The 240,134-nt window shown below is 50.2% G+C and overlaps 4 protein-coding genes across 8 annotated transcripts in view; all 4 read left to right on the top strand.

Moving 5' to 3' along the window:
* Positions 1-8,384: 8,384 nt before the first annotated feature.
* CATSPERB (cation channel sperm associated auxiliary subunit beta) lies at positions 8,385-64,426 on the top strand. Its single transcript, XM_040975581.1, has 26 exons — positions 8,385-8,463; positions 8,934-9,022; positions 11,867-12,007; positions 15,706-15,766; positions 19,372-19,467; positions 21,629-21,778; positions 25,247-25,342; positions 25,485-25,603; positions 26,750-26,782; positions 31,441-31,507; positions 31,789-31,835; positions 32,562-32,717; positions 33,889-34,047; positions 38,886-39,030; positions 44,172-44,326; positions 45,673-45,827; positions 49,983-50,170; positions 51,714-52,046; positions 52,256-52,395; positions 54,369-54,566; positions 56,313-56,423; positions 57,580-57,690; positions 58,954-59,089; positions 61,087-61,187; positions 61,840-61,914; positions 64,105-64,426. Exons 1-26 carry the CDS (start codon positions 8,385-8,387, stop codon positions 64,306-64,308), a joined length of 3,345 nt encoding a protein of 1,114 aa, XP_040831515.1. The 3' UTR covers positions 64,309-64,426.
* Positions 64,427-80,671: 16,245 nt separating this feature from the next.
* On the top strand, positions 80,672-123,991 carry PPP4R3A (protein phosphatase 4 regulatory subunit 3A). 3 transcript variants are annotated; one of them, XM_040975151.1, is made up of 15 exons: positions 80,672-81,539; positions 92,452-92,507; positions 95,661-95,759; positions 101,195-101,812; positions 105,612-105,689; positions 105,771-105,887; positions 106,283-106,438; positions 108,793-108,924; positions 109,026-109,128; positions 110,532-110,690; positions 118,763-118,932; positions 119,515-119,657; positions 121,119-121,309; positions 121,927-122,153; positions 123,250-123,991. In XM_040975151.1, the coding sequence occupies exons 1-15, from the start codon at positions 81,398-81,400 to the stop codon at positions 123,358-123,360; spliced, it is 2,502 nt and encodes an 833-aa protein (XP_040831085.1). In that variant the 5' UTR covers positions 80,672-81,397; the 3' UTR covers positions 123,361-123,991. The 3 variants fall into 3 exon arrangements, with proteins under 3 accessions (XP_040831085.1, XP_040831086.1, XP_040831087.1); XM_040975152.1 differs by having other exon boundaries at positions 106,283-106,399; XM_040975153.1 differs by lacking the exons at positions 95,661-95,759; positions 101,195-101,812.
* A 9,284-nt stretch (positions 123,992-133,275) lies between these two features.
* CCDC88C (coiled-coil domain containing 88C) lies at positions 133,276-218,798 on the top strand. 3 transcript variants are annotated; one of them, XM_040975155.1, is made up of 31 exons: positions 133,276-133,418; positions 134,030-134,130; positions 138,405-138,513; positions 169,523-169,592; positions 181,163-181,221; positions 182,821-182,904; positions 185,015-185,155; positions 185,602-185,786; positions 186,340-186,421; positions 186,693-186,851; positions 189,295-189,441; positions 189,821-189,965; positions 191,760-191,923; positions 194,818-194,955; positions 195,957-196,994; positions 197,458-197,579; positions 198,079-198,084; positions 198,145-198,265; positions 199,004-199,168; positions 199,599-199,760; positions 200,945-201,222; positions 204,559-204,702; positions 206,095-206,281; positions 207,187-207,332; positions 208,966-209,055; positions 209,680-209,897; positions 213,563-213,736; positions 214,510-214,575; positions 215,080-215,148; positions 216,230-216,489; positions 217,254-218,798. In XM_040975155.1, exons 1-31 carry the CDS (start codon positions 133,359-133,361, stop codon positions 218,190-218,192), a joined length of 5,829 nt encoding a protein of 1,942 aa, XP_040831089.1. In that variant the 5' UTR covers positions 133,276-133,358; the 3' UTR covers positions 218,193-218,798. The 3 variants fall into 3 exon arrangements, with proteins under 3 accessions (XP_040831089.1, XP_040831088.1, XP_040831090.1); XM_040975154.1 differs by lacking the exon at positions 198,079-198,084 and having other exon boundaries at positions 198,124-198,265; XM_040975156.1 differs by lacking the exons at positions 198,079-198,084; positions 213,563-213,736; positions 214,510-214,575; ... (1 more) ...; positions 216,230-216,489; positions 217,254-218,798 and adding an exon at positions 211,641-212,555 and having other exon boundaries at positions 198,124-198,265.
* A 20,038-nt stretch (positions 218,799-238,836) lies between these two features.
* The window catches only part of GPR68 (G protein-coupled receptor 68), a 6,935-nt gene continuing 5,637 nt past the window's right edge, over positions 238,837-240,134 (top strand). Inside the window, exon 1 of the mRNA XM_040975582.1 lies at positions 238,837-239,046. The gene's annotated coding sequence lies outside the window, so the exon portion shown is untranslated. The remainder of the gene's footprint in view (positions 239,047-240,134) is intronic.

Raw genomic sequence — 240,134 nt, forward strand, 5'->3', positions numbered from 1 at the left:
CCCGTGTGGGATACCTGGAAGAAGTTCCTGGATCCTGGCTTCAGAACGGCATAGCATCGGCCATTGCGCTCACTTGGAGAATGAATCATCAGGCAGAAGATCTTCCTCTCTATCTCTCCTCCTCTCTGTATATATCTGATTTTCCAATAAATAAATAAATAAATCTTTTTTTAAAAGAGATATTTTTAAAGGACCATTAAGCTGATATTTGTAGACCCCCAAAATCAACCACAAGATCACCTGGTGGAAAAACTCATTGAAGCCACAGGGAAAAAAAGTGCAGAAATAGAAATTTCATGTATTCAAGCAACAGTTGGTGAAAAGGAAGAAAATTATGAAACCATGGAAAGAACAAAAAGAAGAGTTAAGTAAAAAGGCATTGTCATATTTGGGACAGTTCCCTTTAAGCTAATCTAGCTGATCCCAACAGGATATTTTTGGTTTTGTTTTTGTTTGGAACAAGAAAAGCTGATTCTTTAAAAAATAAAAGTGCTGTTCAACAACAAAAATAACAAGATACTGGCACCTGAGTGGGTCACCCATTTGCAGGAATGAACTAGAAAATACAGAAAGAGATCCAAATATAAGCCAATTAAATGAAGACTTTTAAGGCAGTGTCAAAAAACAGGATTATTTAGTTAATGTTGTTGGGACAACTGAATAGCCATGTGAAAAAAAAGTTGGATGTCTACTTCACAGATGATACTAAAACAATTTCCAGATGAGTCAAAGATGTCACATTTAAAAACTGAAGCCATAAATTACCAGCAGATAAAAGAGGAAATTCATTTATTTAACTACCAGAAAAAAAATCACATCACTATAAAAAAAAAAAGTCAAAAGAGAAAGGACAGATGGAGGAAAATTTTTGTAATTTGTTGTGCAGAGGTTTAATTTTCTTGACATATAAAAACATTTACAAATCAATAAGGAAGAGGTCAACAATCCCCAGGAAAGTGGCCAAACATATGAGCAAACCATTCAAAGGACAGGAAGTATATGGTAAATAAAAATTGAATGATTATAGGTTTTCAGGGTGAAACAGTGTGCATTTGCTGTTTAAAGTGTAGGAGAACTGGCATCTTGCTCACTGAATGTGAAGCACAGATTTCTACAACTGCAGTCAAGATATTTGAGGGGCTGGCACAGTGGTATAGCAAATAAGGCCACTGTGTGCGGCATTGGTGTCCCATATGGTCATTGGTTCAAGCCTCAGCTGCTCCACATCCAATCCAGTTCCCTGTTATTGCACTGGGAGGGTAGTGGATAGTGGGCCCCTGCACCCATGTGAGAGACCTTGGCATAGCTCCTGGTCCCTGGCTTTTTTAAGTCACTGTGACCACTTGGGGTGTTAACCCAGATGATGGAAGATTCTTCCCTCCTCTTCTCCCTCACCTTCACTCCTAAACTTATCCTCTCTTTATCCCTCCCTCTCCCTTTTCCTTCTCTCTTAAGACACTACCTTTCAAGTAAATTTTTAAAAATAGAAAAGAGGTTTCATGTTATGAAAAATGTAAATGTGTACTCCTTTTAACCCAACAATTTTGGTATCCCCTTTTTGCAACTCCTGTTGTGTGAGTAGTGTCTCTAATATAGGACTGTTCGTAGGTAGGCAACGATTAGAAAAACAGGAGCCTGCCTTGAGAATCATCTTCTAAACCTGCTGGGGGCTGATGAGTTACAAGGCAGCAGGAGTTATGGGGGTAATATACAAATAAGTGAGCAGGACATTCATAAAGGAGTGACATGTTTCTTATACTTGAGGAACCACTTCCTTTCTGTCCTTTTATGGACTCTGGCATTGGTTGTCACAGTTACAACTACTATGCTGTTGACAGCAGTGTCATTTAGCATGGGAGTCAGTGTATCATGAAGTCTGTGGTCTTCTCTTGCAGCCCTATTGGGTCACGCTAGCTCTAGCTGGTTGACCTGAGGAGGAATATTTGAAGGTAAGAGCATCTCATTCTCAAAGAGAAATAGTATTAGAAAGGCAGCAGTAACTCAGCAAGACTGAGCAAACATTGTTCTGACAATTTCACTCCTGGAAATTTGCATATAGACAATGTTTACTCATTTGTGACATGACATATGGGCAAAAATATTTTTTGTAATATCGAAGTATTGTAAAAGACTTTTAAATAAGCAGCTGATTATATAAATTCTGAATACATCCAGCAAATGGTACAGTAGGTATTTATTTTAAAAGAGTGGGGTAATCACCAAGATGTATTGTTAGGTTCAAAAGTATAGAAATAGCAGGGTGCACAGAAAACCACCTGGAGAGTGAGGCAGCAGATGCAAACTCACTCTCTCTCACACACACACACACACACACACACATATTGTGTGTGTATCTTTGTGTAATTCTGCCTTTCAAATAAATGAATAGAATTTTAACAAATAAATAAGGGAAAGTACATACTTGCCTGTATACACACATCTGCACATTAATACTCTGTGTGAGGTAAACAGCATCATTCCTATTTTTCAGTTGAGGGAATTAGGGGTCAGAGAGATAAAGTAATTTCTCAAATGTTAATATTAATTAGTCTTTAACAGATACAGTGTGGTTTGTAGATACAATTATTCTAAGAATGTGTTTATTTTCTCTTTTTTTTCCCCCTCTAACTGCCTCTCCCTCCTCCTCTCTTTCATTTTTAAAATTTGAGAAAAAAATTTAAATTTATATTACAGTAAAAGGGTTTAATACTAGGGTGAACTAACTTTTTTAAGTTACATAGTTGACGAAGACCACAGGAGTTAAGAATCTGGAGAACATGACTGGGGAGCCTTCTGCTCTTTACCAATCTATGCTGTGTGTCATGGGCAGGAAAATGTTTATTTTAAGAACCTGCTCAAATGTTTGCTTTCTTTTATTTGAAGATATGCAAGCACATGGAAAGAAACAGATCAGTACAAAAACTAATGTGCAAAGTGTAGTTACGGGCTTCATTTGTTCCTCAGCAGCCTCGTTCACCATTTCCTGTGCTTTTCCAATGCTTATCCCCAAAACTCAACTACAATTCCTCTGTTTCTTGATTCATCATCACGTGAATTTTTTTCATTAAGTTGAACTTAAATGTTGAGAAATCAATAATCGTTACATTATTGCAGCTGTACCAGAGTTCAAACAAACCAAAGAAGCAGTATACATTCATATAGATGCATGTATATCTTAGGACATATATATATATATATAAGGAGGATATATATATATAGGATATATATATATAGTATATATATATATATAGTGTCCCGTCCAGCAGGACAGTCAACGGGGGTCGCAACCACCTAGGAGAAATTGGGGGACAAGAGACACGAAGAATGGACAGCAAGACAAGATGTCTGATCAAGCTGTCAGTTTATTGATTTTAATTGAGGGTTTTTATACTCTTCAGTAACTAAGACTCAGGGAGGAAAGGAGAAACTAGGACGCAAGCCATGGTCTCCAGACCGATTGTTCTTGAGCAGCTACCATATCCACAATAGTAACCAGCATATCAACAATAACATAGGTAATCAGTAACAAGATGTCAGCAGGTACAGCATAAATCACATTCTAAAACAGTTGCTACAAACAATTGAAACTAAGCATGTGATTAGCTTCATAACTTCTTTCCCAAGCATCTAGCCAGCCGGGGATTTTCCACTGGCCCATAGTTCTATATTCAAAATGGCTTCAGTGTGGCTATAGTACACGGCTCCTGACAATATAGGAGGATCTCTTAGGAGGAAACACACTGTTTGCCCCTGAGTTGGATCAAGTGCTTAGCACAGGTCAGTGTGGCAAGTTGGGGAGCCCTAGTTAATATCCCCACAAGAGCCTTAGTTAATAGTCCCCAAACTAAAAATACTTACAGTCCAAGAATGGTAAAAATGAATGCTGAGTAACCAAAATGCAGCATATTTTGCATGAATAAAAAGTATTTTATTTTTCTTTCATACTTATTATCTTATTTAATTGTGGACTGTAGATGGGAAATAATTTCCTTTATCCTTTTTCCTTCTGCAGTCCATTTTTTTTCATCATTCTGTACTGCTGCTTGGGCTCACAACCATCTCATTCTTCATCCTTCGGTGGGTGTTTCTCTCTTTGAAGAATCTTTATCTCATTTTTCTGAGGTGTTGTAAAGCCTGACCAGGTGTGAGCGTTCTTCTCACCATTGGTGTTGGCGTTCTGTGCGTCTGTTCAGTCTGAGTGCTTGTGTCTGTATGTTGCTCTGGAAAATGCTGCAGTTTCATTGCCTGTTGTCTGTACTTTCTCCCTTCACATTTTTCTTTATTTTCCTGATGTTCTTTATTCCTCTCCTCTATGGCCTTTATATTTGTGCTTAAGACTTTTCTTCTAGACATGCTGAAATGCAGATTGTTCTTTTATTTAATTTCCTGAGCTTACTTGATTTTTCCAAATCAAGGGGTGGGCATTTGGACTAATGGTTATGATGCTCATTTCATATCTTCCTAGTTTTTCTGTTTCTATTCTGAATGTTGGATATATTACTCAGGGTAATTTTTTTTTAAGATTTATTTGTTTTTTTATACAAATTGTGAGTTTTATTTGGACACTTTTTATGGTATTTTCTGCTCCTTTAAAGATTTATTTGTTTTTATTAGAAAGTCAGATATACAGAGAGGAGGAGAGACAGAGAGGAAGATCTTCCGTCCAATGATTCACTCCCTGAGTGGCTGCAATGGCCAGAGCTGAGCCGATTCGAAACCCAGAGCCAGGAGCTTCTTCCGAGTCTCCCAAGTGGGTGTAGGCATTAATTAGCCTCTGTGACCATTTATGTTTAGTCAGAGCACTAAAGGGGTGAGAAAAAGTTGTGTCACTTACTAGGTACTCAGTCCAAGGCCACCTGTGTGAGAGGTGAATCTTCTCCTGAAGGATAGTCATGGACCAGGCATATGGAGGATAAGTTGTTGCATCACTTGCTGCTGCTGGCTCCCTTGCACACACAGCACTTTCCTTCTCCTATGGATTTACTTCCGTCATGTCGGTAAGGTCTGTTCTTTTAAATCCCACTTTTCTTCAAGACTCGGTTATGGAGCTCCTTATAACAGATCATCTTGTTTTACATCTCATTGTATTTATTCAATATGACCTTTTAGCACGTATATTATTTCTTGGCTATTCAATACATACACACTGAATTATTTTGTACTAATGTACTATGACTTTGTACTTACAACAGGAAGGTTTCTAGTCCTCCCTAAATTGATGTTATGTTAAAGAAAAAAGTTTTGAAGCAACTCACATAGAGGAACTGACCACTGGTGTTCTGAAGGAGGAGGCAGTTAGTCAGAAATTCCAACGGCCCATCCTTTAGATCTTTCTAAACAGGCTTCTGTGCTGAAGGTATAAGAATGAGATGGTTTGGCTGCTATCAAAGTTGAGTTGGACTCCTAAGCCAGTCAGCTGGGAAAAGCAGCTTTTGGTTTGGATTCTTCTTTCTCAGGATATATGGAAACAATACTTGGGGAAAATAAGTGAAAGAAAAGCAGAAGTAGTTGGGCTTCCCAGTAGAAGGTAATTACAGTAAGAAACTTTAAGGATGTTGGTGTAATGTGGATTTGCAATATAGTCACTATTCTGTGGTAATACAGTGACTACAAATGAACTAGACAAAGAGACAAAACAGACTTCTTCTTTGGGTGAAATTCTCAATGCTTATTTGGTGCAGAGAAGAGAAAATGTCCAAATACATGACTTGTAACTGACAATTATACAAACATAAACCTGTGACAATTAAGTTTAAATGATGGCTAGAGGTGATGTAATTGCTGTGAAAGAGTGTAATGAGGAGAGAAGTTGCTGCAGTGTATAAAGTTGTGCATTCAGAGGTAACATTTAAGTGCTTATTCTGTGTAGAGTTAAACATTTAGGATGTAGTCTTCACTTAATTTCTCACTAATATTGTGAAGTGACTATGATCCCCATATTATTAAATAAAAGATGAACTCAATTGAAGTCACTTGCCAAAGAACAGATATTTCAATGGGCAGAGCTAGTCTTCAGCTGAAGTCTGTGCCTTTGTGTCATCATGAGATGACCATTCCAGGAATGTGGTAACTGAGAAAAGTTGTACTAATGAGAGAAAAATGAGGATATTATATGTGTGGGGAGAAATGATGGTATACAATGTAGAAGCGTGGGTGCCATTAATAATTATACTTTTTAATTATGTTACTATGTTTTCCACCTTTTCCTATACTTGCCAAATCATGATTCATTTACATCAGAGAAAGTTAAGCTTGTAATGGTGAAATGAATGACCATACTATTATAATAACTTGGGGACAAATAGTAGGAGGAGATTTATAAAGACAGAGGAGAAGGAGGGGAGGAATGAACTCCTATGCTTTATAAGTCTGTAACATGGAAAAATTAATTATTTTAATTTAAAAAGAAGTAGTTTGGGTGAAAGATCCCTAGTATCTTTTAATTTTTTTATTTTGTGGTGTCTTTGCATGCTAATGAAGATCAATTGAGTCAGGCAGGGGTCATTGGGTCTGAGCCCAAATCTGTCACTTGCTGGAAATGAACTTTGAATGTTTTACTTATTGCCTCATATATCAACCCAAAGATATGTTCCATCTCTAAGCTGTAAGTATATCTCCTGGGTGATCATAGCTAAGATGCCCTTTGGCATGCCCACCTCCCATATTGGAGGGTCTGGGTTTGCTTCCAGTTCCAGCTTCCTGCTAGTGTATTCTAGGGGACAGCTCAGGTACTTGAATACCTACTATCCATGTGGCAGACCAGAATTATTGAGTTTCTGGTTCCCACCTATGACCAACCAGCTCTAGCCCTGGCTATTGCAGGCTTTTAAGGAGCCAGCTCATAGATGGAAGATTTTCTCTCTCTCTCTCTCTCTCTCTCTCTCTCTCCCACTATTTTTGTTTTTTTTTTTTCTCAGCATTTTTTTTTATTAATTACATTGCATTATGTGACACTGTTTCATAGGCTCTGGGATTCCCCCAACCCCTCCCCATACCTTCCCCCCATGGTAGATTCCTCCACCTTGGTCTCTCACTCTTTTAAGTAAATAAAATATATGAATGTTTTTTTTTTAAATTATCTCCAAAAAACACGGTGAATTTAAAAATCCAACAAATGCTCGCACTTTCTATTGTCAGTTACATGTATTTAATCAAGAAAGCCAATTTTGAGGAATGCAAACCTAATTTACTCACCAGTAGTTACACCTGATAAGTTAGTCTTTGCCAGCTGTAAGTGTGATAAAAAAAAAAACACCTCGTAGATTAGAGGCAAAAGACTTTATTACTCAGAACAAAAGCAGCAGCCAGAGTGCCAGGGAGCAGTGTGCTGCAGTGTTACCTGCCCCACAAGTTCCACAAGGATGAAACACATTATGGATGAGCAGTTTTCAAACAGTTCATGGAAAATGTGTTATGAAAAAGCTATTCACGAATTTCAAAATTTGCACCAAAATGAATATGTCTTTAAATGTCTAGGGCTGCCATAATATCAACATCAACATGTTCAGTTCTGGAAGCTAAACTTCCAAGAGCAAGGTGTTTGTAGGGTTGATGGAGACAGAGCAGGGCTACACCTCTCCCTCAGCCAGCTCTGTACCTTGTCTCTCCCCCTGCCTTCCCTCTGCACCTGTCTCATTTGAAGGACTGGGTCAGGCTGCATTAGAGCTACACTAATAACCCTCCCTTTCACTTCATCACCTTTTTACAGACGCCAGCAGCAAATGCAATGAGATTAGGGGGAACTGGGGACTAGCATTTCAGCATGTGGATTCTAGGGATACACCATTCATCCCAGTTGATGTTTGCACAAATAGTGGAGTAAGCTGCAGGAATGAAACAGTGCTATCAGGAGATTTACCAGGAAATAAGCTACTGTTGTCCAAGGGGTGCTTACCTCATCCTTCAAATCTCATGGCTGCAGATACAACTCTGGGGAAAATGGCCCAAAGAACAATTGGAGCTTGGCATTCCTGGTAGGCCAAGCAGAAACATTTAGGAAATTGCAGGACCACCTGGATGCCCACCCCTTACAATCAATGCCAACCTTAAGGTATGGCTGTGCCACCCATGAAGCCTTTTATCACATCAGCTCCTGCTTTACATAGCTATAAAGCACATCACGTCTCCCACAGTTATCTACATTGAAAAAGAAAATCTACCTAAACCATATCTCTTTTTCTACTTTATGATGATTTTATATATTATACATATATATATGTATAATATACTAATATAGCCGAGTGTTATATTGTGTTTTTGACACATAGTGGGAAATGTTTTTAACTTGAAGAGATTCTTTACTACTTTGTAGTTGCTCATAGGCAAAGGAGCTCAAAAATAAGTGGCCAGTAAATGATGGAAATAATTTTCATTCACTCCAACAGATGGACTCACCGTGTTTGTATGTCACTGTTTTACTTTTGAACACATTTGAATTTTTATCAGGAATAGATTATAACAAAGGTAAGTTTCAGACTCCTCATTTCTGTTCCTTCCTCATTTACACTTAAAATACATATTTTAATATTTACCTTACTTACCAATTGTGTCTAGGTTCTAGTTTCTAATAACATTATGGAACCACTATCATTAAGTTATGCCCTCAGAGGCCTTTCTCTTGTCACAATATTTTATCACTTCTAAGTCTTATAAAATTTAAAGAGCATTTTATGTTTGCAAAACTTGAAATATTTCAGCAGACTTTTTGATTTTCCTCCATGAATAGTTGCAAGAGGCTTCAGACTCCTGGCTTCAGATCAGCTCTGGAGTGAATCAATGGACAAAAGATCTTCTCTGTCTCTCCTCCTCCCTGTATACCTGACTTTCCAATAAAAATAAAATAAATCTTTTAAAGAAGTTTTACCAGTTTAAAAATATGGTACTTATGAGGAAAATTGTCAGTAACCTAAAATGCATATTTTTATATTATTTAGGTGATATGGTGAAACACTTTGCTTGCTCTAGTGAAGGGTTCCCCAAAGAAAATGAAATGATCAAGTTGTATCTGACCTCAAAAAACTTGGTAAGGTCCACGAACAGCAAGTATTCCCATCCTTCACCTTCCTGTTAAGTCTGTGTATAAAAGCAATACTACTGTGCCGCTCGGATTTGTCTCCTGTATTCAGCCTGGGGCGGAGCAAGCCGGGGGAAGCGGTGAGAAGGGGGCAGAGAAGCTTACTTGTTTATTTATATACATTTATTTGAAGGGAAAATAAGATAGACAAATCCCCAAGTTCACTCCCAAAAGCCCTGTGGAAGCCAGGACTGGGCCAGGCTGAAGCCAGAGGGAATCAGGAACTCAGGTCAGCTTCCCTACAGCTGTAGCAGAGATCCTACAGCCGACCCCTACAGCTGTAGCAGAGATCCTACAGCCGACCCCTACAGCTGTAGCAGAGATCCTACAGCCGACCCTACAGCTGTAGCAGAGATCCTACAGCCGACCCTACAGCTATAGCAGACATCTAGGTACGTGAGCCACCCCCTGCCACCTCCCAGGGCACACATTAGCAGGTAGCTGGAGTCGGGAGTGGAGTTGGGAATTGAACCTCGACACCCCAATGTGGGGTGTGCGCATTCCAAGTGACACCTTAACTGCTATACCAAAACACCCCCACCCTAAAGGTGATATGCTATATTAATACCATCTTTTCTATCCCTTACATTTAGTCCTTACTTGAATTGGGTAGAATGGTTCTTTTTTTTTTGTAATGATGCCTCTTCCCTCTACTTTAAAAAAAAATTGGCTATAATAATTTTTTTTTTATGAAACTGCTGTGTCCTTTTGAAGTCTGACAGATGTAGCCTGTTTAAAAAGAAAGTTACCTCACATAACCTTGGGAAAGACTCAGTACCACATTGAGCCCAGCACGACAGCCTAGTGACAAAATCCTTGCCTTGTCTAAGCCAAGATCACAAATGGCCGCTAGTTCAAGTCCCAGTTGCTCCACTTCCCATTCAGCTCCCTGCTTTTGGCCTGGTTATGCAGTAGAGAGCGGCTCCAAGCCTTGGAACCCTGCACCCATGTGAGCAGAAGCTCCTGGATCCTTGACATTGGCTTGAGATTGGCTCAGCTCCAGTCATTGTGGCCACTTGGGGAGTAAACCAGCAGACAGATCTTTGTCTCTTCTTCTGTATGTAAATCTGTCATTCCAATAAAAATAAATAAATCTTAAAAAAAAAAAAGATAGCTATAACCCGCTCTTTAAGGTGGCTGTAGTAATGGTATTGTCCAGGATAATGATGAGTAGTTTGTAGCCTCAGGTGTAATCAGGCATCGTTCTAAGTGCTTTCTGATAATTATGACATTTAGCCTTCACACTTCTTCTTCCCTAAGATAAGGACCGTTAACCTCTGTGCTGAAGACTCCTGCGCCAAGCTGCTCTTCCTCCTCTGCTTTAGTGTTATTGACCTGGTATTTGTTTTGCTTGTACCGTGTTTCCCTCATCCAGCTCCCAATACCTACATTCAACCTGTCTCCCTGCCAAGTCCTGCCAGAAAGCAGATTCACAAGGGGCAGAGGTTTTATTTTGTTCACATTTGTGACAAAATATGGCACCTACAGCATTGCCTGGTCCAGAGTGAGGCCTCGGAGTATATTTCAGAATGAACGAGATTATCCGTTATTTAGATAGGGAAATGGAAATGCTGCCCAAAGTAATTTTAGTTGCTGGGAGAACTAATCCAGACAGAGCTCTTGGCATCTGCCTCTTGTTGCTTTTGTCAGTAAAATCTAACAGGTGGGATCGCTGCATTTTTACAGATCTTTTCAGAAGTGGGAAATGGCAAGTGGAAAGGCAAGAAAATCAGGGCCACAGTATGATAAGCCACTGCCTGTGTAAGCTCTGGCACAAGTCCCAGCAGATCTGTGTCCAACATAGAGCTCCTTGCTGATGCACCTGGGAAAACAGCAGGGAATTGCCGGCCCAAGTGCTCCCCTGCTGCTCCTGTGGGAAGCCCAAGTGAAGCTCCTGCTATCATAGCAACCTGGGGTGTGAACCAGGACATGGAAGATCTCTGTGTCTCCCTCTGTCTCTGTAACTCTTTGAAATAGATTTCTTAAATGCAAGATCATAATTTAAATTATTTTTATATTTCTAGGTGGGGAATGCATTTCCTGTATTTCACATACAGTTTTACGTGTATCGTGTTACTTACCATCCTACCCTCCCACCCTTGCTCTCATTCTCCTCCTTCTCCCTTTATTTTTCCTTTAATTTTTCCAGTGATGCACTTCCAAGTTACTCTATAATCAGAAACTTAATCTACTAAATAAAGAATTCAACCGGTAGTAAGTAGGAAATCATTGTGCCTCAACAATATAGACATGAATCCAGCGCTGGGGCTCAGCTGGCTAATCCTCCACCTCTGAGTTTCAACGTCCCCTATTGGCACCGGTTCATGTCCCAGCTGTTCCGCTTCTGAACCAGCTCCCTGCTTGTGGCCTGGGAAAGCGATGGAAAATGGCTCAAAGCCTTGGGACCCTGCACCTGCATGGGAGACCCGGAAGAGCTTCTGGCCCCTAGCTTTGCATCAGCTCAGCTAGCAGGCATTTGGTGAAGCAGTGGGAGAAAGCTATTTCTCTCCATCTCTCCTTGTCTCTATATATCTACCTTTCCAATAAAATAAGTATAGATAAGGGCTATAAACATAGTCAAATCTCAAAATGTCAAAATGACCGTTGTCCTTGATAAAATAAGCCAGTCAGTAGAAGAAATGTATCAGTTGCTTTCCCTGATTTATGGTCATTAATATACAGGCAACCTAAGCAGTGGCTGCACCCCAAAGCCACATTTTTCAGTTGATATAACATGCTGTTCTCCATTGAATTGTCATTACTTACCAGATTCTCCCCTCCCCTTTCTTACAGAAAATCCAGTGTTTTTTCCTAGCTGAAAATGACATTGCTTCAAAGTATGCAATAAGTGTGTTCACATCAGGAGGACTTGCTCCCAGTTTGGCAATCATAAATAGTACCTACAATGGCATCTTCCACTTTAATTTAACATTGGTAATTGCATCTTATTTCAGTCTGTGCTATATTAATGAAAACATTCTTTTATTTACAGGATTTTTCTAAAACTGGATAGTTTCAATAATATTGTATCATGTTACAGATTTCACTTTCAGTAGTCATATTTTTTAAAAGAAATTACAAGAAGAAAAAGGTGCATGTTGGACAGTTTTCCTCAATATTCACTATTCCTACTGTGCTTCATTCTTTTCTGTGGGTGTAAATTGCCCTCTGATATCAGTTTCTTTTCAACTTGAAGAATTCTGTGTATGACCAGCTGGCAGTAATTCTCTCTGATTTTCTCCTCTTTTCCCTCTATTCCCCCAAAATCATTATTTCACCCACCTTTTTTTTTAGTAAGGATCTTAAAATATATTTATACACCATTCAATCCACCTATTGAAAGTGTATTACTCTTTGGTTGTGAGTGCATTCACTTAGCTTTGCCACATTAATACTGAGGTCCCACCATCATCACCAACCCAAAAGGACAGGGCCCATCTCCCTTCACTCCCAGCCACAGGCGAGCACTCGCTCACCTAGTTCCCATCTCTGTAAACATTTCCTGTATGTGAAATATAGCAAGTCATGTTTGTAGCCAGCTTCTTTCCATTAGTGCTGTGTGTCAAAAATCCTTTCATGTTGTGTCATGTTTTTAGTAATTCATTCCTATTTATGAATAATATTCTGTCGTGTAAACGTGCTTATTCATAAATCAGCTAATGAACATTTGAATCGTTTCTACCTTTTGGCTATTATGAATAATGCTCATGTGAACATTTTCTTGCAAGTTTGCATAATTAGGAATTAGGTTTTAATTTCTCTTGGGTACATAACTAGGGATGGGATTGTTGGATCCAATGGGCATTCCATGTTTAACTTTTTTGCAGAACTGCCAGGCTGTTTTCCACACTGGTTGCATTAATTTAATTGCCACCAACAGTATATCTAGGTTCCAATTTCTGCACACCTTCCTCAGCCTTTGCTGTTACCTATCTAATTGTTACAGTCGTCCTGATAGGTATGAAGTGCTACATCATTATGTTTTTGATTTGCATTTGCCAAGTGACTAATGATGTTGAGCACCTTTTCATGTGTTTATGCACCACTTGAACATCTTATTTGGGGAAATAGCTATTTTTATTCTTTTCCTATTTTTAAGATCCAAACTCATGATGATGTACTCCTTTATTCTTTTAGGTGGTTTATAGTTTTAGCTTTTACATATGTCTTGGATCTATTTTGAGTTCATTTTTGTACATGGTGTGAGGTTGGGGTCTGTATTCGCTCTTTTGTATGTGGAGCTAGTTTTCCTAGTACAACTTGTGGAAGAGGCTATTGTTCATTCCTGTCGTATTGTCTCAGCATCTTTGTTTAAAATCAATTGACCATAAACATGAGGACTTCCATCTTGATTCTCAATTCTATTACATTGAGTTGTATGTTTATCGTATTCTACATATTGCTTTGGTATTACTTTGTGTTAACTTTTGAAGTCAGGAAGCAGGAGTCCTCTAGCTTTGTTTTTCAACATTATTTCTATTAGTTTGAATCCCTGGTTTCCCTTTGAATTTTAGGATAAACTTGCCAGTTTCTACAAAGTAGCTGGTGAGGATTTTGATAGGAGTTGTATTGGTTCTGCAGATAAATTTGGGTAATAAGTCTTTAAATCCATGAATGTGGGATATTGTGCCATTTATCTTGTTCTGAATTTCTTCTCAAGGATGCTTTACAGTTTTTAGAATATAGGTTCTATATATCTGCTGCTCATTTTATTACTAACATTTTATTCTTTCATTGCTCTTCTAAATAATTTGTTTCATAGTTTCCAGATTGTTTGCTGCAAGTGTTTAGAAACACAGTTTTTTATTTATCTTGATATCCAGCAGCACTGCTTGAGTTCTAAACAAGTTTCCAGTGGTCACCTGAATTTTTGGAGGGTATTTTTGTGAGATATAGAATTTCTGGTTGGTTTCTTTTCTTTGAACATTTTGAACATATTGTTCTAATGTTATCAGACACCATTATTTCTGAATGAGAAGTCATCTGTTAATTTTTTCATTATGCCTTTATGTGATGTGTCACTTTTTACCTGGACGTTTTTGTTTTTGTTTTTTTGGATTTACCCAAGTGGGATTCTCTGGAATTTTGGGATTGTGATATTACCAAGTTTTGAAAGTATCCTGCTGCTATGTTCCCCAAAATTATTTTCTGTCCTACAATTTTTGGTCTCTGTTCCTGCTGGGACTATAATTATGCACATTTGAAATGTATTAGATTGTTCTACAGATCTTTAAAACTGTTATTTTTCTTTAATCATTTACCTATTTTTTAACTAACCATTCCAATTGCAGTATCTCTGAATTTGCTTATTCTCTCTCTATTGCCATCTCCTATCTGCTAATAGACCTGGTTAGTAAATACTTTACTTCATTGTTATACTTTTCAGTTTTATTACCTCCAGTGAGTTCTATTTTTAGTTGTACTTTATGTTTTTGAATTCTCTATTCATTTCTTCATGAAGACAAAATTTTCCTTAGACCTATGAACTTACTTTTAATAACTACTTTAAAATCTTGGTCTGCCATCTGGACTCACTCTGGGTCAGTTTATTGTCTACTTTTTTTTCTCCTAATAGTTATGCTTTCCTGTTGCCTTCATGTCCTATCATTTTGGTTGAAAACTAGACACTGAAAAGAAAAAGCTGTAACAACTCTAGACTCTGTCATGTTCTTCTGAGAAATTACTTTTATTATTCTGCAAAGCAAATAGATAACTTGCCTTAGCAGAAACCGTAAACTACCCAACTCATGGTTTAGGCAGCTGACATTTGCGCTAAGTTCCTTTGGCTTTTATGCTAATTTTTTACTCTTATTTTCCATGTTACAGTTTGGTAGTCATAGAGCCTCCCTCTTTCCCCTCACTCCTCTTTCTCTCCTCCCTGTTGTCCCCTGTGTTTTACAATAATATAGTCCTTCAGCTATAGTCTTGACTCCAGCTTAATGCTAACTTTTAAAACATTGTCTTCTGAGGGTGTCCATTGCCCCTGTGCTGCCCAGGAATTTGGGCAGTTTGTGTTTAAATCTCAGAACTCACCATCTTGTACTTCCTGTGATCCAAGATTTCCCTGTGCAGTTTCCAGATTCTCTGCCAATCTACAGCTCTGTCTCTGGATAGGTGAAGTTGGTTGCTGCAACTTTCGGATGCCTGTGTTAACAGCGTAGTGTTCCATTGTGTGGTTATATTGTTATACATGATGCATGCATATTTTCATTATTTCCAGTCCTATGCTATTAGAAATAATGATGCAAAAATATTCTTGAATGCGTTTCAATTCACATCTAAGAGTATGTGGGTATAACACAGTAAAATTTCCCAACAATGGAAATTGCTGGGTAAAGTGTGTGTGCATTGAATGCTTTTTTTAATTTTATTATTTAATTTTATTTTTTGATGGCTTGTTTATTTGAAAGGCGGAATTACAGAGAGGGAGAGAGAGGTGCATTAGCAGGAAGCTGGATTGGAAGTGGGGCAGCCAGGACTTGAGCCATAATGGAATGTCAATGCATTCCAATGCATAGCAACTATACTTGCTATACCACAATGCTGGCCCCAATTTCCTATTTTAAACGATAGGGCATACTGTAAAAGTAAGTGCCTTTATTAACATTTTTCTTATGTCTTCTTTGCTCAAGTTCAGTGATCAAGTTTTCTGGGTGATTGATATCCCTAGAGAAAACATCACAAGAAAAACAGGTAAGAGTGAGTTGGAGCAATTGCTTTATTTGTGAGCCTAGGTTGACAAACTAAACAAGTAGAAAACATTTGTTTTACCAAAATTCTTTATTATCTTGTGCAAATGTCCCAGGTAGTATTTGGAATATACTTGCTAAAAGTTTATTTGTGGCTCATTTAAAATTTAAGTTTAATTTAGCTTCTTCCACTTTATCTAGCGATTCTACTACATTTTGATTTTTTTCTAACATACATAATATTTATATTATCCTTTATTTAAAGCAAATTCTACTTTTTTTTTCTTTTAGGAATTAGAACTTGTTAGTCCTGAGAAACTTGGGTATCAGTTAATTTTGTTAAAACTTAATTTAATCTTAAATGCTGTCGGCTGTATTAAATTTTGTATTGTTCCCTTGTGGAATGTACAGTTATTGTCACTGTTGTATTATATGTTACTATCCATATCCAGATGGATATTCTGATTTGGGGATTTGTGAGTATGGAGTCAGTGGACAGAGCTGGTAGCATATTCAGGCATGGAATTTATCCTTGCTATTTAGTATGGTGAACACAATAAATAAAAGCACATCTCAACCTCACATGGGGAAGAAAAAGAAATTTATTTTTGTCATGGAACCCAAAAGACATTAATAACATCAAAAAGAAGGGTTAGAAATGACATACCATCAAGAACTTCAGGAACATTTTTATCCTATTTCTGTTTCTCTGTGTGTGTGTGTGTGTTTTAAGATTTTTTTTTTCTTTTGGAAAGGCAAATTTATAGAGAAGGAAAGACAGAGAGAAAGATTTTCTGTGCACGGTTTCACTCCCCAAGTGGCCACAATGGATGGAGCTGAGCCAATCTGAAGCCAGAAGCCAGGAGCTTATTCTGGGTCTCCCACGTGGGTGCAGGATCCCAAGGCTTTGGACCATCCTCTTCTGATTTTGGGCAAGGAACTGCATGGGAAATATATCAGGCAGGACACAACAGGTGGTCATATGGGATCCTGGCACTTGAAGATAGAGGATTAACCAATTGAGTCATTGTGCTGGCTCTATCTGCTTTTTTAAAGTGAGTTAATATGCAGCCCTGGAGCTGTACAAAGATTTAGTGATAACCTGAAGTGATGAAGCAGTTAGATATTTTTAAAGATTTGTTTTATTTGTATTTGAAAGGCAGAATTGCACAGAGAGAAGGAAAGACAAAAAGATCTCCCATCCACTGCTCTGGCAAAGTCCAGATCTGAGCTGAAACGAAGCCAGGAACCAGTAGCAAGGAACTTCCTCTTGGTCTCCCACATAGATGGAGGTCCCAAGGACTTGAGCCATTTGCTGGTAATTTGCCAGGCTGTAAGCACGTTGCTGGGTGGGAAACAGAGCAGCCAGAACTCAAACCAGTGTCCATGTGGAACGCAGATACTGCAGGCATTGGTCCAGCAGTTTGAACTTTGAGTTGAGTATTTACTGTTGAATGTAAAGGAGTGTCTTCTTGATACACACTGAGCAATTTGCTTTGTTTCTATTCTAAAATAAGAATGATTTGCATTTAATGGATTATTCCCTTTGATGTTTCTAGCTGTATGAGTTTTCACACATATATACAATTGTAGAATCACCATAATCAAGATACAGAACAGTTATGTCACCCAGTTAAAGTACTCCACTTATTGTCATTCTCCATAATTTTTAGGCCTTGAAATTTATTTAAATGTAATATAAAAAGAAAAAAGTGGTAAGTTGTTTTATTAGTATTTCCTGGCCTAAACCTGTGTCTTAGAAAAGGAATCCTAAAACCTGGAAGTAATTCTCCAGGTTAATCTTCTCCCTCTGGCGTAAGCATCCCATTGGGCACCAGCTCTAGTCCCAGCTGCTCCACTGGCCACCCAGCTCTCTGCTTATGACCTGGGAAGGCATTCAAGGATGGCTCTAGTCCTTGGAGCCCTGCACCAGTGTGGGAGATCCAAAAGAAACTCCTGGCTCCTAGCTTTGGATGGGTCCAGCTCTGACGGTTGCAACCATCTTGGGGAGTGGGCTAGCAGTTGGAAGATCTTTCTTTCTCTCATTCCCTCCTTCCCTATAAATCTGCCTTACAAATAAAAATAAATAAATCTTTTTTTGTTTTAAATGTAGCCTTTGAATCTGACTTCTTTTATTTACCATAAGAGTGCTCCCCTCATGCTTTTACTTTTAATTCTACATGCAATATACATATATATTCACATATATATATATATATATATATTCATTTATTTATTTATTTGAAAGGCAGAGTTGCAGAAAGAAGAAGAGAGAGACAGGGAGAGAGACCATCCATCTGCAGGCTCACTCCCCAGATGGCCCATAATGACCAGGGTTGAGCCAAGCTGAAGTCAGGAGCCAGGAGCTTCTTCCAGGTCTTGCGTGGAAGGAGCTCAAGAACTTGGACCATCTTCCGCTGCTTTCCCAGGTGCATTAGCAGTGGAGCTTGCACAACACAGACAGGCATCTGAATGGTATGCTGGCACCACAAGTGGAGGCTTAAGCCACTGCACCACAGTGCAAGCCCCTACTTAGATCAGACTCAGAGAGGAGAGACAGAGACATCTTCTAACTACTGGGTTACTCCCCAGATGCCCACAACAACTGGAGCTGAGCTGATCTGAGCTTCCTCTAGATCTTCCACATGAGTGAAGGGGTCCAACAATCTGAGCCATCCTCCACTGCTTTCCCAGTCCATAGGCGGGAGCTAGATTAGAAGCAGAGTAGCCATGGCAGGAACCAGCGCCCATATGGCTGCCAGCACCACGGGCAGAAACTTAGCCTACTATGCCATAGTATGACCTCCCATATTTATTATTTTCACAATTGCATTTTATCTCCACTATTTGCTCATTATTTGTATCTTTAAAAATGTCTCAAGTGTCCATCAGATGGTTTATAGCACATAATGTACTTTCAGCCATTGACTACTGTTAAATATTATCAACATTTCACAACATGTGTGTCCATTGGCTTTTCACTAAGCTACAACAGCTCTAAGAGAAAAATTACAATCTAGAATGTTAGTACTTTGGGGCCATAGTACTTATGGTGAAGTCATTGCCTGTGACACTGCCATTTCCTATGGGCACTGCTTTGGGTCCCAGCTGCCCCATTTCTGATCCAACTCCCAGTTAATATGCCTTGGGAAACAACAGAGGATGGCCCAGATGCTTGGGCTCCTGGATGAAGCTCTGGCTCCTGGCTTCAGACTGGCTCAGCCCCAGCTGTGGCAGCCATGTGGGGAAGTGAACCAAGACCTCTCTTGTTCTCACTTCTGTTCTCACTCTCACTTCCTCCCTCCACTCCCTCTTTCCTTCTCTTCCTCCTTTTTATCTCTTCTTTTCTGTCTAGCCCTCTCTCTTTGAAATTCTTTCAATAAACAGATCTTTTCAAAATGTTAGTGCCTCAATTTATTTTCATGATATGATCACTTTGTTATTTTATCATCAGAATATTTTTAGGAAAAACATACTAACTTTTGACATATAGATTCAATCAATGTGATTAGAAAGGGAAAGATTATCAATACAGGCAATGTTCCTTAAATTTCGCCAACCTGAGATATGAGAACACTAGCTGATTATTTGTGTTTTGTTTTCAAACAGATGCTGCAGCTGTCGAAGAATGGCTGGTAAGAATCACATTACATCATGGATTAAATATTTATGCCACGGAAGGAACTCTATTGGATTATGTTCGAGGTAAATGCCTTGGAGAAATGTGGGTTATAGATGCGCCCAAGAGACAGATACTCACCTATCTAAAGCACTGTTATTTCAAGTAAGATAAAAACATTAGGGACAAACTAAATGTCCATAAATAGACAAAAATATGTAAATGGGAGAATATTCTGTTGAAATGAAGGAGAAATATATATATATCCCAGCTCTGCCCTGGCCCAAACCTGGCCATTGGACATACCTAGGGAGTGAACCAGCAGATGGGCAATCTCTATCTCTGCCTGTCTCTGTTTCTTTTTCACACTGCCTTTCTGCCTTCCAAATAACCAGAAGACTAAGAAAACACACACACACACAAAAGATATGTATATGTGGTCTTCTTACACATATTGTAGGATTACTAAGATATGGACTAAATATATGCACAGCAATTTTAGACATTGGGGAGAATTTGGGAATGGGACTATGGAGGGGAGCAGAAGTTATCTTTAATTACATGCTTGTCATTTTGGTTTTTTTTAACCAAAATTAAATTATCTGAAACAAAATAAACAAAATGGCAAAATGTGTTTTTTGTTATTGTTTCCAAAATTTGAAGAGCAATGAGCCAATTATTCACTAGTTATTGGCATACTGACTTTGTGGCATTCTTATATTTTTAGACCCTGTATTTATTTTTTTAAATACTAAAATACCAAATAAAATTATTTGGTTTATTATCATTCTGAAATCTGAATCATTTACATATTTAAATGTACCTAGATAGGGATGGGAAAGTTTTTTCCTTCCAAGGGCTATTTGTATACTTACAATACCACTCACAGATCACACAAAGCTATCAAATTAAAAAGTAGCCTGCTATAGACTTATTGAATTTCAAGTCCCACTTATGGGTGTCGTGGCAGGGGCCAGACCAAATGATTCCGTGGGCCCGCTCAGGCCACAGCCTGGATGTTCTCCACGCCCTGTGCAAAGGGACGTAGCAACCGAGAGCTTTGTGGTAGCTTTGTGGAAGGAAGGAAGGAGGAAGGAGGGAGGGAGGGAGGGAAGGAGGAAGGAAGGAAGGAGGAAGGGAGGGAGGAAGGAAGGGAGGGAGGGAGGGAGGAAGGAAGGAAGGAAGGGAGGAAGGAAGGAAGGAGGGAAGGAAGGAAGGAAGGGAGGGAGGGAGGGAGGAAGGAAGGGAGGGAGGGAGGGAGGGAGGAAGGAAGGAAGGAAGGAAGGGAGGGAGGGAGGAAGGAAGGAAGGAAGGAAGGGAGGGAGGGAGGGAGGGAGGGAGGAAGGAAGGAAGGAAGGAAGGGAGGGAGGGAGGAAGGAAGGAAGGAAGGAAGGAAGGGAGGGAGGGAGGGAGGGAGGGAGGGAGGAAGGAAGGAAGGAAGGAAGGAAGGAAGGAAGGAAGGAAGGAAGGAAGGAAGGAAGGGAGGGAGGGAGGAAGGGAGGGAGGGAGGGAGGGAGGAAGGAAGGAAGGGAGGAAGGAAGGAAGGAGGGAAGGAAGGAAGGGAGGGAGGAAGGGAGGAAGGAAGGAAGGAAGGAAGGGAGGGAGGGAGGGAGGGAGGGAGGGAGGAAGGAAGGAAGGAAGGAAGGAAGAGATGGAGGGATGGAGGGAAGAAGGGAGGGAAGGAAAGATGGAGTGCTAAGTAAAGAGATCTCATTTCTGATTGATCCTTCCAGTTAGTTGCATCCTCAATTTTTGTCTGTTGTCCAGAAATGCCTCTCTTGGCCATCAATTAAAATTCTCCATGACCACTGCTACTCTGGATTTATTCTAGTTGTTGTCTATCTACTGCTACACTCATGTGGCCAAGCAGAGCACAACATCAGTATGTGATCTTTCAACATAGCAGCTGATATCTGGATGATCCAGGAATTCCATTGCTAGGTGTGGCTCCTGTGGCAAATGGCATTTTGCAAGCATGCCCAGGGCTTCATCTCCCACCCCACATGTTCCTCTGCAACAGGGACCATATTTTTCTTATTTTCTCTGAAAAAATAAGAACTGCCCTAACTTCAACTAACGAAGGTGAAATAATACACTCACTTTGGAACTATAGAACAATTCCTTTACATAGTTACTTTAAAGACTTTAAAGGAAAGCAACCCTTCCATTCTTTTTTACTTTTTTCCCTTTAACCCTTTCATTTTTAAGAATACTGCCACATATTAGCACCTATTTTGTTTTTCACAGAACCTATTCTTCAATGGAACATTGGGAATTCAGTGTCACGGAATCACATCAGTAGCATATCTCCACATGTGATCGACCTCAAAGTGGCAAAATGCCCCTGTGCCAATGATGTGGCATTACTTGGCTTCATTTTGAATACAACACTTAATGGTAAGTTTGTTGTTTTATTGAATGCTTAAAAGTGATGCTTTGTAGTTTACAACAGTGATGGCTAACTGGAATCAAATAGTGGAGAAAGGAATATTCCCTACAGAGTGGGCATTAGATCAAGTGGTTAAGATGCCAGATGGAACACCTATATCCCATAGCAGCGTGCCTGTTGCTCAAGTCCCAGGCCCACTCCTGATTCCAGCTTCCTACAGGGCTTACTGTGGAAGGCAGCAGGTAACTGTCCAACACTGGACCCCAGTCACTGTGGGTTGTCTGGATTGAATCCCCCAGCACCTGGACTGGCTTTGGCCCAGGCCTGGCTGTGTCAGGCATCAGGGGAGTCAATCAGTGGAAAGCAGCGAGCCAGCAAAAAAGAGCTCTCTTGTTTTTCTGTTTCCATCTCAGAAAATAAAAATGAGTATATGTTTTTTAAAATTATCAAAAAAAAATATCCAAGAACCTACTCTGTCATCTTTTCTCCTTGCAAGTGTGATATATGAAGGATTTTTTGCTGCAATTTTTATCATAATAGTGACTTTAGTATCTCTTCTGATTTTATCTTCTGCCCTGCATTAATATATTACTTCTTCCCAGAGACTATTCATTGTTTCTAATCCTTTGCTTTTCCTGACAGATAGTAATCAGTATTTTTATTCCTAAAAGCACACCGTTTTGTATCATGTGTGCATTTTCCCTTTACTATTGAATAGCTCTGTATAGGGAAGACAAGTGTCATTTTCTATATTGTGATTCACAACACTTCTGACACCAACCCTGTGGACTTCCACGCAAAGCAATTCTCCTGACTCTGTGAAGATGCCACATGATCGTCCTCTGGTTCTGCACAGTTCCAGCCTACCACAAACTCCTGCAAGTTAGGGGCTCAGTCCTACAAGACTGTCACTCATTTGAGCGGCTAGGCAGCAGGCTCAGGTGGTGTCTTGTTCTCCTGGCCAGCCAGCAACAATCAGGAGAATCCCACAACCTCCTTGAGTTCAGGAGTTTGCTAGAACAGTGAAAACACTTACTTACATTTACCGGCTTATTAGAAAGGTCATTAACAAGAACACAAATGAACAGCAAGATGCAGGTGAGGTCTGAAAAGAGTCCCAAGTAGAGGCACTTCAGTCCCCATGGAAGTGCGGTTCACCACTCCCGGCAAGCCAATGTGCACGGATGTGCTTATCACCTGGAAGCACTCCAAGACTAGAACGTTGGAGATTTTATGGCCATTTCATCACATCAGTGTGTTAATTATTAACTCAACTGCTCCTCCTCTCTGCTTCCTGGAGCAATGGGTGTGGAGATAAAAGTTCCAACCTTGTAATGGTCGCTGGGTCTTTCTGATGAGCAGTCCCGGTCCCAAATGTGGCAGCTGGGACTTGAACCAGCACCTATATGACATGCCAGCCTCACAGGTGGTAGTTTAATGTATTATGCACCAATGTTGGATCAGAAATAATTTTTTAATTTATGCATAATATGTTATATATGTAATATTGCAAAAGAGAAAAATTACCAGAGTATGGGAGGTTAGAAAATTTAATAACGACTATATTAAAAGCACCCTACCAAAGATTATAATTTTAAAAGCCCTACTCATAAATGGATAAATCTTCAGACAGGATTTATTTTATTTTTGGTTTGTTTTATTTTTTAAATATTTATTTCTTTTTATGGGAATATCAGGTTTATTGAGAAAATGAGAGACCCAGAGAAGGATCTTCCATCTGCTGGTTCATGCCCCAAGTAGCTGCAATGGCTGGAGCTAAGCTGATCTCCCACACAGGCGCGGGTTTCCAAGGCTTTGAGCTGTCCTTTGCTGCTTTCCCAGGCCACAAGCAGAGAGCTGGAAGTGGAGCATCCAGGACACAAACTATCACCCATAGAGGATCCCACATGGGCACCAGTTCTAATCCAGATGGCCCTGCTTCTGATCCAGCTCCCTGCCTGTAGCCTGGGAAAGCAGGAGAAGATGGCCCAAAGCCTTGGGACCCCGCATCCATGTGGGAGACTCGGAAGAGGCTCCTGGCCACTTGGGGAGTGAATCAATGGACAGAAGATCTCCTTCCCTGCCTCTCCTCCTCTGCCTCTCCTCCTCTCTGTATATCTGACTTTCCAATAAAAATAAATAAATCTTTTAAAATAAATAAATAAATAAATCTTTAAAAAACATAAAGAAATTTAGCAAAGAATTGAATTGAAAGTGGACAGCTGACGTGAACCAGCACCATATGATATACTGGCATTACAGGTGGCAGCTTTACTTGCTATGCCACAATGCTGGCCCCCTCTGGTATAAGCATTGTTTTTCTACAAGACTAGATCCCAACATCTCAAGTGTCCTCCCTGTTCTTATTCTTGCCCCAATATAACCCAACCTCCTTAGGTCACCGGAGTGATCTTCTCAAGTTTAAGCCTGGATATATCATGTCACTGCTTTGAATTCTCCCTTAGCCATTAGGATAAGAACCAGGCTCTTCACAGTGGTTGACATAATTGTGATATAATTGTGGTCAGTTGTCATAAAAAGTGACCTGCAACTTAACATCAGCCTAGAAATATTATTGGCATCAAGTGTTTATGTCATTGCTTATTTCTCATTAACTATTTCTAAGCTTTGCAAGAGTTTTCATATCATTCTGGATACACCATTCCCAATTAGAGATCCATTGTTATCTATGAAGCTAGATTAATACTTACAAGAGCAAAGTTTCTCCATCACTTTCCTAGAAAAAGTCTTGACTAGCATCTTAGCCACAAGATAAAATACCTGCCCTACAATTTTGATTAACATGTCCAGGAGACCACAGAAAATAAGCAAAATTTAAGTCATTCAATTTGGGAGTTAATGTCATTTTAATAAAGGAAAGGGGTTTGAACATAAAGGAACAAGTTGTTAGTTACTAGATCTATGGGAGAACTAATGGATAAGGTTGTTTTCATAAGGGCTGCTCATGCAAACTGTCTCAATGTCTTCTCCCCATCTCTGCTGACACAGCCACCCTTCCTTCTGAAGGGAACTCGGTGCCCTGCTGTTAGGCTGCTCAAATGGAACAGCGCCGACATCTGTGGATTGTCTTTGTGCTCAGACCCTCATCCTGAGCCAAAGCAGCACTTTGGGGGACTGCATTTTCTGATCCCTTCACTGTAAAGCAAAATACTAAATAATCAAGTACACCAGGAAAGCTGTTTTAATAGGATCAGTCAATATATCCAGAGGGTTTATTATCCCAGGGGTAACTACTCTAGGAGTTCATCAATGGTTAGTGAGGATCACATGGTTTCACCTGAAATTATTTCCCTTTTCCAGTGCTTGAGAGGTGAAACCCAAATCAAAAGGAAGCGAGTTTGGGAAGAGCAAGAGAATGGGTTAGAGATTGGAGCAAATCCGGACTTGCAGCTGAAGTCCTAGAAAAGCAAGTGACTGTCAAGTTGCCTGGACATTTTCCTTTTCTTCTATGGCAGGTGTTTACATAGGCCTAAGCTTTTCTGGATTTTGGCATTATGATGATACCAAATGGTACGACATGACGGACACCATCTATGCTAAACTCCGAGAAGGTATTTCCTTTAACCATGTTCTCAGCCTCAGCATTTCACTGACCTCAACACGGGACTGATGTTTAGCCAATGACGTGGCTTTGCTAAGGAGCTCACTGATGTTTTCCTACTCTTTAACCCACAGTATGATTTCTTCCCTTAGACCATACAGGCCTTTCGTTGGTAGATATGGTTTTAACCAACCATGTTTTAGTTCTCCTTACCTCCTTGGGCCTTTTTGTAAGTGAAGATCTTCGTTATCCCACAGGCCAAAAATTACAGGTATGGGAACTGTTTTGTGACTAATAGTTAACTGTTAAATATTTTCTGTGATTTAAAAAAATAGTATTTGAGTTATAAGTGATATAGCTTAGAAGTGAAAACCTTTCTGAAAAGGGGGAAGCACAATGTAGCATCTCTATTCTCTACCTTACAGTACTGAGTATATAATTTTAAAATGATGTTAGTTAATAATTTTTTAAAGAAAATAATGCTAGGTTTATAGCTGTACAAATTTATTGCAAGTTTTGAATATGTGTTGTAAAAAATACTTTAAATCTGCCTATCCATTTATTTATATTTATATACAGTCTCTGGAATACTTTAAGGTAATCTTTAAAGCTAAATGTAATAAAAATATAAAAAGTAAGAGTTGGGATTGAGAGAAAGGGAACATCCCTGTGAGTAACAATAGTCAAATTTCCTATCATGAAATTCTTTATGTAAACATCATCAATAATAAAATAAAATTTAAAAAGAAATACCTACACGTGTAAATAAATGCTTCTCAAAAATCATGGCAACTAGAACAGACCAGGAGTAAAGATTCAGGTGCAGAAGGAGGGCAGCTGTCCTGGCTGAGCCGAGGGTGCTTCCTACGCCTGGTGATGCTTAGCCTTCTGCAGCTAGAACACCATTCGCAGCCTCCACTCTCTCTTCGTCATCCCTAACAAGGCGCCGTTTGTGACTCAGATGGCTAACAGATCTGGAAGAAGCCAGGAAGGCCAGAGCAGTTTGCACTCAAAGCACAGAGAGGAATTCCTGGGCGGTATCTAGAGAATGCTGCTCTGTAGATGGTCCTGGGCTGGGCAGAACAGACAGCTTCCTCCCTAAAGCCCAATCCCACCTCGGGACAGACTCGGTGTTTCCCTGCCTGCTTGGAGTTCTCACCTCATTACCATGAGAAAGTGTAGTTTTCATTTCAGCTCCCCTCTGGAACTCTAATAAGCTATAAATCAATCAATAAAAGGTAAAGCTGGTCCTCTGCTGAAGGTCATGTCCACAACATGTGAGGCTGGCTGTCAAGCATGACCGCCCCCACTGCCAGGGTAGAGACAACATAACACCCTCTGATGTGATTGCATTGCAGTATTTTCTTATGCCTTCTGATGGGCGGGCAACAATTAAAGTGTCTTCTTTTTCTTCTAGCTCTCAAGGGAAGACTTCTGTGGTTTTGAAAGGGTAAGAAGCTTCACATCTCTACGAGTTGGTTAAGACACATGTTTACATGGTGACTGAAGAGATGCAGGAGTTAGTTATTCATAGTATAGATTTTTCCTGTTACTGGAACATCACTCACAGTTTGAACTAAATATATATGTGTGTGTGTGTGTGTGTGTGTGTGTGTGTGTGTGTGTGTGTATAGCATAGATATATGTTCTAACAATCAGTAAGCCATGCTCTTTGGTTTCAAAGGACAAAGTGCCCCTCCCTGTCTTAGGGGCCTCCACTCACACTTTCTCATATGCTCTGTCTGGGCTCCAAGTGGCGACTCAGCACAGGACACCCAGCTGAAGATAACGGGGGCTCCACATCCCTGGTGTCAGTCTGTGCCTGCCCAGAGACAAGGCACCCTTTTGTAATTTGCATAAAAGTACCAGATAATCTGAGCCCACCTTGGCTTCCGGCCTCTTGGGGAATTTTTTCCACCAGCTACCTCCACTCCCTGGTATAGAGACAGGTTTTGTGATGCAACACTTTTGAGTGCCACCCCCCATTCCATCCCCACGTGGACCTGTGCACATACACCCATGTTCATCCTGTCCACTCATTTCTCAGGAAGCAATTAGAGCTGAGGATGCTTTACTCATAAGAGCACCAAGAGTGGAGTAGAGGCCTGGGAAAGCCAGCCAGGCACAACTGCCTTACATTCAGGACAGCAGAGGACACAGTAGACCCTCTGGACTATGAGTTACACACCCGTGAATTCAACCACTTCACTTCTGAAAACACATTGGACTGAATGTGAAAGGATTCAACAAGATATTCCATGCAAATAGAACCCAAAACAAAGCAGGAATAGCCAGTCATACTTACATAGGATAAAATAGAATCTAAGTCAAAAGCAGTAAATAGAGACCAGGTTGGTCATTATGCAATGATAGAGTTTGATCCAGCAAGAAATAATACTTACATATTGCACCCAATATTAGAGGATTCAAATACATAAACCAATTATTAATCTAAAGAGGAAGATAAACTCCAACACAACAGTAGTGGGGGATATAAGACCCCCACTTTCAGAAATGCACAGATAATCTAGACAGAAAATCAATAAAGAAACAGCAGAGTTAAACTGCATCCTACGTCAACGGGGACTTAACAGACATCTGTAGAACTTTAAATCCAACAGCTGCAAAATACACATTCTGCTCCACAGCACATGGAACGTTTGCTGAGACAGATCTTAAGGTGCATCACAAAGAAAACTCTCAACAAACTTAAGAGACTAGAAATCGTATCAGATATCTTCTGATTAAATACAGTAAAAAAAGAAATCAATCATAGAAGTGTAAACTCAAGGAAACATGGAAACTAATCAACTTATCCCTGAACTATCAATGGGTCAAGGAGGATGTTTGTGCATTTCTTAAAACTTATGAAAATGGAGGCACAACACACAGAGACTTGTGGGATATGGCAAAAACAGTACTGGAAGAAGTTTATGGCAACCAATACCTGAATTAAAAAAAAAAATCTCAAAGACACTTATCAGTGCATCTCAAAGAACCAGAAAAACAAGAATAAATCCAATCCAAAACTAATAGAAGGAAAGAACTAATAAAGAACAATAAAGAATGAATAAAGCACAAGTAAATGACCTGGAGCCTACAAAAACAATGAAGCAAAGAGTTGGTTCTTTGAAAGATAAATTGATAAGCTCTTAAACTAAATAAGGAAAAACAGAAAATCTCAAATACTTAGAATGAGAGGTGAATATGGGGACATTACTATTGATCCCGCAGGAACACAATGCATTAGAGATTACTATGAACAACCAAAGTGAAACAAATACCTAGAAGAAATGGAAAAACTTTTGCACGCGAATACTGCTCCCAGATTGTATCATGAGGAAATAGAATACCTAAACTCACCAATAGCAAAAAATGAGATTGAATCAATAATGAAAAATCTCCTAGCAAAGCAAAACCCAGGATTAACTGGCTTCACTGCTAAATTACACCAAACAAGTAAAGAACACCGATATTTAAATTACTTCATAAAATAGAAGAGGACAAAATTCTCTCATGTCCCATCTATGAAGCCAATGTTTCCTGGATACCAAAACCAGGCAAAAATACAATCAAAAGAAGATTTGAGACCAATATCCTTGATGAATTTAGATACAAAAAACTTGGGGCCCGGCGCAATGGCCTCACCTTCTACGTGCCAGGATCCCATACAGGCGCCAGTTCTAATCCTGGCAGCTCCACTTCCTGTCTAGCTCCCTGCTTATGGTCTGGGAAAGCAGTTGAGGATGGCCCAAAGCCTTGGGACTCTGCACTCAGGTGGCGAACCTAGAAGAGGCTCCTAACTCCTGACTTCAGATTGGCGCAGCTCTGACCTTTGCAACTGCTTGGGGAGTGAATCAACAGACAGAAGATCTTTCTTTTTGTCTCTCCTCCTCTTTGTATATCTGACTTTGCAATTAAAAATAAATAAATCTTTTTTAAAAGTCTTCAACAAACTACTAGGAAATTTAATCCAGCATCACAGTAAAAAGGTTATTCTCCATAATCAAGCATACAACCATGGTTCAACAACCCAAGTCAACAAATATGATAACAGAAAAATAAAAAATTATGATAATCTCAATAGATACAGAAAAACAGTGTGATTAAAACCTTCCTTCAAGATTAAAAAAGAAAGAAAACAACCCTGACCAAATTAGTTATAAAAGGAATTTCCTGAGGTTAAAATAGGCAATCCTGACTTAGTAGGTTAAGCTGCCATCCACAACACCAGCATCCCATATGGAGTCTGATTCACGCGCTGGCTGTCCTGTTTCTGAGCCAGTCACCTGATAATGGTCCAAGTGCTTGGGTCCCTGCCATGTGGGAGACAGGTGGAGTTCCAGGCTCCTGGGCTTGGCCCGGCCCAGTCTCGGCCTTAGTGACTATTTGGATAATGAGCCAGCAGATAAAGGTATCTTTCTTCCTCTTTCTGTCACTTTACCTTTTAAACAAATAGTGATTTTTCTTTTTAGGAAAATATTATAGAATCTCTCTTATAGGTGAAGCGGTTACACTACATGGCAAATGAGACAGCTCAGTCATAAGTACATGGTACAAGATAGAAACTTTATTAAAAATATGTCCCCTCTAGTAATCATTTTACTATCTATAGGTATCCTGTAGCACAATAAAATTTACTTTCCAAGGAATTAAATGATTGAATTCCTCCCCTACCCCACTCCCAGAAGAATTGTTCAGAGGCAAATGACAAAGCCAATCTAAAATTGATTTTAGCAAAGGAGGAGAAGTTGTTGGCAGATGTAAACGGGGGATTTACGGTGACTCTGGCTCTCTGGCAAAGCCGGATTCCCTGTCTAACTTACGTGTAGGACTCTGTCTCTTCTGCTGATTGGTTCTGCTTTCTTCTGCCTTAACTGCATTTTCGGTCCCTTTTTCTCTAGGTGTTAGAGAAAACTGGTAAGCACAGGTTTATCAGTCCCCGAAGGAATTTTCTTTCCTATATAGTTCCACTTATCAGGACTGTCTCATTAACTCAGGTTAGGTCGTGCGTGTCCACTCCTAACCAATCCTGAGACTGAGTAAGCCCTAGGCCATGGGCTCATCCCTGGAATGAAGTCAACCTGCCAGAATTAAATATCTCTAAGGACAGTGACTGGGTTGCTACCAATTTGACTCCAGGTAGGGGGAAGAGAGAGAGTAAACATAATCGAATCCAAAGTGAAGAAATGGAAATATTTCAAGGCCCACAAAGATTCTATGTTAACTCTTCAAATATTATGGCATTATGGACTCCTGCAAGTATATTCTGATTTATAAAAGTCAAAAGATGCATTTGGTATAACACCTTAGCAGGGAGATACCACCTTTCAAATAAATTGTCCATTCCATTAAAAAAAAAAAAAAACTTTTCCTTGGCATTATATGTTTAGCAGTTTTTACATGCTATGATTCACAAAGCATAAGCTTTACTCACTGAAAGTGTATAAGCCAGTGGTCCTCGGTGTATACACTGAGTTCTATAACCATCATCATACATCAATTTAGGACATTAAATAGGCTTTTACGCACTGATTATGCAGATTTTGTCGGGTCAATAGAAGCCTAAGGAGATCTGCTGATGTCTCCAGTGTGTGTTGAAACTCAGAGTCTTCTTATCACAAAACCATCTGGAACTCTTGCATGGAGTTCATGCCCACCATGCACCATCTCCTTTATTTGATGCAGCCGATTTTCCAAACATCTTCACTGCTGCTTCTGGCTGCTACCAGCCTTCCATGGGGGTTCCTTAAGCTCATCTCAAGCTGATAAGGAAGCCTGGACAAACACAGACCCATTGGTTCCACATGAAAGGCCCACGGCCTCGTCAGAACGTGTGGGTGAGGGCAACTCCCGTGATGCACACACATCGACATGCAGGTTCTTTTCTCTGTGTCTCTTTCTGTGTGTTGTTCAACATGTGAATTTTCATTTCTTCCCTTTGTCCTACTGCCTTTTATTTATACTCATTCATGCTCCCCGCAGCCCCCCACTTGTTCGCCTCTCACATCCCCGAATTGCTGGGCATAGTTTTTACTCGGTTAGCGTTTTCTGTTTTATAGCTTAAGTCTGTGGCCTAAGTGGTGCTTCGTGTGTTCTTTTACCTAGGTTGACTATCTCAAAGGCAAACTGTGGTACAATGAAAGATGTTTTGCTAACAGAGAACGCTTCGAAGGTAAATTTTACTTAGGTATATGAGCAGGCTTTTATCAACATGGATAACATGAGAATAACCTAAAAATAGAATAAAATGTAAGGATGGTATTTCATAGGAGTTAATAAGCTTAAAACTGAGAGGGGAAAAAAAATCTAAGACAAGTAGTCATATCTGCAAGGATTGTATCTGAATAAACACCGATGACCCACTATTTGTCTTGCTTATCATGAAGACTATGTTGTTGACACCCTGCTGGCATGAGAAGTACAGGCGTGACTCAGTTCCTCTGTGTTTTGTAGTGGACTATGTTACCGTCACCTTTGACAGAAACCGGACACTGAGTGAGGTATGATAGTAAGTCTTTTAAAAGGTAAGTGTTACCATATGTGACTTCCCGCACTGTTACTAGTTGAAAAACAAATGGCAGTTTTGAAGACTTAACCATCACTTTTGCTCCCAGGATTGTCTCTTCTTGGGCCAAAGGGTAGTGCCCTGATTGTTCAATCTGGATCCGCCTGGGCCCAGTTATGGCTAAGTGGCTAAATCCTCACCTTGCAAGTGTCCAGATCCCATACGGGCACTGGTTCATGTCCCAACTGTTCCACTTGCCATCCCAGAGCCCTGCTTGTGGCCTGGGAAAGCAGTTGGGGATGCTCTAAAGGTCTTTGCACCCTACACCCACATAGGAGACCTGGAAGAAGCTCCTAGATCCTGGCTTCAGATCAGCTCAGCTCTGGCCACTGAGGCCATTTGGGGAGTGAACCAGCAGATAGAAGGTCTTTCTGTCTCTCCTTCTTTCTGTAAATCTGATCTGCCTTTCCAATAAAAATAAAACTTAAAAAAAAAAAAAATCTGGACCCATCCAATGATTGTAGAAAAATGATTTGCATCTCAAGGAGATGTATTGAGGTACCCTCTAAACTCCTGTACCCGGTTGGAGAGCTGTTGAAGCTGTGATTTTTTATCAGGAAGGACAACAGCAATAGCTCGTGAGTTTATTGCCCTGAGACAAAATTAGGACTTAACATTTTAAAACCTGCATTAACTTTGACCTTCTCTTTTGTTTTTGCAGTCCAGTGCTTGTTTTTATAGTAAAGAACCATTTCTTGAATGGCAGCCTTGCTTATTACCTCATGTTTTTAAAAGAGTGAGAAACCCCGCATTACATGTCGTAACATTTCTTGTTGACCAAGAGCAGAACACCGGAGTCTATCTCTACAAAAACTGGGTAGGTCTTACATCCCGCAGGTAATGAAACATGGCAACACTAACATTTATCTTAGCAAATGTGTTATCTTTGTTATCTTGTGTTATCTTTGGCAAAATAAGCTGGTGGAACTGACTATAAAAATAATTTTTAAAAATACGTACAACTAACCCATACTCTCAAGATTGTAGTGGAGAGGGTCTGGTGTTGTGGTTTGTCCGATAAAGCTGCTACCTACAGTGCTAAGATCCCGTAGGGGCACCAGTCCGAGTCCTGGCTGCTCTACTTCTGATCCAGCTCCCTGCCAATGAGCCTGAAAAAGTAGCATAAGAATGCCCAATTCGGGCCCGGCGCGGTGGCGCAAGTGGTTAAGTCCTCGCCTTGCACGCCCGGGATCCCATATGGGCGCCGGTTCTAATCCCGGCAGCCCCGCTTCCCTTCCAGCTCCCTGCCTGTGGCCTGGGAAAGCAGTTGAGGACGGCCCAAAGCTTTGGGACCCTGCACCCGTGAGGGAGACCCGGAAGAGGCTCCTGGCTTCGGATCGGCATAGTATCGGCCCGTTGCGGCTCACTTGGGGAGTGAATCATCGGATGGAAGATCTTCCTCTCTGTCTCTCCTCTCTGTATATCCGCCTTTCCAATAAAAAATAATAAAAATAAATCTTAAAAAAAAAAAAAAAAAAGAATGCCCAATTACATGGGATACATGGATGAAGCTCTTGAATCTTGGTGTCAGCCTGGTCCATCCCTGGCAGATGTAGCCATTGGGGGAATAAACCAGTGGGTAGAAGCTCTTTCAGTCTTTCTCCTCCCTCTCTATAGCTTTTTTTCAAAAAATAAATCTTTTTTAAAAACAAAATTGAAAACTTTGAACAGGAGAGTTATAAGCATGCACATTCTATTCTGTCAACTTGAGTAGTAACTCGATAGTAAATCTGTGCCATGTGTTATAGAGCTGTGAACAGACTAATCTCCTAAGCTTCACTTTCAATACTTAGAAAGCGTGTTGGGAGAACAGTGGGATAAAGAGAGCTCTACGGTTGCTACTCCTTCCAGTTACTTCTATGCTGTGTTCATGCAGGTGTCTCCGTGATCCTCAAAAGCCACATTGCAGGAAAGTCTAAAAATTGTAACATGGCCCACGAATAATGGGACACTCGCCCCTGACACACGCTCATTCTCTTCCAATCCAGGCATCAAAATACGCTGCTGTCTCTGTGAACATCCTGAGCAGTAGCCAACCAAGCTCTCGGCCCAGATTTCCCGTCTTCGTGTTTCCTTCCTCATTCACCTCTCCAGTTGGAATGGTATTTCATCCCCGCAGTCACTTTCTCTACGTGTATGGTAATCAGGTAGGGATGCACGGGATGCACCTGGGCAGTGGGGAAAGTCAGCCACGAATTCCATGTTGAATGGCTGTGCACAGAACACAGACACTGCAGTGAGGGGGAGAGGTGGGCACAGGAGGAAGGCAGTGACTAGGCGTTGATTCTTCAATGTGTGCTAAAATGTCCATTCTGATACCTTGAACTTCGCCAGCTATCATGTATCTTTTACAACTCTAAATAACCTAGATTTTTTGGCCACTAATCTACTAAGCGCATGTTTGTATCTGGTATTTCCAGCATCTAATGTCTGATTTTCTTTATTTGTCTTTGCCTAAGCTAGATTTTCTAACTGTGTTGTTCTCTAAGCTACTTCTCATAATATTCTTCATCCTCTCTGTCCCATTGAGTCCACTCTCTGTTCAATAGCCTGAGAGCTTAGCAATAATGATGCCATCTGTGGGGACATCAGGCAGTTTAAAAGCAAGGAACACAAAACATTAAATAGTAAACAAATTAAGAACCAAGAAAAGTTTGCAGGGACTTCCTGCTGAAAGTAATGAATTCTTGAAGAATCATAAAGTGATGCTCTGTGTCCAAGCTCTTCTTGAAACCCCTTGCCTCGTTCTAATCTCACATGAACTGGTTAAATCCCGTACTTCTTCTTCCCCTGGTCCCTGATATTTTTATTGTTATGCTGATGCCAGGAACCCAGTTGCCATCTTGTGGCATCCAGGTTGACTTATGTATGCAACAATTGTCATGTCAATGTTACACACTGCTGTATGTATGTTGTATGGTCATGTGGTGCGTGTAACATTGAAAAGTCTTCATCACCTAGTAACTGGAGCCATAACTGGCCACTGCCAGAAGCTCAGCATGGACAAGTCTGAGAGAGAAAATGCTCCGATATAAGCAAGCCATCAGTAACCCCTACGCTTTTGAGTTTCAACTGCTGGAGCTCTGCCACATTCTCCCAGTGACTACCAGAGGAAGCTCTGTGCCACTGTCTGGGAGAGGGAAAGGAGAAGGAGTTTAGAAATATGCTGAGTAATTTATTATTACCAAGGTCTGCCCTCTGCGGAACTTTTTACTGAGCTGAGCTCTTATCAGTGCCTCAGTGAGCCAAGGAACGGAAGCAGCCACACAACCCCAGGACACTGGGAAGCACATGGAATGGTCACAGTCCAGAAACAGGGGCCTGCTGAGAGATTGTGATCCTGGGCAGGTATCTGGGCCAACGAAGAAGACAGCAGTTAGAAAACCCAGCTCCCACATCAAAGTGCCAGAGTCCCAGCTACACTCCTGGTCCCAGCTTCCTGCAGATGTGTGCCCTGGGGTGGTTCATGTTGCTCAGTCCCTGCTGTCCACGTGGGAAATCCAGGTTGAGATCCTAGCTTCCAGCTTTGACACAGAACAGGCCCAGCCAATATGGTCTTGAAGGGTGAACCAGCAGTGGGAGATTTTTCTGTGTTCTCTCTCTCTCTCAGAAATAAATGTTGAAAAGAGAGGACTGCAGACCACTTTCCCCCTACACATTCTCATCTCATTACTAATGGCCTAATCACAGCAGGTGCTTTTACTCAGTCATGAAGTCTGGCTATCAAGAAGCATGTCCAAGACATACTCAAAAAAGCAAACACATTGCAGAGAGACAGAGCCTGCATCAAAGAGACTCACATATGGCAGGGATGTTGGACTTGATAAACCGAGAATTTGAAACGATTGTGATTAAGATGCTGAGGGTTCAGCTGGACTGGATCAAGCAGACAGAACAAATGGACAGTGTAAGCAGAGGAATGAATGTTTTATGAAAGAACTAAAAAAAAAAAAACATTTAGAGAACAAAAACATTATAACAGAAATGAGAAATGCCTTTGATGAGCTTATTAATCAACTGGATGGGTCCAGACCAAGAAGCCCTGAACTTGAGGACATCTCAATTGAAGCTGCCGAAAGTGGAAAAACAGAGGAGCAAAAAAAGATCCAAAACAAAACAACAGAGCTCTTCAAAGTGGTAGAATCACAGCTACTACAGGCAGAGATTATCTCTTCAACAAATGGTGTTGGAATGATGGACATCCACTTACAAAAAAAAAAAAAACTAGACACAATCTGCACTCCTCAAAACTAGGGGCGGGTAGGCGTCGGACCCAGTGGCTAAGTTACTGCTTCAGGCTGCCTGAATTCCACATCAGAATGCCTGGGTTCGATTCCCAGCTCTGGCTCCTGACTCCAGCCGTCCTCTGATGCAGGTCCTGAGAGGCAGTAATGATCAATTAGCCAGTTTGGCTCCTGCCACCCACATGGCAGACCTGGATTGAGTTCCTAGAGCTGCCAGCACTACCCAAGCCTGTTGCAGGGATTTGAAAGGGGGGCATTCAGATAAGATAGCTCTCTTCTCCCCCAATCGCCCTCTATTAAATGAATAAATGTATTACAGACCTAAATATATAAAATGCAAAATTATAGATTCTTTAAAAGATAATGTAGAAGAAAAGGTATATGACTTTGGGTTTCGAGGTAACAGTTTAGATGTAATAATGAAGGCGCTACCTATGTGAGAAACAACTGGAGCCAGCGCTGTGGCACAGAGTAAAGCTCCACCTGCTAAGCAGGCATTCCATATAGGCACCAGTTCAGGTTCCAACTGTTCCACTTCCAAATCAGCTCCCTTAATGTGCCTGGAAGAGTGGCAGAAGATGGTCCGAGTGTTGGGACCCCTGCACCCATATGGGGGGAGAACCTTGCTCCTGGCTTCAAACCAGCCAAGGTCCAGTGTTGCAGCTATTTGGAGAGTGAACAAGCAGGTAAAAGATCTTGTTTGCTCTCTTTCTTTGTAGCTCTTTCAAATAAACAAATAACTCTTTTTAAAAGAATGATTGATGGTGTGAACCTCCTTAAAAATTGCTCCGTGAAAAAAAATTGTCGAAAAAATGCAAAGACAAACCACAGGATATGAGATTATTGGTAAAAGGCATATTAGTTGAAGGACTCTTATTCAAAATACACAAAAAAAAAGAAAAGAAAAAGAAATAAAACAAATAATGAAGTATTCTGCATCCTCCACTGGCTCCCCTACCAAAGAGAAAAAATGTTTACTCATTGAAGATATCTTAGGAAGTGAAAAAATATATACACTACAAGCTGGGAGATGATATTTGCACCCTGAGAAGTAACTCAAGGTGAGAATCAGGAATTCCTACAAAGCAACGTGAAAAAGAGACACCGGCAGAGATTTCCCAGGGAAGATGGCACAAATGGAATCAACATGAAGAGGGGATATCACTCAGAAGCAGCCGGGGACGTACTGACCAAGGATCGGGAAGGCTGTCCGTCTCAGGGACTGGCGTGGCTGAATGCTGACAGCACAGAATGCTGGAGACAGCGAGGCTCGGCTGCAACATTTACTCTCTGTTGAGAACAGCATAAATCACTGCAACTATTTTGGAGAGTAATTTAGCATTATTATTACCCTATAAATTTGAGCATTTACATATTTCATAACCCATTAATTTCACTTTTCAGTGAGGGAAGCATGTGAGGATGCTTTTTTTAAATGTTCATATTGGCACTGTCAGCAATAGTGTTAAGTAACTGAAAATAATCAGGTATCTATAAATAGGAGGATGGATACAGTACAGTTTAAATTACGGTTTATCCACATTATGCAATCTGTTATGCAACACTGGAAACAATGAACTCAGGAATTTGCAATAGATAAGAAAGCTAGAAAATAAATGTTGATGGAGGAAATAAGTTCTAGAAGACAATGTGTGGGACTATTACGCTTTTAATAAAGAAAAAAAATGAAGATACTTCCACAAGGTCATGGAAAGCATAAAAGGGTAAGTTTGTGGAAGCATCCGTATCAAGGCATCCCAAATGGCTGTCAGTTCATGACCCGGTTGCTCTGCTCACAATCCAGCTGCCTGCTAATGAGCCTGGGAAAGCAGCAGAAGAGGGCCCGGTGCATAGGCCTTTGCCATCCTTATGGGATCCAGAAGAAGCTGCTGGCTCCAGCCTGGCTCTGGTCCAGCCCCAGCCTTTGCAGCCATCTGTGGAGTGTCAACAGATATGCTTGTAGGGTGGGCACTTGGTCTAGCAGTTAAAACATTGCTTCAGATGCCCACACTCCATTTCTGAGATCCTAGAGTCAAATCCCATCTCTGCTCACAGTTGTAACTTCCTTCTAAATGCACACCCTGGAAGGAAGCAGGGATGGTGGCTCAAGCAGCTGAACACCTGGACTGAGCCCCTGACTGCCAGCTTTGGTCTATCCCAGTGCCAAACACTGTTGGCCTTTGGGAACTGGACCAGCAGGTGGGAGGGCTCTCTGTCCCTGAGTTACAAAGGAACAGTAAGTAAGGATAACAGCCTTGCAGACTGCAGTGGGTGTAATGATCTGAGACTTCGTAAGATCCCAGAACACATTTCTTGCAAATAACAAGAGGCTCTTTCATAGAAAGTATGTTTGGGTCCTTATCTACCAGTTAACAAGAAGGTGAAATTTCATTTTAGTATGAAGTGAATCCAGATACTTCCAGGATTCCTTCTGCCTGTGACACAGGCAACTCTGTTTGCTAGATAAAGGGCCTGTGTCTTGCCTATACTCAGTATGCACACTGTGTAGACCTGGCACTCTGCTACAAACACAGCCATCTCATGGACCCTAGGATGCAAAGAGAGCAAGAAACAGGTAAGGAGCTTGCACATGTGGGATGGGATAGGTGCAGGAGATGACAGAGGGCAGGGGAAGGATGGTGCCCATGACTTTGCACACAGGAAGGTTAAGCTGATGGGCAGCTGCCGACTGACTGCTCTGCGGCAGCTCTTCAGGGCGTCTCATCTCTGTGTTCCCCCAGGTTTGGCTTTCAGTGGATGGTGGCAACACCTTCGACTTAATAGATGACTTTCACGGTGACATCATAAAGACAACGTACCATAGCTTTTACACCTCAGACATTGTTTTTGTTTCCACGAGTGGAAAGGCATACTTGACAAAAGCAGGTAAGGAGTTTGCTGGTATTGGGGTAGGCTGTATGTGTAGGCTGGGAATTAGAAGACAAAAAGAATAATTTGCTTTATTAACTTACTAGTCCTGAAGTATCCAGCCTTTCAGGTTTGAGAAGGGTGTTATAGGACCTACAGAAGGGGGACAGTGCTGTGTCTCAACAGGCTAATTCTCCACCCACAAGTACCAGCATGCTATATAGGCACTGGTTCATGTCCTAACTGCTCTGCTTCCCACCCTGCTCCCTGCTTGTGGCCTGAGAAAGCAGTGGAGGATGGCCCAAAGCCTTGGGACCCTGCACCCTCGTGGAAGACCCAGAGGAACTTCCTGACTCCTGGCTTCAGTTTGGCTCAGCTCTGGTCATTGCAGCCATTTGGGAAATGAACCAGCAGATGGAAGATCTCTGTCTGTCTTGCCTTCTCTTCTGTAAAGGGCCTTTCTAATAAAATGAATCTTTAAAAAAAATACTAAAGAAGTTGGATCCTATGAAGGCCCCAGAGAAAGGAAATCCTGCGTTGCCACACTGGATTTTCCTTTATAACTTCAATAATGCTTGCTTATTCAGGAAATAATAGCTGCCACTTACAAGCCACAGCTGTGCTCAGCATGCTGCAAATATCTCATTTAATGTTCACAGTAGTCTTGTCAACTTTGGCGACTCTTACGTTCTGTTGCTAATGAAATTGACATAGCTGCGATGGCGTAACCAGTAGCGGGGGTAACGTGCACATGGATGATACAGTGCTCTCCGTCTCCTTGATGAGATGATCATGTTATGTCGGGGGTTGGGTCTGCACAGCTCCTGTCAGTCTGAGTGCAAGTGAAAGTTCCTACTGATGTTTTGACCACAAGGCCAAAACAGTATGCCCTAACTGCCCCTGCCTGTGGGTATGTTGTTGGGTGTGTGACTGCATGTCAGCAGTAAAACACATGCAATTTTTCACCCACCCCTGGGTTCTTTCCTTTCTTAGATTCTATAAAACAACTGATGATTCTACCATTGCAATCTGAAATTGTTGTAATTCCTCTAGGGACACTGGCTTTATTGGTAATACCTGCTGCTCTGTGTTCTGTCTCACTGTACCCACAGCAGCTTGTTTCAAGCACAAATTATAATGCAGTATTTTTCAGGCATTTTGAGCATTAGTAAAATTCAGCTCATGTCCAGAAATTCAGGAAATGCAAAGCTATGAAGGTACAGACAGCTGAGACAAAGTAGAGTCACGTGCAGGCAAGTGACTGACCACCATGCTGTGAGTGCCACCCAGTGGACCATTCTTGTAAGATACCTAAAGATGTTGAAACGTGAAAAGTGGATCTTGTCTTCCAATGAATACAGCACATAGAACCATAGTGGCCATATAGGAAAATTTTGCTATTGAAGATCTCACTGGACAATAAGGCAAAGGCCTGAACTCATTATGTTTCCGCGGTGGTAACAGAATATTATTGATCTCTGAAGTAAAATGTGGTGACAGTCTCTCAGTACCTACTGGTAAAATATTCAGGAAGGAATCTTTTCAAAGATTCAGGATGGAATAAGATCTTGAATCCAAAACATTCTAGACTTTCCATCCTCAATTATAGTGGATAAATCACTCTTTTTTTGTTATTTTTATTTGGAATTCACATTTACAAAGAGAAGGAGAGACACAAAGAAAGATCTTCCATCTGCTGATTCATTCCCCCAACTGGCTTTACTGGCTGGAGCTGAGCTGAGGTGAAGCCAGTAGCTTCTTCCAGGTCTCCCACACGGGTGCAGGGTCCCAAGGCTTTGGACCGTCCTCTACTGCTTTCCCAAGCAGAGAGCTGGAAGGGAAGTGGAACATCCAGGATATAAACTGGCACCCATATGGGATCCCAGTGCATGTAAGGCAAAGATTTTAGCCAGTAGGCTACCACGCTGGGCCCTAAATTACTCTTTTCTCACATGATTGTATTTAGGATTTCTCTAAAGTCCTTCATTGTGATCATCTAGAATTTTTAAATCGGTTTTATAATATAAATAATTTTTAAAATCAAAAATATACCAAATAATGTATGCAAAATAAGACATGAAAAACTGGGAAAGAAAAATAAAGCAGAAATTGTAAGCAACTTGAACTAAAATAACCAAAAGAAGACACAGTCTGCCCTTAGCATAAATATTACATAGTCACCTGTTCCAGAGCGTCTGGGGACCTCTCGCTACCACACACCATCCTAGTCCCTAGTCATCCTTCTCCGTGGCACTTACACACTTGTCAGGAGAGACTGATGATTAACAAATTCAGAATAGACAAATGTCAGACGCGTCCAGGGAGGCGGAAGGCGGAAGGCGAGGGAGACGAGCAGGAAGTGCCGGGGAAGGTGTGCTGCTCTGCAGAACGGGCAAGGTTGCAGCCAGGACTGAGTTCTGTGAGCAGCTGTGTGAGCAGATATGAGAAAGAAGAGCAGTGAGCCCTTTGTGGATCCAAAAGTCCTCTACCTTCCCCCACTAAAGGCAGTCTCTAGATTTTCCAGTCTTCAAATGCTTCTAGAAAGAAAAACTTAAGCCAAGATTACAGAAAAATGCTACCCATAAAGACTTGAAAAATCACGCACTTCCAATTGGAAAAGCACAGGCCAGACTTTTGATATTCAGACAAAGCTACATCATTTTAGGTCAAACGTTTTTAATAAGCAGAGTAGCTGTTGTGTTGTAAAATCTCAAAGCTCAAAATATTCATGAATCAATAAAGCACACAAATATTGAACTGCAGTAGGCACCAGGAGAAATAAGATGCTGCCGAGGGAGAAAGTTTGAATTAACGATGTTAAGTCTGCCATACGTTAAGGTCGAGGTCAGAGTTCAAGGGAACATTCCGTATGGAGGATTCGGGTTAGCGCTGAGTGTGCAGAGACACGGTATAAGGCAGCAACAGGATACAGGGGTCGTCTCCGTTGACGCATTGGCAATGACAGAAAGATAAACCACAGCCAGTTTTCCATTTGCGTCAAGATAAAGAATTTCAGATCATAGTGAGGTTCCTTTAGTTAATCATATTTGTATCAAGGAAGCACAAAGTGAGAAACAAACTAGAAAATATGAGTTTTTTTGTTTTTTGTTTTTTTTACTGAGTGATATGTTTAAAGCCTATTTTAAAATTTTAAGAAAGCTAGTGAGGATCTGGATTAGCAAAGTGGCCAAAGACATGGCGGGAATAATGTTTAATTAGAAATGAATTAATGGGGGTAAGCGACAAATGTGAAGGAGAAAGATGCAGATAGCACAAAGCTTACCATAAGGCACCTGGATGTGTGATGGTACAACGAGTCAGGTTATCTACAGAACAACTTCCAGCAGACTTGGGTTTCTAGTCATGCCACAACCTGACTGCTGAGAACAACTGAAGTAGTTTAATTGTTTTTTAATTGCAAGCCTGCAAAGACTTGTGTGAGAGAGAGACAGAGAAAGAGAGAGAATCTGCCTTCCAAATGAAGAAAAATAAGTAAATAGTTAAAGAAATAGCATGTAGCAAACCAAGAATAGAAGATACGCTCTTTAAGAGTTTCAGAGGAGAGGGCCCAGCATGGTAGCCTAGCAGCTAAAGTCCTCACCTAGTATGCGCTGGGATCCCATGTGGGCACTGGTTTGTATACCAGCAGCCCCACGTCCCATCCAGCTCCCTGCATGTGGCCTGGGAAAGCAGTCAAGGACGGCCCAAAGCCTTGGGACCCTGCACCTTGTGGGGGACTTGGAGGAAGCTCCTGGCTCTTGGTTCCTGGCTTCAGATTGACGCAGCTCTGGCCGCTGCAGCCACTTGGGGAGTGAATCATCAGACAGAAGATCTTCCTCTTTGTCTCTTTTCCTCTCTATCTTACTTTCCAATAAAAATAAATAGATCTTTAAAAAAAAAATAGAGTTTCAGGGGAGAAGACCAGTTGAGGGGAAGAATTATAGAAAAGAGCAGATTTTAGAGTAACACGTTAAAAGCTTTTGCTGCAGAAGCAAGACAAGGAAAGCAGGCCACCTCCACTTGTATTTTTGTACTGGAGGCCTAAATTCACCTAGAAAGGCATGAACTGTCCACTTTTTAAAAAGGGGGGGGGGGGGTAGGAGAGAAAGAAGCAAAGCTGTCCCCAAGATCAATGTTAAGATGGTGGGCACAGATGACCTGGGGCTGGTGTGGCCGCCTGAGGGAGAGAAGCAGCCCAGAAAGTTACAGAAGAGTTCAGAGAGGTTGGAATCCAGATCACAGGGCCCTGGGGTGGGAGGGAAGGGGGACGACTCACCATTGTTCAGCTGCTTTTCTTTCTCTCTCTTCCTTCCTTCCTTCCTTCCTTCCTTCCTTCCTTCCTTCCTTCCTTCCTTCCTTCCTTCCTTCCTTTCTCTTTCTTTCTTTCTTTCTTTCTTTCTTCCTCTCTCTTTCTTTCTTTCAAGATGTATTTATTTTATTTGAAAGCCAGCTCAGATTTATAGAGAGAAACAGGGGCAGAAGGAAAAACATCTTCTATCTACTGGTTCACTCCCCAGATAGCTTCTATGGCCAGAGCTGAGCCAATCCAAAACAGGGTCTCCCACATGGGTGCAGAATTTCAAGGTTTAGAGCCATCTTTGACTTCTTTTCCAGGCCATAAGCAGGGAGTGGAGGGGAAGTGAAGCAGCTGGGACATGAGCCAGCACCCATATAGGATCCAGGCACTTGCAAGGTGAGGGTGAGGGTTTTAGTCATTGAGCCATGGTACTGGGCCCCAACTGGTCTTGGCCTGAAGTTTGAACAGGCTGAGCAGGATATAGGCACAATCTTGGAGCCCAGCAGACCCATCAGAAGGCACAAGACGGGGAATCAAGTGCTAAGATTCCGCATCAATGATGTTCTGGCTCAGGATTTTTGAACCTGAGGATGCTGCAGCAACTGTATATGTGCCCTCAGAATAGACAGATTTTAAAGTTCAAGGTTTGATTCTTTCCTGGACTAGGTCCTTCACCTGTTTCAGTAAACAGGTTCTGTTGGGATACAGAGCCTGGAAGAGACTTTTCAGGGACTCAGCAAAACTGACATAGATTTTGCTAATTTGAGAGTCTCAAAGCTTTAAATGAAGTTTTTGCAATGCATGAAATTAAAATTTTTCTAGTTGTATCTATATTAGTAAACCTCTGTTTATTTCCTAATAGGATTAAGAAAATATAGTGAAATCGGACGTGTTGCTGATAAAATTTTCACATTATACTATGACCACTTGGGATTCATACATAAACTGAGTCCAGATCACTTTGCTGCTGGTGGGTCAGTCCACACCTCAAAAAATTCTGAAAATATTTTTGGACAGGTAAGTGGTATAATCATTAAAGCAGATTGCCTTGCATTTGATTCTTGCCTTTTTTTAAAAAAATTAACTACTTTAGTTCAAAGTCAGAGACACAGAGAGGATCTGCCATCTTCTAGTTTATTCTCCAAATGGCTTGGACCAGACCAGGCTGAAGCTAGAAGCCTGGAGCTCTGGTAGGGTCTCCCATGGGGCTGGCACAGGCCCAGAGCTCTGGTAGGGTCTCCCATGGGGCTGGCAGAGACTCAAGCACAATTTGTAGAAAGTGTGTTTGTTCTCTAACATCATAAATTATAAACATTACCATTTTTAAGCTCACACTCGACGCATTCCCTCCCTCTACACAAACAGGCCATCCCTGTGTTCTCTGACTCCTCTGCGCCAGGCTCCGTGTGTGCTCAATCTTGGTAATGACGAGCCCGCCTCATTTCACCTCTCAAGAAAGGGACGTGTAGAGAGGCCAGATCGTTACCCTAAATTACATAACCAGTTACCTCTCAGAGTCAAGCATCTGTCCCAGACAACTGGCTTTGAGGCCTGTCCTTTTAACCATTTATTGGACTTGCATATACATTGCATAGGACACTCTTGCCTTTCCAAGTCTAGAATGTCATAAGAGAATTATAATTTCCAGCATTTTCAGTAATGTTCAAGGGCCTTCGAGCATTAGTTCAGTCCTCTACTCAACTAGCAAAAATAGAAAACATGATAACCTTAGAGGCATTATTTTGGGACATGGCCCCAACCAGTATGTCCTATTAATTATGTTCCCTAGCAAATCAGGTCAACCCCAAAATCTCCTTCAGGGTGGATCCCCACCCCTAGTAGCTGTCAAAGCTAGGAAGAATCAGAATTGGAGAAGGGTTATGTTGGGAGGATCTACAGGTCAGAAATGTAGGCCCAAGATGAGTGCCCTGACTACAAAGGCAAGCCTGTGAATCAGAGGCATGGGGAAGGGACGCAGCCACGGAGTCAGGAAGCGGAGGCTCCCTGCGGAGTCTCTGGCAGGAAATGGGAGAGACAGCTTTCAAAGGAGAGCCATTCCATAGGCCGCTTTCCTAACTGCCGCGCCCAATAGTAACGCACCCCAGCCTTATCCCATCTGCTGCTGCAGCCATCTGCAAAGGGTGTGCCGCTGGACCATCATTGCTTTCCTGCTCAGCAGAAAAGTGCCTCTGCCCTTGCACACACACGTGGATATTCAGGAGAACGTGTTGAGCATTATCCCCCACGCAGAAGGGAAGCCCAGCTGCTTCCACGTGGGCTGGAAATCAATCTGCCGTTTGCATTTTATCGTGACTGAAGTATGAAGCAGTCTAAAGGAAAGGCTTGCTTTTTCCTGACCCCAGCCTCCAGATATGGGCTTCGAGACTGCACTTGCTCCTCAGTATATTTCCTTAAACGAGATGCTCTTTTTTGCATACGTCCCTCCAAACGAGCCGGAAGAAACGAAACACACCAAGAAATTCAAGAACATCCACCTTGGAAAGCTGATCCACTTCAGGTAGTAATTTGCTTCACACTTTCTCTAATCGAGTTCTGCTTCTTAGATTCTAAATGTTGAGCGCACTTTTTTTAAGTCTTCTTTTTCTTTTTTAGGCAAATAGAGTCTTTTTTTTTTATGCCACAAGGCTAAAATCAAATATGAGTGTACATTTATAGAATCCATTATAGTTTCCCTGATACCCTAATTATAAAAATAGAATGCCATTTGGGTTTTGTTTTAATACTTTTTATTTTGTTTTTATTTACTAATCTTTTTTTTTTTTAATCTGGCTGATTCTTAATCACATGATCTGTTGTCTTGCAGCGAGGCTGGCCGGGTGTTAGATGTTTGCTCCACGTGGTTTGGTCCACAGTTCAGAGTAGCTGGTTATCTTATGGTTTTAAGGAAATTGATAACTTTATGTTTCTTTTCTTGTTGGGTTGCATCTTTTCTCCTTCTAAAATAAACTGTCATATTTTATATGCTGAGCTTATATTTGTCTAACTTGCAAAGTTGATTTTTTCTTTTTTAATAATTCAAGTACTTTCCACTGCATGTTCTTTTAAGTTTTTATAGTAGAGATAGATATTGGGAGATAATCATATCACCTGCAAATACTTTCTTTTGTTTCTTTCTTAAGAATAGTATAATTTCTTAAAATTAAAATAGTATAATTTTTTAAATAGTATAATCTCTTAAAACAGTATAATTTTTTTCTTTTTTTTTTAAGATTTATTTATTTTTATTGGAAAGTCAGATATACAGCCGGTGCTGTGCCAATCTGAAGCCAGGAACCAGGAATCAAGTCTCCCATGCAAGTGCAGAGTCCCAAAGCTTTGGGCCGTCCTCGACTGCTTTCCCAGGCCACAAGCAGGGAGCTGGATGGGAAGTGGGGCTGCCAGGATTAGAACTGGCACCCATTTGGGATCCCGGCACGTTCAAGGCGAGGACTTTAGCCGCTAGGCCACTATGCCGGGCCCAAAAGGCAAATTTTTTTAAAGATTTTATTTTCTTATTGTAAAGTCAGATATACAGAAGGACACAGAGAAAGATCTATCCACTGGTTCACTCTTCAAGTGACTTTAACAGTTGGCACTGAGCTGATCTGAAACCAGAAGCCAGGAATTTCTTCTAGGCCTCCCACGCAGATGCAGGGTCCCAAGGCTTTGGGCCATCCTCCGCTGCTTTCCCAGGCCATAAGCAAGGAGCTGTATGGGAAGTGGAGCAGCCAGGATACAAACTGGCACCCATACGGGATCCTGGCATGAGCAAGGTGAGGATTTAGCCAATAAGCCATCGCTCTGGGCCCAGGAAAGCTTTAAACATTTCATCTCCAAGGGTGCTTTTCTGTTTTGAACCTTCATTATTTAGAGCAAGTTGTTTTTCTTATTGCTTTAAAAGGTTTGGAATTTTTTATTTTTAATTAAAATTTTCTGCTCCACCTACTCAGATTTTTCATATACAGCGTTTCCCTGCTAACCTTTTAATTGACTGTGTGAATCGTGTTGTAAACTTAATGTTGAACCAAAAACCATCAAGCCGTGAAATCAAGCTACCATGACCTTTCTGTCATCTTTACTCATGTCTGAATCCCGTCTAGGAACGGTGGTGTCTGTGTCCTTGAGTGAAATAGCCTCTTATTTCCCCATCTTGAATTCCCTTTTTCCTTTCTCACATTGTATGGTTTTGTTGAGAAGATGATTCTGGCTTCATAAACAAATGCTTTTTTTTTTTAAGTTTGCTTACATTGGAATTTTCTGTTCCTTGAAAGTTTGTGTTTTGCAATTGCTTGACATTTTATTTATGGCTTCAGGCTAAGCCATCCCTTACTTTCAATTTTTGTAAACATTTTGTAGAGACGGCGATATATCACCCCTACACTCAGAGGTTTTATGTCTGGGCCTGGGAATTAAACTGACATAAGACAAATTAACAGGGGAAAGCATAAGCTGTAAGTTTTATAAATCACAGGTTTTATGTGACAGGAGAGCCCTCATAAAGAAACAAAGACCCAGAGAAGCACGCTTACACATGGAGGCAGACAAAACACGGTCGACCAGGCTGGGGCTGGGGCCATGAGAAGTGGGGCTCACCATGAGAAGTGGGGCTCACCATGAGAAGTGACTAAGAACGGACAGATCTCTTCAACAATCCGAACCCACTTGACTTCACTCCCCGTCCTGGTGAGACAGATGTCTTTGTCCAGGTGCTTGGTGGATGTCTTCCACATGGGAGTTTGTCTCTGCTCCAAGGAAGGTCTGAGTATTGTTTCTGTATCTACAATTGTGTGTTTTATTAAGTGTCTTCCACTACAAGCAAGTGATGTGCTGTGGTTGATGTTTCGAGGTGCTATGTTCTGAAACGCTGTATATGAAAAATCTGAGTAGGTAGAGCAGAAAATTTTAATTAAAAATAAAAATTCCAAACCTTTTAAAGCAACAAGAAAAACAACTTGCTCTAAATAATGAAGGTTCAAAACAGAAAAGCACCCTTGGAGATGAAATGTTTAAAGCTTTCCTGGGCCCAACAGCTCTTTGCTGTTGTGTCTAACTAACAGGAAGATGGCCCAAGTACATGGTCCCATACAACCCACATGGAAGAGCCAGAAGAAGTTCAAGTCTCCTGGCTGCAGCCTCGTATTGCCTCAACCATCACCACCACTGAGGGGTGGTGGAAGACAGAAAGAAATGGCACTCTGTCTTTCATATAGAACAAATAAATCTTTTAAAAATCAAATTTATTTTTTAAATATTTTTATTTATAAATGACATAGTAATTTTATATGAATGCAGGGCACAGCATGACATTTCAATATATGCTATGATATGATCAAAGGAATAGATGCTAGCTATGTAAACACATATACATATTGCCCTTATTCTTAGCCAAAAAATCCAAGGAGTGCTGTTTTTCTTGATCATATGCTGACACTTGTTCATGACAGAAGTGTCCTCAAAAGCACACATAAATGATACAATTGAAACCATGACTGTCAACACTTGGATGAATTGCCTATTAGGGCTTTCTGCTTTGTGTGACTGTTTTCATTTTGCCGTCTTCCTTGTGTACGTAAAACTCTATATATGCATTATTTAATACTTACATTTCCTCTAAGTAAATCATGCCGTCTGTGTTACAGGATTTGTCTGTGGGTGGCATTTCTTATTTCTAACATTTACCGTAAAGCAGTGGAGAATGTCTTTGTGTAGAAAGCTTCCATTCCCCTGGCCAACCCTGCCAGTAACTCTTCCATGATCCATGTTCCAATTTATCCCCTCAGGATAGAGCTGTAGTCACAGGCCGAAATATCAGCACTTTTCATGTGTAACACCATACAGTTTTCTAGGAAACTTGAATTAGTTTATCATCCTCTTAGTAGTGGGTAGCTATCCATTTCTTCTCAGTTGACATCACTCCTGGACGCTGCCATTTACACACCTGTGGCACAGCTGGTTCAACCACCACTTGTGGCACCGTCATCCCCTATGGAACCTCAGCTGCTCTGCTTCCTCTCCAGCTCCCCACCAATGTGCCTGGGAAGGCCGTGGCCAGTGAGCCCAGTCCTTGAGAAGCTGCCACCCACGTGGAGACCAAGATGAAGCTACCGGATCCTGGCTTCAGCTTGGCCCAGCTCTTGCTGTTACAGATTTGGGGGGGGGAATATCTATATATATATTTTTTTTCATGATTTGATAAGGCACACCTTTAGCCTAGAGGTTAGGATGCCCAAGTCTCACATCCCAGTAACTGGCTTCCATTTCCAGCTCCACTTGCTGAATGTGCCTTCCTGCTAAATGTAGGAGGCAGCCATGATAACTCAAATAACTAAGTTCCTGCTGCCCATGTGGGAGGCCAAGGTTGAGTTCTCACCTCCCGGCTTTGACTCCAGTTTGGCCCCAACCAACTGGGGGAATGAATCAGCAGATGAGATGTGCTGTTCCCCAGGTTTGTTTCTCAAATAAAAATTTTAATAAAAATACAAGTTTTAGAGGTAGAAAACTATCCCATTGTTGTAGTGGCCACTTCACTGGCCACTAGTGAGGTTCAATGAATGCTATTAAATATTCATTTGTAGTCATTTGTTATGTATTTGTAAATTACGTTTATCAATTTGCACACATGAGAGACTGCTTTATCTCAGTTGCTTAACGGGTTTTTTGGTTGTTTTTTTAGTAAAACTGGAACAGCTTATATAAGAAAGGTATTGCACCATGACACGCCCAAAGGATTTTTGTCCTCAATTATCACAGAATTGAGAGAGCCCTTTGGAATAGAAGAGGTGAATGAGAGCTCGTGTTTGTCCAGTTCCCTAAGTGTCAGTGAATATGGAGACTTCTATAAACTTACTCTTGACTCACAAAGTAAGTGTAACAATATACTACATCTCTGATGGCTAGAAGAAATGAAAATGTATTTTGAGACGAGCGTTCATACCCATTCATAGAGCGATAGTTTCAAGTTTTAACCCAGTTAGGAACCTATCAGGTCAGTGCAATGGGTTTGTTACCTTCCATTTGCCAGGATCCCAAGTGGGTGCCAGTTTGTGCCCCAGTTGCTCCACTTCAGTGTGTGTGGGTATGTGTATATATATGTAAATATACATATATATATATATGCATATGTATTTCATCTCTCAAATTTTTAAAAGACATGGAAGTTTAAATTTTAGGGTAAAAGTCTGGACTGGTGTTATGGAAGTGAGAATTATCAGGCCTAGCACAGAAGCTTAATGGCTAAAGTCTTTGTCTTACATGTGCCAGGATCCCATATGGGCTCCAGTTCATATGCTGTCTACTTCCCATCCAGCTCTCTGCTTATGGCCTGGGAAAACAGTGGAGGATGGCCCAAAGCCTTAGGACCCTGCACCACATAGGAGACCTGGAAGAAACTCCTGGGTTCAGATCGGCTCAGCTCCGGCTATTGCAGCCACTGGGGGAGTGAACTACCAGATGGAAGATGTTGCTCTCTGTCTCTCCTCCTCTCTATAAAATCTACCTTTCCAATAAAAATAAATAAATCTTAAAGAAAAAAAAAAGAAAGAAAGAAATTATCTGTTCAGAGAAAAGCTGTGAAAGAGCCTGCCTTGGAAGCCAAACAAAAATGATGTTTCAAGGAGGGGGCAGAACCCCTGAGCCCCAGAACTATCAAAACCACTCAAGTGACATCCTCAGGACATTATTCCCCTCATCAGGGTCTCTAAGGTGTCTTCAAATGACTGTCCCAATCCCTGAGTGCTGATGTAGTTTGACAGTGGTCCAAGGAGCAACCCCCACCCACTTTTCCTCTTCAGACATAGGATTAAAAAAAAAAGCTGAAAAATTTGTCCCATCCCAGCTACCATCCTGGACCTGACAATTCTCACTTCCATATCACAGTCCAGGCCCACACGGGCATGCATTCCTCTCAACTATGTAAACAATATTTCCAAAGAACAAAATTTTAAAGAAAGAAAGCTGATTAGTGGATCTGTGTGAAAGTCACGGATTATCTCGCCAGAAGACAATGACCAAAGGTAACCCTTTCCAGGAATTTCGCTATAAAGAGGAATGTTGGAAAGGACTTTAAATTAGGAGAGTGGATTGGTGTAGTCATGGGAAGTATGAGGCTCTCTTTAACTCTTTTTTTTTTTTTCATGATTGATCGGTTAGTTGACTGATTTGAAAGGTAGAGTTTTTGGGAATAAAACAGTGGATAAAAGATATCTATCCCCCCTGCTCCACCTTTCATAGAAATACAAATAAGTAAACAAATTCTTTAAAAATCACTAGAATGACAAATGGGCAAATGTTTTCTCTGGCTAACATTTGCAGTTTTAAACTGGAATAGTCCGTTTGTGGACTCTGTCCCAGCGTGTTTGGTGAACATCAGTTCTGTTATTATCAGATCTTTTCTCTTTCACTCTAGTTGCCAATGCCTCATTTCAAGACACAGATATCGAGAAGACCGTGGTGATTCCTGGTCACAGTAGCTTCCTCATCACAGCTATTTTAGATGCTAAGAATGCTGTAGCTGTTGCCACCATGCCCAAACAAGCCCTCAACCTCACGCTGTTGCTGAAGGACTCCTGGGTCTTATACAACTTTGGGCAAAGGAATGGGCGAGCGTGGAATATATCTTCAAAGCCATGCAACCATTGGTTTCAACAACCCGATGACTCACTATCCCTCAACACCGTGAAATACATTGATTTGGGAAACTCTCAGAATTTAAAGGTTAAGATCAAACCTACTTCCAAAGGTAAGTGTTCTGAGAGATTTCAAAAAGATATTGCTTTCTTTGCTTGAGCGGGAAAGGCAAGGAGACGTCATGAAGTTGGTGGAGAGAAGGGAATGAAGCATTTATGTTTATTACATGATGAAAATCGTAACCTCAAGGTGACTGGGACTGTAGAACATCGACAGCATTATGAATATGTATGTATGTGATATGAACTGTTGGCCTTGTAGATTTCCAGACACTTGAAGCACCCCTGCTGGATGTATTCATCGGAGACCCAACTTTGCTAGATGTCAAAATCAATGGTTTGTTTGATGAGACTGACAGTTATGTTGCGGAGATTTCGGTAGCCAGCAAAACTTTACGACAAGTAAGATTTTCTTTTTTTTTCTTTCAACCATCTTGCACCAACATAACTGAGAAAAGGAAAAGTTATATGTATCTTTCTGAATTTTAGTAAATTTCACTTCTTTGAAAGGTAGAGAGATAAGCAGAGAGGCAGAGAGCGATCTCTTGTTTGGTTGTCCACTCTCCACATGCCTGTGACAGCCAGGAGGAGCTCGGGGTAAAGGCAATTTATTTACTTGTTGTTATTCTGACAGCAACAACAACAACAACAACAAAAACCAGTATATGGTTGAGGATTTATTTGGATTGAGATACAAACATACTTCGCGGACTTTGTTCCCTTGCCATCAGTTGGTACAGAAATCAGGCCACTTGTTCTACAGAGTGTCCAACATTTTGGATTTTACTGTGTCCTTTCTATATCTTAAAGTAACTTGTGTTTTAATCTCAGACTCAAAGATTAAAATATAGAAACAGTAATAACTATACTGATGCAGTACATTTTGGTAGTCTTTTGATTCCTGTTTTCATATTTTTTTCTAAGTTTTATTTATTTTTATTGGAAAGTCAGATATACAGAGAGGAGGAGAGACAGAGAGGAGGATCTTCCATCCGATGGTTCACTCCCCAAGTGAGCGCGACAGCTGGAGCTGAGCCAATCCGAAGCCAGGAGCCAGGAGCTTCTTCCGGGTCCCCCATGTGGATGCAGGGACCCAAGGCCTGGGCCAAACTCTGCTGCCTTCCCAGGCCACAAGCAGGAAGCTGGATTTGAACTGGAGCAGCCAGAACTAGAACCGGCATCCACGTGGGATGCCAGTGCTTGCAGGTGGAGGATTAACCTGAGGAGGCCACTTGCACCAGCCCCATTGTTTCTACATTTTTTAAAGTTCCAAAAACATTTAAGTATTTCATACAAAAATTATCAAGTTTATCAAATGCAAGTGTTGAAGGATTTCATATATTCATCGTGCATAAAATATTACCAAAAACTTATCTTTATGAAATACAGTAATTGCTAGATGAATATTTTTTTTTTTTTGCAAAATGTGAGCCAGTAGAAAATATTTTCTTTATATTGTGAAAACAGTTACCCAGGTGCTCATCAGACAATAAAAGAAGCCCATGACACTGAGTAGGACGTAATAATGGTGTTTAATTTAATAAATGCTCCTGGATCCAGGCTCATTTGTCAAATATTTGGAATAGATTTCTTCCCAGAGAAGAATGCATTTCCTCTTTTGATTTATTCTCAGATTCTGTGATTAGAGTTTATTTGTATTGATATTTTTTTTTCAGTCCTTTCCTTTCCTATATCCTTGAGTTGACTTCTCAATCAGTTTTGGAGGGCTGGTCCAACAAAACCCCACAAACTGGGTGATTCCAGCCACAGAAACCCACTCCTGCTCAGTTCTAGAGGCTGTAAAGCCACAGGCTGCTTTCCTCGGAGGCTCGGTCGTGGCTGTCTGCTCACCATGCTGGGTCTATCATAATCTACTCTTTAAAAAAGTAGGGGGAGGTGGATTATTTGTTTGAAAGGCAGAATTATAAAAAAGGAGGAAGAGATTTCTCTTCTCCCCCCTCCAGTCTACCCCCATCATAGTTGCAAAGGCCTGGAGTAAGACAGGAGCCAGGAACCTGGAACCCCTTCTGAGACTCCAAATACTTGGACCATCTTCCAAAGCTTTCCCAGGCACAGTAACAGAGCTGGATTGAGAGTGGAACAGCCAGAACTTGCTCCATGGTCTGTACGGGATGCAGGTGAGGCAGGCAGTAGTTTAACTTGGTATACCACATCACCAGCCCCCTTCATCTCTTCTTACAAGAACACAGTTATATGAGATCAAGGACCAAGCGAATGACCTCATTTTACCTTCATTGCCTCTGTAAATATACTTGTATCCTGAGGTCTTAGGGGTGAGAACTCTGACATACAGGGTAAGAGCAACTAAGTACATAAGAGTTGCTTTAAAGAGCCCTCACTTTGGATGTTTCCAGGGCTCCACGTCCCTGGCGCTGGTGTCCTGGGAGTCATCCACTGAGTGTTTTGTGACGACCATCGTGCCCACGCTGAAGAGCAGCTGCAGCTATCTGCGCACCATGCACCACATCCCCAGCAGAGCCATCCCAATGCAAGACTGGATCCGAGGAGTTCACAAAGACAGCCAGGGTTTCAACATGATCAAAACCCTGCCGGTAAGCAACCTGTTGGCCTGCGGGTCCCAGTGACACAGGACCTCCGTGGGACACGGCAGCCACTCAGCTTCAGCAGTTCTCTCCTGGGGATCTCAAAGCACCTCATAACTGCTTCTCAATCCTCGTGTCATTCTGAGGATGCAATGATCGTTTCTGAAATGTAAAAGCTTTTGGAAGGAGTGTTTTTTGCTGGTCACTGGGTTCCATCATTCTCAATGAGACCACGTGACAGTAATATGCTCATGGACTTGAGTGATCTGCACGGCTGCCTAAGTCAGACTATTCCATCCCATTTCAATGCGATCATTTATAGTTTTTCCTTGTCAGAATCCGTAACTCTTTTTAAAATATGGTTGTCATTACTCTTTGTAAGTTAACTTCATTTTCTCTTTTTTTAAAGATTTATTTCTTTGAAAGGTGTTGATACAGAGAGGAATGGAAGGAGGACAGAGAGTGTGTGAGAGAGCCTATATCTACTGGTTTATTTCCCAAATATGGATCACCCATTTGTTAAGCAGAGGCCCAAGCACTTGGGGCAACCTTCACTGCTTTCCCAGGAGCATCAGCAAGAACCCAGAACAAAAGTGGAGCAGCCTGGACTCAACTGCTGTTCATAGGAATGCCAGCATCGCAAGCAATAGCCCAACACACCACACTGTGATGCCAGGCCCTTGTAAAAAAAAAAGGGGGGGGCGGCGCAATAGTGTAATGGTTAAGGTCCTTGCCTTGAACACGCCTGCTTCCCATATAGGCGCCAGTTCTAATCCCGGCAGCTCCACTTCCCATCCAGCTCCTTGCTTGTGGCCTGGGAAGGCAGTCGAGGATGGCCCAATGGTTTGGGACTCTGCACCCATGTGGGATACCCGGAAGAAGTTCCTGGATCCTGGCTTCGGATTGGTGCAGCACCGACCATTGCGCTCACTTGGGGAGTGAATCATCAGATGGAAGATCTTCTTTTCTGTCTCTCTTCCTCTCTGTACATCTGCCTTTCCAATAAAAAAATAAATAAATAAATAAATAAATCTTTTTTTTAAAAAATAAGCAAATTTGAAGAATTACTTAACATGTCACTAAAGCTGTTTAAAATATATTTTTATGTATATAAATAGATATGTTTATTTATTTGAAAGATACAGTAACAGAGTTGGAAAGGCAGACAGAAACAAGACAAGGGGGAGAGAGAGAGAGAGATCTTCTATCTGCTGGTTCACTCCCTAAGTGGCTGCAATAGCCAGGTCTGGGCCAGGCCAAAGCTACAAGCCAGGAACTCCACCTTGGTCTCCCACATTGGCAGCAGGTGTTCAAGCACTCAGACCATCGACTGCCTTCTTCCTGGGTACATTAGCAGGGGGCTGGGTCAGCAGCAGAGCAGCCAGGACTCAAGCTTGCACTCAGATAAGTGATGGCGGCATCCCAGGCAGTCACTTAACCTACTGTGCCACAGTGCTGGTCCCACTAAGGCTCCTTCATTACACAGTTTTTTGTTGACTTTATGGCAGCTATTTTAGGTTCCAAAAGTATTTTTCACTTATTAACAAGCTCCACGTTTTATTTTACCTTTGGTTTAGTTTGTTGAAATTCCAGAAAACAAAGGGTATTTGTTGAGGGAAAATAAATTTAACAGCTGGAGCTAAAAATAAAATATGTATATTGAAAAAATCAAGATACTGAAAGTCTTAGAAAGTAATAATGAACTGTAGCTTTTCTTGGTTTAACCTGTAACTTTTTTCTTTTAACCACTTGCAGATAAACTACAGACCTCCATCTAATATGGGAATTGCTATTCCACTTACAGATAATTTCTATCACGCTGATCCTAGCCAGCCCATACCAAGAAATCTATTTCGCAAGTCAAAGGTAAGTTGTTTTTCTACCAATAAGCGAGTGCAAAATTGGTCTGTATCCAAAAGTCATTCTGGAGCGTGACGATGGATCTAGCTGGCCAGAGTAAACAAGAGGATACAGTATTATTTTATTTCAAAGATGTATGTTTGAATGTATGTATTTATTTATTTGAAAAGCACAATGATGGAGGAAAAGAGGATAGGATGAGAGAAAAGGAGATTGGAGAGACAGGATAGATTTTCTGTCTGTTGGCTCACTCCATAAATGCTGATTGCAGCTGGGCTGGGCCAGGTTGAAAGCAGAAGCCTGCAGATCCATCTGGCATCTGAGACCCAAGCTCCATGCACCATCCTCCACTGCCTTCTCAGGAATCTTATCAGGAAGGTACTGGAGTCGGGACTCAACTACACGTTCCAGCATGGGCCATGGGCTTCCCAAGATCCACTGCTCCATCTCCAGGCACTGGGATTACTGCCACTGCTACCCCCATCCCTCCTGCTGTCTCAGCCCCCAGGAAGCCTAAATCAACTCTCCCCTGATCTCTCTTGGCTCTCACGCATATTGTCAAGGGTTAACTCAGGGAGAAAGCAGCTTTTCTCTAATGAAAGGAGCCCTAACTCTGTCTCAGGTTTCCAGCCCTGTGAAAGGAGTGGCATCCAAAGAAAAGACTGCCTGCCCCATGTGGGTCCATGTAAGTCCCTGCCTAGGTCCAGCCCCCAAAGTGCTTGTCTCACTGGGGTGGCTGGCCACAGTAGAGAGAGGGCTTAGTTATTCATGATGTGGATGCTTCTTGCAAGCCCACAAATGCTGTGGACTCTACAAGAAAATCCCCTTCCTACCATGTGCATGTACAAATGGGCATTTGCTTCATACAAACACATGTGCACACAGATGCAGTCGAGCTTCCTGCTGCTGCACAGGAATGCAGCCTGTGGTCAACTGGCAGCCAGCTGAGTGATCCCTGGTCCAGACAGCTGTGCAAGGAGCCCCGTACAACTCAGAGCTGCCGTCCTCGCACTCTTGCTTTGTTTTCAGTGGATTGCTTTCCCTTTTAACTTCTCAGACATTGCATTTATCCAAACAGCAAATATATCTTGAACATGTACTCAGTTTGCAGAAATCCAGCGACACAAAGAAGCCAGTCAAGCCCAGTTGCTTCTCTTTGCAGGAGGCTGGTAAATACAAGCAGTGCGCAAACGTGTCCACCCGGGAGGAGTGCAACTGCACGAATGCCCAGAAGTTCTCGCATTCTGTCGCTTTCTCCGACTGCAGAGAAAAAGTAAGACCATGCTTCCTTCCTCAGAGCACCTGCTTTTCCACAAGACTGAAATGTGCCTCTAGTTCAGCATGAAGACTAAGACGTGGCATTGAGATCTGAGAATAACATAGATCTAAATGGGATACAGAGCTAAAGAGATCTGGGCTTGTACATCCCTAGGCAAGCTAGTTGAGCTCATCTGTAACGTGACATAACACTTGCAGTGCCCCGTGTCATAGCGTCTTTGTAAGGACACAAGCATCCACACAGCCTTACCTGTGTGAAGGAAATGTGTCCTCTGTGAAACGCTGCACCGGATTGCGGTGAATGAGGACCTGCAGTCAGGGAACTCAGTTGGCTAATGGTGGTCAACAAAACGTGGTTCCTTGTGTTGGCTAAGAGAACAAGCTCTGTGTCTGAGAGCATTTGGGTCTATTAGTATTGAGACATCTGACCATATATATCAAGTTAATGGTGTTGGCATTAGCAGAGTGAAATTTGTACTTGGTATAATTTTCAAGCAGATCTATTTCAAAGGTTTTATCAAGAATATATACAGATACCATATATATAATGTGGAATATATAATCATATAACTATATATAGTTATATATGCTATATAGATAGTCTTTATAGACAACACCATATAGACATCAGGTATATGCTGCCTTGTATTACATAATTTTACCTATTGATCAAAATTTAAAATCAGTTCCTACGACGTTGGGCATAGAGTTGGCATTCAGTAAGTTATGAAGGTTTTTTGGTACACTGTCTGCCTAAGTTAAAAGAGCATTTCTTGAGTAGTTACTGCATACCAAAAATACTGCTCTCAACTTCCTGACTGATCTTGTGTTGTGCAAGCCACAGAGGAGAAAGGCAAGCCGACCATGATCACAGTGTTGGCACCTGCCAGAGCAGCCAGCTTTGAATTCTGACTACAGAGCTTGAGTTTCCAGACAGTGCTTGAAAGACAGACCGGCAGAGACACGTGTGAGGGGGCAGACAAGACTGCACGGGACAAGGCTTAGCCAGAGTGTGAATGACGTGGTAGTGAATTCCAGTAGAATTTACTGCAGCCCAGTAGAAAACAATGACTTTCGTTAGCGCATGTGTGCGCTGCCTTTGATGAGGTCACATCAGGTTTGCTGCCAGTTACACTTTTCATGCCTGAAAAGTCAGAAGCCAAACTACCGGGACTGTGTCTGTTCATTCTCAACCACGGAAATGGAATTGTCATGAGATTTTCCAAACCCATATTCATCCTTGGAATTTGCATTTTAGGTTCCTCGTTTTAAGTTTCCAGTTGTGCAATATCCAATTACCTTGAAAATTTCCAATGAGTCTGTACTTATCCCAGTGAAATCTCCATATCTGGTCACTGTGACTGAAGTGAACTTGAGGAAGAACTGGCAGCTAAGTAGGGTTTGTTTTCACCTAGAAGTGTTTTGTCTTATAAATAATGTTCTTATTATTGCTTTGCAAAACCCATTTACACAAAGAGGTATCCAGGGGTCCTTCAGACAAGGATTGGAATCAGTTAGCACATTGCTGTTCACTTGTTTTGCCTCCTGTATCAGTTCTTATTGCTTCTGGTGGCCTAAATTTTATGTTATAAAATCATTGTTTTAAAATTTCAAACTGCAGGTGCTGGCATTGTGGCACAACAGCTTAGACCACCATTTACAACACCAATGTCCCATTGAGTCCCAGCTGTTCTACTTCCTATCCAACTCTAGGCTAATATACCTGGGAAGGCAGTAGAAAGACAGCCCAAGTCTTGGGTCCCTGCCATCCATGTGCCAGACCAGATGGAGTTCTTTTCTCCTGGAAGCTATCTGGGAAATGAGCCAACAGATGCAAGATCTCCATCTCTCTCTGTGTCTTCTTCTTTCTCTCTAACCCTGCCTTCCAAATAATCAAGATAAACTTTTAAAAACACAAACTGCAAAAATAATTGAAAGCCATTTTATAAATTAACAGCAGCAATAGTTACCGCACGCTGGTCTAGCATCTTATTTTACTGTGTATTTTGTGTTTATAGAAGAAGTTGCCAAAGGCATGGCCAAGTAATTACAGAATCTATTTTCTGATTATGAGTAAAGCTTTTTAAAGAATATATGGTAAAATAATTGAAGAGATAAACATTTTTAAATAACAAAAAGAAAATTTATTTCAATTCAATTTTACCTCAAATATACAACTTTTTCTGGCACATTTTGTTTGTTTGTATATGAATATTTATAAGTGATTGACAATAGATGGACAGACAAATAGGTAATTAAAAATAAATAAATAAAAATGACCATTTAGCTTGGTGGTTGAGGTGTCCTTGAGGACACCTGCAGCCATAGCAGAGTACCTAAGTGTATCCTAATGCCAGAGTCCTGCTCATGCCTACTGGAAGCCAGCAGCTGACAGCTCAAGGAACTGACCTCCTGCCACCCACAGGCAGAGCCTGGATGAAATTCAGGTTTCTGGCTTTGACGTAGCCCAGCCTTTGTCATTATGGGTATCTGGAGAGTGAACCAACATCTGTGTCTGTCCGTTTCTCTGTCTCTCAAATAAATAAAGAAATACTTTTTCAAAAAAACTAGCTAGAAATTTGAATTATTACATGAATTTGTTACTAAATAACTGGTCATTTGTTACTCAATGAGTTTTATGCCACCTAACATGTATGCATTTTTTAAATGAAAAATTCAGTAAATTAAATCTATGCAAAGTTGTGCTTTAAACAACAGCTCCATTTTCTGGGGGATACTGAAGACTGCCCACCACACCCCCAAGAGCTGGAACACTGGTGGTTAAATATTGAAGCATTTTATAAACTGGTTTTTCAGTCACTGAAGGTGTGACTTTAGCCACGTGAGTGTGTGCGCGACACAGCACGAACATGGGCAGACACTGCAAAGCTCATGCTTTTAGATACCATGTGCTATGACACCACTGCAATTCCTGACCCCTGCCTGACCCCTCAGGTTTTAGAAAGAAAGCATCACTGGCTAACTACTTCTTCTGCAACAGCTCTAAATGATTCCTTTGTGAAGCATGACTGCCACCTCATTGAAAGTCATTTTCGCACTACTAAAAAGGTCATGGGGATGGTCTTACTGCCTGAAACAGAAAGAATGTGCAGGTCAGGACTGGCTGGGAGAGAGAGCAGGATGAAAAAGGTCCATTTGCAGCAAGGTGGCCCAAAGTCTTGCCCTTGAGAACCCCCAGATGTGTCGTGAAATAGGAGCCCTAAGCATCGGCCCTACGTGCACCTTCTACCAAGGCAGGCAGAACCAATGATGTGGGCTCCACTAGTCATGTTACAGAACCGAATCTTGTCTGGTACCTTAAAGTAGGTAGTAACTTGTATGCAAAATGAAAAATTAATGTAAGTGACTTAAAATGTTTCTTGTATTTTAGAACACTCTGTGCCAGGAAATATTAAGAAGCTGAAAAATTACTTGGAACCCCTTGTTCAAGCTCCAGTGTATAATCCTTCAGGTCTCAACATAAGCATAAAAGTAAGTTGACAATTTTCTTGTTTTTATTGTCAGCATTTAGTTAAATTTTTTAATGTATAAACATAAACAGGTTTTTTTAATATTTATCCATGAATGGTGGGAGCAGAATATTTAAAGAAAATGGATAATGAGGGGTTTTTTTCTTTATTTTCCTTTGTGTTATTCTTCCTCAAGGTATGTGAAAGTTGAAGTTAGCATTAAGTTGCTATTTTTTAAGCTGATGTGCAAGACAGACTATTCAGCAATGTAGAGCAGAGAGGGAAGGAACAGGAACAGGTTCAACAGTCATGACACAAGTACACATCTTCTAGTTCCAGCTTCCCACAGGAACATAGGAAGTTCACATATTTAAAAAAAAATTAAAATTAGGGGTGTGTAAAAAGCATATGATTCAACCAAAATACCCATGAAGGCCAAGTTGGGTGTTATGTTTTTGGTTTTTGTTTTTCCATCCTAAAAAAAAAAAAAATAAAGAGAAGGCCAGTTATTGAACTGCTGTTTGAACCCTTTTTATTTCCTGACCATGATGTGTACATCCAACAGGGACCTGGGAGTCTTCACTAGGTGACATCTATGGAACAATAGTGCAGGCTTTTGCTGAAAAGAATATGTGTGTTGGTTTGGCTAATGGGCAAATGTGTTTCTTCCACAGGGCTCTGAGCTCTTTCACTTTCGAGTGTCTGTTGTTCCAGGGGTCACCTTCTGTGACTTGGTTGAAGAATTTCAGGTATAGTGCACATCTGAGGTCTCGTAAGGGGTGGTGGCTGGGGGCAATATCATGACTGGTATCCACTCAAAAAATAAGAAAGAGAAAACTGGGCAGAATGTGGGTAATGGACAAGGCTCAAAGATGGACCCTGGGAAAGATGCTGACATTGCCAATGATCGTTAAGTTATAGCACATAAAAGGTGCCAGCATGAGTGGATGCCAGGAGAGTGTCAGCCCATGGCTGTCTGGTTTTGTTTGCTGTCTGAACTTCCATGTTTGGCTTCATTTTCTGACTGTCAGTGCCCTTCCTCGCACCCTCATCTTCCCATGGGACAGAGATCTGTAACGTGTCAGTTTCCAGAATCATCCTTCCTTTGGTTATTTGAACTGTAATGGAGTCATCTTAAATACTCCCAAAGACTTTTAAAATGTTCCCAGAGTTGGAAAACACAACCAGTTTCCCCCAAAATTCTTCTGTGAAAGTAACTGCTCATTTTTGCTTACCCATATGATGCTATCTGCTGCCTCTGGGGAATGCAGTCCAACTTGATGAATGACTCATTCATTGTCAGATACTGACGCCCCACTGACATTCTCCGCCCACCCTTTCTATCCCGGCCCTTCTCGGGCGGCCTGACAATGGCTGTGCCTTCCAATGATGGATGCCTGTGGCAGCAATGCAAGCGCCCAGAGAAGATCCATCAAGGGAGCCCATGTCAGATGAAGAGTTTGAGGGAGAGCACCTTTGGTTTTTTCTCTTTTCTCCTTTGTTCCAGCGGCAACCCCAGTTGTAGGGAACAGCATTGTAATACAAGAGGGTAAAATTCTCATGGAATCGCAGCTTTCTTCCCAGAAGAACAGGAACTGACAAGGGCCTGTGGGAACGATGCATGCTGGGGAAATCCCTAAGAGGGGAGGGCTGAAAGGGAGGCTTTCCAATCCTCAATAAGAACTCAAATCGTATCAACGTGCTGAAAGGAAGAGCACACTTAAAGAAGCACAGCAAAGGCTTTGAAAGAACACCACAAAACAAGAACCACCCACGTTGTAGGGTAACTCACGTGGCACGCATGTCAAAAAGGAACCAATAGCACAGCAACAACTGTGAGACAGTGAGGCATGACTTCTGACCTGAATGCAATCAGTATGACTGACTGCTGGGACAAACAAGTATCACACACACAGCAGGTTCAACCACTGCTTGGGCGTCTATATCCTATATCAAAGTACCTCACTGAAGACCCTGCTGGCCCCTGTTTCCAATCCAACTTCCTGCTGATGTGTCTAGGAGAAAGCATATGCTAGCCCAATCATTGAATCTGTGGCCACTCACACGGGAGAGACTGGATGGCTTCCTGACCCGACTTGAGCCGGCCTAACCCTGGTTTTGTGGGTATTTGGGGAGTGCACTCTGTATGTCACTCTGCCTTACAAGTAAACCTTTTATAAAAATAAACAAATAATAAAGATGTTTATGATGATCCAGAGTTTCAGAATGTCATAGAATCCAAGATTATCCACTAAACCAAGAACTAAAACGATATATTCAAACCTGAAAAGAAAATAAGATCATCAAATGACAACAAAAGTAATGATCAGACAAACTCATAAAAACAGCTGTTGTCTTCACCAAGAGGGCACCTGCAGCAAGGAAGGAAGCTCCTGTCCCTCCTGGCGCGTAGGCCCTGAAGGCCAAGAAGGCCGTGCTGGAAGGTGTCCACAGCCACAGGAAGACCCAGACGTCACCCACAACTATCAATCCAGGCAGAGGAAACCTTTGAATAAATAAAAGTCTCTTCTGTTGGTACTGATCTACCAATGGGACTTTCTAGAGCCCTCTGCCTGGCATGTCCTTTTGCCTACTTCTTCAAGATCTGGTTCAGGAAACCCCTTTCCCAGTAGCCCCAGGAAAGCAGGCACTCCCTCCTCTCTGTTCCTTGACCCATTCCCCTGCAACTGAATCCACAGCGTTCTTCCTCCCACTGCCGTGAGAGAAAGGAGAAAGTTGTGGGATACAAAAGGGAATTTCTAGTCCCTATGCATGATCCGCAAGCTTGTCATCCAGCAGAAAACTGCATAGGCCCTGTGGGATGCCAAATGCATAACTGGGGGCAGGCTTTTGTAGGTGGTTAACTGTGGTTATCATATGTAACATACAGGGCTTCGCCCGCGCAGGCCCAGAACGCTCACTCTCCTGCTCTGTTGCAGATTTATGTGGATGACGCCCCCCTGCCGTTTCCAGGACACACACTCATTGCTGTCGCTGTGGCTGTGGTGCTGGGGGGCCTGATTTTTACAGCATTTATGTTTCAACTGCGAGACATCCACCCTTGGACATCATTCTGGAAATGGGTTCTGTGGAAGAGAAAGAAGGTCTCCAGCGTCAGTGTCACTCGGAAACCTCAGAAGTGAAGGGCTGCACAGTGCACAAGAGAAAACCCCAAGTTCCTTTTTCTTCCGGGTCCTATTAAGCAATTCTGAGACTAATATATTCAAGTGTTAAACATGAAGCCTAGATAAAATACTAGAGTGGCCGTTGTAACCACCTGTCTGTGTGTCAGTGTGTTTGCTAGTCCCATTTTCACAGTCCGAGATTTATTTTTATTAGAAAGTCAGATGTACAGAGAGGAGGAAAGACAGAGAGGAAGATCTTCCCTCCATTGATTCACTCCCCAAGCAGAGGCAACGGCCAGAGCTGAGCCAATCCAAAGCCAGAAGCCCAGAGCCCGGAGCCCCTTCTGGATCTCCCACACAGGTGCAGGGTCCCAAGGCTTTGGGCCGTCCTCAAGTGCTTTCCCAGGCCACAGGCAGAAAGCTGAATGGGAAATGGGGCTTACCCGTATGAGATCCCAGGCATGCAAACGAGAACTTTACCCACATAGGCTACCACATCGGGCTCCATATTCCTATTTTGAACACAGGAAACCACTCCTGGCTATACTTATCTGACTATAGATTTTTTTTCCTTGAGGAGTTTTAAAAATAAAACAAAGAAATGAAATAGTTGATATATACTTGAAAAAATGGAGGCTTAAAAATCTACCTATTTGGGCTCAGTGCAGTAGCCTCACCTTGCATGCACTGGGATCCCAAATGGGCACCTGTTCTACTCCTGGCTGCTCTATTTCCCATCCAGTTCCCTGCCTATGGCCTGGAAAAACAGTCAAGGACAGGTCCCTTGGGTCCCTACACCTGTATGGAGGACCCACAAGAAGGTCTTGGCTCATGGCTTTGCATCAAATCAGCTCCAACCATAGTGGCTGCTTGGGGAGTGAACCAGCGGATGAGGGATCTTTCTCTGTCTCTCCTCCTCTCTGTATATCTGCCTTTCCAACAAAAATAAATTTTAAAAACAGTTATTTGCCATTGCCATTATTTTATTCTCAAAAAAAATTATAATGTGAAGAAAAATACATTAGAATTACTAAATTTCCTGAGATGGCTTATAAATAAATCAAGAACTTTTATTTGAATAGTTCTCTGGAAAGGAGAATGGGAGTATTTTCTCACAAGAGTGATGAAATCTATCACGTCCCATCACGTGTTGCTTCACAGTGAGGTGATGTGTTGAGAAATGCATCTCGGTGTGACGTAGTCATGTGCAAACATCAGGGAGTGCACTTTCAGCAAGCTGCTAGCCCACTGCTCCCACCTACCGACGAGCCAACCCTGTAACATAGGAGAGGTGCAGGAAACGTGATATAAATGACAAAAATGGTATGCCTGTGTCAGGCATTCAAATGAGGGCAGCAGGCAGGACTGGAACCGCTCTGAGTGAGTGAGCCAAGAGTGAGTGTGAAGGCAGGCATGTGGCAATACACGCTACAGGCTTGGTAAACATGGGACACATTGCTCAGAGCCAATGTATTAACAGTGCTCTCTTTCCTTCAGTAACAAATTAACTTCAACTTCCTATAACTTTGTTACTTTATAAACTTTTTTAACTTTTTAAAAATGTTTCTATTTATTTGAAAGGCAGAGTTACAGAGAGGAAGAGCGACAGAGAGAATCATCCATCCACTGGCTCACCCCTCCCCTGCAAATACCTGCACCAGCCAAAGCTAAGCTGGTCAGAAGCTAGGAGGCAGGAGCTTCTTCCAGGTCTCTCCACTTGGATGAGAAGTGGAACAGCCAGGACTCAAACAGGAGCCCATGTGCAATGCTGGCATCACAGGAGGAGGCTTAGTTAACACAACATTGATCTCAACTTTAAATTTTCAAATCTTCAACTCTTGTTTTGATAGCTTGAAACAGAAATACCTTGTAAGGATTGGCAGCTTCCTTATCATTTTTCAGACTGAAGCATCATTGTGTGGCACATGACTATGCCCAGAAACCAAGCAAACTGAGACCTATGCAAATAAGAGCATATCATGAAATTTTAACCAATGGAAAGATAACATGAAAATGTAATGTCATACATATATCAGTTATTTAGCACAAAAGTTCAGCATCATGCTAATCAAGACCTAAAAAAAATCTAAATTTCACATCTTTATTTTTTAAGATGCATTTCTTTATTTGAAGTCAGATTTCATAGTAAGAGAGAGACAGAAAAAGTGAAAAAGAGAGAGATCTCCCTTGTGGATCACTCTCTGAATGGCTGCAGCAGCCGAGGCTGGACCAGGTCAAAGTCAGGAGCAAGAGCCTGGAGCTCCACCAGATCTCCCACACAGGTGAAGGGGACTAAGGACTTGGGCCATCCTCTGATGCTTTCCGGGGAGCACTAGCAGGGCATGAGATCAGAAGCAGAGCAACCAGGACTCCCACTGACCCCCATATGGGATGGCGGCAGATTAACGAGCTCTGCCACAATGCTGGTCACAATTCTGGCATCTGTTCATCAGAAATCAGAACACACTACAGCTATTGCTAGCCAGCAAACATGGCATGAGAAGAGATGGCAAAGAGATGCTCTGTGCTTCCTGTAAGTGTGCCAGAGCTCATGTTGAAAAAGGAATTCTTTCAAGTAGAGGATAATGGATTATTTATTGAATAGTGGTGCTACACAACTGGCTAGTCCTTTAAAGTAAGGCTGAATTCTCTTCCAAAACAGTATACAACAATAAATGTTATATGGATTAAAAGATAAGCATCTTGCAAGAAAATATCAGCTACCACATGTGCTATCTAGGAACAAGACAGCTGCTAAAGTGAAAACTCGAAAGCTATGAACATGTTTTAAAGAAATGAGCATTATAAAGACAGAATTTTTAAGTCATTTTGTGAAAAGCTCATGATCAAAGTTTATATAAAGTAACAAAGCAGGAAAATATCCTTAAACCAGAGAACAGCTGACTGATTTAGATCTTTACATCTCAGCAAAGATCAGACAGCCCAAGGGAGGGTTAGGTTGTTTTCAAGAAAGTAAATCCAGAGATGAAGGTGGGTTCTTGCTGGTGAGAGAAGACACTAGGCCTCATGGGTAAGACCAGCTCTTAGTTAGGGTAAAGCCCCCGCCTGCAACGCCAATGTTCCACATGGACAGCACAGATACTCATGTCCCATATCTGAACACCAGGCTTATATTCCCAACTCTGACTCCTGACTGAAGCTAACCAATAAGGCAGATCCTGGCAGGCAGCACATGATGGCTCAAGTAACTGGGTTTCTGCCACCTGCCTGAGAGACCTTGCTTGGACTCCGAGCTCCCCACTCCATCCGGGCCCAGTCCCAGCCTGCTGCTCAATTAAGGAGTGAACCAATGGATAGGAACTCTTTGTTTCCTATCTAATCTGCCTCTCCACAAACTAAATTGTTTAATTGGAAAGTCGGATTTACACAGAAGTACAGACAGAGAAAGATCTTCCATCTGCTGGTTCACTCCCCATTTGGCTACAATGGCCAGAACTATGCCAATCCAAAGCCAGGAGCCAGGGGTTTCTTCTGGGTCTCTTACATAGGTGCAGGGTCCCAAGGCTTTGAGCTGTCCTTGATAGGCTACAAGCAGGGAGTGGGAAAGAAAATGGAGTAGATGGGAAATGAACTGGCGCATATGGGTTCCTGGTGCATGCAGGCTAGGACTTTAGCCACTAGGCTATGGTGCCAGGCCCATGAAATGATCCTCTTACTAGCCATAGGACTGTATAACAACTATAACTTTACATGCTGTCCATGAACATGTCAGCTCTTGGAGCCTTTCTGAAAAATCAGCCATAGTTTCTTTGCTGGGAACCTTGCCTGTGAGAACAGAAGCACTGTGAATCTGAGGAAGCTTGCTGTGCCGTTGCTTGGCTTAGCCAAAGCGAAAACAAACACAAAGTCAACATTTGTAGGAGGAAGCTGGTTGAATTAGTTGTGACTCCCCAGACTGTGAGCAAACACAGCGCCATTACAGAGAATGACCTGGAAGACACACTCCCGGGCTCCCCAGAATGTCCATACGATCTTGTTGAACAAGAAAAGCAAGATGGAGAGAAGTGCTGAATATGGCTCCGACACAGGTGTGCTTCCCTGCATCAGGAAAGGATGCTCCTGCGCCCTGCTGTGCTTGCTGTGGGCGCTTCGCTGTTTGCAACGCCCCCGAGCCCAGCGCTCAAGTGCCAGCTAGAGCTCCCTGCGGGAGTGTGGCCAACAAAGGCGCACGTGGAGTCAAGAGGCTGCTGGCCAGGAGCGCATTGCCCATGAACCAACCGTGAGCACCGGCGCTTTCAAACAGAGCTCACGTAAAACCAAGCTCCATGCTGATCCATGTGCAAACATGTTATGAGCGGAAGTCCCAAGGCTCCGAACCCTGTATTTACTTCTCCATTAATCCTTTCATTGTCTGCCACGACCTTTAACAAGGTCGCTAAGAGACAAGTTCATAGAACTACATGTAGCACACAATCTGTTTTAAAGACTTATTTATTTTGGGACCAGTCACAGTAGCCCAGTGGTTAAAGTCCTCACCTTGCATGTGCTGGAATAAATAAATAAATACATATACACATACATAAATTTGATACAATAATATTAGTTTTATTGGAAAGGCAGATTTTTTTTACAGAGAGAAATCTTCCATCCGCTGGTTTAATACCCACGTGGTCTCAATAGCCAGAGTTGAGCCGATCTGAAGCCAGGAGCCAGGAGCTTCTTCCAGAAATGATCTTAGGAGGTGACAGTTCATGGTGACTCTTGGTGCCACAGCCTGCTGGCATGTTGCAGCATTTATTCCAGGGTAAGCTGGGACTCCCGATGTGCTTAGCAATACTGACGGCCACACAGGAGAGCTAACAGCTACTGGGAGAGTCTACCCTCCAGGGAAGGGGCCCCGCTCTGCTCACACCTCAGGAAGGAAAACAACTCACTGATGACGTCAGACAGAAAGAAACAGGCTGGGTAAACATTCCAGATTCCTTCTTCATTTCAGAAAATATTTTTCTAATATTCTAAGAAATGGAAGGATGAATAAATAGATGGATTAGAGAAGAATGAAGGAACTTCAAAAGTAACATAGGCCATACAGCTGGAAAAAAATTTGCTTTTATTATTTTTATTTTTATTTAAGAGTTATTTGTTTCTATTGGAAAGGCAGATATACAGAGAGGAGGAGAGACAGAGAGAAAGATCTTTCATCTGTTGATTCACTCCCCAAGTGTCCCCAACGGCTGGAGCTGAGCTAATACAAAGCCAGGAGCCAGGAGCTTACTCTGGGTCTCCCATGCGTGTGCAAGGCCCCAAAGCTTTGGGCCGTCCTTGACTGCATTCCCAGGCCAAGGACAGGGAGCTGGATGGGAAACAGGGCCACTGGGATTAGAACCACCACCCATATGGAATCCTGACGCATTCAAGGTGAGGACTTTAACTGCTACACTATTGTGCCGGGCGCTGCTTTTTTTTAAGTGTGGAATATTGGGAACATAATCTTGTAGATAAAAGAAAAATAAAACCATCCTGTGGCTTTCATTTTTTAAAAAATATTTTTTTTTATTTGAAAGGCAGTCTGCTGATTCACTTCCCAGAAGGCTGCAACAGCCAGGGCTGGGCCAAGCACATGCTGGGACCCAGAGCTTCATCCGGGTCTCCCAGATGGGTTGCAAAGACCCAAACACTTAGCAAGGAGCTGGGTCAGAACTGGAGCAGCCAGGACACCAACTGGTGCTCATTTGGGATGCTGGCGTCACAGGCAGCAGCCTCACCCGCCCTGTCCTTTGGGACTCTTCTAACCTGCCTGTTAATAGCAGCACAACACTTGTTGGTTCTTCCAAGAATGATCAGACGTGCAAAAGCCAGGCTGCAAGGGCCAGCAGAGACTGCCGGTCTGATTGAGAAGCAGGAAGAGTGAAACCTGGCAGCAGGGGAGATGTGGTAGCCAGCAGGAGGCAGTCGGCCCTGCCAGCTGTCTCCAGGGTCAGTGCCTGCTGTGGCTCATCAGCCCCCTGCTGTCCTGCAGGAAAAGTCAGGAATCCAAATGCCCCTATGCAGGCGAGCTCCATTGGTCAGCGACTGTAGGACCCGTGGTTTGCAATCTTGAATCAGAGGTACTTCCTACCTCCTCGTAGGAAAGGTGATGTAAAAATGAGAAGCGTGTCCATGAGCAGAATTTGAGCTGACAACAGGTCTCCTTCACTTGGGAACTTAAGAACAGCCTCAACCTCGCACATCTTTGAGATGCACAGCTGTCTGCCGAGCATTCTGGAGTGTAGTTTCCCAAACGAGCTGGAGCACTTCTCATGCTTGTTTTATGACTTACTGTTTTAAAACTCAACGACGACGCTGCTTGGAATTTTTCAAGAACCTGGCTCGCTGATGCAAAGCTGCTGGAAGGTCCCAGTGTGGAGGGATGCTCATTCCAGGGAGAAGCAGCCCCACCTTCTGGCCCGGAGAGGAAATGCAGCAGAAAACCTCTCCTGAGAGCCAGTTGATGTCAACACACTCATTGTGGATTTAACTGACCGTTCTCTGGTGAAGGATGATGCTGAACACCACCACCTGCTGACCGATGGTACTGAACCCCGTATGTATTCACCTTCTATATGCTCCCTTTGGTGAAGCTCCTGCCTGTGTCTTTGGCCATTTGCCGAATTTGATTGTGTTTTCATACTGTAGAATTTTGAACATTTCTTAATACCCATCCCAGAAAAATCCTTGGTCATCTGTGTGGCTTGCAAATATTGTCCTCCCAGCCTATAAGCATGAGTGCTCCTTCACAGAGGGAACTTTTAATCCTTAAAAGGTCCAGTTCATTGCTTTTTCCTTTGCTGGATTATACTTTTAGCATCAAGTCCGAAAGTGCTAGACACAGATGTGCTATCCGTGAACCTCTTCTTGTGTGTCTCGTGAGCCTGAATATTTGTTACTTGGCTAGATGGCTCCCTTACGCCATCATTTCCTCCTAGAAGGTCAAGGGAGCTTTATAACACCCTGTCAGTCGGCTGGCACTTCCAGTGGCCAGCAGGAGGTCCATCACCTCACCGTCTTAGCCCCAAGGAACTATGAGCTAGGAACTCTGAAACCGTCCATTTGCATTATACCAAATGCCCACCAATACTGGGAAAAACTGTAAAACCTGAGGGTTAGAAACCAGATGGTTGGAAGTGAAGATCCGGGCTCCTCCATCACACCCTGGTTATCTTCCCAGGGAGGTGGAACACAAGAAAGAGAAGGAGCCGCCACCCTCTGGGCATCTCAGGGTAGAAGCTGTCACCTGGGCCCACCAGCCTGGAACTCACAGTGAGCTCCAGGATAAAAATGTCTACTCCACAAGCAGGTTCAGCTTTCCCATCTCCAGGGAGCCTGAGCTCTTTCCCCGAGTTTCACTTTTTATGTGGGTAACATCCAGGAACCTAAGAACAATGCTTTTGTTTTTAATGTATTTATTTGAAAGACAAAGTGACACCGAAAGATGGAGAGACAGAGGGAGAAAGAGATGTGCCATCTACTGGTTTGCTCCACAAAAAACGGTGACAAACAGCCGGAGCTGGGCCTCGCTGAAGCCAGGAGAGCTTGGAGTGCCATGCATGCCTCCCATGTGCATGGCAAGGACCTGAGCATTTGGATCACCTCCTGCTGCTTTCCTGGGAACACTAGCAGGGAACTGAATTGGAAGCAGAGCAGCCAGAACTCAACCCCATGCTTTGAAATGGGATACTGGCCACACAAGTGCTGGCTTAACCCGCTTGTGCCACAACACCAGACTGAAGAATAAGTCTTAAAATTACCTTTGATGAAAACTCATGGAGTAAGAAGAGGTTGCATTTACAACTAGTCATGCACGGTGAATTTTTGGAGAGGTTGAGATTAGTGGCATTAATTGGCAATGTAAATCTAAGAGGGAGGAGTTGGGTGGAAGTTTCCAAGAGAGTGAGAAGTGCATGGAAGATTTGGCAAAGTCAGAGTTGTAAGCCAAGGCCCTCTCCACAGGAAGCTGTTAGGGCAGAGATAGGATCTGGCTCCGACCAAGGTCTTAACAGTTCATGGTTAATGTTAACAGTTGATGGATCAAGGCAGAGGCCTGCTTCAATTGTGGTGTCAGAAGTGGGGCCTTGTAGGAAATGACCGCTGCAGGTGAGGTTGCTGGATAAGCTGCCTGACTGAGCTGGCTGGGGTTGGAGGGAAGAGCCCCACCATAGAAGCTGGAGGAAGTGCATGCCTGCCTCTGGGGTGTGAAGTGACCCTCCCTCCCTGCCCTCTGACCACACCACATGCCTGGGCCTGCGGCCAGTGCTTGACCTCAAGCCGGAAGACAAAACAGACCTTTGCTCCCACGAAGCTCCTCCCAACCGCTTGAGGCTGAGACCTCGCCTGTCTTCATACCTCACCGCAGGGGTGCAGCCTGCGGAAGTGGGCCGTGCACAAACACGGACACCGATTTCAGGCAGAGAGGCTGCAGTCTTGGGTCGCTTTTGTTCCCAGCAACAGGTCTGTGAGGCAGGTTCTCTTGGCTACCTTTCTTACCATCGCATGAGTGTCCTGCAGAGCTAGGGCTGTCAGGCATCCCCCAAAAGGATGCTGCTTCTAAGCAGCTAAACCCGGAGGGAAGATGTGATGCTAAGAAAGCAGGTGTAGGTTGCCATTACCTGCAGACAATTCCAAGACCCAGCCCTTCCTTCTCCATCTCAACTCTTTGGGTCCCGGGAAGAGTTCCCCTTTCCTCGGCAGACAGTTGTCAGACCTTTCCCTGCAGAATCTGATTGCAAAGAAAATATTTGTTTTTAAAGATGTTAAGTCACCAGATTTCTCAGTAAAATGATCCATCCTAGTCATTGTATAATGCCTCCAGAGAGAACAAATTCCACCCATTGAAGCAGCTTCCAAACAGTTTTTTAGTGTCCCCATTCTTTTCTCACTAATTGATTTATTTATTTAAAAAGGCAGAGTAACAGAGTGAGTGTGAAAGGGGTGAGGAGAAGAGACAGAATGAGACACATAGAGTGAGAAAAAGAGAATCTTCCATCCATTGATTTACTCCTCAAAAGACCACAACAAGCAGGGCTGAGCCAGGCCAAAGCCAGGGATCAGAAACTCCATCCCACCTTCCCTCGTAACTGGCAGGCTCCCGAGGACCTGAGCCACCAGGTCCACAAATGCTCTCTCAGGGGCATTTGCAGGAAGCTGGACTGGAAGCAGAGGAATTACAATTCAAATAAGTACTCTGATGGGGAATGGTGACTTAATGCACTATGCCACAATGCCAGCCCTTAATGCCCCATTCTTAACCAAACCGTAAGCACATGTAGGATGACATTGTGACCCTAGAAAGTCAGCGAGCACAGGATTACAATTGATTGGACAATATTTGCATGAGAACAACTGAATGGCTGCCTTTTGTATACCTGATTGGATATCATTTGTATAAGAACAGTTGAATGGACAGTATGTGTGTGAGAACACTTGGTGGGATATACAAGACAAAAGGAGTTCCAAACGAAAGCATAGAAACTTACTGGGTTTTGTTGATGAGCTCAATACTTCCTCCCTTATCCCATATGACCCTCAGTGTATAAAGTCTGATGCCGCTAATAAACTTCGGCTTTGACCATCAGTCAGGGTCCACACGTTATTATTGGCTCCGTGCACCAAGTCCATCGCTGCAGGACAGCAACAAGTACACCCAAGATCATTGGATATCTGCAAAAATCCTGTGACAGACACTAAAAGACAAGCAGGAAAAATCAGCCTGGAAGAAACAGAAAAGAAAATGTCTAAAAACCAATTAATATCCTCAGAGGCGTGAGTGTAAGATATGGCACCATGAAATGAGAAGGGAATGCTTCGAAAAAGAAACATTTAGAGAACCAGAGGGGTCTAGGAAATGAAGGCAATGGTGATAAAGGCAAAAACATTCTCTCGCTGGGTAGACGAGAACAGTTGGGACCATCTCCTGAATGCAGAAAACACGCAGCAGCTGATGACCTTGCCAGAAGATCATGTCAGGCGTCAGCACTTGATTCATGCTTAGTCCTCTCTGATGGCCCGAAGTGGGAATCCTTCCTGTCCCAGGACTCGCCAACAACTGAGCTCCTGATCCACAGAGGGACCCTTCCAAAAGCTCTGCAACACTGACCAGGGCGGGACCAGGCTATGGTAACAAACCAGTAACAAAACGACAAGTGCTGGGTAACATCAACACCAACAGCTCAGGACTCCAGGGACTGTAGGCCAAAGATGTCTGGTGAGCATTCACCTGGCAAGAACGGAAAGAGGCCGCTAATTTTCACCTGCTGGCCTTTGGACATTAATCCCATCATGGGTGGTCCTCCTCAGCATTTGAAATCTGAGGAGACACAAACCTTCAGTTCACAAGCCAGGTCTATCTCTGCACAGCTAAGGGTATGCTTGCAATTTAACTTTTCAAATCTAAACGTCAAGTTGTTTAGAAATACATGCAGGGTGGGCCCGGCACGGTGGCGCAAGTGGTTAAGGTCCTCTCCTTGCACGCCCGGAATCCCATATGGGCGCCGGTTCTAATCCCGGCAGCTCCACTTCCCTTCCAGCTCCCTGCCTGTGGCCCGGGAGAGCAGTCGAGGACAGCTCAAAGCTTTGGGACCCTGCACCCGTGAGGGAGACCCGGAAGAGGCTCCTGGCATCGGATTGGCATAGCATTGGCCGTTGCACTCACTTGGGGAGTGAATCATTGGACGGAAGATCTTCCTCTCTGTCTCTCTTCTCTGTATATCTGCCTTTCCAATAAAAAATAACAATAATAATAAGAAGAAATACATGCAGGGTCCTGCGATAGCCTAGCAGCTCAAATCTTCACCTTGTATGCGCCGGGATCCCACATGGGCCCTAGATCTTTCTTTTTTTGATCTCCCACATGGATATAGGATTCCAAGGCCTTGGGCCATCCTCTACTGCTTTCCCAGGCCACAAGCAGAGAGCTGGTTGGAAAGTGGAGCAACTGGGACTTGAACTAGTGGCCATATGGGATTCTGGTGGATGCAAGGCAAGGATTTAGCCACTAACCTATCGCAATGGGCCCATGGGCCCTAGTTCTCATCCTGGTGGCTCTACTACTCATCCAGCTCCCTGTCTGTCGTCTCATGCCATCAGTTAAAGGCTGAAGGAACAACTGTGGGAAAGCAGCTGAAGACAGCCTAAAACCTTTGGACCCTGCACCCATGTAGGAGTCCTGGAAGAAGCTCCTGGCTCCTGGCTTTGGATCAACTCATCTCCAGCTATTGTGGCCACTTGGAAAGTGAACCAGTGGATGAAAGATCTTCCTCTCTGTCTCTTCTCCTCTCTGTATATATGACTTTTCAATTAAAATAAATAAATCTAAAAAAAGCATATACTAGAGGTAAAATTGAAAAAAGGAAAGAAATGCAAGTATCTGAGTTATCATAATTGAAGAGAGAAGGGAGGTGGAGACACAGGGTGTGTCTCAGACTCATATGATCTCACAGAGACCAATCACATTAGCTTATTTTATTGCTCACTGAAGTGCCCGTTCGTGCCACTGTACATGTACGATGCTCACTGGCAACCAGAAGGACTTTAGCCTCATCTGACAGTCCTACCTTTCATACCTTGGAGGTCAAAAGGTAACGATGGATAAGTGGACCAGACCTTGGCAATTGCAGTCAGAGCCTGGACTTTGCTCTTTGCCCTGCTGCTGAGCTTTGATACTGCAAATAATCCCCAGAAGAAACAATGACTGCAGATGCCTCCTCACCCATTCAACGGAAGCTGATTGCACGTTATGTTGTAAATTAAACATGTTCTTACAAAATGATCCTTTCCCATCCTCTCTGTCCTGAGACATGGACATTGAGGTCAGACCCCACTCCACTTCAGGGTAAATCGCTCCTCCTGACCGTACGTCTGAAGCAGCTGTTTGGAGTGAGCATTGTGCTACAGTGAGGTAAGCTGCCGCATGTGACACCTGCATTAAATCCCTGCGCCTCCTCTTCTGTTGGTTGCCTGTCAGCGGGCACTCCAGGATGCAGCACAGTACACCTCAACTACTTGGGTCTCTGCCACCCACAGGGGAAACTCGGGGTTTGGACCCTAAGCTTTGACCTAGCTCAGCCCTGGCTGCTACAAGCATTTGGAAGCTTTCTCTCTCTCTCTCTCTCTAGGCTGCTATAAGCATTTGGAAGTGCTCTCTCTCTCTCTCTCCATTTCAAATAAATAAAAACAGTAAATTAAATAGCTCTTGAATCCATCCCCTCTTTCCCGAGAACCTGGTACTGGCTATTTCACAAACTCCAAGAGCAACAACCCAGGTCAAGTCCACCTTCAGTGTAATCACTAGAATTCAGTGTCAGAGATATTACTTTCTTCCGCTGGGATGTGTTGTACAAAGTTTGCCATTTTAATAATTTTGTATACATAGTACATTTGTCATTCCCTGACTGTGTTCCCTGGGAGCATGCTCTGCCTCTGACTGCCCTGGCCACCAGCGTTGGCCCAACAGGTTGGCTCCTGCTGGCTCCTCGTGTCCTTGATGTCTCTCCTGCGTGGATCTCTGCTCTGCTCCTAAGCCCCACTTGTCCTTGCTGGAATAGGAACAGAAGTCAATCTCTGCCTGCCATGGCCAACCCCCATCACAGTGGCCCCATCCTTGTGATAGGAACAGTCTGACTATAAGTACTTTACATTTACATTGCTCCAGCAAAACATGACCATAAATAAAAATGGAGCTTTGGGAAATATGGGTTGGAATATTATTAATAATCTTAATTGTATCCTCAATATTGTTATAGTTTTATCAGAAATTGATGATCCAGAAATAGCTGCAATAATAGATTTCTTTTGTAAGTTATGCTGTGACTTAATAATGGATATAGTGTGTATGTTAGAGTCTTTTAACAAAGGTGACTCCATCCTCCTAAACTACTGGTGAAATGGGGCCTCCTCTCTTATCGCTCCTGTCAAGAGACTCCTAGGCGCACAAGCCCTCCCCTTATCACCTTTGTCAAGAAGCCACAATGTACGTAAGCATGTCATGGTAGGAATGATAAAAGAAGAAATAATTGTATATTAATGAATAAGTATGTTTTGAGAATGAATATGCATGTTTTTTAGAATTAAGAAAAGCAAGTGTTATTGATAGATAATATGTAATAACCAATCAAAATATTGTAAACAACTGCCTGTTTTGCCCCTGAATTTGTATATAAACCCATGCATTTGTCCCAGTCACTGAAGCCAGCAGGCTCCCACTAGACCGGAGCCAAAAGCCCCTGGGCTTCCACTCGAACTTGCAGGCTCCCACGAGGCCGGAGCCAGAGAAGCCAGTAGGCTCCCACGAGACCGGAGCCAAGGTTTGGGCTTCCACTCGAACTTGCAGGCTCCCACGAGGCCGGAGCCAAAGGCCCAGCAGACTTCCATGAGGCTGAAGTCAAGAGGCACTCTCGGTGGCTTCCCCCATCCTGTTTGGTGTGTGCTTGCCTGAATAAATGCTTGAATGCTTGATTGCAAAGCATCCACTCTCGACTCTTGGCATTTGTTCTGGTGACCGGGCTCGGTGTTCGCGACACCTTGTCACCACAGCTCCTTTTGACTCAGAAGTGAAGCAGTGCCCATCAGGGTGCCAGCATCATAGCCAGCTGTTTACGCTGCTATGCCACAGCATCACCTCTCTCCCCAGCCCCCAGCAATTTTCTTGATCAGAGTCTCATTTGTGCATGAATGTGACTGACAACATGTTAAAACATTTTATTTACTACTATAAATTTTAACTTTAATTAGAAAGACAAAGTAATAGATCTTTCATCTGCTGATTCATTCCCCCAAAATGGCTGCAACAGGGTTGAGCTAAGCCAAAGCCAACAGGCAGGAACTCCACTTGCCTGTACCATGACCTGTCGCCTCCTAGGCACGTAAGCAGGAAACTAGATTGGAAACCAGGAGGCACTGATTCCAGACACTGTTACGAGACATAGGTGTGGCAGCCTAACCCACTGTATCACATGCCTGCCCCATTACCCTACTTTTTTTTCATGGTTTATTTATTTTTATTGGAAAGTTAGATATACAGAGAGAAGGAGAAGCAGAGAGAAAGATCTTCTGTCCATTGATTCACTCCTCAAGTAGCCACAACAGCTGGAGCTGAGCCGATACAAAGCCAGGAGCCAGGAGCTTCTTCCAGGTCTCCCACATGGGTGCCTTTACAATAAAAATATATACATCTTAAAAGGGAAAAAAAAGCCTTCAGAAAAACAAAGCAATGCAAGAGGAACAAGGTTTTTGTTTTTGGTTTTGTTTTTTTGGAAAAATCAGAGAAACAGAGAAGATCTTGCATCCAATGATTCATTCCCCAAGTAGCTGCAATGGTTGAAGCTGAGCTGAGCTGAAGCCTGAAGCCAGGAGCCAGGAGCTTTTTTGAGGTCTCCCTCGCAGTTGCAGGGTCTCAAGGCCCTGGTCCGTCCTGGACTGCTTTCCCAGGTCACAAGCAGGGAGCTGGATGGGAAGCAGGACCACCAGGACACGAATTACTGCTCATATGGGATCTTGGCGCATGCAAGGTTAGGACTTTAGCCACTAGGCTGCCACGAGGAACACATTTTGTTTGTATTTCTCACGGTGGACTCCTGCCCAAGAGTGTCCTGCCTGGCACTGAGCAACCCACAGACGTCAGACCTGCCTTAGCCCACTGGTCCGGGACCAGGGCAGGCCATGTGAACAGCTTTCTTTCCCCAGGCTATCGAAGTATCTTTTTGTTGCTTTCAGTTTCTAATGAGAATTTAACATTGTATTAAACGGCTCATTTAAATTCACTCTGTTACATTCATAAAGTAATTCCTCCTGGCTTTATTTACCTTGTAAGTATAACTTCTCCACAAACCATTTCATGTTCCATTTGAAGTAAAGTCCAAAAATGGATTAACACAGGAAAAATGTAACAACATTTTACCTGCCCCCAAAATAGACAAAACTGCTTTCCTGCCTTGATGCTTGAAATCATAGGTTTTACTGCTAGGGCAGAGCACCAGCTTTTCTCCGTGGTTTTCCGGGTCACCAGGGAAACCTTGAGTTTTACACTGGTTTTCCCCAGCACTTACTGATGTTTGAAGCTGTGAAGGAGGAATCCACCCAACACTCTATTTAAAAGTGACAGGTTTGGCATCATGGAAACTGCTGGCCCAGTTGGTGTCCTCCAAGCTGGGGACCTAGAAAGGGACACAACAGGTTGGCTGCAAGGTGCCTGGCCATGCAGCCAAATCAAGCTCCTGAACCTGCCGTGACAAGGCATGGGGGGGGGGCTGGGAAGCAGCTTCTCACTCCACTTCCTCTTAATGAGATGTTCTGTTTAAACACTTACATGTAAAAGCCGGGTGTGCCAATCTCCTTTTTTCACTCCTATGTTCATGAGACCTGCACACACATCACTGTGCTGGGGGTGAACAAGTGAGCATCTAAGCAGAGGCCGAAAGATGGCATCACATTTGAAGACATGAGAAGTGGGGAATGTCTCTCATTAGCAATTTTATGTTGATTATTAAATAGTCTGAAAATATCGAAATGGGGGCCCAGCATGGTGGCCTAGTGGCTAAAGTCCTGGCCTTGCATGTGCCAGGATCCCATACGGGCATCAGTTCAGTTCCACTTCCCTTCCAGTTCCCTGCCTGTGACCTGGGAAAGCAGTGGAGGGTGGCCCAAAGCCTTGGGGACCTTGCACCCATGTGGGAGACCTGGAAGAGTCTCCTGGTTTCAGATCACTTCAGCTCCCTCCGGTCGTTGTGGCTGCTTGGGGAGTGAATCATCAGAAGAGGATCATTCCTGTCTCGCCTCTCTGTAAATCCGACTTTCCAATAAAAATAAATACAACTTTGGGGGGAAAAGGAAAAGAAAGTATCACAATGGAACATTTCTTAAATTACATGTCCATTGGTACTCTCAAATTTTAAATTGCGTTGGTTCAATGGTTCTTGGTGGACAGGACGGACTGGAGCCCTGGCACAGGGTCCAAGCCCCATGCCCCCCAAAAGGTGGTCGTTCTGCGCACAGTCAGAACGGTGTTCCGCCGTGCGGAACCGGCAATCACAGGCAAAGGTCCGTGAAGCGAGGGCTGCGACTCGTGCCCGGGGACCGAAAGCGCCCCGAAAGGCCCCGCGACCCCGTTCCCAGGAAGCCGGCCCCCAAAGGACCCCGGCCCGCGGGCCTCCGGGAGCCGGGCCCGCCAGCTCCACGCCCCTTCCAGGCCCGCGTCCCGGCTGATGACGAACACAGGGCGCGACGGACGCGCACGCCGCCCCGCGCTCGTACGACGGTGCGCGCAGGCCAGCGCGAGGCAGCCCGGGACCGTCACCGGCGCGACCAGAGTCCCACCTCCTCCGCTGCCGGCGCTCCCGCCCGCCGGCCGCCCGCCACCCGCCGAGGCCTCCGCCGCGGCGAGGCGCCCGCCCGGCCCGCTCCTGTCTCTTTAAGTGGTGGGGCCAACGGGCCGCCCCTGCGGCTGCTGCCCGGGTGGCCCCGCGCGCCGCTTTTGAGGGGCGAACCAAGATGGCGGCGGCTTTGGCTCGGTGAGGAAGACGGAAGAGGCGGCGGCGGCGCAGGGAGCGCGGCTTCCAGCAGCCCGAGGCGCTCGGACGCCCGGGGAGGGCCGGGGGCCGGCCTCCGCAGCTCTCCACAGAGCGGCGGCAGCGCGCCGCGGCACGAGCGGGCGCCCGTCGGCCCCGGACGTTGGAAACCGCGGGAGCAGAGCGGAGCCGCCGGCGCCGCGGTGGCAAGGCCAGGTACAAGGAAGGAAAACATGGCGGCGGCGGCGGCCTGAGGAGGCGGCGGCGGCGCGGGAAGCGGCTCGGCGGAGATGATGGCGGAGGCGGGAGCCGGGCGGTGTTAAAGCCGAGCCCGGAGGTCCTGCGGCGGCCGGGCGGGAGGCTCGGAAGCGCTGCGCGCCCCGCCACTCGGGGCGGCCGGGGCGCTCGCCGGGGCCTGGACAATAGCAGCCCGGGAGTGCGAGGAGAGGCGGCGGCCCGGAGCTCGGGACATGCGGCGGTGAGGCCGGAGAGCCCTCGGCTTGCGGCGCCCTCCCGCCTCTCTCCGGGGATCCTCCCGCCCCATCTTCCCAAGCCCCTTTCCTGGGCGACTGCAGCGGGGCCCCCGGCCTCTTCCCTCCCCGGGCGGCACCATGACGGACACCCGGAGGCGGGTGAAGGTCTACACGCTCAACGAGGACCGGCAGTGGGACGACCGGGGCACCGGGCATGTGTCGTCCGGCTACGTGGAGCGGCTGAAGGGCATGTCCCTGCTAGTCAGGGCCGAGAGCGACGGTGAGTGCGGCGCCGCCCTGGACGCTCCCCCCCCCCGGATCCTTAGGGGGGAGGCTTGGCTCGGGTGGGGGGGATGCTCTGCTCGTGGAAACGCAGACTCGGGGACCTGGGGGAAGGCTGGGCCGCGGGGATCCCCGACTCCTCCAGGAGCTCCCCAGGGAGCGCTCCGTCCGTGCCTAGGGGCTTGTGGAGTACCGGGTAGAGCCCCCCACAAGGTTGGAGCCGTGCCGCCCAAGGGTGGGGAGCCCCGGGACCCGGAACCGGGAGCATCGGTGTGACCTTGAGAGAAACGCAGCGAGTCCCATCTTGTGCCTTAGTTCACCCATCCGCGAAGGAGGCGTGAAACTTTGCTGCGAGCTTAGAAAGTTGTTAGCAGTCTTGCCCTCGTTGGGAGAGCGTTATGCCTGGGTTTGTGGTGGGGCCGGTGTGTTTTTGTTGTGTCTCATTGTTGTTACATTTTTTCAGATCCTGCTGCGGGTTGGCAGCCCCCGTGCTCCTCGCCAGGGAAAGTACTCTTATGCGGGGGCGGGGGGGGGCTGTGCTTGGCGCCCTGCAGTGTGGACCCTCTGGGTGGGGATAGTCTCAGGGTAGATGGCCTGCAGAGGCCGGATCGTTTCCTCGTGAGCATGGCTTTTCATGCACGTGCACGGCTAGCGTCACCTAACAGGTGGGGAGAAGTTGGCACTGTAGTTCTGAAACTTTCAGTGAGTGCCTGTCCTGCCCGCATTTGGAAACCACCAAGGTCCAAAGACCAACGACTTGGGCTCAGCAGGTTTCACGTTTTAAAGACTTAAACAGCAGGGATTGCCTCTTCACTTCGTGATATGTTGGACATTTCACTTCAAAAAATGTTGAGGTTGGGTAGAGCTATTTTCAAAAAGATTTGTTTCTGAATAGGAAATGGCCATCTCACTGGTTTGATTGGCCTAGCTTCGCCATGTGCCGGCTGGTTGCGGTGCAGTCCGGTATCTGAGTGAGTGCAAACTCGCTTGGAGGGATTCTCCTTTGAATTCTACTTAGAACTCCAATTCTGTGGAAAAGAAACAAGATGAGGCCTTCTGTAATTAAAGACTCTAGGAACATACATGTCCATTTTTGTTGAAAATGATCATTTGGAATGTGTTTGCCAAAGATTATCAGACTATTTACGATAAAACTGAAGGAAAAAAATCTTTCCTTTTTGGGGGCACTGACAAGGTTTTTGATGTCTTGGTTGAATCTGAGACAGAGTCGCTGTTTGCCTTAAAATACAGACGGAGTGTCTAGGCGAGCACGCTTCTGTCCTGGGACTGTTATCCAACTTCTGCCTTTCCAGCTGGCGCATTTAGAAAACTTAATAGTGACCTGGAAAATAGGGATTTTTAGGTTCGTTTAACTTTTGAGCTGAAAGCAGATTTGAGATGAAGTTTTGAAAACTGATTTTAGAATAGTATGTGGAACGTTATTTCACATCATGTGCTTTCATTCAATTTGCTACGTAAAGTTCTGATTTAAAGTATTTTTAAGCTCTAAGACTTAATGTCTTAGGGAATCATAATTGCCTAACATGCTGATAAGAAAAAAAAAACCTCCCCTCTCTCCAATTTACTTTTTATTTTTTTAAAGATTTATTTTTATTATTTTTTTTTATTGGAAAGGCGGATATACAGAGAGGAGAGACAGAGAGGAAGATCTTCCGTCCGATGATTCACTCCCCAAGTGAGCGCAACGGGCCGATGCTATGCCAATCCGATGCCAGGAGCCTCTTCCGGGTCTCCCACACGGGTGCAGGGTCCCAAAGCTTTGAGCTGTCCTCGACTGCTCTCCCAGGCCACAGGCAGGAAGCTGGATGGGAAGCGGGGCTGCCGGGATTAGAACCAGCGGCCATATGGGATCCCGGGCGTGCAAGGCTAGGACCTTAACCACTGCGCCACAGCACTGGGCCCTCTCCATTTACATTTAACTGCTTTGGAAAGTAGGGGCCAAAGAATGGACTTAGAAAGATGTTGACATTTGTGAGGCATTGTTGCAGATATTAATTTGATGGTTAGCACTTTTTTTCCCAACTGGAAAACTCCAAATAGAAATGGAATTCGTGGAAAGCCTTCTGTGTGCTGTGGGAGATTCCCGCAGTTGCATCCTGGAGGTCGTATTAGTAGCTGTGTCACAGAAAGGAAACCGAGGACCCCAGGGGACCCCAGGGCCCGGGAAAAGCCCAGGCTGCTGGTCCAGCTGGGGGAAAGCCTCGCCCGTCCTGGGAAACGTGCTGCAAGCATTTTTAAGTGATTTTTAAGATCCTGTGTTTCTTACTGCTAACACTTGCTGCTTTATTCTTAGCCTCAAGGTTTAGTAGGAAGAAAATGAAAAGAACTTTAGCCTAAAGATATTTTAAATTACAGTTTATCTCTATGTTTATAGGATAATTGAGGATTTTACTGTGATGAGCAAGCTGGGAAAGCATTTCTGATTTTCCATAGAGTGACTCATTTATCCAGGAGAAACTTAAATTGTTACTTTTTTCTTTTTGTTTTTTGGTCATTTAAAATCAGAGATTATGTAAATGCTAAGTTACTGATTTTACCTACTTTTTTTCAGTTTTTCAGATTTCTAGGATAACAAGATTCTTAATGCTTTAAAAATATTTGTAGCCTGTAAAATTAATTAACTTGCGATATGTTGATTGGCTGTGTTAGAAATAGGTTATTTCACAGTTAAACTAATTCAGTGCTAGATAGTTGCACATTTGTGAAATAGGTGGGGGTGACAGTTTCTGATGTTCTCAGGAAAAGTAACTAAGTTACCCAAAGCTGTCTTCATTGGAGGCGGTGTGTGTGTGACCTGGTACTCTTATTTCTTTTTAAAGGAGACTTATGATTTAAAAGACAAAGTAGCAGACAGGACAAGACAGGTCTTCCCTCCTGGGTTCACCCCCGAAAGCCTTACCAGCCTTCCTGGCCAGACGGGAGACAGGCGAGACAGGCGCTCTCCTGGGCTTTCCTGGGCTCTGGCCTGTGCAGCAGGCCTTCCCGGGTGCAAAAGGGGCTTGAATCTGGACTTGAACCTGCCCTCCGGTGTAGCATGCAGTACCAGCCCCTGGGGTCTCAGCTTTCCAGCCTGATTTCTGCTACTGTGTTGCTCAGTAATTGTAAGTTATCTGTAGTTTGAACCTGCGAATAGGGACTAGGTAGTTTCAATGTTTTCATTATTGGATCTGTGGGAGTACTCGGTGTTTGTCAGAGTTGGTGCAAGGATTGTGTTGCACCTGGATAAATTTTTTTACACTGATTTCCAGAGACATTTCAAAATACTTGCTTATTTGAGGAAAGGGGGCTGTATTATCTCAGTTGTAGGTTGCAGGCTCAGTTCTTGGTTGAGGAGCTTACATAGTGAAATTCAAGAAGGTTTCTAAATGAAAGGGCCTGTGGCCTCCTGTTGCAGTGCAGATGGGGCCAGGAAGCCAAGTGTGCCTTGCCGTGGGGACAGGGGCACCCCTCCCCAGCTACTCGGCCGAGTTCCTGCCTTGCCTCCTTACCTGTAGTTCCCTGCTGTCAAAATATTTAAGGGCACATTTCTCTGGTTTTATGAAAGCTATAGATCTGCAAAGTTCCGTCCTGTTGACTTTGCTAGAATGTTAGTGTTGACCCTTGCTGCCCTCTCATTTTGTGTCCAAATCCTTCTATTTCATTTTTTAAAAAGATGTATTTATTTGAAAGTCAGAGAGATTTGCCATCCACTGGTTCACTTCCCCTGAACGTCTGCAACATCCGGGAGCTGGACTAGGCCACAGTCGGCTGCAGCTGCATCACTGCCTGCCAAGTGAGCAGCTGGGGTGTGAGCTGGTGCTCCAGGAGGAACAAGAGACGGCTGAATTCTGTGCCCTGGCTCATTTCTCCATCACCTCCACCTGCTCATTTTAGCATTGATACAGAAAAGTTCATTTGGAATTTCTCAGCACAGTGAGGAGTAGTTTGGACCTAACAGGGTATCCATGCATTAGGAATAGTGTTGACTGGCGCTTGTAAGGGAAGGGTTAGCTAATTGGGCCATTGCGCCAGCCCCTTCCCCCTTCTGTCTCTAACTCTGATTTTCAATTAAATAAATGTGCTTAAAAATAGAATAGTGTTCTTTTACTTGGTTTTTATCTTTAGTTTTTATGTTCTTTATATTTTATTAACTGATCTATTTGTGACTTAATTTACTTGAAGCATGAAGAGGATGAGAAACGTGGAAATATAGTTAATGTTAAAACTGGAATGCTGCACTTGTGTGGATAGAATGGTTTCTTGGTTATAGGTGGGTCTCCCTCTTACTATAATTGGAAAAGAAAGACTGTTGTGCTTGAAAAACTCTGGCGGGAGGACTGCTGCGGTGAGCGCGTGAGCGTCGGCGTTTCTGTTCCGTTGCTTGCTCTTAGTAAGTGCTATTAGAACCTCTGTACAGTAAGCATTGCACGTGTTTACTTAGCTACCAAGAAAAGCCTAGTGTCAATAGTGGAGGAAGTGTTTTACTCTAAATAGGTTATTTTTAAAACATTTTCTTGTGTGCACCAGCTTTATAGGAAATGAGTAGATCTGTGTTGACAAAACCCTGATGGCCGCTGTGGAGCCTGGTAACACGTAGGTGGAGCACTGTCGGCTGCCTGGGGGTCGTGAGGCTTGGAGTGTTATGGAGGCTTGACCCACTGGCTGCTGCCTGTTGCCAGGTCACCGGAGTTTGCTTCCTGGGCCTTCATTTCCTTTTTTAAATTGAAAAATCAGGTTTTCAGAGAGACGCAGAGACAAAGATCTTCATCCACTGGTTTTCTCCCCAAGCAGCTGCAAAGGCCAGAGCTGAACCAATCAAAAGCCAGGAGCTTCCTCTGAGTCTCCCACATAGGTGCAGGCTCCCAAGGCTTTGGGCTGTCCTCTACTGCCCTCCCAGGCCACAAACAGGAAGCTGGGTGGGAAGTGGGGCAGCAGAACCCAGACTGGTGCCCACATGGGATTCTGACACTTGCAAGGTGGGGATTTAGCCACTGAGCTATCACTCTGGGGCCACAGAAGTTTTAAATCACTTTTTCCCTTTCTATTTTTACTTAAGGGCTTATTTTATTGGTAAGGCAGATTTACAGAGAAAGAGACAGATCTATCCCCTGGTTCACTCTGCAGTAGCTACAGTGGCTGGAGCAGAGCCAATCTCGGGCTAGGACCTTTTTTGTGATTTTTTTGTTGTTGAAGATTCACTTCTATTGGAAAGGAAGATCAGATTTATGGAGAGAAAGAAAAAACTTTCAAAAAAAAAAAGAAGGGGGCCTGGATATCTAAAAGAAGTTCCTGGAACCTGGCTTCGGATCCGCATAGCATCGGCCATTGCGCTCACTTGGGGAGTGAATCATCGGACCAAAGATCTTCCTCTCTGTCTCTCTTCCTCTCTATATAAATGCCTTTCCAATAAAAATAAAATCTTATAAAAATTAAAAAAGAAAAAGCTTTCTACCGCTGGTTCGCTTCCCAAGTGGCCGCATTAGCTGGCTTGAGCCTCTTCCAGGTTTCCCATGTGGTGAGGGTTCAAAGGCGTTGAGCTCATCCTGCTTTCCCTGGCCACAGGTAGAGAGCTGGACAGAAAGCAGAGCAGCTGGGACACAAACTGGTGCCCATTCAGGCTGCTGGCGCTTGGAGGTGGAGGATTTGCCTGATGTGCCATCACTCAGCCCTATGAGCACTTTCCTTTTTTTTTTTATGTATGCCTTTTTAAAGAAATTTTTATTGCAATGTCAGATGTACAGGGAGGAGGAGAGAGAAAGAGGAAGATCATCCATCTGATGATTCACTCCCCAAGTGGCCATAATGGCTGGACTGAGCCGATCCGAAGCCAGGAGCCAGGAGCTTTCCTCCAGGTCTCCCACTCAGGTGCAGGGTCCCAAGGCTTTGGGCAGTCCTCGACTGCTTTCCCAGGCCACAAGTAGGGAGCTGGATGGGAAGTGAAGCTGCTGGGACTAGAACCAGCGCCCATATGGGAACCCAGCACGTCCAAGGCAAGGCTTTAATCGCTAGGCCACCGAACCAGGCCCAAATGTATACTTTTTTAAATAAGATTTATTTATTTTCATTGGAAAGGCAGATATACAGCTCTGCTTCCCATCCAGCTCCCTGCTTGTGGCCTGGGAAAGCGGCAAATGATAGCCCAAGGCCTTGGTACTCTACACCGGTAATGGGAGACCTGGAAGAGGCTCCAAGCTTCTGGTTTTGGATCAGCTCAGCTCCGGCCGTTGGGCCGCTTGGGTAGTCGATCATAGATCATCTTCTCTGTATATCTGACTAATAAAAATAAATCTTTTTAAAAAGATAAATAGCCTTCTTCTTGCTAATCTTGGTGGTAGTAAATGAGAATTAAGTGTCCTGAAGTGTGGGGTTTTGTTTGTTTTTGAGGAAGTACATGCATAAATACTAGCTGGTAAATTCCTTGGAGCTTCTGTGGCCAGGCGCGTGTGCAGGCCTCAGGGAGCCTGTGCTGCAGGCCTGAAGTGCAGCCGCCCATCGTGTATGCCTCACTGGTTGGTGGCCTTTCCGTGAGACTGACCTCTGGTCTGTGACGGCTGTGAGGCAGGGAGTGGCAGTGTAGGAGAAACAGGATTCTGTTTCACCAGCAAGGTGTAACACCTCTCCCTAGAGTAGAACTCTTGTTACTCCTCTATACCGGGAGTTAGGGTACAATTACTATTTCTTGTATACCTTAGATATAGCACCTGATAAAACCACATTTGTTTGAGAAAGGTTGTGCTAATTTGCATTGATACTCAATGATTTTTTTAGTTGATTCAAGAAATGTCATAAATGGTCCAATGAAAGTAAGTAGATAGCATAGGGGGAAATGTGATAAAAGCTAGTAGGTTTGTTTTTGATTTTTTTTAAAACCTACTTGATCTCCAGACTGAAAGACCTGTTTGCTGTGTTGAGCGTCTGCAGCCTTCTATCTTGTAAAGTATGGTGTGGGACAAAGAGCTGGACTTCGCCAAGGGCGTGTCTGATGCCTGAAAGCTGAGTTGCCCAGGACAGAGACACAGATTTGCTAGTACTGAATGCCTGCGCTGTGCTCCTGCTTTAGCTACGAGGTGCTTTAAAGTTTAGGTTGTAATTTTTCTTTCCTAATTGTTCTAATCTTGGAACATTGGAAATAATGTGTCAAATTATTCCTTTTTAAAAGATAACTTGAAACTCACTTGTCACTGTCTCTGTTTGCCCATGGTCAGTGTGAAGTAGTGTCTGACTGCCACTTCCCTAAGGACTGATAGGGGAGCATCTTCTCACAGGCTTCATTCCCCTAGATGGCTGCAGGGCTCAGGCTGGGCCAGGCAGAACCCAGAAGCTTCACTTGTGCAAGGCTGCACTCGACCTTGCACTGCTCTTCCCACGTCATCGCAGGGAGTTGGATTAGCGAGGACACAGTACCCATGTGGGGTTCCGATGCCATGCCCGGGGGGCTTTACCCACACACAGCTATACCATAAACTGTGGCTGTATGAGTCCTTTAACTTTGTCATACCTGTTTTTTTGTGTTTTTGTTTGTTTGTTTTCTCTTTGTCAAATATTTCCGCTAGGGCCCAGCACTGTAGTCTAACAGCTAAAGTCCTCGCCTTGCACGCACTGGGATCCCTTTTGGGCATTGGTTCTAATCCTTGGCAGCCTCGTTTCCTATCTAGCTACCTGCCTGTGGCCTGGGAAAGCAGTGGAGAATGGCCCAAGCCTTGGTACCCTACACTCGTGTAGGAGACCTGGAAGAGGCTCTGGGCTCCTGACTTTGGATTGGCTCAACTCTGGCCCTTGCGGCCACTTGATCAGTGGGTGGAAGATCTTCTCTGCGTATCTCACTTTCCAATAAAAATAAATAAAAATCTAAACCTCCTTCCTGATTAAAAAAAAAACATTACCAGTCTTAGGGCCCGGCATAATGGCCTAGCGGCTAAAAGAAAAATCTACCAATCTCTAAATAGTTTTAAGTTTTTGAAAATCTATATTTTCCCTTTTTTAAAAAAAAGATTTATTTTTATTGCAAAATCATAAACACAAATTGGAAGAGAAACAGAGAGGAAGCTCTTCTGTCTGATGATTCATTCTCCAAGTGACCACAACGGCTGGAGCTGAGCCAATCCGGAGCCAGGAGCTTCTTCCAGGTCTCCCATGCAGGTGCAGGGTCCCAAGGCTTTGGCCTGTCCTCTACTGTTTTCCCAGGCCACAAGCAGGGAGCTGGATGGGAAGCAGGGCTGCTAGGATTACAACCGGCACCGACATGGGATCCTGGCACATTCAAGGCCAAGACTTTAGCCGCTACACTACCGTGCCGGGCCCTAAGTTTTATTTGTGAGAAAGAAGGGGAGGCGCACAGATCTTCCATTTTTTGGGTCATCTCTCCCGCTCCCTCCACCTCCCTAAGTGCTGCAATGGCCAGAGCTGGGCTGGGCCGGAACCAGGAGCTTCTCCTAGTTCCCAAGCACTTGGACCGTTCTCCACTGATTTCCCAGGCCATTAGCAGGATTTGAAGTGTAGGAGCTAGGACTCATAAGGGATGCTGGCAGTGCAGGCAGAGGTTTAATTTGCCATGTTTTGTAAGGGTTCTTTTACCTTATGGTGTTTGCAGCACAGACTTTTTAAGCTTACCACTCACCAAATCATGTCCATTTTCTTTCAGGAAGGTAGTGTGCAGCTTGACTGGTAACAGTGTTACTTAGTTTCTGTGCCACTGGACTTGTGTGTTCCGAAATAGAATTTTGTAAGATAGCTCAGTTACTTCATTTCCTCTGTTTCCTGATGATGAGTTTTTTGTTTTTTCCTTTTTTTAAGATTTATTTTTATTGGGAAGTCATATGCAGAGAGGAAGATTTGCCATCTGCTGGTGCACTCCCCAAGTAGCCGCAATGGTCTGAGCTGAACTGATTTGAAGCCGGGAACCAGGAGCTTCTTCTGGGTCTCCCACTTGGGTGCAGGGTCCCAAGGCCCTGTTCCGTCCTTGACTGCTTTCCCAGGCCACAAGCAGCAAGCTGGAAGGGAAGAAGAGCAGCCAAGAGAGAAACTGGTGCCCAAATGTGAATTCTGCTTATGCAAGTAGAAGACCTTAGCCACTAGGCTACTGCACCAGGCCCACTTTAGTACATTTAACTACTGTAAACATTTTAATTATGGTAATTCAGCTACTACCTTTTCTCTTGAATATGGGTCTTAATATCACCAAATAAAATTCAATATTTGCATACAGAGAATTGAGGGTCACTGGAAAATTCAACAAAGCTCACAAAAATTGAAAAAATGTTGGAACAATTCTCTAAAATGTTGAAATGTTTGCGCCTTAAGTAGCCTCATTTTCCAAATAGATTGAAAAGAGAGAAAAGTTTCAGCAGAATTTAGGGGGATGTTTGTGGCAATCCAGTGGGGAACGTGCAGTTGCAGAAGGATCAGAGAGCTTGGCCCCTAGCCCCGGGTTCCTGGGAGGGAAGAGCTGTTTGCCACTAACTCGTCATCACAGCTAGTGACCTGCTCACGGGAGCACGTTCCCTTCACAGTGAGTGTTCAGCAGGTCGCTGATACTAAGCACATCATAGAAACAGTGAATTTTAATGTGGAAGCAAACTAAATTTGGAAATACTAAGAGTACTCTTTAACTGTCTAGCTACTATTTGGAATGGGTAAAGCGATTGCTACATCTAACATGAGAAGACATAAGAACTTTGAGGGACAGTGTGTTGAAAGGTGCTGTTAAGCATTTTGGGACAGAGCTTGCTTTTGGCTAATGGACTGGGGATACACTGGTTCAGGATACAAGTGCTACAGCTGCAGCCTTAAAAATTTGTTCTGTCTTGGGATTGGTGCAATGGCTCAACTACCTACTCCTTTATGTCCAAGCACCGGCATTCCATATGGTTGCTGGTTACCCCATTTTCCATCCAGCTCCCTGCTTGTGGCCTGGAAAAGCAGTAGGTGACGGCCCAAAGCCTTGGGATCCTGCACTTGCATGGGAGACTCCTGGCTCCTGATTGGCTCAGCTCTGGCTGCTGTGGCCATTTAGGGAGTGAACCAATAGATGGAAGAGCTTTCTGTCCTTCTCTAAATCTGCCTTTCTAATAAAAATAAAAAGGTATCTTTTTTTTTTTTTTAAAGATTTCTTTTTATTATTTTTTTATTGGAAAGGCGGATATACAGAGAGGAGAGAGAGAGAGGAAGATCCTCCGTTCGATGATTCACTCCCCAAGTGAGCGCAACGGGCCGATACTATGCCGATCAGAAGCCAGGAGCCTCTTCCGGGCCTCCCACGCGGGTGCAGGGTCCCAAAGCCCTGGGCCGTGCTCGACTGCTTTCCCAGGCCACAGGCAGGGAGCTGGAAGGGAAGTGGGGCTGCCGGGTTTAGAACCGGCGCCCTTATGGGATCCCGGGCGTGCAAGGCGAGGACCTTTAACCACTTGCGCTACCGCGCCGGGCCCCCCACTGTATCTTTAATCATGTTGAGTCTCGCCATCCTGGGGTGAGGGGCAGAGGTCCCGGAATGAGTGTGTACGAGTGTGTACTGTGGAGGGGTTCATGAGGAAAGAGCGGCAGCTCCTGCTGCAACAAGATGTAAAAGGCTCCTGAAGATGAGGTGTGGTGTGTGGGTTCCAACTTAGGGTCAGTGATAACCAGGTATTGTGCGTGAATTCTCATTTTGTAACATGTTTCTCACATAGTACGTTAAACATCTGGCTTCCTGTAACCTGTGCACTGTTGGATTTCTATTACAAATGCGTCCTCACTCTTCAGATCATCATGTCTGATTTATTAAAAATAAGCAATTATAAAATAATCATTTCTTGGCTAACAGATTACTCTATTTAAAATTAATAGCTGAAAAAATTGAACTGAAATCTATGTGCAGGTGCTTTTGTAATTTTGCTGTTTTATAGTCAAATAATGTTTGTTTCTTATTTTCCTAGGTTCTCTACTTTTAGAGTCCAAAATAAATCCTAACACTGCATACCAGAAACAACAGGTACATTTTTTTTAAAGATACTATGTTTTGTCTTGTAACTTATCCTCAGTAATTAATAATTTTTTGAAAACTTGCATGGTTGTTTTTTAAAGAAAGGCTTATCTTAGGCTGCAGTTGTGCTCCAGATGTTTGTTTCAGCAACTGAGCCTTAATTCTTAAAAGTTAAAACTAAAGTTTCCCCTTTTTTTTATTCAAAAGACAAAGCATGAGCCTTCTAGCAGCTAAGCATAGGTGGTGGGCGGTGGTTCCTTTGCTGCTGGGAATGCCACTACAAAAAGCGGGGAGCGAACTAAACAGCAAACTCTGTAGGCCTCACTAGGGCCTTGGAATTAATCATGTCCCAACTTTGGGAAGTAACTAGGTGTGAGAGTGCTTCTCCAAAGAAATATCTAAAACGTTTTCACTTAGTACCTACTAGAACTACCAACCAGTGGTTGCTAAGTACATATACACCTTGTACACTGAGTACTCTACAAAGTCAGTGTTACCCTGAGGTACAGGTGCAAAATGGTAACTTCACCAGCTCTGCATTACCATTGACCATGAGGCTTGGATTGAGTTTCCAGCCCCAAGCTTTGGCCCTGATTCAGCATTTGGGAAATCGGTCATTGGATAGGAGCATGTTCTGTTTCTCTTCCTTTCCAAAAAATAATAATAATAATAATAATATATATATATATACACACACACAGAGGTAGAATAAAAGTATTTTGCTCGTTATATAATACCTCAAGACTGACTTGATATATGGATAAGTAGATTAAAAAATCTGATGGTGTAAATTTATTTAGTGATGACATTGGTTGAAAATAAAATGTCTTGTCGCTAGTTGAACAGACTGTTGTTTGCTGCTTTTGCTGTGTCATTATTGTTTGTTCACTGATTTGAGAGGCAGAGGGAGAGACAGAAACTTCCACGCACAGGCTTGCTTCCCGGATGGCTGTACGAGCCTCGACTGGGTCATTCCAGTGCTGGGAGCCTGGTACTCCACCATGGGTCTTTTTTTGCTTGCAGGAACTCAAGTACACAAGCCATCACCTTTTACTTTCTAAGGAATATTAGCTGGAGTAGAGAAGTGAGGATTTAAATTAGCACTTAAATATGAGCCCAGCATAGCTAAAGACTTGAGTCTTGATTGATGTTCCATACTTGAATAATTTGAATCCATGTTTTAAGATTGTAGGTAAGAGTAAAAGCATATCTTAAGAAATGGGGAAGATTAAGCCTGCTTTGAGAATAAATGAATGAACAATTTTTGTCTTAGCCTATAAACTGTTCAGTAATAAACAAGATACTTTGGAGAAAATTGGCCCTTCAAGAAAAGCCAGCAATTTCTAAAATTTTTCATATTCGCTAAATGTGTTGAATGAGTAATTAAGAGCACGTGTCTCAGGCAGAGCAGCAGCCCCGAGTGATTTTTGAGCCCCTGCTCACTGTAGGGCAGTCAGCCGTTCCTAGTTGCATGGATTCTGGCTTACTGCTAATGTGATGTTGGCTTGTTGGGCTTGATGGTAGCCCTTACTGGGGCTGTATGTTTTATCACAATGTTAAAATTTTTCTAATTTGGGCAGTTGTCCCCCTCACCCCCACTTGCATCACCAAGAAATGGTTCTCACATTATCACCAGTTTTCATAACTGTCCTTAGCATTCCCATTCAGCCAGATGGGGAAGTGTAGCTAAGTGGACCAAACAGGTGGTAGTGTTAAATTTACACATTGCCTCATGAACCTTTAGTATTTTCATTTTATACTATTTTTGAGGAAAAGTAATAGTGTTAATTTTGTCTGACATGGAGAGTTTATATTTTAGTGCTCAATAAAAGTATCTGCTGAACAATTAGCCTGGTGTGGCATACTGGCTGCTAAAATTACAAAATAATTGGAAATGCTCCTCTAATCAGTATGCTTAGACAACTTACAAGGTGAATTAAAGAATGAAACCCAGCTACGCAGGCACTGTTGGCTTGTCTGTCTGGGATCTGTCATCTCGGGGTTCCCTGAAGGTAGGAAATGAGCTGTTGTACCAGGTGTTTCAGAACTCCTGAATAAGAAGTATCTCTGATCAGTAACGTGCTGCAGCCTAACAAAGTGAATAGTTATTGATAGCTAACATTGATTAAGCTCAGTGGGAACTAACGCGCTCATGACAGATGACTGAATGGAGTTGATAGATGGTGTAGCAAACAGATTTGTATTGATTTTTCATATTTGAGAGGCAGAGAGCACGCTTTCTTTTTTTTTCTTTTAAGATTTATTTATTTTGTATTACCAAGTCAGATATACAGAGAGGAGGAGAGACAGAGAGGAAGATCTTCTGTCCGGTGATTCACTCCCCAAGTGAGTGCAATGGCCGATGCTATGCGGATCCGAAGCCAGGATCCAGGAACTTCTTCCACGGGTGCGGGGTCCCAAAGCTTTGGGCCACAAGCTGGGAGCTGAATGGGAAATGGAGCTGCAGGGGTTAGAACCGGTGCCCATATGGGATCCCGGCGCATTCAAGGCGAGGACTTTAGCCGCTAGGCCACGCTGCCGGGCCCAGAGAGCACGCTTTCACCTGCTGGATCACTCAATACTCACAAAAGCCAGGGCTCAGCTGGACTTAGGCAACATGCAGGTTGATCACATGTCATGTTGGTGGAGACGTGTGGCCTCCCTGGCATGCAGTGCGGAATGTGGATGCCCCACGTGGCAGCTCAGCTGCCAGGCTCTATGCTTATCCCTGCTACTTCACTATACCAATTTTGGGAGAAAGTGGTATTTATTTGGATAAATACATTAGACATTTGGCCAATAAGTTATACTCTGCAGTAGAGAACACTTGTTGACAGAGAATAGAAAAAGAGCACTTTGCTTACTGATCTTCTAACATGCTCCAGCTATAAATGTAGAGCATTTTGATGGAAGTGTGAAGTGTAACTTACTGTGTAAGGATAGGGCTAATAGGTTTTTTCATTTGTATCTTTCAGTTCACAAATATGAACTCAGTTTTGTAGTGCAGTTTTCTTGGTTCAGCTCTCCTTAAGAGGAACATTGTTTTTATTTCTAAGTTGGGGAGTGAAGTGGGATAATATCCTTATTGCAAAAGTGAGTGATGTTTTCAATTCTTCCTGCTTTGACGTAGTTTGTGATCTGTATGTTATCTTTCTTACAAAGGACACTCTGATTGTGTGGTCTGAAGCAGAGAATTATGACTTGGCCCTAAGCTTTCAAGAAAAAGCTGGATGCGATGAAATTTGGGAGAAAATATGTCAGGTAATTTTATTTTATTTTTTATTGGAAAGGCAGGTCAGTTTTACAGAGAGAACAGAAAGAGCTTCCAACTGCTGGTTCACTCCCCAAATATCTGCAATGGCTAGAGCTGAGCCAGTCTCAAGCCAGGAGCTGCTCCCAGGTCTCCCACACGGGTGCAGGGTCCCAAGGCTTTGGGCCGTCCTCCGCAGCATTCCCAGGCTGTAAGCAGACAGCAGGATGGGAAGTGGAGCAACTGGGACACGACCAGTGCTCATATGGGATTGTGGTGCTTGCAAGGTGAGGATTTAGCCACAGAGTCATCGTGCTGGGCCCTCCTGCCTTCTTGAGAACTCTAGCCTCTCAGACTTACTGTTGTAACTCATGCATGAACTTGGTACCTAAATCTGCTTGTTCTCCTCGCTCTCTTTTTTCATTAGGGCCGTTCAGCCGCTGACATCAGGAACTTAGCAGTCGGGTCTGTTCTGCCTTTGTCGCTGTGCATACAGTCCCTCAGTCATAGAGCTTGAAACGGCTTCTGTTCCTTCTCACTTGGGTCACAGTTTAAGCTAGCACCTTTTCTTACCTTTTCTGTTGGTCTTCCCAAATCCTCATTGCAGCCACAGTGATCATGTCTTAAATACAAGCTTTATTGCATCACTCTTTATTCAGACATTTTTGTGATTCTTGAAATCAAACCTGCCTTTGCACTACTCTGCAGTGATATGACTGTTGACTATATTCAACCTCACCTTGCCCCTAAACTTGAATGTTCTTAATAGACATTGGAATTTCTCTAGTAACTGGTACCTTCGGGTTGTGAAATAATTTCCTGTCGTTTGTAATGTGTTTTTAAATTTATTCTATTGGCTAAGATGTGTTGAGCCTTTTCCTAGGGAAGCCTTCTCCGCACTTCGCTGGTGGATGGTCTTTAGAGAATATGTTGTCATAATGTGGTTTTTGTTTTAAGATTTATTTTATTTTTATTGGAAAGCCGGATATACATAGAGGAGGAAAAACAGAGAGGAAGATCTTCCATCCGATGATTCACTCCCCAAGTGACCACAATGGCCGGTGCTGTGCTGATCAGAAGCCAGGAGCCAGGAACCTCCTCCAGGTCTCCCACACGGGTGCAGGTCCCAAGGCTTTGGGTCGTCCTCAACTGCTTTCCCAGGTCACAAGCAGGGAGCTGGATGGGAAGTGGGGCAGATGGGACTGGCTCCCAGAGCATTCAAGGAGAGGACTTAAGCTGCTAGGCCACGCCACCGTGCCTCAAAATAGGATTCTTAAAACAGCAGCCCAAGCATGAGCTGGGAACAAATAGAAAGACAGAGTCTGAGAACTCCTTCCTACAGACTTCCTCAGGCCTACAGATGTACTCCTGAGTCACGCTTGTTGGTGAGAAATTTTCCTATCTATTGGTTCGCTTTCTTAGCTATCCAGAACAGCCAAATTGGAGCTGGTCTGAAGCCTAGAGCTTCATCTGGGTCCTCTACGTGGGTCCTCCAAGTCCTTAGGCCACCCCCTCTGCTGCCTGCTGGCAACAGGCTTTATTCCACACCATCAGCTCCCAGTAATCATGCTTTTTTTAAAGTATTTATATAGTTAAGAAGGGTACATGCCCATTTGGGCTTCTGATTACGGTGGGGAGGGTCAGGTATGGAGGAAGGGGGACAATTGTTTGAGGTTTGGTTTCTTTTTCTCCTCCTGTGTCCACATTGGAGGAAGGGGATGGTGCCACTCCTTGCTGTCAGACTCCATCAGCACCACAGGATGGTCACTTGACACCTTGGAGACCCCAGTGTGGGCAGAGTGTACAGCTGTTCCTGAGTATGCTTAGGCACTTCTGAGAAGTCGTTGATTTCATTGCTCCAGGGTTAAGAAAATCTTGCCAAGGACTGTTGTTTGATAAAGTCCATCTTTGTTTATCTACATACCCAGGTACATACCACAGAGCTTGGACAAAAGAATTAATTATCCAGCCTGTTCTGCTTTCCATCATGTGACAAAACAGTTGAAGTCCGCTGCTGGTGTAGATAAGCTGGCTGTCATATTCCCTGTGTACATCTGGGCATTCTATGCACTGCACAGGCATTAGAAACTGAAGAGGCTCATTTCTGATATATGCACTGCAGAGTTGAACCATACATCCTATGATTTTTCCTGTGACTGGGGTCCATGTCCAACAGAATAGTTAGGGAGGCCTAAGAAACCTCACCTGGGGTGACCTCAGACCTGACTCTTGTGTGCCAGCTAGTGCAGGGTCAGTGGGAAGCAGCCCATTCACTTTGTGTGTGCCAGCAGGTGGTGCTACAGCTGCTTCTATTCAACCTGCCCTGACCCCAGTCCCAGCTCTCACTGATGGGCACTACAGCCTAGCCCAGCCTGCCCCACCCCCTGCCTTAATGTGAACTGGCACATGTTGCAGTCCAACCAAGCCTGGCCTGCACCCTGTTCTGCCTCTCGCTTGTGCCAGTGTATTGTGAACTGACCTGCCTGGCCCACCCCCAGGCCTGGCTTCACACATGTGCCTACAGATGCTGCAGCCCAGCCTGATCTAGTCCATTCCCAGCCCTGTCTTCTTGTAGTTACCAGCGGGAGCTGTGGCCTAACAGGGGAGTTCCTCAAGTTCTCCCAGCAAGCTGGCTCCCAGCAAGGGATCTTGCATATGCAGGCAGGTGCTGCTCTCCAGACAGACAAGGCTGACCCCTAATTCTAGCACTCACTGGTGGGTACTGTAGCCTAGCCCAACTGACCTGCACGCATTCTAGCTCTCATGTGACTAGGCAAGCGCCTTAGCCATCTAAGCCCAAACAGGTCCACCCCCCAGTCTGGTTGCAGTCCACGGGGCAGTCTAGAGTTTCCCTACCAGCCCTGTTCCTAGGCAGAGGGCTTGCACATACGGGTGGGTGCTTCAACCCGGCCTGAAATGGCACACCCACAGTCTCAGCTCTTGTTGACAGTATCCCACCCCTGCAGGAAGATCCCACAAGTCATTTGTCCCCCGTCCAATATTCCCCCAGCCACTCCCACTCCAGTATGTCCCTAGATCTCCTTCCCCAGGCAATCTGCAGCCCCTCCACCTTCCCCACTTACCTTACTGGTAGAGTTAACACAAATGTCTCATTCACCAGACCCAGATTGCCCATCAGCTACTGTCTGCTTTTCTCCCAGCAGTGGGCACTTGTCTAGGTACATGGCAATCCAGGCAGTTGCCAACAGCTGGGTTCAGTTACTGTGTTTTAACAAACCCTTTGAGTCATTTTTTTTTTTTCTCTAAATGTCTAGATAGTGAATATTTTGGGATTTATAAACTTTAGAGTGTAATGAACTTCAAAAATGGTGATAGGTCTAATTTAGCTAAGGCTTATTTGCTGCTTTTTAGAAAATATTTGTTTATTAATTTGCAAGGCAGATTTACAGAGAGAAAAATTTTACATCCGCTGGTTCACTCCCTAAGTGGTCACAACGGCTAGAGCAGAGCTGATCTCAAGCCAGGAGCCAGGAGCTTCTTCCAGGTCTCCCATGCGGGTGCAGGGTCCCACAGCCTTGGGCCATCCTCAGATGCTTTCCCAGGCCACAGGCAGGAGCTGGATGGGAAGTAGAAGAGCCGGGACATGAACCAGTGCCCAAGTGGGATTCCGGCTCATGCAAGGCAGGGACTTTAGCCACTAGGCTGCCATACTGGGCCCTTTCCCTTGCTTTCTGTCCAAACGGTTTTCTCATAGCATGTTTCTCTGTGTTTTGTCCTGTAGCTTTTGTGCATTTCAGAATAGAGATGAATTAATTCAGCCTGTGGTACAAGCAGCCTTTGGTTATTCACACAAGATTTGTTTCCCTTCATCTTTCTCAGCTGAGCAGGTCTACCCTGATACAGACTCGCTAGGCCGGTAGTAAATTCACACCTGGACTTAATCTGGAACAGCCATGCCTGGATTTCCTTTACTGCTACTTGGTCTTTTTCCAGGTTTTTCTTGTCTTCAATCTGTAACGTTTTTAGTTACCCTCGCTTGGGTCAGAAGGGTTCGCATGATTCTCTGCGTAGCTTCCCTGAGTCACTGGCGGTTTTGTTTCCTGGTGTTGCTCTCCAGTTTGTGTGAGTAGTTTATAGTTTATGTTCAAGAAGTCATTTTCCAACTGCTCTTTTAGGAATTCTGTCTGTACTCCCCAAACATTCTGAATCTGGTTTCCATTGTATTTTAATCTGAAATATTGTGTGTTTCTCTTGAATGCCGTTCACCATTGTTAATCCAGAGCTAGCTGAGTCTCCACACTTTGTAGTGCCCTGCATGTCATTAATTACGGCTTAGCTCAGAAGATGGCATTCTCACTACCATCAGGCTGTTACCATTTTCAGTTGGTTCATTAATCAAAATTTAGCATTTCCCTGTGGATAATGACTTAGGCTGGATATTAAGAAATTAAAGCTGTAATGGGAACTGGTGTAATTAACATTCAGCGTCAACTTGGGGCCGTGCTCGGTACAGGCTGTGCATTGGCCTAGCCGCCTCTCCATACTGCCCACTGGATTGAAACCAAGACCGTATCCTTTTGTACCAGGACCATCTTCCCTCCCATTAAAACATTAACAATAACTTAATCACAGTAAGCATTTTTCAGTTTCCTGGTGATTTCAGATAGGTCTAACTTTCTTATCCTTTTACCATTCTTCTTGGTCTGCCAGGCTACCTTTCTGATCCAGGTAAAAATTTCAGAGCCAGAGCAATAACATTTCCTTTCAAAATCTGGTCTTGACCTTTTGTAAAAACACCTTGTAACTTAAAATACTTGTTTTTACTATAAAAACATCTAAGTTATCATTAGAGCCCCTCATGTGATTTAGATTTAGGATTTAGGCCTTATAGGGAATTATGAAGGCTGCTGGTTTCATTATGAAGAGGAAAATGTAGTTTGGCTACTAACTTTCAGGCAGACTTTGGGGAAAGCTCTAATACAAATCGGTTGTATTTCTTTTAAATGTGGCTTTCTTTTGAAAAGGTGCATTTATATCTTGCCCAATTTTTCTTAATCATATTTTGGGCCCTTTAGTAAGTAATTGTCCCCTGGTACATGCTCTTTGAACCTTGATTAGAAGGATGTTTTGACATGAAATATTTTCCTTACAATTTTATGTTTTCTGTGATCACATCATTATAATATGCTGAATTTATTTAAATTTTACTTAAATATTGAGGAGCTTGAGCCGAAGAAATGTTTCTGAGAACAATGTGCACGTGAGAGCTGAGAGGTGTTCTAGTCTCAGGCTGCGGTGTGTGGAATGTCTGTAGGGCTCTCTGTTATTTGGAGAAATGTAAGTTAAGTTAAAAAATAGATCAGATTTAGAGGGACATTTCTAAATTTGGTGATCATCATTACAGTTTTCTCACATGGCTTGTATTCGTCTAAGAATTACATTTAGGTTGGCTTGTTTGTCAGCTGTCACAACTTCATGTTCACAGGTCCAGGGAAAGGACCCTTCTGTGGACATCACACAAGACCTTGTGGACGAATCTGAAGAGGAGCGATTTGATGACATGTCATCCCCAGGTTTAGAATTGCCATCTTGTGAATTAAGTCGCCTTGAGGAAATTGCGGAACTAGTGGCATCATCTTTGCCGTCCCCCCTTCGTCGTGAGAAACTTGCACTGGCACTGGAAAATGAGGGTTACATTAAGAAGCTCTTGGAGCTTTTTCATGTATGTGAGGATTTGGAGAATCTTGAAGGACTGCACCACTTGTATGAAATTATCAAAGGCATCTTCCTCTTGAATCGGACTGCTCTTTTTGAAGTTATGTTTTCTGAAGAGTGTATAATGGACGTCATTGGGTGTTTAGAATATGATCCTGCTTTATCACAGCCACGAAAACACAGGGAATTTCTGACCAAAACAGCCAAGTTTAAAGAAGTAATTCCCATCTCAGATCCTGAGCTGAAACAAAAAATTCATCAGACGTACAGAGTTCAGTATATACAAGATATGGTTCTGCCCACCCCTTCCGTCTTTGAGGAGAACATGTTGTCAACACTTCACTCTTTTATCTTTTTCAATAAGGTAGAAATTGTTGGTATGTTACAGGTGAGTTCAAACATTCCTGCTTAAGATGCTTATACTTGATTGATACCATTTAAATTGCTAGTTATCTTCAGCAGAGAATAACTTCTTCTTCCTTCAAATACTTATTTTTGAATTTTTGTTTCTGCCAAAACTTCAAGCTAGACGTTTCATTGGCTTTACAGGAGACCATTGTAGTAGTGATACTGTGAAGTCAAACGTGGATGTGATCGGTGACGTTAATGAGACAATTGAATATCACTTTTGTTTGTTTCAAATAGTCTTTCATTTTTATTCGAAAGGCAGATTTACATAGAGAAGGAGAGACTGAGAAGTATCTTCCGTCTGCTGGTTCTCTTCCCATGTGGTCATGGCTGAACTGACCTGAAGCCAGGAGCTGGGAGCTTCGTTCACGTGTTCCACTTGGGTGCAGGGTCCCAGGGCTTTGGACCATTCTCTACTGCTTTCCCAGGCCACAAACAGGGTGCTGGACGACAAGTAGAGCAACCAGGACATTAAACAGGATCCTGATGCATGCAGGGCAAGGATTTAGCCACTGAATCATCGCACTAGGCCCTGAATGTCACATTTTTTTTAAGTGTATGTATTACTTTTTCATAGAATAGAATTGAAAGAGAAAGGAGAAAACAGGATACCATTAAAATGTTATTATATATGGAAAATAACCTTTTCTTGGGCCCAGCGCAGTAGCCTAGCGACTGAAGTCCTTGCCTTGCATTCGCTGGGATCCCATGTGGGTGGCCTGGGAAAGCAGTCAGGGATAGTCTAAAGCCTTGGGACCCTGGACCTGCGTGGGAGACCCAGAAGAGGCTCCTCTCTGTATATCTGACTGTCCGAATAAAAAATATCTTAAAAAAAAAATTCCAAGTGACCCCTTTGTTATACCGGCTTGCTTAGATTTGATGTTTCAGGGTGTTTGAATTAAATCTATCCTGGAACAGATGTGTGGCCTAATAGTTAAGACTCCCAAATCAAGTTCCTGGTACCATGTTTTTTACCGTGATGCCAGCTTCTTGCTAGGGCAGACTCTGGGAGGCAGCAGGAACGGCTCAAGGGATTCTGTCCTTGCCACTCGGCGTCAGAGACTCGGGCTCTTCCTGGCCCTGCTGTTGCTGGGAGTGAGGTAACAGGTGCGAGTCCTCCTTGCGCCTGTGACTCAGGCATTCTCCGTGGCTCTCAGAGCACAAGGAAAATGCATCTGAAGCTGTGATAGCCTGTGCTGTATGCAAAACATGGAGCTGAATGAAGATAACACTCTTGGAACCTCTCCCTCTGGGAGAACCTCACCTTCTGTCAAGCCACAGTGCTGGCAGCAGTGAGTTGATCTGCTGTGTTTCTTTAGTGGCCGTGGTAGTGTAAGAATAATAGATAACTGATGTTACTTAGAAAATGAAAGCCTGTGTTTGAGATCTACAGGTGATACAATTATTTAAGACTTGGATATGTGGGCCCAGCGTGATGCCTCAATGGCTCAATACCGAGTTTGCAAGCACCAGAATCCAATATGGGTGCCACTTCCTATCCTGGCTGCTCCAGTTCCCTTCCTGATCCCTGCTTGTGGCCTGGGAAAGCAGTGAAAGATGGCCCAGAGCCTTGGGACCCTGTACCCACATGGGAGACCTGGAGGAAGCTCTAGGCTCCTGGCTTCAAATCAGTTCAGCTCTGGCTGTTACAGCTGGAATGCAAAATTTTTCTATCTCCTTTTTTATGCTCTCCGAAAATCTGCCTTTCTAATAAAAATAAATAAATCTTAATAAATAAAAAATAAAAGTTGAATATATTAAATACAGAAGAGGTGCCAGTAGATGTAAGAGCTGATTGATGACCCATTTCACAGATGAATTTACTTATCCTTATTTTTATGATCTTTTAATGAAAGTGTGAATTTAAATTTAAAAAATCAACTTACTGCTTTCTTGGAAATTGGAATAATTCAAATTCATACTCAACTAGTTTGCATTTTCTATTCATTTAAGACAGATAAGCAATAGAGATAGTCCAGGCAGGAAAGTATATCAGTAATCCTGTGTAGATTGATAGTACAGGAAGATAGTACAGGAATGGGTGAGGCTGTGGAACTTAGTTCTGTTTGTACTTTGATAAGGATCTAGGTTTTGCTGTCATTTAGCCTCCTGCTCTCATCTAGGCTTTTTTGGTTGGTTACATGTGTTTTGTTTCTGGTTTTTTGTTTAAAGATTTATTTGAAACGCAAAACGAGAGAATCACAGGTGTATTCTTCATCTGCTGGTTTGCTCCCCAATTGACTGTGATAACCAGGCCTGGACCATGCCCAAGCTGGACAGCAGAAGCTCCATCTGTTCTCCCGGGGTGGCAGAGACCCAAGTGTTGGAGCCAACATTCACTGGTTTCCCCAGGCCCATTAGCAACAAGCTGGACCAGAAGCAAGGAACAGCCATGGTTTTAACCAGAACTCTGCTAGAAAATGCTCATGTCTCATAGGTGGCTTAATTTGCTATACCACAATACCAATCCCCACCCCAGTCAGGAAATGGTGGAAGTTCACAGTTCACTTTAAATTCTTAGACTGTCAGATGCACCCCTCCTCCAGCCGCCTGAGCTGATCCAGTCCCAAACCAGGAGCCAGGAGCTTCTTCAGGTCTCCCATGTGGGTGCGAGGACCCAAAACCTTGAGCCATTCCCCTGCTTCCCTTTCCCTTTCTCTTTCCTCTTCCTTTCCTTTTTAGAGGTTTGTTTATTTTTATTGTAAACAGACATACAGAGAGTAAGATCTTCCATCCACTGATTTGCTCCCCAAGCAGCCGCAGTAGCTGTAGCTGAGCCAATCTGAAGCCAGAAACCAGGAGCTTCTTGGGGTCTCCCATGCGTGTGCAGAGTCCAAAGGGTTTGGGCCGCCCTCTACTGCACTCTTAGTCCACAAGCAGGGAGCTGGATGGGGAGTGGGGCTGCCAGGACACGAACTAGCACCCAAATGGGATCCCAGCATGTACAAGACAAGGACTTCAGCCACTAGGCTATCACCTGGGCCCCATCTTCTGCTTTTCTAAGCCATAAGTTGAGAGCTGAATCAAAAGTGGACCAACCAATCCCAATACCGTAACCTAGTGGCTGAAGTCCTCCACTTCTCTGCCAGCTCCTTGCTTATGGCCTGGAAAAGCAGTAGACGACAGCCCAAAACTGTGGGGGAATGAACAGACAGATGGAAGATCTTTCTGTTTCTCCTTCTCTCTGTAAATCGACTTTCCAATAAAAATAAATATATGTTTTTTAAAAAGTGTAACAGCTGGGACTTGAACCTTTTTTTAGATTGACATAAAGATTTTACCCTTTTGTGGGTGATGTTTCTTGAATGACTGTGAATTTATTTTCAAATACAATGTTTGGATAACAATAGTCTACATGTATAGGTGGCCCAGTTATATAGCCCAGGTGTGTGATGGGACTGTAATATAACAGGTTTATATAAATGCACTCTATAAAATGTGTGCAGAACAACGAAATTGAGTTTCAACATGTTTCTCAGAATGTTTCCCTGTTGAAGTTTGGTCTTCATTTCCTTCTTCACTTGGGACGTTGTTGAAAACCCGGTAAAAATGAGTAGCTGGCAAACTGCATGTGCCTTTTTTATATTCATAGTCAACTTTTATTCTAATTTTTAATTGCTTTTTAACACCATATTTTTTCCGATAGGTGTCCCCAGTTTTTCCTTCTTTCCTTTAAAACACATCATTAAGACCCTTGCCGTCTTGTTCAGGGTAGGATCCTTTAGGCATCCTAAAAGTGACATTTTAATGTATGTAGCATTTGTTGTCTTATTTTACAGGAAGATGAAAAATTTCTGACGGATTTGTTTGCACAATTAACAGATGAAGCAACAGATGAGGAGAAGAGACAAGAGCTGGTAAGATGTTAGGTACTGTGAAGGCTGCGAAGGGAAAATCCCTGCTCGTTTGTACTCACTTAGCTTTTTCTCTGGTTTCAGGTAAACTTCTTAAAAGAATTTTGTGCATTTTCTCAAACGCTACAACCTCAAAACAGAGATGCTTTTTTCAAGACTTTGTCAAACATGGGCATATTACCTGCTTTAGAAGTCATCCTCGTAAGTTTATTATTCCTCATTTTTTAACTTAAGCCACAAAAATAAGAGTATTTTTAAAATATAGCTTGCAAGTATTTGGTTATTACCAGTAGATAAGACTATTGCATAAAATTAGTGAAGATATTTCATTCCAATAATACTCTTTATTTGGCATTAGAATAATGCTCAGTGAGTGACTTATTTTTAGTCTCTTAACATTACCGTCTACTAGATGAAATGTAAAATAAAAGTGCAATAGTAAATTATTTTATACCATAGTGCTGTTTTAAAATTTAATTCGTTGGGCTGTATTTACTACAGATCTGTAGTTTTATAGTTATACGTAAAATATTGGACTATATAAGTATATATGGGTGTGTGTGTGTATATATATAAAGTTGTTTATGTATCTGCAGGGCATGGATGATTCACAGGTGCGAAGTGCTGCCACTGATATATTCTCATACTTGGTTGAATATAATCCTTCCATGGTACGAGAGTTTGTCATGCAGGAGGCACAACAGAATGATGATGTAAGTAAGAAGTTAACAGAGCAAAAAATAACCAGCAAGGTAAATATTATTCGCACTAATAGTAAGTATTTATACATAGCAAGTTTTAATTCTATTGTATTTAAGATTTGACCTGTCACTGTTTGGGAAAAATATATCCATAATAGCGAATGACTTTATCATCTCCTAAATTGGCTCCTGCCTAGTTTGTAGGTTTTTCTGTCTTAATTATTTTTTGGTGCGCTCAATCTAGTCAAACCACTGTTCCCGTATGTTCAGTTACATGTAACTTCTTGAGAATCATTGGTGAAGGGTAGATTCTCAGAATCATCAAAAATGAAAGTGTTTAGGGTGCTGTTTCTTTTAATTGCTTAACCTTGGAGAATAAGGACTTCTGAGAATGTAGATTGATCCACTTTTAGCTGTCTATAGACACAGCATTTCCAGACCCTGAGGGAGCTGTGTGGAAGCCCTGGGGCGCATGCTCTGCTCCAGCTGCTGCTTCTGCTGCATTTTAAAAAAGATCCTGATTAATGTGAAGTCAAAACATAATAAAATGTTTTTTGTTATAAAATTATAATAAAATCAGATTTTTTTAATGAGTTATTTTATTGCAAAAGGCAGGTTTACCGATTTTTCCATGCTCGGGTTCACTCTCCAAATGGCTGCCATGTCCAGAGCTGAGCACCTTTGAGCTAAGAGCTTTTTCTGGGTCTCCCACATGGGTGCAGGATCCAAAGACTTGGGGATATCCTCCACTGCCTTCCCAGGCCATTAGCAAAAAGCTGGATCCAAAGTGAAAAAGTCAGTGAACCCAATGCCAGTGTGAAAGAAATAGGCACGCATATAGGATGCTGGTGCTTGCATGAGGATTGAGCCATCACACTGACCCAGTGTCTATCAGTTTCTCTATTTAAGCTTTTATTTTTTATATATAGTGCCAAGATAGGTACAGAGGTGTTAGATTTCACTCCCCACCCCCAACCCCCCCTATTTTTTAAGTAAGCCTGCTAGAAGAATTGGGTTATCTATTATTGAAATAAGCGCTGTCCTTGGTGGCCTCTTTAACACACTAGTTAACTCTGCAAAGATGCATTTCATGGCACTTCATTCATAGCAGCCTCTTCTCACTCTTGGTGATCATTTCATTTTTTGAAATGAGTTGAGGTTTTCTTTCTTTTTTTTTTTTTAAGATTTATTTTTATTACAAAGTCGGATATTCAAAGAGGAGGAGGGATAGGAAGATCTTCCCTCCGAAGATTCACTCCCCAAGTGACCGCAACGGCTGGTGCTGTGCCGATATGAAGCCAGGAACCAGGAACCTCTTCCAGGTCTCCCACACGGGTGCAGGGTCCCAAGGATCTGGGCCGTCCTCGAGTGCTTTCCCAGGCCACAAGCAGGGAGCTGGATGAGAAGCAGAGCTGCTGAGATTAGAACCGGCGCCCATATGGGATCCTGGCGCGTTCAAGGTGAGGATTTAGCTACTAGGCCACCATGCCAGGCCCGAGTTGAGGTTTTCTTAAGAACCCTTCTCTGAGGCCCAGCACAGTAGCCTACCAGCTGAAGTCCTCGCTTTGCCACTCGCCAGGATCCCATATGGGCGCAGGTTCTAATCTCAGCAGCTCTGCTTCCCATCCAGCTCCCTGTTTGTGGCCTGGGAAAGCAGTAGAGGGTGGCCCAAAGCCTTGGGACCCTGCACCTGTATGGGAGACCTGGAAAGAGGCTCCTGGCTTCGGATTGGCTCAGTTCCAGCTATTGCAGCCACTTGTGGAGTATATCAGTGGACGGAACATCTTCCTCTCTGTCCTTCTCTCTGCATATCTGATTTTCCAATAAAGATAAAAATAAATCTTAAAATAATTTAAAAAAACGCCTCCCTCTCAGATTTCTTTTGCTGCTCTACCAGGAACAGCAGCAGGCTCGGAGTCCGTGTTGACGGGCTGTTCACTGTTAGTCTCCTCCTGAGTTTCACTTGGAGGTGCCGATGAATTTTTTCCCTGTATCTGTATATAGCTATTATTCTATGAATGGAAAGCAGTTTTTTGTGATATATTGAAGTAATAATGGTGTGAGTATAGAACACTGTATTACTCCTGGCTCAGTATTCTTACTGTTAAAGCCACAAACCCATTAGCTTTCTGTTAGAAGATCAGATTGTAGAATTCGAAATTTGTGAAAGATCTGTCAGCGGGCTAGGCTTCCCTTATGAGGATGAAACTTTTCAGTACTATTAAATGTCTCAGTGCCATGATTTAGGAAGAGAAACGCTGCCATACAACTCTTGTATATTTTATAGTTCCGTTGTTTTTAAGGTAAATAAGAGCTAGAGCTAAGGATAATGCTACAGTATGTGTCTTACATGTTTTACCATTCTTGTAGTAAGTGATCCTTATTCTGTGTATTTTTCTCATCAGGATATTCTCCTCATCAACCTCATTATAGAACATATGATTTGTGATACAGATCCTGAGCTTGGAGGAGCGGTCCAGCTCATGGGCCTGCTTCGGACCTTAGTTGACCCAGAGAACATGCTAGCCACTGCCAATGTAAGCCATGGGGTTTTCCCTCTTCTTCATTGCGAGTGTCTTGTGTGTTTCTGTAGGAACCAGTACAGTTAAGGTTCATGGAAGTGTTTTTGATTCCTTAGAAAACAGAAAAGACTGAGTTTCTGGGTTTCTTCTACAAGCACTGTATGCACGTTCTCACTGCGCCTTTACTAGCAAACACGACAGAAGACAAACCCAGTAAAGGTAAGATAATACAGGTTGGTCATTTAGTTCTGCACTTAAATTCTGATACTCGAAGTTGGTATTAAGTTGAAATCTAGAGGAAGTCAGTGGAGGGTAGAGAAAGGCTGGAGGCAGGGGTTGGTAGCACACATTCTACAAAAGCAGTTCTGAACCATTAGTTTCACATAAAGGTTTGGTGTGGAAGAGGTGTTCAAGACATTGTTTAAAAACTTCATAGGCAGAGGTAATAGAAGTAAAAAAGAGGAAGTAAGAGAATTATCTGTTGCCTGCTTCAGGATCTGTTTTTGTTTGTTTTTTTCTTAAGATTTATTTATTTTTGTTGGAAAGTAATTTATGGAGAGGAGGAGAGACAGAGAGGAGGATCTTCCATCCGATGATTCACTCCCCAAGCAACCACAATGGCCGATGCTGCACCAATCTAAAGCCAGGAGCCTGGATCCTCTTCCAGGTCTCTCATACAGTTGCAGGTCCCAGGGCTTTGGGCTGTCCTTGACTGCTTTGCCAGGTCACAAGCAGGGAGCTGGATGGGAAGCAGGGCCATTGGGATTAGAACCATTGCCCATATGGCATTCCAGTGTGTGCAAGGCAAGGACTTTAGGCACTAAGCCACTGTGCTGGGCCCTGCTTAAGAACCTTAAAAACCGTTTTTGGTAGCTAATGCTTACGTTTATTCTACATCTGTACAGGTTAGATATAGGACACAACTTGTATCCTGGATGTGTAGACAGAACTCGGCTTTTGTTTAGTATTAACCTATTTTTATTTTCATTGAATATATCATAATTTGTTACCCGTGCAAGCAAATCCTCATGTGTCTATAGGTAGTTTTTAGGATGCTTATTGGGAAATTCCTACTTGAAGCTGTAGGAATACATTATTTTGTCATTTCTCAATAAGGATATGTTTAGTTTACAGAATGGTGTGCAGAAAATATGTGTTAAATCTACTTTTCTGAGTTACTGTAGAATGAAGTCTCTTAAATGTGACTTTATTTTGCTGTTGACTGTCTTCGGATTAGAGAAGCCTTGAGACTTACCCACACCCTCAGGCTGAGTTGACCTGGCATTTGTTGAGTGCTCAAGGTAGGCCAGGGTCTGTACCCTATCTCTGATAGTGGATGAAAGGAGTGAATGAAAGGCTGACAGTCGCTGCCTGCTGAGGAGCAAAGATATTAAAGGAATCATAATGTGACATTTATTCATTATAGGATTGTTTAAGTAAGAAAATATGAAGCACCATCCCTGGCGTGTGGTAGGCATCAGTAAATGGAATTCCCTCTTACCGAAAGATAAAATGTTTGGGTTAGTAAGAGTAGGAAGCTTATTTGGTTAGAATCTGAGTTTCTACATTCAAGAAGGAAAAAAAATGTTAGGCATTAAATATAACTGTTTTGTTTATTTTAGATGATTTTCAAACTGCCCAGCTATTGGCACTTGTGTTGGAATTGTTAACGTTTTGTGTGGAGCACCATACCTACCACATAAAGAACTATATTATTAATAAGGATATTCTCCGGAGAGTGCTGGTTCTTATGGCTTCGAAGCATGCTTTCTTAGCATTATGTAAGTGTTGATTCTCTTAGAATTGTTTATTTACATATTCTCATGCTGGTCTCTGAGACAAGAAGGATCACAGGCCAGAAGCGCTAGCTGCTAACACCAGCTCTGCACTGCATCCGTCTGCTGCTGCTGCAGTGAACGGGTGCTTTCCCGATTCCTCTCAGTCGTACACACCCAGAGGACTAGAGTGTATCTGTGTATTTGAGTACTCCATTATTAAAACAGCACCTTTGATTATTTTATCCATGCTTTTAGAGCAGAAATGGCAAGTCCAGAGTAAACAGATCCAGCCTGCAGCTTACTTTTTACAGTCTGCAAGCTACAAAATGTTTGTTTTTCAAGAGTATTTTTATGTTTATTTGAAGACTTTTTGTTTATTGGAAAAATAGTTAGAGAAGACGGCTAGACATAATGAGAGAACAGCTGGAGCTGTGCCAGGCCAAGGATCAGCCCAGAGATTGCGGGTTTCCCTCCAAGTGCCAGTGTCCAAGCACTTGAGCCAACTTCTGCCACTTTCCCAGGTTCATCAGTAGGAAACTGAATTAGAAGTACAGCAGCTGGATCTCAATCAGAACCCATGTGAGATGCCCATATCACAGACAGCAGCTTACGCCACTGCCCTGCAATAGCAGTTCCAAAGCAGAACTTGTTTTACTTGAAAGTCATGGGGGAGGGGCAGAGACAGAGATCTTCCATTCATTGGTACACTCTCTGGCTGGCAACTCAATCTGGATTTTCCATGTGGGTGAGAAAGACCTAAAGAAAGGACTTATCTGTTTTTCCAGGCTATTTTAACTATTTTTATTTGAAATTCTGAGATCTTCACTCCCCAAAAGGCCACAACAGCCACAGCTGAGCCGATCCAAAGCTGAGAGCCAGGAGATTTCTCTGGGTCTCCCTCATTGGTATAGGGTCCATGGGATTTGGATCATCCTCTGCTGCTTTCCCAGTCCAATAACAGGGGGCTGGATGGGAAGTGGAATAGCCGGGACATGAACTGATATCCATATGGAATACTGGTTTCAGGTAGAGGATTAGCTTGCTGTGCCGTTGTGCCAATCCCAACACATAGTCTTCTAACGGTTCTTATTTATGTGTATATATATTGGGGATTCTAGCTGCTGGCCCACTTCCCAGATGCCTGTGGGTTTGGTGGGGTTCTCCCCACACAAACAGGTGCCAAGAACTCAGTCCAGGTCCTCCCACGTGAGTGGCGAGAACCTGACTGTTTGAGCCATCCTCTCCTGTCAGGCTTCTCATTAAACTTTTTTGTTAAGTTGGCTGACCAGGTTTAGGGGGACTCTGGAGGTTCAATAAAGGATGTCTGTTTGGTCACTAATTTTTGCCAGTTGAATTTGAAAGGTAAGTATGAATGTTTTGTTCTTTTTAGGCATCACAGTCACTACTTGGAGACCTGGACATGTATATACATTTCTGTGTATTTTCATTTTTGATGTATTATTTGATTTAAAAGTTTTAAGAACAGTATATATAATGTAACTGTTTAACTGTCAACGTTTTATCTTTATGATAGTATTGGAAATAAGGTCTTAAATCATTAAACTTTCTACTTTTCAGAGCTAGTCTATACGCTACATTATATTCTGAAAATCATCTGATCTGAATATTATCCTCCTCCTAACTCAGATAATTCATTGTAATTTCTGCTGTGTATCTAGGGTCTGTGATTTTGCCTGAATAAGTCTTTCAGCAAAAACAGCATTTATGACTTTAATTCAAACTTTGTTAAGCACAGCCCCCCCAAAAGTCGTTTCCATTCTGCCTTACTATTGTTTATATCCATGAGCCTAGCACACATGAATAAGGGCTTTTCAAATCGTACTAGTGTGTCTTTGTGCCTGTCGTTGAAGAACACCAAGGTCAAGTTTAGGGAGAGTTCCTAAGTCTCTGAGTGGTTCTTTGATGCTAGTCTACAGGTTGTTTGTTCAGGTATGGAAAGGGCCTTTGTCAACAAATGGGACAGAATGAGAAACTGAGTCAGTAGATAAGGGGAAGCAGGTTTTTAATTTTCACGTGTTTTAAATGCCTACTGTTGTATTACATTGATGTGCAATGTATATGTTTACATGGTTGTCCTGTCCCTAGTTAAGTGCTGTTCTCAGCCTTGAGAACAATTCACTGGGAGGCTCACATGAAGATCAAAACACGGATTGATCACTGTTTGACTGACATGTCGGTGGAAGCCTGATGGAAATAATTCCAGTTAATTCACTGAGCAGCTTGGGTGAGGCTTGGTGATGACATGGGGTAAACGGACAGTTGATGTGAACTTAGCTGTTGGTTTACTATATGTAGGACACCTGAGTTCAGTAGAGACTGCGTGTGGAGAAAGGAAGGCCTTTCCTTTAGTTCTTCATCTCGTAACTTTGATGAGCATAGGAAATTTTTTTGTACTCTAATAATTATGTAGAGAGCTATTAATCATAATTGTCTAATTTTTTTAAAGATTTATTTATTTTTATTCAAACGTCAGATTTACAGAGGAGAGACAGAAAGATCTCCCATCGCTGGTTCACTCCCCAAGTGGGCAGGAGCCAGGAGCTTTGTCTGGGTCTCCCATGCAGCTGCAGGGTCCCAAGGATTTGGGCTGTCCTCAGTTGCTTTCCCAAGCCACAAGCAGGGTGCAGGATGGGAAGTGGAGCAGCTGGGATAGGAACCGGCACCCATAAGGGATCCCAGCAGGCAATGACTTTAGCCACTAGGCTATCGTGCCAGACCTTACAGTCATAATAGTTACTCCAAATGCATGAGGGTTTGGTTCTAGTACCTCTGTGGATACCAAAATCTGGGCATACTTAACAAGTCCTTTCTGTACATTGGTGGGCTGTTTGCATATGTCTTACACACATCCTCCCTCACGCAGGCATACCTCAAAAATACTGTGGTGGTTTGCTCTATCCAGTCCACTGAATACAGCAGGTCATCAGTTCACTGGTTTCTCAGGGTATATATGATATTATTCAAGTATGCAATAACATGTATAAAGCATGTATATGCCTTACTTTTAAAAATGCTAATAATAATATCAGCCTTTAAGAGTTTAAGTCATTTTGTTGGTGGAGGGTTTTGTCGATGTTGTTGGTTCCTGACCTACAAGGATGCTAGTTGAGTTGGTCCGTCTGCAAGAGTCCTTAAATAACAACAGTGATGCTTACCACATAAATTGGTTCTTGCATCTTAGAAAACCTCTTTCTTTGCTCATCAATGAACACAGCTTCTTGCCTGTTACATTTGCCACAGAGGATGGTGGTTCTGCCCCATCATCGTGCTTCTGCAGTTCTAGTTCTTGTGCTGTTTCTAACCACTAAAAGCTGGCGCTGTTCACAATCATTAGTAATCAACTTTCTTCAGACTGCTCTTGCTGTTTTTGACTGCTTGTGGATCACAGATTTGTTTTTGTTGAAAGGCAGGTTAATAGAAAGATCTTCCATTTGCTGGCTTACTCCGCAAATGGCTGCAATGGCAGTGGTGAGCCAATCCAAGAACCGAGAGCCCCCTTTGGATTTTCTGTGCTGGTGCAGGGTGCCAGGTACTTAGGCCATCCTGTGTTGGCATTTCCAAGCCATAAGCAGGAAGCTGGATAGGAAGTGGAGCAACCAGGACAAAAACTGTCACCTGTGAGATACCCTAGGTGAAAGATTAACCTGTTGAGCCACCACAGAAATGTCAATATCCTCTGGTTGCATTCTCCAGGTTCCTGTAGCAGCCAGGCCAGAATTCAGGAGCCAGGAGTCTCCCATGCAGGAAGGAGTCCACCACAGGCACATCTTCTACACCACCACAGATCAAAGTGAAAGCACAGGGACAAATCCTCTAGCAGGTTTTTAGATTTTTGCGTCCAGATCAGAGAATCATGGGCAGCTATAGCCTTATAAAATGTTTTAGAAGAACGGACAACATAGTCAACAGCTGAAACTGATGATGGGTGTTGTGTTACCACCTGTTAATTAAAGATTTTTTTATTTTTTATTACAAAGTCAGATATACAGAGAGGAGGAGAGACAGAGAGGAAGATCTTCCATCCAATGATTCACTCCTCAAGTGTCCACAATGGCTGGAACTGCGCCGATCTGAAGCCAGGAACCAGAAACCTTCCTGGTCTCCCATGCGGGTGCAGGGTCCCAAGGATCTGGGCCGTCTTCAACTGCTTTCCCAGACCACAAGCAGGGAGCAGAATGGGAAGCGGAGCTGCTGGAATTAGAACCGGTTCCCATATAGGATCCTGGCACGTTCAAGGCGAGGGCTTTTAGCTGCTAGGCTACTGTGCCAGGCCCAATCTTGTACATTTTCATCCAAGATCTTGCATGGTTAGAAACCTTGCCATTGAGCGGCATACTGTTTTCAAAGGTTTTTTATTGCTGAGCTGTATGTCTCAGCAGTGGACTTCAGGCATGCAGCATAGTATGTTGTAAAAACATGTGCTGTCCCGAGGCTTTATTGTGGCTGGATTTGCAGAGAACAGGCAGAGTAGCTCCATCTTCACAGCCTGTGTCAGCAGCTGCACTCGCTCCTGATGTCAGAATCACCCTGTCCCTCTAAACCAAGCACAGGCAGGACAGTGAGGTAGGTAGTTCTGCCAGGTGCCCTGCTCCTTCGTGAGGCTGAGCACTGTTGGGTGCTGCCACCTGCATCACTTCACTACACCTTACAGGTGACTTGGTGCAGCTCCTGCCTTAGCACGTGATGCTTTATTTGTACACTTTGATGCTGTGGATAGATTATTTCCTTAAGCCTCGTGAACCAACTTCTGCCAACTTCTGACATTCATTTATTTTTATTGACAAGGCAGATCATATATATGGAGAAAAGATATGGAAGGATTTTTTCGGTTACTGGTTCATTTCTTGAAATGGTTACAATAGCTCGAGCCGAAGTGATCAGAAGCTGGGAGGTTTTTTGGGATCTCGAATGTGGGTGTAGCAAGGCTATGGGCCGTCCTCAGCTTCCTTCCCATGTCATAAGCAGGGAGCTGCATGGGAAGCAGAGCAGCTGGGACATGAGCCAGCACCCATGTGGGAACCAACGCTTTCAAGGTGAAGATTTGGCCATTGAGGCATTACATCAGACCCTGGCTTTTTTTCTGCTTTTTTTAACCCCCTCACCATTTGTAGAACTGGAAGGACTTAAGACCTCATAAATGTAACATCAAAGGTTACTAGTCAGAGATCACCATAGCAGAATAATACTTTAAGAGGCTGAAAAAATAGGACCAGTAGTCTTGTTAAGGTCATGGTTGCCAGAGTGTCTGCAAAGGGCAGTGACGAGTGTGAGGCCTTGAATTTACATCTCTCTTGAGTAACATACTGTCATGTAGGAGGGAATAAGGACTGAAAGTCTGTTCAAATATTTTAAAAGTTTTAAGTTCTTTATATTAGAAAGCTCCCATCTACTGGCTTATTCCTTGGATGCCTGTAATTGATCGTGGGTGATGCGCAGCCAGAGCTCAATCCTGCTCTCCGACATGGGCAGCCATCACCTGCTCCCTCCTGTAGTGTACATTAATAGGAAGCTGGGAACAGGATCCCAGGCCAGAGGTTTAACCTGGGCAGATGCCTTTGTGCCTGCAACAACAGCCCTTGTTGAGGCTGCAGATGGAGAGTCGGAGAATCTCAAGGACTCTGGGAAGCCAGTTGCATCCTCTTGGTGGTTGTTTACAGATTGAGTCAGGTCGTCATTAAACCTAAGCCATCCTCAAGTGACTTCTGCATTATTAGGCTTTGCTTTGAGACTGGCTTTGTGATAGTATGCGGTAGAAGTTTTTTAGATTTCTGAGAACTGAGTATGAACTGTGGGAACAAGCCATCTGGTTTTGTTTGAGAGCACATACAGTGCAACATTAGGGATAATGTTTAAAGGAGGTTGTTTGAGGTCTTAGGAGCATTTTAAAATTTTTGTCTGGTATGCTTTGTCAGATTTAAAGACAGCCCAAGCCAATACTTAGGTGAAACCAGCACTCTGTTAGCTCAGTCTTTGCAGGTTAGATGCTGGGTCCATTGTTCCATTTCTTAGCCTTTTTCAAAGATTTCTGGATCTTATTGTTGTCCCCAAAGGTCACCTCTGTGTTGTCTGGGCTTTTGTTAAAAATAAAGAAAACCTTGTTGTAGATTTTTTTTTTTATTTAGCTGTCATTAATTACCTATATACAGAAAGTCTGTTGAACAGGGTAAGGATGAATTTAAGAAAAAAAAGATGATACACTTTACATTGAAAATCGTGAGGTTGTGTTGTCAGTTGAACCTACGAACTCACTTTGTTGCCCTTTGAATAGCTCGGTCTCAGAATTTGCTGTTCAGTGTTTGAAAGCAAACTTTTACTCAACAGTGAAGAATCATTGTGGGGTCTTGTTGATGCAGGTTTCTTGCCAAAGCTGGGTTTTTAGGTTAGGGCACATGTAAATGAGGGCCCAAATAGAAAGACCATTAGAGCAGCTGTGTTCCTACCTGAGCTGTTTCTTGGTGAAGGAGTGTGAAAAGGTTGTGCCAGCCTCCCCCCCCCTGAGCCTAAGGAAATCCAGGAAGGGAATTGCGTTTCACTTGTAGGAGTTACATGGCCACCACGGTGGTCCGAGTGTGTGTGACAGTAGGACACAAGTCTCCACAAAGCCTGCACAGGGAAGTACCCCTGCTTGAGTACCTGTAGCTCTTGCTGTTATTATTCAGCTGAAAAGTTTGGCCTGTCAGCATGAGCTCCAAAGTACTGACTTTATTCTAATAAGGGGAATTACCTCACATAAAGAAGTTCCTTTGTCAGTAAACAATTAAAAAAAAAACTTGAAATCACTGGGCAAACACCCTTGTTGGCTTTTGACTTATCAATAGATAAATGCCTCTTACTGTTTAAAATGTCTTTATTTTACCATGCTATGTTTTTGAAAGTATACATTAGATTAAAAATAAAATGCAGTTTTAATCTTTAAACTTATTTTGAAACTCCCTGCCCTGTGAGTGTTTCTTTAGCAAGACACACTCTTAGCGAAGCTGGGCTGTTAAGGCAGTTTATAGTCACTTGTACCTAACTGGGCATTCACTTGTGGACCTCTTTTCTGCCAACTAAAGAAAAATTGAGCTGCTTTACTCCTCTGCCTTCCCACCCAGAAACCGTGTCAGCATGGTTGCCTGGCTACCTGCTCATGAAGGACTTGGTTAATAACAAATTGGCAATTTAACGGGCCACTTCCATGATCTCCAAAGAAACCAAAATACAAACACAATATTTAATCTTGCCAACCGAAGACGATGTGACTGCATGAAGTGAGTATGCTTTTTTGAACTGTTTACAGTAACTGGGGCATTAACTTACTGATATTCCCTGTAGGTAAAGAGGGCTTTGTTGAAATCTAGTTGTCTAAGTATATTTGGATCTTGACAAATGGTGACTTAGTGCAACTCCCCATATCTCAAGATGTAAATATACTTTTTAATCTGTAAGTTAAAGCCTAATTAATTACACAAAAAAACTAGAAAAAAATTAAAAAGCATACTCGCTGCAAAACTCAGTAGAGGACCAGATTTATAACAACATCCTCTAAATTTATTTCTGAACTATGGGAAGGCAAATTTTGGGTCATGCAGATTTTTGTGGGTTTGTGGCGTTTCTAAAAACACACCCACAGATAAACCAGTATAAACCCGTGAACTCTGATGCACAATAGTAAGAGTGTCCAAAAGTATCAAAGTGAATTATCCAGTGGATTGCCCTAATAAAACAGTGGTTTTCCTGTTGTCTTTAAGGTGTATATAAACAGAAGATTAATTCATTTGTCTTGTCTCATTGCAGATGCATACTATGTGTTGGTCATTAGTAACTGGTTTATTTCCAGAATTTTTCTGGCTTTCTAAGACTTGTGTTCTATGATAACATACAGTGCTTTTAGGATACCTTTTTTTCTGATAACACTTTTATAATCCTTATCTTTAGGTTGACATTCTGGAAGTGCTAATACACCATTGTGCATGAAGAACTGCTGATATTAAACAGACTTTTTCAGTTTTGTTTTGAAAATCTAAACGATGAAAATAGTATGTCATTTAAACCACGGTGCCTCTGTGTTTCAGGTGCCCTTCGTTTTAAGAGAAAGATTATTGGATTAAAAGATGAGTTTTATAACCGCTACATAATGAAAAGTTTTCTGTTTGAACCAGTAGTCAAAGCGTTTCTCAACAATGGATCTCGCTACAATCTGATGAACTCTGCCATTATAGAGATGTTTGAATTTATTAGAGTGGTAGGTTCTGTATTTTTTAATTGGAATTTTAGTTTTTAATCAGTTGAAAATAGGATTGTGTGTTATTGATGTTTTTAATTATTTGAAGTAAAATTCACAGAGAAAAAAGTTAAACTACACCTGATAAATGGGATTTGAATGGCTCTTCTTTTTTTGAGCAATTTCCTGATAAGCTCTTTTTGATTCTTAAATGTTTTAAGCCAATAGTTCTCAAATATTTGGGCGTAGAATTATATATGATGTACTTTTCCTGAAATTTATTTACAACACTGTGTTTTTAGCTACATTTAAGTGTACAGTTGAATTCCACTCACATCAGTGTTTTTGTGCAAACATCTAGAACTTTTCTAAGGCCTAACTTTGAATAAGGTCTTGCCCCCTGCGAATGGAGTCCAAGTCACGTGGGGCCCAGAACGTCAGCTTGGAGAAGATGGATAGTAGTAGACTGCTGGTGTCACCCTTTTCTGTCATTTATATCATAATTTTGTGGAAATAACCTGAGGTTTTTGTCATAATTCACTATAAGTCTCATCTTGCTAAAAATGGCATTTTTCTATCTCATTTTCTGTTTCAATTCTGTAGGAAGATATAAAATCCTTAACCGCTCATGTAATTGAGAATTACTGGAAAGCACTGGAAGATGTAGATTATGTACAGACATTTAAAGGATTAAAACTGAGATTTGAACAACAGCGAGAAAGGCAAGATAACCCCAAGCTTGACAGGTAATTGACCATATATTTGAACTTGTTTCTCAGCAACCAGTTTTGTGAGACCTCGTGTGAGGCCAATCCATGACACTTTTCTTCTTTTTCTTTCCTTTCTTTCTCTTTCTTTCCTTCCTTTTTTTCTTTTTTTCTCTCTTTTCTTTCAGTTTGTTTATTTTTATTGGAAAGAAGATCCAAGTGGCTACAGCATCCTGAGCTGAGCCTGTCTGAATTCAGGAGCTTCTTCCTGGCACATGGGTACAGGGAACTGGGGCACTAGCCCTGGCCTTTATTGGATACTGGCACTTGGAAGTGAAGGATTAGCTAGTTGAGTCATCATGCCGGTCCCTGACAAATCTCTCTTAACATGTAACAAGGGTTTGTGTGTTAAAAATAATACTTCTGGAACCTGGCACAGTGACCTGGTGGCTAGGGTCTTCACCTGGGCACAACGGCATACTGTGTGGGCGCTGGTTGCAGTCCCGGTCCCTGCTTCCCATCCAGCTTAAATAGTATTAAAAAATAATGACTATAGTCCAGCACGGGAGCTTAGCAGCTAAAGTCTGCACCTTGCACGCACCAGGAGCCCATATGGGCACCAATTCATATGCCAACTGCTCCAATTCCCTTCCAGCTCCCTGCTTGTGAAATGGGAAAGCAGTCAAGGATGGCCCAAAGCCTTGGGACGCTGTTCCCACATGGAAGACCCTGAGGGAGGCTCTGGGCTCCTTGCTCCTGGCTTCAGATAAGCTCAGCTCCAGCTGTTGTGGCCACTTGGGGAGTGAACTAGTGGATGGAATGTCTTTCCTCTGTAAAAGTGCTTGGGCCCTGCACATTAGCCTAGAGGCTTAAATACTTGCCTTGCATACACTGGGGTCCCATATGGGTGCCAGTTCTAATCCTGGCAGCCCTGCTTCCCATCCAGCTTTCTGCTTGTGGCCTGGGAAAGCAGTGAAGGACAGCCCAAAGCCCTGGGACCCTACACCCATGTGGGAGACCCGGAAGAGGCTCCTGGCTCTTGGCTTCAGATTGGCTAAGTTCTAGTTGTTTTGGGGAAGATCTTCCTTTCTGTCTCTCCTCCTCTCTGTGTATCTGCCTTTCCAATAAAGATAAATAATTCAAAAAATAGTTAAATATATAAATCTTTAAGAAGAAATATTCTTGCTTTGAATTGCTTTGGGAATACAAGTTAAACATCTTTAACATTTTGCTAAATATGTTTTAATGTTTTCAGTATTTTTAAAATTTGGGAATTATTGGCCATTTTAGAGTGATCAATTTAAAACTCCTCTGTGGCAGTGCAATTTCCATAGTGTCAGATTTGGTTGCATACAGTACTAGATGGATGTATTGTGTGTTTGGTAAAATTCTGTCGGTATAAATGAGTGCTTTATCCCTGTTCCCTGTGAAGATCACATCTAGTTTTGGGACAGTAATTGAAGACTGTCTGCTTATTGCACTTTATTCTCTCTGCTCCAGTATGCGTTCCATTTTGAGGAATCATAGATACCGAAGAGACGCGAGAACACTAGAGGATGAGGAAGAGATGTGGTTCAACACCGATGAAGACGACATTGAGGACGGGGAGGCTGTAGTGTCTCCCTCTGACAAAACCAAAAATGATGATGATATCATGGATCCGATAAGTAAATTCATGGAGCGGAAAAAATGTATGTTGGAGAAAGACCAAAGATGGATAAAGCCTCCTCGCTTTGCTCTGTTTTTTTCTTGCGGTTTATTACTGTTTTCAGTGTGATGTAGGGTGTGACCAGACTGCTGGCTCATGCATGCAAGATGCTGTGATACCGGGGCTTCTATTTTTCCATAGTAAAAATCTAATGGATAATGGTATTTGGAAATTTTGGTAAAACTTTATTCAGAAATTGAATATTTATATATTCTCAGCAAGGGAGTAAGCTATTCAATTTTTTGTTAAAACTTCTTTTCTTTGAAAGGCAGAGTTAGACAAGGAGTGACAAAGAGAAATCTGCCACCTGCTGGCTCACTGCTCAAATGGCCACAAAGACTGGAGCTGGACCCACCAGGAGCCTCTTCCAGGTCTCCCACACAGATGCAAGGCTTTGGGCCATCCTCCATTGCTTTTCCCTGCCACAAGCAGGAAGCTAGATGGGAAGTGGAGCAGCCAGGATACAAATCAGTGGGTGCAGACCTAGCCTATTGAGCCACCATACCGACCTCTAATTTTTGGTGTTTAAGTGCTGAATCATTTGATGGATTTAAAAGGCCTAGTGTTTATGACTACTAATGACAGTATTCTCATTTTTAGTAAAAGAAAGTGAAGAAAAGGAGGTGCTCCTGAAAACTAATCTTTCTGGACGACAAAGCCCAAGTTTCAAGCTTTCCCTGTCCAGCGGAACCAAGACTAACCTCACCAGCCAGTCATCCGCAGCAAGTCTGCCAGGGTCCCCAGGGTCGCCCGGCTCCCCCGGCTCTCCAGGCTCTCCTGGATCCGTCCCTAAAACCACATCTCAGACGGCAGCTATTACTACCAAGGTAACCATGCTGAAGGCTGAGCGGTGTGCATTGTCAGACCCTGGGTTCAAATATGTATGTCTATTTATGGAAACTTTTGTTTTAGTTATCCAAAGACTTATGAAAAGGGAATATAATGCCTGGACATTCCTAATTTTATTTTGGCAAATACAATTTATTCTGTGTGCATGTATGTGTAAAATGTCAGTGATATTTCTTATAAGGAACAAAATACCTTAATAACTGGCCTAGCCATTAACAGACTGTATTTAGGAATGAAACATGGCAGTGTCACCTCATCTGGACAGGGGTTCTCTAAAGGTTAGGAAGGAGTCCAGTTAGGCTAAGGGTGCAGCAGTAAGGATATTTCCATGGCCTCCCAACAAGGAGCGTCAGTGGGGAAGTAATGAGAAAAGACAAAATTATTTTTTGGCTTCTATTTTGTTTTTGCTTTTCTGAAAGGCAGACAGAGTCAAATCTTCTAACCGCTAGTTACCAAAATTTCCATATCCACTAAGTTTGGGCCAAGTCACAGCCAGGGTCCAGCACTCAATTCAGATCTCCCCTGAGATACCCAAGGAACCACCTGTTTAAGTCTGCAGTTGTTGCCCATGGTGTGAACTGGAAGCTAGAATCTGAAATGCAGGTGGGCTTTGGCTGCAGCACCCCACCCCCCACCCCCCGTGGAGGGCACAGGCTGGTGCGGTCCCTGGGTGGCAAGCCCCACGCCCAGCTCCCCTCATTGGCCACTCTGCCTTCATCCTGATGGGATGTTGCTGTGGGGTGGGTGTGTAGATTTTAAGGTGCTGTTAATTGCAGAAACATTTAGAATTAAGTAATAATTTTCAATGAAATCTTACTGGATTTGCTAGGATTTTTAACTACTTGTAGTTTTCTTTGAGAAAATTTTTACTTAACTTACGAGGTAACTTAAGAGGTTTCTTTTATCAAAATTATGTATTTTTATGGGAAATTTACTAAAATAGTAGATGTCATTTTCATACATTTCTACCACTCATAAAATAACCACAATTAATATGTCGAAATAAGATCCAATAGCAATAGTTTAAGATGTGGTATTTTATTTTCTGTTTAAATAATCCTCTCTTCTGAACAGGGAGGACTTGTGGGGCTGGTAGATTATCCTGATGATGATGACGATGATGATGAAGATGAAGACAAGGAAGACACGCTGCCGTTGTCAAAGAAAGCAAAGTTTGAGTCCTAATCGCAGCAACTGCCTAGATTGGCACCTGTTGAAAAACTGGTTCTGTAGCCCTCCCCCCATGAGGTCCACAAGCAGGTGCAGTGGTCTCTGAGTGACTGACCGGGTCAGCCTCCACGCCCGGCTTCTGCTCATCAAGTGCCAATACCATGGAGCAGGAGGGGAGAGGAGTGCGTGTGGGAGAAAGACTTGATGCCTGTGAGCTCTCCAGCTGGACCACGGTGCCCTTTTCTCAGGGAAGGAAATGGAAACAAAAAGCCAACAGGGCAGGGGTTTTGTAAGTTCAACTCTGCATTGACTGGTCAGTTGCTACAATCAGAACATGCTTTCTTGGACCATGTTTAAGACTCGGAAGAACGGGCCTTCAGCCGTGATTCTTCAAGAGTTAAGAATGCCAGCAGTTTCTTTGTGTAAAGAGACCTGCCTTCAAAATCACACGTTCTGGACATTTTAGTCAAAATCACACATTCTGGACATTTTAGTCAAGCTACAACAGGTTTGGAAAACCTCTGTGGGGGAGGGGTGAATATAAAGTTTCCTCTTTTTTATCTGTTCCCTTTGCCCTTCAAACTGCAGATTTTTTTTTTTAAGTGGGGCTTCGTCCCTACTTGATTAAAGATTGAGTGGAATTCTAGATGTGGTCATTTGTGTCATAATTTTTTGTTTGTTTCATTTTGATTTTTCCTCCCTCCCTGAATGTATGCTTAGTTGTTGAATATATATATTTGGGACCATTAAAACCTTTTTTGATGTAATATAACCTGAAGTTGTGCTGGTACCTGTTTTACCATGTGTAATTTTTGTTCTACATCACAGTTCTTAATTTGTTTAGAGTTTTATGAAAGATGGTATAGTTTTTATTGACAAAAAAGCAAAGTAATCTTACGACTATGTGCATACAAAAGCAATACTATTTTGTGACTAAATATTTTATATTAAAATTTACATCAGCAGCTGTCTTGAGAATTCAGGGAAATAGAGTGGAATTTAAAACTTCAGTTTTGTTAAATCTAGAAACATGAAATTAGTATTCCAAAGAGATTCTGAAATTTCATATCTTGGGGAAATGACGGTACATTAAATCAAAATTGAGGATGAATGATTTAAACATAACATTTGACTTTTTGAAATAATAAAAAGAAAAGTGAAGAGTAAGAGAAATTGTATTAGTTGTATGTTTTGTTTTTTTTTGTTTCTGCCCTTTGGAATATCAGTTCGAGTTGTAAGTGGTGGGTCCTAAATAAATAACTGGCCAGAGGACCATTAAAAATAACTTATTAAAACATTATTTTTTAATATATTCTTTTCGTTTGTCAGATGTGATGCATTTCTTTCAAGGAAATAAAAATAAACCTCTCAGTATCTCAGATCCGCCTGCCCTCACCCTCAGAGTTTAAGGCTTATTTAAGAATGGCCCTTCAAGATGTGAGCAAAGCTTCGTGCATTGTTTAAAATGCAGTAAACTCGGAATATGTAGCTTAATCCTCAGTCCATTCTGGTTAGACCCAAAGAAAAGCTGATCCTAAGCAGTTGGGTAGAAAACCAGAAACAAAGTACTGAAGTCATGGAAAGAAACTGTGTGATGTCATTAAAGATTTATTTATTTTTATTGGAAAGTCAGATATACAGAGAGGAAGATCTATGTGCTAGTGGCCAGAGCTGCACAGATCCAAAGCCAGGAGCTTCTTCCAGGTCGCCCATGCAGGTACAGGGCCCCAAGGCTTTGGGCCGTCCTCTACTGCTTTCCCAAGCCACAGCAGGGAGCTGGATGGGAAGCAGGGCAGCCAGGATTAGAACCAGCACTCATGGGATCTCAGTGCATGCAAGGCGAGGAATCTAGCCGCTAAGCTGTTGTGTCAGACCTTGGGTGCATTGTAAGAAACTAAGTGTATTTCAGTAGAGCTGCTTCAGACTTTCAATCAGCTATTAATGATTGAATCAACTGTTGAAGAGAAGGTGGGATCTAAGTTGATTACACTGTGCCTGCCTTTGTTGCTGAGAATTGTATCGGCTAAAGTGTGAACGTTAAGTGTGCCGCTTAAACGAACATCATTTCTTGAAAGTTATTCATATTTTCATGGTGATAAGTCATACATGTAATTAGCTGGACTCAGTTTCGATGTTTCAGTGTTGTTGGTGATGTCCGAGGTGTCACAGGTGGGAGCCAGTATAGCTTCAGCTCCTTTCTGTGGGGTGGGCTCGAGGGAATAGGCCCTGGCCAGGAGTGATGTTATTACAGCATTTGTGGTCTGGGACTTGCTGGCCTTGCCATACTCGGCGAACAGGAGTGCAGCGCTTTGGTTTCCATGGCAGACTCAGCTTAGTTGGGGAAGCTGATGAAGGCAGGTGGCCAGGCTTATTTCTCCAGAGGGTGTTCATCCCAGTGTATTTGGGCTGCCCTCAACAAGCGGGTGGCATCCAATCTTGCTGTCTGTGGGCAGCACATCCACTGTGGCCTTGGCCTTCAAAGCCTTGGCTTTGGCTGCAGGAGCTTTCTTTTATGCCTTTGGCATCAACTTTGTGGAGCTACTTTTGTCTTACTATTCCGAGGGTTTGGGGAGTGGGTACAGTCAGGCTTGCTTTGAAAAATTGTGTTCTGTGTGCCAAAAAAATAGATGTAATTGTTGGCATATTCTATAGGTAAGAGAAGCATTTTCATGTGTATAGACTGTTGGGTTTCTTATTAGTGGTCATGGTTACTGGGACAAAACTTGAAACCTAGAATAGCTTGTCATCTCGGGGATATACCATTATCAGGAAATTACTAGAAATATGTTGAATTGACAGGGTTTTTTTTTTTTTTTTATCTTTTTATTTGAAAGGCAATTATGGAGAGAGGAGAGAGAGTTTTCATCTGCTGGTTCATTCCCCAAATGGCCCAAGTGGCCCGAGCAAGGCCCACCCAAGCCAGGTCTGCTGCATGGTTGAAGCAGCCCAAGGACTGCTGTTTTCCCAAGCGCATTAACACGGAACTGGATAGAAAGTGGAGCAGCTGGGATTCATACCGCATCCATATATATATATATAAATTGGAAAGGCAGATATGCAGAAAGAAGGAAAAAGAAATATTCGGTCCGCTGGCTCACTCTCCAAGTACCTGCAATTGTCAGAACCAAGCCAACCTGAAGCCAGGAGCTTTGTCCTGTATCCTACAGGTGTGCCAAGGACCTCAAATATTTGGGGCTATCTTCTGTTTTTCCTAGGTCATTAGCAGGAATGGAGCAAGCAAGACCTGACCAGGTGTCCATATAGGATGCCACATTGCAAGTGACTGCCTTGCGTGCTATGCCAGCGTGCAGGCCCCTAGGCAGTGCTCTGTGAGAACAATGGGCTTGGCCCTGCACCGTGGTCTAGCAGCTAAAGTCCTTGCTTTGAATACGTAGGGATCCCATATGGGTGCCAATTATAATCCAGGCGACTCCATTTCCCATCCAGCTCCCTGCTTGTGGCCTGGGAGAGCAGTCAGCTATGGCCCAAAGCCTTGGGACCCTGCACCCACGTGGGAGACTGGAAGAGGCTCCAGGAACCTGACTTCAGCTGAATTCTTGCCATGGTAGCCACTTGGGAAATGAACCAGCGGATGGAAGATCTTCTGTCTCTTATCTCTATATCTGATCTGCCTTTCCAATAAATCTCTTTTAAAGTATGCTGACGTGGTAAAGTATTCACTCTATCTTTGAATGGGTAAGAACCACTTACTTATTTTTAAAAATTACCATTTGAGAGCAAGAGCGCCCACCTGCCGATTTTACGTGCCGGGTGCTTACGGTGGCCAGGGTTGGGCCATGCCCAGTTTCTTGCTGGGGAGCTGGAAACTCAGTCGTGGCAAAGTTGCTGAAAACAGCCAGACATGATCTGCCAATGGAAGCAGCCAGCTTCCCTGCTTAGATGATTATTCCGGATCATCCAGGCCAAATCTGCGCTGGCCTGTTCCTGGAAGGGCTGTCACCATAGCTCACTTGCGAGTTTGCTGAGCTGAAGGAAGACCTGGGCCACCATTCTGTTAAAAAGCCAGGAGATGATCCTAGATTCTTAAAGGTTGGTGATGGCAGCCTGGTCTGAAGGAAGCAGGGGTGGAAGAAGAGCTGCAGAGCTGTTGGTCCCCGTCAGCCATTGGAGTTTAGTACTGACAGACCAAGTGTTTAAGGAGAATGTCCCGAGGCACATTTGGTCAGAACTCCCAGCTGACTTCTTGGTAGATGTTGAGAAGCTATGTCTAAAATGTGGAATTACAAGGGACTTAAAATAGCTAAAGCCGTCTTCCACAAGAAATCACAATAGCAGAAGGGATTTGTGTTTCCAAGTTTCAAACACTACCAAAGACAGTGATAGCTGCCAAATCAGACTCTGAGCAGCCTGAACAGGAAGTTCAGAAGTGAAGCCATGTGTCTGAGCCCCGACAAGGATGCTGGGATTCCTGACTTGTGTCCACGCAGGAGGCATGTGCTGGAGACCCAACACTTAGGGCTTCAGTATTTGGAGCTAAGAGATTTCAAGAGATAATTATATTGAAACGAGTCATCTTGTGGGCCCTAGTCCAGTACAGAGATTAGGACCCAGATCCCCACAGAAAGAAGACCTTGTGGGGGCACAAAGAGACCAAGTGGCCATCTGAAAGCCAGGGGGAGCTTTTCCAGTCCCAGAAGAAACGACCAACCGCTCCCTGCTAGCACCTCCATGGTAGACTCCTGGCCTCCGGAGGTGGGGGGAGGTGAATGATTTCTGTTGCTTAAGCTGCTCACTGGATAGATGTCAGCCCCGAGAGGGCTGCTGGGCAGCTGCATTCTCATTGGAGCAGCAGGTGGTTCAGCAGATGAAGCCAGCACATGGGACACCAGTATCCCGCATTGGAAATGCCTGTTACAGTGCTGGTCCCTCCATTTCAGTCCAACTTCCTGTTAATATGCCTGTGATGGCAAGATGGCCCACCAAATTCTTGGGCTCTTGCTACCCATGGGGGCGTCCAGGATGGAGTTCCTAGTTCCTGGCTTTGGCCTGACCCAACATGGCTGTGGTTACCATTGTGAGAGTAAACCAGCGTATGAAAGACCTGCTGGCTCCTTTTTTTTTTCCGCTTCCTTCCCTCCCTTCCTCCGTAGATGGATGTATGTGTGTGTTCCTTTCCCTCTCAATTGTCCTACCTTGCAAATAAATCTTCAGAAAAAAATGGAGTTGGTTCTGGGAGTTCTGGAATTCTCTAACCAGCTTAAATTTAAGACTACTGGACCCAGCAGCATGGCCTAGCAGCTAAAATCCTCACCTTGAGTGAGCCAGGATCCCATATGGGCGCCAGTTCTAATCCTGGCAGCTCCACTTCCCATCCAGCTCCCTGCTTGTGGCCTGGGAAAGCAGTGGAGAACAGCCCAAAGCCTTGGGACTCTGCACCCACATGGGAGACCTGGAGGAAGCTCCTGGCTCCTGGCTTTGGATCGGCGCAGCACCGGCCGTTGTCGCGCTCACTTGGGGAGTGAATCATCGGACGGAAGATCTTCCTCTCTGTATATCTGACTTTGTAATAAAAATAAATAAATCTTTTTTAAAAAATTTAAGACTACTTTTTTCCTTATTTAAATGGTTCATTAATTTTTTTGATTTGCCAACAATAGAGAGTATGGATAATTTTTTATATTTTGTGGCAATGAAGTTATGCAAAATGATCATCACTAAGCATTCCAAATCAAGTATGTGGAAGAGACAGGAACCTACGACCAAGTACACGACGCCTTTCTGTCAGGCTGGCTGAGGGCCTGTGATTTGCAGGGAAGACAAGTTGAGCTCAAAGGTTCAAGTTTCCAGTTCAGATGCTGCCTACAGTGAGTGGAATACTCTGGGCCTGCCCTGAGAGCACCCTTCTGCGTGTGGCTGCCAAGCTGAGGCTTCAGACGCATCACATACAGCTGCCTCTGCCTGGACGACAGCGCAGAAGGAACTCCCAGCCCATGGAGGGGGTCACTGCTGGCTTGGCCTGAACCGTGCCTGCTCCACAGTCTTCTGTCGGAGGCCGAACTCCACCTGGGTTCAGAGAGGAAGCCTCGAGGCAGATAGCTGCGGTTCAGGGGATGAGGTCGAGGAGTTGAGGCCCTCACTGGCAAAGACACTCCCAGCTTACCTGGAGGAAAGGCGAATGGGAAAGCTCCCAGAAGCCGAAACTGTGGGCACCTCGCTGCTGGACATCTAGCCTCTGCAACTGGGAAAAAATGTGTTTCTGTTGTTGGAGTAACTGAGTCTGTGGGAGAGTCATCGTGGGCCCCTCTCAGGGAGCTGGCAAACACGACACCAGGGATTCTCCTGAGACCCGCCCTGACCACCTGTCTGCACTTCTAGATCTGACAGAGCCTGTGAAGTGACCCAGGAGGTGTGCCATGCTGCGCCCTGGCCACCTGAGTCCCCATCCCAGGCTCAGATGGGAGCAGAGCCCCAGTGGGCCCCAGAAACAGGGCAGTGCCACAGTCTCGTGGGGCACCTGCTGCAGCCCAGCCAGCCGCCCAGGGCATCCGTTGCTGGAGGCATGAACGAGCCTTTTCCCTTGTTAGGGTTTTTCTTTCCTCCTTATTAACAAACCTCGTCTTTTCATGTCAGGGCAGCTCACACGCTCTCCCTGGTGGACCACAGAGGTCAGCGTCGTCTCCGGAGCTGTGCGACTGCTGAGGGAAAGTGTGTCCCTGGCACACACGCGGTTGATGTGATGACGGGATGACTGCCAAGGGGCTGATGGGTGAGTGTGGGGATACAGGATCAAAGCATGCCTCGTGTCCCGGGGTGGGGGGGTGGTTTAGGATTTCACCACCCTGCACGGAGTGGTGTGCGATTTAAGACTCATTTCTAGAACTTTCCCTGTTACCTTGCCGGGCCCAATAAATACATTTTTAAAAAATCAACTTCTGGGACTAGTGCAGTAGCCTAGTGGCTTAAATCCTCAGCTTGCATGCCCAGGATCCCATGTGAGTTCCAGTTCTAATCCCTGTGGCCCCGTTTCCCTTCCAGCTCCCTGCTTGTAGCCTGGGCAAGCAGTGAACCAGTGGATGGAATATCCTTCTGTTTCCTTCTCTCTGTAAATCTGACTTTCCAATAAATGAATTAGTCTTTTTCAAATGACGGAGTTACAGCAGAAAGAGAGGGAGAGACAGAGAGGTCTTCCATCTGCTGGTTCATTCCCCAAATTCTGCAGCAGCTGAAGCCAGGTCAGTTTGAAGCCAGGAGTGTCTTCCAAACTCCGTGACTGGTCCCCATGGCGGGTGGGCCTCTCCAGCGTCACGCCCTCTGTCTGTGCCACTGGGGCTTCCTGCTGTCCCCACCAGTCAGCGCCCCATTCCTGTTTGCTTCTGAGTGCTAAATTATTTTCTCAGCAAATTAAGGCTGATCACATCTCCTCCATGAAATGCTGTAATAAACAGCAATAAACAGCCATTTTTATTATACCTTAATCCCTGTCAAGTGCTGTAATTATTTTAATAAATTAAAGATTTATTTATTTTTATTGGAAAGTCAGATATATAGAAAGGAGGAGAGACAGAGAGGAAGATCTTCTGTCCACTGATTCACTCCCCAACTACCTGCAGCCAATCTGAAGCCAGGAACCAGGAGCTTCCTCCAGGTCTCCCACGTGAGTACAAGGTCCCAAGGCTTTGGGCCGTCCTTGACTGCTTTCCCAGGCCACAAGCAGGGAGCTGGATGGGAAGCAGGGCTGCCTGGATTAGAACTGGAATCCGTATGGGACCCTGGTGCATGCAAGGCAAGGACATTAGCTGCTAGGCTACTGTGCCAGGCCCGATTATTTTAATGATTTAAGCAATCCAAAAAGCCTTACTTTTCACTGACATTTGGATATGCCAGAGGCTTTACCGAAATTGTTCCTAACAGTGTTCCCTGGGAGGTGGCAGGTGCCACATGGAGCAGGAAAAGAGACCAAGGCGAAAGCAGACAAGGAATTTGTTTGAGGCCAGCATTGTGGCACAGTGGGTTAAGCTTCCCCAGTGATGCTGGCATCCCGTACAGGCAATGATGTGAGTCTCAGCTGTTCTGCTGATTTCCCAGGTGCAGAGGCAAGGGGCTGCACTGGACATAGTTGATGACCTGAATTCCTGGGCCCCTGCACCCACATGGGAAAACCGGAAAAAGCTCCTGGCTTCAGACCGACCCAGCTCCAGCCATTGCTGTCATTTAGGGAGTGAGTCAGGACTTGGAAGATCTCCCTGTCTCTCTGTATTTATTTATTTGCATTCCAAATAAATAAATCTGTGTGTTTTTTTTAAAAAGAAAGATAAAGGAAAATTGTTTCAAATCACATTGCTAGTAAGTGGCAGAGCCAGGACTCAAATGTGTGTCCCTGCTGACAAAGCTTTTTTTTGAAGACTTATTTATTTTTATTGGAAAGTCAAATATACAGAGAGGAAGAGAGAGAAGAAGATTTTCCGTCCAATGATTCACTCCCTAAGTGGCCACAACAGCTGGAGCTGAGCTGATCCAAAGCCAGGAGTCAGGAGCCTCCTCCAAGTCTCCCATGCTAGTGCAGGGTCCCAAGGCTTTGGGTCATCCTTAACTGCTTTCCCAGGTAAGGGACTCTTGCAATGAATGCTGGCACACAACCAGGCCCCTTCGTCACCACAGTTTAGTCTGTCTTCCCTTCGGGGACCCCTAACTCTCCGCCAGGGTCCCCTTGACCACAGCTGTAATACCACACACCACCAGCAGATGTCACACACACACCTGACCGAGCCAGCTCCTGTTGGTGAAGCGCAGCCATTTAGTGCCTGCTGTATACCTGCGAGCTCTGCGCTCCCTCGGGCCAAGCCTGCACGGGCGACGCACTTAGGAGAAGCGTGGCCTGAAGGGTTGAATAGGTCAAATCTTAGGAAGCGGCTTGCACCAGGCCTGGGCCACGGTGTGAAATTGCTACCACGCTGACACCTGCCTGGCACTCGGGACTCGGCTCTCGCCCCGCCCCTGCACGCAGTCCCTGGGCCTGCCTTCCATCTATGATTTGGGGGTGGCTGAGGTTTTTCTCATGCCTCCTGCTGCTCTGCACCCGGGGCTGGATCTTGGAAATTGCTGTTGGAGGTTTAGGGGTGGGGGGGTGCACAGAGGTGTCTCGGCTAGGGCGGCTGGGGGAGGGCGCACCCTCGGCTTCCCGCGTGGCCTCGTGGAAGGCGGGCAGTCCGCAACACGGGGTCTGAACTCCGCGCCAAGTTTCCTCCTAGGTCCCGCGACCCACATTCTCGCGAGCTGTCCTGGACACCCCCTCCCACCCCCGGCGTTTCCCGCGCCGCGCACCGTCTGGGGGGCGCGGGCGGGCACCTGGGCAGCTGCGGCTGCGCGCGCGGCACCTGCCTGGGACAGGAAGAGCCGCGGGGCTGGCTGTGCGCCGCGCCCGCCCCGAGCGTGCGGCCGCCCGGGCTGGGGGTGGGGTTGGCTGGAGTTGGGGTGCCCTCCTTTGCCGCGCGCCCGGGGCGTTGCAGCACCCGGCGTGCACCGTCGCCCGCACGTGGCGCCCGGGCCCCCGCCGCTGACGCCCGCGCGCAGGGCAGCGCCACGTGCTAGGACCCGCTGGCGTGGGAAGGCTGCGGCCCCGAGCCCCCGGGCAGGGGCCCCCCGGCTCCCCGGCTCCCGCGCTCCCGCGCTCCCCGGCGCCCCGGCTCCCGGCTCCCGGCTCCCGCGCTCCCGGCTCCCCGGCTCCCGGCTCCCCGGCTCCCCGGCTCCCGGCTCCCCGGCTCCCGGCTCCCCGGCTCCCCGCTCCCTTGCGCCCCGGCTCCCCGGCGCCCAGGCCGGTACCGCGAGGCGGCGCGCCCGGAGCCTCGGGCCGCCGAGGGGCGGGGCCGCCCGCATTGTTCCTCCCCTTCCCCCAGCCCCGGGCGGGGCGCGGGGCCGCCGGAGCCGCCGGAGCCGCCGAGCCGCGGAACGTGGGCTCGCGCGCCCCGCCTTTGTCTCCCCGGCGCGGGCCGCCGCCGCCGCTTTGTGCCGCGCGTGGGGGACCCGGGGCGCGGAGCGGCGCGCGCAGCCTCGGCATGGACGTGACCGTCTCGGAGCTCATGGAGCTCTTCCTGCAGAGCCCGCTGGTGACCTGGGTGAGTGCGCCCCCACTCCGCCGCCCCCTTTGTTGGTGTGCACCGGCTCGTCTTCCGCGGCGCCGCAGCCCTGACCCGCCTCGGGGCCCGGGACGCGGTGAACGCAGCAAGTGGCTCCGGCACGGGGTCGGGGGAGCGACGCTCCGAGCCCTGCAACTCTGGAGCCTGGCTGTGCGTGCGGCCGGGGCCGGGGGCTGAGCGGTTACACCTGTTCCCGCCCGGGGCCGCCTAGAGCGCTCCCGGCTCTCCCTGGGGTGAACGGCTTCCGAAAAGGACCCCATTTGCCGCCCCCTCCCCCCGAAGCTTCGTGTAGTTTTGGAGCCCCCGAGACGAGCCGGTGGGTGGCTGGCATGGGTGGGGGTGAGGAGGCGCGGCGTTTGGGCACACCACTCTCCAATGGATTGGCGACGTGAGAAATTTGTTGAAAAGGCCCCTTTATTTTGTTTTTTTTTTCCCACTCCCACTGGGAGGCCTGAAGAAAGTGCGAGGAAGTTTTCCTTCTGCTGGCTCCCGTCTGTTTGTTGCCTGGCGGGGAGGGGTACGGGTGGGGGAGACCGCGCGAGGTGGGCGGAGGGTGACTCCTGCTCGCCTGCGCTTCCGCCTCTCCGCAGGTGAAAACTTTTGGCTCGTTCGGAGGCGGCGCCCAGGACAACCTGACCATGTATATGGACCTGGTGGACGGCATCTTGCTGAACCAAATTATGCTGCAGATGTAAGTTTTCAGGTCCCTTGGGAAGCCGGGAGAGCGTGGGACGTCAGGTGCAAGGGGGCGCTGGAAGGCGGCGAGGGGGGTTGTCAGCAGGAAGGTGGCTTTTCTCAGGCGCTGTTGTGTTTGGTGATGGAAATTGGGACCGGAGAGTCTCATCCACGTGGTGTGGACGGTGCAATTGAGTTTAGACTCTGGGCGGTGTACGGTGGCTTGCACGGTGATGAAATGCAAAAGTCCCCTTTCTTTTTGTGGGAGGTGGGGGAAGCACTGAACCGTCTTGGAGTGTCTGGTTACGGGAAGTGCCGGGTGGCCCAGCGCACTGGAGGGTGACGATAAAGTTTCACTGTAGGTTTGATGGTTGCTGGTGGCAGCTCCCAGTCGCCTTGCGTCGGTGCCACCTGTTCCTGGTGGTTACGGCCGGCCGTGTGAACTGGGTTGAGGGTCGTTGGTTTAGGTGGGCGCCTGCCGGAGCCAAGCCAGGAGTCTTAGGGTCCTGGTGGAAGTCGCCCTAGCTGGTGTGTGTTTGTGACCATATCCTGCCCTGCTGCTGTTGAGCTCTGCAGAGCCTGTCTGATTGACAGCTGTCCCCGCGGAGATGGCGTGTTCTGGGTTTAACTCTCAGGCTGCGGGGAAGGCAGTGAAACCGCTGGGGGCACAATAAAACAGCCCCGTGTTCTCTGGGCTCAGCCCCACGCGTGTCTCACTGTGGGGTCACCTGCGAGGAACCAAGGTGTCAGACTTCTAGTCCCTGGAGGAAGAGGAGGGCTTGAGATGGATCCAGAAAGTGGATTTAGTGGACGCTTACTCAGAAAGGCCTGTTGTAAAAGAGTCTCCTGGGAACACTTTGTGTTTCTGTTGGCGCTGGGGCCTTTTCTGTGTTTGATCAGCAGGTGGGTGGGAAGAGGTTGGGGCCGCTTCTCAGCAGGTGGTCACTCTGGAACTCCCCAAGTCCCACCCCACACCATGCTAGGGAGACCCTTCATGACTTGGTTCCGTGGGGGCAGCGGCTGGCCCTGGGAGAAGTCCAGCCTGGGACTGTTTAATTAAGGAAAGCAGCGCCAGCCAGGCCTGCCCATTCAGCTTCAGTACCCAGCGCAGGCAAGAACAAAAGCCTAGGGCCTGTTTCCCCCGTTCTTCTCTGACCTTTGGAATTCCTGGAGCGTTTACCACTTGCTGGTAAACCAGGAAGGCCTGGGCGGCTTCTCCTTTGAGAAATGCAAGCAAGGGTGGCTGCCCTCCCCGTGGACCCTTGGAAACAACGGGTGCTGGCCCCTCTGGGAGAGGCCTAGGTTATGGGTGGGTGTTGGGGGCTGCCCAAAGGGAGGACCCTGCAGGAGGAGGAAGAAGTGGGGTGCTCTGAGCTGCTTGGGAAATCGTGCTCACCTGTCACCCGGTGTGGACATGGGGAGGAATTGACTCTTGAGGAGGCTCTCTCTCTAAAACTTACAGGAGAGGGGGCTGTGTTCTGGCACCGTGGGCCCTGGGTTAAGCCTCCGGCTGCAGCGCTGGCATCCCAGTGCAGGTGCCACTTCCTGTCCTGATTGCTCTACTTTCCGCTCCGTTCCCTGCTCGTGTGCATGCGAAAGTAGCAATGGTTGGCCGAGTGTTCAGTCCCCTGCCACCTCTCTTAGTTACTCTGCTTTTCAAGTAAGTAAATGAATAGATTTTAAGAAGTAAGATTTGTTTTTAAAGGGAGAACCCCAGTTTTGGCGTGGGTGGCAGAAGCAGCCAGCCTGGATTTGCACCCTCAGGGTGGGGTTGGGGGACCCCTGTAAAGTGCTGGAACGGTTGAAGGGGCTCAGGGCCTGCCCTGTGACAGGGTCTGTCCTTCACCCCCATCCGGGAGGAGGGGGTGCTGTTGGGAAGGAGGAGCCTGCTGAGTGTTTTTTTTTCCACCCTTCTCTCCATGTGAGAAGTTTTAATCATGATTTCGTTTTATTTGAATGAGAACCATCTCCGTTACTCTGGGCCACTCCCAAATGCCAGGGCTGGACCAGACCGAAGCTCGGAACCCGGATCCCACCCTCTTCTCCCTCCTGGATGCTGGGGTCCTTGAGTACTAGGGTTTGCCTTAGCAGGGAGCTGGGGCTGGCCACCAAGGTTTGACTCAGACCCAGCACTCCCATGAGGGATGTAGATGCCAGAGTCCTCACCGCCCCCTCCCTTCGAGCCCAGCGAGGTCTCAGGCCACAGTGGACTCTGGCACCCACCCTGGCTCTCCTAGGCTTTCCTGTGTGCCGCTGTGGCAGGCCAGCAGGTGTGTGCTCGCTGTCCCGTCGTGTGTCCCCGCGGGTGCTGCTTGCCGGCTTTGATAAGCTCTGGGCAGTGGGCATGTCCCGCCCACAGCGTTGCTGCTGCTCCGATAAGAGGTGTGGCACCAACATTTCAGAGCCAGCTGGATGCTGGCAGATGTCATAGGAGTATGACCCTAGCAGGCCTGGCTGGTAGTGCTCCTGGGAGTTCCACTTCCTTGGAGAGGCCCCATGCCAATACCCGATTCCCAGTGCACCACTTACAGGTCCCGTCCCGAAGGGACCTCTTAGCCTGGAATTCCTGGTCTGCAACAAGGGGCGGTCGTTTGTTGGTTTGGGGGAAGGTTAGCTAAGAGCATGCTTGTAGGGCCCAGCGTGATAGCCTAGCAGTTAAATCTTCACCTTGCATGCACTGGGATCCCATATGGGTGCTGATTCACATCCCAGTTGCTCCACTTCCCACCTGGAGCCCTGCTTGTACTCGGGGCACCTGAGTCAGGGCTGAGGGGGCAGGTGCTGTTGAGTGAAGATGAGGAGGTCCTGGGCTTTGCGAGGGTGGGAGCAGCTGCAGCTGCGGGAGGCTCCGGGCACTCTGCACCCCAGTGCCCTGAGGCCTGAGCACCTGGCCCACTGGGGAGCAGGCCGCCTGGAGCGTGGGGGTGCTGGCCGAATGAGGACTGGCCTGTGTCTTCCTTCCCTGCGCTGGGGACTTCGGGTTTGTGCCTGGATGACCTGCCTCCTTAGGAGGACCTGCGAATGCTGTGGTCTGCCTGATGGCTCGGGACCCAGCGAGGCTGTTTGCAGTGTTGTTACCCCAAAGAGGTGGCCAGCGGGGGCGAGTGAGGGTAGCCGCTCCTGGCCCCCTTGTAGAGCTCTCATGTCAGACTTCCATAGAAGCACAGTAGGCCCTGAGTGCGTCTTGAGCTGTGCTGTGTGTAGGGACACATGGCGTGCCTCCCAGGATGCCCAGGCAGGTGTGGGACTGGGTGATGCCCGGAGCAGCCGTAGCTGGAGACTCCCGGCCAGCGGACTGACAACTTCGTCCAGGAGTGAGTGGCCCTTAGTTTGAAGGCTGGCGAGTGATGCTGTGCCCTGCCCCAAAGTGCCCATGGGCCTGTGAGGCCTCGGGTGCCCCTGTCAGGAGCTTGCTCTGTGGCTTGACCTGAAGCAGCTTGTGTTGTCCATTCAAAGTACTCTCACAGCAGCACTGGAAATGATTCTGATTTGCAGGGTATTTAGTTCCCCTGCGTGTTAATTTCTGGTCACCATGGCTCAGGCCATTGAAGGACATTGTCCTCCCCCACCTCCCCCGGCCTCTGCTGCAGCCCAGGGAGGCTCATTCCCTCTCTACCAGGGCTGGGGTGACTGGCGGTCCCAGACTGGATGGGAGCAGCCCTGGTGAGGAAGAGAAAGGCCCCATGCTCCAGGGCGGTCACCTGCAGCTGAGAACCCACAGCCATGTCCCTCCGCAGGTGATGGAAGCTGTCCCATCACCCCACGTGGGCTTCGGGGTGCCCGCCGGTGGGAGACGTGAGGTTTGGATTTCCTGCAGGACATGCTGGGACTCCGCAGCTCTGGGAGTGGATGTGGTGGCACAGTTGTGCCTGGGCCAGTTGGGGTGTCGGGGTGGGTGAGAGAATTAAGATTTCAGTCGACCGTGAGGTTGACAGAGGCGCCTGTCCTGGTGTCACTTCGTTGCCTGGTTCAGCGTCCTGTCCTCTTTGAGTTGCAGCTGTAGTAGGTTATGGGTTGTTATACAGGGTTGATTGACATGTGGTTGTCCTTTCTGGGGCTGCTAACAGGGAGCGGTGCGGGCTGGGGGCTGGGGTCCCGGGCTGCGGGCTGCGGGCGTGAGCTGCTGGCCTAGGGGTGCGGGCTGCCGGCCTGGCTGTGGCGTGGGCTGGGGGTACGGGCTGAGGGCTGGGGGCTGCTGGCCTGGCTGTGGCGCAGTTGGGATCTGACTTGAGGTGCCCTGTCGGCTGGCCCACGCGAGGTGCGAATTCTGATCTGCCCTCTCCCTTCTAGAGACCCCCGGCCCACGAACCAGCGCATCAACAAGCACGTCAACAATGACGTGAACCTTCGCATCCAGAACCTGACCATCCTGGTGAGGAACATCAAGACCTACTACCAGGTGAGGGCCGCCAGCCCATGCCTCCCAGCACCAGCACTGAGGTGTGCCACTTGTACTGTGTAAGGTCGGGCCCCCGTGGCGCCTGGCTCTGCCCAGCAAGCATTCTTGGAGCTGTGTGGGGCCGGGAGGGGGCTGCCTGCAAGGGGCACCGTGCTGGCTTAGGGTGTGTGTCTTTGGATCGTCTCTGTGGAGGGGCTGTTTGAAGGTTGAAGGAGAGGAGGGCTGGGAGCGGGACAGGTGTGTGCAGGGGCGGTGGTCCTCAGCGTGTGGCCTGAGGAGTGTGCAGGACTTGGTCCTGGGACAGGTGGGGTGAATGTGGGGAAAGCCGTGTGAAAGCTTCCCCCAGTTCCCTGGAAGGTCCACGCAGAATCTCTGGTGGCCTTCGTGGTCTTTGGCCCTGGGAGCTAAGAGGTGGAGTGAGTGTCCTCCACCTGCAGTTGTGCAGGGAGCAGTCAAGGATTGGCCAGGGAGGTGCCAGGTGCTCGGCCTGGCTCAAGGGGCCGGACACCTGCCGCAGCTGTGTGGGCCTTCCTGAGAGGCACGCTGATGCTCTCACACGTGATGGAGAGCTGTCGGAAGCTGGGCTGACTCACTGGGAAGACAAATGGCCCGTGCAGCTCAGGGTCCAACAGGCTGCTAGGTGGGAGAGAGGACCTGCAGCCGGGCCTCCCTCTGTCGCATGAGTGTCCTTGCTGCCCGCCCTGGGGTGGACCCTGGCTTGGTGTAGTCTGTCTGGGAGAGGCCGGCAAGGCACATGCGTTCTGGGATTTCGTTTGGCTGCTGAGCCGGGGGGTGGGGTGTGTGTGTGTGTGTGTGTGTGTGTGTGTGTGTGTGTGTGTGTGTGTGTGTGTGTGTGTGTGTGTGTGTGTGTGTGTGTGTGTGTGTGTGTGTGTGTGTGTGTGTGTGTGTGTGTGTGTGTGTGTGTGTGTGTGTGTGTGTGTGTGTGTGTGTGTGTGTGTGTGTGTGTGTGTGTGTTTGCCTTCCAACATTTGGTAAAAGAAAGTTTGTTCTCACCGTGAGAATAATGCATGCTTTTATAAACAGGCTGGAAGACAAACAGGTGGCGAGTAGAGAGGGATGCTTTGGGCCCTGGCGCGGACACAATCTCCCTGGGGGCCTTTTTACTGCTTCCGTGTTGTGTTTTAGGTCTTTGCGCGCTTGCTGTAGGCACAATTGCATTTCCTGCCTTCGCCCCAACCTCAGGGTGCCAATAGCATTGGCAATTGTTGTGAAGGAAAGTTTGAGAAGTTTTTGCCAGAGGGAGCAGTGGCTGCCGGGCCTCCCCTCTGCAAAGGAGGCCTGCAGGCTGCGAGGACTGGGTGTGAAGTCTGTGACTGTGGACTCCCTGTTTCCAGCCTTGCCGCCTGGCCCCGGGTCTTGTCTGCCAGGAGACTGTCCTGCTGCCCGACTGGCCCTTTCTTCCTACGGCCCAGGGTAGCAGGGCCTGTCAGTCTGCTTCAGAGGAGGCACGGCTGGCGTGGCCCCTGGGGTCAGAGCTCCCTGTCTGTCCTGCTTTGGGCTCCTGTGGAGTCCCTAGGCAAGGACAGGAAGGACGCTGTGTTGAGGCACTGACCACAGGGGGCCAGGCATGTTGGACAGGACCTTGAAAAGAGCCACAGGCTGCTCAGCATCTGTCGTACAGGGCAGCAGGCTGGTCCATCCAAGGTGGGCATTGGCTCCAGGATAAGCCCCCACAGCAGGGCACCTGCAGAGGCCAGAGTTCCTGGCTGTCGCTGTGCCCGGCCACACGATGCTTGTTCCGCTAGCATTAGCTAGGATCTTTTTCATCTCTTTCTTATATACGTGTGCAGATTAAATGCTGGGTTTAGACTGTGGTTCCTGTGTTCTGTCCAGAGCCTGGAGTGTGATGTCATTGGGTATGCATTGGCCAGCTAGCCTGCAAAGAAAGCTGAGGGCCCGGTAGGCCAAGGGGCGGGGGGGGTTCCTTGGATCTGTCTTTCACCACTGTGCCCCGCCCGGGCACCTGCAGCCCTGCTGTTCCTCCCAGTGGTTAGGGCTGGTGTCTGTCTCTTGGTGATTGCTGTAATGAGACACCCGAGGCTGGGAGCTTCATCCGGCACGGGGTGATGTAGCGTGCAGTGTGGTAGGACCCTGGCCCGGGGCAGCAGCTGCCAGGCTGGCTCTCACTCAGGCAAGTCAAGGGCATGGGCACGAAGCCGGATGCCGGGGGTGGCCGGGCTGGGAGTGCAAGAGCATCCCAAGGGGGCTTCATTGGCCCGTTGCGGCCTCTGTGCTCTGTCTCCTGCTCCGGCAAGGGCCAGAGCCGGGGTGCCCGGAAGTTTGTTCTTTCTCTTACAAAGTAAATACAGCTTAGCGTTGCCTCATCTTCTCAGCGTTCTTTTCCTTTTTCCTCTAATGCTTTGAAGAATTAATAATAAATAAAGTAGCAAAGGACAGTTGTGGACCTGCTGTTCAGAATATACTTTGGTGCCCAGAGCTGTAGCATAGTGGCTAAAGCCCTTGCCTAGCATGTGCCGGGATCCCATATGGGCGTCAGTTCATGTCCTGGCTGCCCCACTTCCCATCCAGCTCCCTGCTTGTGGCCTGGGAAAGCAATGGAGGACGGCCCAAAGCTTTGGGACCGTGTACCCGTGTGGGAGACTTGGAGGAAGCTCCTGCCTTTGGATCGGCTCAGCTCCAACCATTGCAGCCACTTGGGGAGTGAATCAGTGGATGGATTTCTGTCTCTGCTTCCCTCTATAAATCTGCCTTTCCAACAAATCTTAAGAAAACCATGAACACGTGTGAATGTTCTGTTTGCTCGAGGCCTTTCTTTCAGTCGATGTGTTGGGAGGTGGAGTATTCTGTGGGGAGAGAGCCCGCTCGTTCGCTGGTTCACTCCCCACGGGTCCACAGCAGCGAGGTGTCGGCTGAAGCCGGGAGCTGGGAACTCCGTTGTTGTCTCCCCCTTGGGTGCGGGGACCCAAGGACTCGGGCCATCCCCTGCTGCTCTCCCAGGTGCTTCAGCAGGGAGCTGGATCCAAAGTGGAGCCGCTGGGACATGAAATGGGGCTCTGATGGGGATGCAGGAGGCGCAGGCAGAGCGTAACCCCCTGCGCCATGACACGGGTCCCGGTAGGAAGCATTGAGGAGGTCCCCAGGTCTTCTGTCCCTTCCTGAAGGTTAATCTGTTAGTCCCCAGTTTTATGTCTAGACATTTGCTGTGTGTGTGCACACACGTGTATGCATTTACACGCGTGTGAGCACACGTATTACTTCTGGTAATCTTCTCACCAGACTTCCTTGCCTGGCAGCACAGCGCCTGTGACTTTGGCCCTTGGCCTTGAGCCTCCTGTGGTCATTGTGTTTGTTAATCGTGGGCTGGCCACTGGAAATGAGGCTATCTTTAGAAATGTGCAGCTTGGTTTGTGTGAAACAGCGACTTTTGTCAAAAAATATGAATGGAAGGAAGTAACACTTTGGGCATCGTTGGTGCGAACGGCATTCAAGGCCCCCAGCCCTGTCTTCTCCGTGGGGAGATTTTTGTTGTTTTGTTTTGAGATTTCTTTATTTGAAAGTTGGAGAGACAGAGGTCTTTCATCCCCTGGGTCACGTCCCCAGATGCCAGCATGAGCCAAGTGTGGGCCAGGCTGAAGCCAGCAGTTCCACCGAGGCCGCCCACAGGGCTGGCAGGGCACGTGGGCCTTTGTCCCCTGCCTCCAGCGGCATTGTTAGCAGGGAGCTGGATCACAGATGGGAAGTAGCTTGGACTTGAACCAGGCACTCCGATGTGAGTTGCTGTGTTCTGAGCTGTGGTCTAATCCACTGCTCCACAGGGCCCAGCCCACCCCGGCTTGCTTCGTGCCTGCTCTGGTGGCTGGAGGGACAGTGCTCGGTGGACGCTGCAGGTGGAGCTGGCCTCAGGCTTCCGTACTGCGCCACGTTGGCTCTTCAAGTTAAAATGCAGGACTGTCTCCTTGTGCCTTGCATTTTTAAGAAAACTAAAACTCTTGCTTATAAAGAACAGTTTCTCTTTGCAAATTTAGGAAATGGAAGGAAAATCAGACACACTCGTTGTCCCACCCTCTGGGGGTGCCTGCTTGCTGGGCATGTCGGAAGCCGCTGCCCGCCTGGTGCCACATGCCTCAACAAGGCCACATTGAAGAGGTCCCAGTGGGGAGTCACCAGCCGGGCCGGAGGGCACGTGTGTTTTGAGAACTTGTGTTCCCTCTCATCGGCGTGGCCCGTGGAGGTCCTTGCCTGCCTTCCTGGTGAATGGCCCCTTGTGTGTGCGGCTCGGGGCCCTGTGCTTATGTTGGACAATCGCGTGAGGCTCCTGCAGTGGGATCTGCCCCCGGCATTGTGGTCTCTTGGCTGGGGTCATCGCCAGCCAGCAGTCTTTCCCTTTATCTCCTTCACTGCTCCTGAGTGGAAGTCCCTGGAGCCTTTGGGCCCCCAGCATGCGAGTGGCTGGCCAGGGTCAAGGCTGTTTTCTTGATGCCTCGTCCTTGTTCCCATGGCTCAAGTGGGGTGGGAAGCAACCAGGTGAGCTGGACGCTGCAGCCTTGTGTGTGCACAGGGTGAGGCTTTCGGAGAGCTTGCTGGTGGCGGTGGCGGGGCCCTCCATCCCGGAGTAGCTGGTGTGGGGTGATGGGGCTGGGGTAGGGTGGTAATGAAGTCTTGGTCCCTGCTAAGGCGTCTGCACTGCCCCCCTTCCCCTGGGGACTGCTTGTCCTGAGGATGGAAAATGAGGAAAGTTGAGCAAAAGAAAACCTGAGGGCCAAGGTGGGAGTGACCTGGGTGGGGAGGGAGCCGGGGTTGGGCAGTGGGAACAGATGGTAGGGTCTGGAGGGGCTGGGGGTTCTGAGACCAGCCTGATAAGGGGAGGTGAGGGGCCTAGAGCTTTGCCCAACCTGACCTGTTCCAGGGGGAGCTGTTCCCAGGCTGAGGCTGGGGCTCAGTAGGTGGGACAGTAGGTGGGACAGTAGGTGGTGGCGGCTTGGCAGGAAGTGGATCAGGTGGGTGGTGGATGTGTGGGATGGTGGTGGCGGTAGCTAATTGTCATGTGAGTGGGTCCAGAGAGGTGCCCAGCACCTGCAAGGTTTCAGAGCAGGTGGCCCACAGTGGGTTGAGGAGAGGAGATGCGGGGCAGTGGTTGGGGTGGTGGTGGTAGAGGGGAACAGATCCTGGAGAAGGGCACCAGCATGCAGGGCGCTGCCCAGCCAGAGGACTCGCCCCAGCCCCACCATCGGCCTGGGCAGCAGAGGGCGGGGCATCCTGCCCTTCGGGGCAGGGCTCCTGGGTCGGCCAGAAGGCTGAGGGGGCAGAGTGGCCGCCGTCGGTGCCGCTGGAATCTGCTTCCTGTCCTGCTAGCTCCATGCTCCAGCTTCTGGCTCCACAGAGGCAGGCTTGTAACCTTTAAGTTAGACTTTGTGTTCTGTTGTGTTTAGTGTGTCTGTATTTGAAAGGCAGAGATCCTCTGTCCTCTGGTCTACTCCCAGTGCCTACAATGACACAGGCAGAACGTGGGTGTAAGGGACCGAGCACTCAGCCATCACCTGCTCCTTTCCAGGCCAGATCAGCAGCCAGCCTCTCACCCAGGCAGTGTGGCATTGGTCACGTGGAGGCAAGTGGCCCACGGTAGAATCGACTTTCCTTTTGTGTTCTTCTGTTGTCTAGGAAGTGTGGGGAGGCTTCCTGCGTCTAAGCTGGACCTGCCTGGCAGGTCCTGTGCTACAGGAGCAGGGGCGGCCTGGGCTGCACTGAGCACGGCATTGGCCACCTTCTGCCCTGGGTCCTAGTCTGTCGTGACGTCACCTGTTGGGGAGGGATTACTGGCCCCATTTCAGGGACTGAGAGAGCGATCTGGGGGCAGCCTCCTAGAGCAGCGGGTTCCCTGGGTGGTTGACTGTGTACGGAAGCCGCCTCCAGGAGCCCCAAGGCGGGTGGGACCGGCCACTGGGAGGGGCCCACTGGTCCTCCCAGCAGGAAGGAAGCCACATCTGTGCAGGGCTAGGCTCCCCAGAGCCAGGCCGGGCACCACCCCAGAGGGAAGGTCTGATTGCTTCAGGCACCTCTGAAACCAGCACTTCCGGTGTGGAAAGGTGGGCGCAGCCTCCTCCCCTCTACCCCGCCCCTCAGCAACAGGAAGCAGAGGAGCTGGGGTGGTTGCAGTGGGAGGGGTGGGCTGCGAGGTTGCTGGGCCAGGACTGACTCAGCCAGGACTGAGAGGTCCCAGGTCAGTGTGTGCAGGGTCCTGCTCGCCCCTTCTCCCCAACTTCCCTTTAAGATTTCTTTATTTATTTGAAATGCAGTTAGAGAGATCAGTTGGTTTTGCTTCTGTTGGTTCACTCAATGACCAGGGCTGGACCAAGAATGCTGCCCAAGTCTCCCGTGTGAGTGCAGGCGCCCAAGGCTGCTTTCTAGGGCAGAAGCCAGGAGCTGGATGGCAGGTGGAGTAGCCGGGACTGGAAGCAGCCCACACGGGGGCCCTGTGTTGCAGGTTTCACTTGCTACACTACAGTGTGGTCCCTTCCTTCCCCCTTGTGGTGAGGAAAGCCTTCTAGGCCCCCTGAGGCTCCTGCTCCAAGACCCAGTGCTTACCCAGAGGTCTTCTCAGGTCCCTACAGCCACCTGCTGGAATTTAATTGCCGGAGTCCAGCTCCAGCTGAGTTCCGAATTCGTGAAGGGTGCGTGGATGAGGTGCAAAGAGGAAAGAAAGACGGACCACTAGGATTTCATGATCATAACGGACAACGCGGGAAAGCTGTCCGCTCTATTTATACAGAAACAGTCAAACTCTGGCTCAGACTTTCTACGTCATGGTCAAGTGGGTGTTTCTAAGGATAATTCTGCCATTAGTTTTACCTAAAAACAATAGAAGTTCCTGCTACAATTCTTATTCTACAACTCAATCTTGTATCACAAAGAAAAGGAGAACCTAAAGATCAAGGAAAGAATGAAAGCCTAAATGCAGGTCCCTTGATTAGCATAAGGTCAATGGGGACAACCAAGACAGTAGGAATAATAAAGGGCCCCTTTGCAAGACGTTATTATTGACATTAACCTCCAAGCTCACATTGAGTAAAAAAGCCAACTGCACAGTAGCAAACAATGCCTGGATGGATTAGAGTTCTTCCGCAGGGTGGTCCGGTGTCCATGCAAAGAAAGGTGGAGCTGCATTCAGGTGGTTGTAGAGTCTGCGGGGCCCTGCCCAACAGTGGGAAGTTACTTTTGGCCCTGCCTGCAGTGGCAGGCCCACATCCACTGCATGGACCCCAACATTTATTCACAGCTCCCTCCTTCCTTCTGGAACCTTCTTTGGGGTCTGTGGCCCCGGTTTCCTTTGAATTCCGTGTTTCTGACCTTGTCATGGGAGGAGTGGGCAGCACAGCAGAAGAGCCACAGCTGCTGGTCGGGCCGCAGGGCAGGGTCTGTGCCAGGTTGCAGCCGCACTAGACCTGCCAGGCCTTCCTTGCTTTTCAATTCATTGGAGAGACACCCCAGAGCACCTGTCTGCTGGTTTGCTCCCACATACCTGCAGTGGCTCAGGCTGGACCTGGCTCAGGGCTGGACACCAGGAACTGGGCCCAGGTCTCCCAGGTGGATGATGGGGGCCCAGCTGCCGCTGCCTCCTGGGCTGTGTGTGTGAGCCTGACGCTGGCATGGGGAGCTGGAGCTGGGAGTTGCAGCCAGGCGCTGTGGCAGGCACAGGGGCACCCCAACTGCCCAACCCAACCAGGTTTCTGACCAGCTTGAGCTCCATGCTGGAGTGGTCAGCGTTGGGAGACTCAGTGCTGAAATGAATGAAGGTCGGAAGCCCAGATCACAGCACAGCAGTACCCTGGGTACCAGAGAGGCAGGAAGTGGCCACCGGCCCCCGCAGTTCCTTGTGTCGCAAGGGAGACTGAGGTTGGGTGGGCGGGAATGTGTGGACACACGTGTTCCATGTTGGGGTTGCTTGGGTTCGAGCCTCCGCCCTGGTCCTGGCTCAGCCCTGCTGTGGTGGGCACTGGGGGAGTGAATTGGTGATGGGAGATCTCTCTTTCTGCCTCTCAAGGAAATCAGTAAAAAAGAAAAAAAAAAAAGAGAGGGAAATGGATTTCTCAAGTTTATAAAACAAGAAAAAAGATTTTCCTCTTACTTCGCCTTGGGTTTGGGCGCCAGGTCCGTGTGTTTGATGCTGGAGCGGCCCGGGGAGCGTGTCCGGGCAGGCTGAGCCCTGGGAAGCCGGCCTGCGGCTCGTGTCCAGGGCTAGTAACGGCCTGTGTTGCTCAACTGCTCTTTCAAGAAGGCGCAGGTTAGTGCATGAGGCCTCAGGCCTGAGCTTTTCAGGTAATGAGAGGGAAGGGTGAGGAGGAGGAGGAAGTGCTTGTCTTACATGGTGGGGGATTCAGGTAGGATTGGAGAGCAGGGGTTTTAGGAAGGTAGAGAGGTGACTAGGGTCAGGTTTTCAGGCTAAGGATTGAGGGATGTGGTCTACCTATGGGGGTGTCCTGTATAAGGAAGATGGGATACAGTCCAACTTTTAAGAAAAACTGCCTGTGGCCTCCATGAACAGCCGGTCTTGGAATCAGCTGGCTGGGGCAGGGGCGGCTGCACCTGCGAGAAGGCTGAACGCTGCCTCCTGCCTCCTCAGCTGTGGTTCGCGTAGGTCCCTGTTCCCAGTCAAGTGGCTGTGGGCCTCTTGTTCAGCATCCCCTGCCTGTAAAACAGCTTGCCTTCAGCCGAGGCCTCACTTGTCCCCATCTTGAGGCTCCCAGGGAGCTGTGATGGCCATGCCTTGGCTGTGTTGATGGAGAGAGCAGAGGGACTGGCAGGAGGAGGAGGACTGGGGATACGGGAGGAGCCCCCTGATTCCCCCACATCAAAGGTAGGAAGAACCACAGCCAGCCTTGCCATCTGCAGAGGCTGCGGTTGAGCCTGTAGTGGCCTCCAGCAAGTGAGTGTACCCCTAGGAGCCCTTGTCTGAGAAGTGGGCGGTGCCGGGCGCCTGTCGGGGTGGAGCGAGGGGGTTGTACTGCAGCCTGATCCTGGGGCAGGGGGTGTGGCGGTGGGCTGATCCGCCTCCCTCCCAAGACCAATGGGTGTGCATGAATGACGCACTGCTGAGTGGGGGGCCTGTCCAGGGGAGTGCCCCTGGCTGATCTGTGGTGGTCAAATGCTGGTGTACCACGAGTGTGCATGTGTGTAGAGACATGGACGTGTGTGTGGTTTTCTCTGTAGTTTGCTGTGTGCTTGCTGTGTGCTGGGGTCATCTCACCAAGGACATCCCCCACCAGCGTCACACCACCACAAGCCGAGTCCCGTTTGGGTGGGTGGCCCTGTCAGGTGCAGGGGGAGGCCGCAGTGACCCTGCTCAGGCAAGGGGCCCTGACCTGCTGACTTTTACAGATTATGGAGTAGTGGGTGGGTCTGCAGGGCCTCCCACTGCCGGGGGCACACCGGGAGGAGGTGCAGCATGCAGTGGGGGCCCTGGAACCTTGGAGTCCCCCTCTTGGTGGGACCCTGCTGTTTTCACAGTGACCTTCCTGGCCTTCCTGGCCCTCCAGACAGCAGGTGTTGGCTTTGTTGATGGGAATGCCATATGTCAGGCTCACTCCCTGGGGGTGCAAATTAAATGGATTGTTTTCTACCAGGTCTCGCCAGCCTGGCTCCCCAGGCCTAACGGCTCTGCTCCATACCTGGCTTGTTATTCCCAGTCTCTCTGAAGCTGAGGGACAAGGGGTGGGGACCGTGGCTGCCCAGGGAGGGCTGGGGTCGCTGGCTCTCTGCCTTCCCAGCCTCCTTGAGGTCACTGGATCTGTCAGCAGCCCTCCCCTACCCCTCCAGGTGTCCCGCTGTGAGCATTGGCTGATGCCGGGATCTGCTCTCAGCCCCCCCACTTCCTGTTACACATCCCATGGGAGGCTGCGGATGCTGGCTTCAGCAGCTCGCTCAGTCTGCCACTCCCATGGAGGCCTGGATGGGCATCCCTGGTTTCTGTCTGGATATTTGAGAAGTAAACCAAGCGGATGGGAGCTTTTGTTTTCATATCTGTCAGAATTTAAAAAATAGAAAAGTAAACATTTCACATGTCTGCATCGCTTGTATACGCATCCTGAGTCTTTTTTTAAAGATGCATTTATTTTTCCTGGAAAAAAGTAGCGTTTCAGAGAGAAGGAGAGACAGAAAGATCTTCCATCTGCTGATTCACTCCCTAAATGGCCACAATAGCTGGAGCTGAACAGGTTGAGCCTTTTCCAGGTCTCCCAAAGACTTGAGCCATCTTCAGCTGCTTTCCCAGACCACAGGCAGAAGCTGGACGGGAAGTGCAGCTGGGACATGAAGCATTTCCCATATGAGATGCCAGCACTTACAGGTGGAGGATTGGCCAGTTGAGCCATTGCACTGGCCGTGTGCCCTGTGTGTTGACTTGGGCTCAGACATGGGATAACTTGATGTCTGGAGTCACAGCCACTTTGGCAGGCCTTTGGTCTGCCCTTTTTGTTGTTGTTATTTTTTAAAATATTGATTCATTTATTTGAAAGGTAAGAGGAAAAGACACTACCCAAATGGCTGCAGCAGCTGGGGCTGGGCCAGGCGGAAGCCAGGAGCTTCCTCTCGTCTCCCACGTGGGCGCAGCACCCGAGTCCTTGGGCCGTATTCTGCTGCTCTCTCAGGCGCTGCAGCAGGGAGCTGCGTGGGAAATGGAGCAGCCAGGACTTGAACGTAGGGGATGCTCATGTTCCCGGTGGCAGCTCTAGCCTCGCCCACTCCCTGCTCGGCCAGTGCCACTGCAGGTGCTGCCCAGGAGTCCCTTGCTCCTGGCAGGCCCAGGAAGTGGGGCTCTGTCCTCTCTGAAGGGGAGACGGGCAGCTGGAAGCATCCATGAAGAGGATGGGAGGATGCTGGGGAGCCCAGGGCTGCATGCCGGACTTGCTGCTCAGCTGGGTGCCTGTTTAGAACATCTGCTGTGTCAGGGCCGGCACTCCTGGCAGTGGGCGAGCCATGTCAGGGCCGGCACTCCTGGCAGTGGGCGAGCCATGTCAGGGCCGGCACTCCTGGCAGTGGGCGAGCCATGTCAGGGCCGGCACTCCTGGCAGTGGACGAGCCATGTCAGGGCCGGCACTCCTGGCATTGGGCGAGCCATGTCAGGGCCGGCACTCCTGGCAGTGGGCGAGCCATGTCAGGGCCGGCACTCCTGGCAGTGGGCGAGCCGCGTAGGGCAGCAGCTCTGTATTCTCTTGCTGCTGTTCTTTCTTTACAAGGAAACACCTTTTCAAGCGAAGTCAGGGCAGCAGATTTCCTGCACTGAGGCTGTTCCTCTCACCACGTCCCAGAAGCCAGGGCTCTTCTTGTGGATGATGGGTAGTCCCCGGGGTGGAAAGACTTGCTAGAAGCTCATGTTTAAATCAAAGCTGTATTAAACTGTCACGCTTGGCAGCTTCACTTGCCCCTAGGCCTTGTGGGGGTTGGGTCACTGGCCTCGCCTTTGAACTCGGAGTCACCTAGAAGAGTAATTGGTGACCTGGTCCTGGGGGAGCTGGAGAGGGCCAGGATAGCCTGGCGAGGGCAGGGGATGTGGCGGGCAGGTGGACGGATCTCTGATCTTCCAGTCGGCCCGTCCGTGGTCTGAAAGGCCCCATTCCACTGGACTGCTGCCCACTGGGACCCTAACCTTTTGTTCCCCCTAAAAATGAGCTAAAGGGGGGGGGGGATTTGGCACTGTGGCTAAGGTGTTGCTTGGGCTGCCTACGACCTAATCGAGTCCCTGGGTGTGACTGGCTGCCGCAACTCCAGCCTCATGCTAACGTGAACCCAGGGGGGCAGGTGGTGATGGCTGAAGCCCTTGGGTCCCTGCCACCCACGTGGGAGACTGAGTTGGGTCTTTGGCCCCTGGCTTCCATTGTGGCCCAGCCAGAGGCTGGGAAGTCTCCTTTGTCTCGCTCACTCTTTTTTTTTTTTTCCTGGTTAGGATTTATTTATTTATCTGGCTATGATAGCCTAGTGCTTAGTCCTCACCATATATATGCTGGGATGCCATATGGGCACCAGCTCATATCCTGGCTTCTCCACTTCCCACCCAGCTCTCTACTTGTGGCCTGGGAAAGCAGTCGAGGATGGCCCAAAGCCTTGGGACTCTGCATCTGTGTGGGAGACCTGGAAGACGCTCCTGATAAACTCACCTCTGGCCATTGCAGCCATTTGGAGAGTGAACCAGCAGACAGAAGTGGCCTGTTTGGGCCCTCATCCTGTCAGGCTGGCACTCCCTGCCACCTGGCGTTTCCCTGGTCCCCTAGTGTGGTCGGGAACCTGCGAGTTTGCCCTCTGCCTTGCTGTCCCCCCTCCCTCCCCCATCGGCCCTTCCCTGGGCAGGCAGTCTGAGGCCTCTGTGGGGACAGCTGAGGGCTAACGGTACCCGGTAGGACCTGTGCCCTGTCCCGCAGGGCAGGCACAATTTCCCCCGCACCCCGGGTGTGCTGAGTCCTGGCCCACCTGTAGAGCCCCCCTGTCTTCACTTGGCGGGAACGCCACACGCGTGAGTGTTGCCATCCTGTTTTAGTTACTCTCTAATTTGGCGGCAGCTGGCTGCTTGCCGGACATACTTCTTATTTAGTCTTCAGTCTGAGAGCTTGCTGTGAGTGTCAGCTGCAGTTAGCAGCCCTTCTTTGAAGCTGCTGGAGGAACAGGGCCCACGGTGGGCAGCTCAGCCTGGGCCAGCTTGACAGTAGGCACCTGTTCGCTGCCTGGACTGCCCAGCGTGTGAGTCTGCAGGTCAGAGTCTGCATCAAGGATGCCAGGCAAGGCAGCCCAGGGCACATGGGGGCGGGGCTTGGCTCGCACTGCAGGTGAGGTCGTAGCAGAGCTGGCAGGTGTGGGTGGACACTGCCATGTGGAGCGCACCTCCTGGCCACCTGGCCTTCTCTGCCGTCCCTGCAGCGGGAGCTTGATTCAGAGCAGGGATCCAGGCATGGGATGATGAAGCAAGAAGGGTCCTGGCTCACCCAGTGTGGCGGCTCTTGTCCTGTCTTCTAGCACCTACAGCCACCCATCAGGCGCTCTGCCTCCCCGCCCACTCGGAGGGCCTGGTGACCTGTGAGTGCCCTGCCTGAAGCACGGGATGCTGCTGTTTTCCCTCCTGTCTTAGCTCCAGGGCAGCTGCCGCTCACTGCTCACTGCACCTCCCAGCCCGCGCTTAGCGCTCAGGCCACTTCCTCTTCCATTAGTGTCCCCATGACCACATGTGGCCAGGCAGTGACCCAGGGCTGCTTGTGCACTTCCTGTGGACAAGTGACCTCGGAGAAGCCCTTTCGGTCTCCTGTGGCCTGACCTTGGAGGTGTGGGAGTTCAGGGTTTGCAGTTTGCACCTGGCCTTGGAACTTTGGGGGGTGAGAGGAGGCGAATGCCCATGGGAACCACAGCAGGGATGGACTGCGAAGGAGCGAGTCAGGGTACTCCCAGTCCTCAGCTGGGGCCGGACACTGAGTCAGGACTCAAGGTCTCCGCACCTGCAGTGGCGCTGATGGTGGGGAAGTCCCAAAGAGGGCTTCGGGCAGCGGGTGCTGGCTACAGTCTTTAGCACACACCCTTGTGCGTGCAAGCCCTTGAGTGGGTCTAAGCTGGTCCACAGCCCATGAGTCCTCCCATGGCTGGCAATGGGGCAAAGGGAGGAGCGTGCTGACCGCTAGGGAACCAGTGAGCGTCCCTCCTGCTGGACCAGATCAGACTCTGCAGGCTGTGTCTGCCACCAGGGCTTATAGACACAGGCCTACTGCTGCTTATCCTGGGCCCACTGCCTGCACTTGCGTGTCGTTGTTTCACTTAAAAATGTTATTTATTACCATTTCACTTGAAATGCAGAGACAGATCTCCAACGGTCCATTTTCCAAATGCCTGCGAACAGCTGGGGCTCAGCCAGGAGCCCATAGCTCTGTCCCACTCCATGGAGCCACGCCTGCTGGCCTGCAGGGGCCACATCTGGCCGCAGCTGGAGCTACAGGCAGAGTAGGGACTAGAACCCTGCCACCCTGAGGTCACAATCAGCTGCCGTGCCAAACGCCCACCCCTGCCTTTAACTTGTGCTAATTGTAGGCTTGTCCTGGGAGAGGGAGGTGGAGGAGTGCCCGCTCATCAAAGGATCTAGAAAACCTAGGAGGGGACTGGGTGAGGAAAGGAGGCCTGGGGATGTTGGGGCTTGCCCAGGGTCATAGGCAGCTGTGGGTATCAAGCCTGGAGGTGGAACCCAGACTGCTCCCGGGCACGCCCTGGACTCTGGCAGAGGGGCCTGCTCCTGAAGTCTGCTCCAAACACAGGTTTCCTGGCGCGAAGTGAGCATGGAAACCCCCACTTCTGCAGGCAGGACAGCTGGCTGGACACGTGGCACCACCCACATCAGTTTCTCCCTGGGGGCTTCCCTGAAGGGGGGGTGGAGAGGGGGCTGAGGCTTTGGGAAGTTCCTCCCTTGGGAATTTTATAGCCTGGAGGGTGGAGGGTGTGATCTGCAGAGGAGGCAGTGGGGAGGGAGAGCCCAGGCTGGAGGAGAGCAAGGGATAGCACTGCGGCGCGCTGGCCATGCTTGGCTGCTGTTCACCGGCTGGGCTGTCCGTCAGGCCTCTGCTGGGCTCCTGGAGGCCCTTCTCTGTCGGGAGGAGGCATGGTGGCGATGTCCGGCCCCCACGTGGCTCACCCACCACTAAGGCTCCCGGTAGTCAGGGATCTTGTTGCCTATTCCCTTGAAGGAAAGGAAGGAGGTTGCCCTCTTCAGAGAGGAGGGACTCTGCTGGAGACTGTGACCAGGAAGCAAGGACAAGAGGACTGTAGGGCTCCAAGTCCCATGGGTAACTTGCCAGTTTCCCAACTGCCCTGCACTGTGCATACGTGGGGCCCTCCCTCCTGCACCAGCCCCTGGCTTTGGGCACACCGTACCTTCCAGGCGTGTGCTCTTTGCACCCAGGTGTTGTGACCTCAGGATGTCTGTCTGCCAAAGATACACTCTGTGCTGCAGTATCCAGACTATGTTCCCAGGATGCACTGTGTGCCATGGTACTCAGACCTTCTTCCCAGGATGCACTGTGTGCCATGGTATCCATCTTACCAGGATACATTGTATGCCATGGTATGCAGGCCATCTTCCCAGGATGCACCTGTGTGCTCCACGCCCACAGGCTCCTATGAAAGCCATCTCTTCCTGGGCCTGGGCTCAGGACCGTGGGTTTTGTGGCCTCCAGTTCCACATAGATGCCTATGTCTGAACAATGCAGCCTCCTTTTTTTCAGGGCTGTCCAGGGGCTATCGCTTTACGAACTGCACAGAGCCGGCTTCCCTGTCCCAGCATGCAGTTGACAATGACCAGTTTATAACCTTCCGGGAGCCTATGTCTTTTCCCAGCGCTCCAGCTCCCCTAGAAGGGAGCTGTTCCCAGGGTGTCCTGTTTCCTGCCAGCCATTTACCTCCTACCCCTCCCCACCCCACTCCCCGCTGTTCTTTAAGAACTGGTTTTGCAAGGAAAATTGATACCAGTGGAAGGAGGGGGGCAATTCAGAGGTGCTGGTGGCCTGGTGGCTCTGCCCACCCTCTCTTGCCCTCCCCGGGGGGCCAGGCTGGCTCTAAGTTGACCTGAGAAGAGAGCCCCAGGGTGGGTGGTAGCTCAGGCATGGGGGCTGGGTGTCCCGGGGCATCTCCTGAGCTGTAATGTGGGCTGAGGGGCTGAGACCCCCAGGGAAAGCCCAGCACCTTCAGCCTGCCCTGTGGGCTCCTCTGGCCGCAGCTGGGTGACTCGCTGGCAGGAGCAGCTTTGTGGGTCCAGTCTCAGCGGTCCTGCAGAAGAGTTGGCCTCGCCCTCGGGGGAGCTGCTCTGTGTGACTGTGCCCTTGTGGGGGCCTGGGACTGAGTGCCGCCTCGTTAGCCCTCCAGTTGAGATTTCCAGGTACCACCATGGAAAGGAGCCCTCCCATATAGATGTGCAGGTCACCAGTGCTCAGGCACGCACACTCACAGCTCCCCTCTGCCTGTGGACTGGCCTCCAGGCGCACCCGGCAGTACTTAGCAGAATAACACGGTGGAAGCGTGTAATTGTGGGCACGTCTAGAAGTGCTGTGTTCTCTCGAAGCACATTCTGCTGGCCGTGGAGTGAGGGAGATGGCCGCGCACCTGCTCTTGCCGCTGCCCGCTGAGGGCCTAGGCTGCACGCTGCAGAGCATGGTCCGGTGGGAGGGACAAGCACCTGGGCCCTGCTTGGGCCGCTCGCTGTCTCCCCTCTTATGGTTGGGATTTTTCTTTTCTTTTTTTTTTTTTTTTTAAAGATTTATTTTTTATTATTTTGTTTATTGGAAAGGCAGATATACAGAGAGGAGAGACAGAGAGGAAGATCTTCCGTCCGATGATTCACTCCCCAAGTGAGCTCAACGACCGATACTATGCCGATCCGAAGCCAGGAGCCTCCTCCGGGTCTCCCACGCAGGTGCAGGGTCCCAAAGCTTTGGGCCGTCCTCGACTGCTTTCCCAGGCCACAGGCAGGGAGCCGGAAGAGAAGTGGGGCCGCCGGGATCAGAACCGGCACCCATATGGGATCCCGGGCGTGCAAGGCGAGGACCCCAACCACTTGCGCCACCGCTCCGGGCCCGGTTGGGATTTTTCATGACGAAGCTGCTGGAGGCCTAGGCTGCCGCTGCCAGCGTTTGGGCTGGTGCGGGGTTTGGGCTGCTGTCTCGTTGAGCGGATCTCTCCGTTTCAGGTGTGTGTCCGACGCCTAACCTGCGCCTTGTTCTTGGGGCTTTGCTTTCTCTCCCCATCTGAGACGGAGGTGCTGAAACATGAGGGGGTCTGTCCGGGTACCCTCAAAGCAACCGGCTTGCCATACTGATAGCTTTACAGAGGTTGTTCGTGCTCTTGTGTACGCTGGGAGTTTTGTTTCCAAGGGAGAGACGTCTGTTGGGCATCTGGGAGAGCGGTAGGCAGGGTCCTGGTGTCTCAGGGTCCTGCTCATCTCCAGGACTAAGCGTTCTCTAATATCTGTTTTTCAGGGTGCTTGTTGTGGCATTGCAGGTTGGTCTGCTGCTCGGGACACCTGCATTTCCATGTTAGAATGCCCGTTTGAGTTCTGGCTACTCCTGATGTACCCTGGGAGGCAGCAGTGGATGGCTCAGTGTTTGGAGACCCTACTACCCTTGCAGGAGACCCAGACGAAGCTCCTGCCTTCAACCTGACCCAACTCCAGCTGTTGGGATGTTTGCGGAGAGAATCAACAGATGGATGATCTTTTCCCTCCTTCTCTGTGTTTCTGCCTTCGAAGTAGATGAAAATACGTAAACGTTGATTTAACAAAACTGTTTAAGTATGTCTTTTGCTGATTTACATGGAAGGCAGAAAGACTAGAGAACTATTTTCATTGGAGCCCAACCCCTGCCCCCCTAAACATCCCTCCCCTTAAATTTTTTTTTCTTTTTATTGGAAAATCAGATACATACAGAGAAGGAGAGACAGAGAGGGAGATCTTTCATCCACTGATTTGCTCCCCAAGTAGCCGCAACAGCCAGAGCTGAGCTGAGCTGAAGCTGGGAGCCTGGAGCTTTCTCTGGGTCTCCCACATGGGTGCAGGGTCCTGAGGCTTTGGGCCGTCCTCGACTGCTTTCCCGGGCCACAGGCAGGGAGCTGGGTGGGAAATGGGGCTGCCGGGATTAAAACCGGTGCCCGTAGGGGATTCTGCCATGTGTAAGGTGAGGACTCTAGCCACTAGGCTACTGCGCTACCCTCCTCCGTTTTTTTTTTTTTTAAGAGCAGAAGAACAGAGAGGGAGCAGCAGGTATCAGTCCTCTGTCTCCTTAACTGTTCCCCACGTGGCTGCAGTGGCCAGGAGCCAGGGGCTCCACCCGGTCCTCCCACCTGGAAATCTGCCGCCTTCCCAGGTACAGCAGCCAGAGCTTGAACAGGACTCCAATCTGGAATACCTCACCAGAAACAGGGAATGCCTGCCGTAGGGAGGTGCTTGTGTCAGAGCTGCAAAGGAACCGGGTCAGACGCACAGTGATACTTCCGTGGTTCCGTTCCCTGGCTGCCCTCGGTGACCAAGCCCTACTCCTGGACAGACTGGTCCGGGAGGGTCTGTGTCTCAGCTCCTGACCCTGGACGTGACCCCGTGGCGGTGTTTGCCTTGATGCAATCTTCCACCAGCTCCCTGTCTGAGCATCTTGGGCGTCTCTCCTGGCTGGGTGAGAGGCGTTGGCAGGAGCCTGGGGCAGCCAGGGGTCAAGGCCTGGTTCTTCCGACGCTCAGGTGCTAGATTGCCTTGGCTTGACTTGCTCCCTGCCGAGGGGGACACAGCTGGGTGATTGTCAGAAAGGGTCAGAGTGCTTGGTGGCCTCCAGTGTGTCACGAGTGCTCACCGTTCTGCTCGTTTGCTGGTGCCGGCCCAGATTGACGCAGGCACATTTGGAACGCAGCCTGGCATGGCTGCCTGAGGTACACTGTGCGCCTGCTGCCATCCAGCTGATGGTACTCTGCGCCATGTCTGCCGGGGGACTCCTGTACCCCTTGGACAGCTGATGGTACTCCTGCCATGTCTGCTGGGGGACTCTTGCATCTGGACTTGGACAGGAGGGGGTCCTCTCTCCTCTTGTGCATGGTGATGTGATACTGGAAGCTGCCCAGATGCCTGCCAGTGGGAGAATGGGCAAATGCAGTGTTATGCATGTGCACAGTGGAGTGTGGACGGGCAGCAGTGTGAGGGTACCATGCCTCGGGTGTGTTCGGAGCAGCAGCTAGTCCTGTTGCTTAAGGAACTAAACTGAAAGAATATGGACAGGTGCAATACAGGGGAGCATGGGCTTGCAGTGTCATGGTGGGGGGAGCCAGGGGAAGCCCCGGGGCACCATTGTGTTACCTACATGTTGTTGAACTTGAACCCAGGAGTGGAAGGAGGGTGAGTGTCACGGACAGATGACCAGCAGTAGCTGACCGAGCTCAATCTATACAAGTCAGGTCACGTCCCCTGGCAGTTTCAGCCAAGGTTGGGCGGCCCTGTGTTGGCTGGGGTTGGGGCTCTGTCATCCTCCCCCGTGGCTCCTGATGCTGTGGTGACTTCAGCTGCTGGCCTGTGCTTGCTCCAGGCTGCTGTGTCCTGTCTGTGTCACATCATGAGAGAGCCTGGACACATGGCATCACCCTCTTAATAGGTTCCACATGTATCTTCGTGTCAATGGCAGCCCCCTGCCCCCCTGCAAGGCCAGAGGTGGGGGCTTAGCACCTCAGTGGCTGCCTTATTCTCTCTTTCCCCCCTCCTTAATAAAAGGACTCCAGAGCCCAGTGTTGTAACCTGGTGGCTAAAGTCCTTGCCTTGCATCCGCTGAAATTCCATGTGGGTGCCGGTTCTAATCCTGGCAGTTCAACTTCCCGTCCAGCTCCATGCTTGTGACCTAGAAAAGCAGTCAAGGATGGCCCAAAGTCTTGGGACCCTGCACCCTTCTGGGAGACCCAGAAGAAGCTCCTGGCTTTGAATCAGCTCAACTCTGACTGTTGTAGCTACTTGGGGAGTGCACCAGCGGACGGTGGATCTTCCTCTCTGTCTCTCCTCCTCCCTGTGTATCTGCCTTTGCAATAAAAATAAAACAAAATCTTTGGAGGAAAAAAAGGACCCCAGCTCCCTATAGCCAGGTCTGGCCAGGCAGTAGCCTGGAGGGGATGGATGTGTGTAGAAATGGAGGCAAGAATGAGGCCATCGTAAGTGGACAAAGGGACAAAGCACAGACGCCCTGGACTAAGGGGGAGAGGTGCCGGGTGGGTCCAGGACCCCCATGCCAGCAGGACATGTGAGTGTCCACAAGAAGTACATGGGGTCCTGAGAACACAGCGTGCGCTTGTGTGGCAAGAAGCCTGGTGTTTCCGGTTGGCATGAGTGACCAGAAAGGCCTTGCCATGCACCTCTCTGCTGCCCAGCTCCTCAGAGCTTCCCTGGAGACCCCTTTGACTGTAGGCCCTTGATTGTCCGTGTCTTCTGGCCCTGCTCACTCTTGGGGCCCTAGCACGGTCGCTGCCAGCGTGTACCCCTTGCCCCTGCCATGCCCTTCTTAGCGTATGCTTTTATGAATGGGCACAGTTCACGCCCCTTCCCTGACTCGGGATGTAAGGCAACAGTTGGAAACAGTGAGGGGACACCATGTTCTCAACCCTGCCCCCTCGCCTGTGAGAGCCTGGGGCCTTGTGCACCTGCGTCTGCCCGTGTCTTTCGGTTCCGGCTGTCACTCTGGGAGTGTTGTGGGCTGCCATGCAGGCTTCTGGCTAGGCTCTGGGGCAGCAGATGAGGGAATCCCTTGCCTGCAGGGTGGGCTCCTGGCTGGGCACCTGGGAGGCCAGAACAGCCGCCTGCCTGTGCCCTTGAGCTGGTCTTCATTGTCTTCCCCCTTGGCCATGTCCCTGTTTCCAGGGCTGTTCCTGCACCATCCCTGTCCTGCCCACCACCCCTACACCTTGCCCACATGTGTGGCAAAGCTATCCTACTCGAGAGAAAAGGGAACAGAATCCCCTCCGCCAGCAGCACCCAGTTGGTCTCCTTGTGGGGCAGGGATTTTGTTCTGGTTCTTTGGGATTCGTGTGCAGGCTGCTCACACGGAGCGTGCACAGGCACACACACCCACACACGCCAAACCCGGGCTTGGTGCCTTTTGGAAGCTCACTGGATAGATGGTGACCGAGCCCCTCCCATGTGCTAGGCTTTGGGGTGTGCCTTGAGAAGTGGGGGAAGTTTAGCAGAGCAGGCTGACCAGGGGTCAGCTCTGTAACTGGGGAGATGACCAGGCCCTTGTCTGTGTCCCCGGCATCTGCTACCACATCCAGTTACGCAAGTGTCTTAAGGTAGACTTCTTTCACCAACCCGGACCCAGGTCTGCCTTCATAATCCTTCACCACGCAGCACCCCAGGCTCAAATACCTCCTCGTAACCCGGGCATGGTGGTGAGTGACTGTACGATGACTCCATTGGCAGTGTGCCCCTGGGCGCCCCGTGCTCACACCACTGCAGCCTTAGCGGGAGACCGAGCCACCCTCCCCACCAGCCTCATGCTCTGTGAGCTGCACAGCATCTGCCAGCTTTGCGCTCTGTGGCTGTGTCTCCGACGGGCTGCCTCTGATCTGTGGGGTGGGAGCCTCACTCCGACCACGTGACTGTGGCAGCTCCGTCCCCCGCGCTCCTGCCCTGCTCCATGCTGTGGGCAGTTCGAGCAAGTGTGTGGTGTGGTTTTGTTGGTGCCCAGCACACACATGTGATGCGCCGTTCCCTACCGGCTCGTTCAGCACGTGGAATTGGGCCTGCGGAAGCTTCTGGCTGCCTGCCAGAGTTAGGAGTAATTGAGACAGAAGTAGATACGGAAGTATGTGGCCCAGCTCCTACCTGAGAATGTTTGGATTTGTTAAAAATGAAGTGTTCTGTGCCCTGGGGGAGGGCATGTTCAGGTCAAGCCCTGATCCCTCCCCTCCCCCCCACAACGTGCCTTTCCTGGGCCCGGTTACATTCGTTCAGCCACAGTATATGGACCAATGCCATAGTAGATGGGGTTTTGGGTGGCCATGCCCCAACCTGGACCCCTCGTCACAAGGCAGGAGACTGAGGAAGGCTCGGGGAGGGAGGGCACTGCAGACGGGCGTGGTAGCATGGAGAGGACCTTGCTGGTGTGGGGGTCGCCGAGCTCTGAGGTTACCCGTTCCCCCCCACCCCTGCCCAGCTGTTGAGATTCTCACTTCCTGCTGGGGGCTGCTGCCTTCTGCCCACATCTGTCTGGGATGGACCACCCGCACTTTGCAGCTCTACCCTGCACCCAGGAGCAGGCCTGCAGCTGTACCTGAGGTGGGCATGGCCTGTCCCCCAGCCGCCCTGCCTGGATGTGCAGCCTAGCCGTGCCACACAGGCAGCTGTGTGTGGGATTTTCATTCTAAAGTTCTTGGGAGTGCCTCCTGGTGCTGAGGCCCTAGCGATGGAGAAGGGGAAGGGGAGCCCTGCTCCAGGCCTCTAGAATGGACTCCCCACCCTCTCTCACACACAGGTGGCTGCGGTCTCCTGTGTGTGCCCAACAAAAGGATGCCTGGAGACGTTGGCGCGGGTGGGTTGGAAGGATGTGTGGGGCCCCACACAGGATGAAGATGGCGCTCAGCCAGCCCTGCTTCTAGGAAGGGCTGTGGTTCAGCCGGCACCTGCTGGGTCTGGCTTTGTGCCTTGCGTAGGCTTTGGCCACCTATGGGTTACGTGTGCACCTGCCCATCAGGCAGGGCTAGAGGCTGAGAGTGGTCAGCTAGTGACGGAAGTGGCAGTGGGAACTTGGAAGCCACTGCTGCTCTGTAGGTAGGTTTTCTTTCTTTTCTTTTCTTTTTTTTTTTAATTGGAAAGACAGATTTACAGAGAGAAGGAAAGACAGAAAGATCTTCCATCTGCTGGTTGACTTCCCAAGTAGCCATAGCGGCTGGAGCTGAATCCAAATCCAGGAACTTCCTCCGGGTCTCCCACGTGGACGCAGGGTCCCAAGCCTTTGGATCGTCCTTGACTGCTTTCCCAGGCCACAAGCAGGGAGCTGGATGGGAAGCGGGACTCTGGGATTAGAACCAGCACCCATATGGGATCCTGGCATGTACAAGGCAAGGACTTTATTTTTTTAAAAGATTGATTGATTTTTGTTGGAAAGGCAGATATACATAGAGGAGGAGGGACAGAGAGGAAGATCATCTGTCCGATGGTTCACTCCCCAAGTGACCACAACGGCTGGAGCTGAGCCAATCTGAAGCCAGGGGCCAAGAGCTTCTTCCACGTCTCCCACACAGGTGCAGGGTCCCAAAGCTTTGGGCCATCCTTGACTGCTTCCCCAGGCCACAAGCAGGGAGCTGGATGGGAAGTGGGGCTGCCGGGATTAGAACCTGCGCCCATATGGGATCCCGGTGCATGCAAGGACTTTAACCACTACGCTGTTGTGCAGGGGCCAAGGCTACGCTATTGTGCTGGGCTCAGTAGATTTTTAAAAATTTGTTTTTCATTGTGTTTGAAAGGCAGAGAGAGAGCTTCCATCCACTATCTCAAGCGGCCACAACAGCTAGGACTGCTAAGCTGGGACCCAGAGCCCCAGCTGGGTCTCCCACGTGGGAGGCAAGGACCCCAGTACTTGGACCATCATCTGCATCCTTCCAAAAGTCCCATTACAAGTAGGGGAGCCAGGACTTTAACCAGGCACTGTTGATAGGGGAAGGGGTGAGCTGCCTAGTGCCCACCTCCTTGAAGCCTGTCTGGATTTCCTCATCCTTTAAGGCCTCAGGGTCCTCCAGCTCAGATGTCTCTTGCCCCACTGTTTTCGGCCGTCACAGGGAGGTGGTCCCTTCCCAGGGCTCAGTCACCCCCGGAGTGCACACCTGAGGGACCCTCGCTGACTCCTGGAGGCTTTGTTGTCTGTCGTCTATCTCCAGGGTCAGTCTGTGTCCGTGGTTGGGGCTGCCCGCTGTGGCTGGAGGCTCCCTAGAGCCCTTGTCTTGTCCAGCTGTTGCTTGTACCCTGGGAGTTAAGGAGTTGACAGCAGCTGTGTCAGGCTGTGGTGTGAGAGTGGCTGGGGTGTGGCACTGTCTTAGCCCTGCCCCGGGGTGGCACCTGTAGGGTGAGCTGGGCAGCTGGAAACAGTGAGTAGCCACCCTGTTCCTCCAGCCTGGGCCTCCACCCACCTGCTGGCCTCAGGGTGTGGGGAGCCAGCGCCACGTCCTGGAGCCCTGATGTTCTGGGTTGTGTGTGGGTCTCTGCCCGCTGGCTGGCAGGGGGAGGGGTGCTGCTGGCCCAGCCCACCCTGTGGCCATGCAGCCTCTGTTCTGCCTCGTCTTCTATCCACGGAAACCTAGACCTTTCTAGGAAGCTCAGAGCAGGCGCTCCGGGGACCCCGCTCCCTATGGCTGCGCCCAGAAGTTGCAGGTTGCTGTGCGGGCCAGGGCACTGATGCTGCTCTTGGAGCCCTGAGAGTTGGACTCCGGGGGGTGCGGAGGACAGGGCCACTCCAGGCCTCTGGCTTCCTGCTGCCCCTTTCTTCCTCCGCTCCCCCCTCTTATGTGCTCCCTCTCCCTGAGCCCTGGAGTAAGGCCCTGGCATGCAGTAGGTCCCCAGCAAACACCACTGGACAGAAACCAGCTCCATGACCTGGAGTGCTGGGCCTGTTGTCCACCGCAGGCCTGAGCACCTGCTCTACAGGCCACTGGGAAGGCTCCTGAGAGACCGGCCCCATGTCCGCTGGGGTCTGTGCACGGATGGTGCCCTCCTCCCCCTGCACCTGTTGCTGCTGATGTCATTACATAAGCTCCTCCCTAAAGCCTGACCCCAGGTCCGGCAGCCCAGCTGCCATTCATCTGGAGCCATTCGAGGATGGAGTTCCTTGGCAGGAGGGACAGGTCCTGTGCCCTGCCCGCTGGCTCCCTACCCACCCCCTCTTCCTTGGCCCAGGGATTGAGAACAAATGCTTCCTGACCTCAGATGCAGCCCCGGCGGGGAGGGACCGCATTCTGGGAGGTGCTTGGCCTACGCGTCTCACCTTCCTGGTGGATTCCTCAGGTGAGGTCCTTCCTTGACGAGCTGGCAGCCCTGGGCCCATGCTGGACTCCATGAGGGGATCCAGGAGGAGTGGGGGGGGTCCCAGGCCTGAGATCGAGGAATCTGTGGCTTGCTCGAGGTCCCACCCCAAGTTCAAATTCAAGGCCGAGGTAGCGGTCAGGGCTTTGTGCTCAGGTGGTGGCCTCTGAGTGTCTGGGGGCTACTGCTCAGTCAGTTCCAAGGCAGGGAGGCCCTGGCTGTATTTGTGCCTTCGTGGATTGCGCCCGGCCCTTGCACTGGCTCCTGGGAGGGGTCCTGGAGCTGGGCAGGCAGCGAGACAGCAGCCTGGCCTCATTACAGGCTTGTGCGCTGGTGAGCTGGTTTCAGGCCCCAGGGACCCTGAGATTAATTGAAATGAGGTGGAACAGATGGATTGAGTCTGTCAGCAGCTTCACGTGACAGCCACTTAACATCCAAGCACTTCATTACCCGCCGATTGTGCCCGGCTGCCGGCCCCAACGGCCTGTGCCAGAGACGGTGGCGAGGGGAGTGACAAGCTTGTGGCCTGGCAGCTGTGAACGGGGGCAGGGTGCATCCGGGTCCTGGCAGTAGCTACAGTGGAAACAGGCATTCCCAGCTGAAGCAGCCTCGAAGGTGGGCTGTAGTCACAGGCTTTGGGGTCGGGTCCCTGTTGCCCTGTGATGGCATGGGGCTGGCCAGGCTCAGGCTGGAGGCCGGACCAGTGCTGGGCAGACAGATGCTGCAGCCACGAGGCCTGTGTTGGGAGCCTGGTGGGGGCTGAGGGAACCCAGCAGGCCTGGGTCATGCCCCGAGCCTGACGTCTGGACTGTGGTGGCCAGGTTGTCATCCCTCTGGAGTCAGGGGTGTGAGGAGTCTTGGAGGACCTCAGGGCTGGATCAGGGGGAGGTGTGAGTGCACACCGGGTCTTCCCAGGCCCTGTGTACCACGCCTCCCCCTGCACCTCGAGGTCCCTCCTGGTCCCCGTGTGAGGCGCACACCCTCCACCCCAACTGCTGGTGTTGTCTTGGCCCCCTACTCCACATCGGGAGGAATATTTCTGACTTAAGTTTTCTAGTCGTCACTGCTGGCGCCTTGCTGTTGATTGACAGGCAGAACATGGAAAGTGCTTTAGTAGTGGGCAGGTGGCAGTGTTAGGAGTTGGGAGGAGAGAACAGCACACGTCATTCTGGGCACTCAGTGGCTGGAGGAGGTGGCATGTTAGCAGAGCTTCAGGGCATGAATGGAGCCTGGCAAATGGTGATCAGGTGGTGGAGATGGGCAGGAGAGAGGAGAAGGTGGGTACCATCTCTGCCTGACCTGGCACCTGTGGAGAAAGTGACCTTTGAGTTTGAGCTGGCCCCAAGGCCTGGTGGCTGGGTGCCGGGGAGGTGGGAGATGTCCAGTGAGGCCCCCTGATTGGCCCCTGCTGGGACTGTTCCGCTCCAGCTGTCTGCAAGGGCTCTGGGCTGGCTACTCCTGTGCCAAACCCCTGGGGTCCCCCTGGCTGGCTTCTGTCCCTCCCAGGTATGCCTGGCTGGGGAGGGCAGGCTGGAGGTACAGTTTGCTTGGCAGTGTTGAAGAAATGCTAATCCTTTTCCTTTTGGATCCATGCAAATTGTCTTTGAAAAAAAAAAAAAAAAACCTCACACTTGTCCTTAGCACAAAGAAAATTGTCATCCTTTGAATTTTGTTTTCTAACCAATGTTTATTTACGTACTTGAAGAAGTATCTATTAGAGCTCCCATCTGCTGGTTGGTTGCGTTCTGCAGCAACAGCTGTGAGTACTCCTGGGCTGGAGCTAGGGAACTCCATCCGGGTCTGTCTTGAGGCTGGCTGGGACCTAGGTCCTGGAGCTTTTCCTGCTGCTCCACAGCGCCTGCAGGAACTGGAAGCTGAAGGCAGGAGCCGGAGCTGGCTGTGAACCCAGACCGGTCTTACCACACAGCCTGCTCTGTCCTCCCAGATGTCTGTCCTCCCGGCCTGCTCTCAGTTCTGTTCTTGAGATTTTTCTCTACCAGTGACTGGTGCTGCAGGCCCATGGCCGGCCACCCTGTTATGCCCTGTCTGCCCCCTGGGTTGGGACACTGGGAGTCCTGGCCTGGCTTCCTCCATTTGGTGACACCCACACAGGTGTGGCTGCTGGCATGACAGATGTTCCCAGGGGTGCCCAGCCTCCTGTCTCCCTCATCATCCTGGGTTTGGGGCCCCAGGTTTGGGTTCCCACCTCCTGCTCCCATCACTCCCCGCAGGATCTGAACATACCCTCCCTCTGCTTTGTGTCTCGTTGGAGCCCTGACTTTGTGTTGGGTTAATTAGTTACCAGAGGGCGGTTCAGGCTGCAATTAGCACACTCCCACTTGTGAAGGCAAAGCCTTGGGTTTCCCTAGCAGGCGGGAAGGCACTTCCCCCACCCCGATCCTGTGATCCTGGGGCCTGTGGCTCTGACAACCCCCCAGGCTGGAGTCCTGTCACTCCTTTGTCCCCTGGTGTTGACAGTGGTGGTTTGTGAAGTGCAGTTTGTGACCAGGTGCCCCAGCAGCCCTGCATCAGCTGTGGCTCCACAGTGGCTTCCTGTTCTTTGAGCAGCCTGCTCACGTCCCTGCTCGACTGAGGACCTGGCCTGGTGCCCCAGGCCCTGCCATGGGGGAGCTCAGCTCGCCGCCTGCTGGGCTTTCCCAAGGCGTGTGGGAACTGGCTGGCCCCCCAGCCCCTTGCATCCAGCAGCCATATGGGGCTGTGCAGGCCTGAGGCATGGCTGGTGAGGCTCAGCAAGCAAATTCATCTGTCCAGTCAGTATGGGATTTAAAACTGACTTGGGGTTTCTTCCTTGCTTCCTCCCTTCCTCCCTTCCTTCCATTTATAAATATTTTCTTATTGGAAAGACAGATATACAGAGAGGAGGTAGAGAAAGATCTTTCGTCTGTCTGCTGGTTCACTCCCCAAATGACCACAATGGCTGGTGCTGGGCTGGAGCTGAGCCAATCCGAAGCTTGGGAGCAGGAACTTCTGGGTCTCCCATGTAGGTGCAGGGTCCCAAGGCTTTGGGCTGTCCTCCACTGCTTTCCCAGGACACAAGCAGGGAGCTGGATTGGAAATGGGACAGCTGGGATATGAACCAGTATCCGTATGGGATCCTGGTACATGCAAGATGACAACTTTAGCCACTAGGCTACTGTGTTGGGTACGACTCCGGGTTTCTTAGGTGTATTTGCAACAAGCCAGGCATTGGCACATTTTTTCCCTTGGCTGTATATTTTATGAATTCTCAATACCAAGTATATTTCCAGTATACATGTTAACATCCAAGTTTTGATGTGCCGCATGTGTGAGATCCATACTGCTTTTCAAAGGCTTGATGTGGAAGGAGCAGGTGAAAGAGCCCAGTAGTAATATTCCACGCAGATCATGTCCTGAAGCGGTGACATTTTACGTATATTGACTTCAAGTGTGTTAACAGCATTTATGCACCACCTACTAAATCAGTGCTGTCTGTTAGCAGAAAGCTGGAGGGGGGAGCTGGAGCTGGGATGTGAGTGTCTTACCCACTTGGCCAAACGCCTGCCCTTGTTTCTTTCTTTCTTTCTTTTTTTTTTTTTTTTTTTAAAATTAATGCATTCATGTATGTGAAGGATAGTTACAGAGAGGAGAGAGCGAGCTTCTCTCCTGCTGGCTTGCTCCTTAGATGGCTGCAGCAGTTAGGGCTGGGCTGGTCCAAAGCCGGAAGCTTCATCTAAGAACCTGGGTCATCCTCCGTTGCCGTCCCAAGCCACCAGCAGCACGCTGGACCAGAAGAGTAGCCAGGGCACCCACATGGGAAGCCGGTACCACAGCAAGGGGTTTAGACTGCTGAGCGCTGGCCCTTAACCCACACTCCCTTTTAGAAAAGTCAGCTGTTAGGGAATCTGAAATACATGCTTGTCTAGAGTTGTGTGATGCTGCATAGCATTGCTCCCCAAGCCCGCCTTCTGCTGGAAATGTGAGTGATGGTCCCTTAGGGGAATCACGGCTTGGAAGTATTTTTACCTCCAAGACAAAAGAGAGACCTACCGTGTTTTCAGAGGAACAGATTTTAAAAAACATCAGTCAAAAACAATTTTTATTTAAACATTTATTTATTTATTTGAAAGGATGTGCGTGTGTGTGTGTGTTTTTTTAGGGTGCTGGGGTGGACATGATGATGTAACATTTCTTTTTTTAGTAAGATTTATTTTTATTGGAAAGTCAGATTACAGAGAGGAGGAGAGATAGAGTGAAAGATCTTCCATCCGCTGGTTCACTCACCAAGCAGCTGCAACGAGTGAAGCTAAGCTGGTCTGAAGCCAGGAACTTCTTTGGGGTCTCCCACGTGGGTGCAGGGTCCCAAGGCTTTGGGCTGTCCTCAGCTGCTTTCCCAGGCCACAAGCAGGGAGCTGGATGGGAAGTGGAGCAGCCAGGACATGAACTGGTGCGCACGTGGGATCCCGGCCCTTGCAAGGTGGGGATTTAGCCGATCAGCCGTGACTCAGCAGTTTTCTATTGCACAGATGACAAGTGCTTGTTGTGGGAAGCTGAGAAAGTACTGATTAGGCAGAATCAAACATCTTGTTTTGGAAGGAGAATACCTAGGTTTTCTAGCAATGTTTTCTAGTAGTTTTTCCATTCTGTGTCAGCGTGGAAACACTCCTGGGCAGTTTTGCGGAGGCTTCTGAGGGAACCTCAAAGGTGGGAAACAGAAAGGACCGCCCCACGAACAGCTCTGCAGCTGCGCCTGCGCCCTGACAGGGTGGGCCGCCCAGGGCCCTGCACTCAGGTGGGACCTGGGGAGGGGTGGCAGCAGTCAGTGGGATGGCCTGTGTGGAGAGGGTTCCGTGAGACCGTCCTTTCACTGAGTGGGGGAGCTGGAAAGTGGGTGCCGCTGATGTCACACATGCCGTGTGTCTGTCCTCTGGGGAGCAGGTGGGCCTTGTTGGGGGGCTGCGCAGCGGAGAGAGCATTGTCCCACCTGGGGAGGAGGCTTGCCGCTGTCGCCAGGCTTGTGCTTCTGAGACGTGCTTGCTGCTGCCGCCACGTGACGTGGAAGCCTGACGCTGAGTGGAGTTTAGGGGACCCATGGTGTGTTGGGAATGGGGTGTGGGGGAGCATCACGCTGGTGAGCTGTGGGGCCTGCGTGTGCAGCCCCTGGTCCAGCCTCGTGGCTGACTCAGACGCTTCAGAGGAGCCGGACTGGCCCTGGGGCGTTCACCAATTGTGCAACCACCCCTTTTCTTCTCTGTGCCAGTTGGCAGCCTTGGCACACACAGAGATGTCACACGTTATGCAAGAGGGCACTCCTGGGCACGTCGTCTCTCGGTGCCTTTTTTTTTTTTTTTTTAACATTTGTTTATTTTGAACGCAGAATCATAGAGAGACCTCTTCCATGTGCTAGTTCATTCCCCGGATGGCTGCTGCCACAGCTGGGGCTGGGCCTGAGCCAGGAGTCTCGAGTCTCATCCAGGTCTCGCTTGTGGGTGGCAGGGACTTAGCCACTGAGAGCTGTCACCCAGGAGGCTGGATGAGCAGCAGGGCCACCCCGGTATCTCTGGTAACACCCGCCCCTTTCTGAAGGGCAGGAAGAGAGAAAAGAGGTCCTCCATCTCTTTGGTTCATTTGCAGGACACTCACAGCAGCCAGGGTTAGAGCTGAAGCCCTGAGGCCGCGAACCCGGAACTCGGTCCCTCAGTTTCCCTGATATGCGGCAGACCCAGGTCCTCAAGCCCTCACCTCCTGCCCAAACTCGGGCACTGGGATGTGAGCTGCGGGTCTCCCGCGTGGTGTCTCAGTCGCTGCGTCCAAGACCTTGCCCCCCCAGCAGTGCTTCCAACAGAGACGTAAGGACAACCTCCTTGGTGAGGAATTTCTGTAGGAACCCTCTTCAGGGAGCAAGTCCGGCTCTGTGAAGTAGGGACAGCAGATCTGTCTGCAGCCAACACAGCCCTGGGAGAACTCGCGAAAGATGCTCAGGCAACAGGGCATGCCTGGTGGCGGGTGCCCTGACATCGGGCCGGCGGGCAGCACGGAGCTCTGACAAAGTGTTTCCCCCAAGAAGCCTGTGTAGGTGAAGTCTCCGCTTGTCCCAGAAGCCCGCTGAGTGCACCCTGAATCGGCAGGCTACAAAGGCTCGGCAGCATCTCTTCCGTCTCCATTCTCTCTCCTGTTTTAATTGCATCAGCCAGACAACAAAAGCAATTACAGACATCTGGAGAGAAGCTGCCACGATGTTGTCCTGGCAGGTCATCTGCTGTCTTGTTCCCCGAGGTGTCTGCATCTGCAGGTGTAATTTTCCTTGTAACACTCGGTGGCCGTTTGGCAGTTAGATGTGAACCCATCCCGTCTGTTTTCTGTCTTGTTCTTCCTTCCTGGTTCACGTCCTGTCTCCACGGAGTCACCATTTCATGCCTGCGCACTCCCCCAGTGACCTGATTAACTGTCATTTACTTAATCGTTCTTTATGTTTGTGTCCTGCTGTTAACGGAGGCTTTCCCTGCTTTGTTTCTGTAGGAAGTGCTCCAGCAGCTGATCGTAATGAATTTACCCAATGTTCTGATGATTGGCAAAGACCCACTGTCTGGTGAGTGAAAGCCACCTTCCCCCAGCCCCCTGTGGTGCCCGGGCGGTGCCATCGGCTCAGGGCATCTGTTAGCCATGGAGCTGTGGCTGCCAGCTTGGAGCCTGCGCGGTGAGAACTGGAGATTGTTGTGTGAGGTCTGGGTTTGTTATGCAGGGGTGTTGAGCCAGGAGCACACTGCTTCCTCCCTTCAGGCACAGTGGCCTCCCTGGGGTCGTGTCTCCCGAGTCCGTGAGGAAGTAGACAGCGCCATGATGGAGTGAGATGCCATGCCGTCTCTGGCTGGGCTCCTCTGCTGCTTTGCGCATGCTCTGTGCTGGAGCTCACCGGGGTGGTAGGGTCATATCTCCCAGCTGGCCTGGGCGCTGCTGGCATCCTCTGCCAGGAAGTTAGAGCTTAGTTCACACAGCCTCAGAACAGACCTGCTCACTGGCAGGGACATTCCTTGTGCCACTGGACAGCTCACCGTGGTTTTGTAAGCCGGGGCCTGCGGTCTGGGGGAGCAGGTGAGAGTTTAAGGAGGGCTCACCCGCACAGGATGGGAGCAGACTTGGGAGGCTATGATCAAGGGATGCTGGCCTCCTGTTGGCCTTGCCTCCCTGGGGTGTGGCCCTTCTTTCTCCTGTCTGTGACGGTGGCTGAAGTTTCCTTAGCTGGCGGTCAGGTGAATCCACTGATCAAAGTTGGGACCCAGAGAGAAGCAGCTCTCTAAGTGCTGTGGCCCCGGGGCATCAGGGGCAGCATTCTGGGGTACCTCTTCTGGGCTCCAGCTGTCGAATGTACCAGCCTCTGTCTGTGTGACCCACAGGGAGGAGGTTTGCCTGGCCTCCTGCTGGTCCATGGCACCTGGGTTTTGCTGAGGTCCCCTCTCCTCAAGGCTGCCAGTGCACCTGCCGTGCTCTGCATTCACAGGGAGCTGTTGCTTCTTCCCAGTTCTGCCTGGGGGTGTCCTGGTTGTTTCTTAGCCCCGCAGAGAGGGGCAGAGAACGTCAGGTATGCCATCCCAGCCGCAGCCCTGAGCCCAGGGTGTGTGGGGAAACCCTGGCACAATCTGTGGTAACTTCAACAAAGTTGCTTTCCTGCTTGGGGAAGGGGGTTGCTGATGCCAAGGAGAGGAGCTGAGATATGGTGTTGAAGTGTGGGTCTGTGGATGGTAGAGGGGCAGGAGTGAGGGGCACCTGGATTGGAGCCCCTTGTGGGGCTGCAGGTGCTGGGCATCGCACAGGTGCCGAGAGTGAGAAGGACGGTGTGCTGCCCTGAGCTGTGGCAAGGGTGGGGGAGGACTACGCTGCTGGCCTGTGAACCAGGGCACTTCCATCCCTCAGGGATGTCAGATTGGACTGCAGGTGATGGCCGATGTCTGGCCTTTGCAACCTCAATGGTGACTGTGCTGTGGCTCACCCCAACAGTAAGCAACTGTGACTCCTCCCTGTCACCCAACCACCCCTTCGGTGTTATCTGGAAGCCTGCCTGCTTGGTATTCCCTCCGTTGGACGTCCCCTGCCTGGCCAGCAGAGACTGAGAGAGATCTGTTATACAGAAGGCGCAGGTCCCCTTGTCTGGTCTGCACTGACATGTGACAGAAGTAACAAGAGGTGGACATAGGTTTTTCATAGCAGTGTTATTGAGGTGCGATTTGTGAACCATACAGCTTGCAGATACATTTATTTGAAGGCGAGATTGGATGGAAGGAGTGAGGTGTGTCTTCCGTGTACTGAGTCACTCCCCAAGTGGTCACAGTGGCCAGGTTTGCTTTGTACTGAAGTCAGAAGCCTGAAGCTCCAGGTGGCTCTTGCATGTGGTTGGCAGGACCCAGGTGCCTGGCACTTGGGCCATCATCTGCTGCTTTCTCTGTCACTTCTGGATCAGAAGTGGAATAGCTGGGACTCAGAGCAGAGCTCCAGTAAGAGGTACCAGCATTACAGGTGGCAGCTTAGCTTGCTGTGCTAGAACGATGGCCCCGTCACTCACTTAAAAAAATGTTTATTTTCATCTGCTTGAAAGACAGACATGTTCCATGTGCCGTGTCACTCCCCGGATGCCTGCAACAGTCCGGGCTGAGTCAGGCCTGGGCAGCGCCTGGGAACTGCATCTGGGTCCCCTGTGTGGGCGGCTGGGGCCCAAATTCAGGACCCATTCTCTGTTGCCTCCCATACGCAGCAGAAGGCAACCAGCCAGGATTCGAACCAGTACTCGGATGTGGATGTCTCAAGTGCGGACTGAGCTGGCTGTGTCACAGTATTGTCCCCAACGCAGTGATTTTAAAGTGCATGATTCATTGTTGTTGATAACTCATTGGAGGGGCAGAGAGGCAGTGAGCTCCTAACTGCTGGTTCACTCCTCCAGTGCTTGGCGACAGCCAGGATTGGGCCAGGCCAAAGCCAGGAGCCCAGAACTCAATCCAGGTTTCCCATGGCGATGGCAAGGACCCAAGTACTTGAGCCGTCGCCTGCTGCCTCCCGGGGTATGTGTGAGTAGAAAGTTGGAATTGGGAGCAGGGTTGGAACTCAAACCCCAGGCATCCCAACCGGTACCTTGACCACTAGGCCAAATACCTAGGGCACCTGATTGTAGCTGTTGACAGGTGAATTGGATGGCTCTGGACCCAGGGTGTTCGCAGTAAGCACCTGTCACAGACATCCTGATCCCTGCCTGCTGGGAGGAGACAGCACGCAGTGGGAGAGAGTTAGGGAGGGCCTAGTGCTGCCCATCACAGCGCCTTGAGAGGCTCCCCAGGCAGGGCTGATGGACAGCAGAGCTGCCTCCACGGCCCAGGCTGTGGGCTGAGTACATGGATGGGTGGGTTTGACAGGGGCTGCCCCAGGGAACTCTCAGAGGATGACGGGGGCTGGCAGCGAGAGGCACCCGGGGCGGGTGGAGGGGCACGTTGGGAGCATGTATGTATGGAGTAGCATTTTCAGTTTTCAGTTTTGAAAATAGTTGTGTGAAGTATTTTTAGACCAAGTTGGTTTCTTTTTGTTTGTGTGGTTGCCTGGCTGGGGTGCGGCGGGGGAGGGCCGTATTCCTTGGCGTAGTTTGTCTCCCATTGTGCTTGCAGCCCTGGCTGGGGTGCGGCGGGGTGTAGGGCCGTATTCCTTGGTGTAGTTTGTCTCCCATTGTGCGTGTTTATCTTGGAGGGAATGCTGATATGGTTCTCTGTGCCAGCTCACAGTTTGGGCTAATTTCTCTGGTTTTGGCAACTCCATCATGATGGAACAGGGCCCCAGATCCTGACAGCAGGTCTCATCTATCCGCTGTCTGCCTACACAGTGACCCTGAAGGATCCTGGGAGGCCCAGCGCTGGTGCACCTGCTTCTAGTGTAGTCTTGTGGGTGTGTTTGCTCCCCGTCATGGGGCACACTGAGCATGCTGCATTACAAGAGCTGGGGCCGGAGCAGGGTGAAACCAGGACTGGGGGACTCCATCTGTGTCTCCCTCGTGTGCGGCAGGGACTGAAGCGGAGTCAGGTGCAGAGCTGGGGGGAGGAGGGCCTCCTGCTGTTGCCTTAGCTGCCAGGCCCAGCATCCGCCTCACTTTGCAGCTGCCCGGCCCAGCCCTGGCTGCTTCTGTCTTACTCCACGTTTGGCACCTCAGCTGTGCCTGGCTCTCAGCCTCATGCAGTGCCCTGTGTGGCCATCCATGCCTCACTGCTGGGGAGGCCTCTACTCCCAGCACAGCCTGGGGTCTGGCAGGACTTAGCTCGAGCCCCCTACGTCATTGTTTTTTGACAGGTAGATATCACTGTCATCCTCTGGTTCACCCATGGCAACCAGGCTGGGGTTAGGTCCTGCTGAAGCTGGGAGTCAGGAATTCTGGGCTCCCAGGTGGGTGACCATGACGGGTGACCATGACCCCACACTCTCAGGACATCACTGCTGCCTCCCAGGGTGCTCGCTCGGATTGTGCTTCCCCTCTGCCTGTGCCCCCTGGACCTGCATGTGGGCTTCCCAGGACGAGCCTTGGGAAATCCTGTTGGGTCTCCTACTGTCTAGTTGCCTGCTTTCTTAGTGCATCCCTCCTGCCAGCCACAGGCCTGGGCTCTGCTCCCCTCCTCCACTGCTGCCCTCCTGGCACTCTGCCCCTGCCTGGCTGCACACGGAGCTGCTGCTGCCTCCCTCCTGTGGTCTGTCCTAGCGCTGGGCCCATGCCCAGAGAGAGCTCTTCCATCCATTAGCCCACTCCCCAGATGGCCACAACAGGCACAGCTGGGCCGGGCTGAAGCCAGAGCTGGCTGCAGGGGGCCTCCTGTGTGGGTGGCTGGGGCCCAAGTATTGGGTCATCATCTGCTGCCTTCCCAGACACATGAGCTGGAAGCAGAAATGGAAATGGAGCAGCCAGCACTTGAATCTGTACCGATATGTGTTGCAGGTGTGGCAAGGGGCGGCTGAGCTTGCAGTGCCACCCCACTGCCCCATGTCATTTGTTGTTGTTTCCGGGGTGTTTGTCAGGTGCCCATGTGCTAAGGTCTGTTTTACTTCCTGGAGTCTCTGTATGGCCACTGGGCTCCTGGAATTGTTAGCCATGCACGATCAGGGATTACAAACGCAAATGTCAGAGGTCAAGTTCAAATGAAATTCCTTCCCTCCACCGTCGTGCCTGTTGCGTGCGTTGCGTGCGTCAGGCATGTTTACCTGCGTTATTGGCAAGCGTATCCTTCAAGAACCAGTAGGAAGTCCCCGCCACGTTGAGAGATTGGGGGGACAGCAGTGTTGGACAGAATCCAGCTGCTCCTGCATGGCGCCCACTCTGGCTCTCTGCAGTCTGGCCTGCCCTGCATATGTGCACACGTGCTCTCACACCTCTCTCTCTCTCTCTCTCTCTCTCTCTCTCTCTCTCTCTCTCTCCCTCTCTCTCTCTCTCTCGTCTGAGGGAGCAGAGACATCCGCACACTAACTTCTAGGATGAGTCACAGAACAGTCGCATAGGCAGAGAGCCTTGCCTTGCCTTCCAAGGTTTGCACGCAAGTGAGGAGGTGGCTGGCAGGCTTGTGCCGTGGCTGAGCCCCCCTACACCCTTGAGGGAGAGTGGGGTGCAGAGCCCAGCCCTGAGAGGGGAGGGGCTTGTTCAGAGGCCGCACCTTGGAGGTCCTGTGGGGAGACGTCCGCAGGGCTGGGTGTATTTGGGGCCCATCAGCTGCAGGGGCCACCACAAGGACTGGCCACTTTCACGCTGGGCCCTCAGGTTCCTGTGTTTCAAGTGCCCAGTGAGACCCAGGAGCTCAGCGAAAACCCTGGAACCCCCTGCGTGGGAGACTCTGATGAAGCTCCTGGCCCTGGCCTGGCCCGGTCCTGGCTATTGGCTGCTGCTAAGTGAACCAGCGAATGGAAGGAAGATCTTCCTGTCCTCTCTGTGCCTCTCCTGTCTCTGAAACGCTGCCTTTCAAGGAAAGAAAGAAATCTTTGGGGAAAAAATCTTAAGAAAGAAGGGGCTTTGAGCACAATGTGGCACGAGTCCAGCCTTGGGTGGCCACAGGGCCAGTCACTGACCCAGCACCACATACCCTTCAATGGCTGCGCTCGGCGGACCTCGGCCAGTGGCTCCTGGGAGGAGCTTGACCCCAGCGTCTTTGCCCCTCCCTGGGCTGTCCGGATGGCCGCTGTGCCAGAGCCAGGATTCCAGGACCAGGGTCCCTGGAGATGAGCGGGTGACCTGTGCAGGGACTGTGAGGGACACAGTTGGCCATGTCGGCTGCTGCGGGGTATTAAACCCTGCTTCACACACAGGGCATAGGGGCAGGTCAGGAGGGCTCCGTGGAGGAGGCAGTGTATGGCCAGGGCCTTGAATTCTCAACGTGGCAGGTGCTGTGAGTCATGGAGATGCACTAGGATCCTGCTGAGCCAGCTGCAGGCTTGGTGCAGGAGTGGGTTTGCTATGATCACAGGCTTTAGGGACCAGATAGAAAGTGACTCTGAAAGTCCCCGCAGCCTCAGGTTTGATACCTTTGGCAATTTTATCAGGGCCCTGGCCACTCGGGTGCCACGGCCAGGCACTGTGTGCCAGGGCTAGCTGCCCACACAACCGGGGCTGAAGGGGACCCTGCTGGTCTTCTCCCACTGCACTGCTGCCCCAGGACCCTGCTGACAAGCGGGTGTCGGGGTGGGGTCAGACTTGGCTGTCTCGGGACCAGAGAGCGTGTTCTGGTTCTTCTTGCCACCGTTGCTTGCGAGCCTGACTTCCTGTCTGCTGATGTATACGATGCTGCTTTTATGTCAGCCAGAACCTGTGGTCGTTGGACGCAGAGGGAGGGTAGAGTGAGTCACAAAACACCAGCGTGAAGTTGGTCTTCTCTTGGGGAGGGTTGGAAATCACCCCCCTCTCCATGGCCACTTCAGAGTGCCCTGTTCTCAGCTAGGGCTCTCCCTATTCGTGAAGACCCCACTCCTGCAGGCATTTGGACCCTTCTCCTGTTTCCTGTCTGGCCCTGGAGAGCAGGTGCGCCATGAGCACCTTGCAGCCTGCCCCAGGAGTGGTGCCACTTGCTAGGGTCAGGCACACATTCCTGGGCTCAGGGTTGCCTGGCGCCCTCTCTCGGGCTCTGCCTGGAGACAGTTTTGTTAGGGAACTCCCTGGCGATGGCCTGTGCCTGGAGAGCGTCCTCCAGCTATGCCATGGCTTCCAGCGAGACTGCTCTGCACGGCCGCCCGAGGAGGAGGTGGAGGGAAGAGGTGTTGTTGGTCCAAGGTCTTTATGGTCCTTGCGTTCTTGGGGTTTGTGCTTTTTGGCCTGGTGGCCAGAGGGACTGTCCCCTGCTGCCCTCTGCATCCCTCTCTCCCTTCCCCCACCCTCCCCCCAGGCAAGTTGTGGGTGTCAGGGTACAGTCTCACAGGAGGTATTTCTTTTCTGTCCTCAGTTGTCTGACCTGGGCTATGGACTTGCCCACCATTTCCTGCCGTGACCCCAGTGAGAGGCCTGTGGGGTCTGGGGAGTCACTTTCCGGGGTGTCTGAGTGTGGTGGTTTCCGATTGTTCTAGGTAACCTGTGGGCTGGCCTCTGTCACATGAGGGGATGGGTGGGGAAACAGCTGGTTTGATACAGGTGACAGAGGCCCCAGGATGAAGGGCCGTGCCCAGGGTGTGCTCAGCAGACCCTGTGCCATTTCCATGGCCGAGAAGCATTTGTTGAATGACTAAATGAGAGTGGGGTGCAGTGCCTAGCTGTATTACTGCCTGCTGCAGTTGGGGTGCACATTGTAATGTTCAGGGTGTGACAGGAATGCGGGTTTCCCAGGCGTGGCCCCCCAGAAGGCAAGCCAGTGTGGAGAGGCCTGGACAGGTGGAGAGAGGGGTAGTGGAGGTGCCACTTCAGGGAGGGCTTCCACTCTTAGGATAAGGAGGTGTGCTGACGGACAGAGCTGTGCCCCTGTGGGTGGCTGAGCGTGGTCGTGTTCTTGGTGCTGCTGGAGCAGCCCCTGGTCGTCCACTGAATGGTCTCCTTCGTCTGTTGAGGGTGAGGGAATGGAAGCGTTGTAAGTCAGAGGAGACTAGAACATAACACTGTTGGGTTTGGTTTAAAGGTACATTTATTTTACTTAAAAGTCATAGTTTGAGAGGGAGACACAAAGAGCTTCCACTTGCTGGTTCATTCCCTAATGACCACAGCAGTCAGAGCTGGGCAGATCCAAAGCTAAGAGCCAGGAGCTTCTTCCGGGTCCCTCACACGGGTGCAGTGTCCCAAGGCTTTGGGCTATCCTGTACTGCTTTTCTAGACCGTAGTCAGGGAGGTGTATGGCAAGTGGGGCAGCCAAGACATGAGCTGGTGGCCATTATGGGCACTGCAGGTGGGTAGATGATGGTGGCTTTGTCACTGTGCCACTGCTGTAGCCCCAGCACTATTAAAGGGACGTGTGCAAGGCTGCTTCAGGACGCTGCCGGGGAGGGGCGTTAAACATGCACACCCCTGCAGAGTGAAAGATGGGTCTTTAGATCTCAGCAAAAACGGAAGCAGAAGCTGTTCTGTGTCCTGCCCAGTAACACCGTGCTGAGCTAACAACACGCAGCCCCTCGGCAGACGCTGGCTAAGCACCTGCACGTTGCCACTTGGACCAGTGCTGAGCCATGCAGGTCGCAGTGTTCAACAGCAGTGTGGATGAGACAGCAGGTTCTGGGGGAGCCAGGCTGGGGAGCTTGGGATGTGGTTGAGAGTGGCAGTGCTGGCCGACCGGGTCCAGCTCTCTGACTTGGCTCCTGGAGCCTCCTGCTTGTCTGTGAGGTGGAGATGAGCCACTGTCAGTAGGGAAGTGATCTGGGCTCAGGTCATGTTTGAGGATGCGTCCTGCTCCAGGGTAGCTGTGGTGGTCTCTGCTGAGGGGCAGGGAGAGGGTAGGAGGCACCCAGAAAGGCAGAGTCAGCAAGACAGGGACCCCCGCCCCCTTTCCCTGCTTTGTCCTGCCGAGTAAGGGTGTGGTGCCTTCCGCCTCTCAGCCCTCCCAGTGCAAGGGCATGGCCCCGGGGCTGGGCTCCCTGGCCTGCCTGGCTGCCTCTGCTGCAGACCTCAGCAGACGGTCACAGCTCAGTAGTTTTTCTGTATCCAGAAGCCAAGGTGTGTGTTGGGAGCAATCAAGTAGCTGCTTTAATCATTTGACAGAGTTAACACAGAGAGAAACGGGACAGACACACACACAGAGAAAGGAGCTGGGCCATGCTGAAGCCAGGAGCCAGGAACTTCTCCCCGGTCTCCCATGAGTGTGGCACAAGCCCAAGCACTCGGGCTGTCCTGTGCTGGCTTCCCAGGCACATCAGCAGGGAGCTGGATGGAAAGTGGAGCGCCTGGGACATGATCTGACCCACGTAGGATGCCAGTACTACAGGTGGAGGCTTCACTTGCTATAGCACAGCACTGCCTCTCAAGTGGCTGCTCGTAGAGCACCAGAGAACAGACCAGAACAGATGCAGGTCATCTTAATGTCTTGGGTCTGTTTCTGTGGACTGGCAGGTTCCATGGAGTGCTGTGTTCACCAGGATCCCAGGGCCTGCTGCAGGATTACAGATAATGCTGTGTGATCAGCTAACCAGACCGAGGGCCAGTCGGGGCCTTCTCCTGCCCTGGTGTCATCCTGTGTCCAGAGGAAGATGGGCTTAAATGGCTCAGGGAACACAGATGTGATGCCAGGGGTCTCCTTCTGATTGGGAAGGGCTGGTGAGTGAGTCAGCACCCCAGGAAGCAGGTTGCAGAGTAACTAAGACTCTCAGCGGTTGCCTCTGTGGGCTTCCCCTCGGGCTTCCCCTGCACGCGTGCTTGCTGCAGGTAGATCCGGGGTGTCGGCTGAGCGTCCCCCTAGCCCCACCCCTCCTGGTTACTTGGCGTGGCTTCTGAGCACACTCCCGCTGCTCTGTGTGACAGCCCCAGGCTGTCTGCCTCTTGCCCTGGCACCTGTTGCTCCCTGGCCTACCCCCAGGGCCCGCAGCTAGGGGTGCTTATCACTGCCCCTGGGAGCCCTCCCCTAGGTGCCCACGGTCTGCCTAGCTCGCTCGGTGGCCACCCTGCCACGGCAGGGCTGGGTGCTCAGTGGTTGGTGCTCCCGGCTCCCGGCGCAGCTGCTCAGCAGTCATCTGAGGATTGGTTTCCTCCTGACAGGCTTAGCTGTCACCCAGCTGGCAGGGATCCAGGAGGGAGTCTTCTGGCATCTTCTGAAGCTGCTCACACTCCACTATCTGGGGAGATGTGTAACATAGCAGTTGTTGCTGCTGTTGCACTCCTGAGAGAAATCAGGCCTCTGCTTCCCCTGAGAAAGGCGGTGGGTTTGTTACAAAGTGTGTTCATTTAACCTGGTGAGCATGAGCGCACTCTGCCCCATTCCACTTAGCACAGAAGCGCATTCCTTAGGATCCCCAAAGAGTTTATGTTTTATTTGCGTTTATTTATTTGGAAGGCAGGGCGACAGAGAGGGGCAGATAACCCGTCTGCTCATTCACTGGAGCTGTGCCAGGCGGAAGCAGGAGCCTGGAGCGCCATCCGGGTCTCCCACGTGGACGGCAGGGACCCACGTATTTGAGCCTTCATCTGTTTCCTGCCGGGGCGTGTGTTAGCAGGGATCTGGGTTGGACACTGGGTGGTGATGGCCGGAAAGGGTCACCACCTTTTGCATTCACTGAACAGCAGGCGCCCACAGACTGGGAGGCGGGTGGTGAGGAGGGGCGTTGCATGGAGGCCAACACAGGCTGCACTGCCCCCGGTGGGCGTTCCTTTTCCTATCATCTCCACTGGGATGCAGCTGGTGATTCGTGGCTCTGCGTTCACAGGGGAGGCGTTCCTGGTGCATGTTGGGGCTCTCTGGCTTGGAGTCCTGAGCACAAACAGAAGAGCGTTAAGACTTGGAGAATTTTGCCATCTCTAACACAGATTGGAACACCTTGAGCCGGGAGCAAGGGTTGGCCGGGGTGGACAGAACCGCAGTTCTCAGCCATGCTCTGGCGAGCTGGAGAATAGCCTTTCCTGCTGTGGTCCAGGCCTGCACCCCTGCCACCTTCGGCCTGGGATAGTGTGGGGGCTGCCTTTCTGATTGAGTCCCGGAGGGCACTGCTTCCCAGTAGCCCTTGGTGGGTGCTTGGGGTCGTTCTGGCCCAGTGTGAGCAGGTGTTGGCAGCTCATCCTGCCTGTAGGGCAGTGCAGGGAGGTGAGGAGTGTAGATACGGGAACCCCAGGCGGTAGCTAGGGCTGAGCTTTGGGAGTCACAACATCACTGGGGCTGAAATACTGAAAACTCAGAACCGGGAAGGGTCTGTGTAGCTGTGTGAGGGGTTTTTGTACCAGGTACATGTGCAGTCGTGGAAAATGACATGCAGGGGCCAGCATCGTGGCACAGCAAGGAAAGCTGCCTGGAACGCCAGCATCCCATCTGGAAACCGGTTCATGTCTTGGCTGCTGCCCTTCCATTCCAGTTCTCCGCTAATGCCTTAGGAAAAGCAGCAGAGGATGTCCCGAGTGCGTGGGCCCCTGCACCCACGTGGGAGACCTGGCGGAAGTGCCTGACTCTTGGCTTTCAACCTAACCTGGCTCTGGCTGTTCTGGCCATCTAGTGGAAGGAGTGAATCTGTGGATGGAGGACCTCTCTCTCTCTTCCATCTTCCTTTCCTCTCTGTAAATAAATGAATCTTTAAGAAATTACATGTAGACATCATCTGAAATTGGCTTTAGGATATTCCAGTTAGCCAGTGAAACCATAAAATGAGAGGCAGGGTGGGTGACGTGGTGCCGAGCGTGTGGTCTGTCCTGCCGTGGCCCCCTTTGTGTCTGATGGTTTGTGTCACCAAAGGGTGGGCTCTGTATAGCCGTCTGCCGTCCTCTGCTTGTACACACACCCCGGAAAAGAGACCCTGACATTGAGGTTCGCTCGCCAACACAGGAGATCTCCACTGTGTGTTAGACTGAGAAAAAGTGTCAGAATCACGTCAGTGCATTAAAAAAAATTAAATAACAAGAAGGGCTGTAAACCCCAAAGTGACCCTCTGGGAGTGGAACAACGGCTGTGTGGGCCGAGCAGAGATGGCGTGCGCCACGTCGCATGGCCGGCCATGTCCCCGGGGAGGTCTGGGAGCCCCGGGACTTCACGCGCGCCTTGCTGTCTCTCACTCCAGGGAAGAGCATGGAGGAGATCAAGAAGGTGCTGCTGCTGGTGCTCGGCTGTGCTGTCCAGGTAGGGAGGGGCCGGCCGGGGTTGCTGGCTTCCTGGGCGGGCAGGGCCCCTCTGAGGTGTGAGCTGTCTCTCGTGCCAGTGTCCCCTGGCAGCCATCTGGGAGAGGGTCCCTTGGGCCAGGCCACCCCTAGCGAGCCAGGAGCTGGAAAGCACACGCTGTGCTTGTTGATAAAGTTCTGTTGGAACAAGGCCACGCTCGTCCCCTCCTCTGTGCCCCGTGGCCGGCGGATGAGGTGGTTTCATGCCAACATCACAGTGTGTGCTTCACACGGAGACAGCATGTCACCAGGTGATGTCATCACACACAGGACCGCGGTGCGACACTGACCAGAGCATCCTCACACGGTGCCTGATTGCAGCGCTGGTGTTGTGGCACGGTCGCATTGATACTGGCATCCATGTTGGAGGGCCACAGTGCTGGTTCGTGTCCCAGCTGGTCCAATTTTGTCCCAGCTCTCTGCTGATGCTCCTGGAAAGCAGCAGAAGATGGCCACGTGATGGGGCCCTGCAATGTCACAGGAGACCCAGATGAGGTCCCAGGCCCCTGGCCTCGGCCTGGTCCAACCCTGGTCATTGTAACCATTTAGAGAGTGACCCAGCGGATGGAAGATTTCGTTCATGTTCTCTCTCTTCCCCTTTTCCTCTCTCCCCTTCCCTTCCTCGTCCCCTGCCCTCTGCATCTTCCCTTTGTCTTCCCTTGGGTCACATGACCTTCCACATCAATCAGTGTTCTTTAAAACAATTTTTTAAGATGATACGTCTAGTGGGTGTTTTTTAAGATTTGCTTATTTTTACTGGAAAGGCAGATCAGATTTACAGAGAGAGGGAGAGACTTGGAGAAAGATCTTCCATCCATGACTCACTCCCCAACTGGCTACAGCAGCCGGAGCTGAGCCCATTTGAAGGTTTTTCATGGTTTCCCATGCAGGTGCAGGGTCCCATGGTTTTTGTCTGCCCTCTGCTGCTTTCCCAGGCCATAAGCAGGGAACTGCATGGGAAGTGGAATAGCCGGAATGACAGTGCCCACATGTAATCCCAGCACTTGCAAGGGAAGGATTTAGCCATTGAGTCATTGCATTGAGCCCAAACAATTTTTTAAAAGTCAGTTATATTTTTTTGCAAAAATCTTGCAAACTCTACACAGAATGTGCCCTCGATACACATTTCTTTCTTTGTGAACTTTTAAAAAAACCCCTCGTGTATGTATGATTTCATCATTTTCTGTATCAAAACGCATTACCTTTCAATTCCCGTTTACCCACAAACTGAAGTTCCTTGGTATTTTCCCCCAAGTCTAGTCCTTGGCAACTGATGCTGGCTGCTCCGTTCCCCACTCAATGCACACACACACACACATAGCACCCAGTGCAGGGTCCTGGGTTCTGCCTGCCTGAGCTCCTTGCTCCTTGCAATCACAGAGCTCTGTGTCCCGCCTGAGTTCCCCACTTGAGATGCGGGTGCTGGCGTGGACTCTGCCATGGGTGGTCCTGGCACCTCTGAGAAAGAGAGCTCAGTGTGAGCGAGGGCCGGTGGGTGACCGGAGAGGGAGTTCCTGGGCTGCCGGGTGGGCTGCGGCCGCTGAGCAGGCATCCTCCACAGTGCGAGCGGAAGGAGGAGTTTATTGAGCGCATCAAGCAGCTGGACATCGAGACGCAGGCTGGCATCGTGGCACACATCCAGGAGGTAGGCACGGGCTTGGCCCAGGGTGCCCTGGGTGGGAGCGTTTCTAGAATGCGGGCAGGCACCACGGACACACGGGTTTTGTTTGGAACGGTAGCTAAAATAAAAGGGTGTAAAAATAAAAATTAAAGACAAAAGGAAGACGCCCACCCAGCACCTCCACCGAGTCATCCTCTGCCTCCTCTTCTTGCCTTATATGGGCTCTGACTATTTTTAAGAGCTGTCAAGTAGTTTAGGCTCAGAATTTGATTTACAGGCTCTGCAAATGTCTTCTGGCAAATGTCATTTTGTCTTCAGCACTCGATTGAGACAGAGCCAGAGCCTGTGCGGCCGCCGGGGACCACCAGCCTCCTGCTGAACCCGCAGCCCTCAAAACAGGAGCTACCCTGGGAGACTCAGACCACGAGCTCTGGGGCCGGGGTGGGCGCTGCCCTGAGGGTCTCTACTGCAGCAGCGTGAACCCCCTGGCCAGGGTGGAGATGTCCACCTGACAGCCTCTGCCCTGTCCTTGCTCCACTCTGTGCATTTGAATCAGCTCACAGTAAGGGATCTGGTTAGGTGCCGCCTTAAGTCTCATGGGGCCAGTGAAGGGAATGCATACCAGAGGAGGGCATGCAGGGGCTGGCACGGTCACAGGCCAAGGTCGCTGTGGATGTTGGCAGTGAGGCTGTGGCCGTGAGCAGTAAGTGCTGAGTCTGGATTGGAAGTGGAGAGAGGTGAGGCAGGTGGCTGGGATGGGGAGCATGGCAAGGCAGCAGCAGGGCCAGTTCAGCCTCAGTCGTTGCTGTCTGCCATCACCCATTAGTCTGAGCACCCCACAGACAACCTTGGCATTCCTTCCTGTGTCCAAGCATGTTTAGAACCTGGGTCTTTGAGAGCAGCCAGCTGTTTGCAGGATTAGTTACTTTGAAAGATATGTTACTTGAAAGACAGACACACACACACACACATACACACACACACACACACACACACACACACACACACACACACTCCCTCCCTCCCTCCCTCTTCATCCACTGGTTCACTCCCTCAATGGTTCAACACTCAGAACTGAGCCCGTCCAAACCGAGGAACCCAGAGCTGCTTCCGGGTCTCCTATATGGGTACGGGGACCAAGTCAGCCTCTGTTGCTTTCCCAGATGTTAGCTGGGTAGGTAGTGGAACAGCAGCAGGGATGTGAACTGGCACCCGTATGGGATGCTGGAGCCACAGGCTGTGGCCTTACCTGCTATGCCAGGGTGCCGGCCGCTTTCAGGGTATTCTGAGACAAGGACGTGGCCAGGAAGAGTGCTGTGGGGATGGTCAAATGCTCTGACGGGCCGTGGTGGCTGGACCTCAGTTACCCGAGTGCGTTCTAAAAGCTGCGGACTCCATGGAGTGGGGAGAGGAGGAGCTCTGATTAAAAGCTCTGCCGGGCAGGCTCCGCCCACCCCAGCTCTGCACTGCAGGTGCCCTGTATTATGGGGTGTGATTTCTCCCAGTTAGGGGTCAGCTGCGTGCAGACCTGTCCTGAGTGAGGGGCTCTGTCGTCAGAACTCCGGCTGTGCGTTTTGTAACACTCCGAGGAGCCGTTATCTACCCCGCGGCTCCTTGGGGTGATGCACAGGTTTTCCTCGCGATCGCAGGGCCCTGGCTGCTGCTGAGCCCCGGGGCCTTGGAATAGGATTCCTCCAGAACTGAGAGGATGGGTGCCTGGGGCCAGGGAGCAGGTCCTTGGCTGTTGGATGCCCCACATCGCTGGAGGCTGCGCAGCGTGGGTGGAGCCGTGGCTGGCTGGCTGGAGTGAGCTGCAGGCTGCCCCGAATGTTGGTTTGGGCTAGGAATAGTTACAAAACACTCAAGAGTTGCCATGTACAGAATGTCCCGGGGTAAGACCTTTCACTTTTGGAAGTTGTCTGGCACCAAAAGACATAGATTATTTTGTCCATTTTCCACCAGCTTTTTCAGTGTAACCCTCACTGTCAAGAGTGCTTCCTGCCATTAAAAAAGAAATTAAGCAAGTTTCTTTGAGAGCATCTGGCTGGGCCCGGGAGTTGGTCAGGGAGGGATTTGGGTGCGGGTGAGGGCTGCCCCTGCCAGCCACTGCAGCCCAGGCTGTGTGTACCCGCAGGTGACACACAACCAGGAGAACGTGTTCGACCTGCAGTGGCTGGAGCTGCCGGATGTGGCCCCGGAGGAGCTGGAGGCGCTGTCCAGGAGCATGGTACTCCACCTGCGGAGGCTCATTGACGAGCGGGACGAGTGCACCGAGGTGGGGCTCACAGCTGGCTGTGCCCCGGCACAGCTGCCTGTGGCATGAGACCTGGGGGCCTGTCCACCCTGTGTGCTCTCCGTGTGTCACCTCCCTAAAAACTCCCCATCGTCTGAGTTTCTCAGTGTCAGCTGAAATATCCTCTTGTCGCTTGTCTGTGTGTCCTGCTGTGATTCACTCCCCACTGAGGAGGGGCTGGGCCGGGCCACAGGTGAGAGCCAGGAGCTCGGTCCAGGTCTCCCATGTGGGTGACAGGGAGCGAACCAGCTGAGCCACGACCTCCTGCCTCGCAGGGCCTGCGTTGGCAGGAAGCTGGGGTCCCCAGGGCTGGAGCTCCGACTGCACTCCAGGCATTCTGTGATTCGGGTCGTGGGTGTTCTAGCCTGAGCCCGGGCACTGCGGGGGCCCCGGAGCATGCTGGTGACCCCACCATGTGCTCACTGCAGCTCATCGTGGACCTGACCCAGGAACGGGACTACCTGCAGGCACAGCGGCCGCCCAGCCCCACCAAGTCCTCCAGCGTCGACTCCACGCCCAGCCCCACCAGCAGCCTGTCCAGTGAAGACAAACAGCATCTGGCCGTGGAGCTGGCCGACACCAAGGCCCGGCTGAGGCGCGTCCGGCAGGATCTGTGAGTCGCCTGCTCCCCTGTGGCGTGTCGTTGAAACATGCCTGCTGAGCATCTTGCATATGTGGGGCTGCGTGTAGGAGACCCTGACGTGGGCCCTGCAGTCAGCTAGGGACAGCTTGGAGCTTGCTGTGTGACCATGCCTGGGTTCTCTCCCTCATCTCCCTGCCCACACATTATAGGCCGTCTGTAGTAGCAGCCTGCTTTGCATACACAGGCCCGGATTGAGGGGGTGGAGTTGACCCCAGTGGCATTCTCTTGGCGGGATGGCGGGTGCACCAGTCCCCCCATCTCCTGTGGCTGGCACTGTCATCCATGCAGCTGCGGCTGGGGTCTCCTCACCTACCCTGCACGCCCAGGGCAGAGCAGGTGGTGAGTGAGAGGTGTTCAAGGACAGATATTGGAGATGCCCAAATGTAGGGTCCAGAGTTTTGGCAGACTCTCTTGTGCCGCCACCTCTTGCCCTCCTTGCTGTGATCTGCAGAGGGAGCATCCTGCTCCAGGGCCCACTGAGGCAGCCCCTCCCACATATTCATCTTCCTTATCGCCCCCACAGGGAGGAGAAGACGGAGCAGCTTGTGGACGCCAGGCACGAGGTGGACCAGCTGGTGCTAGAGCTGCAGAAAGTCAAGCAGGAGGTGGGTGTCAGGCCCGCGTCCGTGTGTCCAGGGACCAGTGGAAGGCTAGGGGTACAACTCCAGGCACGTGCAACACACCTGCCCGGGAGCCAGGTGTCCTGGGGCATGGCCCAGGGAGGGTGCCCGTGCCTGTTGGCAGCATGCCCAGTAAACCCCAGGACCGCCAGGAGCTGGCTTTTCCTGGATACACCATGCTTTGGGCACCTACCCTCTGGAGCCCCCAGGAATGCCTCAAGCTGAGGCCCCCTGCCTCGCCCCCTCCTGTCACCAGAACACCCAGCTGGCAGCTGACGCCCGGTCTGCCCGTGCCTACCGAGACGAGCTGGACTCGCTGAGGGAGAAGGCGAGCCGCGTGGACAGGCTGGAGATGGAGCTGGTGCGCTGCAAGGAGAAGCTGCACGACGTGGACTTCTACAAGGCCCGCATGGAGGTAGGCGGCTAGGCCGGGCGCCCACGCACTGCGCCTGGACGCTTCCTCCAAGGTGCGGTTGGAGTGGCCGTCCCCTGAGGCTTCTGGGGTCTCCCCCAGCCTCGTCTCCCCTGACTCCGCTCCTGCCTTGGCGCCAAAGGAGGTCCTTTCAGCCCTGCTTGGTCTTCCTTCTTCCTAGCCCAGTGTGGCCCTGTTTGTTTGTTGTTTATTTGAGAGGGAGGATTACAGAGAGAAAGATCTTTAATCTGTTGGTTTACTCCCCAAATGGCTCTGACAGGCAAAGCTGGGCAGCTCGCATACTTGGCTGCTACTGCAGCCCGCCACCACGTCCCCATGGCACGACTGAACACTTTGCTTTTAAAGCAGGGTATGCTTGTCCCCAGGGATCCTGGTCTCAGAAGGTCAGGCCAGCCAGCCGCTGCCCAGGGAGCACCCCGACTTGGGGCCTGGGACACCCTGGGCTCCCTAGCACTGGAAAGAGGGAGCAGTGTGGGCGGGCTGGGTCTGGAAGGGCCAACAGGAGATGGTGGTGTGGACGGAGGGGCAGCCTGGGTGGTGGCTGTCAGGGCTTGAGCTGAGCGATGTTGGGGCTCGCCCGTCGGTGAGCCCTGCTGGGACCGGGACAGGGAAGCCGTGCCTCGCGCACGGAAGCCCCTTGTTATACCCGGCTCCTGTCCTTCAAGTGGTCTGGGCCTCTCACTGACGTGAGCCTCCTGGTGGTCCTTCACCTGTGGGCAGGACCCGTCCTACGGGGAATGGGGAGGCACGGCCACAAAACTGACATGGTCTCAGCTAGGGATGGCAGGAGTGGGCACATGGGTGAGTCTAGGGCCTTGGTGAGCAAGTCCAGCCCGGGGTGCCAGCCTTTGATGCATACCATGTCTGCTGACCACAGAGTCCTGATGCCCAGCTGTGCCCACCCCCCTGTGAACCGAGAGCATGACAAGCCCTGCCCGCTGAGGCTGGGAAACCGTGTCCACCTAACACTGCCTGCATTTCTGTGCAGCCTCCCCCCCTACACACACATCAGGAGGCTGAGCAGCACTGGGAGGGACAAAATTCAGGGACCATGGGACCTGTCAGGGACGTGGGGCACGGGCGCCTTCCCTTGCCCGGAAACCACTCACCAGGGATGTGTTTGTGGGACTCGTATGTGCTGGTTCACTGTGCTGCGATATCACTGTCGTGTGTGTGAGTGTGTGTGTGTGTGTGTGTGACGCCTAGGAGCTCGAGTCATCCCGAGTGTCCTCCTGTGCCTGTGTGTGTGTGTGTGTGATCCCGAGTGTCCTCCTGTGCCTCTGTGTGTGTGTGTGTGTGTGTGTCATCCCCAGTGTCCTCCTGTGCGTGTGCGCGTGTGTGTGTGTGTCATCCCGAGTGTCCTCCTGTGCCTCTGTGTGTGTGATCCCGAGTGTCCTCCTGTGCCTCTGTGTGTGTGTGTGTGTGTGTCATCCCGAGTGTCCTCCTGTGCCTGTGTGTGTGTGTCATCCCGAGTGTCCTCCTGTGCCTGTGTGTGTGTGTGTGTCATCCCGAGTGTCCTCCTGTGCCTGTGTGTGTGTGTGTGTGTGTGTGTGTCATCCCGAGTGTCCTCCTGTGCGTGTGTGTGTGTGTCATCCCGAGTGTCCTCCTGTGCCTGTGTGCCTGTGTGTGTGTCATCCCGAGTGTCCTCCTGTGTGTGTGTGTGTGTGTGTCATCCCGAGTGTCCTCCTGTGCCTGTGTGTGTGCCTGTGTGTGTGTGTCATCCCGAGTGTCCTCCTGTGCCTGTGTGTGTGTGTGTGTGTGTGTGTGTCATCCCGAGTGTCCTCCTGTGCCTCTGTGTGTGTGTGTGTGTGTCATCCCCAGTGTCCTCCTGTGCGTGTGCGCGTGTGTGTGTGTGTCATCCCGAGTGTCCTCCTGTGCCTGTGTGTGTGTGTGTGTGTGTCATCCCGAGTGTCCTCCTGTGCCTCTGTGTGTGTGTGTGTGTGTGTGTCATCCCGAGTGTCCTCCTGTGCCTGTGTGCCTGTGTGTGTGTGTCATCCCGAGTGTCCTCCTGTGCCTGTGTGTGTGTGTGTGTGTCATCCCGAGTGTCCTCCTGTGCCTCTGTGTGTATGTGTGTGTGTCATCCCGAGTGTCCTCCTGTGCCTGTGTGTGTGTGTGTGTGTCATCCCGAGTGTCCTCCTGTGCCTGTGTGCCTGTGTGTGTGTGTCATCCCGAGTGTCCTCCTGTGCCTCTGTGTGTGTGTGTGTGTGTGTGTGTGTGTGTGTGTCATCCCGAGTGTCCTCCTGTGCCTGTGTGCCTGTGTGTGTGTGTCATCCCGAGTGTCCTCCTGTGCCTCTGTGTGTGTGTGTGTGTGTGTGTGTGTGTGTGTGTGTGTGTGTGTCATCCCCAGTGTCCTCCTGTGCCTGTGTGCCTGTGTGTGTGTGTCATCCCGAGTGTCCTCCTGTGCCTGTGTGTGTGTGCGGCCCAGGAGCTGAGGGAAGACAGCATCATCCTCATTGAGACCAAGGCCCTGCTGGAGGAGCAGCTGGCGGCCGCCCGCGCCCGGGGCGACAAGGTCCACGAGCTGGAGAAGGAGAACCTGCAGCTGCGATCCAAACTGCATGACGTGGAGCTGGTACGCAGGCTGGGCGGCGGTGGCAGCGGAGCTGACTTGGGCAGCGTGGTGGCCGGTGTGCATGGGTACCATCCTGCCTCCAAAGCTCACAGGACGTCCTGTGTCCCGCCATTCTGTGAGGGTGCGGTGTGGGGGGGTGGTCTCCCAGCAGGTGTAGTCCTGGTGTGGCTTGGGCCATGGTGTAATGGTGCGGCCTCTGGGCAGAGCCGCCCTTTACCCGATCCTGGCCTCAGGCCCGTGGAGCCCCGTTTGTCCAGGTGGCTGGATGAGGGTGTCGCCAGAAGGGTTGTGACTCTCCTGGCGTTTGCAGGGGGGGGAGGGGAGTGAGCAGGTACCCACCTCTTCCCATGCCCTCCCTGCATCCCTCTTGATGCCCCAGGACCGGGACACAGACAAGAAGCGCATCGAGGAGCTGCTGGAGGAGAACATGGTGCTGGAGATGGCCCAGAAGCAGAGCATGAACGAGTCTGCGCACCTGGGCTGGGAGCTGGAGCAGCTGTCCAGGAACGCAGAGCTGTCCGATGGTAGGGACCCCACCCCAGGAACCCAGTGTGACGTGTCCCGTGGGTGAGAGGAAGGACGCAGGATGCTAATTAAGTGTTGCCAGGTGTCCTGGCTCTGTAGCTCCCCACCTCCGACATCACAGCCCTCCCCACCTAGGGGATGTCCTGATAGCATCTCCAGCTCGTCTGTCCGTGGCTGGGAGCCTCAGGTAGCAGGAGCTGTCCACGCTGGCGGTGGGCATGCCCATTGGCACTGTCTGGTTTGCCCAAGTGGGCAGGGAGGCTGTAGCCTGTTCTCTGTCTTCGGGGTGCGGATGCTAAGTGGCTGCTGCTCGGCAGGCCTGGGGTCTCTGGTGATTCCCTGTGGCTTCCTCCTCTTGCTCTCCGTCCTGGGTGTTCCCCGCTGCCCACATCAGCACCCCGAGGTGGGTGTGGACCCCGGGAGGCTGGGTGGAGCGCAGTCAGTGCCAGAACAGGAAGCTGCAGCACCGGCAAACAATGAGCCAGTTCCCGTGTTTGAAAATAGCATACGTCATCATTTCCAGGCACCTGGGACTGCAAGTTCATGACTTGGCGTTTATGACACAGGGGGCTTGAGACTTGTTTTTGAGAATTCCGACGAGCACCCCCAGGAGCAAGGTGTGGATGGCAGCTGGATGTGTCTTTTCTCTGTAGGGTCCCAGGAGCAGGTGGCTCTGTGTGTGCCTGGGGGCTTGGCACTGCCTGGAGTGGGCGCCCACAGTGTCCTGCAGCCACTGGGAGGAACTGCTGCCCCCTGGTGGAGTAGAGAGGTGGTGCAGTCTGCCCAGGCGGGCCGGCCATCCTGAACTCTTTCTGATTCAGGCTGGTGGGGTCAGAAGACCTTGCTGACTTGCACCGTCCAGTATGGTTTGTGGGTTGTTCTTTGAGTGGATAATGTTGGCTTGAGTGTTGGCATAATATAGGCAAAACCTGATTGTGCTCATGTTTTGTGTTTTCTTTGGAAGATGGATTTTTTTTAACAGAATATTTTGAATAATTGCTTTATTGGAAAGGCAGAGACAGAACTTCCATCCATTGATTCCTTCTCCTAATGGCCACAGCAGCCAGAGCTAGGAGCATAAAACCCAGTCCAGGCCTCTCACGTGGCGGGGGAGGACCCAAGTGCTTGAGCCGTCACCTGCTGCCTCCTCGCAGGTGTACTGGCAAGAAACTAGGCTTGGCAGTGGATCTGGAACCCAGATACTGGTACAGAGTGTCCCAAGCAGCATGTTACCCACGAACCGAAAACACTCCATGTGCTGAATGTGTGCAATGCGGTTTCTTGGGTTGGAAAGACCCGGCCCAAAGTCCTGGCCCCTCCGAGGGCAAGCACTCCAGCTCTCGGCTTGAGCTGGGCTGGCTTCATGGCCCTTGTGTCACTGACCAGTGGGCGAGGGAGTGAAGCAGGCGGGCAAGCAGGTCTGCTGTTGAGCATCTGGCGGAAGGGCGCCAGGTTTGCCTGTCCACTGCCAACTCCTGCCATATACCACAAAGCAGTCCTGCTCAAAGCCGGCCCAGGGCACGCACCTCTTGGCTGTCCCCGTAAGGCTGCTGAGCAGATGCTTCCCATAAGTGACCCAGTTGGTGGCTTTGGCACTGGTTCCTCAGCTGAGCCAGCCACCTTCTCCTTGAGCTCTCGGCAGAGCCGGATGAGCCCTGGCTGGTGGCCGAGGGCGATGGTCGAGGTGCTGCCGGTGGAGTAGTCCCGGTCTCCCGGCTGGTGGGCGATGGCGGTGGGAGGGGCAGCTGGGAGTCCTTCCAGGCATGGTGACCTCTGACCTGGTCCTGTTTTAGCCTCCAGGAAGTCCTTCGTGTTTGAGCTGAACGAGTGTGCCTCCAGCCGCATCCTGAAGCTGGAGAAGGAGAACCAGGGCCTACAGAGCACCGTGCAGGGCCTGCGGGAGAGCGGCCTCAAGTACGCCGAGCTGCAGAAGGAGAATGAGCAGCTCAGCAAGAAGGTGACCGCCTCCTCCCTCCAGCTGTTGGCTGCTGCCCCGTGGCAGAGGACGTGTGTGGGTGTGACCGCAGTCCAGCGGGCAGTGAGTGGCTTTGGGCTGCGTGCTGGCTGTGGCTCAGTCCCATTGTCCACCTCTGCAGCATGGGATGCCAGGGTGCCCACTGTAGGGTGGACGCTCCTGTGCTCCGACACCTGGCCTTCACACTGAAGCAGGCCCCCCGGATCTTGCAGACCCCACTGGGCGTCTGCCTGGGCTCTGGTTCCTGTGCCCCACCCCGACCTGGGCTGTAGTTGGCTGCTGTTTGTTCTGTTGCTCTGGATAGCCGGAAGGAGAGGCTGTGGGGGCCTCCCACCCACGCCCCCCACCTGCTCACCTGTGGGCAGCGCCTAAGCCTGTCCTTTGGGTCTTCTTTGGTTGGTGTTATTTGAAATCAGAGTCTATGTGAGAGATTCATTCCCCGGAAGGCTTCAGTGGCCAGGACTGGACCGGGCCAAAGCCACGAGCTGTATCTGTGTCGCCTTACTGGGTGGCAAGGACCCCAAACACTTGGGCTGTCCCTGCGGCCCTCAAGGTCATATAGTAGGGAGCTGGATGGGAAGGAGAACTGGGGTGCTGGCGTCCCTTTGGGGCTTCTGAAGGTGTCACTCTATGCTTGTGTTCCTGGATGTGGGAGACCTCAGCTTCCAGCGTTTTTCTCCGATCTTCAAGTTCAGACCCTCCTTCCACTCCCACCCCCTTTTCCGCAGGCTTGGTTTCCTAGCAACCAGTCCCCCTCAGTCCCTCTGGGACCCCCCCAGCATCTCATTAGCATACAAAAAGGCACTCAGCACTTAAGAGATCCCTAGGGTTTGAGGAGTCTGTGCTTGGAAACTGGGGCAGAGCCCTAATCCATACTTCTTGCGTTGCCACCACACCCGCTAGATGATGGGAGGGAGAAGTGTAAGGGGGTCTCAATAGAGGGGAGCAGGGGTCTCTGGAAGAAAAGGAAGGGCTTGGTGACACGCGCGTTTGAGGCCCCCAGGCAAGAGGAAGAAGTGGTGTGGGGCGCTGGGTATCTGGTGCTGCCTGCGAGTGACTGTAATGAGAAAATCACCTGCGAGCACACACGTATGTGTGTGTGTCCACGTGTGTATGCGTGTTACACATGAGTCTCTGTGTGCTCACACGTGTATGTGGCTCTGTGTGTGTGTGTGTGTGTCCCTGTGACTTTCCATGCAGCAGTTTAGGCTCTGCCTGGAATGCAGACGAACAAGCCTCCTGGTTTGTGGGGTGACAAAACTGCATGTGAACCCCGATTTGAGGCTGGGTTCTCACCCTGCGGTTCCTCCCCCTCCACATGGCTGATACGGTTGCAGATGTTGGAGGGCCCCGGGGAGAGGCCAGAGCTGGTCCTTCCAGGTCAGGTCCATGGCAGCTGAGGGTGCCGCAGTGGCCACATTCCCGTGGTAGGGTGGGCACCCAAAGCACTGGCAGGGTCACTCACTGAGCTGGTGCGCTCAGAAGTCTGGATTCTTCCCACCTGTGAGTGTCCATGGCTGAGCCTGCCCAGCAGGGGGCTGGGACCCCGCCCAGCTACTCGCCTCCATGCCCCCAAGAAGTGGGAGGTAAACAGCACCCCCAAAAACAGTGATGTGGGCAAGCTGACCAGAGGTTTCTAGGGGCCTGGCCCAGGTGGGAGCCCACCAACTGCAGGTGCTCCTTGGACACAGGACTCGGCTGTGGGTGCCCCATTCTAGCACGGTTCCTTACATCTGCCTTCTGGGTCCCACCTCCATCATCCTCCTCTGGGTCGTTCCTTGCCTTCCCTGGCCTGGCCTGGAGGGGTCGGTTCCCACTCGGCAAAGTGGTTCTGCTTCTTCCGTGCCCAGTCCTGTTGTTTCCATTGCCCAGGGTGTCCCAGCATCTGATGCCTGTGTGCCTGACAGCTCAGTCGATCCTGACTTCCTCCCTCTAACCCGTACCCACCGGGTCCTTGGGACCCCTCGGCCCGGTTCTCCCCTCCCCGGAGTATGCCCCAGCTTGCCGGCTCGTGCTGATTTGACCCCTGGAGGCTCTGGCCCAGGCAGCCTGCCTATTTCCTCTCCCTGTGACAGAATCCACATCACAGTTCATTCCTTGAGCCACAGAGAAGAGTGGGGGACTCTGATAGTGCCTGTGTGTGAAGGCGAGGGGTGTCTTGCCAGGGGCTGGGAAGCATGGTAGTCCTTGTACCCACGTCCCTGGGGTCCCAGAGCTGTTACCCATGAGTCCCCAGGGCCCGCAGGCCTGCAGCAAGCCCAGCTAGGAGCGTGCACTGGGACAGCAGGGAAAGGTGGGGGTCCAGCAAGGCAGGGCGGGGGTGTGATGGGTGCCCCGTGTTTATGCAAGAACAGCACCCATAGAAGCCAGAGTGACACATGGCACTGTTGGTCATGGACCTGGGCAGCGATGGGCAGGAAGGGAGCAGGGCGGTGGAGAGGACAGGGCCTGGTGACAGGTTCACGTGCCCGTGACATGAGAAACACAATGGATGAGGGCCGTGGGTGATGGGGTTGCCCAGGAGAGCAGAGTGGAGGCCTGTGAGGTTTATAGGGTGACCCTCAGAGGTGCCCCTGGCATGGGTGGTGTGAACCTGAGGGGAGTGGATGAAGCCCAGAATGGAAGCAAGAGCCGTGGGGTAAGGGGCGGGCAGGATGGGGTGTCTGCTAAAAGGGCAAGGGGATGGCATGGGGCCAAGGGGTTTGTGTGTGGCCCGCTGTGCCTGGCTGGCCCCTTGGGGAGGCGTGGGACCCAGGGGTTTGTGTGTGGCTCACCGTGCCCAGCTGCCCCTTGGGGAGACATGGGGACGAGGGGTTTGTGTGCGGCTCACCGTGCCCGGCTGATGGTGGCTCTGGGCCGGGTCTTGGGCTGGGCAGATTGAGAAGCTGCAGACCCAGCTGGAGCGGGAGAAGCAGAGCAGCCAGGACCTGGAGACCCTGAGCGAGGAGCTCATCCAGGAGAAGGAGCAGCTGCAGAGCGACATGGAGACCCTGAAGGCCGACAGGGCCAGGCAGGTAGGTGGCCCACGCCACGCACCTTGAGCCGCACACCTCGTGCCGCTCCTGGGATCGGCCGCATGGGCAACCGAGGAGGCAGCCACTCCGGGGTTCTGCTTCGCGCATCTGTGGCGCTTCTGTCGCCTCTGGAGCCAGCAGTTCCCACCCGCTGTGGGGGCGTGGTGTGGGTTCTGCCTGCCAGGAAATGTCAGACAGCTGAGTACGTCCTGCATGAGGCAGACACAGGCCAAGGACCATGCTGAGGGCAGCCCCATGACACAGGACGAGCCAGCCCTCCACATCCCTGCTGTCAGAGCAGGGAACCCCGGCCAACCACTCGACGAAGTGTCGAGGTGAGGGGCTCAGGGCGTGCTCCCCTGAAAGGTCTATGTGCAGGAAGAAGGTGGAGGGCGGAGGACGAGAGGAAGGCAATCCCAGGTGTGCAGTGAGGGTGGCCAGCAGAGCTGCGAGTATCCCCAGCCTCTGCACGGGAGCCGTAGACAGAGAAGAAAAGCATGGTGTCCTCTGCCCGTGGTGGACAGATGGCACTCTGCCCAGGAGGGACCCTCAGCCGAGAGGCCAGCCGTGGGGTGGGACTGTGTGAGGGTCCCTGAGCACGGCTGCCTGCAGGAGCTGACGCTGTAGATGCGGGAGAAGCAGGCTAAAGGTGGAGGGGGGGACAGGATAAACGGGCAACGTGATTACAGCAGGAAAGGACTTGGAACAGCCTGAGACACAACAGCAAGTGCCCAGGGAAATTGCTGGAAGGTTTGGGTAAGGGAGAGAGCTGTCGTTTGCGATCTGTGTCATCCTGACTGCTCCGACTTGGGCTCTCCCTGTCCTGCTGTCTGTGTCCTCCTGCCTGGCTGGCTCTGCTTTACACCTGGAGAATGTGAGGGTTCCGTTCAGGTGCACAGCAGCAGGGTGACCAGGCAGCGGGCTGTGCAGGCTGTTCGGACAGTCTGAATCGCAGGAACGGTTGGCATAGCAGCCTGGGTCTCCCCCGTGTGTCCCCACAGATCAAAGACCTGGAGCAGGAGAAGGACCACCTCAGCCGGGCCATGCGGTCGCTACGGGAGAGGTCGCAGGTCAACAGTGAGGCCCGCACGAAGGACACGGAGAGGGAGTGCATAGTGCCACACCAGGCGGTGGCAGCGGAGGCCACCAGTCGGCTCAGCCAGCCGGAGGTGCAGCAGCTGCGCCAGGATGCCCAGCAGAAAGCGGAGCGGGTGGAGGCCTTGGAGCAGGAGCTGGGCCAGCTGGAGCTGGAGCGCAAGCAGCTGGAGGCGCAGGTGAGCACCCTGCAGTCAGCTGCTGAGAAGGCCTCAGACCTGGAGCAAGAGAACAGTGCACTGCGTGCGTCCCTGGACGCTCTGCAGGACGTGGCCGCGCAACGCCAACGCCTGGAGCAGGAGCACGAGCAGCTGGCCGAGGAGAACCGGGAGCTGCGTGCCGCCCTGGAGGCCTCACGGCTCAGCAGCGCACAGGTGGCACAGGTGCAGCAGGAGAACCAGCAGCTGGTGCGCGAGAAGGAGGGGCTGAGCCGCGACGTGGCCCTGCTGGCCGCCCTCAGCAAGCAGACGGAGCGCCTGGAGCTCAGCTACCAGAGCGTGAGCGCCGAGAACCAGCGGCTGCAGCAGGGCCTGGAGCGCAGCGGCCGCCAGTCGCAGGCCCTGCAGCGGGAGCTGGGCGAGCTGGAGGCCGAACGGCGGGCCCTGCAGCGGGACCTGGAGGCCCTGCAGCTGGCCGGCGTGCAGCTGCAGCGGGCGGAGGAGGACAGGAAGGCGCTGGAGCAGGAAGTGGCGCAGCTCGAAAAGGACAAGAAGCTGCTGGAGAAGGAGACGAAGCGACTGTGGCAGCAGGTGGAGCTCAAGGACGCCGTGCTGGATGACAGCACCGCCAAGCTGTGCGCCGCCGAGAAGGAGAGCCGCGCGCTGGACAAGGAGCTGGCCCGCTGCCGCGAGGCGGCCAGCAAACTCAAAGAGCTGGAGAGGGACAACCGGGACCTCACGAAGCAGGTCACCGTGCACACGAGGACTCTGATGACCCTGCGAGAGGTGAGCTGCGGCGCCATTCTGCACGCCCTCTGTCTGCTCACAAGGGGCTCGCCTCCCAACACACCCAACGCCAGTGAAGTGTTGAAAGTTGACCCTGCATATAAACACACCAGCCTACCCTGCCAGCCCACCTTAGCTCAGACACAGCAGGGGCCATTGGCCGTGTCCCCCACGTGGCCTAGGGCTGACCAGCAGCCACCTTGCCGCTGCTGCCCAGCCTCACCTGGGAGCGCCACATTTACAGTCAGGGACTGCCTGCCCCGTGGTCCAGGGGCTCCCAGCACCAGGAAGACAGGGAACGTTTATTCCTTTCCCCTCCTCTGGGCCCCATCCTGCCCTTGACCATCTACCTGCTGGCCGAGTGGACTGTACCCCTGGGGCAGCCAGGAGGCACCAGATAGCTGCTCCACCAGGAGTCAGTGGCCATGACCCCATCAACACTCACGTGTCCCTGGCATTGTAGGACCTGGTGCTGGAGAAGCTGAAGAGCCAGCAGCTGACCAGTGAACTGGACCAGCTGAGCCAGGAGCTGGAGAAGCTGGGCCTCAGCAAGGAGCTGCTGCTGCAGGACGAGCATGGAGACACGTGAGGATGGGCCCCTGCCTCGGCCGAACCCCCCCGCTCGGCCCTCCTGACACGGGGCGCCGACCCCTGTCCCGACTTATGCCCCAGTCTTCTTCCTTAAGTTCTCAGAGAGGCTACTTAGATTTGGGGCTGGGAAGGGAGTGTTTGCCTTATCACAGCTTTTTCCTGTGCAGATCTCATTTTCCAAGAAGATCCACTCTCTTGGACTTGTAACCCAAAGTGCCGCCTGCCTGATAACATTTATGGCTTACTGAGCATCGTCCCTTGGGCCTGTTGCTTAACCGTCCCGTGATTCTGTTTTCCCATTGGGAAAATGGCTGTCATCGTGTTGGTCCCCACAACAGTGACTGTAACAGAGGTGTCCCATTCAGAGATTTTTCTGGGTGTGCCTGCTTAGGGATTCCCCAGGAAGGGCTTTGTTGGCCAAGTGGGTTTTGGCTGCGGCACTTTTCAGGGCGATGCAGGTGGCATTAGCAGCTGGCAGCCGGGCATTTGGCAGTAAAGGGCCATGTCATTGATGCTGTTGTGTCTTGGTGCTTTTTAGAAAGTACAAGATCTTGGAGAGCAGAAGTGAATCAGTGTTGCAGACCACGCTGGCGCGGAGAGAAGAGAAGATTGCGTTCTTGGAAGCTCAGGTGGAAGAGAAAGCGAGCCTGAACCACCAGCTGCAGAGTGAGCTCCAGACGGTAAGGGCTGGCAGTGTGACGACCAGATGTGAGGTCCCTGGGCCGCTCCCGCAGGTGGCAAAGCGGCAGCCGGGACAGCCGCTGCCTGGGGCAGGTGCAGGTGGCAGGCACCTGGGCAGGTGGCAGGCAGGGTCCAGAGCAGCATCACACATGGCTGGTGAGGTCTGAGGGATGCTTGATGGGTACCCTGCCACACGACTATGAGCTCCAGGCACCCTCAGGCCTGCAGCCTCGGAGTGAGGCAGATAGGAGCCCTGGGGGCCTGGCAGGGCATGCACAGGCATGCTCTTTACACGCCTGCACACGCCTGCACACTTCACTGACAGGCCCTGCGCTCCCACCACCTTCTCCATGTTGGGAGCACGGGCATGCATCTTGGCTGCAACAGTGAATCGGAGCCTGGAGCAGAGCAGCTCTGGCATTGTGTGCCCACCTGGTGCCCCTCCCCGGCCTCACTTCCATCATGTGAAGCAGACACCCGAGGCTCGGGAAAGCAGGCTGGCTGGGGCAGCCCATGGGTAGGTTCTTGGCCCCTGCCCTTCCTGCTGTGTCTGGCCAGGAAGCGGAAAAGCTGCAGGGTAGAGGTCGTGGCGCCCTTCGCTGAGTGCAGAAGGCAGGTGTGAGGCAGGTGCACCTGCCAGGGAGGAGCGTGGGGCCTACCGCACGGCCACAGTGTGGGGCTCCGAGCCCGGCTTGCTCCTGCTGACCGAGTCTGCCTCCTTGTTGCCTGGCCTGCAGTTGAGAAAAGAGTGTGAGGTCTTCAGGCGGGCCTCAGAGGACGGGCCTTCCCCGCTAAACACTCTCAAGCCTGTGGTGGAGAAGGAAGCCTGGGCGCCCGGCCACAAGGAGGCCACCCTGGAGCTACTGCGTGTGAAGGACCGGGCGATCGAACTGGAGCGGAATGTGAGTGGGCAGCCCTGGCTGCCGTTTCCCAGGGGGGCCTGAGCTGTTCATGGGCCTGCTGATGGGACACAGGGCGTTAGCCTACCCCCACACGGCACTCCTGGCCGGGCTGAACATGTCCTCTGATCATGAGGGGCCTTACAGTCTCCCCTGGTGAGGGCTGGTAAGGCAGACTTAGAGCTGGAGCTGGGCCGATCCAAAGCCAGGGCCTTGAGCCTCTTTTGAATCTCCCACGTGGGTGACAGGGACCCACAGACTTGAACTATCCTCTGCTGCTTCCCTAGGCCATTAGCAGGGAGCTGGATGGGAAGTAGAGCAGCCAGGACTTGAACCAGCAGCTGTTGAGGGTCTCGCAGCCCCAAGCCCCTGAGGCCAGTGGGCTTAGCCCACGGTGGGAGTTTGAGTGGCACCTGCCTCCTTGTCCCCCTAGAATGCGGCCCTGCAGGCGGAGAAGCAGCTGCTGAAGGATCAGCTGCAGCACCTGGAGACCCAGAACGTGGCCTTCAGCAGTCAGATCTTGACCCTGCAGAAGCAGAGCGCCTTCCTGCAGGAGCACAATACCACGCTGCAGACCCAGACGGCCAGGCTGCAGGTGAGCGAGCGTGGCATGTGCAGGCCAGGACAGTGCGTGCGCCCGGGATGCAGTGCACCTCCTGGCACTCAGCAGAGCCCACCAGGACCCCAGACCGATTATGATGTGGAGGGCAGGGGCTTTGGGGCTCTGCTTTATCGCTGATCGTGGCTCCTGCCGCCACAGCCTGGATGGAGTTCAGAAGCCACGTTCTGTGGTGGCACGCTGGGCTGCGTGGGCTGACCGCTTCATTTCTCTGATGGCCTGTGTGCTTGCCCGTGTCCCTGTCAGCCCTAGTGGAGATTTGGACAGGAGAGGGGACTGTGCAGCCCAGCAAAGTGAACCCAGCTTTGAAGATAATGATGTGAATTTTAAAAATAGTACTTAGCCATTTTTTATTCTTACTGATTTTTTTTTAATGTGAAAGAGAGAGCAAGGGTGGGGGGGTTCTTCTCTTGTCCAGTTGATTCCCCAAGAGTTGGGCTGGGCCAGACTGAAGCCGGAAGCCAGGAGCCCCATCCCTGTCTCCTTTGCCATGATCTGCTAGCTCCCTGGGCGCATTATCACTGCAAAGCTGGGACTGGGACCCAGACAGTGTCTGAACTACTGTGCCTGCTGGATGAATTGCAAACCTCAGAGAGGGAGGTGGAGGGGGCACAGGGTTTGGGGCCACCCAGGAGGCCCAGGTTCATCTTTGCTGAGTAGATCGTGGGAAAGCAATTTGTCACTAACCCAGGCAGTTGCTGAGGAAAGTTAGAACATGTGTCACCTCTGGGACATGGGCAGTAAATAGGACAGTGGCAGAGAGGGTGGATTTGGGGTGACCTGTTAGCCCATGGAAGTGGGTTGTTGGCGTGTGCTTTTTTTTCTCAGGAAACCTTAGGTTTTCACATCAAGGTCGTTCTGGTTCTTTGGGTTCCTGTGTTTTTGGGGTGTTCTGTAAATTGCAATTACGTTCAGCTGGATGATGGCCTCATCCAGGGGTTCTAGTGCCTTGCTGACTTTCTGGTCTCCTGCTTCCTGCAGAGCGAGTCATGGAGGGCCCTGGGGGAGGTTATCCTGGGAAAGGACGTTATTTCCCCCACAAGAGCGTGTTTGCAGGCAGCGGGCAGGTGCCAGCCCCGTGTGCTGGGCCGTCTGTCCCCTGTCTGGTTAGCGTCTGCTCACTAGTCCCACCCAGGTGTGTTCTGGACATCCCTGTGCAGGTGGAGAACTCGGCGCTGAGCTCACAGAGCGCCTCGCTCACAGCACAGTACGCGCTGCTGCAGAGCCAGCAGACGGCCCAGGAGGGCGAGCTGGAGGGCCTGCGTGAGCAGCAGGAGCGGCTGACGGCGGCGCATGAGGCGCTGCTGCAGGACCACGAGCGCCTGGGCGCGTTGCACGAGCGCCAGTGCGCCGAGTATGAAGCCCTCATCCGCCAGCACAGCTGCCTCAAGACGCTGCATCGCAACCTGGAGCTGGAGTTCAAGGAGCTCAACGAGAGGTGGGCAGGGGCCCCGGGCCTGGGGCTTCCCGTGGCCGCCCCGCGTTTCCTCTTGGCGTGCAGCTTTCCATTGTTGGGGTTCCCGAGCTTCCCGAAAGGGAAGGAAATCTATCGTTGCCTCAGCAGTTTGGAGTTGTGCAGCTGGGGCTTGGTGGGGCAGGAAGAGGGGCGGCTCTGGACCCCCCCACAGGCATCCCGGGACCCTAGCCTCCGGAGGTCTTCGCCCCAGCCCTTTCCTCTGCAGGCCAGTGGAGGGGATGGCACGGCCCAGCTGCCGGCTCTCGGGGAGGCTCCTCGCTAGCGCCGACCCTCTTCCTGTCAGCTGCTCGAAAGGTGGAGTGACAGTTAGAGGTCTACAGATGCCCGTGATGGGCCAGGCTGAAGCCACGAGCCATGGACCCAGTGCAAGTCTCCCGTGTGTGCATAGAGGGGGCAGCCCCAGGCACCTGAGCCATGGTCTGCTGCCTGCCTGGTCGCAGCGTGAGATGCCAGCATCACAGGCCGAGGCTTAGCAGGTGCCACGATGCTCGCTCTCTCCGCCCCCTGCCCCCTTTTTCTTTCTTTCTTTCTTTTTTTTTTTTTTTGTATAAATTTTTTTTTAAATTTGTTTTTATTGGAAAGTCAGATATACAGAGAGGAAGCTCTTCCATCTGTTGATTCACTCCCCAAGTGGCCGCCATGACCAGAGCTGAGCTGATCCAAGGCCAGGAACCTAGAGTGTCTTCCAGGTCTCCCATGCAGGTGCAGGGTCCCTTGACTGCTTTCCCAGGCCACAAGCAGGGAGCTGGATGGGAAACGGGGCCGCCGGGACAGGATCCGGCACCCACATGGGATCCCGGTGTGTGCAAGGCGAGGACTTTAGCCACTAGGCTACTGCTCCAGGCTTTTTTTTTTTTTTTTTTTTTTAAGATGTATTTATTTGGAAGTGTTACAGAGAGGGGAAGAGACAGAGAGCATCCATCTTCTGGATCTTTTCTCAAATGACTGCAATGGCCAGGGCTTGGCCAGGCCGAAGTCAGGAGCTGAGAGCTTGATTGGAGTGCAGGGGCTCAGGCCCGTGGGCCATCTTCCTCGGCTTTCCCAGGCCGTTCGCAGGGAGCTGGATCAGAATTGGAACAGCTAGAACTTGATCCCCAGCTCGTGGGGGCCAGGTTTGCAGGCAATAGTGTTACCCACTATGCCCCGACTTTTTGAACCTAATCTTTCACAACGTAGAAATGTTTGTGCAGAAAGTAAGAAAAAGACTACAGCTGTTTTTCAAAACCTAGTCGGTGTGATTCAAAGAGAGCTGGGGACACAGTGGCCTGTGGTGCCCTGTGGTGCCCCCTGGTGGCCACAGGGCAGACGGAGCCATACACACTGGAGAGACTTGGCTCACGTCGGGCTGGTCTGGAAAATGGCCCAGCATCGTGGCTCCTCCTGGGCGAGTGCAGCTCTCAGTCCATGCCAGCACTGAACACCCTGAGGCCAGACCTGCGGTTCCAGCCCCGCTCTGCAGGGCAGCCCCGTGTGCAGGTCAGGCCTCTTGCAGACACCTGTACATGGTCATTTCTGCTTCTTCTGTCCCTCCCACACTCCACTGCCTTGCTTCCCCCCACGCCTCCTTCGGTGCAACCTGCCTATATTTAAGTGCGCTGATCTTAACCTTGACATGTCCTGGGTTTTGTGTTCAAGAAGTCAGCCCACCCGGTGGTCTCTGTTCCCTGGGCAGGTGCAGCGGGACCTGGAGGGGGAGGGGCAGGATGTAGGCAGAGGAGACAGGTCCCCAGACGCCCGGTGTGGAGCCAGGCCGAGCACTGTGCACTGCCCCAGTGGACAGCACTTCTGTCCACTGCTTTCCTCAGGTGGGAGCAGCCGATGGGCAAGGAGCAGAGCCAGAAGAGCCTGGTGTGGGTTTCCATGGGCGGCGACAGAATTTGCCACTTCATTCCCCAAATGCCCCGCTCTGGCATTCCCCAGCCCCCTGCCTCCACCCCACCACCATCTTTACCAAAGCGTCTGTCCCCACGACTTCTGCTTCCAGCCCATGCGACAGTTTCTGCACCCGCCTTCCTCACTCCTCCACTCCTCCTGTCTTCATGCATGCATGGATTGAGCACCTGCTGTCTCAGCCTGGGAGGGGACACAGCCAGCCAGCGGGCTACGTGTTGGTGCAGGTCTTTTTTTCTTAGGACCCTGTTGGAGTCAATGTCACCTTCAGTGCTTCCTGTCTGTTCCCAGGACAGGGCTGGCTGGTGGGCTGTGGCCTCACCCTGGGGTCGGCTCCCTGCCTGGCGCAGCCAGCGACAGTCGGTGTGCCTGTTGGCCTGTGGGCTGCAGGTGGAGGAGGGGCCTGGGTGTTTTTCGTCTCTTGCCCAAACCAGGCGAGTTTGCGTGTTCTTTCCGGACATGTGTTCTCCACGCATCACAGCGACCCCGGGGCCATGGTGGAGAGTGGGGGTCGGCAGGTGCGTGCCTACACCTGCACATCCCTCCTGGATGTGCTGGACCTGTATGCTGTGCAAGGCCTCGCCTGAAGGCCTTCCCGTGGCCGTATCTGCCTGAGTTTTTTCTGTAGAACTACCGGTCTAGAGAAGAAAGTTCATTATCCTGCAAGCCAGGCAAAAGCCACACCCCACCCCACCCTGAAGGCTGTGCCATGCTGGGGTACCGTGTCCACAGGTCACATGAGCGTGTCCTTAAGTGCCCTCCTGACCAGGTTGCCTGCAGAGTACACAGTAGGTTTAGGGGTTGGGGGCCGTGAGCAGGAGAGCCTCAGGCAGGACCATGGGCGTGGAGGGAGGCTGTGTCTGGGCCCTCTGTCCCCCACACCTGGAGGTGATCCCGGGTCCTCCAGCACAAGTGGCCTGGGCCAGCCTGGGGCTCCATGCTTGTGTTAACGCTGTCTTCCAGAAATAGCCAAGCAGCTCACAGAGATTTGGGGAGGAGGAGGGTGGCAAGCGATGGCTTTTAGGCAAGTCTGTTCTCCCAGGAAGGCCAGGGAGAGGGAGAGCAGAGGTGAGCCCAGATCTGGCTGAGTAGCTTGCAGTTAGCCTGAGATCCGCCAGCTCTTGCGGGAGCATGGGTCACTTTTTCATGATAAGGTAAGGTGTTCACACTGCAGACCCTGTGGTCCCAGGTGGCCAGTTATGGAGGGAGTACTGGGGACACAAGTCTGGAAGAAGAGTGCTCCGGGGCTGGGGGGCTGACCTCATCCCTGCCTCCCCCTGCCTAGGCTGCTCCCCCGCCCCCTGGCTCCTGCAGAGAGGCTCCCAAGGAGAGTCCCCTTTCCTGCATGTGCGCGTGACCCGGAAGAGGAAGGCCAGGCCTCCTCCAGCCGGGGTTTCCCTCCCACAGGCACGGGGACCTCCTGACACACAAGGCGGAGCTGGACGAGCTGGAAAAGGTCCTGACCACGGAGAGGGAGGCTCTGCAGCAGGAACGCAGGACCAACGCCATGGCCACGGGCGAGAACCAGCGGCTGCGGGGAGAGCTGGACAGGTAAGGCCCCGGTGGCTGGCTGCCATGGCCTCCCTACACCCAGCATATTGCATGTAACCCTGCCATGTTTTCAGCTGCATGTGTGGGCTGGTCAGAGGCAGCTCTGGCTGGGGCTGCATTAGGGGGTGCCAGTGATGCCAGGGGATGGGGTTGTGTCCCTCGTGTGCATTGGGTGGTCCCCAGCTGCTACCTTAGGGGAATGTGTGGGGCACCTGGCTGTTGTAAGGGAGGCACAGCCAGTGCTCATGGCTCCAGGGTCTGTGAGCTCAGCTAGCTGTTGAGATCTGTTGGAATCTTTGGGTCCCTGCCACCCACAGGGGAGACCTGGATGGCATGCCTGGCTTCAGACGGGCCCAGACCTGGCTGTTGCAGCCATGTGGGGAGTGAACTAGCACATGGAAGCTCTCTTTCTGTTTTCTCTCTGGCTCTTTCCCTCTCTTCATAAACACATACTGTGTCTTTTGATTAAAACAAATAGAAGTGTCTGCATTGTGGCATTAGTGGGTTGAGGCACTACCTACAGTGCTGGCATCCCTTATGGGTGCCGGTTCAAGTCCCGACTGCTCCATTTCCAATCTGGCTTCCTGTTAGAGTGCCTGGGAAAGCAGTAGGAGCTGGCCCAAGTACTTGGGCCCCTCTATTCACGAGGCAGACTTGCCAGACGCTCCTGCCTTCTGGCTTTGGCCTGGCCAAGTCCCAGCCGTTGTGGCCATTTGGGGAGTGACTCAACGGATAGAGCCTCTGTCACACACAGACACACACACACTCAATCTGTAATTCTGACTTTATGCATTTTAAAGTCTTTTTTTTTTATTTTAATTTTGAATTATGGTTTTTATGATAGTTCCATAGAGCCTGGGATTCCCACCCCTCTGATTTTCCGCATGTTGTTACAGTAATCCTTAAGGAGTTATAATTCCACCAGTGTGTTCTTCCAGTGTGGACAGTCCCCCATTGTCTGTACCAGCAATGTCGGGGCACACTTAAAATATATTAGAAAACCTTTTAGAAGTAAACAGATACTTCCCCTCTCCCTCCCCCTCCAACTTACTCACTCATTGATTCCATACTTTGTAACATTGCCTTCGTAGCACATCGCTTCTCTCCATGTGTGCAGGGATATTAGAGCCGAAACGTGGGGCAGGGAGCAACAGGCACACTTTCCTGCAGTGGGCCCAGTGTGCCAACCTGGGGGTACCCCACAGAACCCCAGAGGGCACCCCGGCACCTGGCAGTTTTGTTAAGGCCCCTCCACCAAGTATACATGCAGAAGAGGCCCAGAGTGGCTGCTGTGGACGGAGCCTGCGGGGCTTGGGGCGCTGCTCCCTGGGGAGTGCCCCTCAGCCCCGGTGACTCCGGCTCTCTGCTCCTCTCGGCCTCCGCCCCGTGCAGGGTCAGCTTCCTGCACCAGCAGCTCAAGGGCGAGTACGAGGAGCTGCACACACACACCAAGGAGCTCAAGACCTCGCTGCACAACTCACAGCTGGAACTGAACCGCTGGCAGGCGCGCTTCGACGAGCTCAAGGAGCAGCACCAGAGCATGGACCTCTCGCTGACCAAGCTGGACAACCACTGCGAGGTGAGGCTGCCTGCGGATGGCGTCGGAAACCGCCTGCCTGCTGAGCAGGGGGCCCGGTGCTGGCAGCTGAGCCGCGCCGCCGGTCCTTGCCGCGCGCGTGCGTGCGTGCGTGCGTGCGTGTGTGTGTTCGCGCGCACCTGTTGCTGAGTTTGGTTACCTCGGGGCTTAGGACTCTGGAATGGTTGGGGTAAAACTCATGCAGGAGTCCTCGGATTCCCAGCCATTTGGGTCATTAGGAAAGGGGCTCCACAGCCACAGGATGGGGCCTGCCTGCAGAGGAGAGCCTGGGCGACCCCTCGGTGTGGAAGGCTTGGTGGGTCTGGCTGCGCTGTGTGGGTAGAACTCACACCTCGTCTAATCCACCCAGGGACACACAGGGGGCCTTGGGGTGCTCTGCACGCCCAGTAGCCCTCTGAGACACTACAGAGAATGAAGCCTGGGGTGCCAGCCAGATCTCAGGCTGTCCCCTGTGTCCTGCCACAGTGTGGCCAGGGCTAAGACGAAGGCATGCTTTGTCCATCAGAGGCAGGTGCAGCAGGATCTTCAGGCAGGGGCCACAGGCGGTGGGTGGGTGGGTCAACAGAAGTGGTCAAACTTGTGTGGCTTGAGAGCAGGGCGTGGGCAGGGGGTTCAGTGCCGAGCGCTGAAGATGTGGTTAGATCAGAGCCCAGCTCTTGGGGGAGGCCAGCGTGGGGCTAGCAGGAGCCAGTGCCAAGGCTGCCAGGAGAGCCAGCGCAGTGGTGGAGGGAGCTGAGCTGACCTCACGTTGCTGGCTCTGCGGCCCTGTCCCACGCCATCCTGAGGGAGGAGACCCTGGAGGTGCGCCCGGCGGAGGCCTCCCAGGCAGGTGCCCCCCCCCCCCGGGCAGGTGCCCCGCGCCTGAGCTGCCTGGTACTCTGTTTCAGCTGCTCTCCCGCCTCAAGGGCAACCTGGAGGAAGAGAACCATCACCTGCTGAGCCAGATCCAGCTGCTGAGCCAGCAGAACCAGATGCTCGTGGAGCAGAACCTGGAGAGCAAGGAGCAGTTCCACGAGGAGCAGAAGCAGTACATGTAAGGCAGGGTTCACCCGCACCCCTGCCCCCTGCCTGGGGCCGCCCACTGCGTGCCAGGAGGGCCCGAGGGAGGGTCGGCCCCTCTCCTGGACAAGGGCTGCCCTGGGATGCCCTGCCATCCACCGCCAGGAACTTCTGAGCCTGCGTGCGGAGCTGTCTTTACATCCTGCAGGACTGGGGGAAGTAGGGCTGGAGGCGAGGGGACCTAGCTCATCTCATCACTTCCCATACTGTTGGAGCATTTCAAGTCCAGTACAGGTCCTGTGGGGTGCACAGAACCAGTCCCTGGGAACCAGGGGCTCCTGGGGATAAAGTAGCTGATGCCGGACAAATGTGAGGGTCACCCCGAAGTGTGGTTCTGTGAAGGAGGGAGGGTGCAGAGCGAACCAGGTGGCTGCCCGCCTGTGGAGGCTTCTGTGCCCACAAGAGGTCTCTGGATTCCCTGGGGAGGTTCGGACAGGCCCAGGGACTTGCCAGAGAGAGCAGACGAAACCAGTGGGAAGTCGTGGCGCCGGAGACCTGGTGGCTCAGCAGTGAGCCACCCGGACGCCACGCAGGAATCCCCGGTGGTTTCTCCACTGGGTGCCGTCCTGCCTCGTGGTCGGGAGTGGCTGGCGTCGTTGGGCAAGAAGAGACAGGCTTGTGGGTCCACAGGCTGTCTCGGCCCCCAGGGACGTGCCCGGCCCCTCCCTGGGCTGTAGCCACTTGCTCGTGGCTGACTGTCGTGTGGGGGGGTAGGCAGCTGGCCCTCTGCGTGGTTGGTGATGGCTGCTGCCCACCCGCAGCGCCCAGGCAGGTGCTCGCTGGAGGGTGTGGAAGCCGGCCCCGATGCCACCACCCCGCAGCTGTGGGGAAACGTGTCTCCTTAGAGAGCATCAGTGCCAGCCTGCAGCTTGGCACACTTCCTGGAACCTGCTGCAGTCCCTGATGTGTGCCAGCACGCACTGGGCAGCCGCTGGGAGGGCTGGGCTGGTGTAGGGCTCATGCCTCTTGGGCGGGACCCTGGCTGCCTGCACAAGGCCACACGGGGGCCTGGAGGCCCTGCAGGCCAAAGGGTTCCCTTCCTCTATAATCAGGCCACATGCCCCAGGGAGCAAGGGTGGCTTGTGGCTCCCTGTGGCCCTGACAGTGGCTCTGGCCCTTTATCATGTTGTTGACCACGTGAGCGGTTCCCAGCGTGTGCTGCTCAGGAGACGTGGCTTCTTCTCCTGGCTTTCTGGCTCCTGGGCCGGCCACCCCGCCAAAGCTGCGTCTGCTCCCAGCTGCCGGTGACCTGCCCTAGGGCCAGCAGGTGCAAGGCACCAGCCCCCGTGCCTGCTGCTTGCCAGCCCTGCCTGGCTTGCTCTCAGAGCTTTTGCATTTGTGCCCAAGGATGCATCATCAGAAACCACGGGGTTGGAATGGCCCCGGGGCAGTGTTGTGACTGTACAACCTTGATGACCTGGTTAGTGCCCTGTGTCCTGGGGCAGGAGCTCAACTCGGTGCTGGGACAGGCGTCAAGGCCAGAGGTCCCCACAGGCTCCCACCCCGCTCCCCACCTGACTCAGGCCAACACCCCTGCTGGGCCTGGGAGCAATAGCAATTCTCTTGTTTCCAAGTGGATTGAGGGTCTTCACCTTGCATCTTCGCAGAGACAAGCTGAATGCCTTACGGAGACACAAGGAGAAGCTGGAGGAGAAGATCATGGACCAGTACAAGTTCTACGATCCTGCTCCAAAGAAGTGAGTCCCATGGCCAGGCTTCTGCTGGCAGCCCAGCCGCTCTCCCACAAGCAGCATGGACCCTGGGCCTCCCAGAGGCCCGGTTGGCAGGGCCCGTGTCTTCAGGGCTTGGCAGGTTGCCTCCCCCATGTCAGGAGGGATAAAGAGTTCGGTCTGCGGCTGCCCTGCGCTCCAGCTCCCCCTGGGTGGAGTGGCAGGTGCCAGTTGACCCTAGTGAGGCCGAAGCTTACCCGGGCAGGGCAGAGAGGCATGGTTCCTCGTCAGTCACAAGGTGTGAGCTGCCGTAGCCAGGCAGGGGACACACCTGTTGGGGGACACCTGGGCTCCTTGCCACGAAGCAGCCACCCCAGGTCCTTCCATCTGGTGCAACAGCCAGGGCTGGGCCACATCCCCCTGCTTCCCGGGCACATTAGCATGGAGCTGGATTGGAAATGGAGCAGCCAGGACTTGAACTGGCACTGTTAGGGGATACCAGTGTCCCAAGCAGCGGCGCCTCTCCTTCCTGTAGGTCGGTCTTCCCTCGGTGCGGGGCTTGGGCCAGGAACGCCAGCTTGCTGCAGCACCGGTGAGTGTAGAGAAAATGAGGGGTCTGTGACTCTGCTCCCCAAATCTGCTTCCTTTTAGGAAGAACCACTGGATAGGAGCCAGAGCCTTGGTCAAATTCATCAAACCCAAGAAAGAGGGTTCAAGAGAGCGCTCCAAATCCACTGCGGACAGCCCTTCCTGGCAGCTGGAAGACCCCGCCTCGCCCCTCAGGCCGCAGCCTGAGAACCCGGACACCCCACCGGGCTTGAACGGCAGTACCAACGAGCATGACCCCCACAGCGGGTCCGGGGGCAGAGGTAGGAGGGGCCCGTCAGCCGGGCTCCGGGTGAGGAAGGGTGCACGGTGGGGGCCACGGCAGCAGCGTGGTGGGGTTGCCCTGTGGCACCTTGGTGCCCCAGAGCTGATCTCCACAGGCCCCACGGAGGCAGGTGTGGTCATGACGGCAGCCTGGGCCATCCCGCATGTCAAGGATTCCAGCAAGCTCCCGGGTGCATCTCACCTGTGCTCCTATACGCAGAACATTCCGGAAGCCTGTGCAGGGAGGGGTTCTGACCTTCTTCCCTTTTGAAGGCATGCTGGGTGCTCTCCCTCGGTCCAAGCTGGCTGCCCGGGGAAACACAGTGTGCCCACAGGACTCCCAAATAGACATGCCCTGGGAGAAGCCACAGCCTTGCTCACTGTTTGTGACATGTAGGTAATGTCGAGCTTTTCCACTTAATTCTACAAGGAAACTAGGAGAAAAATGGCTTGTGGCAGCCGTGATTTTGTCCCGCCCCACACGTTCCATCCCCCTCTGGGAGGCTGACAGTGTGCGTGGTTCTGAGCGTGACCTGTCCAAATGCGGAAGGCACGCTGCCTGAGTTCCTCCCCTTTTAGGGGTAAAAGTCAGTGAGAACCACGGGGACGGTAAGCCTGGCCAGCAGGTCCTAAACTTTGGTCTTCAGCTTGCACAGCAAGAGCCCAAATGAATTCCTGTGTGGAGTTGGAATTCCAGAGTGAGTTGGGAAGACCCAAAGGGAAGGCGGCTGGCTGTGGAACTCTTGGTGGCTGCCACCAGGTCTTGAGCCTGACTTCCTGGGCTCGGAACCACATGCACATCCTCAGTCCCCACTGCCCTGTGAGCTGAAAAAGGGTTAGCTCCTGCAGGAGGAAGGAGGTGGGCTCTAGACTTCTCAGCCCAGCCTGCACTGCCCCTGAAGAAGTGGACCGAGGAAGTTGCAGGTGGAGGCAGGAAGTTGGTGCCCAATTCCGCAATGCGAGCTATAGCCACCAGGTGGTGCTACTGGGGCAGAAATGAGAGATCCTGTCTGCTTTCATCCTCAAACACTAGCCTAAGCGCTTAGAAAAGTATGATGGAAATGGGTGTTAAGACTTAAGGTTATTTGGGGGCCTAACCAGAGGGGCCTTGTAAAAGTTCATGGCGAGTGCATGAAAAGCAGCCATGTGTCTAAGGAAGGAGTAAACGGCCCTTGCGCTGGAAAGGCCAGGGAGCTTAGGGTGACCCTGGCAGGTGTAGGAGCTGGAAGTGAGGGTGTGCAAAAAGCAGCGCTCTCGTTGTCAGAAAGTCCTACCAGGTACTGAGTACCGCGGGCCCGAGGCGTGTCGCTGCGTGTTTCCCGGGCGCAGACCACGAATGGTAGGGTAGCGTGTGAGCTAAGTCTCCAGGGACCCTGTCATTAAAATGGATGAGTAAGAGGAGCCTGTCGCTAAGTATTCAGTGACTGAGCAATCGAAGCCGAGTGGCCCTCCGTGGCCCCGGCTGCTTGGGTCGCGTCCTGTCGGCCTCCCGGGCTTAGCAGCACACGGTCAGTGTGAGGACGCCGCTGAGCTAGTTCGACTGAGCCAGGGCGGTCCTGAGGGACGAGCTGCTGTCACTCGCCCTGGTCTGCAACCCGCTTCTCGGATCCCTCACCCCGCCTGGGTGGGACAGGGCTCTGATTTCCCCAGGGGCTCATTGCTGCCTTAGTTCGCATGTAATCATTGTTCATGTTTTTTTTTTCCCCTCCCTCTTTTGGATGATCTGGGTGATAAAACTTTAGCATCTCAGCGCAAAAAGAGTCCCTTTGTGAGAAGCAAGAGCAAGGACAAGTTCAAGTCTCCATCGGGCCCCCCGGCTCTCTCTAAACGCCTCCGCTTCTGGTCTTCCTCAGACATCCCACCCTCTCCTAACGACCCCCTCTCCTTCTCCAGCATCGGAGACTTCTAACCCTTCCCCCACCCCTCCTGCCGTGGGCCTGCATCATGTGTCCCCTCCCACGCATGCTGCATGGCCTAGAGTGGACCCCACCTGCCCGCCCCCAGCCCGTCCTCACCCACGTGGATTTTGATTTCAAATGCGAAGATGTGTTGCCTCATTCCCCGGACTGCTCCCTTGGTGCAGTTGTAGGGGAGCCTCGGGCCGGGCAGGCCTCGCTGAGTAAGTCCCACAGCTGTGTGCCTCCTGTCCCCTGCACCTGCCCGCTTACGCCGCGCCCATGTGTGGAGCAGAGCTGGCTGGCTGGTCATCGCTGTTTCCTGAAATGCAAGGCTTGTTTTTAAGCAGTGAATGCTGAGACCGGGGCGCTCCGCCCCTCCCTCTGTTGGAACACCAAGTTGTCAGCTTGTGCTGACTCGGTCCTTCCTGAGACAGCGTGCATTGGGCTCAGAACCAGCGAGTGGTGCCCCGGGGTTCTTGGAGTTACTGGATTGATCTTTGCCTAGCCAGAGCTCAGGAGGTTCAAGGCCACGCTGTGATGCTCCGGCATCGTGGGTGCCAAAGTCTAAATGGCAGCAGCCAGGAAGGACGCCAGCACCCAAGTCTGTCCGCAGTGGTGCGGCATGCCGGCCTCTGTGCTGGCTGCTTCCGTCCCCGGCTGTGCAGTCGCCAGCTTGGCGAGCTTCTGTGTCCTGATGCAAGCTGAGTGGTCATGTTCTTTCGGTTGGCACACGGTTGCCAGCTGTTTCTTTGCAAAGGAAAGATAACAGTACTAAGTGGGAAATGGGGTCAGCATACAGACAAGGTCACTCAAACTGCCCTGTGCCTGCCACGCTGCCTTCCGTGTGCAGATCCTGCCTGGGAAGCCCATCTCCCCTGCATGCTGCCTCCGCTCCCTGCTGCTGCCTCATCGTGCACCAACCACCCCACTCACTCCACCAGACTTGAAGCTTGCTTCTCATCAAGGTCACCTTTCCCAGGTCACAGTTGCACCTGCCCTTGGAGCCATGCTGGGAGCCCAGACTTGGAGTGACCAAGGGCAGATGGGGTCAGGCTGGGGAGGGCCCGAGGCGCCACGCACGCCCTTGGCTGGAGGGATGTGGGGCCGGCGCGTTCTTAGGCGCCCTCTTGGCTGTTGGTTTGGACAGCCGCCTCCCTGTCCTGCCGGTGAACTGGCAGTGGGCTTTGTGTTTGGGACTTTTGGGTTCTTAATGGGGCTGTGCTGGAATTTGATTCCAGAGAACGGTCAGGCCTCGGTGGGTTTTTTCCCTTAGCATGTGTTTGTATATACAGTTTGATTTCGACAGAGGACAGGCTCGTGGTGGGACAGTCAGCATTGGTAGAGTATTCCAGGTACTGCCCCTCGGTTCCCTCTCCCCACACAGACCACAGGGCCCCTTTTCCTAAACAAAGGAGCACTGGGAGCTGGCCAACGACCCTCTGAAACTCTAAGCCAGTGGCCAGGACCTTAGGGCCCTGGCTGGCATCTTCATCAGGTCCGAATTCCCCATCCCGTCAGCTTGCACGTGCACCTGCAGCTCCTGAGCCAGGGCTCAGCAGCGTCTGGCTTGTCCTCTGTCCAATCACCAGCGTGTCGCATCTACCTGTCCCCCACCCCAAGGCCAGCCATGGCTAGGAGGCTCGGCAGCCCGGCTTCTGTCTCTGTGGCCTGTGTGTCTTGCCATGCCTGCTTCAGGCCGTGCTAAGGCTGCCTGCTCTCAGCACCAGCCACATCACCTCACTTCTCAATGTGCTCTGCTGTTGCAGGCCCCGGAGACCTGAAGGCCAAGCGAGGGTCCCCTCCCGGGGATGGCCTGGACAGCACAGAAGCCGCCAAGCCCTGGCCCTCGGCACTGGGCTCCCGGGCCTGTTCAACCCCTGCCATCACCGCGATCCCTCCCAGCTCCACCCTCGCCTCCCGGCACCCGGGCCGTGCCAAAGGTGAGTTGAGAGCTCTGGGCTCTCAGGAGCTGGAGGGTGCTGGCCAGCAGCTAATAGGGCAACAGGATGAGATTGGTTCAAGTCTGCTCTGCAGCCCGGTGACACTACCAGGCAGGTGGCTTAACCGTCTCAGCATTCAGTTGCTGTGGAAACAGTGGAGACAGTGGAGCCCATGGTCCCAGGTAGCCTCCAGAGAGGGGAAGGGAGACCTGAGGATGGGGTGTGGGAGAGCATGGGGCAAGTGCCTTTAGGGCAAAGGGAAGAGGCCCCTGAAGTCCACGCCCCTGTCCTGAGGGCGGCTGCTCTGGATTGCAGAGCCTAGAAAACAGCAGGCAGAGGGTTTCAGCTGTCTCCCAGGGCGCTGGGGCATTTTTGCAGCTTTAAGCACAAGCTTCAGATATGCTCTGAGCAACCTCAGGGTCCCCCCAGGAAGGGCTAGCCACGCCTTGCCCGGAAGTCCCTGCCAGTTCAGGGATTCCCTGGACATGGCCTCCAGAGCCCAGGACCAGCATCCCGGCGTCCTGGGTCGCTGGAGGAAGCTGGCGTGAGAATGCTCACATGCTGGCCATCCGTGTAGTCATGTGGTACCCAAGAACCGGTCCAGGGCGCTGTGAAAAGGAGCTGGAAGACCCGAGGACTCCCCATCGCTCCCCAGGAAGGAGTGTGGTTATGGCACAGCCCCACACTGGTTGGGGATGGTTATGGGGCGCCATCTGTGCCCCCTTTCCTGTACATTCCTGCACAGCCTCATCAGGCTTACTCTCCTCCCCTAGGCTGTAATTCCGAAGACAGCCTCTGTGAGCCGGCCCTGGAGCTCGACTTCAGCCACAGGCAGCATGGTGAGTGGGCAGCACTTGTGCCCTGTGGCCCCAAGTTGCTCTGAAGGCTCCTTTCCCAGAGCCTGAGTCTGTAGCTCCTGTTTGCACACCTCCCGCCGCAGGGAGCTCACTGCCTGTCTGCTGGCCCAGGTCCACCTCCTGCGCTAAAGCAGAATGCCTTCCACTGTACTCACACGTTACCTGCCCCAAGGGTCATGCGCAGGTGCCACTAGTGTGCCTGTTCCCATGGTCTCTGCATGGCTGCCCCGTCCCACTTTGTGGTTCAACCAGTGGTCTACCTGCCCTCCAGGGCCCCTATGCAAGTTTTCCTCAGCTGGGGACAGCTTGGAGGGGTGGTCTTAAAGTACAGCCTGGCACACATGGTTTGCCCGGGTGCGAGCGAGCCTAGCACCCCCAGGCCAGGGGCTCCAGATCGTGTTGGCCTTGGCCTCCTTGGTCTTGGGCCCAGGGTCTGCTCAGCACTCAGGACCTGCCTCGTATGGTAAGGCTTACCATTCCTTTCAGTGTCCCGGCCCAGTAGCCTGGAGAGCAGCAGAAATGTGTCTAGCAACAGCTCCCCCCTGAATCTGAAAGGTAAGGCGGCTCCTCCGGGGATGGCCAGCCCCAGGCTCCTGATTGAAAACTCCGGTTGAGCGTGTTCAGTTCAGGACATAGGCCGTGGGCAAGTCCCACCCCCATCCTTGGTGGCTCAGGCTGCAGGTGGAGGTGAGAATACTGGCTCCTGTGTGTCACAGTCACACAGATGGCAGTGATCTGCGAGGTGGTTTTTAGGGGGCCAAGCAACCTGACATGGTTCAGTGTGTGTCATCGCCAGTCGCTTTGAGACCACAGCTGACCACAAACATTTGTCCCCTGGGCTCCCGCATGACCTGCCTCTGCAGTGCCTATAGTAAGTGCTCAGTGAACTTTCATTGAGTGGCCTCAAAGGCCCAAGGAGGACAGCCAGATCTTGCATCTGCTGGTTCCTCCCTGTGCCAGGCTCAGGCCGGGGACCAGAAGTCGGTGTGGGTCTCCTATGCGGGGAGCAGGGGCCCAAGCACCTGAGTACAGCTGCTGTCTCCCGGAGTGTGCATGGGCAGGAATTTGGAGCACAAGTGAGGATGGTACTCAGCCAGACAAGGGGAACGCATCTCAGCCGCCCTGCCACACACCAACCTCTGCGTGTTTTACAGTGGGGATGTGTGGGTGCTGCCTTGCAGCTGCAGATAATCTTAACGCTAGCAGAGACTTTGAGTCAAAATGTGGGGCCGGCACCATCATCTGTCAGGCTAAGTCTTTGCCCGAGGCACCAGCATCCCACGTGGGCACCGGTTCATATATAGCTGCTCCACTTCCAGTCCAGCGCTCTGCTAATAGCCTGGAAAAGCAGCAGAGGATGGCTCAAGTCCTTGGGCCCCTGCACCCACATGGGAGACCCAGAAGAAGCCCCTGGCTTTGGATCAGCCTGCTACAACCATTTGGGGAGTGAAGTAACAGGTGGAAGGGCTCTCTCTCCACCTTTAAAGGGTTCCAGAAGAATAGTTAGCATCGATATTCCCAGCTGGGTAGGGATGAGGCCTGGGTTTCCAGGCAGAGTTTTCTCAGCAAGCCAGATGCAAGGGGAAGGGCGCTGCGCCTGACACGTGTCCCCTCGTGACTTCCCCCTGCACGCCAGGTTCCTCCGAGCAGCTCCTCGGTCGGTCTGAGAGCTTCAGCAGTGAAGATCTGATCCCCAGCAAGGACCCGTGCATGCTGCCCCGAGACACCAGCACCCCGGGCTGCCCCGTCCTGGGCCGCCACGAGTACCCCCCGCCTCGGAATGGGCCCGCGGCCCTGCCGCCTGCTGTGGCACGTCCCTGTACCGTCTCCCCCAGCAGCGAGATGGTCACCCTGGAGGAGTTCCTGGAGGAGAGCGGCCGGAGCTCACCCACTCGTGTGAGGATACGGGGAAGGGGGGATGGAGAGCCACTGTTAGCCAGCCCGAGGGGTCCCCTCCTGGATCTTGGGGTCTGAACTCTGCATCTGTCCGGGGTGGGCCCTCACACTAGGTTTTGGGGCATAGCTGAGCTTAGCACCTGCCATTTTTAAAAGGCCCAAGAATTAATCTTTATGGGTTCTCGGCGGTGTTGGAAAAAGCAGACATTCCGTGTGCCCCAATGAGCCTGGCCGCTGCCCACTGGGATGAATGTGGACACCCACGGTGGGGCATTCAGAGGTCTCGCTGCGTCATGATCTTACTTACTGGTCTTAAAACTTCTTTCCCCTAATCACATAAAAATGTAACAGCTGCTCTCAGCTCCCAGCCTGGGGAGCGTGGTCCATAGCTGCTGCCCCTTGCCAGGGGACACTCGTTGGGTTAAGCTAGGTTGGCCAAGGCATAGGTCTCTCACAGGAGCCCACTGTTTCTGGGGCTTTTAGCTTCCACCCACTCCCCATCACCCCATCAGTGCCTGCCCAGACTAGGAGATCTAGGGGACATGATGGGTCCTGGCTTTCCCCCGGGGGTGGGGGAAGCCCGTGGCAGGGGCGGGAGCCAGCTGGAGTGACGCATGGGTCCCACCCGGCGACTTCCTCCTGCAGCTGGCTCTGGCGGTGCAAAGCAGGCGGCGCCCTGTCCTTGTGGACCAGCCCCCAGGGGGCTCGTTTTCCTTCCCAGCCTGCCACCTTCCTCACCGCCCCCTTCCCTTCTTTTGCCCTAGGATGCTCCCAGCCGGGATGACCTGCTCACTGACTATTTCCAAAAAGCCAATGACGGCCCCGCCCTGGGGGGCCAGCCCGGGCCACCCTCCCGCAAAGAAGGACCCAAGATGCCTACCAGCTTTGTGGCCCCCACCGTCAAGATGGCTGTGAGCACCACGGAGGGCCGGCAGCTGAAGCCTGGACAGTATGTGAAGCCCAACTTCCGGCCAGCCGAGGCCCCCGCCTCCCCTGGCAGCACCCCGAGACCGGTCCAGCCCCCGCAGAGCCTGTCCCTGGGCAGACCGCGGCAGGCGGTGCTGGCTTCTGCTTCCCACGCGCCCACCGGCCGCAGCGCATCCCTGAGCCGGGCTTTCAGCCTGGCCTCGGCTGACCTCCTCCGGGCCAGCGGCCCAGAGGCCTGCAAACAGCATGAAGCCCCGCAGAAGCTGGTGACCTCCTCCGTGGCCAGGGACGGGAGCAGCCACCCGCTGCCAGGTGCCCACAGCCTGAGCCGCGAGCGGACCCCACTGGTGGGCAAGGCTGGCGGCTCCTGCCCGGGTCCCCGCGGCCGGACCCTGGATGTACGGCGCTTCTCGCTGGCGCCACCAAAGGAGGAGCGGCTGGCCCCTCTGCAGCAGTCTGCCACGGCCCCCGCCCTGGCCTCCGGAGCAGGTGGCAGCGGCAGCAGCTCGCCGGCCGCCAGGACCAAACCCCGAACGCCCCCGCACTCTGGGGAGGTGGCCGCCATCGCACCTGTGCGGCCAGGGCTCAACCTCAGCGATGGGGGCGGGGCCGAGGGGCTCTCGGCCAAAAGCCCTGGGAGGTCTACCGACTTGGCACCCCACATGGGCAGGGGCCCGGACGACTGTGGTCGTGGGAACAGCTCCAAGAGCACGCCGGTGTCCCCGGAGCCAGGCGGGGACCCACAGACCGTGTGGTACGAGTATGGCTGCGTGTGACTGGCCCGCGGGGCAGCAGCAAGCCACGCACCTGCCATCCAGCTGGCCCATGGAGCCGCTAAGGGTTGAGGAGGAAGGGAGGGGCCCTGTGTTGCTCTGGCAAATGCTGTGCCAAGCCCTGGGGACCTGCTGCCACGCCTGTGGCCTCTGAGTTTGGGGGACTTTGGAGCTCAGCTAGGCACCAGTCCACTTACCCCAAAGCAGACACACTGCTGGGAGTGTGCCGGGAGAGCACTCAGCGCAGCTTGCTGACCCTTGTGCAAACGGGCAGGCGCCTGTGTCCACACATCCACTCACACACTGGGTTCACAGGATTGAGCCCTGGTGGCTCAGGAAACTGCACTTCCCTCCCCAACATCCTCTGACCCCACCAGGAGCCCCCAGGGTCAGGGGTTAAGTTCTGGGAGTAGGGCTTCACTGCCTGGGGTCCCCAGCACTTCCTTTTACCCTAGAGCTGAGGCCAGCCTTCCGGGCAGCTGGGAAGTTTTTTGGGCATTTGTGTCCCTCCAGCGTGCCACCCAGCACCTTCCTCTGTAGCTTCTGCTACTCGCTTTACAAACACTGGACTGGGGGAGGGAGGGGATTGGGCGTGGGGTGCGCAGGCTACTGCGGGGTGCGCAGGCTACTGCGGCTCCTGCGGCTCCTGGGGCGGATGCGTATTTCTGAAAAGGGGGGGCGGGGAGGAGGATAGAAACCAAATTTAATATATTGCACATCTGTGTGTATAGCTGTGAATTATGTATACTTTGGGCAACCTGTTTATGTCCTGCTCCAGCAGGAATTTCTGCTGCTGTGTGGGTTTGGTCAGATCCCTGGGATGGTCGTTTTCCTGTTGTAAAGGTGCTTTTTCCTGGGATGGACTAGGCCTTTTTTTATTTTTAAGAGCCCTTTTTAGTTTGTTTCCTTTTGATTCGGTGTCCTGGGAAGGAAACGGGAGACTTTTGAATGTTAACGAGGTCCACTTTGGGAGCGTCTGGGGGGTGTGTACTGGACAGCCATCCGTTCTGGAATGCGAGGACAGGGTTGTAATAAAACAGCGGAACAGCAGCGCCTGCTCGTTTCCCTGAGCCTACGTCATTGGCAGCGCCGCCGAGGCTGCGGTGAGCTCAGCCCCAAGTCGGCACCCAGGGGTTCCTGCCCAGCCACAGGAAGGCACACCCTACAGCCAGAGAGCCGTGACAGCACCAGCAACCCCCTTGACATGGAATTCATCTCCGGACAATGCTTGGCTTCTGGGTGGTACCTTGCACTCTCCTGTGTGTGCGTGTGCTAGAGCTGGGATTTGGACTCGGGGCTCAGTGACCCCACACTTTATTCTGTCCAGTCCTTGCTTCCAAGTCCGCTTTGTGCCCCCCCAGGCCCACACACAGGCTGCTTCCTTCCTGCCCCACGTCTGGCCACTCAGTAGGATCTGCCACTCATGCCACTTCGAGACAGTGTGATCTTTGTCCCGACTGCCCTTGGCGGGACCTGACTGGTGTTGCTCAGCTTTACCCCTCCATTCTCTCTCCCACCTGGGCAGCTCTGCCCACACCTGCTGTTCCCTCGGGTATCCTCCCCTTCCTCCCATAGCGAGGGGCACCCACCTGCCTGTGACGTCCTGGGTCCTGCCTCTGCGCTCCTTCCCAGTGTCTGCAGGCTTGACCCCACCGCTGCCCTCCCAACGCACAGCTCCCTGTCGACCCAGCTCTCACAGCCTCGTTCAGCCGGCAGCGTCACTGTTCCTCACAGCCCCTGTCAGATGCATCCTAAGAGCCTGCGTGGCCAGAATTAATCTGTTACACAGACACGTGTACACGCTCACACACACTGTGTTCCCGGGCTGTGCACCTGCCTGCCCTGACCTCCAGTCCACTCCAGCTGGCCGGTGTCCCCTGGGTCCGGCAGACACTTCCACATCACCTTGCCTGGCACATTTACCTCCTGTAACCTTTGAAACACGGCCTCCCGAAGCCACAGCCGTCCTGTTCCCCAGACCCAGTGCTTTCCAGGCAGCTCCACTGGGCACGCCCAGCCCCAGTGGCTTCCCCTGTCCCAGACAGGCCGGGACACATCCTCAGCTGCAACCGCCACCCAGCCCCAACGACTCCAGCTGTTTCCAGCATGGAAGTCCCCAAGGTACCTGAGCTCAGCAGGGCCCAGCCTCCCACCCGGCTCTTGGGCAGGCCCCTGAGGTGAGTGACGGGGATCACACGTCCTCCCTGGAGCAGGGGGCTCCATCCATACCCGATCCGGATGTCCTTGTGCCCCAACTGGCAGCCTGGCGGTCACTGAGGGCTTCTCCAGGGAGAGAACAGTAATAAGGCAAGGCGAGCAGGGGACAAACCTTAAGGAAGTTACAAGGGTCTTCAAATGCCTTGTGGGAAGCCCGAACTGAACATTTACAGGAGCTGGCCCTGGACGTTGGAGCAGCACTTGGAGCCACCCCCTGTGACGCTGGCATCTCATCTGGGCACTGATGTCCAAACTTCCAAATAGACCCTGCTAATGAGCCAGGGGAAGCAGCAGAGACAGCCGGAGTGCTTGGGCCGCTGCACCCACGCGGGAGACCGGAAAGCGGCTCCTGGCTCCTGGCTTTGAACTGGCCCAGCACCAACCATGATGGGCATTTGGGGAGTAAGCCAACAAGTGGAGATCTCTGACTTAAAATTTTAACATTCTTTAAAAAGCTTCTAAATTTGTTCATTTTCTCATAATTATTTTTAAATAATTTTATTGCTGCCATTATTTTTTAAAGATTTTTTTTAATTGGAAAGTCAAATATACAGAGAGGAATAGAAAGAGGAAGAGCTCCTGTCTGTTGATTCACTCCCCAATAGCTGCAATAGTTGGAGCTGAGCTGAACAAGAGCCAGGAACAACTTCCAAGTCTCCCATGTGGGTACAGGGTCCCAAGGCTTTGGGCTGTCTGCTCTTCCAGACCACAAGCAGAAAGCTGGATGGGAAGTGGGGCTGCCAGGGTTAGAACCAACACCTATACGGGATCCCAGTGTGTGCAAGGCGAGCACTTTAGCCACTAGGCTACCGCGTCAGACCCTCATAATTTTTATCAACTTTCTGAAGACCTTTCCTATTGGCTGTTCATTCTTCGTCCTTATTGAGGTCGGCTTTGGAGGGCATGGCCTACAGGGGTCTGCACTTGCAGGAGTGTGCAGGAACAAGCGACAGAAAAGAGGCAGGATGGGGCTTGCTCTTAACAGCTACCCTCTTCTGACTTGGACCCCCATCAGCTCCCACTGCTTCCCCGGGGAAGGCCTTTGACACGCGGGTAGGGGATGCAAGGCACATGACTCCCACAGGCTGTCCAGCAAGTCCCACGGCCAGTGTGTCAGCCAGCCAGGGGGCAACCGTGGCCAGGGATGTGCCACACTTTCCAAATACGACCCTGCGAGACCCTTCCCTAGGACCCTGACCTGGCCTGCTGGGTCTCCGCGGCGGTGCTTCGAGCCCCCGTGCCTTGCAGCTGGCGCGTGAGAGAATGTAGCTGCGTTCATACTCGGTGTGCCAACGAGCAGGGCAAAGGGAAACAGACCAAAGACGGATGTCAGAACTTTGTTCCTGACTGCTGAACCGGGAAGGAGCACCAACGGGAGAGGACGGTCTCCCTCCCCTCTATGGCTGCAGATGGAGGGCAAGCTTTACTAAACACGGAGACAGCACTGACGTAACACTGAGATGCCCTTAGCGTCCTCTGTGTGTTAACAGTTTGTCTCTCCTGGGCCAGAGCACACAGATAATGAGAGGGACGGAAATCGAGCCTCAAATGTGCACCTGCCATCTGCCCTGATGTAAATGCAGCTGCTACGGCTGACCGGGCAGCCAGCAGGACACCACACGGGGCTGCGGGGGGCAGGCCCCGGTGTACCATACCACCCTCATCCCATCGGCGCTGGAACCTCAAAGCACCAGGTTCCAACTGGGAAGTGTCTAGGCTGCTCTTATTTTTTAAAAAAATTTCAAGAAGATTTTACTTGAAAGGCACATTTACAGAGAGGAGGAGAGACAGAGATCTCTCCACCGGTTCACTCCCCAAATAGCCCACAACGGCTGGTCCTGGGCCAGTTCAAAGCCAGGAACTGCCTCCAGGTCTCCTATGTAAGTGTTGGGCCATCTTCCGCTGCTTTCGTAGGCACATTAGCAGAGAGCTGTATTGGAAGTGGCGTCCATACGGCATGTTGGAACTGCAGGTGGTGGCTTACCACACCATACCACAGCATCAGCCCCAAAGCTGCTTTTGGTTTACGCACCAGGGAGGCAGATTACCCAAGCCTTCCAAATCAGCAGATACATGTTCACTCTCAAATCTGCCTTTCAAGTGAAGTAAATAAATCTTAAAAATCATTTCCTAATCTCAAAGGCAGAGTGATTGAGAGAGAGGATATTTTCACTTCCCAAATGACTGCTACAGTCAGGTCAGGACTGGGCCAAAGTCAGGAATCAGAAACTCCTTCCAGGTCTCTCCCATGGATGTAAGGGGCATGGTCCCCTGGGCCATCTGTTGCTGTCCCAGGTGAGTCAACAGGGAGCTGCATCACAGCAGAGCAGTGGGCCCAGCATGGTGGCCTAGTGGCCAAATCCTCGCCTTGCAACCGCCAGGATCCCATATGCTTTGTATCTTCCCACCCTTAACCCCCGCCACATCCAGCTCCCTGCTTGTGGCCTGGGAAAGCAGCGAAGGATGGTCCAAAGCCTTGGGACCTGCTTGGGAGACCCAGAAAAGGCTGCAGGCTCCTGGCTCTTGGCTTCCAATTGGGTCAGCTCCAGCTACTGCGGCCATTTGGGGAGGGAACCAGTGGTTAGAAGACCTCTCTCTCTCTTCTCTCTCTATAAGATGGTCTCTCCAATAGAAGTAAACTAAAAAAGAAGTGTTCAGGATAGGAACTGCACTGCGACATTGGATGCCAGTGTCATAAGCACCAGCTTGTCCCAACCCACTGCTTTTGTTTTTAGTCTAAGTTATTTAATTGCAGGTTTACATAAGCTAATTCTTAATGCTGCCCGTGTTTAGCAACTGCCTTGCCAAAAGCCTAGAAATTCACTAGTATTCCCAGGAGCCAGTACTGCTCAGCCCCCGGCCCACCACTGGGAGCACCACCCACTGAGGAGGAGCTGGGAAGAACAACAAAAACAGCAAGCTGCAGTTTCTGCACAGGGCATACAGAATGGCCACTGTGCTTGAGGACAAAGAACACACTTGCACCCTGTCACCCCGTCCCTACCTTGTCCACCGTGTGCCCTGCTCCAGGAAGCCAAGTTATGGGAGCTGGAGTTATGGGGGAGGGATAGGCCCAGGGCAAAGCCCACCTGCTCTCTGGGTATAAAAGGGCACGAGGTTAGGCACGTGTGTGGATGCGGACAGGATTTTAGGCAGGATTTAAAAACATCCAAGCTCTGGCCTGTGAGCCAAATGCCCCAAGGTCAGGCTCCTAATGGCTCCTCTCAGTCCAAGAGCTGCCCAGGCTGATCCAGCCACCTGCTCTCCATCCTCCTCAGCAGAGAGGCAGCAAGCATTAAACAGGACAGGGGCTCAGCCAGCGTGCCCCCAGGGAAGGAGCCCTTGGGTTCTTGGGAGGAGGCGTGGACGGGGAGGGGAGGACTAGTGCCCTAATGAGCCATTCTGGAAGCCACGCCCTCCCTGGCCACTGGTAGGAGGGGCCGACCAAAACCACCCCCATCCTTCCTAGCGTGCGTCCCTCCAGCTGGACCTAGTGTCTGCCCACGTCCCTCAGTGCGCGGGGACAGCGGGGTGGGCAGCCAAGCCGGAGTCTCTACCAAGGCCGGTTGGGGCGAGCAGACGGATGGACGCGGAGTGCTGCCGCCACGCCCCCGCGCAGCCCTGACTAGGCTGAGCGAGCGGCAGCGTCCTGTACCAGGCCGGGGAGAGGTGAGTGCGCCTGGGACAACCGGGGGTGGGCTGGCGCCACAGGGCACTATGCAAGGACAGACAGGCTCCAGGGATGAGTGACCTTCATATCTGTCACTGGGAGAAGCTGGAGAGAAGGACTGGAAGGGAGACCTGGACATTCTAGAACCCAGACCAAGGGGACCTGCTGGACAGAGGTCAGTGGTAGGTGCCCAGGACCCAGGACACCTGCCATGGGGCTGGATTGTCCCAGGCCCTGGGAGACATGGCCTGGTTCTGAGTAGCTGTGACACAGAGAAAGGAATGGGGGTGAGAGAGGTACTTAAGACCTCATCCCAGGCTGGAGGTCATGGACAAACCCCAGGGCACCTGAGCCTGGCCTGGGAATAGGAGGTGGGCAAGGCAGGGCCATAGAGACATGCCCAGTACCCACCCATACCAGGTCCTTTGCCAGGATTCCAATGACCATCTCCATCCCTGGCCACCTGCATCCATTAATAGATGGGGGCTCTGCCATACAGCCCAGGCACACGGGGTGTTCTGCCCAGCTTCTCCCTCCTGTCTCACACATCAGATCCAATTAAAGGGTCACCTGACACCAGCAGGACACACCTGGACCAGTGAGCAACTCCCAATTCCCCACAGTCACCACTCTGAGGCCCTCGATCTATAGCACCACATGTCTCATCACTAGAAACTGCCCTGGGGCACCTCCTGCTCTGTTTTCCACCCTGTGTCACCTCTTCCAGGAAGGCCACCCTGACTGCCTGACTACAGGTGCTTTCACACATTGGGCCCCCACAGTGTGGCCCCTGCTTGTCTCCACTCCTCCCAGTCTGTTGCTGAAGTATTGTCTCTGCTGGGTGAATCCTACTTGTTTATTCTAAATCAGCTTTTAAAACCTATTCCATTTCTTGATTGTGGACCCTCTCCCTATTCAGGCAATAGAAGCCTGCAGCCTGATTTTCATTAAGTATGTATTTATTTTATTTAAGAAGGAGGAAGGAGAGAGAGAGATATCTTCCTTCTACTGGTTCATTTCCCAAATGCCCACACCAGCCAGGGCTGGGTAAGGGTGAATCCAGGTGCCCGCAGCTCCAGTCTGGTCTGCTGCACGGGTATCAGGGACCTGGCCACCTTCACATCGCCTGCTCCTCCCGGGCAGTACACCAGCAGGGAGCAGGATGCCTAGCAAGCAGAGGACCCAGGGCCTGGCTGGGTGCTCCATACGGGATATCACTGTTTCCAGCGACTCAATGGCAGCACCAAACGTTCGTCCCACCCCATCACTATTTTAGACACCCTAACATACTGCTCATGAACTTCCTGTGTGGAGACCCCTTGGGTGCAGACCCCATTACCTCAGCGGGCCACCAGAGTCTTTGACCCAGGGAAGAGGGGCCAGGCACCCATGGTAAGCAGCCCTGCCCAGCTCTCACAGTCACACTGCCTCTGCACAGCTGGCCCCAGTGCCTTCCCCAGCAGTGGAGTGCAGGGTGGGGTTGGGGAATGAGATGTGGAAGTGGCTAGTCATGGTGGGAATCCAGGAGAAGGGGTCAGGCCCCACATGCAGCAGGATTTAGGGGTCAGTTCCAGGGCAGGAGGTCTAACACCCCTTGTAGTTCCATTAGAATGCACCACATTGTTTCAAAAAGGAAATGGTGTTAAACTGGCAGAAATGAAAGAGGAGCGTGAGTAACCACCCCCACTACCACCACCGCAGACCGGAAGACACAGACAAAGTGAGCAGAGTGCAGCACGGTTAATGAATTTAGTTGGCACCTGTCACTGCCCAGCACAGCAAAGGCCAGCAGCAATTGGAAGGGGGTTTCCTTCTTTCAAGATAATTTTCTCATTGGAAAGGCAGAACACCAAAGAGATCTTCCATCTGCTGGTTCACTTCCCAAATGACCACCATAGCCAGGACTGGGCCTAGGTCAGGAGCCAGGAACTCCATCTGAAGTCTCCCACTGAGTGAAAAGACTTGGGCCATCTTGTGCCCTTCCTGGGCACGTTAGCAGGAAGCTGGATTGGAAGTGAAGTAACCCAGACTTGCAACAGCACTCCAGTGTGGGATGCCTGAATTACAGCCTCAGCCCCTGTACCACAGTGCCAGTCTCAAGAGGGGTGTCAAAGACACCCTGGACCCACCTGAGGCTTCCTCCATAGCATAATAAGATAAATGAACGAAGACTTGGATGGGGAATAGCCAAACTTATCAGTGAGCTCTGAACAGCACCTGCTGACTGCCTGGAGTGACAGGCAGCAAAGCCTCAGTGGATTCCGTGACTATCACCAGATGGGATGCTTCCTTCGGGCAGCCTGCCCTCTTAACACATTAGACTTCTCTAGCTGTAACACTTGTGTTTTATTATAAATATTATAATTTCTTATAATGGTGTCTTGTCTCCCCCATTCCCCCAAAGTGTAAGTATCACAACAGTCCCAGGTCTTTGTGGCTCCCCTTCACCATTCAGGTACCACCCCCCTACAGACACACACACAGACCCTGGGTGTTGAGTTAACCAGTGTATGAATGCTGAGTGAATAATAACCCAGCAAATGTCCTCAACTTTGGACCTGCCCCCCCTCCCCCCGCCCGGCTTCCCGAAATGCTTTGTCTCTGCTGCTCCCTGCTGTTTCTTCTGCTCATCCAGACCCCATGCGCTCCAATGTTCAGGGTCCCGACAGGAGTCTGCTGTCCCCAGGAGGCCTTTCTCAGTCATTAGACCCAGCCTGAGCTTTCCTGGCCTGGCACACAGGTCCTTGGTCCTGCACACTCCTGATGCCAAGTCCTATGCCGTGGCTGCTGGCTTCCCCTGATGCATCCCTTGCAGGATGCGGTTGGCCTGGTCCTGGCAGCTGTGCTATGCAACAAGCTGCACAGCATGGAACAGTACTGAGAACTGCTTTTGGAATTCTGGAGCTCAGAATTGTCCTGGCTGCTAAAGCCTCTGGGAGAGAGTGCATTCCATTGCTTTTTTCACTTCCTCAGACACTGTCCACAGCCCTTGGCTTGTGGTCCCTCTCATCATCCAAGCCCATAGTGGCAGGTGCACTTGCCTCACCATGAAGTCCCCTCTGCTTCTTGCCCCTTGCACACTGGCCTGTCTGGATGTCCTCATAGCCGATATGATCTTACACACACGCGCATACGCACACAGCCCTTTGCAAGGAAGGTCATGGTCACAAGTACCTGAGGTTAGGACTAGACACCAAGGCCTTTATGCCATCATTTCAGTGGCTGTTCCAGGGTGGTCAGGTGACACTCTGGCCGGTAGGCTCTTGGCAGTAGCTGAGGCTGACCGAGTACTTCCCAAACCCAAAAACTGTGCCCAGCACAGCACATGTCGTCTCCTGAGGCTGTGTCGTCATCATCCTCGCCACTCACATAAGAGGAACAGAGAGGTTGGCGCACGTGGTCAGTAGCTGTGATACCTGGAAAGGCACCGTGCCCTAATGTCCCTCCCCTTCATGCCTGTATTCCAAGCCTGCAAACATCAAAGGCGCACAAGCCCCAGAGGAGGCAAATCTGCATCAAAGTCATCGCCTGCACTGGCTCACTGTCACCCAGAAGCTGTACCCCACTCCAGAGCGGGGCACACACCTCTCCCGGAGGCACCTGCTGTACCAGGGATGGCTTAACATCTGTGGACCAGCCCCAGCAGGGAGCAGCTGTGCTAAGAAGTCTAGACTCTGGACTGGGTTAATACAACCGTCGCTGCTGTCAGCTAACCCGCCCAGGGTCTCGTGGCAGATACAAGGAAAAGCCAGGAATGGTGCATTGTCTGTAAGCAGAGAGCCAGAGCACAAGCCGGGGCCATAGCCCCAGTCCCAGCCTCATCCACCTGCTCCGGCCAGCCACGTCCCCTTTGGCACCCTCCTGGTTTTCACTATGCCAACAAGCATCTGACTGCTTACAAAGAAAAGTGTATTTTGGCTCATGGTTTCGGAGCTCCAAATCCAAGGCTGGGTGTCCCATGGGTCTGGTGTCTGGCGAGGGCGGAGGATGGGGCACCACACACACACAGGAAGGCTTGGAGGAATGGGGTGGAAAGGGTTAACTTGATGAGAGCAAGACCAGAACTCAACAGGGCAGGGAGCAAACCTTAACACTCTCACTCCTTCCCTCCCCACCTGCTCCCCCTCCGCTCTGTTGGGCACTCTGGGACAGATGGGCGAGCTCCTGGGGTGGGGGTGTCTGGTGGCCCCATCCCTCTGGCACAGCCTCCCGGGTTATTCTTTGAAACCCTCGAGGAAGCACAATTCCAACTCCTTGCATTATGCATACTTGCAAAAGCAGTATCACCTGCTCTACCACTGGCCACCTGCACCGTGTTGAGCGTTGAGCAGTGGCTAAAACAGGACAAATAGCGGGGCCTGGGAGGCAGGGAGGGCAGCTCAAGGCTCTGAAATGCCTTCTAGATCTTTCTCTCATTGTTTTGCCTGTTAATACCTCACTCCCTTTAACCTGAGCTAATCTCTTTAGCAAGCAATTCCAATCACAAACATATTCCCCTCCCACATTTTCTTGGCTCCCTCCCTGGCCAGGCTGTGAATTTCCCAAGTTTTCCAGCTTGGTTTCTTCTGGAGTCCCAATGTAAGATTGACACCAGGTGGCCGTTAACACCATGCTGCAGCCTTAACACTTAGCTGCGTTGCAGTTTTGGCCCAACAAACCAGTTCTCCGTCTTTGTGCCTGGAGACCCACAACACACCAGGGCAGCCCCAACACAGCCAGCGCCTTGGCTAGGGCCTAACGAGGGTGGCCTTTAGTGTAATGGCCAATGCAGACCACATTTTCACCTGAAACCCTACGGTACATTTCCATCAATACGCTGGCGTGAGGCCCACGGCGACGCTCTGCTTACAGCACCTGAAGCCTTCCCTAGCCTGCTCCTTCGGACTTCCAGCACCTGCCAGCTCAGCCGTTCCAAAGCCAACTCCACGTTTGGTTGGAGTAACACTCCTGCCCCTCGTTGCCATTTTTGTGTCTTAGCTTTTCAGTAATGTAACAAACACCAACAAGAAACTACATAGGCAAGTTTATCTCCACTCACGGTTTTGGAGGTCCATGGTCCAAGGCCGGGCGGCTCTGGTGGGTGGCAAGGGCAGTAGAGAGTGGGACACACACAGATGGCACGGAGAGCCGGGCAGCAGCAGGCGGCTCAGGCATTTGTAATCATCCTTCCCTCGGCAGTGACCTTCCAGAGCACGCCCCCAGTAACCTCAGGGCCTTCTGATAGGTTCCCTTCCCGGAAGCCATATTGGATCAAGTCTCCACCCTCCCGGCACCCACAATCCCTGGCTTTGCGAGCTGAGCTTTATACGTGAATTCCAAAGCCATCATCTAGTCAAACCATCACACCTGTGGACTTACTCGCTGCACCTGTCAGCCTGGGTGCCTGGTTTCCAGTCAGCCAGAATTCTTGCAACCACCTTTACATGTGATTCTTATACCAATTATCATGTTTTTCACAAATGTGCTTAATCTCTCTTTCTTAAAAGATTTATTTCTTTTGATTGGGAAGTCAGATTTACAGAGAAGAGACACAGAGAGAAAGATCTTCCATCTGCCGGTTCACTACCCAACTGGCTGCAAGGGCCAGAGCTGAGCTGATCCGAAGCCAGGAACCATGAGCTTCCTCTGGGTTTCCTACACAGATGCAGGATGGGAAATGGAGCAGCTGGGACATGAACTGGCACCCATATGGGATCCTGGCATGTGCAAGGCGAAGACTTTAGCCACTAGGCTACTGGGCCAGACCCACCAATCATCATTATTAACCCCATTTAAAATTACTTCATTTGTGGGGGTTGGTATAGTGCCTGAACAGGCTAATCCTCCTCCTGGTAGCCCCTGTATCCTGTACAAGCACTGGTTTGTGTCCTGACTATTTCCATTTCCATCCAGCTCTCTGCTGACGGCATGGGAAAGCCATGGAGGACAGCCTAAGTCCTTGAGATCCCGCACCCACAGGGAGGCCTGGAGGGATCCCGGCTTTGGATCCGCTCAGCCATTTGAGGAATGAACCAGCAGATGGGAGACCGTCTGTCACTCGATAAATCTAACTTTCAAATAAACTCTTTTCTTAAAAACCTCCTTCATTTGTGGAGAGTCAGACAGAACTCTTCTCCCCTGGCTTAGTCTCCAGATGCTCACAATGGCTGGAACGCAGCCCCGGTTGCCTTAGGTGAGTGGCAGGGACCCAGCCACTCGGGCCGTCATCTGCTGTGTCCCTGGGTGTGTCGAAGGCAGGAAGCTGGAATGGGACTTGAGCCAGGACTTGAACCCAAGCTCAGCAGCATGGGCTGTGGGCATTCTCGGTGGCAGCTTAACGTCTAGGTCAAACAGCTAGGCTGCATCAACCCATTTTAAAGAGGGAGAAACTGAGGCCCAAGCAGGCAGCATGACTTTCCAGTGCTCTCGTAGCCAGAAAGCAACAGACTGTGGATTCAGATGTAGACGGTCAGTTGCTGAAATCCCCTACGCTCCCTCCCTCCCGCGTCAGCCTGAGAAAACCCAACCCGAAGGCTTCCTGCTAGAGTCTAGTCCAGCCGGGGAAGTGACCCATGCTCCCTGGCCCTCCAGATGTGTGTGTTCTTACTGTGTCTGGGCCTGAGCTGACCTCCCCCTGGGGTTCGAGTTTCCTGACTTCGAAGGTCCGCCGTTAGTCACCGTCTGCGTGAGAGCCCTCAGATTATCTGAGCGGGAGCAGAGACAATTTTGTGGCGTGCATCAGCTCGGCAGATTCAGGAGCTCAGGCTGGAGCCTGCTGGAGAGAGGCGGATGCTGGAAAGCCAACTCCCCGTTACCCAAGACCGCCCTGGGAGTGCCTTGACTCAGCAGCCGCAAGCAGTACTGAGACAGGAGTAGCTGTCCACCTGCAGAACAGTTGGGAGCTCTGCCCCAGGAAGTCCACAGGGATGAGCCACCAGGACAGGGAGAGGAGCACCACCTATAGCTTGGGGTTGAGCAAGGACAGACCGAGGGAGGAAGAGGAGGGAGGGGCAGGCGAGCCTTCCTCTGAGGCTAGAAGAATGAACTGGAATTGAAGCACTTTGCCGAAGCCAAGCATCTTTGTGCAGGCTTACACTCACACTCTTCTGATGTACTGTACCTTGGATTAAGCCTGGCTGGGACCCAGCAGCATCTTCCATGGAAAACAAGAGGGATTTAGTGCAAAGATGTCACTGGGGCAGTCACGAGCAGCCCCCAGGACTAGTGTGTCTGGGAGATCTCCCTCGCAAAAGGAGAGAGAGACAGAGAGAGAGAGAGAGAGAGAGAGAAAGAAAGGGTGGGTTGGGCACGGCTCGGGCAGAGTGTCCCTTCCATTACCGTTTCCTGGACACGGGCACTGTGCCATCTTGGGTTTGCCACCAGAAAACGCAGCAAATGAGTTGTCCTTGGACTCAGCATGGAGACTGCTTTTAGACAAGCTGCCAAGACCAAAAGCTCACAAGAGACTGGAAATGTAGAAATGGGTACCCATGTCATTGGATGCACGGTCCTTCCAGCCACATCTCCGAATCCCAGCCTGATGTAATAGATGATTTCTGTGGGCAAGAAAGAGGGTTGATAACACAGCATTAGCAAGCAGCGACTCAGGAGCATGTACCACAACGTAGGCCCAGGAAGGTTCTAGAACAGTGCACCCTTCATGTAACATAGCGTGTAGGAGGCCGATGTTGCTTGCCAAGATGCTTAGAAGGCTGGGGTTTATTTACACAAGGACCCGCTGTCAAGAGACACAGTGAGGCCCACGCCAGAGCAGAACGCAGGCAGGCCCCGAGTCCCTTTACTTGTCCATTACTGTGGGAAGAGCAGTCCCCAGAGGGTCGCGTCTGTGCCCCACCGACCAGCCCCAGGACTGTGAGCACCTGGAATAGGAATGGGACTGTTGGCATCTAAAGAGTAAAATGCAAAGGGGACTTGGCAGCATTTGAGTCTGGAGTGAAGACCCTGCTTGGGTCACCCACACCCCCACCCGGTGGGGCATCCCAGTTCCAGCCCTGGATCCAACCCTGGATCCAGCTTCTTGCCAGCTCACCCCCCTGGAGATTTCACATAGCTGGGTTCCCGCCACACATGGGGGGTGGCAGGGATTGAAAGCCTGGCTCTTGGTTTGACATGACCCAGGCTTGGCCCATGTAGGCACCATGGCAGTGAACCAGGGGATGGCCAATCTCTCTTCTCTCTCTCTCTCTTTCAAATAATATTTTCAGAGGAGAGAGGAAGCTAGTTTCAAGAGTATATTTACACCTGGAAAGGCATCTGTATACAGACTGTGACATAGATAAATGAGGGGCCACCAAGTAGTATTGTCACAGTGTGCCAGCTTCGGGGTCACCGATGGACAGGTCCCAGCGTGTGTGGCTGCCCTAGAACCTGCAGCCTGGCAGCCTTGGTGGGATGCATTCAGGCCAGGTCTGGAGAGTCCTGACCGTGGCTTTCACACACCCTGCGCTCTCCTGGAGAGAAGAGAGGGAGGCAGCAGCTTTATGAATGTGTGCAAATTGCACTTTCTCTGAGAGACAGAGTTCCCGGCCACTGGTTCAGCCCCACGGTGGCTGGGGGTGGTGCCAGAGGTGCAGATCTCAATCTCAAAAAGCGGAGGGCAGGGACCCTACTGCTTGGGCCATCAGCACTGTCCTCCCTGGGTCTGCATCAGCAGGGTGCTGGAATCAGGTGCAGAGCTGAGGGATGCAAGTGGTGTCTGCACAGCCATGCTGAGCACTCGCCGTAGGTGCTAAGCACCTGGAGCTCCATTCAAGTCCTGACTCAGTCACTCAGGAGCTGAGCAGCTCCATGCAAACGAGGGAACCTCAGTTTCCTCATCTGAGAAATGGATAAAACAGTTGATGCAAAAGTGTAAGGATAAAATAGGCAAGCAGAGAGCACACAGGCCATAGTGTGCACAGCGGCAGCAGTCACAGCCACAGCTAACTTCCGGCAAACCCTAGCATGGGCTGGGCACTGAGTTGAGGGATTGACTCAGCTGAGCCCCACTCGGAAGTGGGAGCCCCCTGTCACAGCTGAGGAAAGCACCTGTGAGAGATGGACAGTCTTGCCCAAGGTTACCCCTTCAGTAGCAACCAGAGCTGGGATGCAAACAGACACTGTGGCTCTCAAAGCCAAATGCCTTACAACTGCAGGACTTTGGGTAGTTTTTAAAGAATCAGGCATATATTTTCAGGGTAGGAATAGTCCACCCAGAAAAGCCCATTTGTGAAGATGTTGCAAGGAGAGATTTCAAAATCCCACCTGGCAAGCCTATGAGGAGGCTCCTGGGCTGGTGCCCAGCTGAAAAAGCAGCCCCTGCCCCTTTGCCCCTCATGCCACCCCCATCCAGCTACCTTCTGCCCTTTCACTCCAGAGACTCGCGGAGAGTCCAGGTGCCACGTGGTGCAGCCTCTAGCCATCCAGCAGGCAGCAGAAGGTGATGGGTGCTCTCTCCCTCCCCTGCCTACACTCACAGCTCCTCCTTCATCTCTAACCCCGGCCATCTGTCCTGAGCCTCAGGCCTGGGACCACCGCCAAGCCAGAAACAGGGGCTCCCTGCCCTGAAGGCCAGAACTGGGTAGCTGAGCCACTGTGTGCCAACAACCCCAGAGGGAGCCGAGGGAATGCTGAGAAGGGGGCAGGTGGGCACAGGGGATGGGGACCCTGCACACGTTACTTGGGCAGCCAAGAAGGCTCTGGCCAGCTCAGGGGTGGTGGCGGCTTTTGGATGTTGAAACGGCGGAGGTGTTCAGGAGGGGGTGACAGGATGTGAGGGGCCACAGGAGACGAGGCGTGAGGTGTGTGGTTGCAAAAGAGAAGGTGTTGCAGGGGGTGGTAAGGGCCCTGGGCTGGCAGGCTGTGTGACCTTGGGCAAGCTGCTCACCCTCTCTGTGCCTCAGTTCCCCATTTGTGAAATGGGAACAACGGTATCTACCTCGCAGAACCACAGGTATCCATGAGTTCATGGCATTGTGTTGGGCATGCAGTAACTGCCCCTTGAATGCAGCTGTGACTATGGTTAGAGCCCGTGGGCAGACACCTTCTTGAACTCTCAGCAGGCCCAGCAGGAGGGCTTCTGCTCTGTCCCAGACACCCTTACTGTGGACAGGGACATGCAGTGGGGTGACAAGCCCAGGTGCAGCTGAAGTCAGGCAGGAGGCCCGAGGTGCCGCGCCCCTCGCAGTTCTAGGGAGAGTCTACAGACAGCAAGGTCCAGAGTGGCAGAAGGACCCGGCTCCAACAGGATGGTGCTGGAGGAGGGGCCGCCGCACCTCCAGGACAGGTTGCAGGGCGCGAGTTCTTCCTGGCAGGCGCCTAGCCTGCGGTCTGTGGGCAGAGTGAAGGACAGGGCAGGGACTGGCAGGTTCGGGTGTGCCCAGCTGAGACTGGTAGGGACGGGGCACAATGTGGCCCGGGGTTCCAGAAAGGAAGAGACGTGATGGGCGGCGTCTCCAGGAGGCGGCAGCGTGGACCGCACAGGTAGGGACCCCCCGGGTGTGCCAGGCCCTGGGAAAACTGCGTGCGGGGACCCTGGTTGGGGTTCAGGGCTGTGTGCACGCAGAGGGGCGGGCGTGCGTGGACCAGGAGGCGTGGGGGTGCGCTCCCGCTGGCTAGCACGGTCATGGCCAGGGCTGCCCGTGTCAGTCTCTACCTCCACTTCCTTCCCAGCAGCCGTCTTTGGCAGCCACCCCCGCGGCTGGCTGGGTGGCCACTTAGTCATTATGTCCCTCCAAGTGTGAGACACTTTAACCCTCTGCTTCCCGAGCGCCGTATAGCTCCCTGTGCCTGTGGGAAGACGCTGAGGCTTTGGGTAGGGAGGCCGCAGCGCACAGGCGGCTCCCCAGGCAGTGCAGGGGCGCGAGACTGCGGTTTGTAGGGTAGGCGGCATTGCAGGGGGGTCAGGGGGGATCTGATTGCGCCCCCTCTGAAAGAGGCTGCAGGAAGACATCGGAAGGAGTTGAAAACTGCAAATGGGAGGATGCCTGGTTTGTGTTACTTCACTTCCCTACCTCTGGTGGAAACTTCCAGAAAAGGGAGGGGGGGGGTTGGTGGTGGTGCAAAAAAGACCCTATTGTGAGGGCAGCTGCAGGTGCCAGGGCAGCCATCAGAGAACTCAGCGGCAGGCCCAGCTCCAGAAGCAGATGGCTTGGATCTGGCTCCCTACCCTTCCTCATTAGAGCTGTGGCCCTGGCACAGCATCTGTTTCTAATCCTCAACTTCTCCCTCTGTGAAATAGGTCCAACATCAAAGCTACCTTCCCCAGGGAGTCCTGGGGTCCTGTAGTGTCAACTCCCAGTGTTCCTGATGTGGCAGCTGTGGAGAGAGAGGATTCACAGGGGTAGAGCATAGGGCATCCAGAGCATGCTGGGGAGGGGGCTGGGCAGGCTGAGGCTTCCAGAAGGAGTGAGTCCTCCAGCAGGAAGGATGATGAGGGTTAGCGAGGAGTTAGATTTCCTGTTTAAGCTGGAGCCAGGAGTCTCATCCGGCTCTCCCACGTGGGCCCAGGTGCCTAAGCACTTGGACCATGCCCTGCTTCTTTCCCAGGCACATTAGCAGGCAGCTGGATTGGGAAGCAGAGCCACAGGGACAGACACTGGTGCTTGGGTGGGGTGCTGGTGGCACAGGCAGCAGCTTTGCCTGCTGTGCAACAGCGATGGCCCCAGAAGTCCCATGTTAGCCTGCCTAGCTAGCAGACCTGACACAAGACTACCTGCCCCATCCTTCACCTGGAAGATGGAGATAACAACACCCCTCTCACTGAAACATCACAAGACTTAAAAATCCACTAACCCACAAGATGCACGCAGGACATGATGGGCCCGAAAGATCTGGAGTGGGGGTGGGAGATGGAAACATGTCCTAATCTTCCACTTGGCTGCTGCGACACAGCAGACCACAAAAGGCACTTCCCCTGACACTTCTTTGGCTCACAAGTCTGTGACTGGGGAGGGGCTTGCTGGGGTCTTACCTCTGCTCTTCGCAGCCACAATGCCCTGTTGGGGCTGGAAGCTCCTCTTCCCAGATCTCCCCACTTGCATGGCAGGCAAGTGACTCCCTGCTGTTGGCTGGGCATGGTGCCCAGGACCTTGGTCTCTGGTACTACAGGCTGCTTCCTCCCAATGTGGCACTTGAATTTTCAGAGCTGGGATGCAGGAGCTGCCAGTCTCGCTCAGCCCTGGTCTCCGAAGCACACAGTGTGGCTTCCGGCTTCTGTTGGCCACAGAGTAGCAGGGCCTGCTTAGGTGCTGGGGGTTACTCGGATGCCACCTATCAGGAAGAAAAGTGCCTGTCCATCCGTTTGCCTGTACTTGAACCTTCCCAAAGCGGGGCCTCCCTTTGGCTTGGGTGCCATGGTGCTGAGTCCCTTTAGCTTTTGCAGAGTTGAGGGCTTGTTCCGCGAGAGGCCAGCAGGGACACAGATGTCACCGGCAAGGGTCAGGGTCCCGGGGCTCTGGGCAGTAGGAGCCTTCTCTAGCATGGGTCTCCCAGGCCCCAGCTCTGCCAGGCCTGGGCCTTTCAAACAGGAGGGAGAAGCCAGCGTGAGGGTCACTGGGCTATGGAGCAGCAGACTTCGTGCAGGTAGCCTGCGGATGGGGTATAATGAGCATCTTAGCAGCTCTCAGTCCTCTGGGGAAAGTCGGTTTGTTTTTCATTGAGGGCTGGTGTCTGGGGCTTTGGAGTGTCTGTTGTCAGACATTATAAGATTATTAATTGATGGACTGGAGTAGCCAGGGCTGGGGAGGCAGGAGGCCTGTGGGGGTTGCAGGCCTGGCGGTTGCCATGACAACCTGCAGGCTTGTGGTCTGGCCTTTCCAGCAGGAAGGAGGCTACTTGCAACTCCGCCCTTCTCAAACCGCAGGTACCCTGGTACCTGTCTTTAAAAAAAATTTTTTTTGAAAGTTAGTTTTTTTTTTTTTTTAGGTTTATTCATTTTATTGGAAAGACAGACTTATGGCGAGAAGGAGAGACAGAGAAAAGTCTTCAATCCACTGGTCCATTCCCCAAGAGGGCTCATTGACTGGAGCTGAGCCAATCCATAGCCAGGAGCCTCCTCTGGGTCCTCCACATGGGTGCAGGGTTCCCAGGATTTGGGCCATCTTCTGCTGCCTTCCCAGGCCGCAAGCAGGGAGCTGGATGGGAAGTGAGGCTGCTAGGGTTAGAACTGGAGCCCATATGGGATGCCAATGCTTAGAGGTGGAGAAGTAGCCAACTGGACCTCTGCACCAGGCCCGACACCCAGCTTTTGTGGCAATATGTATGTGACCTGGCTGTCAAAACCACCCCTCATCCTTTTACCTGCTCTTGTGTCCTGGCTGAAGTCCCAAGTTCACCAGCTCCTGACTTCAATTCCGACCACCCCGGCCTCTGTATCTAGATGTGACCTGCTGCTCTGGAGCAAGTTACAACTTCTGCTTGCAACATACAGTCACATGGAGACAGTTTTGCAAGGACTGCTGGGAGCAGCATTTGCTTGGAGGGCTCATGCCTCTATGGAAGGGGATTTCTCCTGGGATCCCTGCCAATGTGGTTGTCCAAGGGGACAATAGTGACTCCAGCATCCACTGTTTTCCCTATCCCCCCACCCCTACCCCCGCCCCTGAACACAAGTCCTCTAGTTCACCTGGTAGAGCCGAGGGCAGCCCTGGGGACCCCCCAGGCAAGGTGAGACCTGGCTTCCCAGCTGTGTGTGCATCTGTCCTAAGATAAGCCTAGGAGGAGATGACCTGGCCACGGTGGCTAAACCCAGCCTTGCTCTTATCATGGAGCAGTCCTGGCTGCCTGAGGCTGTTCCTTTTGGAGAATGAGGGCTGGGTGAGGTCCCGGAGGGGCTTGGATGTGGGGAGAGCCTGTAGGAGGGGGCTTTGTCAAGCACTCCTGAGCTACAGCCCTGGGCCGGGCTTTCAGCTTAGAACCTCCTGCTTTACCTTGTTTCTGCCTGGAACCCACACCTGGCTACCTGCACAGTAGGTAGCTCGGCTGCTCTACACTGCAGGAACTCTAGCCAGTGCACTGGGATTCCCACCCTGGCTGCCCTTTAGGACCCTGCTGGAAGCCTCGTGCTGGCCCCTCACCTCCAGAAAGCAGCACTTCATCAGCCTGGGGCAGGGGCAGGGCAGTGTGGTTTTGGAGGTTCTGTAAGGCTGGGTAGGGTAGGGATCCTCTCAACACACTGGCCCTGGGGCCTGTTGGGACTTGCTGAGCTTGCCAGCCTGCAGATGGCTGGAGGCAGGGGTGGGAGGGGGTGACCGCAAACTCTCTGCTTGTCCCTTGTCCTTACTGCAGCAGTGACCCAGGTACCTCCCAGGTACCTCCCAGTTCTCTGGCGCTTTGGGGCTCCGGGGCTGGCCCTTGGACAGGGACTCAGGATCCTGCCTCCCCTGGTGGCCTGTGGGTGCTCACCTCCATCCTCCACCTGCCCCTTTGGTGCTGCTTCCAACACGGCCAGCAAGGGGGCGCCCTGGCCCTGGTGGCTAGAGGAGGGAGGCAGCCGACCCGCCCTCTGGCTGCCACAGGTTCCTGGGCAACCGCCCAGCCTGACACCAGATTGGAGTTCACATGATTCTGCCTCAGCGCAGGAATGGGCAGCCTCCGGCTGGGGATTTTCTAGACTTTGCCGGGAGCACTGGAGGAAGCCCCGCTGGCTGGCTGGCTGGAGGTGCCAGTGGGTGCTGTCCCCACACGGGGGTGGCCCCGGCTTGGCTGGGGCGGGGCCGGGACCGGGCCACCGCTGGAAGTGGCTGGTGCTGAGCTGGAGGGCAGAGCCCCGGGGCTGGGGCCAGCGGCAGCAGCAAGACGCTGCTCACTGGCTCATCCCAGAATCTCTCCACGCTGGACCACTCTTTCAATCCGGACTCCAGGAGCCACAGGCGCCAGACGTGGGTTTCTGTCTCTCACCTCGCTGCAGAAACCAGGTCCCTTTGCTGGGGCACCGAGAGGCTGAGCGGTAAACGTGGGGCGCTGTACTGCTGCTTCCAACCTGACTTGTGGGTAAGTGAGGAAAGCGACTACATCTTACAAAGGCAGAGAGTAGCAGATGTCAGCGTGCCTAGTGGGAGTGCTGCTCCGGGGAAGCTTGCTTCTACTGGGTGTGTACCTAGGCTTGAGTGTGTGTGTCTACGTGTGTTAGCCGTGATGCGCAGTGTCTTTCTGGCTACCGCTTGTGGTCAGAAAAGCTTCAAGCGAACACAGCCTGGTGCCGGGACGCCTGTGTTCTGGGTCAGATCCACCCCCAACTTACCGTGTAAGCAGGAGCCGCTGGCGCAGCCTCTCCAGCCTCAGGTTCCGAAAGCTGGGATAGCGATGGCAGCCCCACCTCATCAACTCAGCCGACATTGAACTTGGAAGCTGTCCTCCGGCTCTAGAAAGGAGAGTCGATTGTTCTGGTCTGCTGTGGGATGGAGGCCACTTTGAGGGAAGGAGGGGATTCAAGGAGAATGTAGCCCAATTTCCCCCAGTGTCTTCGCAAGCAGCCAGCAATAGCCTCTGACACGAGTGTGTCTAGGAAAAGAACCAGCTTTGTTTAAGGCATGTGGAAGGGGAGCTGGGTCCACAGGACGCTCCCCAGCCCTCTGCGGGCTGCTTCGAGCAGCCCTTGGCGCCAGGACTAACCGCTCCCCACCCACGTGGAGCATGGTGACCACGTGCAGCTGGCAGGCACTACCGCCCTGTAACCTGCAAGGTGAATCAAGAGGTGCTCCCTTTCTGCCAGGGACTTCTGCTCTCTTGGTCCCATGGTCCACTGAGGCATCCATGCTGCTTAAGCATCAGTCTCAGGTCGGCTTTGAGACCTTCAGTCACTCTGTCGCAGCCTCACTCGCTTTCTGTGTGGGACAAACAGCTGTGGCCAGGAGCCTTTGCCTGGTGCTGTTGGCTCTGGGAGGAACTACAGGCTGGACACAGAGTAGCTTTTCCTCAGTGGGTGTTACAGGACCACCTGGCCTGGGATTGAGTCCCACTGGTACAAGCGGCACCATGCCCAGGCTGGTGACCCCATGGTGGAGACAGTGGCCACAGTGGTCTTAGAGCATGGAGTGAAGCTCAGGTGTAGCCCACTCTGGACCCTGGAGTGGGCTGCT

Source organism: Ochotona curzoniae, unplaced genomic scaffold (genome assembly GCF_017591425.1).
Source record: "Ochotona curzoniae isolate NIBS_2020 unplaced genomic scaffold, NIBS_Ocur_1.0 contig_2688, whole genome shotgun sequence".
In the NCBI taxonomy this organism is placed as follows: Eukaryota; Metazoa; Chordata; class Mammalia; order Lagomorpha; family Ochotonidae; genus Ochotona; species Ochotona curzoniae.

What these genes read in the sequence shown, in the direction of transcription:
- CATSPERB (XM_040975581.1), top strand. Translation starts at nt 8,385, where the DNA reads ATGGACTCACCGTGTTTGTATGTCACTGTTTTACTTTTGAACACATTT. An exon ending in CTGAAAATATTTTTGGACAG is followed by an intron (nt 44,327 to 45,672) that starts GTAAGTGGTATA and finishes TCCTGACCCCAG; the next exon opens with CCTCCAGATATGGGCTTCGA. An exon ending in ATCTATTTCGCAAGTCAAAG is followed by an intron (nt 56,424 to 57,579) that starts GTAAGTTGTTTT and finishes TTCTCTTTGCAG; the next exon opens with GAGGCTGGTAAATACAAGCA.
- PPP4R3A (XM_040975151.1), top strand. Translation starts at nt 81,398, where the DNA reads ATGACGGACACCCGGAGGCGGGTGAAGGTCTACACGCTCAACGAGGAC. An exon ending in TTTGGGAGAAAATATGTCAG is followed by an intron (nt 95,760 to 101,194) that starts GTAATTTTATTT and finishes TCATGTTCACAG; the next exon opens with GTCCAGGGAAAGGACCCTTC. An exon ending in ATTCATGGAGCGGAAAAAAT is followed by an intron (nt 121,310 to 121,926) that starts GTATGTTGGAGA and finishes TCTCATTTTTAG; the next exon opens with TAAAAGAAAGTGAAGAAAAG.
- CCDC88C (XM_040975154.1), top strand. Translation starts at nt 133,359, where the DNA reads ATGGACGTGACCGTCTCGGAGCTCATGGAGCTCTTCCTGCAGAGCCCG. An exon ending in ATGAGCAGCTCAGCAAGAAG is followed by an intron (nt 191,924 to 194,817) that starts GTGACCGCCTCC and finishes TGGGCTGGGCAG; the next exon opens with ATTGAGAAGCTGCAGACCCA. An exon ending in GCACCCGGGCCGTGCCAAAG is followed by an intron (nt 213,737 to 214,509) that starts GTGAGTTGAGAG and finishes CTCCTCCCCTAG; the next exon opens with GCTGTAATTCCGAAGACAGC.